This window comes from Podarcis tiliguerta (genome assembly GCF_965153285.1).
Source record: "Podarcis tiliguerta genome assembly, chromosome: 8".
NCBI classification, from domain to species: domain Eukaryota; kingdom Metazoa; phylum Chordata; class Lepidosauria; order Squamata; family Lacertidae; genus Podarcis; species Podarcis tiliguerta.
In genome coordinates, this window is record NC_139541.1 from 83,894,045 (window position 1) to 84,176,984 (window position 282,940).

The window sequence follows — 282,940 nt, forward strand, 5'->3', positions numbered from 1 at the left end:
GCCGGTTCGCCAGAGCAGCTTCGTCACGCTGGCCACGTGACCCGGAGGGGTCTGCGGACAGCGCTGGCTCCCAGCCTCTAGAGTGAGATGGGCGCACAACCCTAGAGTCTGTCAAGACTGGCCCATACGGGCAGGGGTACCTTTACCTTTACCTTTATGACTGTACTACATTTTTTAAGATTTGCCTTGAGACAGTCTTTAAACCTCTTTTGTTGACCACCAGCATTACGCTTTCCATTTTTAAGTTCGGAATAGAGTAGTTGCTTTGGAAGACGATCATCAGGCATTCGCAGAACGTATAGAGTCCTTAAGTGGGTTCCCTATCGGCAGGAGAAAATAACAGAGGCCAACCAGAGTATGTTGAGTAGCAAAGCAGCTAGTAAGCCTGATCTTTATTAAACTGTTGCAACAAGGTGTTCACTCACCACATGCAGGAGGGAGGAGGAACCCTGAACAGTGGCGTGCAAGCTCTTAAATAGACTTTTAAAGTCTTTAAAATAGACTTTGAGCCTGTGGCTCAAGGCCAAACCCCAATACATTGTTAGGGGAAAATCTAGGTGTGAGGCTGCTCAGGACCCCAGCTGGTCGGGCAGAGCCCGTGGGTCCCTGCAGAATAAAGGAAGGAGTCCAGCCAACCTGAGCAAATAGCTGTAGACCAAAGTTTATTGCGCAATAGGTTCAAAGAGCAAATTTGAACCCCGAGGATGGGGTGACAAAGACTTTTAAAACTTTCCCACCATATCCCAGAATACAGTTCGTACAGCATCATTGCTGCATCACTGACATGTCACAAAAGGGGAGGGGTTAACCTTGGCAAACAGGTCCAGACAAGTCCTTGGTACCAGATTAGCATAAGCAGACATGGCAGGGCAAGACTCAGGTATACAATTAGCATAGTCGAATATGTCTTAAGTACCCACCACCCAAAAGTACAATAGAAGTTCCTTTGCATGTCTGGAGCCTGAGGCGAGTCAGGTGATGAGATTTGGCTTCCTTTGGCTAACAATTGTCCCAGCAATTGTCACCTCTGGGAACTTCCTGGAGTCCTTTTTCAAGGGGAAAATAGCTTTGGAATGGAGGAAACTGGGAAAGGAGATGATTTTATATTATTTTTAAAGCTAGGTAACTTCCCTGAGCTGTCAAGTTGAAAGGATACATTCAGGTATAATATTTGTAATATTTAACTTTAAAGATGTGCCCCCCTGGTAATTTCTGTAACACATCATACATACATCACAGAAGGAGCGGTGTACAACAGAAATACATCACAGGGGTGGTCTACAGCAGAAACCTTGCCTGCCAGGATACCTGATAATGGTCAATGACTGCTTTTACCTGGGTATCCTGGCCATTATTTTGTGATGGTAAATACAGTGGTACCTCGGGTTACAAATGCTTCGGGTTTCAAACACTTCAGGTTACAAACTCGACCTCCGGAACGAATTAAGTTTGTAACCCGAGGTACCACTGTACTCAGTTCCTGAATCCAGGTCACAGGCTCACCCTATTCATACACAGATACGCCCTTAAGACAGGATTTGTGAGCAAAGAGACAACGGGGAGGCTCCTTACAGAGAAATATTTGAGATTTATTTGGGAGAGTCAAAATGGCTTCAAGATTGTTCTCCTATACTATTTCAGACACGTGGCTTGAGAGCAGTACATGTGAAAAGGATCTAGGAGTCTTGGTTGACCACAAACTTGACATGAGCCAACAGTGTGACACGGCAGCTAAAAAAGCCAATGCAATTCTGGGCTGTATCAATAGGAGTATAGCATCTAGATCAAGGGAAGTAATAGTGCCACTGTATTCTGCTCTGGTCAGACCTCACCTGGAGTACTGTGTCCAGTTCTGGGCATCACAGTTCAAGAAGGACACTGGCAAACTGGAACGTGTCCAGAGGAGGGCAACCAAAATGGTCAAAGGCCTGGAAACAATGCCTTATGAGGAATGGCTAAGGGAGCTGGGCATGTTTAGCCTGGAGAAGGGGAGGTTAAGGGGTGATATGATAGCCATGTTCAAATATATAAAAGGATGTCACATAGAGGAGCGAGAGTTTTCTGCTGCTCCAGAGAAGCAGACACGGAGCAATGGATCCAAACTACAAGAAAGAAGATTCCACCTAAACATTAGGAAGAACTTCCTGACAGTAAGAGCTGTTCGGCAGTGGAATTTGCTGCCAAGGAGTGTGGTGGAGTCTCCTTCTTTGGAGGTCTTTAAGCAGAGGCTTGACAACCATATGTCAGGAGTGCTCTGATGGTGTTTCCTGCTTGGCAGGGGCTTGGACTCGATGGCCCTTGTGGTCTCTTCCAACTCTATGATTCTATGATTCTATGTGGTTTATATACTTATGTACCTGCTTGGCTTGTACATTTATGAACATTTAATTTATATATTTGAGACCTTAAATTCTTATAACATGGAGAATGGCAATAAGGCCCCAAAGCAGGGCCTGAGCACAGCAAGTGGGGTATAAATAAATATACAATAATAAATATGGAACTGGGGGTGAACAGGTCCCCCACCATTTCCCCAGTGTCCCCCCCCCCAAGGCCTCCACACCTTTAATTTCTACAGACCCATCCGTGGATCTGGTGCTTTGCGAAACTGCGAAGAACCGGTTTGGCAAACCTGTAGCCCGTGGGGGCTTGCAAGCTCAAACTAGACCCAGGGAACTAAAGAAGGAAAGGCCTGGGAAGGGAGGGGTAAAGGATAAAAAGGTTTCCTAACCACATACTCTCGGAATGAGCACCTCCAGCAGCAACAGCCCTTTGCAATCCTCAGTAGAGGTGTGGGTTTCTGGTCTGGCCCCAGTGACGCACGCCTTAGTCATCCCATTTTGACTACTGCAATGTGCTGTGCTTGGGGCTATCCTTTGAAAAGCGCACAGGGATTTCAACTGGCCCAAAGAGCTGCAGACACATTGCTGGTTATCGGGAGCATAGGGAGAGACCGGAATAGTTAAATGGTTCAGTTAAGCTGTCTTGAAGAGAAGCTGCTAAGTGGAAAGAAAATAAGGCCATGTTTGACGGGTTCGAAAAGGAGTGAGCAAGAAGTGTTTCAGGAGATGGAAATGATATAAGAAAAAAAACTGCTCTTTTCCCCTTATGGGGTATCCAATAGCCCATATAGAGTCCTTACATAGGTTCCCTATCGGTAGGAGAAAATAACAGAGGCCAACCGGAGAATATTGAGAAGCAAAGCAGCTAGTAAGCCTGATCTTTATTGAACTGTTTCAACAGGGTGCCCCCTTCACACGCAGGAGGAGGAGGAGGACCCAGAACCAAGGTGTGTCCGCCCTAATATAGACATTTTAAATTGCCCGCCCTGGAGTCCAAGACCACCCTCAGAAACATCATACCTACATCACAGAAAAGGCGGTCTACAACAGAAATCTGAGTGCATTGTTTATCTCCTGTCTGGCAAGTTACCTGATTGCATTATCTGGGTTTTAGCCACTCTTTTGTTGTTAGAACTACTTAATTCCTGAATCCAGGTCACACGGTCATATCTTGTATCTGAAGAAGTGTGCATGCACACGAAAGCTCATACCAATAACAAACTTAGTTGGTCTCTAAGGTGCTACTGGAAGGAATTTTTGTATTTTATATCTTGAATGTGCCCTTAAGACAGAATTTGTGAGGACAGAGACCATGGGGAGGTTTCCCACTTTGACCTTGCAGAGAAATATGTGAGATCAACTGGTTCAGGACCTGTTCTGTGGGGTTTCAGACATGCGGTTTTTATATACAGTTATGAACATTTAATTTTTTTATATATGACCTTAAAATTCTTATAACAGAAATCATGCTATATTTCACGAATTGCAGGTCAAGCACTTATTCATACCTGATGGTATAAATTAGGGTAGGAACAACGGGAACTAATCGTGCATGTTTCTGTCTAACCTGAATCTGTTAAAGGCAGCTTCCGTTAGGGCCAAAAGAGAACAGTAAATTAGCTGGGGTGCATAGCTGTCAACTGTCACTTATTTGGCGGGAAAGTCCCTTATCCCAGCACTGTGTCCCGCTGCTGTCCCTTATTGATGATGTCCCTTAAATTTCCCGGGTTTCAAAGGAAGCAGCTCCTCTCCCTCCCTCTCTCCCGGCCAGGGAGGAGGGAGGCTACAACTGTGTTGCTTGGCTGCGTTGCTCACCCAATAAGGAGTCTAAGGACGACTGGGGGGTGGAGCTTGCATGCCTTGTGCCGATCAAATCGGCCGCGTTGCCTGGGGACTCGCCTTTGCTCAGCGCTTACCAGCGGAGAGGTGACGGTGGTTTTCCTTGCCGCATCCCCTTTGCCGGGTTGCTGCGCTGTGGGAACCACCGCTTGAGGCTTCGTTTGGCTGCTGGTTGACTAAAATCCCTTATTTTCGGGGCTGCTGGTCCCTTATTTTCAAATCTGTAAGTTGACAGCTATGCTGGGCTGTGTGCACGGAATCCACCCTACCCCAATACCTCCACAGTTCAGCAGAGGCACTTGACCGATAAATGGAAGCAACGCATTGATGATCCAGTTAGTCCACATTTATTATAATTTTTTAAAACATACTTTTTAGATATAAGCAATTACAAATACATCATCAACAGAAAAGTAATTCCCCTCGCCATAAAGTGTGGCTCCAGTTTTATGCCTAATACAATATCCATTACACGCTACAGGTGCAAAAACAGGAAGCGAGTGTCATTCCTGAGGGTCCCTGTGCAATTTTGGAGGGCAGAATCGATGCTCGGTCGATTGTACATAGTGAATAACCACGTTGCATTAAAAAGGAGTGCCTTTTCCCCGTCTGAGGTTCTCGTAGCAAAGTGGTAATACTTGTTCCTAAGTATTAAGTTCCAAATTTATGTGACCCAGTTCCTAGATAAGAGAGTTTAGTATCTGGGATATTTCCAATGATTCCAATTCTCCCTTTTTTCCCAAGGCTTACAGTAAACTCTTTTCCTTTGTGTGCATATGTGTTTTGTTTCAAGCTCCCATAGTAGTATTCCTTGTAGTAATTTTAGCATTAATGTTACTTTTCTCCTTTTTATTGCCACATTTTTTACTAATACAGTTTCCACGGAAAAAAGCTTCAAACGTGTCCCAGATTATTGCTAGGGTTTGCCCTCCCATTTAATGAAAAAGGCATGGAATCTCCTTGAGGAGTTTTTCCCTTTGTGGTTTTTCTTTCTTTCTGTTACCCAATTTCCCGTGGGTCATGTTGAAAAATTGTCTTGACAGGGACAAGATCAGAAAACCCCATCAGAGCCATCTCCAAGCGAGACCCACCCCTTGGAAATATTTAATTGTGTGGCCTTGCATGACTTTTATTTCTAGCAGACGTGCGTGGAGAAGCCCTGAGATCAGGGTTAGCCATTCCCCAAGAATCGAAAGAATATATTCACAAAATATTAAACGGAGGCGTCCTGAAAGAAGGATTACGAGGAGTCTGTGTTGGAGCAGTCCAATTTTTAATAGTTAAAGGTAAAGGGACCCCTGACCATTAGGTCCAGTCGTGGCCGACTCTGGGCTTGCGGCTCTAATCTCGCTATACTGGCCGAGGGAGCCGGCGTACAGCTTCCGGGTCATGTGGCCAGCAGGACTAAGCCGCTTCTGGTGAGCCAGAGCAGCGCACGGAAACACCATTTACCTTCACGCCGGAGCGTTACCTATATATCTACTTGCACTTTGATGTGCTTTCGAACTGCTAGGTTGGCAGGAGCAGGGACTGAGCAACAGGAGCTCACCCCGTCGCGGGGATTCGAACCGCCAACCTTCCGATCGGCAAGCCCAGGGCTCAGTGGTTTAGACCACAGCGCCACCTGTGTCCCTCCTTAGCAGAATAACAGCAAAGAAAATAAGGTAGGGAGGGCGTGGGGCAGCTTGTCCAAGGAGGATGAGTGTCAGGTGTGATGGGAAGGCTATAGGTGTGAGAAAAGGCAGAGCAAAACAGAGCATCTGCAATTGAGCCAGGGTTCCCTCCGCAGTCTGAAGGGAGGCAGCCTAACTCTGGAGCAGAGACCATGCTTGACATGAATTAAGTCTTGGATTCAAACCGGGGCCTTTCCAGCTAGAAAGATCAGGGAGCTAGCAGCAGGGAAGGCGTCTCTCTGCCAAAGAGCCAGCTGCCAGTCCGTGCAGGCCACATTGGGCTAGATGGAGCTGTGTGGAAGGCAACACCCTCTTGGTGAGGCAAACTTGCCAAGGCACAAACTCCCTCGTGGCTCCCGTTTGTGCAAAAGCCAAAAGAGCAGAAAGAGGCAGGAAGCAGCGGATTTTGCCCAGGCCACGGTCCCGTCCTGCGGAGCCCTCCTCCTGGGCAGAGAGAGAGCTCTCCTCAAGGATCCCGTTGAAACTGCGAGTCCCAGGGAAGCGAGGTCCTCTTCTCTCATGTCTCCAGTTTCGACGCTGGGACAGGGAGCCGGAGATTCGTGGCGGGAGAACTGCAGTTGAGCAACGATCGTGGAAATGAGAGGGGGGAAGCAGCCGCCATTGCTCAAGTTCTGATGCTGAGGCCCAAAGGAAGCTGTTGGCGACGTGGCCGGAGCTGGGAGCAGAGAGGTCAGCTGGTGGTGGACGTGTCCAGAGAGGCAAGGAAGCCAAGGGGATGGAGAGAGGGTCAGGGTAGGAGCTGGGATGGAGGGATGGGGGCAATCTCTTTGAGAGGCAAGGCTGCTCCAGCAGTGGTTGAATTTATGGGAAGGATTCCCCCAGAGGTGCGCTATGTACCCCTTGGGCAAATCAATTAGCATCTTGAATTTTCGTTTGGATGAATGGGGCCAACACCTTCCAGCCGCTGGAGCTAGAATCCTAAGTGGTGGGGGCTTTCCTTCCTTGGAGATTGGGATTCCCATCCACCAGGGATTCCTCAGCTGAGGGGGTTGGGCTAGATGCCTCTCAGGGACTCCCTTAAAGGTAAATGGACCCCTGACTGTTAGGTCCAGTCGCGGACGACTCTGGGGTTGTGGCGCTCATCTCGCTTTACTGGCCGAGGGAGCCGGCATACTGCTTCTGGGTCATGTGGCCAGCATGACTGAGATGCTTCTGGCAAACCAGAGCAGCGCAACGCTGTTCACCTTCCCGCTGGAGTGGTACCTATTTATCTACTTGCACTTTGACGTGCTTTCGAACTGCTAGGTTGGCAGGAGCAGGGACTGAACAACGGGAGCTCACCCCATCGCGGGGATTCAAACCGCCGACTTTGATCAACAAGTCCTAGGCTCTGTGGTTTAACCCACAGCACCACCCGCATCCCAGGGACTCCCTTATAACACTACAATTCTATGCAAAACAATAAAAAAATACCATAGCTGTCAACTTTCAGATTTGAAAATAAGGGATCAGCAGCCTCAAAAATAAGGGATCAGCAGCCTCACCTGTCCTGGGGACAGTCTACGGGATATCTAACAATCCGGGATAGCAGCAGGAAGCAGCGGGAAACGGCGCTGGAATAAGGGAATTCTCCCCCAAAAAAGGGAAGGTTGACAGCTATGAAATACTATCACCCTTCCTAGCGTCATGGCAGGTCCTTAACGGAAGCAGGAGGAAAGGAAGGCAGATAGTAAAAAAAAATAAAAATCAGGTCAGACCTTCTCCTTTTAGGCATGCTTTTCCAGACACACACACACACACACACACACACACAGAGCGAGAGAGCCAAGGATTCGCCATCTTCTCCTGTCTCTCCCTTCCCTCCACCAATACAGCGCATCTGAGGATGCCAGACAGCCGCCCTCCTGAGGCAGGCAAGGCGATTCATCCGCACTGCAAAGCTGCTCTTCGGGATCCTGCCCAGGCACATTCCTCAGGTTCCTCCTGGGATGGCAGCGACGGGGTTCCTCCCTCCGAGACGTCACGCCTTCCTCTGCTGCGGCCTCACCCTGGGGAAGAGCTGCGGAGGAGAGAAGCACAGGGGGGTTGCGTATTTTGGAACGGAGCAAGCCCAGCAAGGCAGAGAAACCAGCACGCCAGGCTGGATCCTGGTGGCCGCAGGAAGCTCATCGCTGGTTAACAACTTAAGCAGAGGCTCACCCAGGTGCTTTTACACAGCAGCTAAACTGGTAACTGGGAGCAGCCGCCAAGACCACATAACACCAGTCCTGAGAGATCTGCATTGGCTCCCAGTACGTTTCCGAGCACAGCTCAAAGTGTTGGTGCTGACCTTGAAAGCCCTAAATGGCCTCAAAGGCCCAGTATACCTGAAGGAGCATCTCCATCCCCATCGTTCAGCCTAGACACTGTGGTCCAGCGCCAAGGGCCTTCTGGCAGTTCCCTCACTGCGAGGAGTGAGGTTACAGGGAACCAGGCACAGGGCCTTCTCGGTGGTGGCACCCACCCTATGGAACACCCTCCCATCAGAAGTCAAGGAAATAAACAACTATCTGACGTTTAGAAGACATCTGAAGGCAGCCCTGTTTAGGGAGGTTTTTAATGTTTGATGTTTTATCGTGTTTTTAATATTTGGTTGGGCGTCCCCCAGAGTGGCTGGGGAAACTCAGCCAGATGGGTGGGGTATATTATTGTTATTATTATTATTATTAAGCATAAACAAAAGACCCTCACACATGTGTGTGTCTTTTAAAACTTATTTTTCTTTTTGACAAAGTAATAATCCTAAATAAATAAGAATAACTATTGTAACTTTCTAGCCTCCCAGATTTTCAACGCCTCTTGCGATGGTTTGACCCCTTTCCGTTTTAGCAGTATAAATTCTACAAACACCTTCCATATCTCCCCAAAATCATTTCTCCTGCATATTCCCCGTCTTACCTTAATGGCACATGTTAATTTATCATTAACAGCTAAATCCCACACCTCTTTATTCCATTATTCTATTTTATATTCTGCTTGCCCCTTCCATTTGCTAGCTATAATAATTCGTGGAGCTGTCAACATATTTGTGAACGAGTCCTTCGTAGCCTGCAAACCTCCCGTGTCTTGAACACTCACCCCGAAGTAGTTCTTGGGCACGTAGCCCTCCTGGCCATAGAGAGATGCCCACCACCAGTCTGTTTCGTCGGGGTTGTCGTGGCGCAAGACGGTGACCGGCTCGCCCTCGCGGAAAGACAGCTCATCGCTGAACTCGGCGCTATAATCCCACAAGGCGTAGACCACCCCGTTGTTCATCAGGCCCATGTTCTGCTCGACATCTGCAAAGAGGAATGGGGAGCCCCCCAAAATGTGGATCAACATTCATTCAAAACTCATGACTTAATGCCATTGTATTAAGAATTGTAGTGTCGGGTGCTCTGCTTCTAGGGAGGAAAGCACTGGCAAACCTAGGCAGCATCTTAAAAAGCAGAGACATCACCTTGCCGACAAGGGTCCGTATAGTTAAAGCTATGGTTTTTCCAGTAGTGATGTAAGGAAGTGAGAGGTGGACCATGAAGAAGGCTGATGGCCGAAGAATGGATGCTTTTGAATTATGGTGCTGGAGGAGACTCTTGAGAGTCCCATGGACTGCAAGAAGATCAGACTGATCCATTCTGAAGGAAATCAGCCCTGAGTGCTCACTGGAAGGACAGATCCTGAAGCTGAGGCTCCATTACTTTGGCCACCTCATGAGAAGAGAAGACTCCCTGGAAAAGACCCTGATGTTGGGAAAGATGGAGGGCACAAGGAGAAGGGGACGACAGAGGACGAGATGGTGGGACAGTGTTCTCGAAGCTACCAGCATGAGTTTGACCAGACTGTGGGAGGCAGTGGGAGACAGCAGTGCCTGGCGTGCTCTGGTCCAGGGGGGTCACAAAGAGGCGGACACGACTAAACGCCTAAACAACAATATGTATAATTTGGAATATTTAATGTGATTTGAGTGGATTGTTAAAATGGAAAATTTAGTACAAGTTACTATTATTATTATTTTTTTAAAGGACTTCCTGGTGCCTTTCCCATGTGCCCTCCTGACGCCTCACCTGCCAGGTAGCTGAAGCAGTCGCTGTAGCCCTCACGGTACGGGTCGCACTTCTCAATGGCCATGCTGCCGTCGCTGAAAGTGGTGGCGAAAATGGCCGCTCCGTGCTTGACCAGGGCTACGCAGATGGCCGTGTCGTTGCAGGAGGCAGCGCAGTGCAGGGGTGTCCTGGGAAAGAGAGGGGGGGTGGAAAAACACCCAAGCTCAGTTAAGGTGTGTGTGTGCCCTGTTCGTGGCGGACAGGTGTGGGGGATCCCTGGTCCTGAATGGGGTAACCGTGCCCCTGAAGGACCAGGTGCGCAACCTAGGAGTCATTTTGGACTCACAGCTGTCCATGGAGGCGCAGGTTAATTCTGTGTCCAGGGTGGCTGTCTACCAGCTCTACCTGGTACGCAGGATGAGACCCTATCTGCCCGTGCACTGTCTCGCCTGGGTGGTGCATGCTCTGGTTATCTCTCACTTTGACTACTGCACTGCGCTCTACGTGTGTCAACCTTTGAAGGTGACCCAGAAACTGCAATTAATCCAGAATGCGGCAGCTAGACTGGGGACTGGGGGCGGCCACTGAGACCACATAACACCGGTCCTGAGAGATCTGCATTGGCTCCCAGTACGTTTCCGAGCACAATTCAAAGTGTTGGTGCTGACCTTTAAAGCCCTAAACAGCCTTGGTCCTGTATACCTGAAGGAGCGTCTCCACCCCCATCGTTCTGCCCGGACACTGAGGTCCAGTACTGAGGGCCTTCTGGCAGTTCCCTCATTACGAGAAGCGAGGTTACAGGGAACCAGGCAGAGGGCCTTCTCGGTGGTGGCGCCCGCCCTGTGGAACACCCTCCCTTCAGATGTGAAGGAAATAAGCAGCTATCCTATCTTTAAAAGACATCTGATGGCAGCCCTGTTTAGGGAAGTTTTTAATATTTAATGCTGTACTGTTTTTAACATTTGACTGGGAGCCGCCCAGAGTGACTGGGGAAACTCAGCCAGATGGGCGGGGTATAAATAATAAATTATTATTATTATTATAATAACTCTGCTCAGGATTCTAGGAAAGCCGCTAAGTCAGACCACCGGGTCCATCTACCTCAATATTCCCAACACTGACTGGCAGCAGTGGCTCTCGAGGGTTTCAGCCAGGGGGCACTCCCAACCCCACCTGGGACACTGCCTGCTTGTGAAGCGGGTGCTGCCCCCTGGAGCTGTGGCCCATTCCCTTAAAAGGAGCTAAGATTCCAGTCCTCATGATTCTCTGGAGAAAGATAGGATTCAATAGGGACATTGGAGCTGGTCTGTGGCAACTACAGTCCTAAAAAAAGCTCAGCAACTTTGGGGTAAAATCATAAAAAAGCTGAACAACTTATAAAAAATTCTTTAAAAAGTATAAAAATTCATAAAAATTCTAAAAAAAGTCTACAACTCAGCCAGATGGGCGGGGTATGTATGTATGTATGTATGTATGTATGTATGTATAAATAAATAAATATAATAATAATAATAATAATAATAATAATAATAATAATAATAATAATTTAACTGCGATTCCTGCATTGCTGGGGTTGGACTAGATGGCCACTAGGGTTCCCTTCCAGCTCTACAGTTCTGTGGTTCTGCAGCTTCCTCCTGGGGGATGGCGGGAATGTAGGGAGAGAAGGAAGCTGTGGAGCATTGCAGCTGCACTTCCTACCTTCCCCCAGTGAATAGCTGCAGCCAGATTGCTGACAAAAGCCGAGGGCTTGCCAGGATAGAACACCTGTGCTCAGAGATCCGCACTCGCTGCCAGGTTGAAGGTGTTAATAACTAGTACACAAAGCCCTTAACAACTTGGGAAACCGGTTTGTCTGCCAGATCACTTCACCCCACAAACACCCACTCAGGTCGGCGGATCTGGCCCTGTCCTAGGTGCCCCATATTCTCCGTTCTGCATCTGTAGACGGCTTACTGCGGCAGTGCTTACACTTCGGAACTCCCTGCCTCATGATAAGACAGGCGCCTTTGCTGTAAAGCCCTTTCGGCACTTGCTAAAAACGTCCTTGTTTAGACAAGCCCACCCGGCTGCTCAGAAAACTGGGCCATTTTTTCTTTTTAGGCGATTGTTATTGTAACTTTCTAAATATTGTGTTATTATTATTTTAGGATGCGGGTGGCGCTGTGGGTTAAAGCACAGAGCCTAGGAATTGCCGATCAGAAGGTCGGCGGTTCGAATCCCTGCAACGGGGTGAGCTCCCGTTGCTCGGTCCCTGCTCCTGCCAACCTAGCAGTTCGAAAGCACGTCAAAGTGCAAGTAGATAAATAGGTACCGCTCTGGCGGGAAGGTAAACGGCGTTTCTGTGCGCTGCTCTGGTTCGCCAGAAGCGGCTTCGTCCTGCTGGCCACATGACCCGGAAGCTGTACGCCGGCTCCCTCGGCCAGTAAAGTGAGATGAGCGCCGCAACCCCAGAGTCGGCCACGACTGGACCTAATGGTCAGGGGTCCCTTTACGTTTACAGTGGTACCTCGGGTTACATACGCTTCAGGTTACATACGCTTCAGGTTACAGATTCCGCTAACCCAGAAATTGTGCTTCAGGTTAAGAACTTTGCTTCAGGATAAGAAGAGAAATCGGGCTCCAGCGGCACGGCGGCAGCAGGAGGCCCCATTAGCTAAAGTGGTGCTTCAGGTTAAGAACAGTTTCAGGACCTCCAGAACGAATTAAGTACTTAACCTGAGGTACCACTGTACTATTATTATTTTATTTATTACATATGTACACCTTCCTATACCTGAAGGGTGGTTCACAACATAAAATTATACTCTAAAAGACACAGAATGCATAATGAAAATAAAAAACAAGGAAAACCCAAGAATCCTAAGAGCAACAATTTAATTGTTTTAGCTTCTTTTAGTAAGCTGCTTTGAGGATTTTTGGATAAATAAATAAAAAGCTCACCATCCATGGCTGTCCGGGGAGTTGACGTTGGCCCCAATGTTGATCAGGTAGTCCACGATGTTGTAGTTGGCACCGCAGATGGCATTGTGGAGAGCAGTGATGCCCTCGTCGTTGGGCTGACTCGGGTCGTTCAGCTGGGGGGAGAAGCAGGAAAATGCACTTTGGAGGGTCCGTGTGCTTGTGTGTGTTTCAGCTCCCATGGTTTTATTTTACTTATGATAATAATCCTGTTAAGTTGTGGGCGAACATGTCAGACGACAAGGGAAGTAATAGTGCCACTGTATTCTGCTCTGGTCAGACCTCACCTGGAGTACTGTGTCCAGTTCTGGGCACCACAGTTCAAGAAGGACACTGACAAACTGGAACGTGTCCAGAGGAGGGCAACCAAAATGGTCAAAGGCCTGGAAACGATGCCTTATGAGGAACGGCTAAGGGAGCTGGGCATGTTTAGCCTGGAGAAGAGGAGGTTAAGGGGTGACATGATAGCCATGTTCAAATATATAAAAGGATGTCACATAGAGGAGGGAGAAAGGTTGTTTTCTGCTGCTCCAGAGAAGCGGACACGGAGCAATGGATCCAAACTACAAGAAAGAAGATTCCACCTAAACATTAGGAAGAACCTCCTGACAGTAAGAGCTTCCAGAATGGATTACGTTTGGCGGTTTCGTTTTTGCTATTTATTTGGTGTTTTTGTTTTTGAGGCTTTTTCATTTAATTTGTTTTTGCGACTGTGTGGAACCCAGTTCAGCTACTGACTGATTGTGTGACTGTGTAAATGGATACAAGCCCCCCATCCAAACAATGACTATCATCAGTGCAAGTAAGAAAAAAATTATTATTTTTATCACCTGCAATACTGTCTTATTTATTTTATAGTACAGTACATTGATTATTGCTTTCATTTTATGGATCCATGGTCTCGTTAAATAGTAAAATTCATGTTCAATTGCTGTTTTAGGGGTTATTTTAAAAAATCTGGAACGGTTTGATCCGTTTTGCAGTACTTTCTATGGGAACGTCTGCCTTGGTTTTGGAATGCTTTGGTTTTGGAATGGACTTCTGGAACGGAATAAGTTTGAGAACCAAGGTACCATTGTATTCATTAAAAAGCTATCAGAGCCACAAAAGTCCTATGGCAAAAACCACATGAATATGTTAAGGTCAGAGAAAAGGGGACCAAGAAGGGACGTGATGGAAGCTCATAAAACTACGCATGGCACTCAAAAAGTGGAGAAATTAAAGGGGTGTCAGAAGCAACATGAGTTTATAAAACGATGCATGCTGTCAGAGAACTGCCATCGGAGCGGGGGGCGGAGAGGAGGCTCCAGAGGGATGGTGGAGAGGGTCCCAGTAGGGAGAGAGGCAGCCCATCCGCTGGGGAAGGAAATCAGCGTAACACCAGTGGAGAAGGGGGGCAGATGGGGGAATCGGAGAGGTGGCTCCAGGACTCCTCGCCGGAGACCAGCGGAGAGGGCATGGGTACTCTGCTGCCCACACCCACTTTGCGCAGAAGACTTCTGCGCAGGCAAAGTAGGAGAAGACTGGGCGTCAAACAGCTTCTATGCTGGAAGAGGTTCAAGAAATGCCCACTGACGGATTCTGCCAGTGACTGAGGCAGCCACGGAACTTGAGGCTGTCCAGACAGAAAGGGTTCAACCAGGCAACCTAGCCAGGAGTAACGGCAACTTACGCACGAGCAACCCCTAGAACCATTACACATGCCAAGGAGAAAGAAGGGAAAGGATTCCCTGCCTCTCTCCTGGACTTGTGGACATCCAAGGATGCTGAACGTTGGAAGATTCAGGACCGATAAAATAAAATCCTTCTTCACGCAGTGCAAACTGTGGAACTCCCTGCCACTTGAGAAGAGGCTGTTGAGCCGGGCCAAAAGGGGCCCATCTGGTCCAGCGACCTGTTCTCACAGGGTCCAACCAGATGCCCAAAGAGAAACCAGCAATCAGGACTCAAATACAAGAGCAACTCTCCCCTCCTGCGGTTTCCAGCAATGCATTGTTGCCTTCTGCTAAGGACACTGAGTACAGCCATTGTGGCTAGAAGCCGTCAATAGCCCTCCATGAATTTGTGCAGTCCTCTTTTAAAGCCATCTAGATTGGTAGCCTGTTGTCTTTGCCCATGGAGTTTTCTTGGCAGGGATACTGGAGTGGCTTGCGGGTTCCTACTCCAGGAAATGAGGGTGAAAGAGGAGAGGGCAAAATATGGTCTGAAGCTCACCATCAAAAAAACGAAGATCATGGCCACTGGTCCCATCACCTCCTGGCAAATAGAAGGGGAAGAAATGGAGGCAGTGAGAGATTTCACTTTCTTGGGCTCCATGATCACTGCAGATGGTGACAGCAGCCGCGAAATTAAGAGACGCCTGCTTCTTGGGAGGAAAGCAATGGCAAACCTAGACAGCATTCTAAAAAGTAGAGACATCACCTTGCCAACAAAGGTCCGTATAGTAAAAGCTATGGTTTTCCCAGTAGTGATGTATGGAAGTGAGAGCTGGACCATAAAGAAGGCTGATCGCCGAAGAATTGACGCTTTTGAATTCTGGTGCTGGAGGAGACTCTTGAGAGTCCCATGGACTGCAAGAAGATCCAACCGATCCATTCTGAAGGAAATCAGCCCTGAGTGCTCACTGGAAGGACAGATCCTGAAGCTGAGGCTCCAAGACTTTGGCCACCTCAGGAGAAGATAAGACTCTCTGGAAAAGACCCTGATGTTGGGAAAGATGGAGGGCACAAGGAGAAGGGGACGACAGAGGACGAGATGGTGGGACAGTGTTCTCGAAGCTACCAGCATGAGTTTGACCAAACTGCGGGAGGCAGTGGAAGACAGGAGTGGAAGGAGTGCGTGGAAGACAGGAGTGCCTGGCGTGCTCTGGTCCAGGGGGTCACAAAGAGGCGTCTTTTAATTTCGTGACTGCTGTCACCATCTGCAGTGATCATGGAGCCCAAGAAAGTAAAATCTCTCACTGCCTCCATTTCTTCCCCTTCTATTTGCCAGGAGGTGATGGGACCAGTGGCCATGATCTTCGTTTTTTCGATATTGAGCTTCAGACCATATTTTGCGCTCTCCTCTTTCACCCTCACTAAAAGGTTCTTTAATTCCTCCTCACTTTCTACTGTCAATGTTGTGCCATCTGCGTATCTGAGGTTGTTGATATTTTTGGTTGTCCCCAAAGATAAGCCCCCCCCCCCAAAAAAAAACTCACCTCCTTCATGGCTTCCTTCACGACTTCCAACTCACCAGTCAGGGCCGCATCCAGCAGCAGCACCAGGGGGTTGAGTCGCGCCCTCTTTGACAGCCGCTTCCGTGGGGAGGCTGCCTTGCGCAGCACCGAACGCTTCTCCTGTTGAATGGCAAAGGGCAGGCAGCCATCAGCAGGGAGGCCACCTTGGGAAGGGCCAAGAACCCACACACAGCCAGTCCCCACTCCCTCTGCCTTTCGAAGCCAAAGCTCAATCCAGCGTGTTGTTTTTTTAAAGGCCACAAGTGCCTCTGAGCAGGGGCAGAGCACAGCACAGCTACAAGGGACAGCCAGGGACTGGGTTCGAGGTCTCGCAGGTTTAGTCTCTTTGGCTCCATTTATTAAGTGCTGCATGCTCTAGTTATCTCCCGCTTGGACTACTGCAACATGCTCTATGTGGGGCTGCCTTTGAAGGTGACCCGGAAACTGCAATTAATCCAGAATGCAGCAGCCAGACTGGTGACTGGGAGCGGCCGCCGGGACCACATAACACCGGTCCTGAGAGATCTGCATTGGCTCCCAGTACGTTTCCGAGCGCAATTCAAAGTGTTGGTGCTGACCTTGAAAGCCCTAAACGGCCTCGGTCCTGTATACCTGAAGGAACGTCTCCACCCCCATTGTTTAGCCCGGACACTGAGATCCAGCGCCGAGGGCTTTCTGGCAGTTCCCTAATTGCGAGAAGCCAAGTTACAGGGAACCAGGCAGAGGGCCTTCTTGGTAGTGGCGTCTGCCCTGTGGAACACCCTCCCACCAGATGTCAAAGAGAACAACAAGTACCAGACTTTTAGAAGACATCTGAAGGCAGCCCTGTTTAGGGAAGCTTTTAATGTTTGATGCTGTATTATTTTTAATACTTGATTGGGAGCCACCCAGAGTGGCTGGGGAAACTCAGCCAGATGGGCAGGGTATAAATAATAATAAATTATTATTATTATTATTATTATTATTATTATTATTATTATTAATTAAATTTATATACCGCCCTATACCCACAGGTCTCAGGGTGGTTCATAAGGTAAAATTACAATATAAAAACACGAAACACATAAAGAAAACAGAAACATAAACAGCCGAATAACCCCATTAAAACAGTTAAAAACATTTTTTTAAGAAAATGCAATTAAAAAGCAGTTTAAAAGAAGTGTTTATCTTGTACTTTGACTGTGAAACGGCTAGGATCTTACTGCTTTTTTGCTGCTTTTTGTAACTACAGTGAGGGGGGGAGAAGTTTTTGATCCCCCGCTAAATCCGCCCGCCTGCCCTCCAACGAAGAAAGGACCAGTCCACCATCCCAATGGTAGTTTCACTGTAGCCACGAGAGGCAGAACAACGACAGGCTCCATGTAGGCCAACATTGTCAACTCTGGCAGGCAGCCGCTCTCTGCACAGAGACAGAGAACGGGGGGTGTTTGTTCTCTCCCGTGACCTGTTCTGTTTAGCTCAGCCTTTCTGGTGTTGGGGGGAGAAGCCCTCTGCACATGGGCAGAGGCACCTCCCAGTTTCATGTGGGTCACTACACCGCAGTCCTCATCGACAACCTGGTGTCCTCCAGATGTTTTAGGCTACGACCCACGCAATCCATTTTCACGGATGCTTTCGTCGAGATTCCTGCATTGCCGGGGGTTGGACTAGATGACCCCCAGGAGCCCCTTCCAACTCTGCGATTCTTTGGTTGTAACTCCCATCAGCCCCAGTATCCCATAACTGTATTGGCTGGGGAATGTGGGAGTCATACTGTATGTGGATACATCTACATGCAGCCGCTGGGAGAGATCATCAGGGGATTTGGGCTGGGTGTCCACCAATATGCGGATGATACCCAGCTCTACTTCTTTTTCAAATCAGAACCAGTGAAGGCGGTGAAGGTCCTGTGTGAGTGCCTGGAGGCGGTTGGAGGATGGATGGCAGGTAGCAGGTTGAGGTTGAATCCTGACAAGACAGAAGTACTGTTTTGGGGGGACAGGGGGCAGGCAGGTGTGGAGGACTCTCTGGTCCTGAATGGGGCAACTGTGCCCCTGAAGGACCAGGTGCGCAGCCTGGGAGTCATTCAGGACTCACAGCTGTCCATAGAGGCGCAGGTCAATTCTGTGTCCAGGGCAGCTGTCTACCAGCTCCATCTGGTACGCAGGATGAGACCCTTCCTGCCCGCAGACTCTCTCACCAGAGTGGTGCATGCTCTGGTTATCTCCTGCTTGGACTACTGCACTGCGCTCTACGTGGGGCTACCTTTGAAGGTGACCCAGAAACTACAACTAATCCAGAATGCAGCAGCTAGACTATTGACTGGCAGCGACCGTTAAGACTATATAACACCGGTCTTGAAAGACCTACATTGGCTCCCAGTACATTTCCAGGCACAATTCAAAGTGCTGGTGTTGACCTTTAAAGCCCTAAACGGCCTCAAAGGCCCAGGATACCTGAAGGAGCGTCTCCACCCCCATTGTTCTGCCCGGATGCTGAGGTCCAGCTCCAAGGGCCTTCTGGCGGTTCCTCACTGCGAGAAGCCAAGTTACAGGGAACCAGGCAGAAGGCCTTCTCGGTGGTGGCACCCGCCCTGTGGAACGCCCTCCCATCAGATATCAAAGAGAACAACTACTACCAGACTGCTAGAAGACATCTGAAGGCAGCCCTGTTTAGGGAAAGCTTTTAATGTTTAACAGACTACTGTATTTTAATACTTTGTTGGAAGCTGCCCAGAGTGGTTGGGGAAGCCCAGCCAGATAGGCGGAGTATAAATAATAAATTCTATTCTATTCTATTCTATTCTATTCTATTCTATTCTATTCTATTCTATTCTATTCTATTCTATTGAATGGCAGGCCAGTTGCCGTGTGCTTTAGAGGCCAAATGAAGGTGCCCAGAAATTGCATTTAAGGCAGAGATCAGGGATGGGACATTTCAGGCCCCTGGGCTGGTTGAAGCCTCACAAGCCTCTGCATCAGAGGCCCTGATCCACACCCTCAGCCAAGTGTTTTTGCTTGGCTGGAGTGTGTCCTTGCCTGCCCTGTTGAAGAGGCGAGTGTGTTTGTGGGGTGGGTGGCGGCACGTTTGTGTTTGCACGCTTGTGCATGTGCCTTTGCCTGGAGTGCCACGCACTGTGCAAAGGCAAGAGACCTCCTCCCATCGCTCCGCCCAGCTTTTCCTTCCAGCCCCGGCAACTGCCAGTCCCAAAAGGAAATGGCACAAAAGGAAAAAGGAATGGGGAGGGAGGAAGAAAAAGAAAAGCACGGTTGTGCACCAGTTCTTAAAAGTGAACTGCTTGGGCGGAAATTCAGCCCAATCAAATGATTCTTAAATTGTTGAGCCTCAGAAATTTCATAAATAATGATGATAATAATGCAGCCCTTGGCCCACCCACATGCAGACCCCAAAGCTTGCCCACAAGGCAATGCGGCCCCACCCCTGCCATAGACTTACCGGACTGGGTAAAGGACTAAAGCTCACTGGGCTTTCTGGCAGAGGCGGAGGCGGGATGGGCGGTGCCGGCATTGGTGGCAGGGGGGCTGCTGGAATGGGGGCCACGACAGCCCCAGGTGCCTTCTGCTCCATGGCCTCGGTGATGGGCGAGAGCTCTGCTTGCGGGGAAGCTTCTCCGGCCATGCCAGCGTCCTCCTTGCGGGGATGGAAGAGGCGGCTGATGATCTGACGGTACTGGTTCTTGTGGGTGGGGGGCAAGACGGGGCCAGGACACTGCTCCATGGATCCGCGGCGTTTCAGGGGCCGGGGCATCTCGGCCAGGACCCGCGCCACCTCCTCAAACTCGGGCACCTTCTGGGCCTCTCGGGGCAGCAGAGGCTGCAGGCGGGTGGGGCTCAGAGGCCGAGGGACCTCTTCCGCTTCGGCCGGCTCCCCTCCCGGAAGGAGGTTCTCCAACTCGGCCTCCGTGTCACCCCCGGTCAAGACGATGGGGACGATGCGGACGGGCTCGGACAGGGGGCTGGCCGCTTTGGCGACCCCGTTTCCTGGAAGAGAAAGAAAAGAGGGGTCACCACTGGGGATGCCGTTCCTAGGGAAGAGAGAGCTTCCTGGGAAATGAATGTTGGAGTTGTGGTGTCGGAAGGGACCCCTGAGGTCATCCAGTCCAACCCGCTGCAATGAAGGAATCCGTGACAGATGTCCGTCCAACCTCTGCTTAAAAACCTCCAAGGAAGGAGAGTCCATAAGCGCCCGAGGGAGGCCGTTCTACTGCCAAACAGCTCTCCTTTCTTATACAGTCAGAATCTCCTTTCTTATACAGTCATACCTCATAATAATAGTAATAATTTATTATTTATACCCCGCCCATCTGGCTGGGCTTCCCCTGCCACTCTGGGCAACTTCCAACCAAATATTAAAATACAATAACCTATTAAACATTAAAAGCTTCCCTAAACAGGGCTGACTTCAGATGTCTTCTAAAAGTCTGGTAGTTGTTGTTCTCTTTGACATCTGGTGGGAGGGCGTTCCACAGGGCGGGCGCCACCACCGAGAAGGCCCTCTGCCTGGTTCCCTGTAACTTGGCTTCTCGCAGTGAGGGAACTGCCAGAAGGCCCTCGGAGCTGGACCTCAGTGTCCGGGCAGAACGATGGGGGTGGAAACGCGTTGAGCGTTTTCAGGTTGCGTCCCACGGCGACCCGGAAGTAACAGAACGGGTTACTTCCAGGTTTCGCCGCTTGCGCATGTGCAGATGTGCAAAATGACATCATGCACATGAGCAGAAGCAGTGAACCGCAGTATGCGCAGAAGCGGGTTGCGTTCTGTTCAGGTTGTGAATGGGCCTCCGGAACGGATCCCATTCACAAGCAGAGGTACCACTGTACAGTGGAACCTCAGTTCTCGAACGTCTCCATTGACGAACGTTTCGGAACTCGAATGCCAAAAACCCAGATGTAACTGCATCAGTTTTCAAACGATTCTCGGAAGCCGAACAGCTTCCGCACAGCTTCAGTTTTGAGTTTCCCTATTGTACTGAGGCTTTCATTTTTCAGTTTTTTGAAGATTTTGGAAGTCAAACGGTCTTCTGGAACGGATTACGTTCGAAAACCGAGGTTCCCCTGTAACTTCAATTCATTGGTTCGGGTCCTACTCTTTGGAGCAGCGGAAAGCGAGCTTTCTCCATCCTCCGTGGGGCAGCCCTTCAGATACGTGAAGATGGCTATCCTATCTCCTCTCAAGTCTCCTCTTTTCCAGGCTAAGCAGACCCAACTCCTTCGACCGTTCCTCATCAGGCTTTGCTTCCAGACCCTTGATCATCTTGGTTGCCCTCCTCTGCCCACCTTCCAGCTTGCCAACCATCCTTCCTAAATTGTGATGCTCTGAATTGGACACAGCATTTCAGGTGTGGACTGACTAAGGCAGAAGAGAGTCGACGCAGCCGAGAATAGTATCAGCCTCTTTCGCTGCCGCGTGACGCTTACCTTCGCTCCCGAGCGAGGCCATGCGCAGGTGGTGCTGGCTCTGGGGCAGAGTGGGCTGCATCAGCTGCTTGTGGAGGGAGCGGAGGAAAAGCGAGGAGCCCGGGGGCCCCTGGGGAAGGGGGAACTTCTGCCCAGCGGCCCCGTACTCCCAGAAGGCGTTCTGCAGCCGGAAGATCATGGAGAGCGGCAGGGGTTTGTGGCGCTTGGGGAGGCTGCCCTGCGGGTTCGGAGGCGGCATAGGGATGCGGGAGATGGGCTGCCAGTTGCGGGGCAGGGTTCCCGTCGGGTTGCTGGGGAGGGAGCGGCGGAAGGAGGTGTCCTGGCGGCGCTCGCTGGCGAGCGGGGAGACCTTGTAATTCCTGGGCAAGGTGGCGCTGTGCATCCCATAATGCTCCTCCTAGGGGAGAGGAAGCAAAGAGAGGTGAGACATCCCATCTAAGTCCCTGTTTTTGTAGTGGCCCTAACAAGCTAGGAACCTAGATAGACTGCCCCTGGAACTGGAGGTTCCATAAAAAACATATCCGTTTTTTAAAAAATGCTTTTTTATTGATTTTTCTTTAACAAAAACCAAGCAAAAAAATAGAACGAAGTTCCATCATCTTATACACACTTTTTTTCACAACGCTCTACTGAGCGCAGAATTCTATTTGAGATCTAGCTATTACATTTTTCGCCCCTGATGTTGCAAATCCGTATCCCCCTTCCCTTACTTTAATTTGTCACCATCGCCCGAGATTTCAAACTGCCATTTGTCGCAGGGTTCCCCAATGAGCGCCCGCCCCTGGAAAGTCTTCCTTAAGAGGTAGTGTTGTGTAGTGGTTAGAGCGCTGGACCAGGAGAGACTGGGGTTCAAATTCCCGCTCAGCCATGAAGCTCCCTGGGTGACCTTGGGCCAGCCTAACCTACCTCACAGGGTTGTCGTGGAGAATTAAATGAGGAGGAGAACAAGAAAGGGAAAAAAGGTGGGATATACGTGAAATGAGTAAACCCCACAGACCATAGCTGTCAAGCGTCCCTTATTTGGCGGGAAACTCCCTTATCCCAGCGCCGTGTCCCGCTGCTGTCCCTTATTGATGATGTCCCTTAAATTTCCCGGGTTTCAAAGGAAGCAGCTCCTCTCCCTCCCTCCCTGCCGGCCAGGGAGGAGGGAGGCTCCAACTGGGTTGCTTGGCTGCGTTGCTCACCCAATAAGGAGTCTCAGAACGACTGGGGGGTGGAGCTTGCATGCCTTGCGCCGATCAAATCGGCCGCGTTGCGTGGGGACTCGCCTTTGCTCAGCGCTTCCCAGCGGAGAGGTGACGGTGGTTTTCCTTGCCGCATCCCCTTTGCCGGGTTGCTGCGCTGTGGGAACCACCGCTTGAGGCTTCGTTTGGCTGCTGGCTGGGCTTTCTGCCTTTGGCTCGGAGGGGCTCAGAAGTCGAACATAGCTGTGCCCCTTGGAAAATCCCTTATTTTGGCTGCTGATCCCTTATTTTTGAGGCTGCTGGTTCCTTATTTTCAAATCTGCAAGTTGACAGCTATGCCACAGACCCAAAGGGGAGCTGCGCAGGCTGAAACTTACCTTGCTTGGCCCAATGCCCCCGTCTAAACTCGATTCCCTCCAAGGAGACAGCGGGACACCTGCCGGGCTCTGGCGGAGCCCCATGTGGGCATCTCCTCCTGGAGGGGAGGTGGAGAAAGAGAGACTGATTGGGGATGGGATGCTGGATAAACCATTAAGCGAAATAAGCACTTCCTTAGGGCATTGAGGAAAGGGGGAGGGGAAGCACCAAAATTTCCCATTGCCAGATTTTTACAATTAGCGGTCAGAAATGGCTCAGCTGAGCGTTCCTTTTTTCAGCTGAAGTCTATTAGAAATCCCAGCAAAACAACTATGCGACAAGGCAAGTATAGGAGGAGATGTGTCACATGAGATTGAGGATCTGATCAAAAGACTTTGCAATGAGAAAAAGTAGGAGAAATGTTTTTTCAAATATAAAGAAAGTGGAAATAATAATAATAATAATAATAATAATAATAATAATAATAATAATTTATTTATACTCTGCCCTCCCCGGCCGGAGCCGGGCTCAGGGCAGCTAACACCAGTAAAATTACAATAACAATAAAAACATAATTGAGGGGGGGACAATTTAAAATACAGGTTAAAAATACAATTTAAAATGCAGCCTCGTTTTAAAAGTAGCCTATAAATCAAGACCATAAGGGGAGAGAAACGTAAGGGTCAGAGTGAGTCCAAACCAAAGGCCAGGCGGAACAGCTAGAATCATAGAATCATAGAATCATAGAGTTGGAAGAGACCACAAGGGCCATCGAGTCCAACCCCCTGCCAAGCAGGAAACACCATCAGAGCACTCCTGACATATGGTTGTCAAGCCTCTGCTTAAAGACCTCCAAAGAAGGAGACTCCATCACACTCCTTGGCAGCAAATTCCACTGTCAAACAGCTCTTACTGTCAGGAAGTTCTTCCTAATGTTTAGGTGGAATCTTCTTTCTTGTAGTTTGGATCCATTGCTCCGTGTCCGCTTCTCTGGAGCAGCAGAAAACAACCTTTCTCCCCCCTCTATGTGACATCCTTTTATATATTTGAACATGGCTATCATATCCCCCCTTAACCTCCTCTTCTCCAGGCTAAACATGCCCAGCTCCCTTAGCCGTTCCTCATAAGGCATCGTTTCCAGGCCTTTCCAGCTCCGTCTTGCAGGCCCTGCGGAAAGATGTCAAGTCCTGCATGGCCCCAGTCTCTTGTGACAGTGCGTTCCACCAAGTCGGGGCCAGTGCTGAAAAGGCCCTGGCCCTAGTTGAGACCAATCTAACCACCTTGCGGCTCGGGACCTCCAAAGTGTTGTCATTTGTGGACCTTAAGGTCCTCCGCGGGGCATACCAGGAGAGGCGGTCCCGTAGGTACGTGGGTTCTAGGCATTGTTTTCCACCTTACTGTAAGTTTTAAAAAGGTAAAGGGACCCCTGACCATTAGGTCCAGTCGTGACCAACTCTGGGGTTGCGGCGTTCATCTCTCTTTACTGGCCGAGGGAGCCGGCATCCAGCTTCCGGGTCATGTGGCCAGCATGACTGAGCCGCTTCTGGCGAACCAGAGCAGCGCACGGAAACGCCGTTTACCTTCCCACCGGAGCGGTACCTATTTATCAACTTGCACTTTGACGTGCTTTCGGACTGCCAGGTGGGCAGGAGCAGGGACCGAGCAACGGGAGCTCACCCCGTCGTGGGGATTCGAACCACCGACCTTCTGATCGGCAAGTCCTAGGCTCTGTGGTTTAACCCACAGCGCCACCCACGTCCCTACCATTGAATCTCAAAAATTAAAATTTTATTCGACAGTTTATTATTGCCTATATTTTGAATTAGATATATATGTGGGGGTCTCTAAAGGTCTTAATCTGGCCTTGCAGCTGTCCCAGCAGCCTGGCTGCCGCACCATGATGCCTGGGGGTGAAGCCCTTTCCTTGCCCCCCCACTTTGCCTCCCGCCTGCCTGCCCACTGACACATCAAGACACCTCTTCCTCTCTTCCATCCAGAGACCCCGGCCAACACTCACGCTCATAACCAACTGGGTGGGTCGCCTTCTTCTCATACGCCACGTCCAGGTCAGATTCGTTCCACCCTTTCTGCACCCTCCTCCGGATCACAAGGTCATCTGCAGAGAGAGAGATCTTCAGAGATCCACCAGAGGACCTTTCTCGGGGCTACGCCGTTGCCATCCCTTGACGCAGAACCTCTGGCTCACCCCATCTTTCCTGACCTTACAGCCAAGCTGTTCCCAAAGCTTTTCAAGCCATTGTCCCCTTGAGCTCATCCCCAGTGTCCCCTATTATTATTATTATTATTATTATTATTATTATTATTATTATACCTGAAGGAGCGTCTCCACCCCCATCGTTTTGCCCGGACACTGAGGTCCAGCTCCGAGGGCCTTCTGGCAGTTCCCTTATTGCGAGAAGCCAAGTTACAGGGAACCAGGCAGAGGGCCTTCTTGGTAGTGGCTCCCGCCCTGTGGAACGCCCTCCCACCAGATGTCAAAGAGAAAAACAACTACCAGAGTTTTAGAAGACATCTGAAGGCAGCCCAGTTTAGGAAAGCTTTTAATGTTTAATAGGTTATTGTATTTTAATATTCCGTTGGAAGCCGCCCAGAGTGGGGAAACCCAGCCAGATGGGCGGGGTATAAATAATAAATTATTATTATTATTATTATTAATTATTATCATTATCATCATTATCATCATCATCATCATCATTATTATTTATTAGAATCTATATAATGCCCTATACCCAGAGGCCTCAGGGCAGCTCACAGAACCTACCCTTTATTAATATTATATTATATTATATTATATTATATTATATTATATTATATTATATTATATTATACAGTAGTACCTCTGGTTAAGTACTTAATTCGCTCTGGAGGTCCATTCTTAACCTGAAACTGTTCTTAACCTGAAGCACCACTTTAGCTAATGGGGCCTCCCGCTGCCGCCGCACGATTTCTGTTCTCATCCTGAAGCAAAGTTCCTAACCTGAAGCAATATTTCTGGATTAGCGGAGTTGGTAACCTGAATTGTATGTAACCTGAAGCGTATGTAACCCAAGGTACCACTGTTATTATATTATATTATATTTATTATAACCTACCCTTTATTAGAACCTACCCTTTATTATAAAGAAGCCACATTCAGAAAGCAATTTCATGACCCACCAAGGCTGATAACACAACAGAATTCGAATTGCACACTTATCCAAAATCCAATTAATTCTGTTTCATCTACTTGACGAAACTGATGGGCTCATGACCCAAAGGCGAGCAGTCCCACCCCGCTTCAAAAGTGCCCCCCACTAGATGACCCCCCCCCCAGCCCTCGCCCCACCTTTACCTTGAGACCGGAAAGGTGCAAAAGTGCTGGGTGGCGACGGATACAGGCTATGGCTCTCGTACGGCGGCGGCAGAGGCGGCCGTGGCGACGGCACCCGGTCCGGGAAGAAGGACTGGGGCGCAGCTCCTTCCGTGGGCATCCGTGGGGAGCTGGCTCGGCCCAGCGGCCCCCCATAGGTCTTGTAGTCATACTGGCGCTCCAGGGAGAGGCTGGGCCGGAGGGAGCGGGGAGAGGTTGTGGGGCTGGGCGCCGTCTCGTAGGGTACAGGCAGCACCTTAGGCCTGGGGGGCGGCAGTGCCCGGTCCACCTCTGGCTGGAGGAAGAGGGACGGCCGCGGCGAGGTGGGGCGGCCCAGCGGGGATCTGGGTGCGAGAAGCTGGCTGGGGGACGGCGAGCCGTAGGTGGAGCTGTGTGCGAATGCCGGCACCGCTTCCCCAAAGGAGTAGCTCTCCGTGGTCTCCGACGACAGGCTCTTGCGGGGGAAGAGGGGCAGCGGGGAGGGGGCGATGGGACTCATCCTGCCCAGCAGCTCGTGGGATGGGCTGGTGCTGAATCTCTCCATAGCCTGCCAGGAACAGAGAAAGGAGATTGGGGGTGACTCAACAACGAACCCCCCCCCCCCCCCGTTTGGTGCCCCCACCTCCAATTCCCCAACAACTGGCTTCTCTTGAAGATATTTGCAAGAGCATCCAGAAAAGGCTGCTGTATTTTGTTGTAATGTTCATGAAATGAAGTACCAGCAAGAATTCTTTCAATGCATTAATTCTATCATGCAACCGCAAGCTATCACTCGGCTTTGCAGAGGACCTTAAGGTCCATGAATAATCATAGTTTAGAGGTCCCAGGCCCTAAGGAAGTCAGACCAGCCTCCACCAGGGCCAGGGCCTTCTCAGTGGTGGCTCCGACCTGGTGGAATGCTCTGTTCCAAGAGACTAGGACCCTGCAGGATTTATCCTCCTTCTGCAGGGCCTGTAAGACAGAGCTATTCCGCTTGGTATTTAATTTGAACTCAGCCTGATATTTATTCCCCTTCCTTCACTCCCCCTCCCCTTTTTATGAAGATTACCCGCTCTGAGACCCCACAGCTAATTCTCCCCTGGTCTCCTCGCTGGCGCAAATAGGACTAATTTAGCCAGCTAGCCCTGGGGATCATCTAATGTTTATTGGATGGATGCTGGTTCCAGGACCGCGCAGTGGCGTAGCGTGGGGGGTGCAGGTGGGGCCGGCCGCACCAGGCGCAACATCTGGGGGGGGGGGCGCTCGCACTCGCAGCTCTCTGCCCCTACCTGGCTCACTCACTCTCTCTCACTGTAGTGCTGGCTGTGCGAATCCGATCCGAGCCGCCAGGTCGCCGCCCACTGTGGAGGGGAGGGTGCCAGGCGTGCGGTGCGGAGAGAGAGCAAGGGACTATCTGGGGGAGGGACAGTGCAGCGGGGGGGGGGGCGCAAATTACTTGCCTTGCCCCGGGTGCTGACAACCCACGCTACGCCACTGGGACCGCCCCCCCCCCCAGGCTCCTTTGCTGCCTCCGCACCTTGAGCTGCCCGAGAGGCTGGGCTGGGTTCTCTGTCCAGAGGGACTCCAGTTGCTTGGAGAGCTCGTCCACTTTGGCCACCGCCGTGTCCAGTTCCAACTGCTTCAGGTCCATGTGCTTCGAGGCCAGAGCTGTGGTGGGGAATGCGAGAGAGGAGGGTAAGAGAGGGAGAGGAGAAGCAGATCTCTGCCTGGGAAGCAGGTTGGGCTAGATGACCTCTGGGGTGTCCCCCCCCCGACTCTAAAACTCTAACATTTTCAAAGCGAAGGAACCAAGACACTGGGTTCCTGAAGGATGCCTGGACCCAGAGATGTCCGGAGCAGGGCTAGCTCCTAAGTGGCTGCGGTGGTCCAAGATGCCCCTCACCCCCGAGGGCCAGACACAGCTCTCTGACTGGCCCTTGGGCCTCTCCTTAGCCGCCGCCCCCCCCAGCCAGCCCTGCTGAGATGATGTGAGCGCATGTAGAGAGCCTAGCCGACTGGGCAAGGCAGAAAATCCACAGGTGTTGCTTTTGTCCATTTGGCCCCGTCTAACATTCACATGCGGACCCCAGAAGGGATTGCGGCCCCCAGCCCCCCCCCCCCAGAGCTCCCTGCTCCTGCCCCAGGAAGGAGAGCACCAACTGATAGAGCACGAGACTCTGGGTTGTGGGTCCGTGCCCTACGTGGGGCAAAATATTCCCACATTGCAAGGGGTTGCACTAGATAACACTTGTGGGTCCTTATAATTCTATGCAGATGACACCCAACTCTATCTGTCTTTTAAATCTGAACCAGTGAAGGCGGTGAAGGTCCTGTGTGAGTGTCCGGAGGCAGTTGGAGGATGGATGGCGGCTAACAGATTGAGGCTGAATCCTGACAAGACAGAAGGACTGTTTTGGGGGGACTGGAGGCAGGCAGGAGTGGAGGACTCCCTGGTCCTGAATGGGGCAACTGTGCCCCTGAAGGACCAGGTGCGCAGCCTGGGAGTCATTTTGGACTCACAGCTGTCCATGGAGGCACAGGTCAATTCTGTGTCCAGGGCAGCTGTTTACCTGCTCCATCTGGTACGCAGGATGAGACCCTCCCTGTCTGCAGACTGTCTGGGCAGAGTGGTGCATGCTCTGGTTATCTCCCGCTTGGACTACTGCCATGCGCTCTACGTGGGGCTACCTTTGAAGGTGACCCGGAAACTGCAATTAATCCAGAATGCGGCAGCTAGACTGGTGACTGGGAGCGGCCGCCAGGACCAGTCCTGAGAGATCTGCATTGGCTCCCAGTACGTTTCCGAGCACAATTCAAAGTGTTGGTGCTGACCTTGAAAGCCCTAAACGGCCTCAAAGGCCCAGTAGACCTGAAGGAGCGTCTCCACCCACATCGTTCTGCCCAGACACTGAGATCCAGCGCTGAGGGCCTTCTGGAGGTTCCCTCACTGCAAGAAGCCAAGTTACAGGGAACCAGGCGGAGGGCCTTCTCGGTGGTGGCTCCCGCCCTGTGGAACGCCCTCCCACCAGATGTGCGAGAAGTGAGGTTACAGGGAACCAAGCAGAGGGCCTTCTCAGTAGTGGCTCAGTAGTGGCTCCCGCCCTGTAGAACGCCCTCCCATCAGATGTCAAGGAAAACATCTGAAGGTAGCCCTGTTTAGGGAAATTTATAATATTTAATACTGTATTTTTTTTTAACACTTGATTGGGAGCCGCCCAGAGTGGCTGGGGAAACTCAGCCAGATGGGTGGGGTATAAATAAAAAAATATTATATAATTTTAATCCCGATCGTTTGCATGAAGCGCACTGGGTGTCCCCTGGGCCAGCCCCTGCCTCCCTCAGCCTCACCTCCCTCGCAGGCTTGTTGTGTGAGGACGAAACAGGAAGGGAGGGCGCTGTGTGACCACTTTTGAGCTGGAAGGTCAGACGACAATGTAATAAACCAATAAATAGTTCTGCTAAGGATCTGGGGGAACCAGATTTCTCTCCAATGTGGTTTTTAAGCTGCCAGAGGGGGCTTGGCACTTTACGGCGCTGTAGCATACGAGATCCAAGCAGATACACACAGAAACACTCCTCAGCCACCGGGCTGCAAAATTCCTAGCAGGTGCCACCCATTTTTCCCGGAAAGTTGTCTACAGCACCCCCAAGGGAAGGGAGGCCCATGGGGCAGGATCAAGCCTGGCGCCCGCTCACAAAGACACGCCGGCCCTGCAGTGCTGGCCCAGCCCTCCTTGTTTCCTCACCCGCTTGCCGCGGGGCCATTGCGCCACCTGCCTCCTGGGCAGGCTCAGCGGGCTACAAAGGGTTCGGCCGAAAATGCCGCAGGATTGTCAAGACAAGCCCAGGACGTCCCGGGGAAGAGCCCCGCTTTGCTCGCGGCTGTGAAATGCCGGGCCAGTTGCCAAGTGAAGAAAATTAAAATTAAAAAGGGCAGGAGTTTGCTCCCATAGAGCAACACACACCAGCAGGCGATGCAATACTGAATGTGTGTGTGTTTTTAAAAAATATTTCTGAGTCACTTTTCCCAGAAGAGCCTGAGCAAAGTGGCTCACACACACACTTTTGTATTTTTAAATTGTTCGCGCTGTGGGTTAAACCACAGAGCCTAGGATTTGCCAATCAGAAAGTCGGCGGTTCGAATCCCCGCCACGGGGTGAGCTCCCGTTGCTTGGTCCCTGCTCCTGCAAACCTAGCAGTTCAAAAGCACGTCAAAGTGCAAGTAAGATAAATAGGTACCGTTCCGGTGGGAAGGTAAACGGCGTTTCCGTGCTGTTCGCCAGAAGTGGCTTAGTCATGCTGGCCACATGTCCAGCAAGCTGTACGCTGGCTTCCTCGGCCAATAAAGCGAGATGAGCGCTGCAACCCCAGAGTCGGCCACGACTGGACCTAATAGTCAGGGGTCCCTTTACCTTTTAAGTATGTTATTTTGTATTTTTGGGTTTTATAAGGCTAACATTCTACATGGGGGTGGAGACGCTCCTTCAGATGTTTAGTTTGTGGTCCACTAAGACCCCTAGATCCTTTTCAAATGTATTGCTGTCGAGTCAGGTGTCCCCATCCTAAATTTGTGCGTCGGGTTCTTCCTGCCTTAGCAGAACCTAAGGGACATTTGTCCCTGTTGACAAAAGAACTGCCCATACTGAGCTAATTGGAGCAGAAAAGCCGTGTCTTCTGTTCCTCTCTCCCTCTCTGGCATTCCTGTTTGCTTGACTGGAGGTCTAGTGTTTGTGTCTTGATTTGGGCAACCAGGACAGATTAAGGAATCTGCTTGTTTACCGCCTGCCTCCCGTGTCAAATCTTAGGTTGCAAAAGTCCCTTGGGGGGGAGGCGATCAGGACACTCTCCTCTGCTACTTTGCAAAGCAACATACGCATTGGAGAGTGTTTATTACGATTATTATTATTATTACTATCCGGTCTTTTTCTCCCTTTGAAGTTAGTTGGGCATTTCAAAGCAGAGATGAGCAACACAAAGTCTTTGGCCTGCAGCCTCTTTTGACATTCCTGGGGCGGGCTCAGCAAAGCCCGCCGTAGCCCCAAAGGCAGATTGCATAATCGCCCCGCGGAAAGGCCTAGTTTGCAACTGCTCACGTAACACGCTTGGGAGCCAGAGACGCTTTTCAAAGGCTCAGGATGATACCCCCCCCCCAGCCTCGCACTTCGGTCAGAGAAAACAGCCAAACCCTGCTCTCTTCATGTTCCAAAGCATAGCAGCCAAACCAGGAACACCAAAAATGCAGGAGACAAAACGCAGACCCAGCTGCTTCCGTCCTTATTTGTTTTTCCTCAGCGTAATTTACCAAAATTTTATCCTAATCGTTTTCGCCAACAGCGGGTTAGGAATGTACTGAGCCAGACCCTTGGTCCCTTCTGGTACCACATTCATGACAAACATTTAAAGCACTCTGGTAGCACTTTAAGCGGTCACGGCTTCTCCCCACCCCCACCCCACCCAAATCCTGGGAGTTATAGTTTCTTAAGGGCGCTGAGGGCTGTTAGGAGACTCCCCCTATTCCTCTGGCAGAGCTGCAATTCCCTGCTCACAGGACAACAGGTGAATAATCTGTTCTAGGGTAATTTCTTCCCCAAGGCAACCTGAAAATCTGCTGGTGAGCTCCCCTCACTCACACTTGAAGCTGAGGTCCAAGAGATCCTGGGCACTCGTGATGTCTTCGCTCGCCATAATGCCAGCTGGCAATCGAGGTCCCGATCCTGTCGGCCACCAGCACCCCAAGCGTCGCAGGGACCTAGGAAGATGGAGCAGCTCCATGGTTGGTGTTTGTGGACACGGGCCACCTGCTAGAAGACCATCCCAGCTTTCCCACCCACCCCCCCCGGCCCACCCCCTGTCCCACCGACACTCTCCACCCCTCTCTTCCCAGGGATGTTTTGCAGCAAACTGAGAAGCCAGCCTTGCCACTCAACCGCTTACACCGTATTTTTCGATCCATAAGACACACCTGACCATAAGACGCACCTAGTTTTTAGAGGAGGAAAACAAGAAAAAGAAAATCTGAATGAAACAGTGGATGTATGATTTTTGTGGTTCATGCTGTGGCCACAGACATGTGATTTGATAGTGTGTTTTGAGAATCCATGTGGATAACCACATTTTTGCGCCATTGCAGTCCCACAAAACAGTGGGTGCGTGATTTTTTTGGTGCAGGCTGTAGCCATGGACATGCTATGTGATCTGATAGTGAATTTGGGGTGACCCAGTGTAAAAATCCTGAGGATCCCCACAGGAGTAAGAGCCCCGAACACGGGATGACAGCCTCTTTTAAAACTTCTCTCTTCCCCACAGAATACACTTCAAGCAGCATCACTGATACATCATCACTACATCACTAAAAAGTAAAGGTACCCCTGACCGTTATGTCCAGTTGTGGACGACTCTGGGGTTGCGGCGCTCATCTCACTCTATAGGCCGAGGGAGCCGGCGTTTGTCCACAGACAGCTTCCGGGTCTGTGGCCAGCATGACTAAGCCGCTTCTGGTGAACCAGAGCAGCACATGGAAACGCCGTTTACCATGGACCAGTACCTATTTATCTACTTGCGCTTTGACATGATTTCAAACTGCTAGGTTGGCAGGAGCAGGGACCGAGCAACGGGAGCTCACCCCGTCGCGGGGATTCGAACTGTCGACCTTCTGATCAGCAAGCCCTAGGCTCACTGGTTTAGACCACAGCGCCACCCACGTCCCTTCACTACGTCACTAGCATGTCACAAACGGGGAGGGGTACATAAGGGTTACACAAGTTCAACATTAGGTCACTTGATCAGCCCCCTTTCCCAACACCATCAACGAAAGAACAATAAAACTCTTGACTTCTCCTTGCCCTCTGGACTTGTCTGGAGATGGGCTTTCAGAGCCCGGTCTTATTCAACATCTTTATCAACGACTTGGATGATGGACTCAAGGGCATCCTGATCAAATTTGCAGATGACACCAAACTGGGAGGGGTGGCTAACACCCCAGAGGACAGGATCACACTTTAAAACGACATTGACAGATTAGAGAACTGGGCCAAAACAAACAAGATGAACTTTAACAGGGAGAAATGTAAAGTATTGCACTTGGGCAAAAAAAATGAGAGGCACAAATACAAGATGGGTGACACCTGGCTTGAGAGCAGTACATGTGAAAAGGATCTAGGAGTCTTGGTTGACCACAAACTTGACATGAGCCAACAGTGTGACGCGGCAGCTTAAAAAGCCAATGCAATTCTGGGCTGCATCAATAGGAGTATAGCATCTAGATCAAGGGAAGTAATAGTGCCACTGTACTCTGCTCTGGTCAGACCTCACCTGGAGTACTGTGTCCAGTTCTGGGCACCACAGTTCAAGAAGGACACTGACAAACTGGAACGTGTCCAGAGGAGGGCAACCAAAATGGTCAAAGGCCTGGAAACGATGCCTTATGAGGAACGGCTAAGGGAGCTGGGCATGTTTAGCCTGGAGAAGAGGAGGTTAAGGGGTGATATGATAGCCATGTTCAAATATATAAAAGGATGTCACATAGAGGAGGGAGAAAGGTTGTTTTCTGCTGCTCCAGAGAAGCGGACACGGAGCAATGGATCCAAACTACAAGAAAGAAGATTCCACCTAAACATTAGGAAGAACTTCCTGACAGTAAGAGCTGTTCGACAGTGGAATTTGCTGCCAAGGAGTGTGGTGGAGTCCCCTTCTTTGGAGATCTTTAAGCAGAGGCTTGACAACCATATGTCAGGAGTGCTCTGATGGTGTTTCCTGCTTGGCAGGGGGTTGGACTCGATGACCCTTGTGGTCTCTTCCAACTCTATGATTCTAATACCTGACTTGCTCAACTGCCTCTGCGGATGTCCAGTGTTGCCCCCTTGGTCACTCCCTGGGTGGGGGACCCTGTCTGTGCTCTCACGCTTGGGGAATTATGGCAGGATGCCCTGTTCCTGCTGCCTGCTTCTTGGTCCATGGAGGGAGGTGGAGCCCAAATTCACCTTTCTTTATAATAATAAATATTAAAATTTTATTTATACCCTGCCCTTCCCGGTTTAAAAACCAGGCTCAGGGTGGCTAACAGCAAATATAAAACAAATGCGACTTAAAAACAGCATAAAACACAACATAAAATGCAGCATCAATATCGATAAAATTCAAAAATTCAGGGGTCATTTTTGGGAGGGGAAAAAACCCCCAGTCAGTAGACATCACCAGGGCTAGCTGGCCAAGTTGGTCCTACAACGGCCAGCAAGGAGACCAGGGAAGAATTTAAATGTGGGGTTCCAGAAAGGGTTTCTTCATAGAAGAGGAAAGGGAAAAGGGAATACAGTGGATGCGCAGGTTGCGATTCTGCGCATGCGCAAAGCACTATTTAGCGCTTCTGCGCATGCGTGACCGCCGAAACCTGGAAGTAACCCGTTCTGGTACTTCCGGGTTTGGGCCGTCCACAACCCGAAAAAACGCAACCTGAGGCGTCTGTAACCCGAGGTATAACTGTAGAGGATAAGGCTAATTCAAATTGAAGGCCAGGCGGAATAGCTCTGTCTTAAAGGCCCTGCGGAAGGAGGTTAAATCCTGCGGGGCCCTGGTCTCGTGGGTCAGAGCTGGGTTAAAATGGCGTTGGAATGAGGAGAGTCGGTTAAAGTATGGATTTTCTACCAATTCATGAAGCTAGGTCTCTTGCCTAAGCTGTCAAGTCGAAAGGATAACATTTGTAAAAACTTTAAATATTTGGTCCGTCCCGGAGGCACCAATGCTTCTGAATTCAAGTTGCTGGAAAGTGGAAGAGTGAGTTTCCCATAAAGGTTGGCGTCTGTGAAAACTGGAGTCTGGACCAGATGTGCCCCTGGCCTGATCCGGGACCCAGGCTCTTCTTATGGTCATATGCTCCTCTCTGAGTAATTGGGGAGAGTCAACCACTTCCCACGACTCCCTTGAACTAAGAATTGCGAAGCAAAATCCTCCGTTATCATCACCACGGCTTCTCCCACGCTGTCTGCCGGCTGACAACTCTTTTCTTTCGCTCCTGCCTCAATGTAAGATCCTCAGGGCAGGGACCAAGTTTCTATAAAACTCTAGGCTGTCCGTAAACCAACAGCAGGGGACAATGGGAAAGCAAACATGCATTTTCTGCCGGGGATCTGGAAAGGATTATCACCACTCAATATCCTTAAGCAAACGGCACGTCTTTTTCTCAACTCCACGAGAACATTTCATACGCTGGCTGCATTTAAAGCCATCAAGCAAACATCAGAAGTACTGAATTAGAACAGAAAAAATAACACCACCAGTTGCCAGAAGAAAAACTGGGAGGGGATTAATGAAATTATTATTTTTTAAAAAATGAATTAAAACAATATGCTCTTCTAAAAACAATTAAAAGCAAAAGGTTACGTTTTTTAAAAATATTGGGTGATAACCACCAAAGTCATATTCAGAGCAAGTAAAGGTAAAGGGACCCCTGATCATTAGGTCCAGTCGTGGCCGACTCTGAGGTTGCTGCGCTCATCTCGCTTTACTGGCCGAGGGAACCGGCGTACAGCTTCCGGGCCATGTGGCCAGCAGGACTAAGCCACTTCTGGCGAACCAGAGCAGTGCACGGAAACACCGTTTACCTTCCCGTCAGAGTGGTACCTATTTATCTACTTGCACTTGACATGCTTTCGAACTGCTAGGTTGGCAGGAGCAGGGACCGAGCAACGGGAGCTCACCCCATCGCGAGGATTCGAACCGCTGACCTTCTGATCGGCAAGTCCTAGGCTCTGTGGTTTAACCCACAGCGCCACCCGCTGTGGGTTGAACCACAGAGTAGACCCACTCAAATCCATGGACAAGTCACAAAACCCCACTGAACTCGTGAGTATGGTTAATAATAATAATAATAATAATTTAATTTTTTTACCCCGCTCATCTGGCTGGGTTTCCCAGCCACTCTGGGCGGCTTCCAATAGAATATTAAAATACAATAACCTAATGCAGAATATTATCTGTTGTCTCATTTGGGTCTTCAGAGAGGGCATGATATACGGTAATTTAAATTGGCTGAGGTATGCAGAAGGTACATTTTATCCTTTTTATTGTTATATTTAAGGTTACAATGTTGTATTTTTGAACACTGTTTAAGCTCCACAACTCTAAACACACCTGCAGGGCAGCAAGTCCCACCGAACACAGCAGGAGTTGCTCAGAGGCACTTTTGCAGAGATATTACAGCAGGCAAACATGCAAACATTTATTCGGTGCGTGCTCAGATGAGTCAAGTTTAAAGCTAACCACCTAATTGCACCAGTCGTGGCACTGGGCTGGGACCAGGGAGAGAGCTGGGTTCGAATCCACACATACCTGCCACTTTGAGCTCTTTGGAGGGGAGGAAAAAGTGGGATGTAAAAGCAATACATAAATAAATTAGGCAGCAGCTGTTGTTTACAAAAACACGTGGAGGAAATATATTTAGACCAATTTACATGCCTGATCTAATTTGCCCTCACGGAAGAAACTTTTGAATGTGTTTGCGGTGAGGCAGGGTTACTGTTTGGTTCCTGTTCTTGTTTTCATTTGTTCCTGTTCTTGTTTTTATTGTGTACTTTGTGGTTTTTGTTCCGTATTTCGTGCTGCGAAGTGCCCTGAGGGCTTTGGACGAAGGCCGGTACAACGTCAATTTAATAGATGTGATAGGAATCTTATGGTCTTAAATACATGGTAATGTTCATAAGTGTACCAACCAAGCACATACACAGATCAGCGCAGGAAGGCCAACCTAGAACCATTTTGATTCCTAAACTGACCAAATCTTTTCTCTGCAAGGTCAAAATACAAAAGCCTCCCCATTGTCTTTTCCTTCACAAATCCTGTCTTAAGGGTATGTCTGTGTCTGAATAGGGTGTGAGCCTGTGACCTGGCCCAGGAACTAAGTATTTATCATTACAAAAGAATGGCCAGGCTACCCGGGAAATCCAATCAAGTAACTTGCCAGACAGGAGATAAACAACAACAGGAGAAAAAAACAATATTAAAATTTCTGTTTTAGACCGCCTTTTCTGTGATGTAGGTGTGATGTATCTGAGGGGTGGTCTTAAATTACACCCCTTCTGTGATGTATGTATGATGTTTCTGGGGGTGGTCTTGATCTACAGGGTGGCAATTTCAAAAGTCTTTATAAGGCCTTGCACACCATTTTTCTGGGTCCCTCCTCTCTCTTATGATTATCATTATGTTTTATTATTATTATTTTATTACTTCTGCCAAGTTTTAAGTACTGAGATTATTAATTTACCTAGGGTTTTAATAGGTCACAAGATTTTATGGTAACTATATCTGTAATGTATTTCTGTTGGTGTTTGTCCTTTGATGCTATGGCCTGTCGGCTACGCAAATAAAGTCTACTTTCTGGGGGTGGTCTTGATCTACAGGGTGGCAATTTCAAAAGTCTTTATAAGGGCTTGCACACCATTTTTCTGGGTCCCTCCTCTCTCCTGCAAGTGAGGGGAGCACCCTGTTGCAACAGATCAATAAAGGCCAAGCCTACAGGCTGCTGTTTTGCTTCAAGTAATCCTGGTTGGTGTCTTTGTTTTTTGTCCAAGGGAGCCCTCGGATTTTTCCGTTAACATAGATAAATAAGTACAGGACAAAATTGGGGATCTGGGAGCCGGGGTGAAGCCAGATTTTTCCCAAGAGGCCACCCTTAATCGGGAAGGAATCTGGCAGCCCAATTCTGCCTGCAAAGCATTGTTCTCTACAAAAGAGAGCCCTTTGTCTAGGAGGAGAGATGCCCCTGGCAGAAAGCCAAATCCATTTTGTAATGCCCAGGGAACCAGTTCAGGCAAGGTCGGAGCCAGCCCTAAACCTCTCTCACAGTTCCTCCACCCCCAGCACCACCAACAATAAAAGGGACACCCCATTTCCCAAGGCAGATCGCATCCTGCCAAACCAGTCTGGAAATGACAAACCGCCGATTTTAGAGGCCTCGCAGGGTCCCATACACGAGGGCGTCGGTTGCACAATAAGAACATGACGTAAGAACATAATAAGTGTGCCATTCAGGCCAATGGGGGCCCATTAGCCCGGCATCCTGACCTCATAAAAAAACTAAGAATAGTCTGCTGGAAACAGATGGGAAGATGACAAAGTCCCTACCCTATAAGAATGGCAGGTGGACTATGCTGAAATGACAACGTTTTTAATGTGTGACATTTTTATGCACCTTTTAATCTTTATTGGAAGCCGCCCAGAGTGGCTGGGGAAACCCAGCCAGATGGGCGGGGTACAAATAATAAATTGTTGTTGTTGTTGTTATTAAAATGACTGGAAGAATCAGAAATCAGGAATACCAAAATTCCAATAAGGAATGGGGGAAATTTGTAACGTATCTTAAAGACCATTAAAGATAAAGGGACCCTTGACCATTAGGTCCAGTCGTGGCTGACTCTGGAGTTGCGGCGCTCATCTCGCTTTACTGGCCGAGGGAGCCAGCGTACAGCTTCCGGGTCATGTGGCCAGCAGGACTAAGCCGCTTCTGGCGAACCGGAGCAGCGCACGGAAATGCCGTTTACCTTACCTATTTATCTATTTGCACTGGTGTGCTTTTGAACTCCTAGGCTGGCAGGAGCTGGGACTGAGCAACGGGAGCTCACCCCGTTCCCTGTTACGGGGATTCGAACCGCCGACCCTCTGATCGGCAAGTCCTAGGCTCTGTGGTTTAACCCACAGTGCCACCCGCGCCCTAAAGACCATTGCAGACAGTTAAAATCGTTAGTAGGATTGGAATGTCCCTTGTAGTTTTTAAGGGTGAATTCTGGATATAACAGAGATGTAAAAGATTTGGGGTGTCATAAAAGATGCCGAAGGAAATGATTAATAACAGGACCCACAAAGGAGAGGATGGAAAATTCCTTGGAATCTTGTTTTTATGATTTATGTTTGATATATCTCTGTAAAATTTTAATTTGAAAAACCAAATAAATAATATTGTTTTTTAAAGGAAAACTAGAGTTCTCCAGCTAGTCTACTGGATCTGACCAATGGCCCATCTAGGCCAGCATCCTGCTCTCACAATAGCCAACCAGATACCCCGATGTCAGCAGGATTCGAACACAAGGCAACTGTCTCCTCCTGCGGTTTTCAATGGGCATTCAGAAGCATGGCTGCCTCTGGCTAGGAGCCCTCAATCGCCCTCTCCTCCGTGAAACTATCCACTACTCTTTTAAACCCATCCAAATTGGCGGCCATCGCTGCCTCCTGTGGCAGGGAGTTCCGTAGCTTAACTCTGCGACGCATGAAAAGCTCTTTCTTTCTTTGATCCTGCCCTGAATATTCCACCCTTCAATGAGAAGGAGGAGACGGTATTCTGCACATGCTCAGAGGGCGTTCCTCCCTGGTGACGCCTTTGCGTCCCTCACGGAAAAACAAACAGGTTGTTGATCTGACCCTTGAGCTCAGCTTAAGCCCTGAGGACTGAGCTGGAGGCACAACCCTGACCTTCCCCTCTCCTAGGAGCTCATTTTCTCCTCTGCTTTGTAATCAGCAGCTAAAAGAGAGGGGGAAATGAATTATTCCTTTAATTATACTTTTCGTAAGGGATTGCAAGGCAAAACAGCATGCAATCTAGGCCAGGCTGCCCCTTCTCTTCCCCAATTTTTGTTGCAGCTTAAAAGAAGGAAATTGGGGTTCCTTTCCTCCACCCGGGATGCAGAGAAGCCAAGCCAGTAAAGATAAAGGTAAAGGGACCCCTGACCATTAGGTCCAGTCGTGACCGACTCTGGGGTTGCGATGCTCATCTCGCTTTATTGGCCGAGGGAGCCGGTGTACAGCTTCCGGGTCATGTGGCCAGAATGACTAAACCGCTTCTGGCGATCCAGAGCAGCGCAGGGATATGCCGTTTACCTTCCTGCCAGAGTGGTACCTATCTACTTGCACTTTGATGTGCTTTCGAACTGCTAGGTTGGCAGGAGCAGGGACCGAGCAACGGGAGCTCACCCTGTTGCGGGGATTTGAACCGCCAACCTTCTGATCGGCAAGCCCTAGGCTCTGTGGTTTAACCCACAGCGCCACCCACGTCCCTCAAGCCAAGCCATTAGCCACTCCCAAATGCCTTCATGTCCTGTTTACAGACATCTTTGTAAAATTGGTCTGCCAACAGGCCTGGTGCCTGAAGCCAGCTGTGGATCCTGCCTGCTTGGGCTGTACCATAACCAGCAAATTCTCCATTGACGCTGAGCTGGATATGCATATTGGCAAGGCAGCCCCGGCAATGGCTCGCCTCTCTGAAAGGGTGTGGGAGAACGTGATGCTAACATCTAAGGCCTGCCAGACTTGTGCACTGAGCACACTGCTTTATGGAAGTGAGTCGCAGGCAAGCTGCAACGGCCAGGAGCGATGCGTCAAGGCCTTGCATCAGGATGTTGAGCATCGCACGGCAGGACAGAACTCCAAGCAAAAATGTGCTCTCCCAAGCCGACATTCCGAGCCGGTTTGCATTCCTGTCTCAGCCCCATCTATGCTGGTTTGGTCATGCCCACAGAACGGAAGATGGAAGGGCACCCAAAGCAGCCTCAGCAAATTTAGAGGGAGGCGTTACTCATTCCACATGTTAGAGAGAGAAAAGGTGATGAAGAGCATTATAATAATATAGTAATAATAATTTATTATTTATACCCCGCCCATCTGGCTGGGCTTCCTTAGCCACTCTGGGCGGCTTCCAACAAAATATTAAAATACAGGAATGCACCAAACATTAAAAGCTTCCCTCAACAGGGCTGCCTTCAGATGTCTTCTAAAAGTCTGGTAGTTGTTCTTCTCTTTAACATCGGATGGGAGGGCGTTCCACAGGGAGGGCGCCACCACCGAGAAGGCCCTCTGCCTGGTTCCCTGTAACTTGGCTTCTCTCAGTGAGGGAACCGCCAGAAGGCCCTCAGCGCTGGACCTCAGTGTCCGAGTAGAACGATGGGGGTTTCTGAACTGAAACATCTTCCTCGAGGTAAACTAGGGTCCTGGCTGCGATGCCTTCACTCCAGTTCAGTTGTGTGAGGCTGTTATTGCGATGGGAAGGTGACTTTCCTCCCAGCCAACATTTATCCTGCGCTCGGCAGCCTTCCCAGGCCCTCTGCTTCCGATGAGATCTTCTGCGCCGGCCCATGGTAGCGCTTGCAACAGAGAACTTGATGGATTCTGGTCCAAATCTCTTTGGTTGATGGCCGAGAGTCTCCAGAGGAACACGATCGCCAGCAGGATGATGGAGAAGAGGAACCTACAGAAGGTGTCATCGATCCACAGCTCTCGCCAGACAGATAATGGCCCATATTATGAAGATAACGAATGGAATGAGGGCAGTGTTAGAAATTCAGATATATAAGCTAGGTGCCAAATGTCTAGTTTGCCTTTTTTGGGCACAGCGGCTCTCAAGTCTTAATTTTTCAAATGATGGAATGACTGTGATTGATTCTCAGTTAAACATCTCGCTAGTTCAGGTGACAACCTTGAGCCAGGTAAAGAGCTTTGAGAACTTACAGAAGAAAAGTTGCTTGATCCAGGGACTCTGACCCCTTTTTCATAATGGTGGCTGCTCCTGTGTTTTGGTTCCCGAAATTCATTCCGATTGTGCAGATAGAATTCTACAAGTGGTCAAAAGCCAGGTGCAATTAGCCTGGCTAATTTTGAACATCGGATGAGGGTGTTGGTGAAGTGTCAGTAGAGCGAGAGCTTGAGCAGAATCCGACACAGCTTCAGCAACTTCATGCTTTGTTGTTGTTTAATCGTTTAATCGTGTCCGACTCTTCGTGACCCCCTGAACCAGAGCACGCCAGGCCCTCCTGTCTTCCACTGCCTCCCGCAGTTTGGTCAAACTCATGCTGGTCTCTTCGAGAACACTGTCCCACCATCTTGTCCTCTGTTGTCCCCTTCTCCTTGTACCCTCCATCTTTCCCAACATCAGGGTCTTTTCCAGGGAGTCTTCTCTTTTCACGAGGTGGCCAAAGTCTTGGAGCCTCAGCTTCAGGATCTGTCCTTCCAGTGAGCACTCAGGGCTGATTTCCTTCAGAATGGAGAGGTTGGATCTTCTTGCAGTCCATGGGACTCTCCAGAGCCTCCTCCAGCACCAGAATTCAAAAGCATCCATTCTTCAGTGATCAGCCTTCTTTATGGTCCAGCTCTCACTTCCAACTTTCATGCTTTGCACCAGGCTAATGAGGACCCACCAGACAATACAGAAACCCACAGAAGCCAGGGATATTACACAGAGGACCGCAGTGTGCATTTATTTGTTCATAATACCCTACATCTTTCAGTATTGTAAAGACAAACAGAAAATAGGAAAGAATCAAACCTATTAATCTCAGGTGTAGGTGCTTCACCTGAGATTAAGTTCTTTTCTTGTACATGGTAGGTCCTTTACTCTCAGTTTTTGGACAATTTTGTAAATACTGCTTCTGGTGACTGAGGAGGTGGGGAAGGACTAGACTGCATTTTTAGTTTTTTGATGGTACTTCAAATAACATGTTTGGTTTACATGCAAATAAATTTTGTTTGATTGGGGGGGGGGAGATTCAAGGCCCATCATCCCGGTTCATGGCTCCTGTCAAAAACTCCAGCTTCTTCTCCTTTGTCGGCACTTTGTTCTCGGGATCTCTGCCTGGCTTCTCTTTGGCCCAAGGTGACAACTTCCCCCTGGGGACCTCACCCAGGTTTCCTCACCTGTTTGGTTCCTGTCTTCTTTCCCTTCTCCTCTTCCTTAGCCTCTGGCTGTTTGCAAGCTTCCCTCTTATTCACTCCTGACCGGGGCGAATTCACCACGCCTTACTCATAGAATCATAGAATCATAGAGTTGGAAGAGACCACAAGGGCCATCGAGTCCAACCCCCTGCCAAGCAGGAAACACCATCAGAGCACTCCTGACATATGGTTGTCAAGCCTCTGCTTAAAGACCTCCAAAGAAGGAGACTCCACCACACTCCTTGGCAGCAAATTCCACTGTCAAACAGCTCTTACTGTCAGGAAGTTCTTCCTAATGTTTAGGTGGAATCTTCTTTCTTGTAGTTTGGATCCATTGCTCCGTGTCCGCTTCTCTGGAGCAGCAGAAAACAACCTTTCTCCCTCCTCTATGTGACATCCTTTTATATATTTGAACATGGCTATCATAGAATCATAGAATCATAGAATCATAGAGTTGGAAGAGACCACAAGGGCCATCGAGTCCAACCCCCTGCCAAGCAGGAAACACCATCAGAGCACTCCTGACATATGGTTGTCAAGCCTCTGCTTAAAGACCTCCAAAGAAGGAGACTCCACCACACTCCTTGGCAGCAAATTCCACTGTCAAACAGCTCTTACTGTCAGGAAGTTCTTCCTAATGTTTAGGTGCAATCTTCTTTCTTGTAGTTTGGATCCATTGCTCCGTGTCCGCTTCTCTGGAGCAGCAGAAAACAACCTTTCTCCCTCCTCCTCTATGTGACATCCTTTTATATATTTGAACATGGCTATCATATCACCTCTTAACCTCCTCTTCTCCAGGCTAAACATGCCCAGCTCCCTTAGCCGTTCCTCATAAGGCATCGTTTCCAGGCCTTTGACCATTTTGGTTGCCCTCCTCTGGACACGTTCTAGTTTGTCAGTGTCCTTCTTGAACTGTGGTGCCCAGAACTGGACACTCCAGGTGAGGTCTGACCAGAGCAGAATACAGTGGCACTATTACTTCCCTTGATCTAGATGCTATACTCCTATTGATGCAGCCCAGAATTGCATTGGCTTTTTTAGCTGCCGCGTCACACTGTTGGCTCATGTCAAGTTTGTGGTCAACCAAGACTCCTAGATCCTTTTCACATGTACTACTCTCGGAAAGGCTTCTGCCTCTAGGTTGTGAACACTGAACCTGGGTCGTGTACCAAATGTGCCACCTGTCAGCGGCTACACTGGTCTCCACATCGCGATAGCTCAGGTAGTGGAGCGCCTTGATTTCGCCTGACCTCGCTGTGGCAATGGCAGCTCCAGAGGTACCAGGCCTATCTTGCGTGGCACAATTCTTCCCCACAAATCGGAGGATGTGTGTCTCAAAACACCACAGAAATAAACAACTACCTGACGTTTAGAAGACATCTGAAGGCAGCCCTGTTTAGGGAAGTTTTTAACAACTGATGTTTTAATGTACCGCATTTTCCGGCGTATAAGACGACTGGGTGTATAAGACGACCCCCCAACTTTTCCAGTTAAAATACAGTGGTACCTCAGGTTAAGTACTTAATTCGTTCCGGAGGTCCGTACTTAACCTGAAACTGTTCTTAACCTGAAGCACCACTTTAGCTGATGGGGCCTCCTGCTGCTGCCATGCCGCCGGAGCACGATTTCTGTTCTCATCCTGAAGCAAAGTTCTTAAACTGAAGCACTATTTCTGGGCTAGCAGAGTCTGTAACCTGAAGCGTATGTAACCTGAAGCGTATATAACCCAAGGTACCACTGTATAGAGTCTGGGATATACTCGCCGTATAAGACTACCCCTCTTCCAACGCACACCAAATAAAAATTAAAAAACCAGTCTCCAGTCCGGCTCGGAAATCCGCTCCACTTCCCAGTGGCCGGGGGCTTCTGGGGCCAATTTTCAAGCGTATTTCTGCTTCAACTAGAGAGCTTGGTGTCCTCTGATTTAATTTGCTGTTGTTTTATCCTTTGGTGGGGAGTTGCTGTAGGATCTGCTGCTGTAGGTGGCGTATAAGACGACCCCCGACTTTTGAGAAGATTTCCCTGGGTTAAAAAGTAGTCTTATAGGCCAGAAAATACAGTATTTTTAATCCTTTGTTGGAAGCCGCCCTGAGTGGCTGGGGAAACGCAGCCAGATGGGCAGGGTATAAATAAGAAATTCATTATTATTATTATTATTATTATTATTTAAAACATTGTTTTGGGGAAGGCAAACCAGCTCGCTGTTTGGTTGCCCACAGCTACTAGATGTCAGCAGCCAGGCTCCGAGGCGACTCTGCCAACTGGTGCTATTCCACCCCACCCCCCGGCAAGTAGCAGCCCAAACTGGAACAGGAGTCGCGTCCCCATGAAGCCCAACCTACTGGGCCCAATTCACAGTGCTGGTTTCGACTATAAAGCCTTAAACAGCTCAGGACCGCAATACCTCAAGGACCGCCTCTTTCCATATGAACCTACCCGGACCCTGAGATCATCTTCTGAGGCCCTCCTTCGTGTGCCGCCTCCTCGAGACATCCAGAGGGTGGCAACATGAGAACGGGGCCTTCTCTGCAGTGGCTCCCCATCTGTGGAATGCTCTCCCCAGGGAAATTTGACTGGCGCCTTCATTATACAGCTTTAGGTGCCAGGCAAAAACGTTCTTTTTTAACCAGGCCTTTGGTTGATCTGATTGACAACCTATGCCCTTTTAAAATGTTTTATTGGGGGGCGGCTATTGGGTTGTTGTTTTTATTTTTATTAGGTATTTTATGGTTTTATATCTTGATTTTATTCTGTGAACCACCCTGAGACTCCCAGGTAAGGGCAGTATATAAATTTGATAATGTTGTTGTTGTTTAGTCGTTTAGTTGTGTCCGCCTCTTTGTGACCCCCTGGACCAGAGCACGCCAGGCCCTCCTGTCTTCCACTGCCTCCCGCAGTTTGGTCAAATTCAACAACAACAACAACAACTCCTCCCCTCTTCTGGAACCGGGAGCCACCATTGGCTCGACCCACTAAGGAAGTTAGTAGCACAGAATGATTCAAAATAGCAACAATTAATTGCACATTTATTCAACATCCCATTAAAACTATGTAGCTTAATGAATTCAACTGAACTGGAGAACTTGACACAATTTGTCAAAGTCTGATACTCATTTACATCTCTGCCGTCTCTTTGCATCAGGAAATGCCACTACCATCACTCCCCAGGGGACAGTATTCCCCATAGCGGGAATTTAGAGCTTTATAAAGGGGTGTGGAGTGTGTGTGTGTATCTCAATATCATCATGAGTTGGAAACAAATAAAGGTAAAGGGACCCCTGACCATTAGGTCCAGTCGTGGCCGACTCTGGGGTTGCGGCGCTCATCTCGCTTTATTGGGGTGATATGATAGCCATCTTCAAATATATAAAAGGATGTCACATAGAGGAGGGAGAAAGGTTGTTTTCTGCTGCTCCAGAGAAGCGGACACGGAGCAATGGATCCAAACTACAAGAAAGAAGATTCCACCTAAACATTAGGAAGAACTTCCTGACAGTAAGAGCTGTTCGACAGTGGAATTTGCTGCCAAAGAGTGTGGTGGAGTCTCCTTCTTTGGAGGTCTTTAAGCAGAGGCTTGACAACCATATGTCAGGAGTGCTCTGATGGTGTTTCCTGCTTGGCAGGGGGTTGGACTCGATGGCCCTTGTGGTCTCTTCCAACTCTATGATTCTAAATTTCATTTACAAATTAAGCAGGATGCAAATTCTGCTAAATAAAGCAGGGGTTGGACCAGATGGCCCTTTGTGTCCCCACTCTACAATTCTACGATTCCATGGGAAATAAATTAACACTGTTGGATTGCTGAAGTTAAGTAAGCCGGGATCTGATTGGCAGCAAGGAGGGGGAACCACTGGGAACCCCCAAATCAAAGCAGGATAGACGTTTTGTCAATAGATTTAACACCCCCCAAACACGTTCTCAAGACACAAAGTGCTTTTCTGGAGCCCAGCAGAAGGATGGCACGCAACAGCTCCGTAGCCACTGCAAGAGGCACGAGTGCGAAATTAGCCACTGTGTTTGCCTCGGGTTCCCTGGCACACGGCATGTGCCGAAACTCCTTTCGGAAGGCGTCTGACTGAAACAAACGGCCGCTACACAAGACTCTTCCGCCCCACAGCTGCTCTTCCCGGCCCCATCCGGAGGGAAAAACCTGTTCTTATTTTTCTCAGCCCACACCCAGTTACAGAGAGCCAGGCAAGTTAGCATATTAATCTGTCTTGCCAAACCCACATGGATTTGCCAAGGAGAGAGGGCAAGGCTTTGGCGTTTCACTTGGCAAAAAAACACACAACAAAACCCCCCAACCAATTTAATGAAATAGAAGAAATAAATTGATCCCATGCCTGTGTCTGATCTATATTTGCCTAGGACCCTCGTACCTACAGGACCGCCTCTGCAGAGGACCTTAAAGTCCATAAACAGCAGCACCCTAGAGGTCCTGGGCCCTAAGGAAGTCAGATTAGCCTCAACCAGAGGCAGGGCCTTCTCGACACTGGCCCCAGCCTGGTGGAACGCTCTGTCTCATGAGACCAGGGCCCTGCAGGATCTGATTTCTTTCCACAGGGCCTGTAAGACAGAGTTGTTCCGCCTGGCCTTTGGCTTGGAATCAACTTGATCCCCTTCCCCTCTTTCCTCTTTCCTTCTGTGATGGAACTCCTATTTGGGGACTTCCCTGGCTTTTTTCTGGCCCACGTAGGACCAGTCTGGATAGTTGGCCTTAGGGAAGTTTTGACGTTTTCATCCCCAAAAAGTTTCTGATTTGAGTTTCTATTGAAATGAGGCTGCATTTTAATGTTGTAGTTTAATCTTGTTTTTAAGTTGTATCTTAATCAATTGTTTTGTATCTGGTGTGGGGTGCCCAAAAACAAGATGCACTTTGCAAGAGGTGAGCTGCAAGCTCTAGCCCATGCATAAGGAAATAAGAAGAGCTTGGCTGCTGGATCAGACCCAAAGCCCATCTGTTCTCACAGGAGCCACCCAGCTGCCCACAGCCCCAAAGTCTGCCCAAGAACCATCCCCTTCTAGGAACGGCCAGCTGCCCAGTTTGTTTCTAGCTGAGAAGCGCCACGAGGGGACAGGCGGAAGCGCCTTCCAGCGACGGCACCTAAACTCTCGGGTGCTTCCCATCCGAAGGAGGTGGCAGAACTTGCTGTGACTTTTTTTTGCAAAGCATTTTGAGGATAGAATCGTTTGCGTCATCTATAATAATAATAATTTATTATTTATACGCCGCCCATCTAGCTGGGTTTCCCCAGCCACTCTGGGCGGCTTTCAACAAAATATTAAAATGCAATAATGCATCAAACATTAAAAGCTTCCCTAAAGAGGGCTGCCTTCAGATGCCTTCTAAAAGTCTGGTAGTTGTTTTTCTCTTTGACATCTGGTGGGAGGGCGTTCCACAGGGCGGGCGCCACCACCAAGAAGGCCCTCTGTCTGGTTCCCTATAACTTGGCTTCTCGTAGCGAGGGAACCGCCAGAAGACCCTCGGAGCTGGACGTCAGGCAGAACGATGGGAGTGGAGACACTCCTTCTACTGGGATCTTGACTCTGCTTTGACAGCAGATTTATCTCCTGGGGTGTCCAGAGCACAGCTGAGTCCTGTTGTGCTGGACGAGTTTCAGTTGGTAAGGCTCGATAACATGGACAAAGCCCTTGTTTCGGTCAAGGCGACTGCTTGTGCCCTGGACACTCGTGGCTGATAAAAACTAGGAGGGAAGGGACAGCTGGCTGGGCCAGGGAGGTGATGAATGTTTTCCTGGTGGTCCCTGCCTGCTTGAAGGAGGCAGAGAGGGGTACTACTACTAATAATAATTTTTATTTATACCCCACCCTCCCCAGCCAAGGCTGGGCTCAGGGCGGCTAACAAGCAATAATAATAAAAAATTGAATGAATATGACAACTTCTCAAGACCTGCCCCTCCAGATCTGGAAAATCTAAGTTTTACTGGCCAACAGCTCATCTCCCCTTCTTGGGCAAGGTTCTTAAGCGGGTGCTTGTGGACCAGATCCAGACACTCTCGGAGGAAACTGATTTTCTAGATCCATTTCAGTCATGGTTTAGGCCCGGTTTTAGCACAGAAACTGCCCTCCGTCGGGAGAGAGGCAGGGAAAATGTGTCCCTGTTAATCCTCCTCAACTTCTCTCTCTCTCTTTTTAGATAATTTTTATTGATTTTAACATATAAATTATAAAGTGTACCACAAAACTTATCACTTAAACAATCTTTTTAGACTTCCATCAGTACCTCTGATGATCCACCGTTTTAATAATAAATAATAATAAATTTTATTTATATCCCGCCCTTCCCAGCCGAAGCTGGGCTCAGGGCGGCTAACAACAATCAAAATAATCCAACATTTCATTATAAAAATTAATTAAAATCAAATTGATGGCAACCATTAAGCAAAATTCTGTGCAGATTGCCAGAGGAGGGGGTCAGGCTGCGCCCTGACCAAAGGCCTGGTGGAACAGCTCTGTCTTGCAGGCCCTGCGGAAAGATGTCAAGTCCCGCAGGGCCCTAGTCTCTTGTGACAGAGCGTTCCACCAGATTGGGGCCACGGCCAAAAAGGCCCTGGCTCTGGTTGAGGCCAGCCTAACCTCTCTGTGGCCTGGGATCTTCAGGATGTTTTTATTTGCAGACCGTAAGTTCCTCTGTGGGACATACCAGGAGAGGTGGTCCCGTAGGTATGAGGATCCTAGGCCGTATAGGGCTTTAAAGGTTAAAGCATTTAAAGGTTAACCACTTCTTATGCATTTCTTAACTTGATATTGCCTTTACATCTCTTAACAAATCATCCTAATCCTCCTCAACTTCTCAACAGCTTTTGATACCATCGACCACGGTGTCCTTCTAGAGTGGCTGTCCAAGTTTGGGGTGGTTGGCACTACTCTGAGGTGGTCGCGGTCCTACTGAGATGGTCATTCCCAGAGAGTGATGCACAAGCCCCATGGAGTCTTCAATGTGGGGTTCCTCAGGGCTCAATTTTTCCCCCCAGGCTGTTTCAATGAAGCTGCTGGGTGGGGTTATCTGCAGGTTTGGGGAATGTTGTCAGCAATATGCTGATGGCACTGAGCTCTATGTCTCCTTTACATCTGCAGGTGAGGCAGTGGAAGTGCTGGACCAGTGTCTTGCCTGGGTAATGGACTGGATGAGAGCCAACAAACTGAAGCACAGTCCAGATAAGACGGAGGCACTGTTAGTGGGGGGTTCCCTAGACCGGATGGGTGGGAGACTGCCAGGTGAGACCACTCACCTGGAGTACTGTGTCCAGTTCTGGGCACCACAGTTCAAGAAGGATACTGACAAACTGGAACGTGTCCAGAGGAGGGCAACCAAAATGGTCAAAGGCCTGGAAACGATGCCTCATGAGGAACGGGGTGATATGATAGCCATGTTCACATATATAAAAGGATGTCACATAGAGGAGGGAGAAAGGTTGTTTTCTGCTGCTCCAGAGAAGCGGACACGGAGCAATGGATGCAAACTACAAGAAAGAAGATTCCACCTAAACATTAGGAAGAACTTCCTGACAGTAAGAGCTGTTTGACAGTGGAATTTGCTGCCAAGGAGTGTGGTGGAGTCTCCTTCTTTGGAGGTCTTTAAGCAGAGGCTTGACAGCCATATGTCAGGAGTGCTCTAATGGTGTTTCCTGCTTGGCAGGGGGTTGGACTCGATGGCCCTTGTGGTCTCTTCCAACTCTATGATTCTATGATTCTTGATGGGGTTACTCTTCCTCTGAAGGAGCAGGTGCGCAGCTTGGGGGTCCTCCTGGATCCTTTGCTGTCGCTCAAGGCTCAGGTGGCCTCAGTTCCTTCCATCAGCTTTGGCTGGTGGCCCAGCTTTCTCCCCTATCTGGACAGTTATAGCCTAACTACTGTTGTCTATGCTCTGGTAACCTCAAGGTTAAAGGTAAAGGTAAAGGAAACCCTGACTATTCGGTCCAGTTGTGGTCGACTCTGGGGTTGCGGCGCTCATCTCGCTTTACTGGCCGAGGGAGCCGGCGTACAGCTTCCGGGTCATGTGGCCAGCATGGCTAAGCCGCTTCTGGCAAACCAGAGCAGCGCACGGAAAAGCCATTTACTGTATTTTTTGCTCTATAAGACTCACTTTTCCCCTCCTAAAAAGTAAGGTGAAATGTGTGTGCGTCTTGTGGAGCGAATGCAGGCTGCGCAGCTATCTCAGAAGCCAGAACAGCAAGAGGGATTGCTGCTTTCACTGCGCAGCAGTCCCTCTTGTTGTTCTGGCTTCTGAGATTCAGAATATTTTTTTTCTTGTTTTCCTCCTCCAAAACCAAGGTGTGTCTTGTGGTCTGGTGCATCTTATAGAGTGAAAAATACGGTACCTTCCCTATTTATCTCCTTGCACTTTGACGTGCTTTCGAACTGCTAGGTTGGCAGGAGCAGGGACCGAGCAACGGGAGCTCACCCCGTCACGGGGATTCAAACCGCTGACCTTCTGATCAGCAAGCCCTAGGCTCTGTGGTTTAACTACAGCGCCACCCATGTCCCTTAATCTCAAGGTTAGATTACTGCAATGTGTTATAAGTAGGGCTGCCCCTGAAGACGGTTTGGAAACTTCAGCTGGTGCAGAATTCAGTGGCCAGGTTGCTCAAGACCATGGGTAGGCAAACTAAGGCCCGGGAGCCAGATCCGGCCCAATCGCCTTCTAAATCAGGCCCGCGGACGGTCCGGGAATCAGCGTGTTTTTACATGAGTAGAATGTGTGCTTTTATTTAAAACGCATCTCTGGGTTATTTGTGGGGCATAGGAATTCCTTCATTTATTTATTTTTTCAAAATATAGTCCAGCCCCCCGCACAAGGTCTGAGGAACTGTGGACCGGCCCCCTGCTGAAAATTTGCTGACCCCTGCTCAAGATGGTATCAGCATATTACACCAATCCTGGTCTGACTGCACTGGCTACCAATTAGTTTCCAGGCTCAATTCAAAGGACTGGTTTTGACCTATAAAGCCTTAAACGGCTCAGAACCGCAATACCTCAAGAACCCCCTCTTTCCTTATGGACATACCCAGACCAAGATCATCTTATGAAGCCCTCCTTGGTGTGTCTCCTCCTTGAGAGGTCTGGAGGGTGGCAACAGAAGAACGGGGCCTTCTCTGCAGTGGCTCCCCATCTGTGGAATGCTCTCCCCAGGACGGCTGGCCTGGCACCTTCATTACATAACATTAGGTGCCAGGCAAAAACATTCCTCTTCAACCAGTCTTTCAGCTGATTAACATTCTATGGCGTTTAAAATGGGTTTGCGGGGTGTGTGTAATTATTGGTTTGTTTTTATATGTATTTTGTGTTCTCGTTTTGTTTTTGTTTTTATATACAGTGGTGCCTCGCAAGACGAAAAGAATCCGTTCCGTGAGTCTCTTCGTCTAGCGGTTTTTTCGTCTTGCGAAGCAAGCCCATTAGCGGATTAGCGCTATTAGCGGTTTAGCGGCTATTAAGGGATTAGCGGATTAGCTGCTAAAAGGCTATTAGCAGTTTAGTGCCTTAGAAAAAGGGGGTGGGGAGCGAAAAACCCCCCCAGGAATCGCAAGACATTTTCGTCTTGCGAAGCAAGCCCATAGCAAATTCGTCCTGCGAAGCACCTCCAAAACGGAAAACCCTTTCGTCTAGCGGGTTTTCTGTCTTGCGAGGCATTCGTCTTGCAGGGCACCACTGTATAATGACCTTTATTGGTTTTTCAGTTACATACTCCACATACAAATATGGTTTTACATTTTACATTTATACTTGCTCCTAAGAGCTGACTTCCCTCCTTCCTCCTTCTGGCTTTTTTACATCATATCTAAATTTTTTCGCATTGTCGTGTGTTCTCATTTTGTATTATTCTGCCTCAGACCGCCCTGTGATCTCCAGACAAAGGGCGGCATACAGATTTAAATAAATAACAAAATAATAATCGTTATTCATTTCATGCCTAAGGATGCATGGACAGCAATCTTAGGTGTACTTCCTTGTGGATCTGTAGGAGTTATTCCTACCTATTCCTTCTCTTTGCTTCTCACCTGCCTTCTCATCACGCACATCGAATACAAAATCTAAAACAGGGATTGGGAACCCGAGGGCCAAATTCCCTCCTGGGCAATGTTCTGGGGGCCGAATGCCAACGCTGGGCAGGGCCAGAGGCGAAAAGAGGGCGAGGCGCTGAATTTCACTTTGGCATCGTAGGCCAGTTTCGACAAGACACTTACACACAGGCTCTCTCTGTCTTCCAGCCAAGTGAGGAGATACCGTATTTTTCGCTCTATAAGACGCACCAGACCATAAGACGCACCTAGTTTTTGGAGGAGGAAAAAAAGAGGGGAAAAATTCTGAATCTCAGAAGCCAGAACAGTACGAGGGATCACTGCGCAGCGAAAGCAGCAATCCCTCTTGCTGTTCTGGCTTCTGGGATAGCTGCGCAGCCTGCATTCGCTCCATAAGACGCACTCACACATTTCCCCTTACTTTTTAGAAGGGAAAAAGTGAGTCTTATAGAGCAAAAAATACGGTAGATTCAGAGCTGAAGGACACTTCCCAACCAGGGAAGAATGCTCAAGGAGGGTGAAAATTAGGATCGGTGGCCTGGGAAGAACCCTGTGGACCACATTTGCCCATAACACAGGCCTGATCTATCTTCTTCATCATCATTATTAGATTATTCTTCATCATCATTATTAGAATTATTATTATTATTTTTTTTCTAGAAATATTTTTCTTAGAATGGCAATGGCACCCACCTGAGAGTTGCCAAGTTCCAGTGAGTTCCGGCTGAAAAAAGCCCTGATTATTATTATTAAAATTTGCATACTGCCCTTCGTCCGCAGATCTCAGACCTGAAGCATTAAAACTGTCGAAACAATATTAACCGCTCCTTCTCACCCCGGCCAATTAGTAGCCTAAAACCTCAGGGCTCTGCATCGTTAAAAGCCTGGAGGAAGAGTCAAGTTTTCACCAGGGCCAAAAACCAAGCAGAGTCTTTGCTACGTGGCTTTTCCAGCAACCACGGAGCCACCACCAAGAAGGCCCTTGTGATGAGTGATGGATATCCGTGCCTTACTTGGTGGTGGAATAACAAGCAAGGCTTTCGAAGCAGATCTTAAAGCCAAGGAAGGAAGGTGCCTTCTTTGCAACTGAGTCCTTAGTCCTTCAGGAAAGCTGGCATTAAAACCAGGAGCCCTGCAGGCTGTAAGATAGTCTGAATGGTGAGCAGGCCAGGAGGCCATGCAGGCTGACTCTCACCCGTAGACCCACCACCAAGGGGGCTGGCACTTAACCCTGTGCCTCATCTACTCAGTTTCTGCATATTGAGCTGCAGACTTAGCTTTCTTTTCTACTAGTTGCCACAAAACTGAATTTCTGTGTGGCACTGCGAGAAATGGACTCAGGACTGGGTGGACCCTGGTCCATTAGAAGTCCCCTGACGTTCTTAGCTAGCCATGCATCATAGAAACCCCGGAATGGAACAGTGGGAAGGGACCACGAGGGTCATCTAGTCCAACCCCCTGCAATGCAGGAATCTTTTTTGCCCCACGTCTGGCTCGAACCCACGACCCTGAAGTTAAGAGTCTTGTGCTCTACCGACTGAGCTATCCCGCAGATCCTGGCCTTGCAGTCTGAGCATGAGGGCACGTGATCAGGAGACGGGAAGGGTGACATTGAGGTTATCGGCAGAGGAGGAACCAGTTTCAACAGCGACGGGAGGGAAGGAGATTCCTTTTTTTGGAACTCGCAGGGCCAGGAATGCATTAGCTTATCTGCCTAAAAGCCTCAGCTCTTTTGAGCTCAGCCTTCAGCAGCAAGGGCCAGCGAAGGCTATCATAACAACAACAGAACAGCCTGCAGGATCAGGCCCATCGAGTCCAGCAATCCTGTTCCCCCAGATGCCGCAAAGGAAACCCTTAAGCAGGCCTGAGCACAGGAGCCTTCTCCTCCTCCACAAATCTGTCTAGTCCTCTTTTAAAGCCATCCAAGCCATCACTGCCTCTTGTGGCAGAGAGTTCCAAAGTTTAACCACGTGACAAAGTCATTATCTTTCCTCTGTCCTGAATCTTCCAAAGTTCCGCTTCACTGGATGAACACGGGTTCTAGTGTTATGTGTGTGGGGGGGGGGGAATCCTCTCTGCCCACTTTCCCCAGCCACGAATTATTTTATAATAAGCTTCTATTGTATAATAATAATAATAATAATAATAATAATAATAATAATAATAATTTATTTATCTTCTGCCCTCCCCAGCCAAAGCCAGGCTCAGAGCGGCTAACAGCAATAAAAGTAACACAGCATTCTATAATCAATATTCTAAAATCAATTCAAAACCAAATGGCAACCATTGGGCCAGAGTTCTACGAGGAACACCAAAGGAAGGGGTCAGACTGTTTTGGGGCCAAAGGCCTGGTGGAACAGCTCTGTCTTGCAGGCCCTGCGGAAAGATGTCAAGTCCTGCAGGGCCCTAGTCTCTTGGGACAGAGCGTTCCACCAGATCGGGGCCACAGCCGAAAAAGCCCTGGCTCTAGTTGAGGCCAGCCTAACCTCCCTGTGGCCCGGGACCTCCAAGATGTTTTTGTTTGAAGACCGTAAGGTCCTCCGTAGGACATACCAGGAGAGGCGGTCCCGTAGGTACGAGGGTCCTAGGCTGTATGGGGCTTTAAAGGTTCAAAGGTATCACTTCCCTTTTCTCTAAACTAAAGAGTCCAAAACGCTACAACCCTTTTTTTCCTAGTCTTTCCGTCTCTCTGATTGTTTTGGTTGCTCCATCCTCCTGATGGATGAGGGTGGATCACTGAATCACACGCTGAATCACACATATCAGAAATAAATGAATATTTCCTCTGTTCCCCCCTGCCTCCCTTTTCCTCTGAGGAACCCCTTGTGCTGCTTACAGGTGGTCAAACCCCCCCCCTTTTTTTAAGGTGCGTGAGATAGGGTGCGTTGGGTAAAGCGCCATTAACTTGGATCAGGATAACCCAAGGCAGATTCGGGCGTGCCCATCCTTTACACATACGGATTATCCCAATTATCGCACAATGCCTTTGCCACTGGAAGCTTTCCTCACGTGGCACGGGGCCACCGGAGGCAGCTGGGCCCAGGCCCAGGAGAACATGCCGCCCGCCACACCCTCTGCCTGGGCAGCTGCCCACACCAAGCCTCGGGTGAAACCACAGCCGCACCTTCTCACACAGCAAAGAAAACGCAAAATATTTTTAGCTGCCGGTGTGTCATTTGCCGTTGCGACTCCTGCATCGCAGCAGGTTAGGCTGGATGACCCTTGGCTTCCCTTCTTAAACTGCTTATTCCATGTATCATTTGCCGAAGCTTCTTTGACGACAACCCAGTATTCAAGGGAGATTTGGGGCCTGTTTTGTGACCCTATGACACACGCACAGAGTTGTGCCGCTCGCAGGGCACTTGAGGGCAGCCACCCTCGCCAAGGTCCCGTCGGGAGAGCGGTGGCTACTGGTGCCCAGTGCAAGAGGCTGGCAGACCCTTTTGGGGGTGATGTCCGAGCCCCATGGCAGGCAGCAACAACAGTGTGACGCAGCAGATAAAAAAAGCCAATGCAAATCTGGGCTGCATCAATAGGAGTATAGCATCTAGATCAAGGGAAGTAATAGTGCCACTGTATTCTGCTCTGGTCAGACCTCACCTGGAGTACTGTGTCCAGTTCTGGGCACCACAGTTCAAGAAGGACACTGACAAACTGGAACGTGTCCAGAGGAGGGCAACCAAAATGGTCCAAGGCCTGGAAACGATGCCTTAGGAGGAACGGCTAAGGGAGCTGGGCATGCTTAGCCTGGAGAAGAGGTTAAGGGGTGATATGATAGCCATGTTCAAATATATAAAAGGATGTCGCATAGAGGAGGGAGAAAGGTTGTTTTCTGCTGCTCCAGAGAAGCGGACACGGAGCAATGGATCCAAACTACAAGAAAGAAGATTCCACCTAAACATGAGGAAGAACTTCCTGACAGTAAGAGCTGTTCGACAGTGGAATTTGCTGCCAAGGAGTGTGGTGGAGTCTCCTTCTTTGGAGGTCTTTAAGCAGAGACTTGATAACCATATGTCAGGAGGGCTCTGATGGTGTTTCCTGCTTGGCAGGGGGTTGGACTCGATGGCCCTTGTGGTCTCTTCCAACTCTAGGATTCTATGATTCTATTCTAACCCTGGGCCGGTTGTATGTATGAAATCAGGCCAGGAGATGGGGAGGGGGCCGACTGAGGTTTTGGGGGCAGCGCCTGAACATAGAGAGTTGCAGCACACGGAAACGCCGTTTACCTTCCCGCCGGAGCGGTACCTATTTATCTACTTGCGTTTTGACGTGCTTTCAAACTGCTAGGTTGGCAGGAGCAGGGACCGAGCAACGGGAGCTCACCCCGTCGCGGGGATTCGAACCGCCGACCTTCTGATCAGCAAGTCCTAGGCTCTGTGGCTTAACCCACAGCGCCACCCGCGTCCCTGAACCCGGGACACCCTTCTGCATGCCAAGCAGCTCTCCACCGCTCACCTCCTTTTCCCACCCCAATGTACCAGCCGGCAAAAATAGGAGAGGATGAAATTTGCAAACTCAGAAGGGGAAAGAAACCCGGGAGGCTGGGCTGTCTTTTGGCAAACATCTTTTTCGCAAAACAAAACGTAATAAATACATCTCCTTTTTTACGCGTGGGGGGTGTGCGTTCTCTCTTCCAAGTCAAATTCCAGGGCGGCCCCTCCCTCCCTCCCCGCTCCCCTCCAGCCTTTGGTGTAAGGGGGGGGGGTTGAGGCTGCTTGCCTCCCTCCCTGCCTTGCTCTGCCGCGCTGAATAATCGCACCCAAAATGTCTGCAGCGCAGGGCGAGAGCAAGCCCGGGCGTGAATCGGATCCGCCTGCCGGCCGACCCCCCCCCCCCCCACCTCCAGCCGCAGCGGTGCCCTGGAGACAGGCGGATCCGATTCCCAGAGAGAGAGAGTCAGGGAGGAGAGGAAAAGCTTCGACGGAAAAGCAGGCAGACCCTCCCCAATAAAATGGGGGCATCTTGGCAAGCCCCCCCCCCCAAAAGCGGCATCAGAAACGCAGAGCAGCCGTTTCCCACGCAGAGGTAGGAGGCGCGTTGGACGGATTTGGGTAGGGGGACCCTCATTCCTCCGCCCAGTCCCCGCCTGGCAAAGTTTGGGAAAGGTTTTTTTTGGGGGGGGGTTGAAGGACCCGCGCCCCCCAAACCCTTGGCCGCCCCCACTTCCAGGAGGCTTTTCGACGCCGGCTGGAAAAGTTTGCCAAAGTTTGGCCACGTTTGCCAAGGTTTGGCCAAGTTTGCCAAAGTTTGGCCAAGTTTGCCCCCGTCCCCTCGCCCTCCGCGGACCGACCTGGGGCTGAGCAGGCGCTGCTGGTGCTTCTCCCGGGGGGGCTCCGGCCGCCGCCGTCGCCGTCGGGGCTCTTCCTGGGACTGATCCACCGCCGCCGCCGCCGTGCGCCCCACGCCTCTTCCCGGGAACAGGTCGGGCTCCCTGCCCGCTGCCTCCGCCCACCGCGGCTTCCCTTGGCCGTCCAACAGGTAGGACAGCTCCGGAGCGGCTCCTGCTGCATTCTGGGACTGGTAGTCCTGCCCTGAACCGGATTATTAGGGCCGTTCACACGCACAAGGATTTGCATTTTGTGGCATGGAGATGCATGTTTGTGTGCAAGCGTTGTTTACGGAAAGTATCTTTCCATTTTCCAATTTGTCTTTGCTTCTTTTCTTGGTTTCTAAATATCGTTTCACAGTGTGTGAATGATTGTGTTTAGATGCATATGTTTGAAATGTGTCTCTTTTTTTTGACATTCTTGTATTATTTAATAAAAATAATAAAAATTTAAAACACACACACACGGGGCGCAGTGGGATCCGATTGGAGGCCCGCCGGCGCCCTGGGGGACCGACGCTGCAGGGAGACCTCTGAGCATGGACAGAGTGCCCAGGCAGTCCCCGCGAGCCTCTCTTTTTCTTTAGGGGGGTCTGAAGTCATTCTTGCTGCTGGTCTGTCGGGGGAATGGAGGGCGCTTATTTTAAGGTGTGGATACGGGGGTACAACGCGCCCCCCCATGGGTTTTAATGTTGTATTTTAATCTTGTTTTTAAAGTTGTATTTTAATCAACTTGTTTTTATTATTGATTGTTAGCCGCCCTGAGCCCGGTCTTGGCTGGGGAGGGCGGGGTATAAATAAAATTGTATTATTATTATTATTATTATTATTATTATTATTATTATTATTATTAGAAACACTGCGCCTTCTTTCAATTGCATTCCCTGTTGTTGCTTTTTCATTCTGATTCGCCCTGGATTCCCTGGAGGGAGGGAGGGGGGCAAAAGCACTTTGCCCATGCTCAGAGGCCACATCACTGTCTCTGATGAGCTGGCACGTGGAGGGCAGGCGGGGTGGGGCCCAGCTAAAACAACCGAGGAGAGGAACGGGAAAGAGAAAAGGTGACGGCAGCCCACCTGGGACTTCTCCAGCTGGAGGGGGGGGAGAAGACTACAACTCCCAGCAGCCCCCGCGCCCGCCGGGTGACACATGGCTTTGGAATGCCAGCTGCTGCCAGCCTTTCTCTCGGGCTCCAAACCGGTCCAGAGAGCCGGGAGTCGCCCTCAGGAGTCAGCGGCGCCTCTCCCCGAAAGCAGAAAAGTAGCAGCCAAGCCAGGAGCGGTTCCTGGCATTGCCAGCCTGGCATTTCTCTCCCCTGCTGAAGATTAAGACGTCCAACACCAGATTCCCTCCAGGGCTTCCTCTCCGCCTTGGAAAAAACTCCATCCTTAATAAGAGGGTGGCTGACTTAGAATCATAATTTGGAAGGGCTCCCCCATGGTCATCTAGTCCAACCCGCTGCAATGTAGAAATCACTGCTGAAGAATCCCGGGCACCCAACCTCTGTTTAAAGACTGCCAAGGGAGTTGGTGCCACTGCTGAAAGTCTCTTACCATCAGAAAGTTCTTCCTGATATTCAGTCGGAATTTCCTTTCTTGTAACTTGAAGCCATGGGTTCGAGTCCTACCCTCCAGAGCAGGAGAAAACAAGCTTGCTCCTTCTTCCATATGACAGCCCTTGAGATATTTGAAGGTGGCTATCATAGCATATTGACTATGCAAGTCTTTGACTGTGTCAACCACAGCAAACTTTAGCAAGTTCTTAAAGAAATGGGAGTGCCTGATCACCTCATCTGTCTCCTGAGAAATCTCTATGTGGGACAAGAAGCTACAGTTAGAACTGGATATGGAGCAACTGATTGGTTCAAAATTGGGAAAGGAGTACGACAAGGCTGTATATTGTCTCCCTGCTTATTTAACTTATATGCAGAACTCATCATGCGAAAGGCTGGTACTGGGTGAATCCCAAGCCGGAATTAAGATTGCCGGAAGAGTCCACCATCCCTCAGACCATGTGGTGGGCCAGACTATATTTTTTTTTGGGGGGGGTGAACAAATTCCTATGCCCCACAAATAATCCAGAGATGCATTTTAAATAAAAACACACATTCTACTCATGTAAAAACATGCTGATTCCCGGACTGTCCGCGGGCCGGATTTAGAAGCGATTGGGCTGCATCCGGCCCACGGGCCTTAGGTTGCCAACCCCTGTCCTAGTGTGACGCTCTAACCACTACACCACACTGTCTCTTAATCAGCAAATTTCCCTCCACTACACCCTCAAAAAGTGTCTGGGAACTTTTTTGAAATATGAATTCTCTATTTGTTTGTTTTTGTTTTTAAAGGGCGCTTTTAAAAAAGAAAAAAGAAATCTTTAAGCTGTCTATGTCTGGTGACCTTTCTACTGGATGGATTCAAAGCAAAGCAAATGGCCTTTTCAGTTGAAAACGGTTCCTTGTGCTTATGTCCCATTGAAATCGAGCCTTTTAAAAGGATTTAACTGCGGCATCAATGTTTTTTTTTAAAAAAACAATTTTAAAATCCCGAAATCCAGCGACGCTCACAATTTGACACACTTGCTGAAAAAAGGGGGGAAATATCTGTTTACAAATAAGAATACTCGTGCATTTTTGTAAAGCAAATACCAGCAGGGCAAGAATTTATTTGGCCATAATTGGAGAGAGGCGAGTGAATCACCATCGGACTCTTGTAAATTTAACATCCCCAAAGAGGAAACAGATAAAACGCACCTTTACAACCATCTCACTCAATCAGAACATAAAAAGCCACATGTCTGAAACCACAAAAGTAACCACTGTGTCACAGATCTTTCCCTCAGAAACACATAAAAATTTTAATAGTGGTTTGATTGCCAGAATTTACATAGAACCAGGAAGGAAGTCTCATTCTGCCTTCTTAGTCTGATTCCAGCGTCCCAATAAAAATTGAAAGACACAACACACAAACACAAACCCTATCAATTTGTTTAAGCTCTGCAGTCATAAGAACCTGGTGTCGCAGATCCTAGCCTGACACTCTAACCGCTATACCACACTGCCTCTTAATCAGGAAATGCCCCCCCCCCATCGAAAAGTGCCTGGGAACTTTTTCACTTTACAATTAAGAATATCCGTCTGCATTTTTGTAAAGCAAACACCAGCAGGGAGAGAGAATTTATTTGGCCATAATTGGGAGCGAGCCGAATGAATCACAGTCGGACTCTTGAAGATTTAACAGTCCAGAAAAGGAAGCAGATAAAACTCACCTTTACAATCAGCTCACTCGATCGGAACATCAAAACCACACGCCGGAAACCACAAAATCTATCCCTTTGTGACATATCTTTCCCATAGACACGGCTATAATTTTTGCAAGTGGTTTGATCTCCAGGATTTAAAGGTAAAGGTAAAGGACCCCTGACCATTAGGTCCAGTCGTGGCCGACTCTGGGGTTGCGGCGCTCATCTCGCTTTACTGGCCGAGGGAGTCGGCGTACAGCTTCCGGGTCATGTGGCCAGCATGGCTAAGCCGCTTCTGGCGAACCAGAGCAGCGCACGGAAACGCCGTTTACCTTCCCGCCGGAGCGGTACCTATTTATCTACTTGCACTGGTGTGCTTTCGAACTGCTAGGTTGGCAGGAGCAAGGACCGAGCAACGGGAGCTCACCCCGTCACGGGGATTCGAACTGCCAACCTTCTGATTGGCAAGCCCTAGGCTCTGTGGTTGAACCCACAGCGCCACCCGCATCCAGGATTTACATAGAGCCAGAAAGGAAGTGAACATCCCAGTCTCGTTCTGCGTCCTCAATCTATTTCCCAACTCCCAATAAAGGCTGAAAGACAAAGCGCATGCACAAACCCTTTGAGTTTGTTTAAGCTCTGCAGTCGCAAGGCCATAAGATCAGGCCAGCATCCTGTTCTCCCAGTGGCCAAATACCTCTAGGAACCCAGGTAGAGTGCCTCTGGGCCTGGAGGCTCTATAAGAAGACCCTGCTGGACCAGGTCGATGGCCAATTTGGCCAGCATCCTGTTCTCACACTGGCCGACAAGGTGCTCGAATGGGAAGCTCAGAAACGGTATCTGACCACAAGAATGCTCTCCCCTCCTGGTATTCAGAATTAAGGCCTCTGTCCGTAGAGGCGGGGCATAGCCGTTGTGGCTCTTAGCCACTGATAGTCACGGGTAAGTCTTATCCTCTGTAATCCCACATATCAAATGAAATCAAACCACCGCACAGAAGTTGCAGGTGGTGTTTTAGGTGGTGGATCTGTTCTTAGCCATCCACAGAGCATGCATGCAACAATATAATCCTCTCTTTCGTCTATACGGGTGGGTGTGTTTTTAAAAGTGGTTTTGTGGCCATAATAACCAAAAGGGTACCAGAGCCACACCTAGGCATACCGCCAACTTTCCTTCTACACTTTAGGATCTCCTGGCGCAGGATTCCTACACTCTCGGGGCCTAGTTTTAAAAAGTGCTATTCTCTTCCCCAGAGCATCCCTGGCAGCAGGGTTAAGGAAAGCAACAGCTCCATCTGTCGGTGCTTGAAAGAAACACGCAGCAGACTTCAATGCGGTTTAGCGCTGTACAATTGACTCCAAGGCACTTCAAAAGGCAGGCTTCTCGGCAGTGCGGAAGGAAAGGCTCTGTGGTGTTTCGTCGAGGAAATGAAGGAGGCGTGAGTGGCTTCATAAGCCAGTGGCTAAAAAGAAATATCAATGAGGTGGGCTTCAATGCCCTTCAGCGCTGCTCAAGTAATTGTAATGCACTTGGAAGGCTGGCTTGCAAGATGAGAGGCTAATGAAGACATAAACTGAAATATATGGTATAATAATAATAATAGTGGAAAGAGTGTCATTGCACATGTGCAGAGTGCCTTTCCCTCACCACCGCTGAGTAGCCAAAGCTGACTCCTATCTGGGGTTTGAAGTGTGCCTGGATTTCGGTCAGCCCATATAACATCTCCTGTTTTCAAAAATTAGCACTAGGTTTTTCCCTGATGGCGGGGTATGGAAAACACTGTTTTAAAAACACAACATTTGCAAAAAGCTGTGGCTTCTTTCGTGCTAGGAGCGCCAATGCAACGTATTTTTGGTGAACACACAAACACTCACTTCCACACATACAGCCGCACGCGAGACGCATGCCTGGACCAGACGTGTGTTTCAGACCTAAGAACGATGCGCCATAAATAAAAGAGGGAGGGAGGGAGGCAATGATGGTGTGGAGGGAAGGAATGCTTTGCAAAAGGCCCTTTTTTAGTGCAGAAACAGAAGATGCCTTGCTGGGTCATCAGAAGAAGGGGGGAACATGTAGGCACACCACAGTCCGGCCACCCCAACCTGGTGCTCTCTTTGGAGTTCTGAGTTCGAAACAGCTGGCGGGGACCAGATCAGGGAAGTCCGTAAGACATATCTGGGGACCAGTCAGGGAGCAGGACTCTTTAATGGATAGTCAGCGGGCGTCTGCCCCACCCCTCTGCAGATGGAGGGTCTCCCGATCCCATCAGCGTCCAGAAAAGGGCAGCCCCTGACCCCACGGAGGGCAGCCCCCAGGCTGGGCCTTGCAGGGATTTTTCTGTCCGCCATTCTTGCATGGGCAGCTGGGAACGAGGCAGCCCAGCCTGTGTCCGGACTTCAGACAGGAATGTCTCTCTCGGACAGGGGCAAATTCTTGGCTTCTTCTTGGTCTCTGTGCTGGGCCTCTGGTCTCCCCGCACCGGGGAGTTTGCAGCTGCTGAAATAAAACCACATGAAACAGGTTTGGGGGGTGATGCTGGTGAAATAAAAAAATTAAGGTCTTATATATATATAATGAATGTTCATAAATGTACCAAGCAAACATGTACATAAAGATATAAACCACATGTCTGAAGCAGCACAGGAAAACAGCCCTGAAAACCATTTTGACTCCCGAACTGACCAAATGATTTTTCTGCAGGGTCAAAGGAAAATGGAAAAGCCTCCCCATTGTCTTTTCCTTCACAAATCCTGTCTTAAGGGTATGTCTGTGTATGAACAGGGTGAGCCTGTGACCTGACCCAGGAACTAAGTATTTATCATTACCAAAGACTGGCCAGGCTCCCCAGGGTATCCAATCAAGTGATCATTAACAGGTAACCTGCCAGACAGGAGATAAACAATGCACTCAGATTTCTGCTGTAGACCGCCTTTTCTGTGATGTAGGTATGATGTATCTGGGGGGGGGGTGGTCTTGAGCTACACCCCTTCTGTTGATGCAGGTATGATGTATGGAGTGGTGGTCTTGACCTCTAGGGCAGGGAATTTAAAATGTCTATATAAGGGCGGGCACACGTTGGTTCGGGGTCCTCCTCCTTCTCCTGCATGTGAAGGGGGCACCCTGTTGCAACAGATCAATAAAGATCAGGCTTACGAGCTGCTTTGCTTCCCAATATTATCTGGTTGGCCTCAGTTCTTTTCTCTGACCGATGGAGAACATGCAAAGGACTCTGTAAGGGCTCTTGTGTCCCCCATAAGTGAATAAGGGCAGATTTTCGTTTATTACACTGGAGAGGTCTGAAGGTGCCAGTCCCCAGCAGACCTGCTGAATTCTGCACTGCAGGAGAGGAGAATTGGGCAGATAAAGGGCTGATTTAAATAGGAACGTACCTTATGGTGCTCCTTACGCCAGGGCTGAAGCAAAAGCGGCACCTACAGGCAGCCCAGGACATTGCTAACCCTCTCGTAACATTGCCCTCTCTCCCTCCATCCATCCTGAAGCCAGAGGGGGGTTATGCTCTGGCCCCACCCACCATCTAGAGAACTAAGGGGTGCTGATCGGGTGTGAAATATGTGCGTAAAAACATGGTGCTCCTCCAGATTAGACTGCACTGCTCCGAGTATGTAACTTCAAGCATTGGCAACTGAGCTCGCTCCTTTTCCTCTGCCCTCCCCATTCCTCTTTCCTCTTGCGTCTTTTCGATCGAGAGCCTGCAGAGCTTTCAGTCTCCTAGGACACCTGAGAAGCTTTACAAGTAAGGAATAATGTTATGAAACCACCTGGGCCAGAGCGTTGGTCCATCTAACCATGTTGTCTACTCTGGCTGGCAGCCGCTCTCAGTCTTTCCCATCACGTTCTCCCAATGGACCTTTGTTTTTAATTTGGAGATGCCAGGCTTTTGCATTAAATGTCCCCCTCTTTCCTATTGTTGCCAAGTGCCACGCAGACACTGTGCTCTTGTGTACCTACAGTGGTGTGAGAGGCGTCAGGCTCGGCTCCCTGGGTCTCCTCTTGGCCCCAATCCGGTGGCTCCTGGGGAAAAGAGAAACAGGTAAATCTTTTAATTTTTTTTTGGCAATTTTATTTATTTATTAACGTTCTTATGTTACATCGGTAAAGAATTATTATCATATAATTTTCAACATGTATACAAAATTTATATACAAAGTTTATATACCTAAAGATAACAAAAAAGGAAGAAAAGGAAAAAAACAAGGACAAAAAGTCATATCTGTACCAATACTTTGGACTTTCTGTCTATCCAGTTGTATATTCCTTTTTTACAATTGAATGTACTTTTATTATTGTATATTTCTTTACATTTTGTCTAATACATTCCTGTATCAATATGTACCCTTGGTCTCATTTCTCAGCTCAGTCTCTCTCCAACGTCAATCAAATGCTAGCATAGATAGCAAACCTTTCCTGTATTTTTCAACATATGTTTTATATCTATCCCACTTTTCCATAAATTTAGAATTGCCTCTCAGGCTATTTGCCAGCTGCGCCATTTCAGCAAATTCTTGTAGCCTGTTATGCCAACCCGTTATTGTCGGGGCTTCTTCTTCCTTCCACCCCTTTGCTACCAAACTCCGAGCTGCAGCCGTTGCGTATAAAAATACCTCCCTAAAGGCATTCGGGATGTCCCTGGAGAGACAGGTAAATCTAGCGACCCAGCTGTTTCTAAGGAGGCACCTACAGAAATGGGGAAACTGGGCTTGTCCCTGGTGAATTGGAAGCACGAGATGTCTCTAAAGGTAAAGGTAAAGGTACCCCTGCCCGTACGGGCCAGTCTTGACAGACTCTAGGGTTGTGCGCCCATCTCACTCAAAGAGGCCGGGGGCCAGCGCTGTCCGAAGACACTTCCGGGTCACGTGGCCAGCGTGACATCGCTGCTCTGGCAAGCCAGAGCCGCACACGGAAACGCCGTTTACCTTCCCGCTAGTAAGCGGTCCCTATTTATCTACTTGCACCCGAGAGTGCTTTCGAACTGCTAGGTTGGCAGGCGCTGGGACCAAACAGCGGGAGCGCACCCCGCCGCGGGGATTCGAACCGCCAACCTTTCGATCGGCAAGCCCTAGGCGTTGAGGCTTTTACCCACAGCGCCAGCCGCGTCTCTAGGGGGCAATAAAGGCAGCTTCACTCCCCCCACAGTGATTCATGCATTGGATTCATCAAAACTGGATTACCGCAGTTGCACTCTACTTCCTCTTGCAACTGATCCAGAAGCTGCAGAACGCTGCAGGAACGCTGCTGGATGTACATACAGTGGTACCTCGGGTTAAGTACTTAATTCGTTCCGGAGATCCGTTCTTAACCTGAAGCACCACTTTAGCTAATGGGGCCTCCTGCTGCCGCTGTGCCGCCGGAGCACAATTTCCATTCTCGTCCTGAAGCAAAGTTCTTAACCCAAGGTACTATTTCTGGGTTAACGGAGTCTGTAACCTGAAGCGTATGTAACCTGAAGCGTATGTAACCCGTGGTATAAGCTAAACAAGCTATAGCTTAGGGCCCCACTCTCTTGGGGCCCCCCAAAAAATTTAAAGGAAAAAGAAATTGGATGTACATTTCCAAAATATAAGAGAGGTAAAGGTAAAGGGACCCCTGACCTTTAGGTCCAGTCGTGACCGACTTGCGGCGCTCATCTTGCTTTATTGGCCGAGGGAGCCGGCATACAGCTTCCAGGTCATGTGGCCAGCAGGACTAAGCCACTTCTGGCGAACCAGAGCAGCGCACGGAAATGCCGTTTACCTTACCGCCGGAGTGCTACCTATTTATCTACTTGCACTTTGATGTGCTTTCGAACTGCCAGATTGGCAGGAATAGGGACCGAGCAACGGGAGCTGACCCCGTCGCAGGGATTTGAACCGCCGACCTTCTGATCAGCAAGTCCTAGGCTCTGTGGTTTAACCCACAGCGCCACCCACATCCCTAAAATATAAGATAAAAAACAAATAAAATAAAACCTACCTCCAGCAACAGTGTTTTGTAATATGTAGGTTCCTACGATGTAAGTACAGTTATACCTCTTGTTACGTTTGCTCCATGATACGTTTTTTCCGGTTGCGTCCTGCGGCGACCAGACGCGCAAAATGACATCACGCGCATGCACAGAAGCGTCGAATCGCAACTCACGTGTGCGTAGACGCGGGTTGCATTCCTTTCAGGTTGCGAACGGGGCTCCGGAACGGATTCTGTTTTCAACCAAAGTTCCACTGTAATGGGCCCTGCCTGCTAGGCTGCTCCCTAAAATATCACTGTTTGCTCATTTCTATATCAATTACTTTGATAAAATACATATTTTGTTAGGTGCAAATGGCTTTAGATACCTATGAAGTCCATAAATTACCATATAGCATATAAGCTGGTCTCCGACCGTAATAAATTATCTACCTATCTATCTACCATATAGCATATACAGTGGTACCTCAGGTTACATACGCTTCAGGTTACAGACTCCGCTAACCCAGAAATATTACCTCAGGTTAAGAACTTTGCTTCAGGATAAGAACAGAAATCGTGCGATGACAGCGGGAGTCCCCATTAGCTAAAGTGGTGCTTCAGGTTAAGAACAGTTTCAGGTTAAGAACGGACCTCCGGAACAAATAAAGTACTTAACCCGAGGTACCACTGTATACAACACAAAAAACAGCGACAATTCATTGTTGACAATGGACAGCTGGACATATAAAGGGCCCCTTTACCTTCAGGAGTTTAGGGCCTCATCAAAACCTACATCCGGCTCTGGGCAGGAAGGTAGCCTTGGCAACACCTGTGCTCAGGTATCTGCTCTGCTTCCCAGTGGCCACAGTCAAGGTGCTGCTATTAATATATAAAGCCCTGGACAATTTGGGACCAGTTCCACCTGTGAGATCACCTTATCCCAAGTACCTCCCTCTCAACCGCTTCAATCTATGGAAGTGGCCCTGTTCCAGCTGCCACATAAGACTCCGTTCCACATTTGTAAAGAAGTAAATATTTTAGTGTGGGAGCACCTGGACTCTGCCCATTGACACCAGGCAGGTAGATGTTGATGCGTGTTTTCATTGTTCATTTTATCTTCTGAATGTTTTAAAGAGTTTTCATGGTTAGTTCTGCTGTTCTGGCGGTTCCCTCCCTGCAAGAAGCCAACTTACAGGGAACCAGGCAGAGGGCCTTCTCGGTGGTGGCGCCCACCCTGTGGAACGCCCTCCCACCAGATGTCAAAGAGGAAAACAACTACCAGACTTTTGGAAGACATCTGAAGGCAGCCCTGTTGAGGGAAGCTTTTAATGTTTAATAGGTTATTGTATTTTAATATTCTGTTGGAAGCCGCCCAGAGTGGCTGGGGAAACCCAGCCAGATGGGCGGGGTATAAATAATATATTATTATTATTTGTAAACTGCTTTTTCTTTTCCTTTCTACAGTCAAGTGGTATCTTCATCTTATGAAATAAGTAAATACATACATACATGATGCCCACATCCATCCCTTTACCATTTACCTCTCGCCTTTCAAACGTTTCCGCCGAGGCCTGGAAAAAGAGGAAAACATATATTTACACTCTAGGTAACAAGTGGAAGGGGGTGGATTGGTTGAAGGTGATCTGGTGTGTGTGTCCCTCCCGTAGAAAAAGCACCCAGTCCTGCATCCTGTTTTCGAAGTGGCCAAATATCCCTAGGAACCTAGGAATGCAGATAGACTGCCGCTGGAGCTGGAGGTTCCACAAGGACCTAAGAAGAGTCTGGCTGTTGGATCAGGCTAATGGCCCAACTAGTCCAGCATCCTCCATGAATTTGTCTCTTCCTCTTCTAAAGCCATCCAAGCGGGTGGCTATCCCTGCTTCCTGTGGCAGTGAGTTCCACAGTCTAACTCTCTGCTGTGTGAAAGGAGCCCTTTCCTATATCTGTCCTGAATTTCCAGCTTCATTATATGTCCATGAGTTCTAGTCTTATGAGAGAGGGAGACAAGAAATTGCCACTTTCTCCATGCCACACATGCAAAACATGCTCTCAGTATGATTTGACGAATGATCTTAGGAATATCTACACGAGTTTGGAAGGCAGAATAGCCTGGTGTGGGTACAAAACCCAATCCTTTCTCAATAATAATAACAATAAAATTTTATTTATATCCCGCCCTCCCCAGCCGAAGCCGGGCTCAGAGCGGCTAACAACAGTAAAATAATACAACATTCTAAACTCAGTTCATTATAAAATCAGTTCAGATCAAATTAATGGCAACCATTGGGCTAGAGTTCTATGAGGATTACCAAAGGAGGGGGTCAGACTGAGTCCAAACCAAAGGCCTGGTGGAACAGCTCTGTCTTGCAGGCCCTGCGGAAAGATGTCAAGTCCCGCAGGGCCCTGGTCTCTTGTGACAGAGCGTTCCACCGGATTGGAGCCACAGCCAAAAAAGCCCTGGCTCTGGTTGAGGCCAGCCTGTGGCCCGGGATCTCCAAGATGTTTTTGTTTGAAAACCGTAAGGTCCTGTGTGGGACATACCAAGAGAGGCGGTCCCGTAGGTACGAGGGTCCTAGGCCGTATAGGGCTTTAATATACCGTATTTTTTGCTCTATAAGACTCACCTTTTCCCTCCTAAAAAGTAAGGGGAAATGTGTGTGCGTCTTATGGAGCGAATGCAGGCTGCGCAGCTATCCCAGAAGCCAGAACAGCAAGAGGGATTGCTGCTTTCACTGCGCAGAGATCCCTCTTGCTGTTCTGGCTTCTGAGATTCAGTTTTTTTTCTTTTTTCCCTCCTCCAAAAACTAGGTGCGTCTTGTGGTCTGGTGCGTCTTATAGAGCAAAAAATACGGTGCTTAATTCTGCTCTAGTTCAATTATGAGAAGACAAACTAATGATTCTGTTGAAATCCTTTTCTCCCGTGAGGACGTGTCATCTGGCCCTTGCGAAAACCCGGACAGCGCCTACCGGATCGAAGCTGCAACTCCCTATCTCTCTCCATGTCATTGTCCCTGTGACTGGAGGCACTAATGGAATCACAGTCACCAGGGAAATCACGTGGCAGATTACCACCAGCACATCTTCTGGTCTGTTTGTTCTTGTTTTTATCATTGTCACTGAACCACCAATATACGTTGTTGTGAGCATAATCATTTTTGTCGCCATTGAATTTCTGCGCTTTCAATTACCTGACCTCCTCCGTGAAGGTTTTTAGATCCTTCTCTACATTCTGCATCAATTTGTCCACTTCCTGAGTTTTTAGTTGAGCTTTCAGATTATCCGATACCATACTTATTTATAAACTTCGACCATATCACTCCTTCCTCTTCCCCCCCCCCCGAAGAGTCCCAAATGCACATTTTCTAAAATTAAGGGAATGGGTGCATATGGGAGAGAGGGAGAGAGGGGAAACACTCTGCACGTGCTCAGGGGCACTTTTACAAGTGCACCGTACATTATAGGGATGAGCTGTGGTTTGGAAAATAGGTTCTGGGCTGCATCAATAGGAGGATAGCATCTAGATCAAGGGAAGTAATAGTGCCACTGTATTCTGCTCTGGTCAGACCTCACCTGGAGTACTGTGTCCAGTTCTGGGCACCACAGTTCAAGAAGGACACTGACAAACTGGAACGTGTCCAGAGGAGGGCAACCAAAATGGTCAAAGGCCTGGAAACGATGCTTTATGAGGAACGGCTAAGGGAGCTGGGCATGTTTAGCTTGGAGAAGAGGAGGTTAAGGGGTGATATGATAGCCATGTTCAAATATATAAAAGGATGTCACATAGAGGAGGGAGAAAGGTTGTTTTCTGCTGCTCCAGAGAAGCGGACACGGAGCAATGGATCCAAACTACAAGAAAGAAGATTCCACCTAAACATTAGGAAGAACTTCCTGACAGTAAGAGCTGTTCGGCAGTGGAATTTGCTGCCAAGGAGTGTGGTGGAGTCTCCTTCTTTGGAGGTCTTTAAGCAGAGGCTTGACAGCCATATGTCAAGAGTGCTCTGATGGTGTTTCCTGCTTGGCAGGGGGTTGGACTCAATGGCCCTTGGGGTCTCTTCCAACTCTAGGATTCTATGAGAATGAGCTGTGGTGTGAAAGTGAACTCTTTATGCCACCACCCCCCAACATCCAGTTGCAGACCCTCCCCACCAAACCTCCCAGCTGGCTCCTGCCTGGCCTTTGTCTCACCTGCAAGAGCAGCGGGTGTGCTCCACGAACTTCATCTCTTCCTGCTGAGTCGTGCCCGGGATGGGGCTCACTCGGACCACCTGCCAAGGGGGGACACGTCACCTTCCACCAGCTGCCCCCACTCCAGCTCCCGTCCTCCCCGGGCACCTGCCCCACTAGATGGCAGAGACCATAGCTGTCAACTTACAGATTTGAAAATAAAGGACCAGCAGCCTCGAAAATAAGGGATCAGCAGCCAAAATAAGGGATTTTCAGAGCACAGCTAGGTTCAACTTCTGAGCCCTTCCCAAAGGCAGAAAGCCCAGCCAGCAGCCAAGCGAAGCCTCAAGCGGTGGTTCCCACAGCGCAGCAACCCGGCAAAGGGGATGCAGCAAGGAAAACCACCGTCACCTCTCCGCTGGGAAGCGCTGAGCAAAGGCGAGTCCCCAGGCAACGTGGCTGATTTGATCGGCACAAGGCATGCAAGCTCCACCCCCCAGTCATTCTTAGACTCCTTATTGGGTGAGCAACGCAGCCAAGCGACACAGCTGGAGCCTCCCTCCTCCCTGGCCGGGAGGGAGGGAGGGAGAGGAGCTGCTTCCTTTGAAACCCGGGAAATTTAAGGGACATCATCAATCCGGGACACAGCGCTGGGATAAAGGAGTTTCCCGCCAAATAAGGGACGCTTGACAGCTATGGCGGAGACAGTGTGCTGGGGCAGACTGAACTTTGGGCCTCATCCAGCCAGACATACCCTCGCGTGCCTGCTAGGCGTCTCGCCAAATCCTGGGTCAGATCCAATGTTAGTCATACGGATTCGACCCATTGGCATCCATCGTGGAATCACAGAATTGGAAGGGGCACCCAAGGGTCATCTAGTCCAACCCGCTGCAATGCAGGAATCTCTACTAAAGCATTCATGACTGATGGCCATCTGGCCACTGCTTAAAAACCTCCAGTGAAGGAGAATCCATCGCCTTCTGAGGTGTTGAACAGCTCTTTACCGTCTTGCCTAAGGTTTAGTCGGAATCTCCTGCCTTGTATCTCGAAGCTATGGGTTCGAGTCCTGACCTCAGGAGCAGGAGAAAACAAGCTAGTTCCCTCTTCCATGGGACAGTCCTTCAGACATGCAAAGATGGCTCTCATATCACCTTTCAGTCTCCTCTTTCCCAGGCTCAGCTACCTCAACCTTGTAAGACTTGGGAGGTTCATCTGCCATGAGTTGTGATCCCTACATTGACTGGGGGTTCGGCCACATGACCTCTGGGGGACCCTTCCAACCCTACAGTACTATGAGCATTAAATGTGCCTCTGGTTTTACATGTAATGAAGGAACTATGAGTCTGGGACCCTGAGCAGACCCCAGTTTCTGCAATAAGTGGAGTGAGGTTGAGGGAACACCACCAGAGCTTTGCAAGGTGATGACGTTAAGGAAGGGCTAAAGTTGCGGTTCCTGCTTTGCAGCGGGTTGAGATGGATGACCTCTGGGGGTCCCTTTGAACTCTACAATTCCGTGATGCCTCTGTGGTTCTAGGACCCAGGGCAGCAGCCCTTTCCCCACCGGCGCACCTGCAAGTCGATGGTCCGGGTCTCCACGGCGATGCACTCCAGGCTCTCATCTCCACAGCAACCGGCACATCTCCAGAGGGGGACGCAGGGGGGCTTGAAGATGTGCTCAGCCTCGTGGGGGAATTCACTCAGGATGTCCACCAGGGTCTCCCGGGCTCGGCAGTAGCTGCGGCTCCAGACCTCCTCAAAGGGCACCACTGCAGAACATATAGTCAATATCTATACGAAGCTTCTGGGAGAGATCATCAGGGGGTTTGGGCTGGGTGTCCATCAATATGAGGATGATACCCAGCTCTACCTCTCTCTTAAATCAGAACCAGTGAAGGTCCTGTGTGAGTGTCTGGAGGCAGTTGGGGGATGGATGGCGGCGAACAGATTGAGGTTGAATCCTGACAAGACAGAAGGACTGTTTTGGGGGGACAGGAGGCGGGCGGGTGTGGAGGACTCCCTGGTCCTGAATGGGGCAACTGTGCCCCTGAAGGACCAGGTGCGCAGCCTGGGAGTCATTCTGGACTCACAGCTGTCCATGGAGGCGCAGGTCAATTGTGTCCAGGGTAGCTGTTTATCAGCTCCATCTGGTACGCAGGATGAGACCCTCCCTGCCCACATACTGTCTGGCCAGAGTGGTGCATGCTCTGGTTATCTCCCGCTTGGACTACTGCAATGCACTCTATGTGGGGCTACCTTTGAAGGTGACCCGGAAACTACAACTAATCCAGAATGCGTCAGCTAGACTGGGGACTGGGAGAGGTGTGGTTAGTTCTGAGGAGTGCTGAGAGTGAGAAGTTGTGTTGTAAATAGTAACTTTTGCATTGGCTCCCAGTATGTTTCTGAGCACAATTAAAAGTGTTGGTGCTGACCTTTAAAGCCCTAAACAGCCTCGGCCCAGTATACCTGAAGGAGCGTCTCCACCCCCATAGATCAGCCCGGACACTGAGGTCCAGTGCTGAGGACCTTCTGGCGGTTCCCTCGCTACGAGAAGGGAGACACGCTGCCCAGGCTTGAGCCCTGAGGACAGTGCTGGATTTATGTACATAAGCTAAACAAGCTCCAGCTTAGGGCCCCACTCTCTTGGGGGCCCCAAAGAAATTTAAAGGAAAAAACCTGGATGTACATTTCCAAACTATAAGATACAAAACAAATAAAATAAAACCTACATACAGCAACAGTGTTTTGTGTTGTGTAGGCTCCTGTGATGTACGCAATGGGCCCCGCCTGCTAGTCTACTCACTCAAATATCACTGGTTTGCTCCTTTCTATACATAGGGTGCCGACATTCTGCATGTGCAAATGGCCTGAGATGCCTATTAAAAGTAAAGTTAAAGGGACCCTTGACCATTAGGTCCGGTCGTGGCCAACTCTGGGGTTGCGGCGCTCATCTCACTTTACTGGCCGAGGGAGCCGGCGTACAGCTTCTGGGTCATGTGGCCAGCATGACTAAGCCGCTTCTGGCGAACCAGAGCAGCGCATGGAAACGCCGTTTACCTTCCCGCTGGAGTGGTACCTATTTATCTACTTGCACTGGCGTGCTTTCGAACTGCTAGGTTGGCAGGAGCAGGGACCGAGCAACAGGAGCTCACCCTGTCGCAGGGATTCGAACCGCCAACCTTCTGATCGGCAAGCCAAGACTAAGTGGTTTAACCCACAGCGCCACCCACGTCCCCCTTTACTTTTACCTTTTTATAAAATCTAAAAGGAACTCCATCCAGTAATCTGGCCGAAGCATTTTGGACCGACTGACATTTCCATTTTGAACCGCCTGAAAACTCCATGTGGATCACATTGCAGTGAACCAGCCTGAAAGTTGCCAGTGCCCGGAGTGCAGTGGCCAAGTCATCTCTGTCCGAACAAAACACTCTTTGCCACTGGGTCAGTGGCGTAGCGTGGGTTGTCAGCACCCGGGGCAAGGCAAGTAATTTGCGCCCCCTAACCCGGGGCAAGGCAAGTAATTTGCGCCCCCCCCCCCGCTGCACTGTCCCTCCCCCAGATAGTCCCTCGCTCTCTCTCCGCACCACACCGCACGCCTGGCACCCTCCCCTCCACAGTGGGCGGCAACCCGGCGGCTCTGATCGGATTCGCACAGCCAGCACTGCAGTGAGAGAGAGTGAGTGAGCCAGGTAGGGGCAGAGAGCTGCGAGTGCGAGCGCCCCCCCCCCCCCAGATGTTGCGCCCGGTGCGGCCGCCCCCCCTGCACCCCCCACGCTACACCACTGCACTGGGTGCAAACTTTGCAGTTCGGAAGGTTGTGGCTTTTCCATGTGGGGAAGGCAGTGAGTTTTTCAGAAAGGGGAAGGTGGGAACAAGAAACTCACCTCCTGCTGGCTGCTTGGAAGTCAACACCGGCTGTAAGTGAATGGAGGACCAGTTAGAAAGGAGCACCCTTGGGTGGGGTCTGCGATAGTACACTGAGGTCCTGCTCCGAGGGCCTTCTGGCGGTTCCCTCCGTGCGAGAAGTGAAGCTACAGGGAACCAGGCAGAGGGCCTTCTCGGTGGTGGCACCCGCCCTTCCCTCCCTTCAGATGTCAAGGAAATAAACAACTACAGTGGCACCTGGGTTCTCAAACGCCTTGATACTCAAACGCCTTGGAACCCAAACTCTGCAAGCCTGGAAGTAAGTGTTCTGATTTGCGGACTTTTTTTCGGAAGCCAAATGTGCTCCATTTTGAGTGTTTACGCTTCTGATTTGAGTGTTACAATGAGGTCTGTCTGTTTTTGCTATTTTGCATTTTTTGGCGGCTTTTTTGTTTTGGTTTTGTGACTGTGTGAAACCCAATTCAGCTACAAATTGATTGATCGTGTAATTGCAGTACATTGTTTATTGTTTTCATTTTATGGATCAATGGTCTCGTTAGATAGTAAAATTCATGTTAAATTGCTGTTTTGGGGGTTGTTTTTAAAAGTCTGGAACAGATTAATCCGTTTTGCATTACTTTCTATAGGAAAGCACACCTTGGTTTTGGAACACTTTGGTTTTGGAACAGACTTTTGGAATGGATTAAGTTTGAGAACCAAGGTACCACTGTGCATGACTTTTAGAAGACACCTCAAGGCAGCCCTGTGTAGGGACGTTTTTAATGTTTGATGCTTTATTGTAGGTAGACCTTATTTCTAAAGCAGTTCTTTTAAAACTACCTAGAAGCTGCCGTACCAGGGATAGCCACTAGATGGCGGTCCACCGCTACAAGACAATTAAAAGTTAGCTGCAGCTCAAGTGAATCAATCGGCTCTTTTTCGGGGCCAAAAATTATTGTCTATAATCATTTTATGCATTTTATTATTCCATAAAATTAATACACCGTTTAATTGTATAAAAAAAGAGATCGACAGCAGTTTACAAAAAAACCCAATGAAATTAGCAATAAGAAGAACTGACGACAATAATTCTTTCAAAAGGTTGAACAGGCTAAAAACAGATTAAAACTCGCACCAGCTTTCTAAATATCTGGGCGAAACGGCGTTAATTCATTTATTTACAGGCTACAGCTAGTCTCGCCATGCTTTTGAACGTGCGCATGTCCACGTGCAGAGAGAGTCTTGCCCTGGAATTTCTTAAATAAATTAATAGCTTTGCCTAGTGGTTAGAATCCCCCACTCTCAGCCTAACCTACCCCGCGGGGTTGTTGTGGGGATTAAATGAGGAAGGGAGGGATGCAGGCGGAGCTCCTCGGAGAAACAGGTGGGACAGAAATATGGTAAATAAATAACAATAAATAAATATATATTTTTAAGGCAAAGACCTTCTCCTTTTCTCAGGCTTCCGAATCAATTCGAGCTGTTTTACCTCCACTGGGTTTGTTGGTTTCTCTGCCGCCTCTAGGGATATTACTGGGGCGCGGCGGTGTGCCACATTTCCCCCTACTTTTAATTTGGCTTATTTGGCTGTCGCTTAGACGATGGAGCGCATCTCGTTTCGGCTGGTCCAGAGGACAGGACCCAAACCAAACAAGAAAGGGCGAATTCAAGCTCAGGAGCGTCTCCACCCCCATCGTTCTGCCCGGACACTGAGGTCCAGCTCCAAGGGCCTTCTGGCGGTTCCCTCGTTGCAAAGCAAAGCTACAGGGAACCAGGCAGAGGGCCTTCTCGGTGGTGACACCCGCCCTGTGGAACGCCCTCCCATCAGATGTCAAAGCGATAAACAACTACCTGACATTCAGAAGACATCTGAAGGCAGCCCTGTTCAGGGAAGTTTTTAATATGTGACATTTTAGTGTATTTTTCATCTTTGTTGGAAGCCGCCCAGAGTGGCTGGGGAAACCCAGCCAGATGGGCGGGGTACAAATAATAAATTATTATTATTATTATTATTATTATTATTATTATTATTATTATTATTAATTACTACTACTACTGCTACTACTACTACTACACTAATAAATACCCTCTGGACCGGACAGGCGCAGAGCTGCCTTTCGCTGGAGGCTCATAAGTAGAAGCGATAAAATTAATAATGTCTAATAAATACAAAAAACGTTCGCTAATGAACGCCCACCGGGTTGATTCATCCCCATACGGAGAAGAAATCTGTGCCCCTGCTGCCAAAAAATCCCCCGCTTTGCAAGGACCACGGCGCGCTCCGCCTGGGACAGAAATAGTTTCTTACCTCCTTCCAAACTCTCTGCACCCCCAGATGCATTTTTTAAAAATACGCAAGGCTGGATAGTGCAGGGGAATTTAACACCCGTCTCCCGCTGGCTCTGCCCACGGCAACAGCGAGGCGAGGCTTCCTGGGACACATGGCAAGACCTTCGTGCTGGGGAGAAGGCTGGTCTTTTTCTTTCCCAGTTTTTGAAGAGGGCATGCAGGAGCCCCGAGCCCTGGAAGAGACCCCCTTCCCTAACCCCCTTCCCTCCTCCTCCAGACCCCACCCGGTGCCACCCAGAGGCTCTTTTTACCTGAGCGCACAAGAGGGCGATTGCCACCAGGTACCCAGGGACTGGCATCCTCTTCCTCCTGGATCTACTCGAGGAGCGGCCGATGGGTGTTGAGGCAGCGAGGTCCGGGCTCGCCCAGCTCCGGAGTCAGCAGAGGAGGGCATCAGCCAAGCTGGAGGGCGGCAAGCGGGTGGCACGGACCGGGCGCTCCATGGATGGCAGCGGAGAGGGAGACCCTTCTTCTGACCCGCTTCGCCTGGAAGTTGGAAGCAAATAAGAGGATGGACGAAATGAGGGAGGGAGAGGCTGGGGGGGGGGGGCTGGGGGGCGGCAGGAAGGGGCAGAGGGAAGCGGGATCAGGGCATGTCCTGGAGAGAAGGAAATAAAGTTGGAGCTCCACCCCAGCTGGAAAAAGGAGGGGCTTTCAAAGGCAGGCTGCCCCCCCCCCCCCGTTGAAGCTACAGCTGGAGCCTCTCCAGGGCTCTGTCTGTGCTCAGGGCACCGGGGGTGAGGCGGGGGGGTGGCAACTTAGAAGAGGCTAGGGAAGGATCCCTGCGCCCTGGCACGGGAAGCGACGCCTGCGTGCGTCTTGGCGCACGGACACGGGGCGCTCCTGTGGCCACGCAGGTGGAAGAGTCTTGTGGCATCTGAAAGGAGGGCGGTGCCAGTGTTGTGCGGTGGTCAGAGTGGGGGTTCGCAAAGTGGGCCGTGGCGCCCCCTGGGGGCGGGGGCGGGATTAACCGAGGGGCGCTGGAAGTGGTGATTTAAGAACCCTGCTTTGTTGTTGTTGAGTCGTTTAGTCGTGTCCGACTCTTCGTGACCCCCTGCACCAGAGCACGCCAGGCACTTCTGTCTTCCACTGCCTCCCGCAGTTTGGTCAAACTCATGTTGGTCTCTTCGAGAACACTGTCCCACCATCTCGTCCTCTGTCGTCCCCTTCTCCTTGTGCCCTCTATCTTTCCCAGCATCAGGGTCTTTTCCAGGGAGTCTTCTCTTCTCATGAGGTAGCCAGAGTACTTGAGCCTCAGCTTCAGGATCTGTCCTTCCAGTGAGCACTCAGGGCTGATTTCCTTAAGAATGGATGCGTTTGATCTTCTTGCAGTCCATGAGACTCTCAAGAGTCTCCTCCAGCACCATAATTCAAAAGCATCAATTCTTCGGCGATCAGCCTTCTTTATGGTCCATCTCTCACTTCCATACATCACTACTGGGAAAACCATAGCTTGAACTATACGGACCTTTGTTGGCAAGGTGATGTTTCTGCTTTTTAAGATGCTGTCTAGGTTTGCCATCGCCTTTCTCCCAAGAAGCAGGCGTCTTTTAATTTCGTGGCTGCTGTCACCATCTGCAGTGATCATGGAGCACAAGAAAGTAAAATCTCTCACTGCCTCCATTTCTTCCCCTTCTATTTGCCAGGAGGTGATGGGAAGAACCCTGCTAAAGCGGCTTTATTAAGCCAGACGTGTGGAAACGGTTATCACTTCATCAAGGCCCCCCATTGCATTGAGAATGTGCTGAGTAGTAATGTGGAATGTTAAAACTCTTGCTAAATGACTGTCAGATTTTGAAAGAGGGGGGGGCGCTCGACTGAGTTCATCTGTGCTGTTGTATTAGTTAAACTACATCGTTTAGATTGGAATCCGAATAAAGATGCAATTAATCTCCCCTGCTTTGAATTTTATTGGGCTATTATCTTCCTCAGTGGGTCGTGAAATCTGCTATTTTGAATAATGCTTTTTATAGGGTGGGTGGGGCTCTGGGACATGAGTTTATGGAAGAGATGGGGTGTCTGAGTTTGGGAGCCACTGCAATAATAATAATAATAATAATAATAATAATAATAATAATTTATTATTTATACCCCGCCCATCTGGCTGGGTTTCCCCAGCCACTCTGGGCCGCTTCCAACAAAATATTAAAATACAGTAATGCATCAAACATTAAAAGCTTCCCTACACAGGCCTGCCTTCAGATGTCTTCTAAAAGTCTGGTAGTTGTTCTTCTCTTTAACATCAGATGGGAGGGCGTTTCACAGGGCGGGCGCCACTACCAAGAAGGCCCTCTGCCTGGTTCCCTGTAACTTGGCTTCTCGCAGCGAGGGAACCACCAGAAGGCCCTCTGAGCTGGACCTGAGTGTCCGGGCTGAGTGATGGGGGTGGAGACGCTCCTTCAGGTATACTGGGCCGAGGCTGTTTAGGGCTTTAAAGGTCAGCACCAACACTTTGAACACTGCTTTAGCATGTAGGACTGAAACCTGGGAGAGGCCAGGGTTCATATCCTCCCACTGGGGTTCACCAGGCGTAGCCTTCAGAGCCAGTCACTGCTTGTCAGCTTAGCCTACCTCGAAGGGCTGTTGTGAGGATTAAATGAGGAGCAGGAGGAGAACAATAATAAACAATAATAAGAACACATTGAGTGGGAAAGAATACACTTATCCGATCCCTAGAATGTCATCCCGAATTGCATGGGTATCTAAGTCCATATTGAGGCCTGCGGAGATGTAACCCACGTTTAACCCATTGTTTTAAATGGTTTTTAGCATGGCTTTTTAATGGTTGTAGCTGCCCTGGGATGGCAGGTGATAAATGGTTGTAATTAAGGATGCAATGCATACCTTTATTAGGCCAGCCAAAATATCACAAAATAAAATATCACAAAATTAGCTTCTGAGTCCTCCAGAAATCTTCATCAGGCTTGATGGGGAAAGGGAGGAGGGGGAGGGGAAGGGTTTTGGTTTCTCGGCTGTTGAAAACATGGAGATTCAGGCCAAGATTTTCCCCTCCCTGCCTGCTTCCCATCCCATCTCACTGTTCCGTTTTCTTGCTGGCCTGTTGAAGGACTGTGAAGAAACTAAAAGCTTCCAGGCTGTTTTGCAATATTTGGTTTGGCCTGTTGTGAGCTTTGGAATTTTTTTCTTACAGACCAACGAGTGTGTGTGTGTGTGTGTGTGTCACATAGACATATGCTGAGGAAAGGGATCTCTGCACATGCTCTGGGACACTCTCTTCCACCGCCACCCAGAACAGCAGCCCCCACCAGAAGACAAGATGACATTTTGCAGCAACGAGGGAGGAAGCATAATTCCCTGGCCCTCTTACATTTCTTGCCTGTTTTTAATCACTTAATGGCTTTCATTTGCTAGGAAAGCGCTCTCTGCACATGCTCCACTGTTGGTTTTCCAATAATAATAATAATAATAATAATAATAATAATAATAATAATAATAATTTATTTATATCCCGCCCTCCCCAGCTGGAGCCGGGCTCAGAGCGGCTAACAACAGTAAAAATAGCACAGCATTCTAAAATCAATTCATTTTAAAATCAATTCAAAATCAAATTTAATTAATGGCAACCATTGGGCTAGAGTTCTGTGAGGATTGCCAAAGGAGTGCAAAGGAGTGCAATGCAGAAGCCCCAGGGGAGAAGAAAAGACTGGGTGGTGATACGAGGTAAAGGTAAAGGTAAAGGTAAAGGGACCCCTGACCATTAGGTCCAGTCGTGGACGACTCTGAGGTTGTGGCACTCATCTCGCTTTACTGGCCAAGGGAGCTGGCGTACAGCTTCCGGGTCATGTGCCAGCATGACCAAGCCGCTTCTGGCGAACCAGAGCAGCACACGGAAACGCCGTTTACCTTCCCGCCGGAGCGGTACCTATTTATCTACTTGCACTTTGACGTGCTTTCGAACTGCTAGGTTGGCAGGAGCAGGGACCGAGCAACGGGAGCTCACCCCGTCGCGGGGATTCGAACCGCTGACCTTCTGATCGGCAAGTCCTAGGCTCTGTGGTTTAACCCACAGCGCCACCCGCGTCCCTTGGTGATACAATAGCCATCTTCAGATATCTGAAGGGTTGTCGGGGGGAAGATGGAGTAGACTTCTTTCCTCCTGCTCTGGAGGGTAAGACTTGAACCCATGGTTTCAGATTATGAGCCTTGGGATCCCTTCCAACTCGAGAAGTCTATGATTCTGTGAGATCCCAGGACTAAAAAGCGGTGTGCCATCAGGGCAGCTCCACAGAATCCCCCCGAATCTCTTTGGGCTGAACGAAGAGGCCTTGGGGGGTGGGTGGGATTCCCACCCCATTTTTCTTGCTGTGTCATTTCCCAGCTGTGAGGAAGCCCTGTCTCCCGCGGATCCTGTCCGCCTCGCACCGCAGTCAACAAAGCTAACAGGGTCATGCGCTTTGGACCAGCTGTGATCGCCGCACAGGTGTCTTCTACACGACCCTCCGAAAAGCAGGGATGGCGTCAGTCCAAGGGACCTCAATTCCTGGATGCAGCTGCCGGACATTGGCCGGCCCAGCAGCTGGGTCCTGCGTGGCTCACAGCTACAGAACGGGACAGGCATTTGGCAAGGGGACGGCCCCGGCATTGCTGGAGTCAGCGGACACTTTGCAAGCCAGCTCAGCACACAAGGAACCGAGGCTGGGCCGGATGAGGGGATTTGAACCGACAGTCATCAATCGTGGACCTGCTGACAGCTTGCATGTCTGTTTGACTTTGATCAGCGGAGGAAGGAGGAGGAGGAGGAGGGGAGCCCGGTCAGAGGGAAGGGAAGTGACCCCCATTTAGGGAGATCTCCGCCGGTGGGGTGAGGAAGCATCCCTTCCACAAGGAGACCACAGGGACATAATTCACCCTCCCTCCTGCGCTCTGGCCTTCATTCCTTCGCTTAAGGAATCATGGAACGGTAGAGTGGGAAGGGAACGTCAAAGGTCATCTAGCCCAACCCGCTGCGTGCAAGAATCGCAGCTAAAGAATCCCTTGTCCTTGGCCCAGTATACCCAAAGGAGCGTCTCCACTCCCATCGTTCTGCCTGGACACTCAGGTCCAGCTCTGAAGGCCTTCTGGCAGTTCCCTCACTGTGAGAAGTGAAGCTACAGGGAACCAGGCACAGGGCCTTCTCGGTGGTGGCGCCCGCCCTGTGGAACGCCCTCCCACCAAATGTCAAGGAAATAAACAACTATCTGACATTTAGAAGACATCCGAAGGCAGTCCTGTTTAGGGAAGTTTTTCATGTTTGATGTTTTATCGTGTTTTTAATATTCTGTTGGGAGCTGCCCAGAGTGGCAGCCAGATGGGTGGAGTGTGTATGTATATATATATATAATTATTATTATTAGATGCCCATACAACCTGTCTTTCAACAGAGGAGAGGGCGCCACTTTCTGAGGGAGTCTCACTGCCCACTTCATAGAATCACAGAACTGTGGAACTGGAAGGGACCCCGAGGTCACCTATTCCAACCCCCTGCACTGCGACTTCTTTGTAGTATCTGGTTGGTGGGCTCTGGGATGGCAAAACCAGAAGAGAAGGTCCCCCTTTGGTCTGCCTACGTTTCTCTCTCCTCTCTGTCAATGCCCTAGTTTGCGTGGCCTAGGTGGTGGTGTCTTGTTATTTTAGGCGGTGAGTGGGGTCAGCCTAGATGGCCTTTGGATTCATTCCCCACCGATCATTATTATGAGTAACCATGATCTATGCCACAGGGCTATCCAGGTATATAGGCCTTTTTAAAGCGTAAAGTGGGGGGAGCAATGGAGAGAGAAGAAGGGGGCGATGGGAGAGGCACCCAAAGGCCAGGGTGTCGGATGGGAGGAACAGGCATAGAGCTGCTCTGAGCCTTTGCTGCCCTTATACAAATCTATGGTGCAACCACATTTGGAATGCTGTGTGGCACTGGGGTCTAAACCACTGAGCCTCTTGGGCTTGCCGATCGGAAGGTCGGCGGTTCGAATCCCTGCGACGGGGTCAGGGGTGTAGCTAGCTGCTCTAGCTCCCGAAGCAGCAAGGGCAGGGCGATCCGCTGTGGTGATTGCCCGGGGGGGGGCAGCGCGGGGCCCACGGAGTCCGCCTGGTGAGCGCAAAGTCCACATTGACGTTTCGGGCAGCGCAGGGCCCCGAGCCACTGTGTCACTCTCATGAGAGACGCGCGGCTCGGGCGCACTGCAGGCCAGGCCCCGCAGCAATTGCCACCCCCACGGTGTGCTATTTTGTCACCCCCTCAGGGATGACACCTGGGGCAGACCACACACCCCCACCCCTTTCTAGGCCCCGGGACAGGATGAGCTCCCGTTGCTCTGTCCCAGCTCCTGCCAACCTAGCAGTTCGAAAGCACACCAGTGCAAGTAGATAAATAGATAAATCCTGCTCTGGCGGGAAGGTAAATGGCATTTCCGTGTGCTCTGGTTTCCGTCACGGTGTCCCGTTGCACCGGAAGCGGCTTAGTCCTGCTGGCCACATGACGCAGAAAGCTGTCTGCAGACAAACGCTGGCTCCCTTGGCCTGAAAGCGAGATGAGCGCCGCAACCCCAGAGTCGCCTTTGACTGGACTTAACCGTCCAGGGTCCTTTACCTTTACCTTGCTAGCCAGGTTGCCCATGCTCTGCTTTTGCAGTGGGAGGCAGCAATGCTTCTGAATACCAATTGCTGGAAACCACAGTCACGAAATTAAAAGACGCCTGCTTCTTGGGAGAAAAGCAATGACAAACCTAGACAGCGTCTTAAAAAGCAGAGACATCACCTTGCCGACAAAGGTCCGTATAGTTAAAGCTATGGTTTTCCCAGTAGTGATGTATGGAAGCGAGAGCTGGACCATAAAGAAGGCTGATCGCCAAAGAATGGATGCTTTTGAATTCTGGTGCTGGAGGAGACTCTGGAGAGTCCCATGGACTGCAAGAAGATCAAACCTATCCATTCTGAACGAAATCAGCCCTGAGTGCTCACTGGAAGGACAGATTGTGAAGCTGAGACTCCAATAATTTGGCCACCTCATGAGAAGAGAAGACTTCCTGGAAAAGACCCTGATGTTGGGAAAGATGGAGGGCGCAAGGAGAAGGGGACGACAGAGGACGAGATGGTGGGACAGTGTTCTCGAAGCTACCAGCATGAATCTGACCAAACTGCGGGTGCCAGTGGAAGACAGGAGTGCCTGGCGTGCTCTGGTCCAGGGGGTCACAAAGAGTCGGACACGACTAAATGACTAAACAACAAGAACACAGGACGGGGAGACGGGTCTTGCGTTCGAATCCTGCCTGTGGGCTTCCCGTTAGCATGTCCGGGATGTTTGACCTCATGAGCCACCAGCCTGATGCTACAGGCTCTCTTTAGCTTCTTAAAGGGGATGGAATAAGGCCGGCAAGGTCTCGGGCTTGAGGAAGACAAGGGACAGCCCCCTGCCCAGGCTCCCTTGTGTCCATATAAGGCGGCCCCCTTCCAAACTGGACCCTGCGGCTGAGTTTGCCCAGCAGGAAAGACGAGCCAGGGAATGCCCAGCTGCTCAGGGGCTGGGATTCTGCAGTGATGCAAGGATCTGCAATGCAGCCTGGCACCCGCCCGCCCCCGGGGGACAAGGCCTTTCCCCTCCTCCCCCTCTCTCTCCCCCCACCCTGCCATCAGTGGCCCCCGGGGCTCCTTGCAAACTCTGAGGAGGCCGGGGTGCTGGGGAGGGTCAGGTGCTGGGCAAGGCACTCACACCACAGGCGACGTCTATTATTAGCGGCAAATACCAGCCAGGATAATGTCGCATAGAGGGTCATGCCCCAAGCTCTCCTGGTGGAGACATAAATAGCCTCTCTCCCCCGCACTGTGCTTGCTTCAGATTATTATTACTCTCATTAAATCCAGCTGCCACAATTTAATAACCATAGTACCGTAGAATTCTGCAGAATTTTCAATGTGTCTCTGGGAAGGGTTATTGTTTTGCTATCCCGTTTTACTTATTTTAGGGACGCAGGTGGCGCTGTGGGTAAAACCTCAGTGCCTAGGACTTGCCGATCGTATGGTCGATGGTTCGAATCCCCCACAGTGGGGTGAGCTCCTGTCTTTTGGTCCCAGCTCCTGCCCACCTAGCAGTTCGAAAGCACCCCTAAGTGCAAGAAGATAAATAGGTACCGCTTTATAGCGGGAAGGTAAACGGTGTTTCCGTGTGCTGCACAGGTGCTGGCTCGCCAGAGCAGCTTCGTCACGCTGGCCACGTGAGCCGGAAGTGTCTTCGTACAGCGCTGGCCCCCGGCCTCTTAAGTGAGATGGGCGCACAACCCTAGAGTCGGACACGACTGGCCCGTACGGGCAGGGGTACCTTTACCTTTTTTTTACCTTTTACTTATTTACTTGCTTTATCCTGTATTTTATTGTGTGAACCGCCTTGAGATCATTAATAATAATAATAATAATAATAATAATATTTTCATTATTTATACCCCGCCCATCTGGCTGTGTTTCCCTAGCCACTTTGGGCGACTTCCAGTGTATAGAAGCACAGAATATAAATCTAATCTAAATAAGTAAACAGTATAAAAAAATAGAATTATACATTTGGAAGGGACCTCCAGGGGCCATCTATTCCAACCCCCTGTAATGCAGGGAGGAGTGCTTTCTAGGGACCCACAGTTTGTTCTTTGTGGGTTGGCAGAAAAGTGTCTTGTGCTATCAGCATCTCTCCTCAAGCGAAGGAACGCGAGGTGCTCCATGCTCTCGAGAAAGCTGAAAACCTCAAGTCTTGTTGTTGTTGTTGTTGTTGTTGTTGTTGTTGTTGTTGTTGTGCAGTCGTTTAGTCGTGTCCGCCTCTTCATCACCCCCTGGACCAGAGCACCCCAGGCACTCCTGTCTTCCATTGCCTCCCGCAGTTTGGTCAAACTCATGCTGGTAGCTCCGAGAACACTGTCCCACCATCTCGTCCTCTATCGTCCCCTTCTCCTTGTGCCCTCCATCTTTCCCAACATCAGGGTCTTTTCCAGAGAGTCTTCTCTTCTCATGAGTTGGCCAAAGCCTTGGAGCCTCAGCTTCAGGATCTGTCCTTCCAGTCTTACTGCTGTTATTTCTGAAGTTGCTGGTTTGCTCGACTTCCAGGCCAGGCAGGCTGGCAAAGGCGGCTGTTCTGTGGTGGAGAGCACTGTCTCCTGTCTCATGGCAGGCCGGGCTGGGAACTGGGGGGGGGGGGGGGGGCGACCAGTGTGGGAATGGCCCCCTAGCTCCCTAGGGAAGTCTCTGCAGCTCTGAGAAATGCCTCCGGCAGCAACTGATCTGACGTGAATGGCGAAGGGTCGGGTCAGCTCTCCGTATAAACAAGGAGCAAGGTTATTCCCGGGCTTGGCGTGTGTCTGGGAGCCCAGCTGCTGGCTGGCAGCCAGCCCTTCGTATCTCTATGGCCTCCCTCCTCTCGTCCCTCCGGACCCAAATGCCCAGAGCAAGGGACGCTCCGAGGCCTAGTCACCCCAAAAAGGATTCCAGATGGCATACCAGTGGGCAGTGGCGTAGCGTGGGTTGTCACCACCCGGGGCAAGGCAAGTAATTTGCGCCCCCTAACCCGGGGCAAGGCAAGTAATTTGCGCCCCCCCCGCTGCACTGTCCCTCCCCCAGATAGTCCCTCGCTCTCTCTCCGCACCGCACCGCACGCCTGGCACCCTCCCCTCCACAGTGGGCGGCGACCCGGCGGCTCGGATCGGATTCGCACAGCCAGCACTGCAGTGAGAGAGAGTGAGTGAGCCAGGTAGGGGCAGAGGGCTGCGAGCGCCCCCCCCCCAGATGTTGCGCCTGGTGCCACCGGCCCCCCCTGCACCCCCCATGCTACGCCACTGCCAGTGGGTAGCTTGGTTGGCAGAGCGCGAGACTCTTAATCTCTCTCTTTTTTAAAAAAAACACCGTATTTTTCGCTCTATAAGACGCACCAGACCACAAGACGCACCTAGCAGGAGAGAGGGGGAGTCGTTCATTCGGCTTTTGCTTTGGCTGTCGGCAGCTTGGACAGCATCCTAGGAGGAAAGGGGGAGAGAGAGAAGAAATTAAGCCAGTAGCGAGTGGAAAGAGTTTCTTGCTTTTAAAAAAATTATCTGCAGGACATCGTCTAGAATAAAATACCATATTTTTGCTCTATAAGTTGCACCAGACCATAAGACGCACCTAGTTTTTGGAGGAGGAAAACAAAGAAAAAAAATATTCTGAATCCCAGAAGCCAGAACAGCAAGAGGGATCGCTGCGCAGTGAAAGCAGCAAGCCCTCTTGCTGTTCTGGTTTCTGGGATAGCTGCGCAGCCTGCATTCACTCCATAAGACACACACACATTTCCCCTTACTTTTTAGGAGGGTAAAAGTGAGCAAAAAATATAGAGCAAAAATATAGAGCAAAAAATACGTTTCGTCTTTATTGATTTAAAATATCATCTTGCATATCCATTACAAATAAAGGAAAAGGTACCCCTGCCCGTATGGGCCTGTCGTGTCTGACTCTAGGGTTGTGTGCCCATCTCACTTAAGAGGCCGGGGGCCAGCGCTGTCCGGAGACACTTCCGGGTCACGTGGCCAGCGTAACAAAGCTGCATCTGGCGAGCCAGCACAGCACACAGAACACCGTTTACCTTCCCGCTAGTAAGCGGTCCCTATTTATCTACTTGCACCCAGGAGTGCTTTCGAACTGCTAGGTTGGCAGGCGCTGGGACTGAACAATGGGAGCGCACCCCGCCGCGGGGATTCAAACCGCCGACCTTTCGATCGGCAAGTCCTAGGCAATGAGGTTTTTACCCACAGCGCCACCCGCGTCCCTCTATCCATTACAAATAGTTACAGCAAAATTAAACACAAAACTATAAAAGAAAAATATAAAGAAAATAAAAATAAAAAGCAAAGAAGGGTTAACAATAAGAGATGAACATCTTATGAAGTCTTCTGAAAGAAACATCCAATCATTCTCATCGTACTTTTTCCATTGTCTTAATTTTATCGCACAGTTTGTTTTATAACTATTCCTGCATATTTTTCTAGTAGTATATTTATTCCATTTGTTTATTATATACAAGTATCATTCAGTTCTGCTAGGATAAGGTCATTTTTACAGTATAATCTTATATATTCTTTGAATAGTTTCCATTCTCTAAATAATTTTTGATTTGGGGCTCCTCTGATTTTTCCGGTCAGCTTTGCTAATTGAAAGTACTAGCATGAGTGATTGCCAATCTATTCTTGTAGGTGTTGTTTCACTTTTCTAACTTCTGGCTATCAGTAATCTCAGGGTTGTGGGTTTGAGCCCCACATTGGGCAAAAGATTTCTGCATTGCAAGGGGGTTCGACTAGATGACCCCTTGTGACCCTTTGTTGTTGTTTAGTCGTTTAGTCGTGTCCAACTCTTTGTGACCCCCTGGACCAGAGCACGCCAGGCACTCCTGTCTTCCACTGCCTCCCGCAGTTTGGTCAAGCTCATGCTGGTAGCTTTGAGAACACTGTCCCACCATCTCGTCCTCCGTCGTCCCCTTCTCCTTGTGCCCTCCATCTTTCCCAACATCAGGGTCTTTTCCAGGGAGTCTTCTCTTCTCATGAGGTGGCCAAAGTCTTGGAGCCTCAGCTTCAGGATCCGTCCTTCCAGTGAGCACTCAGGGCTGATTTCCTTCAGAATGGAGAGGTTTGATCTTCTTGCAGTCCATGGGACTCTCAAGAGTCTCCTCCAGCACCAGAATTCAAAAGCATCAATTCTTCAGCAATCAGCCTTCTTTGTGGTCCAGCTCTCACTTCCATACATAGAATCATAGAATCATAGAGTCGGAATAGACCACAAGGGCCATCGAGTCCAACCCCCTGCCAAGCAGGAAACACCATCAGAGCACTCCTGACATATGGTTGTCAAGCCTCTGCTTAAAGACCTCCAAAGAAGGAGACTCCACCACACTCCTTGGCAGCAAATTCCACTGTTGAACAGCTCTTACTGTCAGGAAGTTCTTCCTAATGTTTAGGTGGAATCTTCTTTCTTGTAGTTTGGATCCATTGCTCCGTGTCCGCTTCTCTGGAGCAGCAGAAAACAACCTTTCTCCCTCCTCTATGGGACATCCTTTTATATATTTGAACATGGCTATCATATCACCCCTTAACCTCCTCTTCTCCAGGCTAAACATGCCCAGCTCCCCTAGCCATTCCTCATAAGGCATTGTTTCCAGGCCTTTGACCATTTTGGTTGCCCTCCTCTGGACACGTTCCGGTTTGTCAGTGTCCTTCTGGGAAATGACCACTGGGAAAACCAAACCATTGTGACCCCTTGCAACTCTACAATTCTATGTGTAAGGCAGCTAAAGGGGTTTGATTGGGGCTCCCCCAAGGTGCCCCTTCTCTTTCCCACATTGCTGGATTACTGCAATGTGCTCTTTGTGGAGCTTTCCTTGCGTCCGATCCGGAAGCTGCAGCTAGCGCAGAATGCTGCAGCACGATTGCTGACAGGAGAGAGGCCTTGGTCCACATGTAGCATCTGTGCTCAGAGATCTGCCCTGGCTGCCAATTTGCTCCCAGGCCAAGTCTGATGCATTACTATTAATGTGTGACACCCTTAACGACTTGGGATCAGTTTACCTGCGAGAGCACCTTGCCCCATAAACAACCAGCCAACCACTTCGATAACAGCCCTTCATCCTTTGTAAGAAATCAATTTTTCAATGAGGCGGCACTCACCCTCTAGAACTCCCTGCCTATTGAAATCATGCAGGTGCCTTCACTGTAAAGGTAAAGGGTCCCCTGACCATTAGGTCCAGTTGTGACCGACTCTGGGGTTGCGGCGCTCATCTCGCTTTATTGGCCAAGGGAGCCAGCGTACAGCTTCCGGGTCATGTGGCCAGCATGACTAAGCCGCTTCTGTCGAACCAGAGCAGTGCACGGAAATGCCGTTTACCTTCCCGCCAGAGCGGTACCTATTTATCTACTTGCGCTTTGACGTGCTTTCGAACTGCTAGGTTGGCAGGAGCAGGGACCGAGCAACGGGAGCTCACCCCGTCGCGGGGATTCGAACCGCCGACCTTCTGATTGGCAAGTCCTAGGCTCTGTGGTTTAACCCACAGCGCCACCCGCGTCCCAGGCTCGGGGTCTACATATGTGTAGATAAAACTATATATCCTGAAAGATATATTCTGTTCTCACAGTGACCAACCAGATGGAAGCAGGATCTGAGAGTCCCCAGGGAACACAGAGCTGGCTCTGTCTTCAAGAAGGGTGTTTTACGGACAAGGAAATTCATCCCATCGCAATGGACCAGAGCAAAGGTGTGTGACCGAGTGTGTCTGTGAGAGCAAAGGGGGGGGGAGGTCTTGAATGGAGGAGGCGAGTGGACAGGATCCACTAGGTCACTGGAAGCGGGCGGGGGCGGGGCGGAGATAGATGGATGGATGCAGAAGACAATAATAGACAGACGGGGCGATGGGAAACTGAAGAATGCCGTGAGAGAGTCGGATAGAGGAAATAACAGATAGAGGGGAAGGGTGAAAAGCTGAGCGGCCAGCTCATTATGGGATGGATGGAGCAAACTCTGCCAGCAATGAGCAAGGCCACCAGCTCTGTCCATCATCTCGTCTGGTGAGAGACACAGCCTGTCAGCCATGATTCTCTCCCTCCATCTGCAACGATGAAGGGTATTTAGCAACACAGCTGCATCAGGCCAGGCCCCATGGTCCTCCCCACAGCGTCCAGCTCCGTCCATCCACAAATTGTGACTCTCTCTCTTCTGTCTGGTAATTGGGATGCCCTCTGTGGATTTCATAGGGAGACAGGCTTGTCAGCATACATTAGCCTTGATAACAAATGGAACCCCTCAACAGTTATGTAATAAACAAAAATATGCCCTTATTCCCTTATGGGGGACACGAGAGCCCTTACAGAGTCCTTTGCAGGTTCTCCATCGGTCGGAGAAAAATAACAGAGGCCAACCAGAGAATATTGAGAAGCAAAGCAGCTCGTAAGCCTGATCTTTATTGATCTGTTGCAACAGGGTGCTCCCCTTATACACAGGAGAAGGAGGAGGACCCAGAACAAAGGTGTGCCCGCCCTTATATAGACATTTTAAATTGCTCGCCCTGGAGTCCAAGACCACCCCCAGAAACATCATACCTACATCACAGAAAAGGCGGTCTACAACAGAAATCTGAATGCGTTGTTCTTCTCCTGTCTGGCAGGTTACCTGTTAATGCTTACTTGATTGGATGTCCTGGGGAGCCTGGCCAGTCTTTTGTAACGATAAATACTTAGTTCCTGAGCCAGGTCACAGGCTCACCCTATTCATATATAGACATACCCTTAAGACAGGATTTGTGAAGGAAAAGACAATGGGGAGGCTTTTCCATTTTCCTTTGAACTTGCAGAGAAAACATTTGGTCAGTTTGGGAGCCAAAATGGCTTCCTGGCTGTTTTCCTGTGCTGCTTCAGACATGTGGTTTATATATATTTATGTACATGTTTGCTTGGTACATTTATGAACATTTATTATATATATGGGACGTGGGTGGCGCTGTGGGTTAAACCACAGAGCCTAGGACTTGCCGATCAGAAGGTCGGCGGTTCAAATCCCCACAATGGGGTGAGCTCCCATTGCTTGGTCCCTGCTCCTGCCAACCTAGCAGTTCGAAAGCATGGCAAACTGCAAGTAGATAAATAGGTACCACTCCGGCGAGAAGGTAAACGGCGTTTCCGTGCGCTGCTCTGGTTCGCCAGAAGCGGCTTAGTCATGCTGGCCACATGACCCGGAAGCTGTACGCCGGCTCCCTTGGCCAATACAGCGAGATGAGTGCCGCAACCCCAGAGTCGGCCACAACTGGACCTAATGGTCAGGGGTCCCTTTACCTTTACCTATTATATATATGAGGAGCGCGGGTAGCGCTGTGGGTAAAACCTCAGTGCCTAGGACTTGCCAATCATATGGTCGGCAGTTCGAATCCCGGTGGTGTGAGCTCCCGTCTTTCGGTCCCAGCTCCTGCCCACCTAGCAGTTCGAAAGCACCCCTAAGTGCAAGTAGATAAATAGGGACCGCTTTATAGCGGGAAGGTAAACAGCGTTTCCGTGTGCTGCGCTGGTGCTGGCTCGCCAGAGCAGCTTCGTCACACTGGCCACGTGACCCAGAAGTGTCTTCAGACAGCGCTGGCTCCCGGCCTCTTAAGCGAGATGAGCACGCAAACCTAGAGTCGGACACGACTGGCCCGTACGGGCAGGGGTACCTTTACCTTACCTTTATTATATATATGAGACCTTAATTTTTTTATTTCAGTTAGAAGCAGTGTACCTCTCCATCCGAAGCACAGAAGCTGAGCTTTGCAAGGCGTGTGGTCTATGAAAGGTGCATTATCCCGGCAGAAGACTGAGGAATCGCGGTGGGAAAAGGGTGAGACTAACAGAAAAGCTTTGCAGATGGACCGGACCAAAGGCCTTCCCAGCAAAGCATCCTGTTTCCCACAGTAGGTTGACCAGATGCCTCTGGGAAGCAGGACACAATGGGCTCAGTCATCGCATCCCCCCACCTGGAGCTCCATGCAACGAGGATTCAGAGGAGATATTCCTGGAGGGAGCTGACAGCCATCATTAGAACAGCCATGCATAGAGGAGAGGGCTATCGGTTGGCTTCTAGCCAGTGCCAGATTTACGTATAAGCTAAACAAGCTATAGCTTAGGGCCCCACTCACTTGGGGCCCCCCAAAAAAATTAAAGGGAAAAACCTGAATGTACATTTCCGAAATATAAGATAAAAAACAAATAAAATAAAACCTACATACAGCAACAGTGTTTTGTGTTGTGATGCTTTTGAATTGTGGTGCTGGAGGAGACTCTTGAGAGTCCCATGGACCACAAGAAGATCAAACCTCTCCATTCTGAAGGAAATCAGCCCTGAGTGCTCACTGGAAGGACAGATCCTGAAGCTGAGGCTCCAAGACTTTGGCCACCTCTTGAGAAGAGAAGACTCCCTGGAAAAGACCCTGATGTTGGGAAAGATGGAGGGCACAAGGAGAAGGGGATGACAGAGGACGAGATGGTGGGACACTGTTCTCGAAGCTGCCAGCATGAGTTTGACCAAACTGTGGGAGGCAGTGGAAGACAGGAGGGCCTGGCGTGCTCTGGTCCAGGGGGTCACGAAGAGGCGGACACCACTAAACAACTAAACAACAACAACAACATCCAATTGGCTTGGAGCATCCCAACCTCTGCTTCAGGGGTCATTCTGAAGGAAATCAGCCCTGAGTGCTCACTGGAAGGACAGATCCTGAAGCTGAGGCTCCAAGACTTTGGCCAGCTCATGAGAAGAGAAGACTCCCTGGAAAAGACCCTGATGTTTGGAAAGATGGAGGGCACAAGGAGAAGGGGACGACAGAGGACGAGATGGTGGGACAGTGTTGTGGAAGCTACCAGCATGAGTTTGACCAAGCTGCGGGAGGCAGTGGAAGACAGGAGTGCCTGGCATGCTCTGGTTCAGGGGGTCATGAAGAGTCAGACACGAACAACAACAACAATTTGTAACATTTAACAACTTTAAAGATGCCCCCCCCCCCGTAATTTCCATAACAAGGTAATTCACACTGTTCCCTGCAAGGATCCATTCTGTGGGCTTCACTGCAGGCAGTTGCAGGCTGCAGAAACCAGACCAACAGCTGGAGAACCTGGCATTTGCCTCTCAGCAAAAATCTCCAATAACAACAACACCATCAGGCCAGCCCAGAAATTGCTCCACTCGGCTGATTGCTGCTATTCAGCACCCTTCCTGTGTAGCCAGATGGGGCCTGTCTGGACGCTTAAGCCAGAAAGACCAGCATATTGGGGTCTGAGGGTTCAAGGCCCCGATCCTTTGGAAGGTCGCACAGGGCTGTTTGCAAATGGGGCACAACTCTTGGACCATGTACAACTCCCGTCCCCACCCCAACACACTCGCCAGCATGTTTTGCAACACTAGAAGGAGGTCCTGGGATTTTCTTTCTCTGGTGTTCGGTTCCATAGCAAAATATTCTGGATTATTTGTCGCTGGAATCAGGAAACCCTCCTGCTACTTTATAAAGTTAATTGCGCCATCTAGTGGCCACGGTCCTCTCTGCAAGCCGCATGCTAAACTCAACTCTGGTTTTTATTTTATTTTATTTTAAAAAAAGAAATCAGTCACACAGATGCTGCAAAATGAGGCAACCCATCAGGATAGGACTTTAGGACAAATGTCCAGGGCCCTCCCTCAAGAGGATGAGGTGGGGGCAGCTGGGCTGGGAAACCACATTTTGAAACGAACACTCAAGACACGAGAATTTGTGGGCATGCAAAGCTGTGGGTTAAGCCACAGAGCCTTGGACTTGCCGATCAGAAGGTTGGCGGTTTGAATCCCCGCAATGACGGGGTGAGCTCCCGTTGCTTGGTCCCTGCTCCTGCCAACCTAGCAGTTAGAAAGCACACCAAGTGCAAGTAGATAAATAGATACCACTGCGGTGGGAAAGTAAAGGGTGTTTCTGTGCGCTGCTCTGGTTTTCCAGAAGCGGCTTAGTCCTGCTGGCCACATGACCCGGAAGCTGTACGCCGGCTCCCTCGGCCAATAAAGCGAGATGAATGTTGGAAAATTCAGGACAGATAAAAGAGAGTTTCTTGATTCAGTTATTTAATTTCTATACCACTTGATATATTTAATCTACATCTAAGCGGTTGTACGGAAAACGGAAGCAGCAACAGAGAAAACTTCAACAAAATGTTGCAAGGACACGGTTACATACAAAAATGTTATATTAATGCAAAGTTACTAATAGGGACTGCCTTGTTTTCATAAACCACATATAAGCCAAGCTGCTTGGTTGAAGAGTGAAGGGTACAAATGCTCTAAATAAATAATAATAAATAAATGAAGCAATACTTGGAGGGGTGGCCCATAAGACTACTATTTCCAGAGTCTAAAGTTACCTAATTACGCCACCGGGTAGCTTAAATTTCACATTAACCTAAGAGCTGCCTTATGCTGGGTCAGGGCGAGGAAAACACTCTGTACCAAATGGAGCCAAGCAAATGCCTCTGGAAACTCCGAAGGCATGGCCTGCCCCTCTTATTTGTGCCCCCCCCCCCCCGGAACCTGGTGCACGCAGAGGTAGACTACACCTGTCCATGGAGGTTCTGCTTTGCTGGAATGGAGTATACCACAGTGGCCACAGTGATCCACGCGACGGTCACCTCCAGGCTTGAATATTGTAACTCGCTCTACGCGGGGCTGCCCTTGAAGCTGACCCAGAAACTCCAGCGGGTGCAGAATGCTGCAGCGAGACTCCTTACGGGGGCCTCGTCGCAGGATCACATTAACCCGGTGCTATACCAGCTGCACTGGCTCCCGGTGGAGTACAGGGTCAGGTTTAAGGTGCTGGTTTTGACCTTTAAAGCACTGTGCAGCCTAGGACCCTCGTACCTACGGGACCGCCTCTCCTGGTATACCCCGCGGAGGACCTTAAGGTCCACAAATGACAACATTTTTGAGGTCCCAGGTCGCAAGGTGGTTAGATTGGTCTCAACTAGGGCCAGGGCCTTTTCAGTACTGGCCCCGACTTGGTAGAACGCTCTGTAACAAGAGGCTCGGGCCCTGCGGGACTTGACATCTTTCCGCAGGGCCTGCAAGACAGAGCTGTTCTGCCTGGCCTATAGTTTGGACTCAGTCTGACCCTTATGTTTCCCTCCCCTTATGGTTTTGATGAGGCTGCATTTTAAATTGCATTTGAACAAAAATTTCCCCTATTATGTTTTTATTGTAATTTTACTGTTGTTAGCTGCCCTGAGCCGGGCTCTGGCTGGGGAGGGCGGGGTATAAATAAAATTATTATTATTGTTGTTGTTGTTATTTTCTCCTGTTCTGGAGGGTAGGACTCGAATCCATGGCTTCAAGTTACAAGAAAGGAGATTCCGACTAAACATCAGGAAGAACTTTCTGGCGGTAAGAGTTGTTTGACAGTGAAAAGGTTTCCCTTGGGAGGTTGTGGACTCCCTTCCTTAGAGGTCTTTAAGCAGAAGTTGGATGGCTATCTGTCCAGGATGTTTTAGCTGAGATTCCTGCATTTCAGGGGGTAGGACTGGATGACCTCAGGGGTCCCCCTTCCAAGTCTACGATTCTATGATTTAATTCGCTTCACCTTCCTTGAAATGCCTAATTCCTCCTCCTTTTCCTCCACCTGCAGAGCCTGCCTGTCTTTTCCTTTCCCAGTGACTCATCCTCTCCGTCCCAGCCCGGGAGGCGCGTTCTGCGCGTCACTTGTGAATCCGCCCTCAGGGAGGCGGAGGGCTTGGCCCGCAAGAACGCGCATGATGTCAAGCAGGAGCGCGCCGAGAAAAGCCTGGAAAGGGAGAGAAGGATGGAGCCCGAGCGGACTTGCCGGCCAGCCAGCCTGCCTGTGCTGCGTGCGGGTCCCCGGGCGGGCAAGCGCGCAAGGCGCGGCAGCTAAGAATAGCGCGGCTGACGCGCGGCGCTCAAGGGGGCACCTGCGCACCGGCCCCCGCGCTATTTTTAGCGCCGGGTGAGCTATAAATAGCCGCAGGAGCCAGAGGCCAGGCCGAGATGACGCGGGCCGGAGCGAGCGAGGAGCAGGGGCTGATTCAGAGGCGGCGGCGCGCGCGGCCGGAGGCAGTAGGGCGCAATGGTTACGGCTTAGAAGAGAGCCTCCTCCAGCATCGCCAGCATCCCTCAGGAGTCCAGGGGGAGCCCGGACTCCTGGGTCCCTGATGGAGAGGCCTGGGCTCCTTTTACGCACAGGCAAGCTCGGCGCGTGGGCTGGATGTGCGCCGCACTCCCGCTGGTTTCTGGGCTTCTTCCCAGTGGGTCATCTAGGGGGGGGGGGACTACTGGGACAACTGGAGACTGGGTACGATACCCCCCTCCGATTATTTAGACCTGACCCTGCTCCACCCAGTGAACTTCGTGGCAAAGGCGGGGGGGGGGGGGTAGGCGGGGAACCCAGATATCCTGGGTCCTGGCAAAAGGTTTCCCACGCCAGCACCCTGGTTTCTTACTCACCCCAGCCAAGGTGAGGGCAGTGGGGTTCTCATTAAGGGCAGCAGCAGCAGCAGCGAACGGGTCAGAGCCACAAGGGGGCGCTGCCGCGCGGGAAGTGCTCCTGCGCAAGCCCCTGGATGGCTCTTACGCAGGAGAAGTGCCCCTTGGACTGGATTGTCTCCCGAGGGAGGGAGGTCCCGGTTTGGGGGCTTCAATCCCAAAGGTTGCTCAGGATTTTCATTCAGGCCTCTGGGTCCTTGGAAGGTGTATAAAATCTGGGTTAGGGAAGAGCCCTCATTGTATTATTTTTCTGCTGTTAGTTTTGATAGGTTAAGGACACCAGAAGAGCAAAATGAGGCCCAAATAGCTCAGCATCCTGTTCTCATACCCATAAGAACCTAGGAACCTAGATAGACTGCCCATGGAGCTGAAGGTTCCATAAGAACCTAAAAAAAAGTCCCGCATCCTGTACTCACAAGAGCAACACTTTCCCCTCCTCTGTTGTTGTTTAGTCGTTTAGTCATGTCCGCCTCTTCGTGACCCCCTGGACCAGAGCACGCCAGGCCCTCCTGTCTTCCACTGCCTCCCGCAGTTTGGTCAAACTCATGTTGGTAGCTTCGAGAACACTGTCCCACCATCTCGTCCTCCGTCGTCCCCTTCTCCTTGGGCCCTCCATCTTTCCCAACACCAGGGTCTTTTCCAGGGAGTCTTCTCTTCTCATGAGGTGGAGCCTCAGCTTCAAGATCTGTCCTTCCAGTGAGCACTCAGGGCTGATTTCCTTCCGAATGGAGAGGTCTGATCTTCTTGCAGTCCATGGGACTCTCAAGAGTCTCCTCCAGCACCGGAATTCAAAAGCATCAATTCTTCGGCGATCAGCCTTCTTTATGGTCCTGCTCTCACTTCCATACATCACTACTGGGAAAACCATAGCTTTAACTATACGGACCTTCCCCTCCTCTAGTTTCCAGCAACTGGTATTAGGAAGGATGCTCTCTTTGGACCCATCACTGCCTCTCCGCCTAACCTACTTGCAGGGTTGTCGTGGGGATTAAACAAGGAGGAGGAGGACCATGTATACCACCTTGAGCACCTTCCAGGAAAAGGTGGGGTGTAAATGCAAATAAATAAAGAAATAATAATAAATAGGGGTTCAGGTGTCCGATTGCTGCTGCTCTTAAATGAATTTGGATGTTCTAAATGTTTTTAAGCAGTAATTCTTTTTTTAGTACAAGTTAAAGGGACTCCTGACCATTAGGTCCAGTGGTGGCCGACTCTGGGGTTGCGGCACTCATCTCGCTTTACTGGCCGAGGGAGCCGGTGTACAGCTTCCAGGTCATGTGGCCAGCAGGACTAAACCGCTTCTGGCAAGCCAGAGCAGCGCACGGAAATGCCGTTTACCTTCCCTCCGGAGCGGTACCTATTTATTTACTTGCACTTTGACGTGCTTTCGAACTCCTAGGTTGGCAGGAGCAGGGACCGAGCAACGGGAGCTCACCCCGTCACGGGGATTCAAACTGCCGACCTTCTGATTGGCAAGCCCTAGGCTCTGTGGCTTAACCCACGTCCCCCCAATTCTTTTTTTAAAGTCTTAAATATTGTTTATTACTCTCTTCAACAAGAACAAAACACCGAAGTCATGGACAACTTTGGTTACAGTGGAGGACTACAGAATTACATAAAATATTAAGTCCGTTATACATCTAAAAGTCGAAACTACATCGACTATATTTTCAAATAGCTCTGCCGTGAAGATATAAACCTGCGCCCTCCACAACATCTTTAGTAACCTCAGTTAGTTGTTTGTCTGTTTGTTTTACTTGATGGGGGGCAGCTGCCCCCTCCGGTTATGCCAATGGCACTTGTCTCCAATGCACTAACCATTACACCACACTGCCTTCAGTCTCCCCTTGGATTAGTGGGCCGTGAGTTAGATGTTCCAAGAGAACTAGACCCCCATATCTTTTGGGATAGGCTCTTGAGATTTCTAGTGGGGTGCTTTTATGCACCCCAGTGATCTTCACAGATGTGTGGGGCTTTGAACCCTGGTCTCCAGGGGCCCCTTTTGACACCCTGAAATACTTGCAATGCGTAATCGCAGGGATACCAAAGCCTTCTGGCACACAGCAGCATTAAATGGGTTTTCATCTATTTTCAATTGCACTGTTTTAACATTTCGATGCTTTCTGTTTTGGAAGAAAGGGCAAGATAGAGATTTACTGAACGGTTAAATAAAAGAATATTACTAACCACCCATTCAGTGATTTGCTGTTGTGTGTTTTAATTGATTTTTCGTGTGTGTGTGTGTTCTTATTTACTTGTTTTTATTGTAAGCTGCCAGCAGCTTGTGCCAAGGGCAGCATCTGAATCATCCAAATAAATGAACAAATTTCCTTTTCAGGCCTCGGAGTGGAGTTGTGGGGGATTTCAGCAAAGCCTGATCATCACAGACTGGGATTTGACAAAAGGAGGGGAATGCGTGCGCAGAGGAAGGCGAGCGAGATATCAAGGGTCTGGAAAGAAAGCCTTTTGAGGAATGGTTCAGGGAGCTAGGTATGTTTAGCCTGGGTGGGGGTGGAGACTGAGATGTGATAGCAGCCCATGTGTAAAAGGGATCTAGGCGTCTTGGTAGACCACAAGCTTTCCAGGAGCCAAGAGTCTGATGCAGCAGGAGGACGGGAACTGATGCAGTGCTAGGCTGCATAAACAGAAGTCTCAGGTCCAGATCAAGTGAAATGATAAAAAAAAGGTAAAGGACCTGGAGTACTGTGTCCAGTTCTGGGCACCACAGTTCAAGAAGGACACTGACAAACTGGAACGTGTCCAGAGGAGGGCAACCAAAATGGTCAAAGGCCTGGAAACGATGCCTTATGAGGAACGGCTAAGGGAGCTGGGCATGTTTAGCCTGGAGAAGAGGAGGTTAAGGGGGGATATGATAGCCATGTTCAAATATATAAAAGGATGTCACATAGAGGAGGGAGAAAGGTTGTTTTCTGCTGCTCCAGAGAAGCGGACACGGAGAAATGGATCCAAACTGCAAGAAAGAAGATTCCACCTATACATTAGGAAGAACTTCCTGACAGTAAGAGCTGTTTGACAGTGGAGTTTGCTGCCAAGGAGTGTGGTGGAGTCTCCTTCTTTGGAGGTCTTTAAGCAGAGGCTTGACAACCATATGTCAGGAGTGCTCTGATGGTGTTTCCTGCTTGGCAGGGGGTTGGACTCGATGGCCCTTGTGGTCTATTCCAACTCTATGATTCTATGACCCCTGACAGTTAAGTCCAGTCGCAGACGACTCTGGGGTTGCATGCTCATCTCACTCTATAGGCCGAGGGAGCTTGGCCAGCATGACTAAGCCGCTTCTGGTGAACCAGAGAGGCACAGAAACGCCGTTTACCTTCCCGCCACAGCAGTCCCTATTTATCTACTTGCACTTTGATGTGCTTTCGAACTGCTAGGTGGGCAGGAGCAGGGACCAAGCAACGGGAGCTCACCCCGTCATGGGGATTCGAACCACCGACCTTCTGGTCGGCGTTTGTCCACAGACAGCTTCTGGGTCATGTGGCCAGCATGACTAGGCCGCTGCTGGCGAACCAGAGCAGCTCATGGAAACGGTGTTTACCTTCCCGCCGGAGTGGTACCTATTTATCTACTTGCACTTTGATGTGCTTTCGAGCTGCTAGGTTGGCAGGAGCAGGGACCGAGCAACGGAGCTCACCCCATCGCAGGGATTTGAACCGCCGACCTTCTGACCAGCAAGCCCCAGAGGCTTAGTGGTTTAGACCACAGCGCCACCCACATCCCCATAGTGAAATGCTTTACTCTGCCTTGGTCAGAGCACACCTGGAGTCCTGTGTCAAGTTTTGGACACCAGTTTAAGAAGAATATTGACAAGCTGGAAGGTGTTGCAGAGGAAGGTGACCAAGATGAAACCAAGGGTCTGGAGACCAAGCCTTGTGAGGAATGGTTGAAGGAGCTGGGAATGTTTAGCCTGGAGAAGCGGAGGCGGAGAGGAGATACGATAGCCATCTTCAAATTTCTAAAGGTTTATATTGTGGATGGAGCAGACTTGCTTTCTCTTGTTCCAGAGGGGAGGACCCGAACCCATGGATTCAAGTAAAAGAAAGGAGATTCTGACTAAACATTTGGAAGAACTTTCTGACGGTAATTCGAATGTGGAATGGACTCCCTCAGAAAGTGGGGGGGGCTCTCCATCTTTGGCGGTTTTTAAGCAGAGGCTGGAGGGCCATCTGCCAGAGATTCCTAGGTGACTCTTGGGGTCCCTGCCAACTCTACAATTCTATAATTCTATGATTTCATGCTCCTGAGCTTCTTCCCTCTTCCATGTGACAGCCCTTTAGATATTTGAAGATGGCGGGGTGGCGCTGTGGGTTAAACCACAGAGCCTAGGGTTAGGGTGGGACGCTGGTGGCGCTGTGGTCTAAACCACAGAACCTAGGCCTTGCCAATCAGAAGGTCGGTGGTTCGAATCCCCGCAATGGGGTGAGCTCCCATTGCTCGGTCCCTGCTCCTGCCAACCTAGCAGTTCGAAGGCACATCAAAGTGCAAGTAGATAAATAGGTACCACTCCAGTGGGGAGGTAAACGGCGTTTCTGTGCGCTGCTCTGGTTCGCCAGAAGCGGCTTAGTCATTTTGGCCACATGATCTGGAAGCTGTACGCTGGCTCCCTCGGCTAATAAAGTGAGATGAGCGCCGCAACCCCAGAGTGGGCCACGACTGGACCTAATGGTCAGCGGTCCCTTTACCTTTATCCTATCTCCTCTCAAGTCTCCTTTTTTCCAGGCTAAACAGACCCAACTCCTTCAACCGCTCCTCATAAGGCTTGGTTTCCAGACCCTCGATCACCTGGATTGCCCTCCTCTGTTCCAGTTTGTCAATACTGTATACTTCTTTAACTGGTGCCCCAAACTGGATACTCCAGGTACCCTACCCAGGTCCCTCAACTGTTCCTCACTGGTCTTTGTGTGCTGTGTGTGCGGGCACGGGGGTCCGCTCTGGGTCTCCCCTGCCCGCCAATAGTTCGCACTTATTCGAATTAAATCTGAATTCTTTTCAGGGGCGAGAATGTTCTCTGTACAGTGATACCTCGGGTTAAGAACTTAATTCGTTCCGGAGGTCCCTTCTTAACCTGAAACTTTTTCTTAACCTGAGGTACACCTTTAGCTAGTGGGGCCTCCCGCTGCCGCCGGAGCACGATTTCTGTTCTTATCCTGAAGCAAAGTTCTTAACCCGAGGTACTATTTCTGGGTTAGCGGAGTCTGTAACCTGAAGCGTCTGTATCCTGAAGCGTCTGTAATCCGAGGTACCGCTGCAGTACTCGAGAGCCACAAACCGTGGCGCTTGCGGAGAGCGGCCACTAAAGGGCAGCAGAGAGCCGCGCGAAGAGCCGCGGGAGAGCGCGCGTTGGCTAAGCTGCTTGGCGTGCAGAACGGTCCATCAGTCCCCCCTGCTACTAGGTGGGTATCTGGGTTCCTGGGTCTCCTGCGGATCTTCTAGGCGCGCGTCCCGTGCGGATCAAACCCAGCTCCTTCTTCGTAGAGGAAGGAAGGAAGGAAGGAAGGAAGGAAGGAAGGAAGGAAGGAAGGAATCCCCTTGGGCTTTGCACCCAAGAGTTCTGGAGCAGGCGAGCACCCCGGAGGGCTGGCGGGGGGGGGGCATGGAGGTCTGGCCTGGGTGGTGGTGTCCAAGGCCAATTTGGGGGCTCAGAGCTCTGCAGCTCCCTTTATTCAAGATGCGCCCCCCCCCAGCGTGGGAATAAGGGACCCCCCCCCCTCCTTCTCTGCATCCATCCATCCAGGTTCTGGGTGCACCTAAGGTGCCCCATCCTCGCCTGGCCCTCCCCGCAATCCGCTGCGCGCTCCTCCGGGCAGCTCAGGAGAGCGCCTTCCATTTTTACCCTCCGGATGCTATAAATAGCCCCTCTCCTCACTTGCTCGGCAGCGCTGCAGCCCAAAATAGCCGCGCGCCTCTATATGGAGCAGCCCCGCGGCGAGGCGCGCGGGCTTCCGGCGGCCACAGCTGGCGTGCGCGCCCGCGCATCTGCGTGCGTCTGCGGGGACAGTCAGCCGGAGAGGCACTCCCCCAGCGCACAGCCCATCATTGCGCGCGCGCAGGTCACCCCCGCCGTCTCCGGAGAGATCAAACCGGGGGCACCCCTTAGGAAGAAGAGGTGCATTGCTCAGAGAGGATGCTCAGGCGCAGGGGAGGGGGCAGAGATGGGGGGGGGTCTGTTTGCTCGCTGCGTTTTTCCCCATCCTTCCTCTGAGGAGCTGGGGGGGGCGCCCCGTGGGCACTGCGATCTGGCTACGCCAAAAGTGGACAGTACCCATCGCAAGATTGCCGGAATTAAGATTGCCGGAAGAAATATCAAAAACCTCAGATATGCAGATGACACAACCTTGATGGCAGAAAGTGAGGAGGAATTAAAGAACATTTTAATGAGGGTGAAAGAGGAGAGTGCAAAATATGGTTTGAAGCTCAACATCAAAAAACGAAGATCATGGCCACTGGGCCCATCACCTCCTGGCAAATAGAAGGGGAAGAAATGGAGGCAGTGAGAGATTTTACTTTCTTGGGCTCCATGATCACTGCAGATGGTGACAGCAGCCACGAAATTAAAAGACGCCTGCTTCTTGGGAGAAAAGCAATGACAAACCTAGACAGACCTAGACAGCATCTTATGACAAACCTAAACCTAGACAGCATCTTAAAAAGCAGAGACATCACCTTGCCAACAAAGGTCTGTATAGTAAAAGCTATGGTTTTCCCAGGAGTGATGTATGGAAGTGAAAGCTGGACCATAAAGAAGGCTGAAGAATGGATGCTTTTGAATTATGGTGCTGGAAGAGACTCCCGAGAGTCCCATGGACTGCAAGATCAAACCTCTCCATTCTGAAGGAATTCAGCCCTGAGTGCTCACTGGAAGGACAGATCCTGAAGACTTTGGCCACCTCATGAGAAGAGAAGACTCCCTGGAAAAGACCCTGATGTTGGGAAAGATGGAGGGCACAAGGAGAAGCGATGACAGAGGACGAGATGGTGGGACAGTGTTCTCAAAGCTAGATGAGCCTTGGGGGTCCCTAACAAAGCTACAATTCTATGGTTCTCTAATTAGATTCTCTTAATTCAGCACCGCAGTGGCCAGCCAGGTGCCCCCCAAGGGAAACCCCCAAGCAAGACGGAGCGCAACAGCAAGTGATATTCAGATGCATTGCAGTCCCCGACTGTGGAGGCGGCAGAGTACGGCCATCCATAGTGGCTAGCAGCCAACGCCATCCATAGCCCTCTCCTACAGCAGAGGCGGATTTAGGACAGAGTGACTGGGTGGCGAGCCGAGAGGGACCTGCAGGGGGCGCTGCAACAGTGATTCAAAGCGGAAGGCAAGAGGCTGGGTGCCTCTGAAATCTGAAATTTTAAAGTCCGCCACTGGGTCCTCCATGAGGAATATTGGGAGCGGTGGGAGATGGGGCAGAAAAGTTCTTGCGGGGACCCCTCATCCATCATTTAGGGGGCGAGCACTGCTGGTCATGGTCTTCCAACATAACCTGAAGGTCTATCTCACTGATGATGAGCCCAGTGCTCTCTGTAGACAGAACCAATGCAGGGAAGTAAGGCTTAAGCCTGAAACGCCCTCATGGTACGTGCTGTTCCAGAGCGGGACAGACGTGCCTCCGGAAATGGGCTCTGATTGCTTGGAATGTGTCCAGGCAGCTGGTAGGGCATAAGTCAGGGAGCCTGACAGTAGGGGGCGCCAGAGCCAAATGACAAGGAATTCTGCTTCAGCCTTCTCCCTGCTGAGCTCTACTAGGGGCAACGAGGAGGAGGCTGGCAGCTTAAGCCTCGGAAGGAGGAGGGGGAGAAGTGATATTGGGAGGGGTCAACCTGGGAAGGGTCCAGGAGAGATGCATTCAGCTGCTGGGCCTGAAGATCTCCATCTTTCCCATCTGACATCGCATGTCTTGAACTGGACAAGGGGGACCTGCTAGTGCGCAGAGAAAAGTTCTTCTCTGGAGCTTGTGGACCTTCAACGGAGATGGAAGGTTTGGGACGGATAAAAGGAAGGACTTCCTCAGGCGGCGCAGAGCTAAACTGCGGAACTCACTGCTGCAGGGAAGATAGGCAGCCAACCTGGGTGGCTCTAAAAGAGGATCGCACAAATTGGTGGAGGAAAGGGCTACTGATGGCTCCTGAGGTCAGGACAGCTGTGCCCTGCCTCTGCTTGCGAATACCTGCTGGTGAAAAACACAGGAGGAGAGAGTTGCTCTCGCACTCGGGTCCCGCTTGCGGGATTCCCGGAATGGGCATCTGGCTGGACACCGTGAGAAGCGGACGCTGGACTTGACGGACCGTTAGCCTCCTGGGGGGGGGGGCTGTTCTTATGTTATGATAAGATACCCTCCAACTCTGTGCGTGGGACCCGACCCAAAGGACAAGAAAACAGATTCCAGCTAAACACCGGGAATAATTTTTGTTTAGACCGTAGAAGGGACTCCCTGGAAAGGTGGAGGACTCCCATTTGCTGGAGGTTTTTCAACAGGGAGTGGAAGGCCACCTGTCGGGGGATCCCCCCGCTGCGATTCCTGCCTTGCGGGGGCGGGTTGGGCTGGATGACCTCTGGGTATCCCACCCCACTCTACAATTCTATCATTCTTTGGTGGAGGAGGGCAAAAACACACAGAAGCGTGGGGCGAAGGAAGCAAGGGGAGGCTGGCTTTGTGACAACAGTGTGTATATAAATATATAGGCGAGGCCTGCTATGCAACCCCCCCCCCCAACTCCTTAGCGACCCGATAGTTCTAGGCGGGCGGGCGAGCAAACAAACAGAGCCGTGGAGGGGCCTCCAGCAAATGCTGTTTATGTAAGCAACAGGACTTCCAGGAGGGAGGGAGCAGGCGCGGGCTCTTGCCAGCCCCTCGGAGGAATGCGCCCAGCCTGCCAAAATTCTCCGTAGAACCCCCTGGCTAACCCAGAGCAGGTACACACCTTACGGCGGGGGTGGGGAGGGTGAGTGCAGCCTGGGTGACTGGCAAGGGCTGGGCTGGGCGGCTAAGGGAGAGGAGCAGGCGGGCAGAACTTTGGAGAGGGAGGTGCAAAGATTCTGGGTTCACACACGGCACTCCTCCTGAATCTGTTTTGCAGATGAGGCAAAACAGAGAGAGAGAGAGAGAGAGAGTGTGTGTCTGACCGGGTGAACTGCAATTAGAACCAGGCCCCTGTCTCTGTGATCTCAGTGGGTGGCCTCGGGCAAGACACTGCCTTCCCCGCCTCAGTTTTCCCGTGTGTGAAATGGGACCAAGCGCGGCCAGGCTCAAAAGGGGTTGCTGCAAGGAGGGGTGAAATAAGGATTGCAAAGCTCCGGGAAGCCAGACAGGTTGTAGCGAGTAATTGGGAAAATGCAGAAGAGCTAGGGGGTGAACGAATGGAGGGGGAAATCGAAAAATACAATGGTACCTCGTGTTACAGATGCTTCAGGTTACAGACTCCGCTAACCCAGAAATATTACCTCGGGTTAAGAACTTTGCTTCAGGATGAGAACAGAAATCATGCGGTGGCAGCAGGAGGCCCCATTAGCTAAAGTGGTCTTCAGGTTAAGAACGGTTTCAGGTTAAGAACGGACCTCCGGAACGAATTAAGTACGTAACCAGAGGTAGCACTGTATTATAATCTTAGAATATCTGTGAAGATACATAAATGAAAGGGTTTAAGGTCAGTGTCCGACTCTTTTTGACCCCCTGGACCAGAGCACGCCAGGCACTCCTGTCTTCCACTGCCTCCCGCAGTTTGGTCAAACTCATGCTGGAAGCTTCGAGAACACTGTCCCACCATCTCGTCCTCTGTCGTCCCCTTCTCCTTGGGCCCTCCATCTTTCCCAACATCAGGGTCTTTTCCAGGGAGTCTTCTCTTCTCAGGAGGTGGCCAAAGTCTTGGAGCCTCAGCTTCAGGATCTGTCCTTCCAGTGAGCACTCAGGGCTGATTTCCTTCAGAATGGAGAGGTTTGGTCTTCTTGCAGTCCATGGGACTCTCAAGAGTCTCCTCCGGCACCATAATTCAAAAGCATCCATTCTTTGGAGATCAGCCTTCTTTATGGTCCAGCTCTCACTTCCATACATCACTACTGGGAAAACCATGGCTTTAACTATACGGACCTTTGTTGGCAAGGTGATGTCTCTGTTTTTTAAGATGCTGTCTAGGTTTGTCATTGCTCTTCTCCCAAGAAGCAGGCGTCTTTTAATTTTGTGACTGCTGTCACCATCTGCAGTTATCGTGGAGCCCAAGAAAGTAAAATCTCTCACTGCCTCCATTTTGGATTTGACAAATTCACAGAGGAGGAGAGGGCTATCGATGGTTATTTGTAGCCTCAATGGCTAGGCTCTGCCTCCACAGCTGGCAGCACTGATGCTTCTGAATACCAGTTGCTGGAAACCACAGGAGGGGAGAATCCTTCTTGCCCACAAGCCTCTGGCCGGCCACCATGAGAACAAGATGCTGGGCTGATCCAACAAGCTCCTCTGATCTTCTTACACCCTTAGAAAACTGGGGAACCTCCTTTTCATTTGCCCCTGGTCTCTTTCCCCCTGCTGGCAGCAGTACCCCACAAAAAAAGAAATGAAGTTATACTTCCGCTGAGTTGCCAGGGGGTTGAGCTAGATGACCCCTGGGGGGCCCTTCCAATGCTATGATCCTGTGGTCCCCGTCCCCCCCCTCTTCCTCCCTCTGTCCCTGTTCCCATGCTCCTCGGCCCGCCTCCCTCCCAGACTGGAGGCCCCAGCTTTGCCGGAGCAAAACATTGGTCTCTTAGCAACAAGTTTCGCCTTCCAATTCTGGCTGTTGTTATTTACCGAGGCCACCGGCCAAATTCCCCTGGTCCGGGGCCAGAAGCCACAGCTGAGGAGGGATAGGCTGAGCTCCTGCCGCTGCCAGAGGCCGCTGGCACGCAATGCGCTGGGAGTGCGCTGCTGGGCTGGAGTCACCTTTCGCACACAAAACCTCCTGGCACACTCACCCAGATAAGGCAGCTCTGCCTCTGCAACACAAAAACACACGTACATCTTGTGCGATTGTGTCTCTGCACAATCACAGGCCAGGAGATGCAGCCGGGCTTTCACCCCTGCTGGTGCAAACGTCTCCGTTTACACACATGCATTCCCACAAACGCACACATACAGCGTTACTTGCACAGCTGCACGATCCCTTGCATGAATGTTCACACATGCACGAGCACCAAAACAGAACCGTGGAATTGTCAAGTTGGGACACCCCCCCCCACAGGGCCCAACCCCCTGCAATGCAGGAATCACATCAAAAGAATCCCAAAATAATAATAGGAATAATTTATTATTTATACCCTGCCCATCTGGCTGGGTCTCCCCAGCCACCCTGGGCGGCTTCCAACACAATATTAAACTACAGTGGTCTGTTAAACATTAAAAGCTTCCCTAAACAGGGCTGCCTTCAGATGTCTTCTAAAAGTCTTGTAGCTATTTTTCTCTTTGACATCTGATGGGAGGGCGTTCCACAGGGAGGGTGCCACCACCGAGAAGGCCCTCTGCCTGGTTCCCTGTAACTTGGCTTCTTGCAGGGAGGGAACCGCCAGAAGACCTGGACCTCAGTGTCAGGGTAGAACGATGGGAGTGGAGATGCTTCTTCAGGGATACTGGGCCTTTGAGGCCATTTAGGGCTTTTAAGGTCAGCACCAACACTTTGAATTGTGCTCGGAAACGTACTTGCCTGCCCAAGCTCTGTTTAAAAAACCTGCAGAAAGGAGAGGCTGCCATAATGGGGGTCACCAATAAAACAAAGCCTAAATATTCCACTGGTAGTTAATACGTGTGGAAGACTCTCCTTTGTTAGAGACCGAGAGAATTGTGCTGTTCTCTGAGAATTCCATTTCTAGGGAAACTCTGGGTTAGATTACTGCAATGCCTTATATTTGGGGCCACTGGTGGAGAATGGGGGGTGTGGGGGGTGCGGTTCACCCCGGGTGTCATCCCTTAGGGGGGTGACATTGCCACCCCGCCCCCTGGGACGCTCTCTGCACCGCCCCCCATAAGACGCTCACCACGGAGCAAGAAGAATTACCGACGAAAGAAGAATGGAGGATGAAATTGATGGACTACGCAGAACTTGATAAATTAACTGGAAGGATTCGAAACCTGCGGGATCAGAGATTCTCAGAAGACTGGAGTAAATATACAAACTATTTGGAAATTGTACTGAACAGATTACGCTAGTAGGACTGCAAGGAGCTTCGTAAGGAGGATTATTCGAAAGATTGCAAGGAAGACTATGAGGAGAATTATTAAAAAGGTAAAGGTACCCCTGCCCGTACGGGCCAGTCTTGACAGACTCTAGGGTTGTGCGCCCATCTCACTTAAGAGGCCAAGGGCCAGCGTTGTCCGGAGACACTTCCGGGTCACGTGGCCAGCGTGACATCGCTGTTCTGGCAAGCCAGAGCCGCACACGGAAACGCCGTTTACCTTCCCGCCAGTAAGCGGTCCCTATTTATCTACTTGCACCCAAGGGTGCTTTCGAACTGCTAGGTTGGCAGGCGCTGGGACCGAACGATGGGAGCGCACCCTGCCGCAGGGATTCGAACTGCCGACCTTTCGATCGGCAAGCCCTAGGCGCTGAGGCTTTTACCCACAGCGCCACCTGGGTCCCTATGAGGAGAATTATTAGTTAGTGACAATTAAGAGTAATAGTGAAATTAAGAAATGCAGAGTAAGTGATAAAGAATGAAAAACCATCAGAGGTGTCGATGGAAGTCTAAAATATTGTATAAGATGAAAAGTTATGTAATATGACTGTTGAAAATGATATGTTAAAAAAACCAATAAAAATGTAGATTATAGATATAAAAAGACGCTCGCCACAGACAGCGCCCTGTGGGACGTTTGCTGTGGGTGGCGCCACCCCCGTTTTTGATGCCCTGCCCCGTGGGACACTCACGGCGCTGCCCTGTGGGTGGCACGCCCCGCCTATGGGTGCAAAGCGTGCGCGCCGCTCCGGGATCCGGAGCAGCTAGCTCTGCCTCTGCATGGGGCTGCTTTTGAAGACAGTTCGGAAACGTCAGCCGGTGCAGAATTTGGCATCCAGGTTGCTCACAGGAGCAAGACGGTTTGAGCCTATTGCACCCAACCTGGCCCGACTGCGCTGGCTGCCAGTCAGTTCCCAGGCCCAATTCAAAGTGCTTTTCTTGACTTATAAAGTCTTAAATGGCTCAGGACTGCAATACTCAAGGACCACCTCTCCCCATCAGAACTACCCTGACCCTGTGATAATCTTCTAAAGTTCTTATTTGTGTGTCTCCTCCACAAGAGGAAGGGGTGGGGAACCTCGGGTGCAGGGGCCAATCGCGGCTCTTGGTGCTCTCCCTATCTGGCCCATCAAATACTCCACGGAGTCATGCATCACATTTCCCCTGTCTGGGCACCAACCGCTTCCCCAAGTGCTCGGATATGTCCTTTGGCAGTGCCTCTTGTGTAGAATGGATATCTTGTGTAGGATAGAGGTGTGTGTTTGTGTGTAGAATACAAGGAAAGCCTGGCTGCTAGTGTGTGTGGTGGAGTCTCCTTCTTTGGAGGTCTTTAAGCAGAGGCTTGACAACCATATGTCAGGAGTGCTCTGATGGTGTTTCCTGCTTGGCAGGGGGTTGGACTCGATGGCCCTTGTGGTCTCTTCCAACTCTATGATTCTAGCCTCCTTTCCTCACAGTGGCCAAGCAGATGCCCATGATGGACAAACACACCACAATCAGGATTCGAACACAAAACTCTCCCCTCCTGCAGCTTCCAGCACCTCTTCTCCTCCACGAACTGGTCCGATCCTCTTTTCCAAGTTAATGGCCAAAACAGTCTACCGGTGCAAAAGTAGAATTTTCACTCACTTTTCGCACCTAGCCACACACCCCATGCTGCCCTCAGATGGCTGCCGGAAGCGAATGTGGCCCCCGAGGACTGAAAACGGTTCCTTACTCCCATATATATAAATTGACAAATTTCAGTCGATAAAGTGAACGAAACCAAAACCAAAAGATACTTGAAACCGTTATACAGTACGCTATATAGGTATATAATAAATGTTATTATTCTGACGAGTAAAGGTAAGGTAAAAGGTAAAGGATTCCTGGACAGTTAAGTCCAGTCAAAAGCAATTGTGGGGTTGTGGCGCTCATTTCACTTTCAGGCCGAGGGAGCCGACGTTTGTCCACAGACAGCTTTCCAGGTCATGTGGCCAGCACCGTGGTGGAAACCAGAGCGCATGAAAACACCACTTACCTTCCCGTCGCAGCAGTACCTATTTATCTACTTGCGCTGGTGTGCTTTCGAACTGCTATGTTGGCAGGAGCTGGGACAGAGCAATGGGAGCTCAGCCCGTCGCGGGGATTCGAACCGCCGACCTTCCGATCAGCAAGCCCAAGAGGCTCAGTGGTTTAGACCACAGAGCCACCCGCATCATTGGTTGTTCAGTGATAGAATTCTCACCTGCCATGCGGGAGACCCGGGTTCGATTTCTGGCCAATGTAACGGTGGATTCCGACGAGGATGCAATTATGAACAAGTCACTACAATTCATGTTAATGCATTCCAAATATCACTGGATTTATCCGTACACAAGCAAACTACTCCTAGGTTGCAAGGGGGGTCCCATTGATCAAAGGGGGTCACGGTATTATATTTCTCAGTGAATCAATATCAGTATTTTGGCAGAGGTAAGGGCGTGGGGAGTCCGTTTACGTTGACCAGCTGTCATCCCCACCCCAGATCGACAGGGGGCCCCACTCCCTCCCACACATTTCACCCCACATGCAAACCCCGCAGGGGTCTCCCTATGTCATCCTACTAGTAAACAAACTTTTCCCTCCTCCGCCTCCTCTTTCTCACCTGATAAACAAAACCCTCCCCTGGCATTCGTCTAACGAGTAGTGGGGAGAAGGCTCTACTACAAATTCATCGTGAGCCCCACTTTCAATGGGGCTGGAGGGGCGGAGAGAGAAAGAGCGAGCAGCCCCCTCCCCTGTCTCGAGGCTGCCTCGCCGAGCGCCGGCAGCCGACTGGCTCCGCCTCCGGAGGGTTCGCTTCTGCCGTTGGCGCTGCCCTCGGGAAGCCCCGCCCCGCCTGCTCCCCCCCCCGCCGTCGCCAAGGCAGCGGCGCCGTTGCCGGGCAACGTCAACAAAGCCCCGAACGGCCGGCGTGATGACGCGCGCGGGGAATGGAACGCCGTTGCCGGGGAGACGGGCGGGTTGTTTGTTCTCGGCCGGGATGCCAGCCACGTGGGGCGGCCGGGCGCTCGCACAGCGAGGAGAGGATCGCCGAGCCGGGACGCCGGAGCTGGACGGGGCCGGCGGAGAAGGAAGGGAAGGAAGGCAGAGGGGAGAGGGAAAGGGCTTAGCCGCGGTTCCTGCACTGCAGGGATGGGGTTGGGCTGGATGACCTCTGGGGGTCCCTTCCAACTCCGGAACCCGGGGAGGGTCGGAAAGGAGAGGCAAAAGGTTTAGCTGCGGTTCCTGCACTGGGAGAGGCGGGGGTTAGACTGGATGACCTTTGGGGGTCCCTTCCAACTCAGGAACCCGGAGAGGATCGGAAGGGAGAGGCAAAAGGTTTCGCTGCGGTTCCTGCACTGCAGGAATGGGGTTGGGCTGGATGACCTCTGGGGGTCCCTTCCAACTCTGGAACCCGGAAGGGAGAGGCAAAAGGTTTAGCTGCGGTTCCTGCACTGCAGGGGGGTTGAGGGAGGTGGGGGTCAGACTGGATGACCCCGGGGGATCCCTTCCAAATCAACCATTCTATGAAAGCTCCCGAGGCCGGGCCGGAGCATCTGCTGCGCTCCCGTAGCCCGCCTGCTCGCACGGGCTTTCTACTCATTCCCTTTCCTTTCCTGGGACTCTGCCCGCCTTCCGCTGGTCCTCGGTCCTTTCGGGGTTTCTCCCACCTCCCAACCCCAGAAGACCCCTTTGCGCATCGCTTCCTGCCTGCGCTGGGTCTCCCGCGCCTCCTGCTCCAAATCCAGTCCCCGCCCGCCCCCCACAAAGACTGAGCCCCTCCCCCGCTTGCCTGCTCGCCCCTCCTGACATGGACGGCACCATAGGTGGGGGGCAGACGATCTTCTCCCCAAGCAAGGACCTCGCCCACCCCCATTCCTCTTCCATTCCTGGAGCCCAGTCATTAACCCACACTGCTCTTTCGGAGAGCTTAACATGGATGCAATTGGAACGATGCTTTGCTGCTTCTTGTGCCCCCAGCCATACTCTGCTTATCAGTCTTTCCTCCCCCCTCCACCGCTTCTCTCCTCCTGCTGCCCCCCCCCACACACATCTGCAGCCTCCTGCCTACGATCGCTTCTGCCTCTTCCAATCCCAACTATGATGGATTATCTTTTTGGCCACCCTGGGAGGTGCTTCCTTGCCCACTATGCCTGCCTTACCAGAGTAGTGCATGCTCTGGTTATCTCCCGCTTGGACTACTGCCATGCGCTCTACGTGGGGCTACCTTTGAAGGTGACACGGAAATTACAACTAATCCAGAATGCGGCAGTTAGACTGGTAACTGGGAGCAGCCACTGAGACCACATAACACCGGTCTTGAAAGACCTACATTGGCTCCCAGTACATTTCCGAGCACAATTCAAAGTGTTGGTGCTGGTCTTTAAAACCGTAAACGGCCTCGGTCCAGTAGACCTGAAGGAGCGTCTCCACCCCCATCGTTCTGCCCGGACACTAAGGTCCAGCGCTGAGGGCCTTCTGGTGGTTCCCTCGCTGCGAGAAGCGAAGTTACAGGGAACCAGGCAGAGGGCCTTCTCGGTGGTGGCGCCCTCCCTGTGGAACGCCCTCCCATCAGATGTCAAAGAGAAGAACTACCAGACTATTAGAAGACATCTGAGGGCAGCCCTCTTTAGGGAAGCTTTTAATGTTTAACAGACTACTGTATTTTAATACTTTGTTGAAAGCTGCCGAAGGTGGCTGGGGAGACCCAGCCAGATGGGTGGGGTATAATAATAATAATAATAATAATAATAATTATTATTATTATTATTATTATTATTGCAGGACCCACCAGCCAACCTGGGCACTTGTCTGGGGAGGTGAGAGCAGCACTTGGAGGGGCTACAAGGCCCTCTCTATTCCTGGTCCAGAGATCTCTTCTGCATGGGAGATTCCTTTCTCTCTTCCGGCCCCCCTCCACTGCCACCCACCTGTTTCCCCCTCCTATCAACCATTCTGGCTGCCCTAGGGTCTCGAGACCCCACCCCCACCCCTCTGATGCACGCCACATCATATAGGCCCGAACTAGAAGAAGGCGATGGTATAGGGGGGAGTTGGTGTGGGTTTGTTTTGGGGGGGTTTTCTGGTGGGAGGGTTGTGGACTAGCTGGCCCCTTGCTATGACCCAGAAAAGGCTGTTGTTGTTTAATCGTTTAGTCGTGTCCGACTCTTCGTGACCCCCTGGACCAGAGCGCGCCAGGCACTCCTGTCTTCCACTGCCTCCTGCAGTTTGGTCAAACTCATGTTCGTAGCTTCAAGAACACTGTCCCACCATCTCGTCCTCTGTTGTCCCCTTCTCCTTGTGCCCTCCATCTTTCCCAACATCAGGGTCTTTTCCAGGGAGCCTTATCTTCTCATGAGGTGGCCAAAGTCTTGGAGCCTCAGCTTCAGGATCTGTCCTTCCAGTGAGCACTCAGGGCTGATTTCCTTCAGAACGGAGAGGTCTGATCTTCTTGCAGTCCATGGGACTCTCAAGGGTCTCCTCCAGCACCAGAATTCAAAAGCATCAATCCTTTGGTGATCAGCCTTCTTTATGGTCCAGCTCTCACTTCCATACATCACTACTGGGAAAACCAGAGCTTGAACTATACGGACCTTTGTTGGCAAGGTGATGTCTCTGCTTTTTAAGATGCTGTCTAGGCTAGCTCCTGAATGGAAACATTCATGGAGTTGTTGTTGTTGTTGTTATTGGGCATCTGTCTGTCTAGAGAGGGAATGAAGTGACCTGAGAGTAATTAATCCACTGGAGAATCACAGTTTGTTTTTGCAAAACCAAAATGACCTTCTGGGGAGCAAAACTGGGCAATGTGCATGGAGGTCCTGGGCTGCCCAGATGACAACCTCACTGATGCGGTCCAAATAAAAGCAGAGCAAGACATTTGGCACCAGTTTGGCTGCAAGAGTTCCTGGGAGGAGGCATAAACAGCACCGTCCGACGGCCTTAGCGACTCGGTTCAAGATTTGTGTAGGCTTTACACCTTAGGCCGTTTTTTGGAGGAGGAGGAGACACCGTAGCAAAACGAGCATCCACGTTCAGGGGCAGTATATCTCCAAATGCCAGCTGCTGGGGGAGACTGCCAAGGAGAGCCGTTAAACCTTCAAATTCTGCTTGGTGCGTTTCACAGATGCACATGGCAGTGATCCATGTGACGGTCATCTCCAGGCTTGATTACTGTAATTCGCTCTACGCGGGGCTGCCCTTGAAGCTGTCCCAGAAACTCCAGCGGGTACAGAATGCTGCAGCGAGGCTCCTCACGGGGTCTCTGCCATGGGAGCATATTCACTCAGTGCTTTTCCAGCTGCACTGGCTCCCGGTGGAGTACAGGGTCAGATTTAAGGTGCTGCTTTTGACCTTTAAAGCCCTTCACGGCCTAAGACCCTCATACCTATGGGACTGCCTCTCCCTGTGTGCCCCACGGAGGACCTTAAGGTCCATAAATAGCAACACCCTAGAGGTCCTGGGCCCTAAGGAAGTCAGATTAGCCTCAACCAGAGCCAGGGCCTTCTCAACGCTGGCCCCGGTCTGGTGGAACGCTCTGTCTCATGAGACCAGGGCCCTGCGGGATCTGATTTCTTTCTGCAGGGCCTGTAAGACAGAGTTGTTCCACCTGGCCTTTGGCTTAGAATCAGTTTGATTCCCTCCCCCTCTTTCTTTTTTCCTTTCTCCTCCTGTGAAGAGGCTGCATCCGAATGTTTTAATGTTGTATTTTAATCTTGTTTTTTTAAATTGTATTTAAATCAACTTGTTTTTATTATTGGTTGTTAGCCGCCCTGAGCCTGGTCTTGGCTGGGGAGGGCAGGGTATAAATAAAATTTATTATTATTATTATTATTATTATTATTGACACGTACACTGCTTCTTCCAGACATCCCATCCTCAGTCCTTCCCCCCAGTCTCCGCAGCAGCCAGATTCTGCTCCAGGAACTCCAAGCCGTCCTCACGGGTCTCTTATTGCTGGTAGGATTATTATTTCCACAGGGCGTGCCAATTCCTCCTTGCCCCACCACAAACACCCACCCCCTCTCCCCTCTGCCAAACCTTTTCCTTCCAGCTCACATGACCAGCCGCAGTCCAGAGGGACATGTGTGTTTTTGTCAGCTGAGGAAGGAAGGAAGGGGAACCCGAGACACAGTGTGCCGCCAACAGAGCTGGTGGTCGAAATTCTGCACATTTCTCACACCAACAGCCCTGCTGGAGTGCAAGAGAGAGGGGAAGAAACGTGCACACAAAGTTCTAGGCCAGGGGTAGCCAACGTGGTGCCCTCACAATGCTGCAGACTCAGCCTGCATGGCCTAAATCCAGAGGTTATGGTGACAGCAGTAAAAGTAAAAGACGCCTGCTCCTTGGGAGAAAGGCGATGGCAAACCTAGACAGCATCTTAAAAAGCAGAGACATCACCTTGCTGACAAAGGTCCGTATAGTTTGAGCTCTGGTTTTCCCAGTAGTGATGGATGGAAGTGAGAGCTGGACCATAAAGAAGGCTGATCGCCAAAGAATGGATGCTTTGGAATTCTGGTGCTGGAGGAGACTCTTGAGAGTCCCATGGACTGCAAGAAGATCAAACCTCTCCATTCTGAAGGAAATCAGCCCTGAGTGCTCACTGGAAGGACAGATCCTGAAGCTGAGGCTCCAAGACTTTGGCCACCTCATGAGAAGAGAAGACTCCCTGGAAAAGACCCTGATGTTGGGAAAGATGGAGGGCACAAGGAGAAGGGGGCGACAGAGGACGAGATGGTTGGACAGTGTTCTCAAAGCTACCAGCACGAGTTTGACCAAACTGCGGGAGGCAGTGGAAGACAGGAGTGCCTGGTGTGCTCTGGTCCAGGGGTCACGAAGAGTCGGACACGACTAAATGACTAAACAACAACATGGGCCTCCTAGTTGCCAACATGTGGAGGGCACCACGTTGGTGGCCCTTGTCCTGACCAGTCCAAAAGAGTATCTATCAAATTTACATCTCAGCCTGCCTGCCAAAGGAGCAGTTGTTCCTTTTCTAAACTGAGAGGTGAAGGGGAACAAGGCCTTTGTCTCGCTCCAGATGTTTCAAGGCTGGGAGCCATTCCTTAATTCGGCGCTGGCTGGGGCTGACGGGAGTTGTAGTTCCCAACACCTGGATGGCACACCAGGTGGGTGAAGGCTGCTTTCGTTTAATTTTGGACTGAGAGCCAAGCAGCAAGGGCGTTGCTACAATCGGAGCATCACTAATTTGTCTTAATGCCTTTGCTTTCAAAAGCACATCTGAAGTCTGCATTCCCAAACGTACCCTGCAAGGGATATATAACTCTGGGACTTCTTTCTGAGTAAACATGCAAAGTATTGTACTGAGGTTTTTTTAATATATATTTGTTTATTTAAACTCTTTGCCCTTTGAAATGCAGATTTTTTGGTTGTAAGCTCACAGGCAGGAACTTGCCTCTGAAGAATTCCCCGCTGCCAGTTAGTTATAAACGCTTCATTAAAAACGCAATGAAAACAAAAACGTGTGCAAGGGAAATTTTCTTCTGGCATTCTGGGTGGTGGTGGTGGTGCCTCCCCTCATTTAACCACGAGGAAAAACAGAGACCCTCCCACAGATCTTAATGAATGGGATGAGAGAGTTTGTGTATGCATGTGCCTGCTCCTGTGACAAAGAGAAAAGCACTCTGTCCATGCTTAGAGGTAATAGTGCCACTGTATTCTGCTCTGGTCAGACCTCACCTGGAGTACTGTGTCCAGTTCTAGGCACCACATTTCAAGAAGGACACTGACAAACTGGAACATGTCCAGAGGAGGGCAACCAAAATGGTCAAAGGCCTGGAAACGATGCCTTATGAGGAACGGCTAAGGAGGGAGAAAGGTTGTTTTCTGCTGCTCCAGAGAAGCGGACACAGAGCAACGGATCCAAACTACCAGAAAGAAGATTCCACCTAAACATTAGGAAGAACTTCCTGACAGTAAGAGCTGTTTGACAGTGGAATTTGCTGCCAGGGAGTGTGGTGGAGTCTCCTTCTTTGGAGGTCTTTAAGCAGAGGCTTGACAACCATATGTCAGGAGTGCTCTGATGGTGTTTCCTGCTTGGCAGGGGGTTGGACTCAATGGCCCTCGTGGTCTCTTCCAACTCTATGATTCTATGATTTCCTAGGGCCACCATTCCAGGTCTAACTGGTGGCTTAAGTTTCACAAGTTACAGCTTGATCTCTAAGGGTGATGTTCATGATCCTGTCCCGCTAAACAAGGTCCCTTTTGTCACGAAGATCCCCATTAATCTTTGTGGCCAGAGAAAGGAAGCCCAGCGAAGACTTAAGGAAGCCCAGATCCCATCAGAGGTCCATCTAGTCCAGCCCCCTGCTACCCCCCCCTGTCCAGGTAGATACCTCAATGGGAAGCCAGCAAAGCAGGAGTCAAGGTGCTTTGGCTGAGATTCCTGCATTGCAGGGAGTTGGTCTAGATGACCGCTGGGTACCTCCCAGCTCTATGATTCTAAGTCAATTGCCCCCTGTTGTTGTTCCTCCCTGGCAGCTGATACCAAATTCTTCCAAGAGTTAGAATCTGGGGGTGGCATTCATAGAGTGGAGGGGAGGGCCCAGGCAGCCTGCCTCCTGAAAGTCTCAGCCCACATTTCCTCTTGCACAGGGGTGCCAACTTGAATTAAATATTTGTTTTGGGGGGGGAGGACAGGTAAGCCCCACCCTGCATAATCGATCACAAGACAAACACCACTTGAATGGCAATGCCCGTCGAATGGGGGGTGCGCTCAAATATTTTGTTGGGGTGGGTGCCGAAGGGGGGGGGGTGCTCTTGCAGTCTCTCAAAGTACAGAACCCAGGTTCAGCTCCAAGCACCCTCTCCCAGAACACCCCATAAAAACAGACACTCCCACCACCCCATTTTCATCCTCAGGGTGGGTGGTTGGGGTATGGAAATCCCCTCCTTTCTCAGAAAACCTGGCCTATAATGTCACTGAATATTTTAGACGATACCAACGTAGTTGTATTGTCATAAGAACTGGTCTGATATAGGATACGGAAATAGTACCACAGTACTGTTGAGATAAGGGACGCGGGTGGCGCTGTGGGGGGTCTCCGAGATGGGAGAGCCTCCGAGAAGTTGCTGAACGCCCATCAAATCGCCCATTAAATCCAGCCAGGATGGGAGTTGCAGTCCAGCAATATCGCTGTGGGTTAAACCACAGAGCCTAGGACTTGCCGATCAGAAGGTCAGTGGTTCGAATCCCCGCCATGTGGTGAGCTCTCGTTGCTCGGTCCCTGCTCCTGCCAACCTAGCAGTTCGAAAGCACATCAAAGCGCAAGTAGATAAATAGGTACCGCTCCGGCGGGAAGGTAAAGGGCGTTTCCGTGCGCTGCACTGGTTCGCCAGAAGCAGCTTAGTCCTGCTGGCCACATGACCGGCTCCCTCGGCCAGTAAAGCGAGATGAGCGCCAAAACTCCAGAGTCATCCGCGACTGGACCTAATGGTCAGGGGTCCCTTTACCTTTACCTTACTGAAGAGATGGAAGGGAACCCCAAGGGGTATCTAGTCCACCCCACTGCAATGCAGGAATCTCAAATAAAGCATCCGTGTGTAATTCTGGCTCAATGGGAAACAGCCCCAAATTTTACACCGGGCGTTTGGTACTGCTCCATCTGGAATATGGCTGTCGTGGGGTGGGGTGGAATCGTGCATAATTAGAGGTTTTCCTTTTTGAATTTTCATCCGCCGCTACAGCTGCTCCCCTAGTTTTTATACACATTATAAAATGAAATTTTAAAAATCTGTAGGAAGGAAGAAAGCTGGCCACGTGGCTCCTCTTGCTCGGACCATTGCACCTCACTGCCTAGAGACAGAAAGCGCGGGTGGTGCTGCTTCCCACCACCCTGACCCCCAATTTACCCCTGCTTTATAATAATAATAATTTATTATTTATACCCCACCCATCTGGCTGAGTTTCCCCAGCCACTCTGGGCGGCTTCCAATCAAGTGTTAAAAACAATACAGCATTAAATATTAAAAACTTCCTTAGGGCTGCCCTCAGATGTCTTTTAAAAAGAAGATAGCTGCTTATTTCCTTCACATCTGAAGGGAGGGCATTCCACAGGGTGGGCGCCACTACCGAGAAGGCCCTCTGCCTGGTTCCCTGTAACCACACGTCTCGCAGGGAGGGAACTGCCAGAAGGCCCTCGGAGCTGGATCTCAGGGTCCAGGCAGAACGATGGGGGTGGAGATGCTCCTTCAGATATACTGGACCGAGGCCATTTAGGGCTTTAAAGGTCAGCACCAACACTTTGAATGGTGCTCGGAAACGTACTGGGAGCCAGTGTAGGTCTTTCAAGATGGTTGTTATGTGGTCCCGGCGGCCACTCCCAGTCACCAGTCTAGCTGCCACATTCTGGATTAATTGCAGTTTCCGGGTCACTTTCAAAGGTAGCCCCACATAGAGCGCATTGCAGTAGTCCAAGCGGGAGATAATCAGAGCATGCACCACTCTGGCAAGACAGTCCGCAGGCAGGGAGGGTCTCATCCTGCGTAGCAGATGGAGCTGGTAGGCAGCCGCCCAGGACACAGAATGGACCTGCGCCTCCATGGACAGCCGTGAGTCCTGAATGACTCCCAGGTTGAGCACCTGGTCCTTCAGGGACACAGTTGCCCCATTCAGGATCAGGGAGTCCCCCACACCCGCCCGCCCCCTGTCCCCCTTTCCCTGTTGAGAAATAAATGCGCGCCTTGAGTGAAAAAAAAGCCCGGTTTCTCATTTCCCCCGCTTTCCTCATTGGGTTACAACGTGAGCCTTAACAGCTGGAAGGATGAATGAATGAATGAATGAATGAACGGAGCAATGGCGAGGCGCCTGTGTCAGCAGCCGGCGAAAGCGCCCTATTGGAGGCTCGGCCCCCAAACCGTGACTCAGAGCCCAGGAATGGCTGCAGCGTTCTTGGCCGGTGACATCAAAGTGCTGTGTCAGACACGTCGCAGGATTCCACCTCCCTCCCAGGCCAGACAGCCAGAAATGTCTCTGGTGTCCGTCTCCCCTGTCCAGCCGACCCGATCCATCCCCCGGATCCTGGATCTGAATCACTGACCACCTCTGGATCTGTCTGAAGGGCTGAGGTTTCCTAACGAGGCTTCTCCCCTCCAAAGGGGCGCGATCCGTTCTCCTTTCTCTTTCTCTTCGTGCATCATAAGGTGACTCAGCAGCAGACACAGAAATAGGCTTTGCTGGGTTGAAATGGCCCCTCCACGTTATGGGGGTGTTGAATAAGGCCTCCCTGCTAGGGGAAGGCAGCTATTTATGACTAAGCAAAATATATCTCCGAGGAAAAGGGGGGGGGGATTAGATTCAGAGAGCAGGAGGTCTGGATTTGACACCCCCCCACTTTCTGTACGGGTGCAGTGGAAGGAAAATTTGAGAGCCATTTTTCCCAAATTTGGGGGAGCCACTGCCCCCCTCAGGGACACGGGTGACGCTGTGGGTTAAACCACAGAGCCTAGGACTTGCCGATCAGAAGGTCGGCGGTTCGAATCCCCACAACGGGGTGAGCTCCCGTTGCTCGGTCCCTGCTCCTGCCAACCTAGCAGTTTGAAAGCAAGTCAAAGTGCAAGTAGATAAATAGGTACCGCTCCGGCGGGAAGGTAAACGGCGTTTCCGTGTGCTGCTCTGGTTCGCTAGAAGCGGCTTAGTCCTGCTGGCCACATGACCCGGAAGCTGTACGCCGGCTCCCTCGGCCAGTAAAGCGAGATGAGCGCCGCAACCCCAGAGTTGGCCACGACTGGACCTAACGGTCAGGGGTCCCTTTACCTTTACCTTACTGCCATGCTTGGTTCCATAAACTCATCCACCCCAGTGCCCCCCATAAAAAGCATTGTTCAGAATAGCGATTTGCACGATCCCCTATACAAGATCACAAAACTTAATTCAAAACAGCGATAGTTACCGTATTTGTCCATCTATAAGATGCCCCCATGTATAAGGGCGCCCCCCCTATTTTGGGGACTCTGAGTTAAGAAAATGGGGGGGGATGGCCCCTGTGCATAAGATGCCCCCAAATTTTGGACATTATTTTTTAGGGGGAAACCTAGCCTTATACACGGAAAAATACAGTAATTCCACATTTATTCCAAACCCAATTAAAACTAGTTTAATGAACAAAAGGGAGGGACTTGACGCAGGGATAGCAGCTTTTCAGAGTCTGGCAGCCGTTTATACCTTCAGCACCCCTTTGCTTTCCCCTTGCTTCTTAGTGCCCCCCCCCCCCGGTAATCCCAGCCCCCAGGGGGTAGTGCCACCCCTTTGAGAACCACTAGATTAGATGATGCTGATGCTGATGCTGATGATAATATACTGCATTCCAGCCGTAGATCAAAGGGTGGTTCACAACATAAAAATACAAGATAAAAAACCACAAAATACATAATAAAAACAAGAACAAGAACACAAGAACAAACCAATTACCCCCTCGACCCACCCCTACATATATAATAATAATAGTAATAATAATAATAATAATAATAATAATAATAATAATTTATTTATCTGGCTGAGTTTCCCCAGCCACTCTGGGCGGCACCCAATCAAGTGTTAAAAACAATACAGCATTAAATATTAAAAACTTCCCTAAACAGGGCTGCCTTCAGATGTCTTTTAAAGATAAGATAGCTGCTTATTTCCTTGACATCTGATGGGCATTCCACGGGGCGGGCGCCACCACCGAGAAGGCCCTCTGTCTGGCTCCCTGTAACCTCCCTTCTCGCAGGGAGGGAACTGCCAGTAGGCCCTCGGCACTGGACCTCAGTGTCCGGGCAGAACGATGGGGGTGGAGACGCTCCTTCAGGTAGACTGGACCGAGACCGTTTAGGGCTTTAAAGGTCAGCACCAAAACTTTGAATTGTGCTCAGAAATGTACTGGGAGCCAATGCAGATCTCTCAGGACCGGTGTTATGTGGTCTTGGTGGCCGCTCCCAGTCACCAGTCTAACTGCCGCATTCTGGATTAGTTGTAGTTTCCGGGTCACCTTCAAAGGTAGCCCCACGTAAAGCGCATTGCAGTAGTCCAAGCGGGAGATAACTAGAGCATGCACCACTCTGGCGAGGCAGTCTGTGGGCAGGGAGGGTCTCATCCTGTGTACCAGATGGAGCTGGGAGACAGCCGCCCTGGACACACAACTGACCTGTGCCTCCATGGACAGCTATGAGTCCAAAATGACTCCCAGTCTGCACACCTGGTCCTTCAGGGGCACAGTTGCCCCATTCAGAACCAGGGAGTCCTCCACACCCCCCAAAACAGTACAGTGGTACCTCAGGTTAAGTACTTAATTCGTTCCGGAGGTCCGTACTTAACCTGAAACTGTTCTTAACCTGAAGCACCACTTTAGGTAATGCGGCCTCCTGCTGCTGCCGCGCCGTCGGAGCATGATTTCTGTTCTCATCCTGAAGCAAAGTCCTTAACCTGAAGCACTATTTCTGGGTTAGCGGAGTCTGTAACCTGAAGCGTATGTAACCCGAGGTACCACTGTACTTTTGTCTTGTCAGGATTCAGCCTCAATCTGTTAGCCGCCATCCATCCTCCAACCGCCTCCAGACACTCACACAGGACCTTTACCGCTTTCACTGGTTCTGATTTAAAACAAACAAACAAACCAAACAAACAACAACAAAAAACCCCTCTCTGACTGGCTATGCCCTCCGCCTTCCAAGTGAGTCCGTTCCACCATCAAACAGCTCTCACCCTCAGAACACCCTTCCTAAGGTTTAGATGGGATCTATTTTCTTGCTGTTTGAAGACACCGGTTTGGGCCCTACCCTCCAGAGAACAGAAAACGAACTTGCTCCTTCTTCCATGTGACAGCCCTTCAGATATTTGAAGATGGCGATTATATCTAATAATAATAATAAATTTTATTCATACCCCGCCCTCCCCAGCCAAGACTGGGCTCAGGGTGGCTAACACCAGATATAAAACAATTGATTGAAATACAACTTAAAAAACAAGATTAAAATACAACATTAAAATGCAGCCTCATTTCAGCAGAAACTCAAAAACCTCTTTGGGGATGAAAACGTCAAGTCTTCACCAAGGCTAACTATCCAGACTGGTCCTACGTGGGCCAGAAAAAAGCCAGGGAAGTCCCCAAATAGGAGTTCCATCACAGAAGGAGAAAGGAAAGAGAGGAAGGGGATCAAGTTGATTCCAAGCCAAAGGCCAGGCGGAACGACTCTGTCTTACAGGCTCTGAGGAAAGAAATCAGATCCTGCAGGGCCCTGGTCTCATGAGACAGAGCGTTCCACCAGGCCGGAGCCATCACTGAAAAGGCCCTGGCTCTGCGTGAGGCTAATCTGACTTCCTTAGGACCCGGGACCTCTAGGGTGTTGCTATTTATGGACCTTAAGGTCCTCTGCGGGGCATACCGGGAGAGGCGGTCCCATAGGAAGTATCTAGATGAAGTAGTTCTGCCCTGCCCTGTACCGTTGGGCTAGTGATGAACCACAGACCATATTTGCTTCCCAATGGAGTAATCCAGAACCCCTAAATTTGCAGCTGCATCTGGAGTTGCCACTGGGGCTTGAACCCGGGGCATTCAGCATGTGAAGTAGGGGCCACGGAGCTATGGTGGCCCTTCCTCACTTAGGCTTCCCCACGGGAGGAAGGGACTTTGTTGGGAAGAGGGGGCAGCCCCTCTGTCTAGTCACCGTCCCTCGGCTTGGGCGGGGGGGATCAGACAGCAATGAGATGGCAGCAGCAGTGGGCAGACAGACAGGGGGTGGCACAGTGGGGCAAGGCAGGGGGTGAAAACCAGCTACTCAGAATAGCCAAGCCTCGCCAGGGTCCTGTCTGATTGCTGGTGGGGCAGGCTGGCGGGGTCTATATTTGGTACCCAGGCAGAAATGGCCAGGCCAGACTCCACCTTGTCATTATTTGTGTCTCGCCTGCTGGTCACTGTCCCCGGGAAGATCAGTTTGTGGCAGCGGCGAGAAAGCCTTTTGCGTTGTGGTTATGAGCCTTACCCAGAGGAATGCAAACAGCCAAGCGAGTCAGGAGGTTCCTTGCCTCCAAAGAGAAACTCACGCCCAGCGCAAACTGGAGCAAGAGACATTCCTCCGCAACAGGGAATTCAGTATTGCTTCATCTTTACAGCAGAGTTTTCCAAACTTTTCAGGTTGGTGACACACTTTTTTAGACGTGCATCATTTTGTGACACAGTAATTCAGTTTCACTAGCAAACCGGAGGTTAAACTAACCCCTTATGAGAGATACGGACACATATCGAGGAATGCACCTACACACTGCAGCCGACTAATGAATTAGGAAATAGAATAGAATAGAATTTATTATTTATACCCCTCCCATCTGGCTGGGTTTCCCCAACCACTCTGGGCGGCTTCTGACAAAGTATTAAAATACAGTAGTCTGTTAAAACATTAAAAGCTTCCCTAAAGAGGGCTGCCTTCAGATGTCTTCTAAAAATCTGGTAGTTGTTGTTCTCTTTGACATCTGGTGGGAGAGCGTTCCACAAGGCGGGTGCCACTACCGAGAAGGCCCTCTGCCTGGTTCCCTGTAACCTCACTTCTCGCAATGAGGGAACCGCCAGAAGGCCTTCGGCGTTGGACCTCAGCGTCTGGGCTGAACGATGGGGGTGGAGATGCTCCTTCAGGTATACTGGAAAGCTCTGATTTACATCTTTAATCAACTGCAACTGGTTCAGCAGCTACAGCCATTCCTGGACCAGGAAAGCCTAGCCAGAGTAGTGTTTATGCACCAGTTACTTCAAGACTGGATTCCTGCAAGGTGCTCTCCATGAGGCTTCCCTCCTGAAGCTGCAGTCTGTGAAGAATGCTGCAGCACAATTGCTGGCAGGAGACGCCTTGTCATCATGTGATGCCTGAGTTCAGAGATCTGCACTGGTTGCTGATTTTCTACAAGGTCAAGTTCAAGGCGTTGCTCTTTGTGTATAAATAGCCCTTAACAACTTGGGACCAATTCACCTGCGAGATCACCTTATCCCATATATGCCCATTTGGCCACTTCGAACGGGGGAATTGGCACTGCGACAGGGGCCACATAATCCTGGTTCCACATTTGTAAGAACTCGATCCTGCACTTTGGAACATCAAGCAGGTACCTTTGCGGTACACTTTTCGGCAACTGCTAAAACATTTTTGTTTAGACAAGCCTAGCCAGATGCTTAGAAAGTTGATGCAAGTCTTGTTCTATTTTTTGTCTATTCTTATTTTAACTTCCTGTAAGTCTTAAATTATTGTTGTTCTTCATATTGATAATATTATAGCTTTATCTTTTTTTGTAAACTGCTTTGAGGTTGTTGCCTTTTTACAACCAAGCGGCGAGTAAATTTTATGAAATAATAAACACATGCCAAGTGTCTGGGGTGTGTGTGAAAATGCACTCTGCACATGCACAAGAGGGTTTAGATCCCAAACCTGCCTGTGCTCCTTTGAGAACCCCACCTGCTAATCTGAGACGTGTGAGGGAAAGGAGCTGGCTAGGGGTTCCAGCCGGCAACGAGGGACTCTGCTTATGCTCAGGGTCGCACTCTGCCCTTTATTATTGCTTCTCAGAGTCCAGGAATCTTCCTTGGCATTGAAAGCAGCTTCTGAGGCTAAGCTAGGTCTAAAAGCCAGGCTGTGCTACCCCTGGGGTTTGGGGTGGGATCATGAGCTGGTGCAGGTTTACTCTGCAGAACAACCTCCTGAGTTCAGTGGGCCTTACTCCTACGTAGATGTGCCCAGGGCTGCAATCACAGAATCAGACAATTGTCATGTTGGAAGGGACCCACCAATCTAGTCCAACCCCCTGCAATTCAGAATAACAGCAAAATAACCCCTGACCGATGGCCATCCAGCCTCTGCTTAAAAACCCTCAACAGAGTCCACCGCCTTCTAAGGTTCCACGGTCAAACAATTCTAAGTTTCAAGCACAGAGGGGGACATACACACACAGCCACTCAAGATTCCTACTCTCAGGCTTCTGTGACTAAATACAGTGGTACCTCGGGTTACAGATGCTTCAGGTTACAGACGCTTCAAGTTAAAGACTCTGCTAACCCAGAAATGGGACGCAGGTGTTGCTGTGGGTTAAACCACTGAGCCTAGGACTTGCCGATCAGAAGGTCGGTGGTTTGAATCCCCGCGACGGGGTGAGCTCCCGTTGCTCGGTCCCTGCTCCTGCCAACCTAGCAGTTTGAAAGCACATCAAAGTGCAAGAAGATAAATAGGTACCGCTCTGGCGGGAAGGTAAACGGCGTTTCCGTGCGCTGCTCTGGTTCGCCAGAAGCGGCTTAGTCCTGCTGGCCACATGACCCGGAAGCTGTACGCCGGCTCCCTCGGCCAATAAAGCGAGATAAGCGCCGCAACCCCAGAGTCGGCCACGACTGGAGCTAATGGTCAGGGGTCCCTTTACCTTTACCTTAATCCAGAAATAGTACCTTGGCTTAAGAACTTTTGCTTCAGGATGAGAACAGAAATTGTGCTCCGGCGGTGCGGCGGCAGCAGGAGGCCCCATTAGCTAAAGTGGTGCTTCAGGTTAAGAACAGTTTCAGGTTAAGAACGGACCTCCGGAACGAATTAAGTTCTTAACCCGAGGTACCACTCTAGTAGCCAGCTGCCAGGAGGAATGAATTCCTCATGCACCCAGGCAATTAAGAGCAACAAAGGGAGCTTAATTGAGAGGCGATTTGCCTTTTGTTCTTCCACTCTGCCCAGGCTGACCTTAGGCCCTCTCTGACCACATGGCCACGCTGTTGCTCCTTTTGGATTTCTAGGAACCAGCAAGCGCTGAATGAAGCCCAGTGCATTTGATGAATGGTTTTGGGTGCTACTCCAGTGGGTTTCTCCCCCTTATGCCTGGAGAAAAAGGCCGTCAGAACAATCTGGGTGCCAAGTCCGGCGTGCCCCTTCCACTGCCGCCCAAATGAGGGGCACGAACAAAGCCAGTAGAAGAGGCTTTGCTGCTCAGACCAGGAACTGCGGTTCCGGATCTGGACTCCGTTTCCCATCCCTTTGTCCCAGCCTTGTTGGCATGAGCTTGGCAGGGTGCCCACCCGTTTCCTTCTCGGTTCACGCCCATCGAGAACACAAGAGTCGCCTCGCCGGATCAAGCAGAGCAGATCCAGGCTTGCAGGTTTATAGCCACCCTGGAGAACCTTTAATTTCAGCTTATTTCATTTGTTTAAGAGTGTTTATACCCCGCCCTTCTAGTGTAAACACACCGCTCAGGGCGGCTTATAATATTTCTGTTGAATTTGAAAGCGATGTTATATACGACTTTATTTCGTTTCACACAATCTACACACTGCTTGATTTAAGAAACTTAAAGCAGATTACAAAAAGGATGAAACAATGAAATAATCAGCAAGGGGAAAATTCGAAAATTCAAATCGACATTCAGCTAAGGACAGGTTAAAACATGCATCAACATACGCCTCTCAAAACCAAAAGTTTCTTCGCAGATGCCAAGAAGAAGACAGCGAAGACAGCTGCCTGGTGTCAATAGGCAGGGAGTTCCGAGGTCTGGTGCAGCTGCACTGAAAGACTTAGTTTTTATAAATGTAGGAGAGATTTTACTTTCTTGGGCTCCATGATCGCTGCAGATGGTGACAGCAGCCACGAAATTAAAAGACGCCTGCTTCTTGGGAGAAAAGCAATGACAAACCTAGACAGCATCTTAAAAAGCAGAGACATCACCGTGCCAACAAATGTCCGTATAGTTAAAGCCATGGTTTTCCCAGTAGTGATGTATGGAAGTGAGAGCTGGACCATAAAGAAGGCTGATCACCAAAGAATTGATGCTTTTGAATTCTGGTGCTGGAGGAGACTCTTGAGAGTCCCATGGACTGCAAGAAGATCCAACCTCTCCATTCTGAAGGAAATCAGCCCTGAGTGCTCACTGGAAGGACAGATCCTGAAGCTGAGGCTCCAAGACTTTGGCCACCTCATGAGAAGAGAAGACTCCCTGGAAAAGACCCTGATGTTGGGAAAGATGGAGGGCACAAGGAGAAGGGGATGACAGAGGACGAGATGGTGGGACAGTGTTCTCGAAGCTACCAGCATGAGTTTGACCAAACTGCGGGAGGCAGTGGAAGACAGGAGTGCCTGGCGTGCTCTGGTCCAGGGGGTCACGAAGAGTCGGACACAACTAAACGACTAAACAACAAGATTGCATTCTCTTGGGAGTTGGGCATGCCTGGCCCAGCCGATCCCAGTCTCGCAGGATCATCTTACAAGTCAAGCCCACAACCATGAGCAGTAAAAATAAAAAGGGAAGCTCTTCCTCAACACCAGCTGTTTAGAGCACATCTGGAGCTGATCAGGAGGCACTGGCTAAGGCAGAGGAGGGAAGACTGTGGAATAATCATGGGGGGAAAGAAGCAGTCAGGCTGGCACGGAGAGGCGTTCCCTTTTCACCTGCAGGTTACATAAATCCCCTGCCTTGGCCTCAGTATCAGCTCCTCGCTGGGTGGAGCATTACAAAGCTATTAGTGTGGGATGGGCAGATTAGCTTTCCCTGGAAACACCTGTTAAAACCTCCCCGGAAGCCAGGGAGGGGCTCCAGGAAGGTGACATCTTAGCTTATTCCCCTGAGATCAAAAGGGAGCTGGTTCAGCCGGGCAGGGCAGACCAGACCACCCCCTTTTTTTGTTAAGCGTCAGCTCAGCCTTCCCCAACTTGGGGTCCCTCCAGAGGTTTTCAGCCACATTTGGAATACAGTGGTACCTCAGGTTACAGATGCTTCAGGTTACAGACTCTGCTAAGAACAGTTTCAGGTTAAGAACGGACCTCCGGAACGAATTAAATACAGTGGTACCTTGGGTTAAGTACTTAAATCGTTCCGGAGGTCCGTTCTTAACCTGAAACTGTTCTTAACCTGAAGCACCACTTTAGCTAATGGGGCCTCCTGCTGCCGCCGTAGCCCGATTATCTGTTCTCATCCTGAAGCAAAGTTCTTAACCTGAAGCACTATTTCTGGGTTAGCGGAGTCTGTAACTTGAAGCGCATGTAACCTGAAGCATATGTAACCCCAGGTACCACTGTACTGTGAACAGTTCAGGTGGCCTCAGCTCAGAAAGGGTGTCACACAGTGGGAAAAGGTTCAGCAAAGGGCAAACAAGATGATAAATTGGGGTGGAGCGACTCCCCCCTATGGGAAAAGGCTGAAGCATTTGGGGCTTTGTAGTTTAGAGAGTCCCATGGACTGCAAGAAGATCCAACCTCTCCATTCTGAAGGAAATCATCCCTGAGTGCTCACTTGAAGGACAGATCCTGAAGCTGAGGCTCCAAGACTTTGGCCACTTCATGAGAAGAGAAGACTCCCTGGAAAGACCCTGATGTCGGGGAAAGATGGAGGGCACAAGGAGAAGGGGACGACAGAGGACGAGATGGTGGGACAGTGTTCTCGAAGCAACCAGCATGAGTTTGATCAAACTGGGGGAGGCAGTGGAAGACAGGAGTGCCCGGCGTGCTCTGGTCCAGGGGGTCACGAAGAGTCGGACACGACTAAACGACTAAAGAACAACAATAACAATCCATCACAAGGCTGAGGCCAGAGTGCTGCATGGGCCCACCTGCCACGCTCAGGAACAATAACAATGGGGCTGGTTGCAGTTGGTGATGGTTCAACCTGGCTGTCCTCATGATGGGAACCAATGTCTCCCACAGCTCCGAGCAAGAGATTCTCGACTATGCAGCTCATTCTCTGGGAGGTGAGAGGTTGCACCTCACAACTGCTCATTAGTTGGTGTTCAGTTTCTAACAAGAGGTCAGCCAGGGCATAAAGGCAAAGGGACCCCTGACCATTAGAGGTCCAGTCATGACCGACTCTGGGGTTGCGGCGCTCGCTTTACTGGCCGAGGGAGCTGGCGTACAGCATGACTGTGGCCAGGATGTGGCCAGCATGACTAAGCCGCTTCTGGCAAACCAGAGCAGCACACAGAAACGCCATTTACCTTCCCACCAGAGTGGTAGCTATTTATCTACTTGCACTTTGACGTGATTTTGAACTGCTAGGTTGGCAGGAGCTGGGAGGGAACAATGGGAGGTCACACTATCAGGGGGATTCGAACCGCCCACCTGCAGATCACAAACCCAAGAGGTTCAGTGGTTTAGACCGCAGCGCCACCCGCATTTACCTTACCTTTTACCCAGTAAAGGTAAAGGGTAAAGGGACCCCTGACCATTAGGTCCAGTCATGGACAACTCTGGGGTTGCAGGGCTCATCTCGCTTTATTGGCCGAGGGAGCCGGCGTACAGCTTCCGGGTCATGTGGCCAGCATGACTAAGCCACTTCTGGTGAACCAGAGCAGCACACGGAAACGCTGTTTACCTTCCCACTGGAGTGGTACCTATTTATCTACTTGCACTTTGACACGCGCTCCTGTCGCAGGGATTCGAACCGCCGACCTTCTGATCATCAAGCCCTAGGCTCAGTGGTTTAGACTACAGTGCCACCCGCGTCATAGCCTCTTCTAAAAGACAAGCCCTCTGAACACGAAACTCACCCCAAACTGTTTGTGGATACTCAAGTGATATGTAAAGGCCAATCTGCACATGTTCAGAGGCAATTTTCCATTTGGTGGGGCAGGGGGATCATGGTTTGCTATGTTCCTGGTTCTGTGCTATATTTCTGGATGTGCTCAGAGGAACTGCTATCTTATTTTTACGACTTCATTGTCCTTTATCGACCACTTCATAGCATCTTAGCACTTCAAATAGCATCTCCAGGAGTCAGGAGATACTCTCTGTGCAGAATCCTGGCAAGACACTGCCAATTAGCGTAATCAATAATAAATCAGGTCCGCCCAGTGGTCTGATTCAGTATAAAACTGCTTATTATGTCCCATACATGCTATCAGCACACTTGAAGATGTTGCCACGGTCAAACCCTTTGATCCAGGTGTTGCAACGGAACCTGGGGAACTCCCAGCCTCTAGACGAAAGTGGATTTTAACAAGACGGCTAATCCAAACCCTTGGGAAGGGTGTGTCTGTCTTGCACTTACATAAGCTATAGAAAGGTCAGGTGAATCCTGCGTGGGAGTGGCAATATTTCGGTTCATCCACATAGGATATTTGCACCTCTGAATTCGCTCTCTAGCAGAGGCTCCACCCCACTGAAACTGAGGGACGCTGCTTGCAGGCTGTCTCGAACCCAGAGCCGCTCTGATTAGAACTGGACTCTTGTTTGGGTCAGGGAGGTGCAGGAGTGCCAGGGATTTAATCTTGGGCGTTCTGCATTCAAAGCAGGTGTTCCTGGGGCTTTTAGTGAGGCATCTGAATGAAGGGTGATTAGTTTGAAAATTCATCATAAAAACAGGGGTGGGGGGAGGGAGGGAGAGAGAAGAAAGCCAGCCAAAGAATGGATTCATTATTGGCATTTGTGCGCTGTCCTTCAGACATACTCCCATGCAGGGGCCGGGGCAGCGCCGCCATGTTCCCAGGATGGTGGGAATGTTCCTTATTGATGCCAGGCGTTTTTATCCTGCTCTTCAGCCAAATGAAGCTGTCAAGGAGGGGCTTAGCAAATGTCACTGAAAACCCCTGCCCACAGCACAAAAGGAAAAAAGGATTGTGAGGGAAGAGGAGAAAAGAAAGCTCAGGCAGATTTATGGGTCACAAGCAGAATGGCTCCTGAAGACCTTTCCAAAATAGGAGAATATGAGACTTGGGATCAATCAACTCATTTGTGAACTGATGTGGGGGGAGGGGCAGTAACCCGTGAGGCTCAGAGTTTAGAGCAATTTAGTTTGCATCTGATATGATACAACATTTCAGTGTGTGTGTATATATATATATATATATAAATATATATATATATACGCACACACACATATATACATATATATATACCTACACACAGTGGTACTTCAGGTTAAGTACTTCATTCGTTCCAGAGGTCCGTTCTTAACCTGAAACTGTTCTTAACCTGATGCACCACTTTGGCTAATGGGGCCTCTTGCTGCCGCCACGCCACCAGAGCACAATTTCTGTTCTCATCCTGAAGCAAAGTTCTTAACCCGAGGTAATATTTCTGGGTTAGCGGAGTCTGTAACCTGAAGCATATGTAACCTGAAGTGCATGTAACCCAAGGTACCACTGTGTATGTATACATATGTGTATATATATATATATATACACACACACATATAATTTGGCCACACGGGAAGGAAAAACTGGATAGCTTCCTCACACATCTCAACAGCCTACACCCCAAAATACAATTCACTATGGAAATAGAAGCCAACAACCAACTTCCCTTCCTTGACGTCCTAATCTACAAAAAACCTGATGGCTCCCTAGGACACACTATCTACCGGAAAAAAACACACACCAACCGCTACTTACATGCACAATCACACCACCACCCTGCACAAATAAACTCCGTAGCCAAGACTCTCATCTCCAGAACCAAACGCCTGGCTGACGAAGACCACTTGACAACTGAGTTACAGAATCTCTCAAATGTGTTAATTGCCAATGGATACCAGCAAAACAGGGTTACGAAGCTAATCCAAAAAGAAACACCCCCCAAAAACCAAGACACAGAAGAAAACAATGGCATAGCCCTCCTTCCTTATATCAAGGGCACTACAGATAAAATTAGCAAAATCCTCCATAAACACAATATCAAAACAGCCTTTTGCACCAACCAAAAAATAGCCAATATCCTCAGAAACCCCAAGGATAAAATTCAGTTGGAAAACCAAGGGGTCTATGAAATACCCTGCAAAGTCTGCCCAGCCACGTACATTGGACAAACAAACAGACGAATAAATGCACGTATCGCAGAACACAAGAATGCCGTCAAAAAAGAAGAAAAAACTTCCTCTCTTTTCCAACACATGAAAGAAACAGGACACGAAATTAATTTTGCAGATTCCAAATTGCTCTTTAACATGGAACATCACCACAAGAGAATAATCATGGAAGCCATCGAGATAGAGAAACACCCTCACAACATGAACAAGCGTGACGACACATCCCGCTTGCCAGACATCTGGAAATTAGCCCTCCCCACAAAATCTGACACCAGATCCAGAGGCACACAGAACGCCATCACCAATCAACCACACCAGACCCAAACCCAGACCCTCTCCACAGATAAATTACAGACACCATCCAGTAGCCAAACCAGGGTGGCACCTCCGGATGCTGCACCCCCCTGCAATCCCTACACAGATCTGGCGGGCACAGGCCACAAAACCACAGCTCGCCCCTATACACGAAGCCAAGCCAGAGCACAACCAAGTGCAGTACAGCCATCTTCTCAGAAAAACTCTTCACAAAGTTCAAGAGTTCAAGACACGAAGGCTTTAGCAACTAATCCACACCTAATGACCCACCTAAGTGGGATTCAGGAAATCACTCAAGAAATCACTCAAGATATCCCTCAAGTAATTAAGGAACAAAAGAAGAAAAGGCACACTAGCCTGGGAACCTCCTCTCTGCCCAGAACATTGGAGGCTATACACCACACCTCCTCAACAGTATTTATAGGAACTCAAACACTAAGATCCTGCTCTGTTCCAGTAACAAGAAGCCGAAAGCACCAGCCTGAAGATGACGAGTGAGACCTCGTCGAAACGTCGCCTAGACACCCCAACTTTTACACGGGAAGACACCCGAGGACACCAAAACCTGCACACACACATATATATACACATGATTTTCTTACCTTCAAACAACGAGTGTTAGGCTGTGAATGGCAAAGTATTGTACAATTCATTCCACATACCCTTTTATTTCTTGGTAGTATGCAAAAATTAAACAAATGTCTAATTAACCATCTACCTTTGAACCAAGCGGGTTATTGGCGGTAGAGTGCTGGAGCTTGTCTGAATTTGTTTCCCCTCCCCTCGCTCTTTCCCTAAAAGGGTCATCTTCACATCTTGTGGCAATGAGTTCCGTGAGTGAACTATAAGACTGTGATATATATATATTTTGGCGGGGAGGTGGGGCTAAGTGCCGACCCTCCTAGCAATAATACAAATCTACTCCTTGGCAGGTATTTAAAAGCATCCCCAGGAGTCTTCTCCCTAATGTGGGGTGGGGGTGGGGATTGGTTTCTGGAGGGGGGGGCAAGAAGAGATGCGCCCCCCCTCGCCTTCCCCTCCGCGCGCCTCCCGCTCCCAATGCCATTTCTAGAACGGTAGTAAAAGTTTCTATTAATAAAAAGCCGCGGCGGCAAACACGAAAGCTCTCCAGCGCCGCCGTCGCCGCCGCCGAATCCGCGAGGCCTGTGAGAAAGGGATTCCCTCTGACGTCATTGCTAGGATACCAAACAAACACAGCCGAGACAAGGCCATATATGGCTAATTGCGTCACAGGAACTCCGGCGGGGCGGAGCGAGGGATCCCCGCTGAAATAGCCCTTTGGCGACCCCGCACGGAGACCCCTTTGGGCAAGCGGGGAGGTCGGGGAGAGAGGGAGCCGCGGGCCGAGTTTCGGGGTCGGCGAGGTCCGGGATCGCCGGGGATCCGCGTTCGGGGGGCCGGATCGGCGCGCTTCCTGGTTGACGTCACGAGGGGCACGGCCCCCCTCTTGTATAAATAGGCTGCCAGGCAGAGCGTGGTTCATTCATAAGATTTCGGGCCCGGGAAGGAAGACCGGCGGCGGGCAGCGGAGAAAGAAGCGAGCGCCGGAGGGGAGATCCCGACACTACTGCTCGGAAACCGACCGATCGCTTCGGATTGCTGGCTGCTTGTTTGGGGGGGGAGGGGGGAGACTTTTCTCCTGGGCGCGCGTTGGGGTTGGAGTTGGCTCGACCGGTGGAACTTCGGCCTGCCGCTGCCTTCGGGGCCATGCTGTTGCTTTGAAAGGAGAGCGAAGGGGGGGACCCGAGGGAGCCGTCTCCCCCTCCGCCAGGCGACCCGGAGAAGAGCAACTCTCGCAGGCGCCCCGAGCCTCCTGCCTCGGATCCGGCGGCGGCGACCACGGCAGCGGCGGCAGCAGCGGCGGGAGGGTCGGCCGGCTGGCTGTGCTCGGCGCTCACCTTGGCTTCCAGGCGCCCCCGGCGAGGCCGCGGCCTTTCCCCGGCGCCCCCGAGGGAGATGTATCAGGGCTTCCCCGGAGACTACGACTCCACCTCCCGGTGCAGCTCGTCCCCTTCGGCCGAGTCCCAGTACCTCTCCTCGGTGGATTCTTTCGGGAGCCCCACGGCCGCCGCTGCCGCCTCCTCGCAGGTAAGAGCCGCGGATCGCGGTGTGCGTGTGTGTGAAGGGACTAACACACTTGCTTGTCCAGCCATGGGAGTCGGGGGGGGGGGAGGTGCGTCCTTTGCACCGGACCCTTCCGGGCGCCGGGATCCAGGAGATCGGAGGCGGGGACGGGGCTCCCTTCTTACTCACCTTGCAATTCTCTGCACCCCCAGCCCCTGATCCAAGCGCTGGTCAGCTCGGGGTTTCCGGTGCTTGCATGCCTGTCTGCCTATCGGGGGACTCTCACGCCCCCCCCCCCCACCGCAACTGCATGTGCTTTTCGTTTTCCTCTTCCCTCCCCGCCGTCCTTCCTTTTTTGCCCCACCTGCCCACTGCGACCGATCCCCTCCCAAATTGATCCCGATTGCGGTACAGATCCCCCCCCTTTCCCTATTTTATTTCGTTTTTAAAACACGCGGAAATTAATTCTCCGGATCGGTTGTCCGACCCGCGATTGGAAAGCAAAAGTATAATTAAAATATTCCGGCGACAGCAATTGAAACGATCTCCCGCAAAACTCTCCCCGAGCGCGCAAGTCTCCCCTGCGGTCCGCATTCCTCAACTCTCTCCGCTTCCCGCACCCCGCTTCCCTCCGGGGTTTCGAACGCGCATGCGCGGAGAGGAGGAGGAGGGGGGAGTGGAGGAGGCGAGCGCGAAGACGAAAGGGGGGAAAGGGGGGCGGGGTTGTGCGTAACGCATGACGTGCTGGAACCCTCCGTGCTGACGTGAAGCACGCACGGCGCGTTTCTCCTCCACCTCCTCCTCCTCCCCGAGGCGCGCGGGTTATTTTGGAACGCTGGTCCACCCCCGTTGCTAAGGGGCGGGGCGGGCGGGAGGAGCGCGCGGATTGGCCGGGGCTGGGAAGGGGAGGCCACGCCCCCTCCAGCCTCTGCTGCTGCTGCTGCTGCTGCTTCTATCTTGGTGCAAGTCAGCAGAGGAAAAAAAGGAAATGCTAAAAATAATCCTCTCCAACTGTGGAAGGAGCAAAAGTGCAATGCTTTGCGTCCCGTATTTCGGGGGGCAGTTTCCAGCTCCGCACTCCATAATGCCCCCTTTAGCTGGAAGAGAGAAATGGGCCTTGCTCCAGCCCATAATAAGCATCCAGCTCATTCCTTCCCTTGTTAAATTGGGAGAGGAAGATGCATGCCTGCCTGCCCTCCCAATGTTGTCCCTGGTCCTCTGGGAGCTCTGTAGGGGCGCGCACGCCCCTCTGCAATTCAGAGGGGGGTGCAATGAAGGGGTGGAGGAGCCCCACAGCTTGCTCTGACCCACTGGTGAACCTGGGAAATGGGTAATAATATTAGGTATAAATGTGCTTGCCTCTGAAACTCCAGCCAGGAATGGCAGCCAGCCCCCGACCCATTTGGAAGTGTGGGGCGGAAGGCCAGATAAAGTGGCTTGAAGGCTGCTTGACTTTCCTGTGAACTGCATAGCCTCACTTGGGTGAAACCCTTTCCCTTTGCTTTTAAGGGAAGGAGCAGCACATTTTAGGGATGAGCCTCATTTTGCCCTCGGATTCACTGCTTTCCCCACCTGGAGTTGAGTTGCTTTAGAGCACCTTGTCTAAGAGTTATTTCTGAGCTGTGTTACCTGCAGGGTGAATCTCCGGCAGCTTTCTTCCCCTCAGATCTTACTGTACTTGGGACTCTTATTATATCACACCTTGTGGCAGCTTGTGTGCTTTGAGGTTTCATCCTAAAAAAAGACGAGAAAAAAGCCAAGGTTTCGAACCAGAGACTATTATTCCCAGTATAGGTGCAAGATACAACACACACACACACACACACACACACACAAAAATATATGCATCTTCCCCCTGAAAAGCAATAAAAATAATTCTGGTATCTTGTCCTAAAAGTGTCCATCGTGGTGGCAGTCAGTGATGGCTGATCCCTTCATTTGATCTCGGGATATTGGTTAATATTTCTTGATGTCATTACCGGTTCGAGGAATGAGAGGTTAGCCTTCAGTTCTCAAGCTAGAGAGGGAACAGTTTTTTGCGACAAGCTTCCACCAACTCTTTTAACAGAAATCCAACTCGCTCAGCGACAGAATATCTGTGTTGCATCTCCACTGCAGTTGGCAATTCCTCTCTCATAACCCAGATGACAGAGACAGCTGTGGTGGCTCATATCATAGAGTTGCCAAGGGGTCATAAGGGGTCATCTGGTCCAAGCCCCTTTGGTCTTAGCTAGGTGACACTTTGGCTTAGACATGGGGTTGGTGCTCCAGGTGTCATTGGGACTAAAGCTGAAGTTGATGGGATTTGTAGTTCAGCAATGCAGGGGGCTGGACTAGATGACCCTCGGATCCCATTCCAACTCTACAGTTCTCCCCCCCCCCCAAAAAAAATGAAGTCAAAACGGCTTACAAACATTAAATAATAATAATTTATTATTTATACCCCACCCATCCGGCTGGGTTTCCCCAGCCACTCTGGGAGGCTTCCAACGAAGTATTAAAATACAGTAGTTTTCCCTAAAGCTTCCCTAAAGAGGGCTGCCTTCAGATGTCTTCTAAAAGTCTGGTAGTTGTTTTTCTCTTTGACATCTGGTGGGAGGGCGTTCCACAGGGCAGGTGCCACTACCAAGAAGGCCCTCTCGGTAGTGGCCAATGTTGCTTTTTAAAAACCGTAATAACGAATGAGGTTGAGAAGAAACCAACTGCACACACTAGCTCCCACAAACATTTTATTGATAAAGCAAAATACTTCATTTGTTAGGCATTCGCCTTAGGGGCGAATGATCCATGTCACCTGGATCATTTAGGACACGGTTGCCCGCAAAGGTGCTTCGTGAAGAAGGAGCATGGAAGCCTTATTTCTGCCATCCTCTGAGCATGCTTGCCTTCCTTTCTTTCTCCCTCCCCAGGAGTGCAGTGGCCTTGGGGAAATGCCCGGATCCTTTGTGCCAACAGTGACTGCCATATCGACTAGCCAAGACCTGCAGTGGTTGGTGCAGCCCACCTTGATTTCCTCCATGGCCCAGTCTCAGCAGCCTCCAGGCCAGCAAATGCCTCAACAGCAGCAGCAGCAGCAGCCACCCACTGTGGACCCGTACGACCTGCCGGGAACCAGCTACTCCACCCCAGGACTGAGCGCTGCCTACGGTGCCGGCCCCTCGGGGCTGCCTGCCGCCCAGCCACGCTCCACCAGGGCCCGGCCCCGAAGGACCCGGGAGGAAACGGTGAGCGGGGAGGATTGTAGGGCCCTGCTTCTCCTGTGGAACTTCCTCTGGGGAGCCGGAGACGAGGTTATTAACTCAAATCGTTTTGCACCCTTGATTTGACCCTGCTTGACAGATTCCCCAAGCAGCCTTAACGGCTGCATTTGGTATATATATATTTTTGGGGTGGGATGTTGGCTGGTTGCCTTCTCTGCCCTCTCACCCCCTTGGTAGCTTGGGGGAAAGGTGGGAGAAAGTATGGGCGACTTATCCAGATTGCAGCGACGAATTTGCCAGTCCGCTGTAGCCAGAACCACTTTGGCTGGACAGCGTCCATCTAAGGTGGGCTGCTTGACCCTCCCAAATCTGGTGCTCCGACGTTGCTGCATCTTTTCATAGGCTTGCAGAGTTGGGAAGGGAGCATGAATCTCCTTCCTGCAATGCAGGAATCTTTTGACCAATGAGAGGCTCAAACCCACAACCTCTGGATTAAGAGTCTCACAGGGTTACTTGAGTGTATTCTCCTGGGTTGAATACTGGGGTATAAAACCCAGGATGTCCATTTGCCCCACCAGAATGAGCAAGGATAGCGTTGATGGCAGGGGTCGGTGGTGTGGATCCCAGGATTCTTGACAGCCAGTCAGGGGAAGGGATCTTCTGTCTCTTCATGAAGTCCAATGATAGACCATCTTCTCCAAGGTTCATGAGGGATGGATGCAGCTGGTTTGCCCTGCAGGAGAGAGGTGGTGGCAAAGGCCTTTGGGACGATGCCATGTCCAGAGAGGGAGAATTGTCTCTAGCCTTCATCCATGAACTGACCGCCTCTTTTTCCTGCCCTTGCAGCTGACACCGGAGGAGGAAGAGAAACGCCGTGTCCGCAGGGAGCGGAACAAGCTTGCAGCGGCCAAGTGCAGGAATCGCCGCCGTGAACTGACAGACCGACTTCAAGCGGTGAGTGGGAAACGGGGACTTTCTGGCCACGAGCTTTTTGGTGCCACTGGCCCTGCCCTTGGGTGGGGGGAAACCCACAAGCTTTGAGAGAGGTGGAGTTGCCTCAGGGCCCTGTTCTGCCTGGCTCAATGCCCAATTTCCATCTATTGCATTTATATCCCACCTCCCTCACATTTAACCTCCACAACAACCCTGCGAAGTAGGTCCGGCTGAGAGATAGGGACTGTGACCGGAGGCTCATGGTGAGCTTCACGGCCGAGTGGGGGGTTTGAATCCTGGTGTCTCTCAGGCTCTAACCACTACCCCATGTTGTCTCCTCATGGCCGGTGTTACCATTTTAAGGGGCCACAAACGGCGGATTATTTCATTCCCTATGGGGTAAAGCCAGGTTTTTCAGGGCAAAGAGTTTGAAATGTTTTTTCTTCCATCGGGATATTTGAAAACGGTGTTGGGTTGTTTTTTTTAAAAGGCTGCAACCGCTGATTTTTAATGCCCTTCTCCTTGTGGCTTGTTCTAAGCTGTTTTGGGCTCCCATATTTAGGATAACAAGCTTTATTTACAAATCTTCAAGAACGGACAGCTCACCCCCATCTTTTGGGGACCAGGCAAACGCCAGTTCCTCCCTCCTGAGCTTCAAGCTGAGAGGGGGTTGTCTCCTCTTGCTTTCCCTCCACTTTCCCTGCAATGTAGGTAACGGCTCCAGGCCGCCATCTTGGAGGAATGGGCACCATAGTTTGTTGGCCGGAGCGGTTCTCGCCCAGCAGTGGCCCCTCTGGTCCTGCAGACGCCATTTTGAAAGAGGGCAAAGGGTCTCTTGCTTGGCTAGAGCAGGAGAAATGGCAGACTCCCTGACTGCAGTGCCCACCAAAACTGGGATGGCCCCCCCCCCAAAAAACCTAGGAGCAGGCACCGAGGCAAGATGGCAGATGCAGACCACGCACAGGCGTCCCTGGGTGGGCTTGAACCACCAACCTTCTGGTGGTGATGGTGGTTGTTACAGTATTATTATTATTATTTGAATTTATATACTGCCCTATACCCGGGGGGGGGGGGTCTCCAGGCGATTCACAGAATAAAATCAAGATATAAAACCACAAAATACCTAATAAAAATAAAAACCCAATAGCCACCCCCACAAAAAATAAACATTTTAAAAGGACATAGGATGCCAATCAGATCAACCAAAGGCCTGGAACATTTTCGCCTGGCGCCTGTATGATGAAGGCGCCAGGTGGCCTTCCTTAGGGAGAGCATTTCACAAACAGGGAGCCACTACAGAAAAGGCCCTGTTCTTGTGTTGTCACCCTCTGCACCTCTTGAGGAGGCGGCACCCGAAGGAGGGCCTCAGAAGATGATCTCAGGGTCTGGGTTGGTTCATATAGAAACAGGCGGTCCTTAAGGTATTGCGGTCCTGAGTTTCTGGGGAATTTTGGCCCAAGGGAACTGGGGGTGGTGGTTTCCCTCCCAATTCCACACCATGCCACCTCCCCTTCCTTGCCCCCCCCCCCCATGGCTTCCTTGCTGACTCCGCCGATGTCCCCGCTCCTTCCCCAGGAGACCGACCAGCTGGAGGAGGAGAAGGCTGAGCTGGAGTCGGAGATCGCGGAGCTTCAGAAGGAACGCGAACGGCTGGAGTTTGTCCTGGTGGCTCACAAGCCCAGCTGCAAGATCCCTTACGAGGACGTGCCAGAACTGATCGGGCAGCCGGGCACCTCGGGCGAGGTGAGCGCTTTAGCCCTGGCGGTCAAGGAGGACCCCTTTGGGCCCACGGCCTACTCGTCGCTGCCCCTCCACTACCAGCAGACCCTTGGCGGAGTGCAGGCCTTGTCCCCCGCGGAGGTAGCGTTTTCTAGTTCTTACTTTTCACATGGTGAACAGCTGACCGACCCGTACCCGGCTAACCCTTCCTATACGTCTTCGTTTGTCTTCACCTACCCAGAGGGAACCACTTGCGGAGCCACACACCAGCGGAACAGCAGCAGCGACCAGTCCTCGGACTCCCTGAACTCTCCCTCGCTCCTTGCCTTGTGAAACTCAAACAAAACAAAACACGCGCGCAAAAGCAAAACGCAAAAGCCCAACCGCCTCCCAGTCTCGAAACCTTTTCTCCATTGGAAAACAAATAACCAAAATGACCCACGTGCGCAAACTTCTGCGTTAAGCGAAGGGGGGCACAAGAGAGAGAGAGAGAAATGGCAAATGCGCACCCCCCAACTTGGGAGCATCGAACCTTTAAAACACCAATATCTATCTATAAAGAGACCAAGTCACCCGCCAGCCCTCGCTACACCAGCACCCACAACCACAAGCTCTGTGACCATGTTGTTGTTGTTGATGTTCAGACTGCCGGAGTGCAGTGAGTGGAACGCCTTTTTGTGTCTCGACGGTCGCTTTCAACATTTCCTTGTTTTTTGGGCTTTGCAATTTCCAAATGGGAGAGCGAAGGAGGAAGGATGTTTCGGGGCTGCAGCGATGGATGATCGACCCTCCGCCTCGGAAAAACTCTGAGCCTAAAACTTGCTTTCTGGGGGGAAACGGGGCCTTGCCTTTTGCTGAACGTGGACTTTTTGGCTGAGTATGGACTGTGACGATGTTTCTCTGATTCTTGCTGCCTTTTGTTCATGGAATCGTAGAATTGTAGACTTGGAAAGGGACCCTAAGGGGTCATCTTGTTGTAAGAAGCCGAGCAAAAGGGGATGACCTGTCAGTAGGGGGATTGAGGAGGAATGGGGGTGGGCTCCGTCCCCCCTGTTCTAGCAGACCCCACATTGCCTGGCTGCTTGTGAATCTTCTGCCAGCTGCACGGTTAGAAATGGGCACTCTCAAGGCACTTTTCCAAGTTATCAGCCTGCACTATGAAATGTGGTTGAGAGATTGACTGGCCAGCGACCATCCTTTCCCAAATTATTTTGGCAGGTGCCTACTGTCAACCTCAAAAAAGAGTCTAGAATATGGCGCAAAAGGTGCTTAAAAGTTCTTGTTTTCTGTGTGGTTTAAGCTTCCTGTCTGATCAGAGGTGCATGCTTACTCAGAAGTAAACGCAACATAATTCAGTTCCTTATGAGTTGCACCCTTAACACACGGAGGAGCAAGTCTACTTTAATAGGCTTGCAAGCAGAAATTATTCTAGTTCGCACGATTACCAGTTTAGGCGCTTTGGCGAATGTCCTGGGAATATAATCAAAGGGCAGTAGAAAACTATTTGGTCTTAAAGTATGAAGAAAAAGAAGTTTTCTTCTTTTTCTTCATACTTTGTTAATATATATATTGAGTTCAATACAAAATTGAAAACTTAATTGAGAACCTCTGCTGCAAAATTCACCAGATTTTTAACTTGTGCAATAGTTTGGCAGCCCTGGTGTGCCTCTCAGAAAACATGGAAGCCTTTTAGAGGATGGCAGCCTCCATGCTTGTAAAGAAAGCTTTTTTGCTAGGAATTTGCACAGTGGGCTGTCTGGAACGCCACGTCTTATTATTGTCCAGCTGGTTGGGGGGCCAGCTCTACGTTGGGTCTACCCACCGCCTTTTAAACTTGGCCACATCCCCACCCCCGAATGAATCCTCTTCCCACTAGGGGCTACTTCCTTTGCTCGGTTTCCCGTGGGTGGGTGGCTGGCAACCGTTTTGCCGGGATGTTGGGGAGCTGCGCTTGGTGATATACTGTGAACGGACCTCTCTCCCCCCTCCTTGTATAGATGCTTTCCTCCCCGACCCTCGATATTGTGACACTATGTACTTTAAGCTGCCTGTAACCTCTCGGTTTCCTTTTGCTTGATGTATCCGTGGTTTTTGAAGCTGGCTCTTCTTCCCACCATCCTTTTCTCCTTTGGTGACACTGTTGGTGAGAAAAAAAACTCTGGATATTTAGCTGGCTTCCATCCCCGGCTGCAGCCTTTTCCTAATTTCTGGGCTTCTGGCTTCCTTCCGGCCTCGCTGCAACCCTGGTGGATATCACTTTAGGGTGCCCGAATCCTCAAATGTGAGCTCCCTGTTTGAAAAGTGTCGGTGGCTCAGCCTGTCCCAGCATTTCAATCGGTTTGCAGCCGTGTTGCTTGTGAAGTGGCCCCCCCACAACCCACCCCAGGGTCTCCTTGCGCCCTGTTGCTTCGGTTGCCAACGCCAAGCGGCTCTTGTGTATCTCTTGTGCGTGATCTTGTGCAACAGCGCTGCCCGCTTCTGACACCGCTCTGCCTCTTATTAACCTGCCACACGAGTGTGTTTATGGACTGGGGTAAAACAAAAAAGCCGAAAAAAAGCTGCCTTGTTGCTTTTATGGAGCTCTAGAGCACGCCGTTCAGGATGTTTCCCAAAAACTTTCCTCGTGACCAAGCTTTCAATGTTGTGTTTAAATTTTTTTTTTTAAACCAGAATTATTTTTAATCTTATGGACTTTTATTTTAACCAGCTTTTTTATTTTTCATTGCTTGTTATACACTCGCTGGGGAAACGGGGGAATATTTTTAATTTTTTAACTATTATAATAATTATTATATTATTTTTACCCCCTTGTGCTGTAATATTATTTTTGTGTGTGATGTTGTTTTGTTAAGCAGCAGGGGGGGCGCCGTCGGACGGGAAGGAGGGGAGAGAACTCTGGACCCGGCTGGCGACACTTCCCTGCACTTAACCTTGGCTAGCAAAAATAGCAAATAAAGACAGCTTTGAAAAATGCACTTTTTAACGATGGATATAAGATCTCTATTTTTTCAAACTCCTGTAAAGTTCACATTAAGGTGCAATAAAAAAAAAGAAGAAAAACCTCGAGCCGTAGAGCTGCCTGGCTTTCTCCGCACCGAAACCCCCCCATCACCTCATGCCTTAACCCTTCACGTTCAGGGCGGGGCAGAACTTGGGGTGGCTGGGTGGCAGGAGGCTGCTATTACGGGTGAGTGACATGTCTATGCGCTGGGACCTTGTTTGGTGTTGGAGTGCCCTCTGCAGCATGCTAAGTGAAAGCACATGTGCTAAGATCTCCTGGAAAGCAGATTTTGGGGTGTATGTGTGTAATTACAACCCTTAAATCCAGGGTCTAAGAACCCATGATCAAAGTGTTGGTGCTGACCTTTAAAGCCCTAAACGGCCTCGGTCCTGTATACCTGAAGGAGCGTCTCCACCCCCATCGTTCTGCCCGGACACTGAGGTCCAGCTCCGAGGGCCTTCTGGCGGTTCCCTCCCTGCGAGAAGCAAAGTTACAGAGAACCAGGCAAAGGGCCTTCTCGGTGGTGGCGCCCGCCCTGTGGAACGCCCTCCCACCAGATGTCAAAGAGAACAACAACTACCAGACATTTAGAAGACATCTGAAGGCAGCCCTGTTTAGGGAAGCTTTTAATGTTTAACAGACCATTGTATTTTAATATTTTGTTGGAAGCTGCCCAGAGTGGCTGGGGGAGCCCAGCCAGATGGGCAGGGTATAAAAAAATAAATGATGATGATGATCAGGCTAAAGGGGCCCATCTAGTCCAGCATCCTGTTCTCACAGGGCCAGCCATGATGGAATCATAGAATCCTAGAGTTGGAAGAGACCACAAGGGCCATCGAGTCCAACCCCCTGCCAAGCAGGAAACACCATCAGAGCACTCCCGACATATGGTTGTCAAGCCTCTGCTTGACAAAACCTGCGAGCAGGATCCGAGCACAAGAGAAACTCTCCTGCAGTTTCCAGCAACTGGGATTCAGAAGTCTTGCTGCCCCCGACTGTAGAGGGCAGAATCTAGCCCCTGTGGCTGGTAGTGATTGGTAGCCTTCTCCTCTTCCACAAATTTCCTAGGTGGCGCTTCTGCATGGGAGGAATCTTGTAGGGTCTTCCCAGCACTCCATTGTAATAAAAGAAAACCTTCCCTTATGGGGGGACACAAGAGCCCTTATAGAGTCCTTTGCGGGGGGGGGGGGGCAAGGAGAGAACTCTGGACCCGGCTGGCAACTCTTCCCTGCACTTAACCTTGGCTAGCAAAAATAGCAAAGACAGTTTTGCAAGAGGAGGAAACTTTGATGCTCCTCCTCCCGGTTCCCAATTGCATGTCACACACCGCCCCCCCCCCCCAGACTTCCAGCCAACTTTTGGTTTGAACATTCCAACCCTGCTTTTTTGCTGAATTCCAAAGATTTAAGAGTTTGGAACTAGAATGAGCTACCGTTTCACACAGCACATAGTTAAAACTGTGGAACTCCCCCCCACCCCCCGCAGTGTGCTGGGCCCGGGGGTAACCTGTGAAACGCAGTCCAGGTGCGGTCCAGAATCCGAAGGCAGGAAACCAGGCAAGGACAGGTACAGGATCTGGCAAACAGCAATGTTGCTCCCGCAACCTGGGGCGGGGTCCAGCAGCCTTTTATCTCTGTCGGGGTGACGGCCGGTCCCGATCCCCTGGCGACTTACCTCCCTGTTCCGCCTGAAGGCGAGCACTCCTCCTGCGAGTACTCAGGTCTCTCCTCCTCTCAGACCTCAGTCTCTGCAGCTCGGGAGACGTCGGTGGGTTACTAGACCCAGGGGCCGCCTCAGCCTCTCCTGACCCAACCGGTAGTGGAGTAGCTGTAAGTGATGGCCCAGCTGGAGGCAACGAGGTCATCCCTGCATCTGGAGCCAGGGCAGGCTCAGGCCCCTGACTCGGCCCAGCTGGTGTTTGCTGCAGGGGAACCTGTGCAGACTGGGACTCTTCAGGATCAGGCCCCAGACTTGGTTCAGATGATGCCTGAGGCAAAGGATCCGGTGCAGACTGAGACTCCTCTGGTTCTGAGTCCAAGCCCGAGTCCCAGGCCATCACACGCAGGAGGCAGGGCTGGCCACCAACTTATTAAATTTAATTAATTTTTTATTTTCCCCCCTGCCCTTCCCAGTTTAAAAATTGGGCTCAGGGCAGCTAACAGCAAACACAAAACATTGATTAAAATGTGACTTAAAAACAGCATAGAAACAACATAAAATACAACATAAATGCAGCATCAATGTCAAAGTTCAAAAATTCAGGAGTCATTTTTTTGGGGGGGGGGGAACCCCAGTCAGTAAACATCAAGTGATCACCAGGGCTAACTGGCCAAGTTGGTCCTACTAGGGCCAGCAGGAGACCAGGGAAGAGTTTAAATGTGGGGTCCCAGATGGCTTTAAGAGGATTGGAGGAATTGATGGAAGAGAGGGCTGTTGATGGCAACTGGAGGCAGCGATAATTCAGAATACCAGTTGCTGGAAGCCAAAAGCAGGGAGAGTTTTTCTCCTGCTCAGATCCTGAGGTTTCGCTTTGGGGCATCTCTCCTCTGCTAAAATCCATCAGCATTCTTGAGGAGTACCGTTCCCTTAGCTTCCGTTATCCTACCATCAAAAGGGCAAGAATACACAGCTATTTTAGCATCTTTGACAGAAGTAACATCACCTGGCGTGCTCTGGTCCATGGGGTCACGAAGAGTCGGACATGACTAAATGACTAAACAACAACAACAACAACAACATCACCTCCAGTTTCTTTTAAATAACCATGCCATGCAATACTGTAGAAGCACAAATGCCAGAACCTAGGTTCTTGCGCACTCTGATGCTGTCAACATTAAAGTGGCCTGACTCCGGAAGAATAGACACATGCCTGAGAGATAAGCTTAGTAAGAAATATTCCATTGCCACGTTTTTTACTCATTATTGAAGTTTGCAGCAAAGACGCTACTTCTTCAACAACCCAGACATATTTGGCAGAGCAGCACACTAGATCAGGAAGTATTCTTCATAGCCTTCAGTTACCTCTGAAACAAAAAAATCCATTCTTAGAAGTTCTTCTGCATGTTCTAGGAGGGCTCCAGCAAACACCAAAATTTGTTCCATCACCAACTTCTTGCTCTTGCATGGGAGAAGACAAGACAATCATTTTTGCAGCTGGTTGGCCCCAGTTGAGAACAGGATATTGAGTTAGAGGGGCCTGATCAGATCCTGAAGGTCCAATACTTTGGCCACCTCATGAGAAGAGAAGACTCCCTGGAAAAGACCCTGAGGTTGGGAAAGATGGAGGGCCCAAGGACAAGGGGACGACAGAGGACGAGATGGTGGGACAGTGTTCTCGAAGCTACCAGCATGAGTTTGACCAAACTGTGGGAGGCAGTGGAAGACAGGAGTGCCTGGTGTGCTCTGGTCCATAGGGTCACGAAGAGGCGGACACCACTAAACGACTAAACAACAACAATGGGGCTGGTGGGTGCCTTGCGGTTCACTCGCTAGAAAGGGTTGTGTCCCTCCCCTCAGTGATTTTCACTTGCTGATGGAAGGACAGCAAGGAGAGAACCAGCCTGGCGTCCCTAGGCAGGGAGTTCCAATGTTGCCTGGGAGGAGCCACCACCGAGAAGGCCCTTTCCTGTATCCTCACCATGGGGGCCTGAGAGGAAAGTCTCCCCTGAAGACCTAGGGCCTGGGCAGGTTCATATTGGGGGGGGGCACAGGATACAGCGCTTCAGACAGCCTGGGATGAAGGGGGCTTGCGCAGGAGAAATCCCCAGGGATGAGTTATGGTGCGCTTTGATTTGTATGCTGTGGGGCTCCCTGGACAAGACCCTGATGCTGGGAAAGATGGAGGGCACAAGGAGAAGGGGACGACAGAGGACGAGATGGTGGGACAGTGTTCTCGAAGCTACCAGCATGAGTTTGACCAAGCTGTGGGAGGCAGTGGAAGACAGGAGTGCCTGGCGTGCTCTGGTCCAGGGGGTCACAAAGAGTCGGACACGACTAAACGACTAAAAAACAACAAGCAGCCAGGCTCTTCTTAGCCTCTTATGGAACCTCCAGGCCCAGAGGCAATCTACCTGGATTCCTAGGTTCTTTTGTACATTTGGCTACAGTGAGAGTCGGATGCTGGCCTGACCCAACATGATCGTGTTACATATTCAAACGTGAATGTCTCCAATGTCTTCTGCTACCTTCCCACTTTTAAAGCTCCACCCGTAGTGCTTGAAGGCACTTGATTTTTTTGTGAAGGACACATTATTTTTTGGCCGGCCGGCGATATGACATGCAGAGGGGAGACTGGGCCCGCTCTGCCCCTTTTGCCAACTGTGCGGAAAGGGGAGTGGGTGCTTTGGGCAAAGGCAGGCACTCTCAAGTGACCCCCCCCAACCCTCCTACCCCCCAGCAGCCCATCCGTGCATAAGCCCAACCCCCAACGATGCATGAATCACAGCCAGGAGGCCACACGTCGGACACTTCTTGTTGTTTTTTTCCCCAACAACCATTTTTATTAAAGTGTAAATCCAGGCAAAGATTGAGAACCGGCTCGCGCCAACCCCGTCGTTGTCCGGGATGGGTGTGGCAGAAAGTGGAGCGTCCCGGGAGAGAGAAAGAAACATAAAAAGGTGCGTGGAGGTCGATTGTGTGCTCTGGCCAGCGTTGGGCACCTGTTTAAGACGGAACCTTTCTCCTGGAGTAAGAAGGTGTTGCTCCAAGGCTGGCGGGTCCGTGTCAACTTTCCCTTAAGAAATAAATTCAGCAGGCAGGGAGGGAGGCCGGGGAGGGTGGCACTAGGGTAAGAAAGGGGCCTTCTTCGCCCACCCCCCAGACAGGGACAGCTTCCTGGAATTCCCTTGGGGTTGCGGGGAAGGGTGCCCCCCTCCAAGCTGTGCCAACTCTGCCCAAGGACGGCAGCCGCCCAGAGGACTACGCTGGGAGAACGGACGTCTCCGGCACGCAGTTAGCCCAGGGGGGTGGACTGGAGAAGGCAAGCGGCTTTGTGTCGTGTCCAGGCCATGGCAGGGAGGGGGGAAGGAGGTGAGAGGTCAGGAGGGTCTCTTTGGGAAGGGATGGGTGGGCAGCTGGAGGGAAGGAAAGGGGCAGAAGGAGGAGGAGGAGGCATGTGTGGGTGTATATATATATCTCTCTGTGTGGAAGGGGGTCAGAGCAGGAGAGAGGGGGAGTCATTCATTCGGCTTTTGCTTTGGCTGTCGGCAGCTTGGACAGCATCCTAGGAGGAAAGGGGGAGAGAGAGAAGAAATTAAGCCAGTAGCGAGTGGAAAGAGTTTCTTGCTTTTAAAAAAATTATCTGCAGGACATCGTCTAGAATAAAATACCGTATTTTCACTCTATAAGATGCACCAGACCACAAGACACACCTAGTTTTTGGAGGAGGAAAACAAGAAAAAAAATATTCTGAATCTCAGAAGCCAGAACAGCAAGAGGGATCGCTGCGCAGTGAAAGCAGCGATCCCTCTTGCTGTTCTGGCTTCTGGGATAGATGCGCAGCCTGCATTCGCTCCATAAGACGCACACACATTTCCCCTTACTTTTTAGGAGGGGAAAAGTGAGTCTTATAGAGCAAAAAAATACGGTAGCTTACTAGGGAAATGCTGAAGTTGCCCTTTGGGGCGCCTCAGGGTCAATTTTGTATGGTAGCCCAAATCTCAGTTATACGGGTGTATGCACAGTGGTACCTCTGGATGCAAACAGGATCCGTTCCGGAGCCCCGTTCGCATCCAGAAGCGAAGGCAACCCACTTCTGCAGGTGAAATCCACAAACAGGATCCGCGCACAACACTCTCCCTTCCTGCCGTTTCCAGCAACTGATGTTCAGAAGCATCGCTGCCTCCGACTGTGGGGGGCAGCACAGAGCCATCACAGCTAGTAGCCATGAGAAGCCCTCTCTTCCTCCATGAAATTGTTCAATCCTCTTTCAAGCCAATCAGAGTTGGTAGCTGTCACTGCTTCCTGTGGCAGGGAGTTCTGCAGTCTATTTCCCCCTTTTGACCTATTGGCCCACCCAACAACACAGCGTACACATTTATGCAGGTTTAATCCACGAATGAATCAAGTCGATGCGCATTCCAAGAGCTCTGCAAACAGGTGACAGCCCTGAGTTTAAGCCGGGGAGCCCATTCCCTTTGCAGCAGCCCAGTCCCCACACCTAAAGCGAAATGCACATTAAGGACTTAATCCAGATGTGAAATTCTGGGGGATGTACGAGAGGGGAAACTCAAACACTTTCGCATCTCCTTTTGTGTGTGTGCAAGTTTCTTCGAGGCTTGTGGTTGAAAACAGGATGTGAGGCCAGACGAACTTGTGCTTTGGGGGGAGCGAGGCCAGTTCTTCTTAAATTCTTCTGAACTTCCTCACGGCAGGTGGGCGCTAAGGGCGACGGGTGGTCCCTCCACCCTCAAATTTGAGAGCACAGTGGTGCAACTTCCACCAGTCCCAACTTTGCCTGCGACCAGCAGGGTGATCAATGAACATAGAAACATCTAACTATGGTCTTCTGCAACCTGGTGCCCCCTCCAGGTGTGCTGATTGGGGGCTGGGGGGTGTTGTCATCCAAAACATCTGGACAGGGCACCGGGTAGGCAGAGTCTGCTCTGGAGGTTGCAGGAGGGCTTGCAGAGCTGCTTCACTTGCCAATGCTTATCGGAGGGGCCTGCCTCCATAATTTCTATAGGTCCTGAACAAGCACTGGTAGCAGTGGCCCAGTGTGCCACCAGGGGGTGCTGTGGGGCTAGGGTATATACACAGAAACCCCATACACTATTCAGTTTCTGAAAATTCATAGCACCCACGGGTGACGCTCTCTCTTCCAAACAGCAGTGAAATAGGAGCCAACGTCGTGCAGTGCTTGGAGTGTTGGGCCAGGTAGGGGTAAAGGTAAAGGGACCCCTGACCATTAGGTCCAGTCGTGACCGACTCTGGGGTTGCGGCGCTCATCTTGCTTTATTAGCCGAGGGAGCCGGCGTACAGCTTCCGGGTCATGTGGCCAGCGTGACGAAGCCACTTCTGGCAAACCAGAGCAGCGCACGGAAACGCCGTTTACCTTCCCGCCAGAGTGGTACCTATTTACCGTATTTTTCGCCCTATAGGACACACTTTTCCCCCTCCAAAAATGAAGGGGAAATGTGTGTGCGTCCTATGGGGTGAATGCAGGCTTTCGCTGAAGCCTGGAGAGCGAGAGGGGTCGGTGAGCACCGACCCCCCTCCCTCTCCAGGCTTCAGGAAGCTATCCGCAAGCCTGGGGAGCCCGGTGGGAGTTCCCGCCGGGCTCCCTAGGCTTGCGGATAGCAGCCTGCATCCTGAAGCCTGTGGCGCGCTGAGCACCTTAGAGACCAACTAAGTTTGTTCTGGGTGTAAGCTTTTGTGTGTATGCACACTTCTCCAGAAAGTGAAATATAAATAAATATAAATATAAAGGTGAGATATAAATGCAATTCAATGGCAAAGGTAATGAAGAGGACCTGGCTTGAGAGCAGTACATGTGAAAAGGATCTAGGAGTCTTGGTTGACCACAAACTTGACATGAGCCAACAGTGTGACGCGGCAGCTAAAAAAGCCAATGCAATTCTGGGCTGCATCAATAGGAGTATAGCATCTAGATCAAGGGAAGTAATAGTGCCACTGTATTCTGCTCTGGTCAGACCTCACCTGGAGTACTGTGTCCAGTTCTGGGCACCACAGTTCAAGAAGGACACTGACAAACTGGAACGTGTCCAGAGGAGGGCAACCAAAATGGTCAAAGGCCTGGAAACAATGCCTTATGAGGAACGGCTAAGGGAGCTGGGCATGTTTAGCCTGGAGAAGAGGAGGTTAAGGGGTGATATGATAGCCATGTTCAAATATATAAAAGGATGTCACCTAGAGGAGGGAGAAAGGTTGTTTTCTGCTGCTCCAGAGAGGCGGACACGGAGCAATGGATCGAAACTACAAGAAAGAAGATTCCACCTCAACATTAGGAAGAACTTCCTGACAGTAAGAGCTGTTTGACAGTGGAATTTGCTGCCAAGGAGTGTGGTGGAGTCTCCTTCTTTGGAGGTCTTTAAGCAGAGGCTTGACAACCATATGTCAGGAGTGCTCTGATGGTGTTTCCTGCTTGGCAGGGGGTTGGACTCGATGGCCCTTGTGGTCTCTTCCAACTCTATGATTCTAGGACAGCAGAGTTATGGGGGTGCTGCTTGGCCCGCAAGCTTGACCAAAGGGAGGACCTGAAATGCAGAAGGCGAACCCCGCAGAGGAAATCAAAATTCCCACTTGGGGTTGGGGGAATCAAACTGTTGTCCCCTTTGACCAAGGATCCAGGCCTGGTGGTCAATGGTAAGATTTGGTGGCCCCCTACCCAGCTGAGGAAGAAGCAAGGAAAAGAGGCAGGGGGCAAAGGAGAGAAAATACCCCCCCCCCAAAGAAAACACCCCACAACTTACTTTGCTCTGAGGTTACTCAACTGATTCCTCACCAGCCCCACGTACTGGTCAATCTGTGCCTGGAAAGAGGAAAAAGGAGAAGGGTCTGTTGTGAGCAGAGATTTACTGGAAATGCCAGGAAGACGTTCAGGCTCCAGGATATGTCTGTGTGTGCTTTAAAGAGGCTGCTTCCTTCAGGTGTCACTCCATACATGCTCAGAGGCACGCTGGCCTTCCACCGGTATGTTTGAAAAGCTGCTTTCCAGAGAAATCGAAAGGCACTCAGCACCTGCTTAAGGGGTTCCTAGACTTGCATGCAATCCATGCCAAACACGGTTTTCTTGGAAGAATCCTGGGAACTGTAGTTTGCACACTCCTGGAGCACCTTAATAAGTGAACTACAGCTCCCAGGGTTCTTTGCCCAGTGAGAGAGGGCAAAACAAGGAATATGCAAGAACATGTCAATGATGGGCAGATCTGAATCCAGTGGATCTTCATGCAGACCTTAGTCAATCAGGGTCATAACAAGGCTGGGGGACAGCTGGCCCTGCCCTCAAATGCTGTTGGCCCCCAGTAATTATGGGGGTTCAGATGTCTTCTAAAAGTCTGGTAGGTGTTGTTCTCTTTGACATCTGGCGGGAGGGCGTTCCACAGGGCGGGTGCCACCACCGAGAAGGCCCTCCGCCTGGTTCCCTGTAACTTGGCTGCTTCTCGCAGCGAGGGCACTGCCAGAAGGCCCTCGGAGCTGGAACTCAAGTGTCCAGGCAGAACGATGGAGGTGGAGACACTCCTTCAGGTATACTGGGCCTTTGAGGCCGTTTAGGGTTTTTAAGGTCAGCACCAAAACTTCAAGGGCTTTGATGTCAGCAGAAGGGGCCCCCGCACCTTAAAGGGATTGAATTTTCCCTTGGGTAAAGTCTCCCAATTCTAGCTACACTTCCCCCCCCCTTCATTGCCCAGGACACCCACCTGATGTTGCCTGTACAGCAGAGGGAAGGTAAATGCACTTATCACACCTGCAGAAAGGAGAATAAAGAAAAATGAGAGTAAAAATCTGCTGCGCTGCTCCGTGACTTTCTTTTTTTCTTTTTAATAATATTTTATTAAGATTTTCCATAACGTTACAAAAAGAAAAATACAAAAATAATAAAGAAAAACAGTTAAAAACAATTCAATTTTTCATAACATATCTTGCATTTGCTTGTTTCCCGGACCTCCCCACACCTCCCCTCTTTGTATTCCAATTCTATTTATTTATTCAGCAAATCCTTTCCCTCTTTACTTCGTCCTTATCTTGATCTTAATATATTATACCTTTAAATTTTCACCTGTTAACATTCCGTTTTTGCATATTCCTTCGTACCGCTGTTACTAGAAACCCCTTAACCTCAATCCAACATCATTCTAACATTCATTAATTTTGCAATATTTCTGTAAATATACTTTAAATTTTTTCCAATCTTCTTCCATCGACTCTTCTCCCTGGTTTCGGATTCTGCCGGTCATTTCCGCCAATTCCATATAGTCCATCACCTTCATCTACCATTCTTCCAAAGTGACTTTCTTCCCCACCCTGATATCCTAACCGAGAGAGACCTTGCAACTGGGCTGTTAACTGGTCTGCCGCCGCCCCCCCCCATCTTGTCTCTTTCAAGCAAATCTCAGAGGCAATAGCAGGGAACCATGGCAGATTCTCCAGTGGTAGTTTAAAAAAAACATAAAACTGCCTTTAGTCAAAAGCCTCCCCCCCCCTTTTTTTTAACAGCAGTAGGAAACGGTTGCAATAATGAACCGTTGGTGTGAACTCCCCACCCCAAAATATATATACCGTACTTTTCTATGTATACGACACCCCCATGTATAAGACGCCCCCTTTTGGGGGGACTCAAATTTAAGAAAATGGGGGGAGATGGCACGGAGTTGAGCTTTTTTGCAGAGGATTTTTAAAATATATATATACATTTTTATTGGTTTTTTTAAACATATCATTTAACCTAACTTCTTATCTTATACAATATTTTAGACTTCCGTCAACAACTTCTGAAGATTTTCTGTTCTTTGTCACTTGTTCTGCATTTCTTAATTTCTCTATTACTTTTAATTATCCTTAACTAATAATTCTCATCATAGTCTTTTTCAAGTAGTCCTCCTTACAGAACTTCCTACAGTCCTACTAGTGTAATCTGTTTATTACAACTGTTCTTCAAATAGTTCAAATATTTACTTTTTAGCAGAGGATTTTAGGGGTGGTTGCTGAAAACCACTCACGCATCGCAAAATTCGCCTCTCGTCTGCGCCCTCGCCGCCAGAAGCTGACAAACGCCCGCCCTATCGCAGCAGCGTCAGCCAATCAACGCCACCCGTTGACACAGCAACCAATAACACGCACAATAGCCACTAACAGCTGCGGCAGCAACCAATCAAACATCCACCCTATGCACTCCCCATGTATAAGACAACCCCATATTTTTTGCATGATTTTTAAAGGAAAAAAACCTAGTCTTATACACAGAAAAGTACGGTACAGTCATACCTCATGTTACGTTTAAGTCGAGGGTGCAATGAAATTAAGGGCCACTATCTGAACGATAATCTTGGTCATTTGATTGCTCTTTTTACCAACTGCTGTCTTTTTTATTTGTATATATTTTATTTGTATACCGTATCTTTCACTCCATAAGACACACTTTTTCCCTCCTAAAAAGTAAGGGGAAATGTGTGTGCGTCTTATGGAGTGAATGCAGGGGGGAGGCAGGCAGGAAAAGCCCCCAAGAGCCGCACATAAGCTCCGCGCGGCTCTTGGGGGCTTTTCCCCAGGAGGGAGAAGGGACTGACGCAGCCAGTCAGTCCCTTCTCCCTCCTCGTAGAAAAGCCCGCAGGAGCCACGCGCTCCTTAAAGGGTGCGCGGCTCCTGTGGGCTTTTGCGGGAGGTGGGGGAATTGCCTTAGCCGGGCGCAGCCTCTTCTGGCCGGATGGATTCTGCTCGCTGTCTTGACTTCTTTGCTCTTTGGGGCTGGGGGGGGGGGACCCGGGCTTCCCTCAGCAGCCCCGAGAAGCTCTGGGAGAAGCGGACAGGCTTTCTTGATTTCCCCCTCTAAAAACTAGGTGCGCCTTATGGTCCGGTGTGCCTTATGGAGCGAAAAATACGGTATATTGTGTGTTTTATGTTGCTATGGCCGTCGGCTAATGCGAATAAAGTTTATCTTATCTTATTGTTACGTTCTTTCAGGTTACGTCCCGCGGTGACTCGGAAGTACCAGAAAGAGTTACTTCTGGGTTCGCTGCTCACACATGCACAGAAGCACTAAATTGTGCTTCGCGCATGTGCACAAGCGCCAAATCGCGCCACGCACCTGCGCAGATATGGCGCTTCAGGTTGCGCTCTTTTCATGTTGCGAACGGGCCTCCGGAACGGACCATCTTCGCAATCAGAGGTGCCGCTGTATATATCTGGCAGGGCACCTGTGTCATAAATCCAACAGGTGGTGTTTTGTGACAAAGCTTCACCAGCTGAACTAGCGGCTCTTAAAGGCGCAGGAGACTTTTTTCCCTGACTTCATCTGCCTAGTCCAAGGTGGCGCAGTGAATCTCAACTGAACCACTGAGACCGCCTGCAAGGCTGTTGTTCCTTGTTCGCCCAGTTGGTGGGCTCCTCTTCTCTCTGCCCCAGCCCTGAGATGCGTTGCTCCTTGCCCAGCCCACGGCCTTACCCAGTATCAGCAAAGTCAGCCCATTGAAGACGGCGCCCACGTAGGTGAGGATGTAGAACAGGAAAGCAAACTGAGAAGCAATGGGGGGAGAAAAGAAAAGGGCTCAGGTGGCTTTTGTTAGGCACAGAGAAAGTTCCTAGACCGGCTGGAGTGCAATCTTGGGAGCCTGCCCCCCCCCCCCCGGTCCTGCTGTGTCCCTGGCAAGATCAGAACTCGTTCCCCTCTCCAAACACACACACACACACACACACACACACACACACACACACACACACAGCATCCGCCACAGAGGATGTAGTGCTCAGAGTGTCAGACTAGAAACTGTAAGGTAAAGGTAAAGGGACCCCTGACCATTAGGTCCAGTTGCGGACGACTCTGGGGTTGCGGCACTCATCTCGCTTTATTGGCCGAGGGAGCCGGCGTACAGCTTCCGGGTCATGTGGCCAGCATGGCTAAGCCACTTCTGGCAAACCAGAGCAGCGCACGGTAACGCCATTAACCTTCCTGCCGGGGCGGTACCTATTTATCTACAGTCATACCTCGAGTTGAATGTGCTTCGGGTTGAGCACGTTCGAGTTGCGCACCGCGGCAACCCAGAAGTAACGGAGCGCGTTACTTCCGGGTTTCGCCGTTCGTGCATGCACAGACGCTCAAAATGATATACGTGCACGCGCGGAAGTGGTGAAATGCGACCCATGCACGCGCAGATGCGCCGTCGCATCTTGCATTCCGTTTGGGATGCGAGCAGGGTTCCGGAACAGATCCTGTTTGCATCCCGAGGTACCACTGTACTTGCACTTCGACGTGCTTTTGAACTGCTAAGTTGGCAGCAGCAGGGACCGAGCAACGGGAGCTCACCCCGTCACGGGGATTCGAACCGCCGACCTTCTGATCATCAAGTCCTAGGCTCTGTAGTTTAACCCACAGCGCCACCCGCGTCCCAAGTAACTGTAAGAGCAGAGTTCCAATCCCCCCCCTAGCCCACAAAGTTCGCTGGGTGACCTTGGGGGCCAGTAATTTGGCTTGCTGTCATTCTGACCTACCCCGCAAGGTTGTTGTGAGGATAAAATAGGGAGGAGCAGAACCATGGACCCCCCCCTTCAGCTCCCTGGAGGAAAGTTGGGATGTAGATGGAACAACAGCGGGAAATATAAAATAAATATATGAGACATGCCAAGCTAATTGCATGTCTGTTGACATCAGCACACATGGCCATCTTAGGGTCTATTCATGTCAGTGGGTCTACTCTTGAGTTGGATTTAGTCGGACGTATCTCTCGGCCAACCGGGCCCTGCTCCGTGGCAGCTGAGCGGAACTTCCACATCCAGGGGCAGTTGAGCCCGACTCCTCCTTACCTTAATGGACTCCACCAAGTCATCCACCAGGAAGAGGCGCTGGAGGGACTTGGTGCCCGACGTGACGTAGAAGACGACCCGCTCCGTGAGGCGCTCCAGCTGCTCCTTCGACAGCCCCAAGTCGGCGTCCAGCTGGGCCCTGGCAAAGATGGGATGGGTGGGTGAGCAAACGCCAGGCGACCTCATCAAAGGCAACCTTAAGAAGCACCCCTGGGCACATCCCCGGCTGCACAGCTCAAATTATGCTCCTCCAAAGTGGTATGGGAGCGGGTTGGGCTAGATGACCGCTGGGGGTCCTTTCCAAGTCTATGATCCTGTGGTTTGCAGCTGCTCTCCTGGAGAGAGGGGGGTTACTGGGAAGCAAGGTGCAGGGGGATTTTTGGGGTGGCATTCAAGGATGGAAGGCTGAGCCCCAGGCAGAAGGTGGTGAAGGTTCTGTGTGAGTGCCTGGAGGCGGTGGGAGGATGGATGGCGGCTAACAGATTGAGATTGAATCCTGACAAGACCAAAGGACTGTTTTTGGGGGACAGGGGGCGGGCGGGTGTGGAGGACTCCCTGGTCCTGAATGGGGTAACTGCGCCCCTGAAGGACCAGGTGCGCTGCATGGGAGTCATTTTGGACTCGGAGCTGTCCACAGAGGCGCAGGTCAGTTCTGTGTCCAGGGCAGCTGTTTACCAGTGCCATCTGGTATGCAGGATGAGACCCTCCCTGCCCGCAGACTGTCTCACCAGAGTGGTGCATGCTCTAGTTACCGCATTTTTCGCTCTATAACACGCACCAGAACATAACACACACGTAGTGTTTAGAGGAGGAAAACAAGAAAAAAATATTCTAAACGAAACAGTGGATGTATGATTTTTGTGGTTCATGCTGTGGCCACAGACATGTGATCTGACGGTGAGTTTGGGGTAGCCCAATGCAAAAATCCTGAGGATCCATGTGGATCCGTGCTAAAGTCGCCCTAAAGTCGCAGGGGCGCTGGGGGAGTGAACGGGAAGCAAGAGAAGGAGAACGATAGCTCAAGCACACACACACACACACAGCCCCTACAGTGGCTAATCCAAAATCGGACAGCAAAAAACTGCAGTCAGAGACAGAGCGCACGGGGTTGTTTTAAAGCAGCCAACCCCGCTCTGCTTCTCTCCCTCCTCCCCGGCTTGGCTGGCTGAAAAGCTTTGCTGCTACTTAGCGAGCTCAGTGGGGAGAAGAGAGGGACATAGAGTACAGGGTTGTTTTAAAGCAGCCAACCAGACAGGAGCCGCTTACACTCGTGTAAGCGGCTCCTCTCCTCTCCCGCTCTGCTTATCTCCCTCCTCCCTGGCTCGGCTCGCTGACAGGAGCCGCTTACACCCGCTTTGCTGTTTCAAAGCGAGCCACGGACTGCTCAGGACTGCAGCAGATTCCCCCGGGATCCGTAGGCATTCGCTCCAGAGCATGCACAGACATTTCCCCTTACTTTCTAGGAGGAAAAAACTGTGTGTTATGGAGCGAAAATTACGGTATCTCTTACTTGGACTACTGCAATGCGCTCTACATGGGGCTACCTTTGAAGGTGACCCGGAAACTACAACTAATCCAGAATGCGGCAGCTAGACTGGTGACTGGGAGCGGCCGCCGAGACCACATAACACTGGTCCTGAGAGATCTGCATTGGCTCCCAGTATGTTTATGAGCACTATTCAAAGTGTTGGTGATGACCTTTAAAGCCCTAAACGGCCTCAGTCCTGTATACCTGAAGGAGCATCTCCACCCCCATCGTTCTGCCCGGACACTGAGGTCCAGCTCTAGGGGCCTTCTGGCAGTTCCCTCACTGAGAGAAGTGAGGTTACAGGGAACCAGGCAGAGGGCCTTCTTGGTAGTGGCACCCGCCCTGTGGAACGCCCTCCCAGCAGATGTCAAAGAGAAAAATAACTACCAAACTTCTGGAAGACATCTGAAGGCACCCCTGTTCAGGGAAGCTTAGGGAAGCATGCCTGGCGTGCTCTGGTCCATGGGGTCACATAGAGTCGGACACGACTAAACGACTAAATAACAACAACAAATCTTATATTTTGGAAATGTACATCCAGGTTTTTTTCCTTTAATTTTGTTGGGGCCTCCAAGTGAGTGGGGCCCTAAGCTATCACTTGTTTAGCTTATACATAAATCTGGCACTGTGGCCTGCCTTTTCCTAAGCCAGACCATTGCTCCGAAGGTGGAAGGGGCAAGATGGGAGGGTAGGGAGGCTGACAGCAGGGGGCGCCAGAGCCAAGGACTGGTGGAACCAACGAATTCTAGGTTGTGTAGTTACAGCCTCTACCCCAAGCAGAGACATCACCTTGCCGACAAAGGTCCCTATAGTTAAAGCCATGGTTTTCCCAGTAGTGATGTATGGAAGTGAGAGCTGGGCCATAAAGAAGGCTGATCGCCGAAGAATTGATGCTTTTGAATTCTGGTGCTGGAGGAGACTCTTGAGAGTCCCATGGACTGCAAGAAGAACAAACCTCTCCATTCTGAAGGAAATCAGCCCTGAGTGCTCACTGGAAGGACAGATCCTGAAGCTGAGGCTCCAAGACTTTGGCCACCTCGTGAGAAGAGAAGACTCCCTGGAAAAGACCCCGATGTTGGGAAAGATGGAGGGCACAAGGAGAAGGGGACGACAGAGGACGAGATGGTGGGACAGTGTTCTCGAGGCTACCAGCATGAGTTTGACCAAACTGCGGGAGGCAGTGGAAGACAGGAGCGCCTGGCGTGCTCTGGTCCAGGGGGTCACGAAGAGGCGGACACGACTAAACAACAACAACAACAATGGGGCTGGTGGGTGCCTTGCGGTTCACTCACTGGAAAGGGTTGTGTCCCTCCCCTCGGTGGACGGCGAGTAGTATTTTGCTGTAAACCCTGAGAGAGATGGTGACGCTGAGGGCCGCCAGGGAGAGGTAGGAGGCCACGCTGATGATGCTGAAGTGCAGCAGGCACAGCAGGGCCACCATCAAGGCGGTGAAGACGAACGCCGACTTGCGGGTGTCGCGCCAGTACACCAAATCTGCCACTGCAAGCAAAAGAGAAAAAACAGCTGCATGACGCTGCAGAGAGATAAAAAGCACCCTTCTTGCTAATCCTCATGACCAGTGCTGGATTTACATATAAGCTAAACAAGCTATAGCTTAGGGCCCCACTCTCTTGAGGCCCCCCCAAAAAATGTAAAGGAAAAATAACAACTGGATGTACATTTCCAAAATATAAGATAATAAAACAAATTAGAACCTACATACAGCAACAATGTTTTGTGTTGTGTAGGCTCCTATGATGTAAGTAATGGGCCCCGCCTGCTCGCCTGCTCCCTAAAATATCACTGGTTTGCTCCTTTCTATATATAGGGTAGGGACATGGGTGGCGCTGTGGGTTAAACCACAGAGCCTAGGGCTTGCTAAACAGAAGGTTGGTGGTTCGAATCCCTGCGATGTGGTGAGCTCCCGTTGCTCGGTCCCTGCTCCTGCCAACCTAGCAGTTCAAAAGCACGTCAAAGTGCAAGTAGATAAATAGGTACCGTTCCGGCGGGAAGGTAAACGGCGTGTCCATGCACTGCTCTGGTTTGCCAGAAGCGGCTTAGTCCTGCTGGCCACATGACCCGGAAGCTGTACGCCGGCTCCCTTGGCCAATAAAGCGAGATGAGCACCGCAACCCCAGAGTCGGCCATGACTGGACTTTACCTTTTATATATAGGGTGCCTACATTCTGCATGGACTGGTTGCATGGCAACATGTGCAAATGGCTTGAGATAACTAAAGGTAAAGGTAAAGGGACCCCTGACCATCAGGTCCAGTCTCTGTGGCCAACTCTGGGGTTGCGGCGCTCATTTCGCTTTCTTGGCCGAGGGAGCTGGCGTACAGTTTCTGGGTCATGTGGTCAGCAGGACTAAGCTGCTTCTGGCGAACCAGAGCAGCGCACGGAAACGCTGTTTACCTTCCCGTCAGAGTGGTACCTATTTATCTACTTGCACGTTGACATGCTTTTGAACTGCTAGGTGGGCAGGAGCAGGGACTGAGCAACGGGAGCTCACCCCGTCGCAGGGATTCGAACCGCCGACCTTCTGATCGGCAAGTCCTAGACTCTGTGGTTTAACCCATAGCGCCACCTGCATCCCTGAGATACCTATTAGGCTCATAAATTACCATATAGCATATAATCAACACACAGAAAACAGTGGCAATTTGTTGTTGACAAAGGACAGCTGGACATATGAAGGGCCCCATTACCTTCAGTAGCTTAGGGCCTCATCAAACCTAAATCTGGCCCTGCTCATGACACCAAATCCCTGACACCACAGGGAGAAAGCGAAGCAAGCAACAGCAACTTCATTGTGCTGTAGAGAGAACCACCCATGCTGCTAGACCTCATGAAGGTGTAGGGATTTGCAACATAGCAGGCAAGAGAAGGAAAGCAGGAGGCACTAAAACAGGGGTCAGCAAACTTTTCCAGCTGGCGGCCGGCCCACTGTCCCTCAGACCATGTGGTGGGCTGAACTATATTTTGAAAAAAAATAATAATGAATGAATTCCTATGCCCCACAAATAACCCAGAGATGCATTTTAAATAAAAGGACACATTCTACTCATGTAAAAACACGCTGATTCCCGGACCGTCCGCGGGCCGGATTTAGAAGGCGATTATGCTGGATCCGGCCCCCAGGTCTTAGTTTGCCTACCTATGCACTAAAAGTCTCAGAACCATCAGGAGGGATCGAGCAACATCATCTCAGGTCTGAAATTTAATGCACTGGCTTTTTAACGCACTCCAAAACTTTTCTAATCACTGTCTGCTTGGTTCCTTAAACTCGCCCCCGTGCCCCCTACCCCGCCCTATAAAAAGCACTATTCAGAATAGCAGTTTGCAAGACCCACTGAGAAAGGCAATAACATAATCCAATTCAAAATAGTGGTAGACCGGTTGCACATTTGTTCCAAATCCAATTGAAATTATTTGATTTGAATGATTCAGCCAAGCTGGGGAACTTAAGAGCACAAATACTGTATGCCCAAAGATGGGAAGAAGGAGACGTACCAACCGAGGAAGAACGGCTTTTGAAAAGGCGGAAGATGCAGAACTGGCAAGAGGACAGGCAAGATTAGAGACCAAAATGACGAAAAAGGTTCCTTGAGGACTGGAGACCTTTCACTGAGTTTTTAAAGAACTAAAATAGCAGGATGAAAACAAGAGCAGGGCTTGAATTACGAGCAACTGCGTTAATTAGTGAGATAAGTAGGTTAAAGTGAATGAATGGAATAGCATTTCCGAAGGGAAATAGGGAAAGCGTGGAAGGAGAGGGTGGGAAGTGAGTGGATAAAGTAAAGGTAAAGGTCAAGGGACCCCTGACCATTAGGTCCAGTCACGGATGACTCTGGGGTTGCGGCGCTTATCTCGCTTTATTGGCCGAGGTAGCCGGCGTACAGCTTCCGGGTCATGTGGCCAGCAGGACTAAGCCACTTCTGACGAACCAGAGCAGCGCACGGAAATGCCGTTTACCTTCCCGCCGGAGTGGTACCTATTTATCTACTTGCACTTTGATGTGCTTCTGAACTGCTAGGTTGGCAGGAGCTGGGACCGAGCAACGGGAGCTCACCCTGTCATGGGGGATTCGAACTGCCGACCTTCTGATCGGCAAGCCCTAGGCTCTGTGGTTTAACCCACAGCGCCACCCGTGTCCCGAGTGGATAAAGTAATTCACAGTAAAAACAAGAAAACCGAGGCACTTGATCCAGTGATAGCAGCTTTTTTGCTGTGACCGGGGAGGCAGAGCACAGCCATGGTGTCTAGGAGCCATCGGCAGCCCTTTCCTCCTCCGTGAATTTTCTAGTCCTCTTTGAAAGCCACCAAACTCGGTGGCCATCTCTGTGTCCTGGGGGAGAGATGCCCCAGCCTCTGTCCAGCTTTCTCCAACCAGCAGATTCTATATATATATAATTCTTTATTCATTTTTTCTTTTTCATTCATTACATACATCTCAAATTATTAACGTTTACTATATATTCCTCCCTCCCTCCCCTCCGAGACTTCCCCCAACTCCACTTCTTGTTTGTTTCTATTCTCACCCACTTTGCTATCTCTCAACAGAAAAGGTTATTAATAACCTAAAAACATAAAATTAAATTAAAATAAAATAAATAAAATTAAAATTAAAAATTGAAATTTAAAAATTAAAATTTAAACTAAATTTAAATTACATTAAATACACCATCCTATTTCACTATCTTCTAAACATTTCCTGATGCTGATAATGTGGATGTTTATTTAAATCCTGCCATCAAGTCTATTAATTTCCTTTGTTTCTGCAAATATAATATGAGTGGTTCCCAATCTTTTCCAAAGTCTCTGTTGCCTAATTCTCTTAGTCTTTCTGTCATTTTTGCCAGTTCTGCATAGTTCATCAACTTCTCTTGCCGTTCTTCTTTAGCTGGTGTTTCTCCAGTCTTCCAATTTTGTGCAATCAACATTCTTGCTGCTGTAGTGGCACACATAAATAAAGTCCTCATTTCTTTTGGCATGTCTTGACCTAAAATACCTAATACCAACCAGGAGATTCTGTGGCCGCAGGAGATCCCGTGACGCAGAGGCGAGAGGACTCCTATCTGCCCTGGGCACTCACTCCCTGACTTAGGGTTAAGGTGGGTCACGCTGGCTAAGGGGGGAAACTCAGCACTCCAGGAGAAGAAATCAACCCTCTTCTGACTGCCCCACCCACTCCAGTGTAACGGCCGCATCCTGCACTTAAGTTTCTAAGGAGGGAGCTGCCAGCTGGAAGCTGCTCTTTTGGACCCAGGAGACCCTGCTTCCTCACCCCAGAGGCTGCCGCTATACCTCAGCAATGGGGAAAGCACTCTGCACGTGGTCAGGGACACCCTTGCTTCCCTCCCTAATTGTTGCCATTGTTATTAATGCATTTGCTTACATCCTGCCTTTATCCCAGACAAATTGGAAACAACACAGCTCAAAGCACAGAAAGCTAAAAAAAACACGGTTGAAAACTAATTGAATTCTAATAGAATCATAGAATCATAGAGTTGGAAGAGACCACAAGGGCCATCGAGTCCAACCCCCTGCCAAGCAGGAAACACCATCAGAGCACTCCTGACATATGGTTGTCAAGCCTCTGCTTAAAGACCTCCAAAGAAGGAGACTCCACCACACTCCTTGGCAGCAAATTCCACTGTCAAACAGCTCTTACTGTCAGGAAGTTCTTCCTAAGGTTTAGGTGGAATCTTCTTTCTTGTAGTTTGGATCCATTGCTCCGTGTCCACTTCTCTGGAGCAGCAGAAAACAAGCTTTCTCCCTCCTCTATGTGACATCCTTTTATATATTTGAACATGGCTACCATATCACCCCTTAACCTCCTCTTCTCCAGGCTAAACATGCCCAGCTCCCTTAGCCGTTCCTCATAAGGCATCGTTTCCAGGCCTTTGACCATTTTGGTTGCCCTCCTCTGGACACGTTCCAGTTTGTCAGTGTCCTTCTTGAACTGTGGTGCCCAGAACTGGACACAGGACTCCAGGTGAGGTCTGACCAGAGCAGAATACAGTGGCACTATTACTTCCCTTGATCTAGATGCTATACTCCTATTGATGCAGCCCACAATTGCATTGGCTTTTTTAGCTGCCGCGTCACACTGTTGGCTCATGTCAAGTTTGTGGTCAACCAAGACTCCTAGATCCTTTTCACATGTACTGCTCTCAAGCCAGGTGTCATCCAGCCTGGCGTCCCTAGGCAGGGAGTTCCCAAGTTGCCTGGGAGGTGCTACCACCGAGAAGGCCCTTTCCTGCATCCCCAGGAGCCCCCCTCCCCATGAAGAAGCCTGAGGCCTGTATTTGGACTCGGATCTGAACTCAGGGCTCTAAAGCCCAACCAATCCTCACTATGGCTTTGTGGTGGCCTTTCCTCCCTCTTCTGCCTGCCCTCCAAGCTCAAGTTGGAGCTGGCCCTGCTATGGTTACACCTAATCCCTGTCTCACATTTGTAAGAACTCAGGTCTTTTATTGCGGCAGAACCTATCCTTTGGAACTCCCTGCCTAGTGATATCTGGCAGGCAGCCTTCAATGTCCTCTTTCCGGCACCTGCTAAAAGAATCCTTTTTTGGATAACCCTGATGTCTGGGAAGCCAGTGCGAGTTTGCTGTTAACTGTTATTTTAACGTTCCAAAAGAATTGTTGCCGTTCGTTCCTTTCAGTGCATTGTCTTCTCTGCAAACTGCTCTGAGAGTTGCTTTCGTTTCACAATCCGCCTGTGTGTACGTTTGACGGAATAAATCCATAAATAAGGGGAGGCCACACCCTTCCGGCGGGATGAATCAGGGAGCCTGTGCTGGGCTGAAAGGTTTGGATGAGTTTGCAAGCCTGCAGGTAGGCAGCTGCTGCCAGTCTGAGCAGGCAATACTGGACCCAAGGCTCCTCTAGCAACAAGCATCTTCCTGTATGTGCTCAGGTACGGATTCAGGAACAAAGGAAAGATCAGGTTATGTGTCTTTTCCATCCAGCTTAGCCTTGTCTACTCTGACTGACAGCTGCTCTCCAGAGTCCTGGGCAGAGGGTAAAAGGGTTAAACCACTCGCTATCTATTCTCCTTTAGAATAAATAATAATAAATTTTATTTATACCCCGCCCTCCCTGGCCAGAGCCAGGCTCAGGGCAGCTAACGCCAATAAAATCTCAGTAAAAACATAATAGGGGGGAAAGGGAGGAAAAGGAAAAATTTAAAATACAGGTCAAAATGCAATTTAAAATGCAGCCTCATTTTAAAACAGCTGATAAATCAAGCCTCGCCCAACCCCGTGCCCTCCAGATCTCCCAAACTACAACTCCCAGGTGTCGAATCGGGAGATGGGAGTTGTAGTTTCGGACACCCGGAGGGCGCAGGGTTGGGTAAGGGAATCCTTGCGGTTGGCCCCAGCGATCCCGGAGGACGGCAGAGGAGGATGGAAAAAGAACCTAAATGCCTGCAGCTGTCATAAGCATCACACACACACCCCTCCCTACTCAACCCCTATAACTGACAGCCCCAAATGCCAGGCAGGCAACTCAGCGAGGAAAGAGAGGCTGCGAAGGGAGGGGGCGGAATAAGGCAGGCCCCGGCTGCAGGGATTTTTTTGGGGGGGTCCCACCTACCTACCCACCCACCTCCTATGGCACCGGCCTCACGCCCCAAAACTTTGCCTCCCCTGATCTCAACACCCCCCATGCCATACAGGATGCCCCTGTCTGTCAAAACAGCCGCACACAGCTTCTGAGGATCGGGTCCATCTCCCTCCCGGATCTTCCCTCCTCCCGTGTCGAAGTAGCCCAATTGCAGACCCCCGGTTGACACAGCCCCCCCCCCCCCCAATCTTTCTCCCTGGCAAGAAATCCCCCTTTTCACAGGTCCTTCCACCCATCTTTTAAACTCCACCCAGCTCTGAGCCCCCTTGGAGGGTATAGATATATTTTTAAGTGTGTGGTTTTTTTGGGGGGGGGTGTTTCCTACCTCTGTTAGCCATGGCGAGCCCCTTTTTCTCGCAGATCCAAGACTCGTCGCGGCTCTGCGGGGACCTCTCACGAGCGTCTGGCTGGAGGAGGGGCGCCCAGTCCTGGGAGGGGGGGTGTCGGGGCAGAGGAGGGGGGGCTATTTATAGCTGACGAATCCCAGCTGCCATTTATCGTCACAGAATCTCCTGCCTTGGCTCACTCAGAGAGGGTTCTGATCACCCGGAGGTGGGGGCGGGGAGGGAGAGGAGCACCCAAATTCAGGGGTGGTGGCTGGGAGATGGTCATTTTGGGGTATTGCAGGAATTTATTATTATTATTATTATTACTATTATTATTATTACTACTACTACAGTGGTACCTCGGGTTAAGTACTTAATTCATTCCGGAGGCCCGTTCTTAACCTGAAACTGTTCTTAACCTGAAGCACCACTTTAGCTAATGGGGCCGCCCGCTGCTTCCGCGCCGCCGGAGCACGATTTCTGTTCTCATCTTGAAGCAAAGTTCTTAACCTGAAGCACTATTTCTGGGTTAGCTGAGTGTGTAACCTGAAGCGTATGTAATCCGAGGTACCACTGTACTACTACTTCCGGGTTAAACACAAAACTGGGCTTTTGTGCACACATCACCAGGAGATTATATTCTCTCTGAAATTCTTCAGTTCCTCATTCATGTTGCTTTGCGCAGCTCTGTTTAAAGGGACAGGGAGCCGGGAACCAGGAACCGGGAGCCAACGCCAGCCTTGCAGAGCAGGCTTGGTGTGTGAGAGAGGAAGGCAAAGAGCGTTCCTCCTCAGGTGCTCAGTCGCAGAGTCAGCTGCCGTGTGAGTGAAGGGGGCGGTGAGGGGAGAGAGAGGAATATTTGGGAGTCACACGCCGGAGACCCTCCTGGCTCCAATTCCTGCTCGGCTCAGCACAGAAGCTATTTTTACTCGCTGACTCGACTCGGCTACCATCCCGGTCCGGGCAAGTTGCCAGGGGGGGTGAGTAGGGATGTTTTCTGGGCGAAGAAGGCCTTACTAGGCCAACTCCATGAAAGCTCAGGCATGGCGGGGGGGGGGGGGAGAGATGCTAGAAAGCCACAGACGCCCCCTCCCCACTTTTTCTTGGTTTTTCATTTAATACCTCCCCCCACTAATATCCATGGGCGGCAGCTCACGAGTTGCAGAATAAGGCCTTTAGCTAAGCAAACAACTTGGAGGTTTCCCTTCTTTCATTTCAATATGCAACCACAGGTTTCTAGCCCTCATGGAGGCAGCCAATAAACAAACAAAAAAACGCCCCGCAAATTCTCCTGTTAAGGAATGGCACCCCATCATTCTCTGGTCCCATTCACAGCATACAGGGCTGTGATACAGTCATGGCTTTCCCCCCTACTAAAAAATTATGGGAGTTATAGTTTGGGGCGCCGAGCGTTCTTTGGCAGCGCCCCTAACCCCCCTCACAGCGCTACCATTCCCAGAGCTCCCTGGGGAGAGGAGCCGACTGTTTTCACCGCTCTGGGAATTGTAGCGCAGCCTATGCCTTGTCTGAACAATCCGCCTGCGGTTCGCTCACCTACGGGGCATTTTTCCAGAGTGTTCCCTGATTGGTCCAGCTCTGCTTGACGCTGCTGTGAGATTGGCGCCCGGTCTTCTTCCTCCTCCTCCTCCTCTTCCTCCCTCTGCTCCACCTCCTCGTCCCACGACGGGTGTTGGCAGAACTCGGATGAGGTCAGTGCTGGGTGCTGTATGGTGTCAGCACCGCAAGGGGCGCCCGGTTCCGGGTGGGGCACTAAGGCGTCGGGTGGCGGCAGGTCCTCCAGGGAAGTGTCTGGGGGGAAGCGGACAGCAACACTTTTTATTCCTCTTGGAATCGTAGAATTCCAAAATGACAGACCTGATAAGAAACCACTCAGGCGATAAGGTGAAAAAAGGACTGCTTCCAAAAACTAAAATATGGTTCCAAAAGCAATACTTTGTTTTGCCCAGCCCAGATTAATTTCACAGTTCTGTGGGAGAAATTGGTGTTAAGCAGGGGACAGCAAACTTTTTCAGCAGGTGGCCGGTCCACTGTCCCTTAGACCTTGTGGGGGGCCGGACTATATTATGGGTGAAAAAATGAACGAATTCCTATGCCCCACAAATAACCCAGAGATGCATTTTAAATAAAAGGACACATTCTACTCATGTAAAAACACGCTGATTTCCAGAATGTCTGTGGCCGGATTGAGAAGGCGATTGGGCCTGATCCGGCCCCCAGGCCTTCGTTTGCCTACCCATGATGTTAACAAATGAATACAGAATATTCGCTACTTAAGGAAAGTATTGAAACCGCAAGATGATAGAGGGAAATCAACCAACATAGAAGGGATTCAAACTAGTTTTCTGTAACAGAAAGAAAGTGACTGGAAAGAAAGAAAGAAAGAAAGAAAGAAAGAAAGAAAGAAAGAAAGAATACAATCAAATCACTGTTCGTATCCTTTGAATAATTTGGTGTATTTGATCAATTTCCCCCTTTTTCTCCTTCTTCTTTTTATATTCCTTTTATATCTTTGTTTTTGTTTGTTTTGCATTTTTTCTTTTTAGTTTGAATGTTTGGATGTTATGTTTAATATATGCTTTCTTTGTAAAATTTTAAAATGCAATAAAGAATTAAAAAATAGAATCGTAGAATAGTTTGGTTGGATGGGACCCCCACGGATACTCAACTCCAACCCCCAGCCATCCAGGGATCACATGGTATGGATGAATTGATCTGGAATCACTACCTTCCCTCCTAGTTGTTTATAATATCACACTTTTACGCAGATAGAGATAGATATGTTGCAAATCTCTGTAATGTTTCTATGGTTGAGATCTGTATAGGGGGAAAATCTTCGTTCTCAGTGCCTCAGATCTTACAAAGTAGAAGCACATTTATACAAACAATTGATTGCCTGTAATTTATCTCTCTATCTCTTTAAATAGGAATATTCACAAATAAAATATCAGAGCAGTTTGCAACAGCTGCACATAAAAACCAGTAGGTACCCAAACAAACCCCTGTGTTGCAAAAGAGAACGTCAACACGATGACCATATACATACGTAATAGACAATCTCTATAGAATTCCGTCAAACAATAACAAGTTCAAAATGAAATCTCAGACTCAAAGTCTCTGAAAGTCCTTAAGCGAAGAGAGGTACCAAACTCTGTACGATGAAAGACAAGCTGTGAAGCGTTGTGTATTCAGCAAATATAATGTCCAACAATGAACAGAGATTCCGGATATTGACTGCTGTTTCACATGAGCACTGCTCCACAGCATTTGATATTTTCATTCACATATATTCATTCAAAATAAGATGGGTTTATGAAACAATTAGGGACGTGGGTGGTGCTGTGGGTTAAACGACTGAGCCTAGGGCTTGCCAGTCAGAAGGTTGGCGGTTCCAATCCCCACGATGGAATGAGCTCCCGTTGCTCGGTCCAAGCTCCTGCCAACCTAGCAGTTCGAAAGCACGCGGTACAAGTAGATAAATAGGTACCACTCCGGCAGGAAGGTAAATGGCGTTTCCATGCACTGCTCTGGTTTGCCAGAAGCGGCTTAGTCATGCTGGCCACATGACCCGGAAGCTGTACGCCGGCTCCCTCGGCCAATAAAGCAAGATGAACGCCGCAACCCCAGAGTCAGTCACGAATGGAACTAATGGCCAGGGGTCCCTTTACCTTTACAGTGATACTTCAGGTTAAGTACTTAATTCATTCCGGAGGTCCGTTCTTAACCTGAAACTGTTCTTAACCTGAAGCACCACTTTAGCTAATGGGGCCTCCTGCTGCTGCCACGCCACCAGAGCACAATTTCTGTTCTCATCCTGAAGCAAAGTTCTTAACCTGAGGTACTATTTCTCGGTTAGCGGAGTCTGTAACCTGAAGCGTATGTAACCTGAAGCGTATGTAACCCGAGGTACCACTGTACCTTTACGAAACAATTCCATATTCTCCCACCATGCTGACGAAGATCTACGAAACAGCTTATCTTTCATCATACAAATTTGAAGGAATTCTATAAGGATTGTCTAAACATTGCATGTAAAAACCATATGCTAAAACCATGCTTAAAAGGGTGTTTTTTAAAAAACAAACATTGTTTTTAAAGACACCAGAGGCGTTTTCCTCGCCTGGGCAAAGAAGCAAAGGCGAGAGTCGTGTTTCGTGGCCACAATTCCACCCCATGGCGTCCCCTCCCCCTTAAGCTGGGGTGCCCATTTCCGGGTACCCCTCCCCGTACCTGAAGACGACTCGCTGCTGCTGCTGCTGCTGCTCTGGCCCCCCACCAGTGCCTGCGCCAGGGGGCTGTGCCTCTGCGACCCTGGAGCCCCCTCTCCTTCCCCTCGGTCTGCTTCCTCCACGGAGCCTGCATGGGCTTCCCAGCCCAAGAAAGGGTCCAGGCCTTGGCCGTCGCCCGGAGGGGGCGCCCCCTCTCCCTCGGGGGACGGGCAGAGGCTGGGAATATTCTCCAAACTGTCCCCCAGCGCCGGCACAAAGGTCTCGCAGGTGTCCGTACGTGGCAGCGGGGCCCGCGCCCGGCGGGTCTGGGAGTCGCGCCTGCCCCGGGGGGCGTGCTCCCCCAGCGTCGGGCTGCTGTTGAGGGGCCCCGCGATGGTGATGTAGGAAAAAGTCAGCTCCCGGGGGGTCCCCCACTCCAGAGACACCTCCTCGTCTTCCTCGTCCTCCGAGAACTCCCTAGCCGTCTGCAGCTCAGGGAAGTCGGATTCATCGTTGCCACCTGGGGAGGGGAAAACGTCATGGGTGTCCCTTGCAGATACAAGATCTGGTCGCAATTGCCCCCCCCCCGGTCATTTCTCTTCCCTCTGTGTTGGTGGTCACAGTGTGTGTGTGTGTATGTCTGTGTGTGTCTGTGTGTGTTTGTCTCCGGAAACTTTTGCACATCACTTGGGAAGACAGGCGAACTAATGCCAGTGTACTGGAAGAAGCAAAGATCATCAGTGTTGAAGCAATGATTCTTCAACATCAACTTCTTTGGACTGGTCATGTTGTGCGGATGCCTGATGATCGTCTTCCAAAGCAACTGCTCTATTCCGAACTTAAAAATGGAAAGTGTAATGCTGGTGGTCAACAAAAGAGGTTCAAATGTAGTATAAACACTGACAGCTGTGAAACACTGCCATGCGAGCGCTCCAGTTGGAGAACAGCCTTTACGAAAGGTGTCATGGGCTTTGAAGACACTCGAACTCAGGACAAAAGGGGAAAAGGTGCTAAGAGGAAGGCACACTTGGCAAACCCTCACCACCCAGAAACCAAGGTCCCCACTGTGGAAGGACGTGTGGATCTAGAATTGGCCTCCACAGTCACTTTTGGACTCATTGTTAAAACCGTGTTTATGTGTGTGTATGTGTGTGTTTATACCGTATTTTTTGCTCTATAAGACTCACTTTTTCCCTCCTAAAAAGTAAGGGGAAATGTGTGTGCATCTTATGGAGCAAATGCAGGCTGCGCAGCTATCCCAGAAGCCAGAACAGCAAGAGGGATCGCTGGTTTCACTGCGTAGTGATCCCTCTTGCTGTTCTGGCTTCTGAGATTCAGAATATTTTTTTTTTCTTGTTTTCCTCCTCCAAAAACTAGGTGCGTCTTGTGGTCTGGTGCGTCTTATAGAGTGAAAAATACGGTAATTTATTTTTACTGAGTTTTTAATAATACAAAAAGAAAAAAGAAAGTACACCCTACAAATGCAACAATACACACACAAAAATTACTATTTACACAAACATAAATCCTTCCCAACCCCTTTACATTCCTGCCACCACACTCCTCAACTTCCCTCCACCACATCACAGCTTCCTTATCTTTTAAATTCGATACCATCATTGCACTCTTTGGGTTTTGATCATCTAGTCCAAGTCAGGAATATGCAGCTGTCCCAAACAGGGATCAAACCTGCAACCTTGGCCTTATCAGCACGGCACTCTAACCAACTGAGCTGTAATACTTTATTATCTCTTTGGAGCTGGACTTTGCCCTTTTGTCCTTCCAGCCTGTGACACTTTCTGATTTACATATCGCACCGATTGTTTTCTTTCTCTAAGAAACCTGGGACCCTCCCAAGTAGGGTCTTAACCAGGGTTTGCGAGCTCAGTCTTGGCATAGCTGTCAACTTTCCCCCTTTTTTTAAAGGAAATCCCCTTATTCCGAATAGGATTCCTCGCAAGAAAAGGTAAAAGTCGACAGCTATGAGTCTTGGGCAGCTGTGCAAAACGTCCCAGGGTTACTCACCATCTGTGGAGTCAGGTGTGGTGGAAGCGGTAGATGGAGACTCTTCTGAAAAAGACAGGAGGAAGACCTTAGAACCCAGAGCCATTAACACACACACACTTTTAGTAATGCACGACAGGGGGACTGACGTTGGCCCCGGTTCGAATCTTGGCGACGCCATGAATTAATCACGTGGTTCCAAGAGGCCAGTCCTTCTCTCCTGGCTACAAAGCAGGAATGGGGAATCCTATAGGGGTTTTTGTGCAACGATTATGGAGATGATGCGGTCAAAATGATCAGAACCCTGGACATTAGAAGATGCCACTGCTTAGTGGTCAGAACACCAGGTTAGGAAGACACGGCTTCAAATCCCCACTGAACCAAGAGGAGGCTGATTGCCTGGCTGTTGTCCTATCTCACAGGGTTGTTCTTCTGAGGTTGAGACAGCAAACTCATTTTTTCTTTGTCTTAAGATCCTTGGAGGAGGATTGTCTTATGAATGTTGAGTCAAATCATTGGCCCCATTTACTATCATCAGCCTATTATTAAGGGATGTGGGTGGCGCTGTGGGTTAAACCACAGAGCCTAGGACTTGCTGATCAGAAGGTCGGCAGTTTGAATCCCCGCGATGGGGTGAGCTCCCGTTGCTCGGTCCCTGCTCCTGCCAACCTAGCAGTTCGAAAGCACGTCAAAGTGCAAGTAGATAAATAGGTACCGCTCCGGCGTGAAGGTAAACGGCGTTTCCGTGTGCTGCTCTGGTTCGCCAGAAGCGGCTTAGTCCTGCTGGCCACATGACCTGGAAGCTGTACGCCAGCTCCCTCGGCCAGTAAAGCGAGATGAGCGCGCAACCCCAGAGTCGGCCACGACTGGACCTAATGGTCAGGGGTCCCTTTACCCCATCTATTATCAGCCAGAACTTTTTTCAAGAGATCCTTGAACTGGAGTTGGTGGGGTTGAACCTCTGGTCCCTACGCAGGTAAAATGCATGCTCTGCCGATGACATCAGCTCCAAACTTTTGGGGACCCCGGCCCCCTGGCTTCCACGAACTCATCCCCAGTGGCCTTGACCCTACCCTCTAAAAAGCATTTTTCAGAATTGCAGTTTGCACAATTCACCAAGGAAGAGAGCAACACAATAAAATTCAAAACAGAAGCAACGTACTAATCACACATTTATTCAACGTCCCATTAAAAGCACTTAGTTCAATTAACAAAACTGATGAACTTGATCCAGTGATCCTTTCAAAGTCTGAGTCATTCACACCCCCTGCTTCCTCCTAAGACCCCTTTGCCTTTGAGCACTCTAAGGAATCCCACCTCCCTCGCTTTGGGAACTGATGTACAACTGTTGTAGCAGGAAACCCCCCCCCCCCATCATTCAGTTTGTACAGACTTCACACACACACACACACACACTCACACACTACATACGCTACAACTCTGTTATAAATTCATAGAAAATCAACCATACATCAGATTTGCACTGTTCCACTTTTATTTTACTCCATGAAGGAAGGACTACAAAATGGGGAAGGTTTGATACAGGGCAGCCATAATCCCTTGAGCATAGGAGCACATCCACAGGAGCCCTGCCCAGTTGCTATGCCAACCCTGATGGTCCTAGACAGAAAACCATCCACAACACTACAGACTGCATACAGGAGTGGATTCAACACGGACTATAACAAAAGAACAGTGATTGGATTTCCCCTCAGGGGTCAGGAAACTGCGACTACCTTTGTCTTCAGAAAATGACTCATGGGAGGGGGGAAAGAGGGGAACCAGCCAGGTGACAGGACACTCAGGTTACCACCACAACTCCTCCCTCAACCCCTCCTTTCTGTAATGTATGCATGATGTTTCTGGGGGTGGGCTTGACCTAGAGGAGGGGAATTTCAAAAGTTTTTATAAGGTCTTGCACGCCACTGTTCTGGGTCTTTCCTCTCTCCTGCGAGTGAGGGGAACACCCTGCTGCAACAGTACAATAAAGGCCAAGCCTACAGGCTGCTGATTTGCTCCAATTTACTCTGGTTGGTATCTTTACTTTTTGTCCAAGGGAGCCCTCGGATTTTTCCGGTAACACTGTTAAAACTGAATTGCATGTTGCTGCAGCCCTGGGTCTTAAATGACTGCCTATGATTGCTCCAGAACACTATATACCGTTGCAATGCATTATTATTATCATTACATAATGATTTGGCAGCTGACCTGCTGGCAGGGCAAGGTGGATGAGCGGCAGCTATTTACTTTGGCGAGGCCATCTGGGCAGGCCATGCCCCCCCCCCCTCCAGGCACACAGGAAACCAAGCAGGAGATCTGGGAAATGACCTCAGCTCACCCCACCCAGGCCTGGGTGTTCTACGCATTAAACATGCAATGCGCCATCTGGAGCTTCGCCAGCGGCCTGTGCAGGTAAACAAGCCTCGCCCCGCAGTCATCGGCCGGACTCTGCCTTCCAACTGTTGCAGGAATTTATGCATAGGTTAGGGGGGGTTGCCCCTCCAGCAGATATCATGCACATGCAGCCCACTACCAAAACCAGCACAATTGCTTTGTGACATGTCCCTACAAAGCACTTCATCACAGTTTCTTCCTATCTGTTCAAAGGGCCTTTGCTGCACGATACCAAATGTAAGAATACACTGATAAATGTATATCTGTACTGGCTCACTGGGAAAACTTCAGAAATTCATCTACACATGTGAACTCAGCTCCTCAGCAGCCCCTCTACCTGAGTGATAATTCCTGGTATCCTGATACCTGAGAGCCAGACAGGTAGCCATTCCAGAAAGAACAAACCCAGATGAAGACAAAAGGGTGTGATGAACTTGGCTGGGAAACAGGGAAATGTAAATATCTCTTTTCTTGCACTTGATGGGTGTTTGGTGGAGGGCGAGGGGAACCATGGGGCAGGGTCCAGGATGCTCAGATTACTGCCACCAGACCTCCCCTTTCATGATGTAACCATGATGTATTAGTGATGTAGTTTGGGGGGTGTAACATGGGGATTAGCAGCTAATAAAAGTTTGGGTTCTCTTTTGTTTGGGGCTTCCATCTTGTTCCACCTGGTGGCAGGTGGGAGTCCTGTCGCGACAGTCTTCAATAAAGACCAAGCCTCCTGGCTGCTGTTTTGCTCTGGTATTCCTGGCTGGTGACCTTGTTTTTTGTCCAAGGGAGCCCTCAGATTTCTCCGTTAACACAACCAACTCTCACCAGCAATAGGAAACATCAGGAAGCGATTGCAAGAATGGGGCAGGATTGTGGGACTGGAGTCACTAGGGGGTGCTGTGGCACCATGTCCCTGCTTCCTCCACACCCATCCACTAGGGGGCATCACTCAGGGTAGGAGCCCCGAGACAGGAGTGGGGTTCTGATTGCCAGGAGTTTATCTGTACAGCCGTACCTTGGTTCTAGAACAGAATGCCTTCCGGGAGTCCGGTCGACTCCCGGAACCGTTCGAAAACCAAAGTGCGGTTTACGATTGGCTGCAGGAGTGTCCTGCAGCCAATCAGAAGCCACGCCAGAGATCTTTGGTTTCCGAAAATCGTTCACTTCCAGGTTTTGATCGTTCGGGAGCCAATTTGTTTGGGAGCCAAGGCATTCGGCTTCCAAGGCACGACTGTATTGGACTGAAGTCCGCTCGAAATTAAAATTCTCCAACTACAGCCATGCACTGGGGATTGTTCAAACCATTCAATACTCCAATAAATGAGTAAATAAGTAAGTACAGTGGATGCTCGGGTCGTGAACATGATCTGTGTGGGAGGCACATTTGCAACCCGCAGTGACCTGTTTGCGCACGCATGGGTTGCAATTCGGCGCTTCTGCGCATGTGCAAAGCGTGATTTAGCGCTTCTGCGCATGCACCGAAACCTGGAAGTAACCCGTTCTGGTACTTCCGGGTTCAGCGCGGTATGCAACCCAAAAATGCGCAACCTGAAGCATCTGTAACCCGAGGTATGACTGTAAGTAAGTAGAATTATCACAGTGTGGCGTTTTACATGACCAAGGGCAAAGGGACAGATCCCTGCCCCGAGGAGATTACAATATAACATTGAACAACTCCAATATTGCAGTTTTTGAGACGTTTTAGTTTAGAGAAAGCTGAGTAAAGAGGGGGCATGATAGAAGTTTTAAAAATTATGCAGGGCATAGAGAAAGTGGATAGATAAAAGAGCTAAATGTTGGAAGATTCAGGATCAAAGAAGTATTTCTTCACTGCAGTGCATAGTTAAACTTTGGAACTCCCTGCCACAGGAGGCAGTGATGGCCACCAGCCTAGATGGATTTAAAAGCAGATTGGACGAATTCATGGAGGAGAGAGCTTTCGCCCGGCTACTAGCCAGGATAGCTGTTCTCTGCCTCCAGGGTTAGAAATTGGCAAAGCCTCTGAATCCCAGCTGCTGGAAACTGCTGGAGGGAAGAGGGATCTTGGAGTCAGATCCCGCTTGTGGATTTCCTCATCTTATTGGTCACTGGGAGAACAGGATGCTAGCCAGAAGGGCCATTGGCCGGATCCAGAAGACTCCAAAATATAAGTAAGAATCAAGGAGCCCAGGAAGCTGGCTGGCTTCTGCAAAGACAGACTATTGATCCACCCAGCTCCACATGATCTGCGCTGAGCTAATGGCTCTCTGGGGTTGCAGGCAGGTGTCCATCTTTGCACTGCCTGGTGATGTGGGGGTTGAGTTCAGGACCTTTCGCACTCACTCTGCGATTGACCTGAGGCTCTCCTTCAGAGAGGCATAATGTGGTTTTTTTTAATCGAAAGGAAACCCGGATACCGAGGATATGTGAATGGGCACCCACCTTATTGACCAACCCATCATGGGTGGCGCTGTGGTCTAAACCACTGAGCCTCATGGGCTTGCCGATCAGAAGGTCGGCGGTTCGAATCCCCGCGATGGAGTGAGCTCCCATTGCTCCGTCCCAGCTCCTGCCAACCTAGCAGTTTGAAAGCACACCAGTGCAAGTAGATAAATAGGTACCTCTGCAGTGGGAAGATAAAATTGTGTTTCTGTGTACTCTGGCGTTCCAGAAGCAGTTTAGTCCTGCTGGCCACAGGACCCGGAAAACTGCCTGCGGACAAACGCCGGCTCCCTCGGCCTGAAAGCGAGATGAGCGCCACAACTCCATAGTCGCCTTTGACTGGACATAACCATCCAGGGGTCCTTTACCTTTTACCTTTTTTTACCCAGAATGCTCTGGGGCCAGACAGGTAAGCATGCCCTGTCACAAGGAGGAAACATCTCAGGTGTGTGGAATTTCTCCTGCTCTCTCCCTTTCTCTGCTTCCACTGTGTAAGCACAAAGGCGCTTCTATTTCTGTTTTTTATTTCTACCTTTTTATTTTAGGCAAGAAAATGAGTTTTGCTTGTTCTGTTGAAAACCAGAAGAGTTTAGCCAGGGGATTACTGGAAGAGTAATCCATTAAGTTGCTTCCCATCTCTTTGAGCCACCTCCCACAGCAACATTTCAACCAGGACTCAACCCCTGTGCTCCACTGCCAGTATTTAAATACTTCTGCCAAGCCAAGCAAGGGAACGCAACCCATTGTGCAAAGCTGGCTCTTGTCAGCTTGTGGTTTGATGCTGTTATGGACTGAAGTTCTCACCCTGGGCCAGCAGGGGGATACTGTAGATAGTTTTCACTCAGGTCCGCATATGCAAATAAGGAATTGAAAGTGACGTTCAGTGATTGGATAGTTACAGAAAGTGGATCCTGTTGCTTTGTAGTTGAGCTCTACATAAGCAGGTTGGCTGAACCCTTCAGTTCAGTTCTGTTCTGGCCTGTGAATAAGCTGTCTGAAGAACTGCTGTGTTGTCTGATATGTTCACCCACAACTTAACGGATGCCCTTTCTGTCTCTTGTGCAGCTCTGCCACCCTCTGCTTCTCATGTTCCATCATGTGGGCCTTGAAGCGCTTCACCTCGCATCGCATCGCATAGTGGAAAGAGGCGCAACCGGTGTGGGAGATCATTTTGTCGAAGGGATCTTCTCCAGTTGTGACCCAAGGGGTTGGCGCTTGACATCTCCTGGTAGATTCGGGAGTCTGGGGTGAGATGCTCTGCGGGGAAGGCCAAACACGCGAGATGCATGGAAATGGTGCCGTTGTCAGGGCCGCTGGTCTGGTCTCCCATCCAAAAGCTATCCGGGGCTGAGCCTGCTTAGCTTCCTGCGCCCTCCAGGCACCCTGCCCACCAAGCTATGCAGGCAAAAAAGAAGACCGCCCGCCCAAAGAAGACCACCTGTCCATGCCCAACTCTCCCATGCCTGGCTTCTCTTGGCCTTCGGCTCCCCTGAGGCCTCACGCCTCTCCTGGGCCATGTCAAGGAATCCCGCGAATGGGCCAAGCTCGGCTCTTCTGTTTTAGACCTTGAAATTTCTAGGAGATGCAGCTTCCCTAAAGAGTCAAAATCCAAGTGGGTCAGCTTCTGGGGAAAGGGCTGTAGCCCCAAGGGCATCTTCAGGTAGGGTGGGAGCATCCTCTGTCTGAAACCTTGCTCAGCCGCTGCCAGTCCGTGTAGACAATTCTCAGTTGGAGAGACCCAAGGGCCCAGATAAAGTGGTTTCCTATGTCCCCAGGTCCACTTTCAGCTGCAAACATGCTGGAGATGCCACCTTCGTAGAGTAGAAGCCCCACACCTCCAGAAAGTCCACTGAAAACACACTTTGCTCCCGTGCCAACGTCCCAGCAGCATGCTAGGAGCTGCACACGACCGCACTTTCACAGCTCCAAACGCTGGAGAATTCTGCTCTGGGTGCTTAGTTGTGTATCTCCCCCCCCCCAAAGTCCACCAGCTGTCAGCAGCCCAAGCTTGAATTCACACAATGTACGTTTCCGAGCACAATTTAAAGTGTTGGTGCTGACCTTTAAAGCCCTAAACGGCCTCGGTCCAGTATACCTGAAGGAGCGTCTCCACCCCCATCATTCTACCTGGACACAGAGGTCCAGCGCCAAGGGCCTTCTGGAGGTTCCCTCCCTGAGAAAAGCCAAGTTACAGGGAACCAGGCAGAGGGCCTTCTCGGTAGTGGCACCTGCCCTGTGGAACGCCCTCCCACCAGATGTCAAAGAGAACAACAACTACCAGACTTTTAGAAGACATCTGAAGGCAGCCCTGTTTAGGGAAGCTTTTAATGTTTGATGTATTACAGTATTTTAATATTTTTTTGGAAGCCGCCCAGAGTGGCTGGGGAAGCCCAGCCAGATGGGTGGGGTATAAATAATAAATTATTATTATTATTATTATTATTACTACTACTACTACTACTACTACTACTACTACTATGTCTTGCAAGCCTCACTCCCTACAAAAGGTTAATGGAGGGGAAAGGGAGCAATTTCCTCTTGCGCCATCGGAGCCCCTGCCAGCAGGTTTTCGACTTTGCCAGAGACTTCAGCCCAGTTCCCCATCCAGCCTCCTCTGTCCTCTGCCCCTTGCGCTGTGGGAATCCACGGCCTGTCCTGCTCTGAGCAGAGACACCAGTGAGCTGCCGTGGTTCAAGTCTCTGGCCAGGACCTGGGAGAGATCAGAGTTCGAATCCCACCACTCAGCCCCACAAAGCTCTCTGGATGTGTGTGATTTTGCTGGCCGCCTTACGGCCCCTTTCAGACTACTAAGCTACCTCGCCAGGGTTGTTGTGGGTGTTAAATGAGGACCAGGATCTGGGAGACAGGGGTTCAAAACCACACTTGGCTGCATGACCTTGGGGTGGGGGCATCCCTTAGCCTAACTTACCCCACATGGGGATGGAGAAAAAGGTGGGGTATAAATCAACAAATAAATAATAGAGACACACCTGACGCCAGCTGTCCCATAAATCCATGTAAATGCTTTGCTGTGATTTGGTCCATGTCCGGCTGTTACCTTGCAATACAATCCTCTGCACACCTTGTTGTTTTGTAAAGTCATTTAGTTGTGTCCAACTCTTCGTGACCCCCTGGACCAGAGCACGCCAGGCACTCCTGTCTTCCACTGCCTCCCGCAGTTGGTCAAACTCATGTTTGTAGCTTCGAGAACACTGACCAACCATCTCGGCCTCTGTCGTCCCCTTCTCCTTGCGCCCTCCATCTTTCCCAACATCAGGGTCTTTTCCAGGGAGTATTATCTTCTCACGAGGTGGCTAAAGTCTTGGAGCCTCAGCTTCAGGATCTGTCCTTCCAGTGAGCACTCAGGGCTGATTTCCTTCAGAATGGAGAGGTTTGATCTTCTTGCAGTCCATGGGACTCTCAAGAGTCTCCTCCAGCACCAGAATTCAAAAGCATCCATTCTTCGGCGATCAGCCTTCTTTATGGTCCAGCTCTCACTTCCATACATCACTACTGGGAAAACCAGAGCTTGAACTATACGGACCTTTGTTGGCAAGGTGATGTCTCTGCGTACCTACACCAAAGTAAGTCTCCATGGGCCTTACTCTTTATTAAACTTATCTGGCATCACAGTCTTGCCCAGAGATTCCTCCCCACAGCCCTCTCCTTTATCCTTCCAGAAAAACACAACAAATGACCTCTAGTCCCCTAGCCTTGCACCAAACACTTGCTTCAATGGACCCTTTTTTAATCCAAGGGAGTCTCTCGCGACTGCTGTTTTTCCCCCTCTGTTTTTTAATCTCTGGAAAAGCCCTACAGTTACATTTTTGGGTGGGGTAGCGTGGGTTTATCACCCAGAAGCTACAGGGGGTTCAACCTTGGGACGCACCAGACAGCAGCCAAGAGCGTCTGCAGAGTGCAGTTTGAACCGGCCTCTTTCCACATCTGCTTTCACAAACGCAAATACAATTAAGCGCCCCCTCCACACATTCACACCTGAAAACTGTGATGTCTCTGTGTGTGTGCATGACGGGGGGGGGGCGCGGAGCAGGAGTCACAAATGGTGGGTAAACATGTCTATAAATAAATATTTCAGAAATAAGCATGGCTCTCAGGACCAGCTGATCATCGGGTCCAGAAGATGCATGGGGGGGGCAACGAAAGTGGGGGGTTTTTTGGGTGGGAGCACTAGCAAACCCTTCCCATCCCCCACTAGGGGGTGGTACTCCACATGGAAGGTCATCACCCCACCCCCCCGCAAATATACATTTTTTACGCTATTGAATGGATATTGTTGTTTTTTCTTCCCACACCTGCCTGGGAGGAAATGGGCGATGCTTTGAAGGGGCGTCCAAAATGGGCGGTGGGGTTTTTTGGGGGGTGGAAAAAGAGAAATAAGGAGCCTTGCCCGCCCTCCCGCCCTCTCTCCCTGCCCCACAAGATACCTACTGCAATGGGCGAATCCCAGGACCTGCCCCATCGCCCGCCTCGTGGTCCATGCGGGATGCGCGCTGCGGCCGCGCTGCCCCCCTGCGCCTCCCGCCGCTGCTCATCTCCCCCGCGGCCCCATCCTGCCCCCCGCCGCGGCCCGCCGCCTCGAGGGCAGGCAGGCAGGGGGCCGGGGCCGGCCGGAGGCTCGCGGGCCGCCTGGGCGAGGCCGCAAAGGCGAGGCGGGCGAGGAGACAAAGAAGAGATGTAGACAAAGGATGCAGGAAAAGATGCAGGAGAGAGAGAGAGGGATGGAGTCGGAGGAGCCTACCTTGCAGGGAGGGAGGGGCAGGTAAGGAGGGAGGGAGGGAGGAAGTAGGGTGGGGGGTGAGGTCGCCTGGGGGGGGGGTCTTTAGGGTGGGGTGAGGGAGGAGGGGTGGTGGTGGAGAGGGAGAGGTCTGGCTCGCCTTAGGAGGGAGAAGGCCCGCCCAGGCAGGAGGAAGGATGGATGGATGGGGGGGGGGGTTGCCTACTGCCTGCCACTCAACATGTAGTCCCGCCCTCCTGCTTTCGCTGCAGTGCTGAATGGGGGGCGGGGGGGGGAGGCGGGGCGGAATCATCACATGCTGGGGGGGTGGACTGAACACCACCAGGTCAACAGGGTGGATATAGGGATCCAAGGGTCATCCGACCCAATGCAGGAATCACAGGAAACAATGCCTGGCAAATGGCAATAATAATAATAATAATAATAATAATAATAATAATAATAATAATAATAATTTATTTATACCCCGCACATCTGGCTGGTTTTCTCCAGCCACTCTGCACAGCTCCTAACAGAATACTAAAATCTGATAAAACAGGGGTCAGCAAACCTTTTCAGCCGTGGTGGGCCGGTTTACTGTCCCTCAGACCTTGAGGGGGGCCGGACTATATTTTTTGGGGGAAATAGACAAATTCCTATGCCCCCCAAATAACCCAGAGATGCATTTTAAATAAAAGGACACATTCTACTCATGTAAAAACACGCTGATTCCCGGACTGTCTGCGGGCCAGATTTAGAAGGCGATTGGGCCGTATCCGGTCCTTGGGCCTTAATTTGCCTACCCATGTGATAAAACATCAGACATTAAAAGCTTCCCTAAACAGGGCTGCCTTCAGATGTCTTCTGAATGTCAGGTAGTTGTTTATTTCCTTGACATCTGGTGGGAGGGCGTTCCACAGGGCGGGTGCCACTACCGAGAAGGCCCTCTGCCTGGTTCCCTGTAACTTCACTTCTCGCAGGGAGGGAACCGCCAGAAGGCCCTTGGCACTGGACCTCAGTGTCTGGCAGGCTGAACGATGAAGGTGGAGATGCTCCTTCAGGTATACTGGGCCACTCTCCTCTCCTGTGTCTTCCAGCAACTGGTATTTAGAGGCATTTAAAGCCCCCCACTGTGGCTTTAAAAAATGTAGTATAAACACCAACAACCGGGAAACACTGGCCTGCGAGCACTCCAGTTGGAGAACAGCCTTGACCAAAGGTGTCCTGGGCTTTGAAGACACTCGAACTCAGGACGCAAGGGAGAAACGTGCTGAAAGGAAGGCACGCTGGGCAAATCCACAGCGGGATCAACTCCCGCCCAGAAACCCATGTCCCCACTGTGGAAGGATGTGTGGGTCCAGAATTGGCCTCCACAGTCAATATGGACTCATTGTTAAATGAGTGTTTATGGAAGACAATCTTACTCGGCCATGAGGGATCGCCAAAGAAGAAGAAGAAGTAGAAGAAGAAGAGGAGGAGGAGGAGGAGGAAGAAGCTCTGGCCTACACAGTCTGCAAACCAGTTGATGGAAACCACAGGAGGGGATAGGGACCTTGTTTGGTCAGATCCTGCTTCCAGGTTTCCCATTGGGGCATCTGGTTGGCTACTGTGAGAACACAATTCTGGAATAGGTGGGCCATTGGGCTCCTCTTGTCTTCTCATGTGCTGGGATTTCTTTTATCTGCGCCTGCTTGTGCTGGGAGTGGGTGTGGAGAGCTGTGGCTCATCCGAGTCGAGTCATCCGTCCTCACCTCCTTCTCTCCCACAGCACCATAACTCATTTCTGCCCCATGAGGTCACACCAGGCGACACAAAAGCATCACGGGCTGTGTCATAAGAAGGGCTAGAGCACAGCTTTCCAAACTGTGCGTCGCCAGAAAGGGGTTATCTTAACCTCCTGTTCGCTTGTGAAACTGAATTACTGCGTCGCAAAATGATGCATGTCTAAAAAGCACAACATGAGAAGTTGGAGGGCTAGAGGCTTGTGTTAAAAATGAAACAGAATGAAAGAATGAAGACTAGGGTTCTGAAGAGGTGAGGTTCTTGCAGCCCAGCTGGCCTATGAGTTGTTCTGGAGTTGCCCGGATAAGGGTGGTTGCTAAAGATTTTGTTTTTCATTTTATAATGGATATGAAAGAGAGGGAAGAGAGGGTGAAAATTAAGCAGGTGAAAATTAGAAACCGAAAAGCAAAGCTATAAAATAGGCACATAGAATAAGTACGGGTTAAAACAGGGGTAAGCAAACTCCTATGCCCCACAAATAACCCAGAGATGCATTTTGAATAAAACACACATTCTACTCATGTAAAAACACGCTGATTCCCGGACTGTCCGTGGGCTGGATTTAGAAGGTGATTGGGCTGGATCTGGCCCCCGTGCCTTAGCTTGCCTACCCATGGGTTAAAATAACAAAGTCAAAGTAAGGGCTTATCTAATTATCAGGTATCAGTCCAGATTTGTAAGATTCGGGGCTGTTTCCCATTGACCTGTAAAGACTATCTGAGCTGCCAATGTCATACAGAAGAATGGTTCTTTTGACAATATATCTATGTTGGTGTCATCGAAAACATTCGGTAACATTAATCTTGGGCGACGTTTTCTTATTATGTCCGTCAAAATGAAATCCCAAAAACATCTTGCACCGATTCATGCTCCCCAATTCAATTCACCAATTTACAATTCGGTGATGCAGAAGGAAACATATTTGGGCCATTTGCAAAGGAGTGCAATACCGGGATAAAGGTTGCGACCTTCTGGGTTCTGTTTCGTAACCGGCCCTAAGAGGCGCCTGGCTTTAAAAACAGAAACCGTATCTCCAGCTGGCTGCTACGAAAGGCACCATCTGGCGGCCGGAGTGGGGGGGCAGGTGAATCCCGAGTGGGAGTCCCTGCAAAGTCCGCCTCCGACACAGGAGAGGATTAGGGGTTTTTAAACCCCATATTTAGCGCTGGATGAAGAGATTACGAGCCGCTGGGCTAATGCCGAAGCCGAGAGCCAATTGGGAACGGCTTTCCCGGAGGGTGGGGACAGATGGGTGCAGGGCAGAGGGGGTGGCAGCTGCGGGAGTGACCCAGAGACGATGCTGGAAGCAGCCGGGAGCAGAGCAGGAACATTGGGGGTGAACAGCTGATGCTATTTTCGGAAGAGGGGATGCTGTGTGGACTGTCTAAAGAGGAAGGACTTTAGCAAAGACCACCTGGGCTCCCACGGTGGTCCCATGGGCAAACCATCAGCAGCAACTGAGGCTGCGGCGCTGTAACGACCCTCCTCGGCTAACGTGCAGCACCCATCGCACAACGGGCGTCAAAAGCTCAGGGACCGCCAGGCGCCAAATTGTGCAGCCTTCCGGAAGAGGATCTGCGAGCCACCGGCGACCGAGAGCGGGTGGTCGCCAGGGACAAGAGAGATCCCTAGCACATCTTTCAAGATGCCGGCCTGAGTCGTCCCTCAAAGAGAGCACTGGTTGGGGCTTGTGGTTGCCTCTGCAAGGAGCAGATGTTGGACTAGATGGGCCCTTGGCCTGACCCAACAGGCTGTCCTGTTCTTCTGCTCTTCAAGGACACAGCAAGACAGGACCTCCAGGGGAGGCCCCAGCCCCCTTGACATTGCGGGGAACACGTTGCGCTTTATGGCCAAGCTCCTGAGCATGGCCACCTTCGTGAGGCTCCTGGTGGCCGAAGCCGAGAGAAGGGTCTCGTTGTTCTTCAAAGCCGAGGAGGCCCAGGAAGTCCCCAGTTTTTTCTTGGACAAGCCCCAGACGGAGAAACTTCTGGAGGAAGGAGAGGTGGGAGGCTTGAGGTATGGCCTGGGCTCCATGCAAGGCTGGCGGGCACACATGGAAGATGCTCACACTGCTCAGCCCCAGCTGCCCGGGGCCCTGGCCGGCTGGGCCTTCTTTGCTGTGTACGACGGGCACGCTGGCAGCACGGTGGCTCAGTTCTGTGCCAGGCACTTGCTCGGGCATGTGCTGGAGGCCGAGGCCCTGTCCGGCCAGGAAGAGGACCCCGTAGCCGTCAAGGAGGCCGTGCGCGAGGCCTTCCTGGCCATTGACAGGCGCATGCAGGACCTGTCGCGGGCCGAGGCCTGGGAGCACGCCGGCACCACTGCCGTGGCCGTGCTGGTGTCGCCCCGCCACCTGTACTTCATCAACCTGGGCGACTCGAGGGCGCTCCTCTGCCGCTCGGCCGCCGTCACCTTCTACACCGACGACCACAAGCCCACCAAGCCGAGGGAGCGGCGGCGCATCGAGAACGCCGGCGGCACGGTGGTACTGCAGAGGGTCAACGGGTCGCTGGCCGTCTCCCGGGCCCTGGGCGACTTCGGCTACAAGGCCGTGTCTTGGCGTGGCCCCACCGAGCAGCCGGTGTCCCCCGAGCCCGAGGTGTACCAGCTAGAGCGCTGCCCTGACGAAGACGAGTTCCTGGTGCTGGCCTGCGATGGGGTTTGGGACACCTTTGACAACGCGGGGCTGTGCGCCTTCGTGCGCTCGCGACTCTGCCTCACCGGCAGCCCGCGGGACGTCTGCGAGTGCGTGCTGGACTCCTGCCTCTACAAGGTGAGGGGGGAGGATAGAGGCAGGGAGTTCTCACTTAGCTTAATAGAACTGTAGAGTTGGAAGGGGTACCCAAGGATCATCTAGTCCAACCCATTGCAATACAGGAATCTCAGCTGAAGTATTCATGACAGATGCCCATCCAACCTCTGCTTCGAAACCTTCCCAGGGGCTTTCAGTGTCGTGGAAATTGTGGCCAACTAGATTTCTAGAAGGGACGCAGGTGGCGCTGTGGGTTAAACCACAGAGCCTAGGACTTGCCGATCAGAAGGTCGGCGCTTCAAATCCCCGCGATGGGGTGAGCTCCCGTTGCTCGGTCCCTGCTCCTGCCAACTTGCAGTTCAAAAGCACATCAAAGTGCAAGTAGATAAATAGGTACCACTCTGGCGGGAAGGTAAATGGCGTTTCCGTGCGCTGCTCTGGTTTGCCAGAAGCGGCTTAGTCCTGCTGGCCACATGACCCGGAAGCTGTACGCCGGCTCTCTCGGCCAAGAAAGTGAGATGAATGCCGCAACCCCAGAGTCGTCCGCGACTGGACTTTACCTTTAGATTTCTAGATGTCTCAGATTATTGAGATTGAGGCCTATAGGAAGGAAGCTGAGCAGTTGGGGGAGTGGTGCAGGAAAAACAATTTACTCCTTAACTTAAAGAAAACAAAAGAGATTATTGTGGACTTTAGGGAATGTAAATTGAATATTCAGCCACTCATTATTGAGGGGAAGTGTGTGGAACAGGTCTCAGTGTTTCGATTTCTGGGAATGGAGTTGAGAGATGACTTAACCTGGGGAGAAAACAGCAAAGACCTGATGAAGAGAGCACAGCAGAGGTTATATTTTCTGAGAATTCTCCAGAAAAATAATCTCTCAAAGGACCTGTTGATGGCATTTTACCATTGTACTGTTGAGAGTGTATTAACTTATGGTCTCTGTGTGTGGTTTGGGAGCTGCACAGCCAGGGAAAAAACAATGTTGTCCAGGGTTGTAAGGACTGCAGAGAGAATAATTGGGTGCACTCTTCCCTCCTTGGATCAAATCTACGCTTCCAGGTGCCATAAGAAAGCGGCAGAGATAGTGCAGGATAGTGCGCACCCCGGAAATGATCTCTTTCAGCTTCTGCCTTCTGGAAGAAGGTCCAGGGTTATAAAGACTAGGACTAGCCGCCTGAGAAACAGTTTCTATCCAAATGCGATTTTGGTTTTAAACGAAGTGTAAAGTAGTCTCTACGGGAGTATATTGTGTTTAATTATGGGGTATCAGAGTTTTTAGGGGGCTCACGAGGCTGGGATAGCAGGCTTGGTTTTTTGAATGTCTGAAGTAGATTTTTTCAATTTCGTTGTTCTGTATGGGACAATGGCAATAAAGATTATTGCATCGTATCGATTCCTGCATTGATGGGGGGTAGGACTAGTTAGCCCTCAGGGTCCTGTCCAGCTATACAATTCTTTGATTCTAATGACAGCATTGGAAAGGGCACCCAGTGCCCATCTAGTCTAACCCCTATTATGATTGATGCCTTTGCAAAACACAAAATAAATAAAACGCATTACACGGTTAAAATAAAGCCAGACAAGCGTTTGCTCCCCTGAAAAAATGCACGGTAACTTATCATCCCTTACAAATGTTTCTGCGGTGGTGATAACGCCAGGGCTGCAGGTTCGAATCCTGTATGGGACAACATTTCAGGGGGTTGGACTAGATGATGTTCAGGGCCCCCTTCCCACTCTACATTTCTGTGATTCTACGAGTCCTTAAAATTGCCACTTTAAAGGCAAAACAGGGCTCTTTATCAGAGGTGTATGGAGACCTGTCCCTTAATAAAAAGTCGGGTATCCAATCGACCTCCCAGCTGGGAGATGTAAATCATTGAACAAGGCTGCTCCTAAGTTTTTGTAGTTTGAGCAAACCAGTAAGTGGGGTAAATCATAAGGCATGCTACCTCCGAATGGGAGGACTCTGGAATCCGGAAATAGCATCCTTCAGCTAGGGCAGGTTGCATAGAAAGGAACCGCAGAACTTGCAAAGGCTTTTCTTCATTCCCCGGCAATAATTCCCCGGGATCACAGCTAAAGCATCCCTGACAGATGGCCTTCCAACCTCTGCTTAAAAAGCTCCAACGATGGAGAGCCCTCTGGCTGAACTTTCGAAGAGTTCGTTCCACTGTCAAATAGCTCTTGCAGCCAGACAGTTCTTCCCGAAATAGTGACAGAAGGTGCGTCTTTTTAGAGCCACCTTATTTTGACAATGGCAAGGTGTTCTAAATTCTGTTTAATATTGTGATTTGATCCCGTAACCCACCCTGGGACCTTAGGGGGAAGGGCAAGTAACCACAGAAATTTTGTTGTTGTTGTTGAGTCGTTTAGTCGTGTCCGCCTCTTCGTGACCCCCTGGAGCAGAGCACGCCAGGCACTCCTGTCTTCCACTGCCTCCCGCAGTTTGGTCAAACTCATGCTGGTAACTTCGAGAACACTGTCCAACCATCTGGTCCTCTGTCGTCCCCTTCTCCTTGTGCCCTCCATCTTTCCCAACATCAGGGTCTTTTCCAGGGAGTCTTCTCTTCTCCTGAGGTGGTCAAAGTCTTGGAGCCTCAGCTTCAGGATCTGTCCTTCCAGTGAGCACTCAGGGCTGATGTCCTTCAGAATGGAGAGGTTGGATCTTCTTGCAGTCCATGGGACTCTCAAGAGTCTCCTCCAACACCATCATTCAAAAGCATCCATTCTCCGGAGATCAGCCTTCTTTATGGTCCAGCTCTCACTTCCATACATTACTACTGGGAAAACCATAGCTTGAACTATACGAACCTTTGTCTGCAAGGTGATGTCTCTGCTTTTTAAGATGCTGTCTAGGTCTGTCTAGGTTTGTCATTGCTTTTCTCCCAAGAAGCAGGCGTCTTTTAATTTCGTGGCTGCTGTCAACATCTGCAGTGATCATGGAGCACAAGAAAGTAAAATCTCGCACTGCCTCCATTTCATAGAATTACAGAGTGGGAAGGGAACCCCAGGGGCCATCCAGTCCAACCCCTGCAATGCAGGAATCGCAACTCCTTGAAAGGAAAGGAAAAATTACTCGCCTTCCCCAGAATGAAAATTAAAGCATTAAGCAGGCTGAAGAAATAATAATAATAATAATTGTTAAGTTGTGGGTGAACTTATCAGACGACACAGCGATTCTTCAAACAGCTCTTGTTTATTCACAGGCCAGGACAGAACTGAACTGAAGGGTTCAGTCAGCCTGCTTATATAGAGCTCCAGTACAACGTAACTGTAACAATTTTCTAAAACTATCCAATCACTGTACGTCACTTCCGATCCCTTATTTGCATAACTATCTACAGTATCCCCCTGCTGTCCCAGGGTGAGAACTTCAGTACATAACAATAATAATAATAAATTATTACAAAGAAATAATAATAATATTAATTTATTATTTATACCCCTCCCATCTGGCTGAGTTTCCCCAGCAAGCTGGGCATTAAACCAGCCAACCCAAGTTTAGAGGAACCTGAGATCTTCCTGGCTTAACTGGATCTGTGGGACTTTCCGCATTCAGTTTTAAGATTTTTGCTGCCCTGTGGGAACCTTTTCCTTCTCCTGCTGGGCATTTATCTCCATTCCTGGGCCCAGCCATGATTAACACACATCAGCCTCCTCCCCCAAGGGCTTAAGGAAGCAGCTGCCAACCGAGGGCACTGGAGGTTCAGGATTAACGAATCAGGACAGTGGAGCATCAGGAAGTCGTTTAGGAGGAGCAGGAAAGGTGAGATCCAGAAGAGTTCATTAAGGAGCTGCGGTCCGTAGAGCATCTTGAAGGAGGTTCAAGCAGCAGGTGAGGGGAACAGGTGTCCCTCCGAATTTCACTGGGCTCCAGGGAACTCTCCTGCCCCTGCTCTAAAGAAAACGGAAAAGATAAGCTATAGAATCTCATAATTGTAAAGTTAGGAGGGTCCTCCAAGGGTCATCCAGTCCAACCCCCTGCAATGCAGGAGTCACAGTTCCACAGGCAGGGCGTTCCACAGGGCGGGTGCCACTACCAAGAAGGCCCTCTGCCTGGCTCCCTGTAGCTTGGCTTCTCGCAGCAAGGGAACCGCCAGAAGGCCCTTGGCACTGGACCTCAGCATCCGGGCAGAACGATGGGGGTGGAGACGCTCCTTCAGGTATACTGGACCGAAGCCGTTTAGGGCTTTCAAGGTCAGCACCAACACTGATGCTATTAAAAATGCTATTTAAAAAGCTGCACATTCTCACTTTCTTTGCACCATGCATACCTGCGCACAGCTCTAACATGCTGTCTGCACCTGCACCTCCCTGTCCAGGGAGAATAAGGTCATCCAGGTTGAAGGAGATGGTTGTCACCCTTGCAAAACAATTGCTTTGCTAAGCAGGCGGGAGGACACAATCCTCAGACCACTCTACGCCATAGCTGTCAAGCGTCCCTTATTTGGCGGGACAGTCCCTTATCTCAGTGCCATTTCCTGCTGCTGTCCCTTATTGATGAGGCTCCGTTTGGCTGCTGGCTGGGCTTTCTGCCTTTGGCTCGGAGGGGCTCAGAAGTCGAACAGACCTGTGCCCGGAAAATCCCTTATTTTGGCTGCTGATCCCTTATTTTCGAGGCTGCTGGTTCCTTATTTTCAAATCTGTAAGTTGACAGGTATGCTCTACGCTCTCCCTGCAGGGCAGCCGTGACAACATGACCTGCATCGTGGTCTGCTTCCCAGCTGCCCCGGGCGTCTCCCAGGAGGCCTTGCAGAAGGAGCAGGAGCTGGATGCTTCCCTGGAGAAGAGAGTGGCAGGTGCGTACGCCGTTTGAGCCGTGACAGAGCGAGGCCTGGCAGGCCTCATTGGCCGCTGGCAAAAGGGAGGAGTGGGATTTTGAGAACGGGGAGGAAAAATAACAGAAGGGAAAGTAGTGCTGTGAGGGGTTTTTGGGAGGGTCAGTTTGGATGATGCCCTGGCTCCCTCCCAGTTCTTGGGTACCCAAGTGAAGGTTAGAATCTAACAGAGGATTCTGTGGGTGAGCTACTCAGACAGGTTTCTTTGCACAACAATGAGCTAAAGCATGGGTAGGCAAACTAAGGCCCAGGGGCTGGATCCGGCCCAATCGCCTTCTAAATCTGGCCCACAGACAGTCCGGGAATCTGCGTGTTTCTACATGAGTAGAATGTGTGCTTTTATTTAAAATGCATCTCTGGGTTATTTGTGGGGCACAGGAATTCGTTCATTCCCCCCCCAAAAAGATAGTCTGGCCCCCCACATGGTCTGAGGGACGGTGGACTGGCCCACGGCTGAAAAAGGTTGCTGACCCCTGGCATAGTCCATCACAGGAGTCAGCAAACTTTTTCACCAATCGCCTTCTAAATTTGGTCCGCAGACAGTCCGGGAATCTGCGTGTTTTTACATGAGTAGAATGTGTGCTTTTATTTAAAAATGCATCTCTGGGTTGTTTGTGGGGCCTAGGAATTCGTTCACCCCCCCCCCCAAAAAAAAATATAGTCCGGCCCCCCACAAGGTCTGAGGGACAGTGGACCGGCCCCCTGCTGAAAAGGTTTGCTGGCCCCTGAGCTAAAGTGTCCTCATCCGCATCCCAAAAGAATGAGCCAGGTTGCAAGAGTCGCAAGGCCCTCCAGGATATAACGGGTGGGACTTTGCTTCAGCCCCCTCACCTATCTGAGCAATAGCCAGTGCTTTGAGGTGTGAGCTGAGCTGGAAGGAGGCTGGAAGCTGGAGACACAGAGACCTGCTTGCTCTGTGCTGGATCCCAAGACTAATGGAGACACAAGATCTGTTGGGCTGCGAACGCCATGAGCCCTCCAGACTAGACTCAGGCTGTGCAAATGGATAAATGAAACCATATATACTAAAGACACCACAGTTTCCGCTGTCCTTTCTGCCAAGGTGAAATATACTCGGAGTCGAGAGTGGATTTCATGCTCTTTATTCAGCTCATAGTGGTGAGGAGGAATGGAAGTTCCCCCAGAATGTCTGCTTTATATACATTATTTACACAATGGGCCCCACGTGATTGGCTAATTCCAGAATTCTCCTGTAGGCCAATCAGGTTGTGGATTCACTTCCACCTGGAGCTGGATTGGGTGGTTCCTGTGGACCAATCAGACTGCTGCATTCTGGATCCTATTGTTCTAGGGCCAATCAGACTGCTGCATTCTGGGTCCTATTGTTCTAGGGCCAATCAGACTGTTGCCTTCTGGATCCTATTGTTCTAGGACCAATCAGACTGCTGCATTCTGACTCCTAGTGTTCTAGGACCAATCAGACTGCTGCATTCTGGAGCCTATTGTTCTAGGACCAATCAGACTGCTGCATTCTGGATCCTATTGTTCTAGGACCAATCAGACTGCTGCATTCTGACTCCTATTGTTCTAGGGCCAATCAGACTGCTGCCTTTTGGATCCCATTCAACTCAGTACATAACACAAGGACACCATTTTGTTTGGCTTGGAGGTCTACATGCAGTGCTATAGATCTGAGAAGCCGAGCTCGAAAAGAGTCTTGCAAAGTTACATAGGTCTTGCAAAGGTGCAGCTCAGGTTCTGCAAGGCTTGTGCCAAACAGCAGATCTGGGAGCTGAGCTCTTTTGCATAGGGTTCTGTTTTGATCATTCGAACTCTCGTCCTTTGGTGCCTGTTCTGCAGACTCAAATAATGATAATAATAATAATAATAATAATAATAATAATAATAATAATAATTTTTAATTATACCCCACCCTTCCCAGTTCAGGGCAGCTAAGAACAAATTTAAAACAATTAATTGATGCAAGAAAAAACAGCATAAAAACAGTATAAAACGTGAATAACAATAAATTCAGAATTCAAAAATCAATTTAGGGGGGAAATCCATCCAATAAACCTTAGATGATCACCAGGGCTAGCTGGCTGAATTGGTCCTACTTGGGCCAGCAAGGAGACCAGGGGAGAATTAGCTGTGGGATCCCAGAGTGGGTAATCTTCATAAAAAGGGGAGGGGGATGGAAGGAAGGGGAATAAAAGATCAGGCTAAGTTCAAATTGAAAGCCAGGTGAAATAGCTCTGTCTTACAGGCCCGACGGAAGGAGGTTAAATCCTGCAGGGCCCTGGTCTTATGGGACAGAGCATTCCACCAGGTCAGAGCCACCACTGAGAAGGCCCTGGCCCTGGTGGAGGATAGTCTGACTTCCTTGGACCTCTAAACTATGATTATTCATTGACCCGTTGTGTCTGAATGGGGGGATGGGGACCTAGAAGTCACTCATGGGGCAATTATCTGCCATCGAGGTAACCAGCCCCTCCACTTCTCCCACCCCACCCCACCCCAAATCTCACCCCAGAGCTTTACGATGAGCTACTGGAACAGGAAGGGGGTCCCAATCTCGTCTCCGTCTTCCAACGTCTGGCTACAGAGGCGAACCCTAACCTTCCCCCTGGGGGAGGCCTGGCTAGCAAGTAAGTATGATGATCTCCCTCCCCATTCCCTGGGAATCGCCCACCGCCACCCCGCTCCAGTGGCGTAGCGTGGGTTGTCAGCACCCGGGGCAAGGCAAGTAATTTGCGCCCCCTAACCCGTGGATTTGCGCCCCCTAACCCTAACCCCCAGATGTTGCGCCCGGTGCAGCCGGCCCCCCCTGCACCCCCCACGCTACGCCACTGCCCCGCTCTCATATCTGCAGGGGGGTCCGTTTCTTCTAAAGCACACAAAGGTGTGCTCCACCTAAAGTTTCGAAACCTAAAGGATTCCGGGGCCTGGGCGGGGCTTCTGGACCGGTGGGTGGAGCCAAATACAGACCTGTGGGTGGAGTTTGGGGCGGGGTCCAGATGACGATGATGATGATGATGATTTATTGAATTTATATACAGTGGTATCTTGGGTTACATATGCTTCAGGTTACATACGCTTCAGGTTACAGACTCCGCTAACCCAGAAATAGTACCTCGGGTTAAGAGCTTTGCTTCAGGATGAGAACAGAAATTGTGCTCTGACGGCGTGGCAGCAGCGGGAGGCCCCATTAGCTAAAGTGGTGCTTCAGGTTAAGAACAGCTTCTGGTTAAGAATGGATCTCCGGAAGGAATTAAGTACTTAATCCGAGGTACCACTGTACCGCCCTATACCCGGAGGTCTCAGGGCAGTTCACAGAAAAGATCAACTTAAAAACCAATATAAATATAAAACCAAAATAAAAGCAAGAACCCAATAACCAGCTCCATCTGGTACACAGGATGAGACCCTACCTGCCTGCAAACTGTCTCGCCAGAGTGGTGCATGCTGTGGTTATCTCCTGCTTGGACTACTGCAATGCACTCTGTGTGGGGCTACCTTTGAAGGTGACCCGGAAACTGCAATTAATCCAGAATGCGGCAGCCAGACTGGTGACTGGGTGTGGCCGCCGAGACCACATAACACCGGTCTTGAAAGATCTACATTGGCTCCCAATACGTTTCCGAGCACAATTCAAAGTGTTGGTGCTGACCTTGAAAGCCCTAAACAGTTTCGGTCCAGTATACCTGAAGGAGCATCTCCACCCCTATCATTTTGCCCGGACACTGAGGTCCAGCGCAGAGGGCCTTCTGGCGGTTCCCTCACTGCGAGAAGCCAAGTTACAGGGAACCAGGCAGAGGGCCTTCTCGGTGGTGGCGCCCGCCCTGTGGAACGCCCTCCCACCAGATGTCAAAGAGAAAAACAACTACCAGACATTTAGAAGACATCTGAAGGCAGCCCTCTTTAGGGAAGCTTTTAATGTGTGACATTTTAATGTATTTTTAATCTTTGTTGGAAGCCACCCAGAGTGGATGAGGAAATCCAGCCAGATGGGTAGGGTACAAATAATAAATTATTATTATTATTATTATTATTATTATTATTATTATTATTATTATTTTATTTTACACCCCCCCAAAAAAGAACCACATTTTAAAAGGGCATAGACTACATTTGTCAAGAAAGGCCATTTACAGGCTTAGTCTAAATTGAGAAAAGTTGGTGCCCCCTAATCCCAGACCTGTGGCCGTGCTTACTCGGTGGTTGTATGAAAAGCACTCTGTTTATGCTCAGAAGCTTTTCTTTCTGCAAAGAAAGGAGGGCCAAGCAGCTTGGGGTACCAGAAGCTAGTGACCACCTTGTTCCTCTCACAGGAGAGCTGTGATCATGGAGGCCTATCAGCGGGCGAAGCAGAGTCGCGAGGAGCAAGAAGTCCCGGTAAGAAACCCCCGGATCTTATTGAACTGTCTGTAGGAGTTGGAAGGGAGTCCAGAGGGTCATGGAGGGCAACCCCTTTGTTCTCCTCGTGGCACAACCACACCAGACAACTAGGTTTGAAGCCTGGGAAATTCGGAGCAGGTAAAAGAACACCATGTGGCAGAATTGAACTACGGAACTCCCTGCCACTTGAGGCAGTGATGGCCACGGACTTGGATGGCTTTAAAAGAGGATGGGGCTCCTAGCTAGGAGCTTTTGGTGGCTCCTTGCCAGGATGGCCTGATCCAGCAGGTGCTCTTCTTTTTTTATCACCAAACAGCATTTTATTTATTTTGTGATTCAGATTGTTTTTTCCCCTTCAAGGGTAAAAAGTGCATAAGCCTCATCTCTGAACTGTGCAAGGATTTTACAAGCTAGTTTACCATACCCAGTTACTAATTTTTATGACAGCTTTATCCTCCAATCTTAAAAGTGCATTAATAAAAGAGAAAAGCCAATGAAAGCAAAATCCACATCTGTACTTTGCTGTTCATTATTGCATTTTGGGGATTTAAAGCAATTCCCTTTAAAAGTCTTTGGGTTGCTAATACAAATCCTTCCCCGCTCTATACTGTGACAGACTCCGGAAACACACTATTCACTCCCATTTGCCACAAACTTTTGATGGTTTTCCTTGTGCAGATTGTAATATTGATTTTAAGAATCTGCACATGAAACCATCTTTGTTGATCATGTTCAAGCTTACTAGAAGCACAGAGGATGGTTGCTGTCATAAAAGCCTCTCCCTTGGTCATAGAAGAATTTCCCCTTGACATCTGAGCAGGGTTCTGTGCCAGTTCCTCTAAGAGATATTTTGTCCTCTGAAGCTATCGATTCTACAAACTTAAACCAGTTTCAGAGCAGCCTAACCATCTGCTAAGGTAAAGGTTAAAGGGACCCCTGACCATGAGGTCCAGTCGTGGCCGACTCTGGGGTTGCAGTGCTCATCTTGCTTTATTGGCCGAGGGAGCAGGCGTACAGCTTCCGGGTCATGTGGCCAGCAGGACTAAGCCGCTTCTGGCAAACCAGAGCAGCGCACGGAAACGCCGTTTACCTTCCCGCCGGAGCGGTACCTATTTATCTACTTGTACTTGGATGTGCATTTGAATTGCTAGGTTGGCAGGAGGAGGGACCGAGCAACGGGAGCTCACCCCGTTGCGGGGATTCGAACCGCCGACCTTCTGATCTGCAAGTCCTAGGCTCTGTGGTTTAACCCACAGCGCCACCCGTGTCCCCCAACCATCTGCTAAGCTGCCCCAAATAAACTTTTGGGAACTTGTGAAAAGTGTGGCGGAGGCTGCTTGTCAGCTGGACCGGCTGGTTCATTTGATCCGACTTTATTTAAATATTTAATTTATATATTGCTCAACGCTACTGATTCCCAAGTTTCCAGAAAATACGATCAATTAAAACGAACTTTGGCTGCTCTCATTCCCACACAATTTCCCACACTGTTTCTGCTCATGGTGCTCCAACCAAGTTCATATTTCTCCCTGCCCTTCTTCGTTTCAGGCCCCCAGTGCGAATGCTACCTCGGATTGAACGCTCTGCTGTGCAGGTTGGACAACGGATGCCAAGAAATCATTTTTGTGAAAGAGAGCAGGCTGGGGAAGCAAATCTGGCCAGGATTTCTGGGCAAACTTAGGAATCTGGATGCCAATGGATGGGGTAGGGCGAGTCGGATTGGGGCCACCACAGCCCCTTTTCCCCACCGCCACCAGGGTGGAAACACCATCTGGACTCAGCGGAACAGCTGCCACTCAAGGCAAAGGCAGTCCATGTTAGAACAGATCATGTATTTTGTTTCTTGCCTGAACATAATTTTTGCTTCTTTTTTGAATTTGCATTTTATTTATTTGTTAACATTCTTATATTACATCGGTAAACGTTGTCATATTACGTTACAGGACTTACTACAATATAATTTCCAACATGTATACGAAAATTATATACAATTTTTATATACCTAGAAAGAAAATGAAACAAAAGAAAAAGGAAAAACAAAGAGAAAAAACAAAAACAACCCCCCCAAATCATATACATACCAACACACTAGACTTCCTGTCTATCCCGTTGTATATTCCTTTTTTACACATGAATGTACTCTTATTATTGTATATTTCTTTACATTTTATCTAATACATTCCAATATCAATATGTGCTCTTAGTCTTATTTCTCAACTCAGTCTCACTCCCACGTCAATCAAATGCTAGCATAAATAGCGAACCTTTACTGTATTTTTGAACATACTGTATGTTTTATATCTATCCCACTTTTCCATAAATTTTTGTTTTGAATTGCCTCTCAGGGTATTTGTTAACTGCTTTTAAAGTTTTGCTTCTTTAACACTGCATTCCAACAGGAAAGACTTGCAAGAATCATCACCACCACTGGAATTTATCAGAAGGGAAAATGCAGCCTGTATTATCCAGTGCCGCTCAAACTTGGGTCTCCAGCCGTTGTTGACTACAAATCCAATCATCCCTGAGCACCAGTCCTGTTAGCTAGGGATGATGGGAGTTGTAGTCCCAAAACAGCTGGAGGGCCGAGTTTGGGGGTGCCTGAGTTATACTATGCCATGGGTAGGCAAACTAAGGCCCGGGGGCCAGATCCGGCCCAATCGCCTTCTCAGTCTGGCCCGCGGACAGTCCGGGAATCAGCGTGTTTTTACATGAGTCGAACGTGTCCTTTTATTTAAAATGCATCTCTGGGTTATTTGTGGGGCATAGGAATTTGTTCATTTCCCCCCCCCCCTCAAAATATAATCCGGCCCCCCACAAGGTCTGAGGGACAGTGGACTGGCCCCCTGCTGAAAAAGTTTGCTGACATAATGTAGGCCTTTGTTCCTAACACAGACATGGGCTGCTTGCGGGGGTACATTGTCATTATTATGGGCGACCTTCTCCTTTGTCCCAGGTGTGGCAGTTGGTTGGGGCTCCTCCAAAGTGGCATGAGGGCACTCTGCACATGTTCTGAGACACTTCGCTTATCTGTGCACCCAGGACACGGAAAACAGATTCCGAATTTACCGTAGTTCTTCTGGGATCCCTGTTCCTCTCTCATATGATCATCTGATGCACAGATATCCTTTCCTCTTGTGTAAAGGTAAAGGTAAAGGGACCCCTGACCATTAGGTCCAGTCGTGGCCGACTCTGGGGTTGCGGCGCTCATCTCGCTTTTTTGGCCAAGGGAGCCGGCGTACAGATTCCAGGTCATGTGGCCAGCATGACTAAGCCGCTTCTGGCGAACCAGAGCAGCGCACGGAAACACCGTTTACCTTCCCGCCGGAGCGGTACCTATTTATCTACTTGCACTTTGAGGTGCTTTTGAACTGCTAGGTTGGCAGGAACAGGGACCGAGCAACGGGAGCTCACCCCGTCGCCGGGATTCAAACTGCCGACCTTCTGATCGGCAAGTCCTAGGCTCTGTGCTTTAACCTACAGCGCCACCCGCATCCCTTTCTCTTGTGTAGGGAAGTGGTATTCACAAATATCCAAATATTTAACGTTCTGGAACCTCTCCAAGGCTTCCTTTTCCTTTTCTTATTGTACCAAATATACCTGTCTTCTGGAAATAAGTTTCGTGCTTCCACATGGCAATATCAGTGGCGTAATTGGTGAGAGACTGTCTCAGCTTCTCACATTCCACTACTGCGTGATTGCATGTGAGGTTGCATCGTACCGGTCTGAAATCTTCACCCCCTTGTTCGCTTGGATTTGTTCATCCAATATGTTTGTTTCTTACTTAGAGCTCATGACTGTGCTCGTAGCACAATACATCGTCTTCGGGGACAATTAAACGTTGCTTTTGGTAACGAACCGCCGTTCGTTTGCAAATGTTAACACACTGGCAGAAAATGGGGAAGAAACCCAGGTGCCAAATGAGGAAAGAGGAAAGGCTATGTGCCTGAAAAATACAGAATGAGGTTATTGGGCTTGTCGCAGGAAAACCCCCCCCCCAATCATTCAGTTTGTACAAACTTCACACACAGTCACACTCACACACTACATACGCTACGCTTCTGTTATAAATTCATAGAAAATCAACCATACATCGGATCTGCACCGTTCCACTTTTATTTTACTCCATGAAGGAAGGACTACAAAATGGGGAAAGGTTTGATACAGGGCAGCCATAATCCCTTGAGCATACCAACACATACACAGGAGCCCTGCCCAGTTGGCATGACAACCTTGATGGTCCCAGACAGAAGACCATCAAGGACACAACGGACTTGCATATGGGAGTGGATTCAGCACGGACTGCAACAAAGGACAATAGTCAGCTCTTCCCTCTGGAGGCAGGAAACTGCCAACTCCCCTCTGTCACCTGGAAAGTACTCATGGGGAGGGGGAGGGGGGAACCGGCCAGGTGACAAGACACTCAGGTTACCACCACAACTCCTCCCTCAACCCCTCCTTTCTGTGATGTATGCATGATGTTTCTGGGGGTGGTCTTGATCTACGGGGGGGAATTTCAAAAGTCTTTATAAGGCCTTGCACACCATTTTTCTGGGTCCCTCCTCTCTCCTGCAGGTGAGGGGAGCACCATGTTGCAACAGATCAATAAAGGCCAAGCCTACAGGCTGCTGTTTTGCTCCAAGTAATCCTGGTTGGTGTCTTTGTTTTTGTCCAAGGGAGCCCTCGGATTTTTCCGTTAACAGGCTGGACCTTGTTCCTTAAGGAAATATATTTATCGTAAGGACGCAAAGCAGAAGCACTCCAATGTACGTCTTTCAGGCTGACGGCTGACTTATAAACTCAGTTTCTTGCACAGACTGACCTTTGAATACCTCGCTGTGGGTTGTTCACAATGTGTGAGGGAAATTCAACCCCCAACATTCTTTTAACGGCGCATTTGCTTTTCCCTGTATCAGTCCTGCGTCAATAATGATAAGTCCTGCGAGTCTGACTCGCCAAAGCATTATTAAGGCTGCTCCCGCTCTTTGCGATGGAGAGAGCCTCGCAATGACGGTACTTCTGTGATGTCACAAAATTCGCAATTCGCCACCAGCCCAGCTGCCTCTTAAGTTCCTTCCTGGTTATAATTGCGCAGCTCAAGAAATGAAGGACTCAGCAGCATGTCATTCCCCCTACAAATTATTTATCATAGTTTTCACAGGGATGCTTTTATTTAAAAAAAAAATTAAAAAAATAACGTTTAAGTAACAGATGCGAGAAAAAGGTTTCGCAGCTCAGTAACATGACAATATGAGCAACAGGAAATTAGCAACGGTTGCCGGAGTCGTCATTTGCCAAACAGATGAATGCAATAATAATTACGGTTTTTATGCAGAGCGAAATTGAAAGAGACATAAGAAGCCTCAGAGCAGAAAACCGCCAGCCGTCACCGGAGGCTGCTGTTCATCAAGTGAGAGCGTGGCTCTGTCGAGGTCAGGTCTGTCCACCCTGTAGACCCTGGCTTAAAATTTACAGATTGTTCCCTATTGAAGGAGAATTATATGAAGATGATGTATAGATGGTACACAACACCAGTGCAGTTAGGGAAAATGTACAAAACTAGCTCAAATATATGTTGGCAGTGTAAGAAAAAGGAGGGGACATTTTATCATATGTGGTGGGATTGTAAGGTAATTAAAAAAATTTGGGAAATGATTTACAACAAATTGAAGAAAATGTTCCGTTTAACATTTGTTAAAAAACCCGAGGCAATAATAATAATAATAATAATAATAATAATAATAATAATAATAATTTATTTATACCCCCGCCCATCTGGCTGAGCTTCCCCAGCCACTCTGGGCGGCTTCCAACAAAATGCAGTGGTACCTCGGGTTAAGTACTTAATTCGTTCCAGAGGTCCGTTCTTAACCTAAAACTGTTCTTAACCTGAAGCACCACTTTAGCTAATGGGGCCTCCTGCTGCCGTCGCACCACTGGAGCACAATTTCTGTTCTCATCCTGAAGCAAAGTCCTTAACCTGAAGCACTATTTCTGGGTTAGCAGAGTCTGTAACCTGAAGTGTCTGTAACCTGAAGCGTATGTAACCCAAGGTACCACTGTATTAAAATACAGTAATGCATCAAACATTATAAAGCTTCCATGAACAGGGCTGCCTTCAGATGTCTTCTAAAAGTCTGGTAGTTGTTGTTCTCTTTGACATCTGGTGGGAGGGCGCTCCACAGGGCGGGCGCCACCACCAAGAAGGCCCTCTGCCTGGTTCCCTGTAACCTCACTTCTCACAGGGAGGGAACCACCAGAAGGCCCTCGGCGCTGGACCTCAGTGTCTGGGCAGAATGATGGGGGTGGAGACGCTCCTTCAGATATACTTCAGAAAGTCTTGGTGTGAAATCCTTCTGTGAAATCCACATGAAAGGTTAACAGCCCTCTGTGCCCCCCCCCCCCCCAGGATCTGGCATTCAAAGATATACTGCCCCTAAACATGGGTGCTCGTTTTGCTACTGTGTCTCCCTCAACCGTTCCTCAAACGACTGCTTTCAATACGGCTGCTTGGAGCAGGACTTAAACGAACATCATCCGATAGCTGGAAGCGATTTAGACCCCAAAGAACCAGAATTCTGGCACCTAATTAAAAATAAATTGCAGACAGCATGGTCTCTTGGCTTATTTGTGCATGTTACGAAATGGCTTGCTGGGGGTGGGAAGCTGCAGAAGCCCTCTCCTTCTTCAGGCTCTTGATCTTTGGACCAAGCGGGTCTTCAGAGAGAGGACTACTCCCTGTTGGTCGCTTGAGCACCCGAAAAAGAGTGTCGAGAGCTGGAAAGGAACAAGGTGAGGAGAAGGGGCCTTTCCTCCCGCTTGCTCAGCTGACAAAATATTGCCACCCCCTTCCTAATGGTTCACAAGGACCTGGGAGCTCCCAGCCAGCCCCCTTCCAGGACATTGGATGCAAGAGATATCTGGGGAGAGGCTTCAAACCACTGCCTTCTTCCCAGCCCACCAGAGTCCGGGAAGGAAAGGAGGAGACCCAGCGAGACGGGCCTGTTACTCTCTTTTGCCCAAGCCAGCATTCAGCATCCCCTCCCTGCCCTCCTTTGCAAGAAGAGAACACAACACGGTAAGAGCGACGCCTGTTTTGCAGGACCATTTCATTGCAATATTTGGCAACGCGTCCAGTGTTTCCCAAAATGTGACGGCCTCTGTATAACTGTCACAACGACCCTGTAAGGTAGGCGTCGTTTATAATGCCCCCGTTTTGCAGCTTGTGGGAAGGCACAGAGAATGGGGGTTCAGCGGGATGGACGCCGAACCCTTATACATTTTAATGTATTTTTAATCTTTGTTGGAAGCCGCCCAGAGTGGCTGGGGAGACCCAGCCAGATGGGTGAGGTACAAATAAATTATTATTATTATTATTATTATTATTAGGCCACCCGGCAAATCCCCAGTTTAGCAACTGCATCCTGAACGGCAGGCGGTCTCTGGGGGCTTGTTTCTCAAGCCACCCCCTTTTTTTCCCTGGAAAAAAAATTATGCAAGGGACATGTTAATCTGTCCATTTTGGGTTTCTCCTTTTCCCAATCTTAAATTCCACGCTGCACGTTTCCAAATCGGTTCGAGGGTTTTACTTTAAGGCCTCCCGACAGTTCGTCAGCATTTTCCTGCTACACACCTTTCCGTATGCAGTTGTATGCCTAATAAACACAATTTTTGCAAAGCGATTTCCCTTAATGCAATGCGTTCCTGCGTGTTATTTGCCCGGACAAATGCATTTCCGTGCACAATTCAGGTCCTGGTATATGTAATTTTGTACATGAGACTTGGCTGAGGAACTATGATGAAAAATTCAGAGAAGGGTGACTTGTGATGGTTGGTTTGGCTTTGGTTTGTGATTTTTTCCAGAAAGGGTGAATTGGGCAGGTCCACCTTTAATGCAAACTGATTTTAATTTTGTCTCCATTGTTACTGGATGCAGATACAGTGGTACCTCGGGTTAAGAACTTAATTCGTTCCGGAGGTCCGTTCTTAACCTGAAACTGTTCTTAACCTGAAGCACCACTTTAGCTAATGGGGCCTCCCGCTGCTGCCGCCGGAGCACGATTTCTGTTCTCATCCTGAAGCAAAGTTCTTAACCCGAGATACTATTTCTGGGTTAGTGTAGTCTGTAACCTGAAGCGTATGTAACTGAAGCGTATGTAACCAGAGGTATCACTGTACTGGAAATGACCACATTTCCCCTGTATATGAAACACCTTGTTCCATAGACAGCCAGGGCCTGGGTTCAAATCAACAATCAGCCCCAAAGCTCCCTCTCCCTCTCTGCCTCACCTACCTCTACAGGGCTGTTGGGGTGATTAAATGAGGAGGGGGAGAACCAGGAATGCCACTTTTAATTCCTTGGAGAAAAAGTTGGGATATACAGTCATACCTCGGGTTACAGCCGCTTCAGGTCGTGTTTTTTAGGGTTACGGACCGCCGAAACCCAGAAGTACCCTAATGGGTTACTTTTGGGTCGCACATGCGCAGAAGCGCTAAATCGCGCTTTGCACATGCGCAGAAGCACTGAATCACAACCCGTGTGTGCACAGATGCGGGTTGTGAACGCTGCAGGCTGTGAACGTGGATCCCTCATGGATCACGTTCGCAACCCGAGCATCCACTGTAAATTTCATCCACAGCCTGCTGTATCCATGCAACACAAGCATTTTTCAGACCAGCCACCAGCATTGCTCAGCAGAGAGCTCCAAAATGAGGAACAGATTGTAAGAAAAGTACCTACTAGGATGTGTTAGAATTTAGGCATTTTGTTTTCAGCAAAAACCCACTAAACCGGGGTCAGCAACCTTTTCCAGCCGTGGGCCGGTCCACTGTCCCTCAGACCATGTGGGGGGGGGGCAGACCATATTTTTTTTGGGGGGGGGAATGAACGAATTTCTATGCCCCACAAATAACCCAGAGATGCATTTTAAATAAAAGGACACATTCTACGATTTAATAAAAGGACACATTCTACTCATCACGATTTAAATCACTAGTCAGTAAAACTTGATTTAAATTTTTTTTTTACAGAAAGACCGGCTGTACAGCATTTTTATACAACCCACTGTACAATACCAACTCAGCTCAGGAATACCAACAGTATGTTAGGTGCCACGTTGTAATCGATTATAGTATGTTAGATTTCATATTGTACACAAGTCCAGATTATCCTTATTGTAAAAAACAACAACACTCCAATTTTGGAAATTGGGTGCATGGTTGGAGCAGAACTCTTGCTTGAATTGTACAACTGAATTCGCAGGTCTGTGACTGAATCCTGCCCCAAACAGTGACTTTCTGGAAGTGCTCTTAAAGGTAAAGGTAAAGGGACCCCTGACCGTTAGGTCCAGTCGTGGCCGACTCTGGGGTTGCTGCGCTCATCTCGCTTTACTGGCCAAGGGAGCCGGCGTACAGCTTCCAGGTCATGTGGCCAGCAGGACTAAGCCGCTTTTGGCGAACCAGAGCAGCGCACGGAAACACCGTTTACCTTCCCGCCGGAGTGGTACCTATTTATCTACTTGCACTTCATGCTTTTGAACTGCTAGATTGGCAGGAGCTGGGACCGAGCAACGGGAGCTCACCCTGTCGCAGGGATTCGAACCGCCAACCTTCTGATCGGCAAGTCCTAGGCTCTGTGGTTTAACCCAGAGCGCCACCCACGTCCCTTCTTTTACTTCTGTGTAAAAGTGCGTAGGATTGGGAGGGGAGAGGTTATCATGGCTCCATCTCAGCAAAACCCTGAGGAATGTATCAGGTCGGTGGCAGATCTTTTCTTGTAACACAGATATGGAAGGAGAGGCGCTGTCTCTCTGCAAAGCAGCACAAAGCCATGGCCTGGGCTGATTCTGAAACAGCTCTGCAATGCTCGCCACAGCTCTCAAAACATAGTCCAAGTATGCAGTCATCAAAGCACCCCTATAAATAAGTGGCAGTATCATCACTGTTATCGTCGCTGACTCTTTTTTAATGCTCAGGATAGGAGTTGGAAGATTCAGCTCAGAGAAAAAGAAGGATTTTCCCCCCATTTTTTCATTATTAATGTTGCAATACATATATAAGGGACACGGGTGGCGCTGTGGGTTAAACCACAGAGCCTAGGACTTGCCGATTAGAACATCGGCGGTTCGAATCCCCGTGATGGGGTGAGCTCCCGTCGCTCTGTCCCTGCTCCTACCAACCTAGCAGTTCGAAAGCACGTCAAAGTGCAAGTAGATAAATAGGTACTGCTCTGGTGGGAAGGTAAACAGTGTTTCCGTGCGCTGCTCTGGTTCGCCAGAAGTGGCTTAGTCATGCTGGCCACATGACCCGGAAGCTGTACGCCGGCTCCCTCGGCCAATAAAGCGAGATGAGCGTCGCAACCCCAGAGTCGGCCACGACTGGACCTAATGGTCAGGGGTCCCTTTACCTTTATCTTTACATATATGAAATCTTTACATAATGATACATATACATTATATCCGTAAATTCACATTTTCACATTTCATTATGTACCAACATTTATCCAATTCTCATTTCTTGCCCAGTGTCTTCCCTCCACCCATGGAATCATTATTATTATTATTATTATTATTAATCTGTCAAGTATGCTTTAGTTCGGTCCCTGGATTGCAGGGGTTGGACTAGATGACCCTCGGGTCCCTGCTGTGCTTCTATGATCCTTCCTGGAAGGAAGCATGGCTGCTCCTTCTTATCAGCTGCATCCTGCTAAGGAAGGGATCTGAGCCGAGAGATAGCTGGAGGTATCATAACTGGAACAAGGGTGAGGAGGCCTTGGAGACGGACCCCTCTTGTGGATTTCTTCACAAAGGCAGACACGGAGCAAAGACAGGCGTGTGTGACTTTGGAATGCTGCCTTGATTTTCCCGAAGATCATTAACAGCTGAATTCCTGCTACCTCCGCCTCTTCCCTGAGACGGGGCAGGATTGCCACATAGTCCCCGCATCCTTCGCAAGAAGGATGTTGCAAGACGCCTTTTCGCAACGCCCACCTTTACAGCGGCAGGAGGAATGGCATTATTGTTGAGATATGCGGGGAGCTCTCAGAGTTCGCGTGCGGCAACTCCCCATTCATTCTCTCATATATATATAAAGGTAAAGGGACCCCTGACCATTAGGTCCAGTCGTGGCCGACTTTGGGGTTGCGGCGCTCATCTCGCTTTATTGGCCAAGGGAGCCAGCGTACAGTTTCCGGGTCATGTGGCCAGCATGACTGAGCCGCTTCTGGCGAACCAGAGGAGCATACGGAAATGCCATTTACCTTCCCGCCAGAGTGGTACCTATTTATCTACTTGCACTTGGATGTGCTTTCGAACTGCTAGGTTGGCAGGAGCGGGGACCGAGCAACGGGAGCTCACCCCGTTGCGGGGATTCGAACTGCTGACCTTCTGATCGGCAAGCCCTAGGCTCCGCTCTGGTACTTCCGGGTTTTGGCGGGTCCGTAACCCAAAAAAACGCAACCTGAAGCGTCTGTAACCCGAGGTATGACTGTATTCATTTAGACAACCTTAAAATATCAATGACTTCTCTTCTTCTCTTTCCATGGTTCATTTTGCACGCCATAAATCCCTGCATATTTTATATAATAATAATAATAAATTTTTATTTGTACGCCACCCTCCACAGCCAGAGATGGGCTCAGGGCGGCTAACTTCATAAAAGTAACACAGTATACAAAGAACATTAGAACATAAGAACAGGCAATCAATTAATTAAAATACATCTTAAAATTAGTTCAGAGCAAATTAAAATCTGGACAGATGGCTGTCCACGGGTAAAATTGAGAGTGGTTAATATTCTCCAGGGCCAACTGTTACCACTTGTCTTATAAAGGACCTGTGAGCGGGCTAGGAGGCCTCTTTAATGCTTGTTCTTATACAGAAAGAAAAGAATCAGACTGAAAACCCTGACCAAAGGCCTAAACTAAACCATTCAGTATTCCATTATTACTTCCATCAGAACTGATTTACACTGTTGATTTTATCTTAATGCTGCCAATGTTTTCAAGTGTACACAATTTCCCCTTGTATAGTCGGTATACATCTTCCGATCTTCTTTAAATGAACGTTCTTCTTGTTCTCTTATTCTGTAAGTTAGATCTGCAAGCTGCTCATATTCCATCACTTTAAGTTCCCATTCTTCTTTGGCTGAGACTTCACTCAAGCTCCCCATTCATTGTCTTGTGGGCAGGAGAATTTTGTGAACCCACAATTCATCTCAGAATCATGGTGGATAAAAAGCAATGGTTTTTTTATTTTGATTTTTTTTAATCAGTTTTTTTAATTTAAATCGGATTTTTAAAATAAAATGCTTTTGGAGGAAAAATCTTTCTAAATATAGTTTTCTTTTTAGGTTACATTATAGTCCAAAGGCTATTCATCAGGAAGTAAGGATTTGTTTTAAGTTTTTCACGTGTGCTAAAACTCAGTCTGTTTTTTGTTTTTTTTTAATCGTTTAACTACATCAGTTAACAAACATGGAAACATATGCTATAATGTTATTGTTTTACTTGAATAAATTGTTATTAAGGAAATGATTATTTTTCTCCTTCCAATAAAGTACAGCAGAAAAGTTGTTGAAATATAAATAATTTCATAATTCCCTGTCTCTGTATTTCTAATAGTATAACCAAATCAGCAATTTTTGATATAACTGTAAAAACTACTCTGAAAAATTATTATTCCGAAAATGAAACCTTCATCTGGTTGCAAATACCAAGATTATACAGGGGAATCTCGGGTTGCGAACGTGATCTGTGCGGGAGGCACATTTGCAACCCGCAGTGCCGCGATTCAGCGCTTCTGCGCATGCGCAAAGTGCGATTTAGTGCTTCTGCGCATGCGCCGAAAGCCGGAAGAAACCCGTTCTGGTACTTCCGGGTTTGGCGCGTCCATAACCTGAAAACACACAACCCGCAGCAATCGCAACCCGAGGTATGACTACCAGCAAGAATGAGTCTTTCTGTAAAAAGATGATTGAAATGACGTCTTACTGACTAGTGATTTAAATCAAGTCTTCCTGACTAGTGATTGAAATCGTGATTGAAATCGATTTGATTTAAATCAAATCCACGCTGGTCAGAATCAAACACACTGTTAAGTTGTGGGTGAACATATCAGACGACACAGCAATTCTTCAGAACAGCTCTTGTTTATTCACAGGCCAGAACAGAACTGAACTGAAGGGTTCAGCCAGCCTGCTTATATAGAGCTCCACTACAACGCAACAGTAACCATTTTCTGTAACTATCCAATCACTGAACGTCACTTTCAATCCCTTATTTGCATATGTGGACCTGAGTGAAAACTATCTACAGTATCCCCCTGCTGGCCCAGGGTGAGAACTTCAGTACATAACACACACACACCCAAATACTGCGCTGACTTGTGTTATCCCCACCGCAAAATGCTCCCCTCTTTCCAACTCTGTCTTGAACCCCCTGCAGCTCTGCGGTCAAAGGAATAGAGGATGGGCAAAGTGGAAGACGTGGTCCTCACCTCCCAGGTGCCCAGCGAGAGCATCCCCTTACTTGGCCACGCCCTGCCCAGCCCCACCTACCTGAGCCAGGAGGAGGTGGTACAGCAGGCGGGGGCTGCCCCCTGGCCGGGCGTCCGCAAGGCCCTGCTCTGCCTCCTGGGGGCGCTGTTCGCCTGCCTGCTCGCCCTGGCCGTCCTCCTCTTGGTCACGATGCCACGGCCGCGGCCACCCTTGGTCTGGTGGCAGAAAGCGTCCTTCTACCACCTGCCCGCGGCCTCCTTCCCGGATTCCGACGGCGATGGGCAAGGGGACCTGGAAGGTAAGGAGGCCAGGAGGGTTGTGGTTTTTATTTTTAAAAATTGCATTTTCAAAAACAGGAATGGAGAGCATATTTAACCCCCTCCGCTCCTCCTGTCCCACTTAAAACTTCGTACCAAATACAGAATGTATACATATACCAAATGACTTCCCTTCCACCTGGTTTCTTTTCTTTTCTGCTACTCCGCGTAATCCATCTTTTTAATCATCCAATTTGTTACCATTTAAATACTCTCTTTCAGCTCTGCTGGATTTACTGGAGACTTGCTAAGCAGTGGCGTAGCGTGGGAGGTGCAGGGGGGGCCGGCCGCAACATTTGGGGGTTAGGGTTAGGGGGCGCAAATCCACGGGTTAGGGGGCGCAAATTACTTGCCTTGCTCCGGGTGCCGGCAACCCACGCTACGCCACTGTTGCTAAGCTAGGTATTTGTCTAGATTGGTTCTTAAAATAGTCAATTGCCCATTCCACCTTATATTCTTTATCTTCGTTTTCTCTTACCCTGTTCGTCAGACCAGCCATATTCAAACATTTCGCACTGCCAATTCGTCCTTAGTGGGTACTAGACTTGTTCTTCGCCTTTGGGCCAATAAGGCTGTAGCTGAGGAGGTGGCGCATAGTAATAAACTCTTTTGCTTTTTTGGGAACCAAGAGGAAAAGCTCAGGTGTTCTGGGAAAATGTTTTTTTTTTTAGTTTTTTTTAATTCATTCTATATGGTTTCCCAATATTCCTTAATTACTTTACAGGACCACCACATGTGGTAAAGGGATTCCTCAATTTCATTACACTTCCAAAATAGACCTTTTACTTTTTTTAAAGATATTTTCACCAATCTAAAAGGTGAAGGGACCCCTGACCATTAGGTCCAGTCGTGGCCAACTCTGGGGTTGCGGTGCTCATCTCGCTTTCTTGGCGAAGGGAGCCGGCATTTGTGCGCAGACAGCTTCCAGGTCATGTGGCCAGCAGGACTAAGCCGCTTCTGGCGAACCAGAGCAGCGCATGGAAACACCGTTTACCTTCCCGCTGGAGTGGTACCTATTTATCTACTTGCACTTTGACGTGCTTTCGAACTGCTGGGTTGGCAGACACAGGGACCGAGCAACGGGAGCTCACCCCATCGCAGGGATTTGAACCACTGACCTTCTGATCAGCAAGTCCTAGGCCCTGTGGTTTAACCCACAGCGCCACCCATGTCCCAATCTGGTGGGTGTTAAATACCATCTGTTGGCCATTTTCATAGAGTTTTATTTTATTGCACGACATGCCAGGAAATTCATATTTATTTCCCACAACTTTCCCCATAATTCGTAACCAATATAGTGACCCACATCTTGTGCCCACTTAATCATGCTTGATTAAAATTGGGGCAAGAGGGGTGTTAGTCGTGGGGTGGAGTCTAAGCAGTGACTCTGCCTCTCCCCGCTTCTTCTCCCTCAAGGTGTGAGACGTCAGCTGGACCGGATCCTAGCCTTCTCCATCCAGGCCTTGGTGCTGGGCCCAATCCTCGAGACTGACCTTGCCAATCTGAGCAGGATCCTACCTGCCTATGGGTCTCAGGATCAGCTGGAAGCCCTAGTGGATGTTGGGAAGAAGGAAGGTATGAAGGGGGGGTTACAGTTCAGTGGCAGAGGTAAAGACCTAGATCAGGGGTCATGAAATATACTCAGAGTCGCAAAGTGATTTCATGCTCTTTATTCAGCTCATAGTGGTGAGGAGGAATGAATGAAAGTCCCCTCAAAGTATCTGCTTTATATACCTTATTTACACAATGGGCTGCACATGATTGGCTAATTCCGGAATTCTACTGTAAGCCACTCAGGTTGTGGATTCACTTATATCTGGAGCATGATTGGGTGGTTCCTGCCAACCAATCATACTGCTGCATTGTTCTAGGACCAATCAGACTGCTGCAATTTGGATCCTATTGTTCTAGGACCAATCAGACTGCTGCAGTTTGGATCCTATTCAACTCAGTACATAACAGGTCAGCAACCTTTTTCAGCCGTACGCCGGTCAATTGTCCCTCAGACCATGTGGTGGGCTGGACTATATTTTGAAAAAATAATAATGAACAAATTCCTATGCCCCACAAATAACCCAGAGATGCATTTTGAATAAAAGGACACATTCTACTAATGTAAAAACATGGTTGCCTACCCCGTCCTAGATTCATAGCATTGGTGCTGACCTTTAAAGCCCTAAACGGCCTCAGTCCAGTATCACTGAAGGAGCGTCTCCACCTCCATCGTTCAGCCCAGACACTGAGGTCCAGCTTCAAGGGCCTTCTGGCAGTTCCCTCACTGCAAGAAGTGAGGTTACAGGAAAGCAGGAAGAGGGCCTTCTCGGTGGTGGCGCCCGCCCTGTGGAACGCCCTCCCACCAGATGTCAAGGAAATAAACAACTACCTGACTTTCAGAAGACATCTGAAGGCATCCCTATTTAGGGAAGTTTTTTAATGTTTAATGCTGAATTGTGTTTTTAATATTCAGTTGGGAGCTGCCCAGAGTGGCCGGGGAAACCCAGCCAGATGAGTGGGGTATAAATAATAAAACATCATCATCATCATTATTATTTTTATTATTATTATTATTGAATTGTAGTTAGAAGGGACCCCTGTGGGTCATCCAGCCCAACCCCCTGCCATGCAGAAATCGCAGCTAGAGGAGGTGTCCATCTGACCTCTGCTTAAAAACCTCCACTGAAGGAGAGTCCTGCCTGAGACCCCGCAGGGCCTCTGCCAGTCAGAGCAGGCCATGCTGGTGGACCAAGGGGCCCTGATGCCACAGAAAGCAGCTGAGCTTCTGGTGCCCACAGACAGGGCCTGTTTCAAGGCAGGAAATGGCAGGTTGCAGTTCTTCAAGTACAATCTTGCCCCACACCTGATGAGGTTATTGTGCTGCAACTTCTAGGCTGCATCAACAGAAGTCCTAGTGTCCAGATCAAGGGGGATAATAGCCCTCCTCTCTTCTGCCTTGGTCAGGACACACTTGGGGTCCTGTGTCCAGTTCTGGGTGCCACAGTTTAAGAAGGATGTTGACAAGCTGGAAGGTGGGCAGAGGAGGGCAACCACGTCTTGATGATGATGATGATAATGATGATGATAATAATTTACTATTATTTGTACCCCGCCCATCTGGCTGGGTTTCCCCAGCCACTCTGGGCGGCTTCCACAAAGACCAAAAATACACTAAGATGTCACACATTAAAAACTTCCCTGAACAGAGCTGCCTTCAGATGTCTTCTGAATGTCAGGTAGTTATTTATCTCTTTGACATCTGATGGGAGGGCGTTCCACAGGGCGGGTGCCACCACCAAGAAGGCCCTCTGCCTGGTTCCCTGTAACTTGGCTTCTCTCAGTGAGGGAACCACCAGAAGGCCCTCGGAGCTGGACCTTGGTGTCCGGGCAGAACAATGGGGGTGGAGACGCTCCTTCAGGTATACCTGGCCAAGGCCGTTTAGGGCTTTAAAGGTCAACACCAACACTTTGAATTGTGCTCAGAAACATACTGGGAGCCAATGTAGGTCTTTCAAGACCGGTGTTACATGGTCTCAGTGGCCGCTCCCAGTCAGCTGTCTAGCTGCCGCATTCTGGATTAGTTGCAGTTTCTGGGTCACCTTCAAAGGTAGCCCCACGTAGAGCGCATTGCAGTAGTCCAAGCGGGAGATAACCAGAGTATGCACCACTCTGGCAAGACAGTCTGTGGGCAGGGGGGGGGGTCTTATCCTGTGTACCAGATGGAGCTGGGAGACAGCTGCCCTGGACACAGAACTGACCTGTGCCTCCATGGACAGCTGTGAGTCCAAAATGACTCCCAGGCTGCGCACCTGGTCCTTCAGGGACAGAGTTACCCCATTCAGGACCAGGGAGTCCTCCACACCAGGCCGCCCCCTGTCCCCCAAGAACAGTACTTATGTCTTGTCAGGATTCAACCTCAATCCATTAGCTGCCATCCATCCTCCAATCGCCTCCAGACACTCACACAGGACCTTCACTGCCTTCACTGGTTCTGATTTGAAAGAGAGGTAGAGCTGGGTCTTCAAACTTCAGAGGAAGAGTTGAGGGAGTTGGGAATGTGTAGCCAGGAGAGGAAAAGACAGAGAGGAGATATTTTAGCCACCTTCAAATATCTGAAGAGTGGTCACATGGAAGATGGAGCAAGCTTCTTACCTGCTCCTCCAGAGGAGAGGACTTGAATAAACAGATTCAAATTACAAGAAAGCAGATTCCGATGAAACATTAGGAAGAACTTTTCTTAGGGTAAGAGCTGTTCAACATAGGCCTCAACTTCACTGGAGATTTGCAAGCAGCGGTTGGGTGGCCATGATTCTATTATTTTTGCCTTTCCCCATTCCAACCCCCCTCTCCTCCAACCACCCAGGACTCCGAATTTTGCTTGAACTCCCAGTCTGGGAAGAGGAGCTGGACACACCTGCAAAGCACAACCGGACACACCAGCACCTCAAGGTATGTGGTTGTCGTTCCTCCTCAAAGTCTGGCCACGTTTGCCCAGTATTCAGCTGCCAGGGCAGGAGACTGCTGATGTCGGTTTGCTTAAATTCTGAAATAAACTTCAAGCCTGGTTGGAATTCACAGACTTTGGCCCAGAAACCTTTCTTCTGATCCCAGATGTGCAGAGGTTGGTGGTGGTGCATAAGAAACTAAGAACAGCCTGCAGGATCAGGCTAGTGACCTATCTGGTCCAGAACCCTGTTCTCATAGTAGCCAACCAGACGCACATTATGGGAAACCTGCAGGCAGGAGTGCAAGATCTGGTCTGCCCCACAGAGGACCTTAAGGTCCAGGAAGTTTAAAGGTCCCAGGCCCTAAGGAAGTTAGATTATCCTCCACCAGGGCCAGGGCCTTCTCAGTGATGGCTCCGACCTGGTGGAATGCTCTGTCCCATGAGACCAGGGCCCTGCAGGATTTAACCTCCTTCTGCAGGGCCTGTATTCAGAGCTATTCTGCCTGGCCTTTAATTGAACTTAGCTTGATCTTTTATTCCCCTTCCTTCCTTCCTTCCTTCCTTCCTTTCCCCCTTTTTATGAAGATTCCCCGCTCTGGGATCCCACAGCTAATTCTCCCCTGGTCTCCTCACCGGCCCAAATAGGACTAACTTAGCCAGCTAGCCCTGGTGATCATCTAATGTTTATTGGATGGATTTCCCCTCCTAAATTGATTTTTGAATTCTGAATTTATTATTCACGTTTTATACTGTATTTTATGCTGTTTTTTGATGCATCAATTATGTGTTTTAAATTTTTTGTTAGCTCTCCTGAGCCCGGTTTTCTGAACCAGGAAGGGCGGGGTATAAATAAAAAAATATTATTATTATTATTTATAAAAGCCCTCTCCTCTCTTGCGGTTTCCAGATTCAGAAGCATTGCTGCCTCCAACCATAAAGGCAGATTATAGCTGTCCTGTCTAGTAGCCATCCATAGCCCTCTCCTCCTCCCTGGCTTTGCCAAATCCTCTTTTAAAGCCATCCAGGTTGGTGGCCATAATTGCTTCCTGTGGCAGGGAGTTCCACAGATTAACTACACTTGCTTTTCCCCTCAAAGCTGAAAACTCCCAAATGATGCCACCTTCTCCCCCCCGCCCCAATCATTTTGGTGAACCTTTTACAGCTATACAATGTCCGTTTTGAGGCAAGGTTCATCCAGTGCCAGATTTACGTAGAAGGTAAACAAGCTATAGCTTAGGGCCCCACTCTCTTAGGGGCCCCAAAAAAATGCAAAGGAAAAAAAAACCTGGATGTACATTTCCAAAATATAAGATAAAATAACAAATAAAATAAAACCTACCTACAGCAACAGTTTTTTGTGTTGTGTAGGCTCCTATGATGTAAATAATGGCCCCCACCCGCTAGCCTGCTCCCTAAAATATCACTGCTTTGCTCATTTCTATATACAGTGGTACCTTGGTTTTCAAACTTAATCCATTCCGGCAGTTCGTTCCAAAACCAAAGGGTGCTTTCCCATGGAAAGTAATGCAAAACAGATTCATCCATTCCAGACTTTTAAAAACAACCCGTAAAACAGCAATTTAACATGAATTTTCCTATCTTAATTGTATTTCAGTTCAACAATTACTTGGATAAAATACATATTTTGTTATGTGCAAATGGCTTTAGGTACCTATTAGGTCCATCAATTACCATATAGCGTATCTTTTAACACACAAAAAACAGAGACAATTTGTTGTTGGCAAAGGACAGCTGGACATATAAAGGGCCCCATTACTTTCAGCAGCTTAGGGCCTCATCAGACTTAAATCCAGCCCTGGGTTCATCCTTTACGTGCACAGAGACACCTTGTGCCCAAGCCAGGGGCCACACTTGTCTCGAATCCGGCCCTTGCTCTCAAGACGCAATATTCCGAGTTGACATGCTCTTGGGCTGAGCCGTGAGGGGTCCTGGCATGTTCACTTCTGTGCAAAGCACATTAACTGAGAAGTCAGTCCCTCTGTCTCAAAGTGGGTCTTATTCCCAGCTGAGTGAGCCTGGGATTTCTGCAGCCAACTTCCCGCCTCCTTTTGACCCTGCAGGGGGCGTTCCAATTCTGGCAGGCTCTGGGGGTCCACGGATTCCTGGTGGGCAAGGATCCGGCCTGGCATCTGGAGGCGGTAAGAGCGGTGCCACCCAGTGGTGTTTTATTTACTTGTTTGAAATATTCATATACCACCCTTTCTTATCGAATCCCAGACCGACACTTTAAAAAACCAAAAACTTAAATAAAGCACTTGGGGAAGTTTGTGGGTAAGCAGCAGGTCACCTGTGTTGTGTGCAGAAGCTGCCAAGTTCAAACCCCACTGGCAGCTGGCAGCATCTCCTGGTAGGGCTAGAAACCCCTTGCCTAAAATCCTGCAGAGATGCTGCCAGTCCGTGTAGACAATATCAAGCTTGTTGTTGAGTTGTTTAGTCGTGTCCGACTCTCCGTGACCCCCTGAACCAGAGAATCATAGAATCATAGAGTTGGAAGAGACCACAAGGGTCATCGAGTCCAACCCCCTGCCAAGCAGGAAACACCATCAGAGCACTCCTGACATATGGTTGTCAAGCCTCTGCTTAAAGACCTCCAAAGAAGGAGACTCCACCACACTCCTTGGCAGCAAATTCCACTGTCGAACAGCTCTTACTGTCAGGAAGTTCTTCCTAATGTTTAGGTGGAATCTTCTTTCTTGTAGTTTGTATCCAGAGCACACCAGGCACTCCTGTCTTCCACTGCCTCCCGCAGTTTGGTCAAACTCATGCTGGTAGCTTCGAGAACACTGTCCCACCATCTCGTCCTCTGTCGTCCCCTTCTCCTTGTGCCCTCCATCTTTCCCAACATCAGGGTCTTTTCCAGGGAGTCTTCTCTTCTCCTGAGGTGGCCAAAGTCTTGGAGCTTCAGCTTCAGGTTCTGTCCTTCCAGTGAGCACTCAGGGCTGATTTCCTTCAGAATGGAGAGGTTTGATCTTTTTGCAGTCCGTGGGACTCTCAAGAGTCTCCTCCAGCACCAGAATTCAAAAGCATCCATTCTTCGGCGATCAGCCTTCTTTATGGTCCAGCTCTCACTTCCATACATCACTACTGGGAAAACCAGAGCTTTAACTATACGGACCTTTGTTGGCAAGGTGATGTCTCTGCTTTTTAAGACGCTGTCTAGGTTTGTCATCTCTTTTTCATTGGCCCCTCTAGCCAACACGATGCCTCTATGGCAGGCACCCCCAAACCTGGCCCTCCAGCTATTTTGGGGACTACGATTCCCATCGTCCCTGACCACTGGTCCTGTTAGCTAGGGATGATGGGAGTTGTAGTCCCAAAAGAGCTGGAGGGCCAAGTTTGGGGATGCCTGCTCTATGAATAAAGAAAAGGGAAAAAATTCTAGAATGCCCCCTTTGCAATGCACATTTGTAGGTATACTGAGGAATCTAAGGTGTGTTGTTGATTGGAACTGCAGTCGGGTGCCTGAGCTTTCCCTCTTAGGATTGATGAACCCCAAATATGTGGGTGTATGATACTGTCTTCTGTGTGGCTTGATTGCAGGTGCTGGATGCCTGGAGTGAGCTGGGCGCTCAAACGAAGCCAGATCGGGGGCAGGAGAAGTAAGTGAGGGGTCAGTGTCCTATGGGGGGGTTCTCTGATCTTTTCTTTTCTTTTCTTTTAAATAATTCGCCTTTCTTGATTTAAAATATCATCTTACATATATGTTACAAATAGTTACAACAAAATTAAACACGAAATTGTAAGAGAAAAAAAGATAAAAAAGCAAAAGAGAGTTAACAATAAGAAATGAACATTGGTTATAACATCGTGTCTTATCTAATAGAGTCTTCTGAAAGAAATTTCCAACCATTCTCATCGTACTTTTTCTATTATCTTAATTTTGTCACACAGTTTGTTTTATAACTTTTCCTGTATATTTTTCTAGTATGTTTATTCCATTTGTTTATTATATACAAGTAAGGGACGCGGGTGGCGCTGTGGGCTAAACCACAGAGCCTAGGACTTGCCGATCGGAAGGTCAGCGGTTCGAATCCCCGCAACGGGGTGAGCTCCCGTTGCTCGGAAGCTCCCGTTGCAGCCGTAATTGAATACATAAGCAGTGGTCTTGTATTTTGCTTTATTTCTATGGGCAGTTTTCCTAGAAGGAAAATCTCCGGCCTTTTTGAAAAAGTAAATTAAAATAATTTCTTAAATTCATCATATATTTTATTCTCTGATCTTTTCAATTTCCTTTCCCCCAGACCCTCCTTAGTCCAGGGTCTGCAAGGACCTCTGGTGGCAGGACTGGGGAATGCAAGCAGTCCCAAGGCATTGGAGAATCTGAAGTTTGGGGGGGGCTGGGGGTTTGCCCTTTTATTGGGTACTTTACGCATCACCCCAATATCTGAGTGGCAAGACATTCCAGTGCTTGGCCAGGGTTCAGTTTCATAGGAATGAAGAACAGCAGATACTGTCGTGTCCTTAGGATATATTTACTCATCTATGAAACCTGGGCATAATACATCAACATTAAGCATAGCCTCCATTTCTCAGATGAAAATAGGGACATCCTATTCCATAATAAAAGGGATGCGGGTGGCGCTGTGGGTTAAACCACAGAGCCTAGGACTTGCCGATCAGAAGGTCGGCGGTTCGAATCCCCGCAATGACGGGGTGAGCTCCCGTTGCTTGGTCCCTGCTCCTGCCAACCTAGCAGTTCGAAAGCACATCAAAGTGCAAGTAGATAAATAGGTACCACCCTGGCGGGAAGGTAAACGGCGTTTCCATGCGCTGCTCTCGTTCGCCAGAAGCGGCTTAGTCCTGCTGCCCACATGACCTGGAAGCTGTACGCCAGCTCCCTCGGCCAATAAAGCGAGATGAGCGCCGCAACCCCAGAGTTGGCCACGACTGGACCTAATGGTCAGGGGTCCCTTTACCTTTAAGGAAAAGCAGGACATTCCGGGATCAAATCAGAAACCAGGACGGCTTCTGTAAATCCAGGACTTTTCCTGGAAAATAGGGGTGGGGTGGGGGGGTCTGCATTAATTGCTTCTACATTAGTTGCAGCTTTAGGTCCAGCACAGAGCTAGCAGGTCTCTGTGTCTCCAGCTTCCAGCCTATTTCCATCCATTAGCCTGGAAGGCTCCCTCACATAGTTGCAACCTAGCTCATTCTTTTGTGATGCTGATGAGGACACTGAGGTGGCCAGCCCAGGTAAGGACCTTACAAAAAACTTGTGCGGCCAGCCAAGCAGCCTCCTCCAATAGATTCCAACCAGCACTGGGCACAGGACTCCAAGGACTGGAAGGTACTCGGGGCATCATCTAGACTGACCCTGAAATACACGTCATTCGTCCCAAACGCATTGCACATAGTTAGCCGGGAGATGCGATGTCCATCTTTTATTTAGAATTCATTCGGATTGGTTTGTAGGGAGGTCATATGACATCACATTGCCATCTTGCACTTTGCAATGCATTCATGTTCCAGTGGCCCCCGCCCTGTGGAACGCCCTCCCATCAGATGTGAAGGAAAAAAGCAGCTATCTTATCTTTAAAAGACATCTGAAGGCAGCCCTGTTCAGGGAAGTTTTTAATATTTGATGCTGTATTGTTTTTAACACTCGATTGGGAGCAGCCCAGAGTGGCTGGGGAAACTCAGCCAGATGTGCGGGGTAGAAATAAAAAATTATTATTATTATTATTATTAGGTGGGATTCAAACGCATACCAGCAATTCAGGCTGCACGGTTACAGCCGATCTGCTGCTCTTGCACAACAAACCCACTTCCCCTTTAAAAAGAAAAGCAGGCTTTTCGCAATGAGGAAGCCATGGCAAAACGCACTGGGAAATGATGTGTTATAGCCGGACATAACATTGTATAACCCCCTTGGTGCATGCACCATAAGCAGGTCATCTGGAAGCAACCCCTGCCGTGTCCCTTACTGCAAAAAAAAGTCTTGTGTCTGTGCTGGTCCCAGGTGGGGGGGTTACCATGTGGCGTGGTCTGAGTCTGCTCCTAGGTCAAGGGTATGGAGGCTGTCCGTCAAGGGTGAAGCGGGGTCCAAGGCAAGGAGCCGGGTGTGGTCAGGAACTCTGGAAGAGCAGGACAGGGTGCCAGGAGGAACAGGTTACCTGCGATGTTGCTCCCGCAACCTGGGACTGGGGCTGGCCAGCTTTTATCTGCCCCGAGGCCTAGGGCGGCCCCGATCCTCAGGTGACTCGCCTCTCCTGGCCTGGAGGCGAGCCCTCCTCCTGCAGGAACTTAGTTCCCTCCGCCTCTCTGCCCTGAGCCTCTGCAGCTCAGGAGAGGCTGGAGGATTACCGGACCCAGAGGCAACTTCACCTTCCCCTGACGGGGCTGGGAGAGGAGCACCTGCAGGCAATGGGTCCTCCATCACCTCTGGAGCCAGAGTGGATTCAGCTGGTGTCTGCTCCTGAGGATCCGGCACAGGTGAGGGCCCTTCAGGTTCAAGCCCCTGCCGCAGCTCAGCCGGCCCTGGAGGCGGGGACTCCTGTGCAGGCTGGGATTCCTCCGGTTCAGCCTCTGAATCGGATTCCCAGGCCATCACAGCGTCGAAGCAGCAAGCATTTGAAACCTGCAATTCAGCACACGCCCTGCAAAACAGTGGCAGGGTTAATTTCACATGCATCTCTTTTAGGGTCCTGATTGTCCTGGACGAGAGCGAAAGATGCAACATTTCTTGCCGGGTGCCTGACAGCGTCATCCTCAGCTGCCGTCTGCTGGGAGCCGAGAAGAACCTGACTGCCCAAGGACTGGCGCAACGGGTGGAAGGGGCCTTGGGGCACCCGCAGGTGCCCTGGCCCGGCTGGATGGTGAGGAGGGACTTTGCTTGGGCTGCGTGAAACTTCTCTGGTGCAAGCTGCTTTTTGAATTATTATTTTTTAAAAAATATTTGGTTTTTCAGATTTTTCACATATCCAACCTAAAAACAAAATTACAAGGAATCTCTTGGGCTTCCCTCCTTCCCTTTGTGGGTGCTATTGTCAATCATTTCCTCCTGCGTCTTTTATAATAATCCAAATATTTTATCTCTCCATTGTATCCAATGTTCACCATTAAACTACAAGTGGCATTCCAATCTTACTAACGATTTTAACTGTTTACAATGGTCTTGAAGGTAAGTTATAAATTTCCCCCATTCCTTATTAAAATGTTGGTTTTCCTGATTTCTGATTCTTCCAGTCATTTTAGCCACGTTGGCAAAGTCCATCAATTTGATCTGCCATTCCTCTCTGGTAGGGACTTCATATTCTTTCCATCTCTGGGCAAGTAATATCTGTGCAGCCGTGGACACATAGATAAATTGTATTTTCTGCTCCCTTGGGATTTCAGCACCTGGAATTCCTAAAAGGAAGGCTTATGTTTTTTTTTTTAGAAAAGGTTATTTTAAACATTTGTTTCAACTCATTATATATCATTTCCCAAAATCCTTTTACTACCTTAAATTTCCACCACATATGACAGAAGGTGCCTTCTTTCCCCTTATATTTCCAGCATACATTTGACTCGGTTTTATACATTTTTCCTAATTTACTAGGAGTTAAATACCAACGGAACATCGTTTTCATATAATTTTCTTTCAACCTGTAATATGCTGTGACTTTTAAATCCCAATTCCATAACTTCTTCCACGCTGTAACTTGTATATTGCACAAGCAGCTTGTAATCTACAATTCTACGAAAGGATTTGTTGTGCCGAGAAGGCACCCAAATAATCCCTTGTGACAAAAGATAAACCAGTAAACGAGTCACGGCCTCGGTTTGGGGTCCACATCCTTTTCTGTTCTCTGTTTCTCTCTCTCTTCCAGGTGCCATGGGATTCCCCACTGAAGGCCAGCTTGGGGCAGATGTTGGGAGTTCTCCAGCTCACCCTTCCAGGAGTCGCGCTATTGCAAGGTGGCAAAGGATCCCCTGTTCCACTGCAGAATGCGTCCACGGTGAGACACAGACCATTGTCTCACACTTGGCGAAGGGCTTTAGCTCAGACGCGGGTGGCGCTGTGGGTAAAAGCCTCAGCACCTAGGGCTTGCCGATTGAAAGGTTGGCGGTTCGAATCCCCGTGGCGGGGTGCGCTCCAGTTGCTCGGTCCCAGTGCCTGCCAACCTAGCAGTTCGAAAGCACGTCAAAGTGCAAGTAGATAAATAGGGACCACTTACTAGCGGGAAGGTAAACGGCGTTCCGTGTGCGGCTCTGGCTCTCCAGAGCAGTGATGTCACGCTGGCCACGTGACCCGGAAGTGTCTCCGGACAGCGCTGGCCCCCGGCCTCTTGAGTGAGATGGGCGCACAACCCTAGAGTCTGTCAAGACTGGCCCGTATGGCCAGGGGTACCTTTACATTTAAAGCATGTCCGCTGGATTGAATCCCCAGAATTAATTTATTTATTTATTACATGTCTCAAACGTTCAGTGAGTTAGAATAGAATAGAATTTATTATTAAATTATTATTATTAAATTTATAAATTTATTATTTATACCCCGCCCATCTGGCTGGGCTCTGGGCGGCTTCCAACAAAATATTAAAATACAGGGGTCTGTTAAACATTAAGAGCTTCCCTAAACAGGGCTGCCTTCAGATGTCTTCTAAAAGTCTGGTAGTACTTCTTCTCTTTGACATCTGCTGGGAGGGCGTTCCACAAGGCGGGGGCCACCACCGAGAAGGCCCTCTGTCTGGTTCCCTGTAACTTGGCTTCTCGCAGTGAGGGAACTGCCAGAAGGCCCTCGGCGCTGGACCTCAGCATCCGGGCAGAACGATGGGGGGTGGAGATGCTCCTTCAGGTATACTGGAGTTTGGGGACTTCCCCTGCTTGTGAAGACAGGCTCTGGCAGATGGACCAGTTGAAATCAAGAGGGGGGTCCAATGCAGAAAAAGGTGGGTTTTGCACAAGCTGTAATGGGTGGGCGGGTGTGGGGGACTCCCTGGTCCTGAATGGGGTAAATGAGCCCCTGAAGGACCAGGTGTGCAGCCCGGGAGTCATTTTGGACTCACAGCTGTCCATGGAGGCGCAGGTCCATTCTGTATCCAAGGCAGCTGTCTCCCAGCTCCATGTGGAACGCAGGATGAGACCCTCCCTGCCCGCAGACTGTCTTGCCAGAGTGGTGCATGCTCTGGTTATCTCCCGCTTGGACTACTACAATGCGCTCTACGTGGGGCTACCTTTGAAGGTGACCCGGAAACCACAACTAATCCAGAATGCGGCAGCTAGACTGGGGACTGGGAGTGGCCACTGGGATCATATAACACCGGTCCTAAAAGACCTACATTGGCTCCCAGTACGTTTCCAAGAACAATTAAAAGTTTTGGTGCTGACCTTGAAAGCCCTAAGCGGCCTCAAAGGCCCAGTATACCCGAAGAAGAGTCTCCACCCCCATCGTTCTGCCCGGACACTGAGGTCCAGCGCCGAGGGCCTTCTGACAGTTCCATCCCTGCAAGAAGCCAAGTTACAGGGAACCAGACAGAGGACCTTCTCAGTGGTGGCACCAGCCCTGTGGAACACCCTCCCGTCAGATGTCAAGGAAATAAACAACTATCTGACTTTTAGAAGACAGCTGAAGGCAGCCCTGTTTAGGGAAGCTTGTAACGTCTGGTGTTTTATTGTATTTTTCATATTTTGTTGGAAGCTGCCCAGAGTGGCTGGGGAAACCCAGCCGGATGGGCGGGGTATAAATAATAAATTATTATTATTATTATTATTATTATTATTATTATTAGAAGTCAGGAGCTGATGAGGAAGGGAGCCCATTTAGGCGAAGCAAATGTCTTGCTATGCTTTACTTTGGACCACATCAGTGAGGCTGAGGGGGGTGGTCTGGGCATCCCAGGACCTCCATCCACACTGTGCCCCACCAAGGTCACTTTGCTGCTGCTAACCAGTGCTGGAGGCAGCAGTGTCCAGCTACCAGTCCCCTTCCTCATTTCACAACAACCCTGTGAGGAATGCTAGGCTGAGCGGCAGTGACTGGTCCAATGTCACCCAGTGAGCTTCATGGCTGGCAGGGGCGGTGGGATTCAAACCCCACTCTCACCCCGTCCTAGTCTGACACTCGAACCACTACACCATGCTTCCTCTCAATCATCCTGTAGGGCTGTGAGTGTGCCCTCTCTGAAACTCTGGAGATTTGCACTTGCCACTTGCCCTGCGCCCCAACCTAAAAAGGTAAAGGGACCCCTGACCATTAGGTCCAGTCGTGGCCGATTCTGGGGTTGCGGCGCTCATCTCGCTTTATTGGCCGAGGGAGCCGGCGTACAGCTTCCGGGTCATGTGGCCAGCATGACTAAGCCGCTTCTGGCGAACCAGAGCAGCGCACGGAAACGCCGTTTACCTTCCCACCAGAGCGGTACCTATTTATCTACTTGCACTTTGATGTGCTTTCAAACTGCTAGGTTTGGCAGGAACTGGGACCGAGCAACGGGAGCTCACCCCGTCACGGGGATTCGAACTGCCGACTGTGGTTTAACCCACAGCACCACCCGCGTCCCTCGCGCCCAAACCCTTAAGTACGCCCATATCTCCTGCTGGATTCAGACTCAGAGGCTGAACCTGTGGAATCCCAGCCTGCACAGGAGTCCCCGCCTCCAGAACCAGCTGAGCAGGGGCTGGGGCCTGAGCCTGAAGGGTCCTCACCTGTGCCGGATCCTCAGGAGCAGACACCAGCTGAATCCGCTCTGGCTCCTGAGGGGATGGAGGACCCATTGCCTGCAGGTGCTCCACTCTCAGCCCCGTCAGAGGAAGCTGAGGTTGCCTCTGGGTCCGGAAACCCTCCAGCCCCTCCTGAGCTGCAGAGGCTCAGGGGAGAGGCGGAGGGAACTAAGTTCCCGCAGGAGGAGGGCTCGCCTCCAGGCCAGGAGAGGCGAGTCACCTGTGGACCGGGGCCGCCCTGTGCCTCGGGGCAGATAAAAGCCGGCCAGACCCAGTCCCAGGTTGCGGGATAAACATTGTTGGTAGCCTGTTCCTGCCTGTACCCTGTCCTGCTCTCAGTGGCGTAGCGTGGGGGGTGCAGGGGGGTCGGCCGCACTGGGTGCAACATCGGGGGGGGGCACACTCGCACTCGCAGTGCTAAAATCCATGGGTTAGGGGGTGCAAATTACTTGCCTTGCCCCGGGTGCTGACAACCCACGCTACGCCACTGCCTGCTCTTCTGCCAGAGTTTCTGACCCCACCAGACTCCCTGCCTTGGACCCCGCTTCAGCTTTGACGGATAGCCTCCATACCGCACCCTCGACCTGGACGCGGACCTCGCCGCACGGTTAACCCTCGGGACCAGCACACTGGGTGGGTCAGTGGTCTGAGGCTGCTTTCTGTGCTCTCTCCATTAGGAAGGAAGCTCTGACCGGGCTCTGCTGGAGAACCTGCATCGCTCTCTCCTCACTCTGCACGCCACCTCGTTCGCTCTACACGGCGTCGATTACATCCCTCTGCCCCTTGCCGGCCACTCGGAGGACGTCTTCGCCTTTCTCCGCCCCGGATCCTGCTCCGCAATCCTGGTGGTCTTGAACCTGGGACCACGGCCCCTCCAGCTCAGCCTAAGCCAGCTCAACTTCCTGGTTCCTGCCAAGGTCCTCTTCAGCACCCACCCTGAGCCCCAGCGCGAGAGCAACGTGGACCGAGTGAGGCTGACACCACACCAAGCTGTCCTCCTCCAAGTGCCCAGAGGACGCGGGCCGTGATTGGCTGCCACGGAATCCAGTCCACACAGCTGGCAGCCAATGGGACGCAGAAGGAACTCTTATTGGCCGCTCGGCCGCCCTGCTATCGAGCAATGGAAGAGAGGCTCCTCTCCCATTGGATATTGTAACTGATGCATATACATACCGTATTTTTTGCTCTATAAGACTCACTTTTCCCCTGCTAAAAAGTAAGGGGAAATGTGTGTGCGTCTTATGGAGCGAATGCAGGCTGCACAGCTATCCCAGAAGCCAGAACAGCAAGAGGGATTGCGGCTTTCACTGCACAGCGATCCCTCTTGCCGTTCTGGCTTCTAAGATTCAGAATATTTTTTTTCTTGTTTCCCTCCTCCAAAAACTAGGTGCGTCTTGTGGTCTGGTGCGTCTTATAGAGCGAAAAATACGGCACTTATAATGCAGATTGGTGAGACTCGGCCATGAGACCACTTTAATCAGACATGACTTCCCTGAAATTAGTCTGGGAAGTGTAGGGTGCTGAGAGGTATTAGGAGACACACACACACACACATTCCCCTGACAGAACTACAATTCACAGAATGGTTTTCAGGATCAATCCTTCTTCTCAGGGAACTCTGGGAATTGTAGTTCTGCGAGGGGAATAGGGGTCTATGGAGGACTTTCAGCACTCTTAAACTACAGTTCCCAGAAATTTAGGGGGTGGCAAGAAGCCATGGCTGTTTAAAGTGGCATCATAGTGTGCTTTAAATATATGGTACGACTCTGACCTGAGAATGATGGAATGCCATCCTCCTTTTGGCCACATTCATGTGGGCTAAAAAAACCCTGCCACTGTGCATTAAAATGAAATAAAGGAAATCTCCCAGATGTCTGCTTAGTTGGAGCCCTTGACTGTTGTAAAGAGTTATCCTAGACCTAGAACTTTACATGTAGGGTGTAAACAGGGCCTAGCATAAGGGGTTACCACAGACCCCAAATAAATGTGTCATGTGACGAGGTCAGGTTTCCTCTCGTGTGTGTGTTTTGTTGTTGTTTAGTCGTGTCCGCCTCTTCGGGACCCCCTGGACCAGAGCACGCCAGGCACTCCTGTCTTCCACTGCCTCCCGCAGTTTGGTCAAACTCATGCTGGTAGCTTCGAGAACACTGTCCAGCCATCTTGTCCTCTGTCGTCCCCTTCTCCTTGTGCCCTCCATCTTTCCCAACATCAGGGTCTTTTCCAGGGAGTCTTCTCTTCTCAGGAGGTGGCCAAAGTCTTGGAGCCTCAGCTTCAGGATCTGTCCTTCTCCTTTCCCCTCCTCCCTCACAACAAACACTCTGTGAGGTGAGTGGGGCTGAGAGACTTCAAAGAAGTGTGACTGGCCCAAGGTCACCCAGCAGCTGCATGTGGAGGAGCGGAGACGCGAACCCGGTTCACTAGATTACGAGTCCACTGCTCTTAATCACTACACCACACTGGCTTTCAAGAGAGAGAGTGCTCTTAGGAAGTGACCAAAGACTGAATTCAATTTCCAGGAGCTTCCCAACCTGGTGTATATAGCACAGCCCCCCATCCAAAGACTCCTTGTTGTTTAGTCATTTAGTCGAGTCCGACTCTTCGTGACCCCATGGACCAGAGCACGCCAGGCACTCCTGTCTTCCACTGCCACCCGCAGTTTGGTCAGATTCATGTTTGTAGCTTTGAGAACACTGTCCAACCATCTCATCCTCTGTCGTCCCCTTCTCCTTGTGCCCTCCATCGTTCCCAACTTCAGGGTCTTTTCCAGGGAGTCTTCTCTTCTCATGAGGTGGCCAAAGTCTTGGAGCCTCAGCTTTAGGATCTGTCCTTCCAGTGAGCACTCAGGGCTGATTTCCTTCAGAATGGAGAGGTTTGATCTTCTTGCAGTCCATGGGACTCTCAAGAGTCTCCTCCAGAACCAGAATTCAAAAGCATCTATTCTTCAGCGATCAGCCTTCTTTATGGTCCAGCTCTCACTTCCATACATCACTACTGGGAAAACCAGAGCTTTTACTATACGGACCATTGCTGGCCAGGTGATGTCTCTGCTTTTTAAAATGCTGTCTAGGTTTGTCATTGCTTTTCTCCCAAGAAGCAGGCGTCTTTTAATTTCGTGACTGCTGTCACCATCTGCAGTGATCATGGAGCCCAAGAAAGTCAAATCTCTCACTGCCTCCATTTCTTCCCCTTCTATTTGCCAGGAGGTGATGGGCCCAGTGGCCATGATCTTCGTTTTTTTGATGTTGAGCTTCAGACCATATTACAACCGTGCAAAGAAAAGGGGGGTTATGGGATTCCAGGCAAATTCAGGCTCCAAATTTCACACACCCATAGATACAGAGTGGGGAAAGTGGTTGGTTCCGCAGCTGGCACACACAGAGGGGCGGAGCCAAGATAACTGTAGCCAACGCTCTCCAAGCGCCACCTCCCTTGGCCGACAATGCCTTCCCTCCCACAAGACAAACAGGGGAGGGAGGCCAGCCGGCGTTCATCTGCGCAGGGCTTCATCTGTTCCCTCTTCAGTCATAAGGTCATAGGGGACCAGCCTCTGAGCATACACAGAGTAACCACAGCCAGTTCCCCACATTCCCACGAGCAGAGAGCGGATCGGAAATCTCCTCTTCTGGGGTGGTTTAAGCCTCGGGAGTTCTTTCCTTTGACAAGCTCTCTGCTTCAATGGAGCTTTTTAAGCAGAGGTCGGATGGCTGCCGGTCAGGGATTCTTTAGCTGTGATTCCTGCATGGCGGGGTTGGACTAGATGACCCCTGGGACCCATTCCAATTTGATGATTCTAGGCCTCAGTTTGCATAGGAACGAAAGGGCTATGGGAGAACTGGTGTACAGGGGGACAAGGTGGTCCCTAATAATAATGGTGATGGTGATGATAGTAATAAATTTTATTCATACCCCGCCCTCCCTGGCCAGAGCCTGGCTCAGGGCAGCTAACACCAGTAAAATTACAGTAAAAACATAATGGGGGGGGGCAATTTAAAATTCAGGTTAAAATGCAGTTTAAAATGCAGCCTCATTTTAAAAGTAGCCCATAGATCAAGACCATAAGGGGAGGGAAACATAAGGGTCAGAGTGAGTCCAAACCAAAGGCCAGGCGGAACAGCTCTGTCTTGCAGGCCCTGCGGAAAGATGTCAAGTCCCGCAGGGCCCTGGTCTCTTGTGACACAGCGTTCCACCAAGTCGGGGCCAGTACTGAAAAGGCCCTGGCCCTAGTTGAGACCGATCTAAGCACCTTGCGACCTGGGACCTCCAACATGTTGTCATTTGTGGACCTTGAGGATACCTGGTTCCTATTAAGCCCTTTAGGCTTTCATACCTCAGCATTGATACCTTGAACAAAGCTAGGAGATTTCCTGGCAGCCAGCAAGGAGCTTTCAGTAACTGCATAATGGATGCAGAGTTGTTCTGGTCAAAAGCTGCGTTGCTTCACTCTGCATGAGCTGCAGTTTCTGAACCAACTTAATTAATAATATTAACAACAACAACAATTTATTACTTATGCCCCGCCCATCTGGTTGGGTTTCCCCAGCCACTCTGGGCAGCTTCCAACAGGAGATTTAAAATACATTAAAACATCAGTCATTAAAAAACTTCCCTAAACAGGACAGCCTTCAGATGTCTTCTAAATGTCAGGTAGTTGTTTATTTCCTTGACATCTGATGGGAGGGCGTTCCACAGGGAAGGCGCCACTACCTAGAAGGTCCTCTGCCTGGTTCCCTGTAACTTGGCTTCTCGCAGTGAGGGAACCGCCAGAAGGCCCTTGGAGCTGGACCTCAGTGTCCGGGCTGAACGATGGGGGTGGAGACGCTCCTTCAGGTATACCTTGGCCAAGGCCGTTTAGGGCTTTAAAGGTCAGCACCAACACTTTGAATTGTGCTCGGAAACGTACTGGGAGCCAATGTAGGTCTTTCAGGACCGGTGTTTTGTGGTCTTGGCGGCCGCTCCCAGTCACCAGTCTAGCTGCCGCATTCTGGATTAGTTGTAGTTTCCAGTAGCCCCATGTAGAGCGCATTGCAGTAGTCCAAGTGGGAGATAACCAGAGCATGCACCACTATGGCGAGACAGTCTGCGGGCAGGGAGGGTCTCATCCTGCGTAGCAGATGGAGCTGGTAGACCACTGCCCTGGACACAGAACTGGCCTGCGCCTCCATGGACAGCTGTGAGTCCAAAATGACTCCCAGGCTGCACACCTGGTCCTTCAAGGACACAGTTACCCCATTCAGGACCACGGAGTCCTCCACACCCGCCCACCTCCTGTCCCCCCAAAACAGTACTTCTGTTTTGTCAGGATTCAACCTCAATCTGTTAGCAACCATCCATCCTCCAACCGCCTCCAGGCACTTACACAGGACCTTCACCGCCTTCAAGGGTAGCCCCACGTAGAATACATTGCAGTAGTCCAGCCAAGACGTTGCGAAGGTCTGCAATACAATGGCCAAGCCATGCCTGCCAAGGAACAGCCAAAGGTGGAAGGAAGCGCTCTTGAGAGACACTGAGGACCCCTGTGCCTCCGACGATGGTGACAGATCTAAGGACGCCCCTAAGTGGGCAAAAAACCCACCAAGAAGAGCGCAAGCTGCCACTCTGTCCCCCTCAAAATGGCTGCTGTCCCTCCAGAATGTAGCTTTGGCTTATCAGTTCTGCCTGGGGCTGGCTGAGGCTGGAGGGAGTTGTGGTTCAAAAAATCTCAGGGGCACCAGGTTGGACAATGCTGATGCAGTCACACGTGGGCCCCAGATCCTGCATGTTGTGAACTGCCCTGTGTTCTTTGGATGAAGGGCAGTAGACAAATCTATTAAAAGACAACAATAATACACTTGGTATGCAGGATGAAAACCTCCTGCCTGTGAACTGTCTCGCCAGAGTGGTGCATGCTCTGGTTGTCTCCCGCTAGACGGGTGACTGGGAGCGGCCGCCGAGACAACATAACACCAGTCTTGAAAGACCTACACTGGCTCCCAGTACATTTCTGAGCACAATGTAAAGTGTTGGTGCTGACCTTGAAAGCCCTAAATGGCCTCGGCCGAGTATAACTGAAGGAGCGTCTTCACCCCCATCACTCAGCCCTGAGTGTCCAGCGCTGAGGGCCTTCTGGCGGTTCCCTCACTGCGAGAAGTGAGGTTACAGGGAACCAGGCAGAGGGCCTTCTCGGTGGTGGCACCCGCCCTGTGGAACGCCCTCCCACCAGATGTCAAAGAGAACAACTACCAGACTTTTAGAAGACATCTGAAGGCAGCCCTGTTTAGGGAAGCTTTTAATGTTTGATGCATTACTGTATTTTAATATTTTGTTGGAAGCCGCCCAGAGTGGCTGGGAAAGCCCAGCCAGATGGGCGGGGTAAAAATAATAAATTATTATTGTTATTATTATTATTATTCCCTAGTTTAAAAGCATAACATAAAAGCTTAGTGTGTAGTCATAGCGGCTATATGTATGGGTGTAACTGACCTACCTACTTGATAATAAAGCTGCCTTAAGCAAGGCTCTGTTAAATTTAATGTCTTGTCGCTGCTGATTCTATGACTGCTTGATTGACTGCCTTGTAATTGGTCATTATACTTTGCAAACTGGTTAGAGGTCTATTAAATTGGTATACACCTTTATTATACACACAGACACACATCTCAGCCTCCCCTATCTTCAACATGGGAGACAAATTATACTGTCCTACCCAACAAGGCTGTTGTATGTATTAGAGCAATACAATGTATGCCTGGGAGGTTTTTAAACCCAGGTTTGGATGCCCAAGGCTTCTCCAGCTGTGAATGCCATCGGATGGGGATTCTTTTAGCTGCGATTCCTGCATTATTGAAGGGGGCTGGACTGGATGGCCTTTGGGGGACCCCTTCCAGCTGAAAGATGTTAAATTATTTATGTATGCCACAACTGCTGCGCGTATTTTATTAGCTAAAAAGTGGAAAACCCAAGAATTACCAACGATAGAAGAATGGCAGATAAAGATGATGGATTTTTCAGAGCTAGCTGACCAACCGGAAGAGTCCGCGACCAGAAGGAGGAGGAGTATCATTTAACATCTTTCTTGGGCAATTCCAGACCTGTTATTCCAAGGAGAAAGGCCTCTGGTTTCTTGATAAATGTATATTTCAACATTTTTTCCAATTCATTATAAATCTTTTCCCAGGAAGAGTGGATTAAGTTCAATGATTACTTAGCTAAATATGTTAAGTTAAATTAACTGAAAACAGCTTGCAGATACTTAATTGGCTCAGGATTTGATTTATGTTAAGCGTCAAATTAATATGTTTAATTTCATCATGTGAAGATCTAAGGATGTCATTGTTTTAGTTAAATTTTATAAGAACTGTGATTTGGAAAACCGTTAAAAGGATCTGCAATGAAATTCAACCAAGGGGAAGCGAGGAAGTCACTTAACAATGTTAACAAGTGTAATTTTCAATAAGGCTATGATACCTGAAGGAGCGTCTCCATCCCCATCGTTCTGCCCAGACGCTGAGGCCCAGCTCCGAGGGCCTTCTGGCAGTTCCCTCATTGCGAGAAGCAAAGCTACAGGGAACCAGGCAGAGGGCCGCCTCGGTGGTGGCACCCGCCCTGTGGAACGCCCTCCCACCAGATGTCAAAGAAATAAACAACTATCTGACATTTAGAAGACATCTGAAGGCAGCCCTGTTCAGGGAAGTTTTTAATGTGTGACATTTTAGTGTATTTTTGGTCTCTGTGGAAGCCGCCAAGAGTGGCTGGGGAAACACAGCCAGATGGGCAGGGTAGAAATAAATTATTATTATTATTATTATTATTATTATTATTATTATTATTATTATTATTATGTTTGTCTTATGTGTTTGTTTGTTTATAATGTGAAAACCAATTAAAAAAATGATTATTTTTTTAAAGTCCCCATCGGGGGCGCGCTCCCGTCTCCCCCAGCACCCCCCGCCTCCGATCGCCCTTTTAAGGCGCCCCCTCCGCCGCGCCCCTTTTAAGACGGGGCCGGAGCGGTGCATTGTGGAAACGCGGCGCGGGGGAGGAGGCGGAGTGGAATTTCGGAATGAAATGTAGCAAAGGGGGGGGAAAGTGAGAGGGAAGAAAAAGAGGAAGCAAGGGGCGGGGGAGGCGACATTGTAACCACATCAAAGAGGGCGCGCGCGGGGAGGCGAGGCCGGTGCGGGAGCGCGCGCGCGTGCCCGCGCCCCTCTCTCTCTTTCTCCGCCTCCCCTCCTTCTCTGGCGAGGCAGGATCGGGACCATGACCCCCCCGGCGGGGGCGGCGGGGGGCCGGGCCGAGGCAGCCGCGGGCCGGAGGAAGGAAAGCGGGGAGCGGCGGATGGGGACCGGAGCGGACGCTGCTGCTGCTGTGGCGCCGGTGGCTCCCGGGGCTGCTGTCTGAGCCTGGAGCTCCGGCGGCGGCGACGGCAGCCTCCTCTCCGGGTCTCCGGCCCGGCCTCCTCGCGGCCCCACCCCCGTCCCCACCCAGCCAGGTCTGGGCGAGCGGCAGCCCAGCGGAAGCGGCAGTCGGAGGAGCGGCGGCGCCGCGCACGGAGCCCGCAGACATGAGGTCGGTTAGTGCTACCTGCTGCCCGGGCGCGGCGGCGGCGGCGGAGGGAGGGAGGGAGAAGGGAGCCTTTGTTGTCTGGGCTGCGGGAGCCGGGATTTCGGCGGGGGGGGGGGCGCCGTCTGGGTTCCCCGTGGGCCTCCGCCCCGAGGAAGGAGCAAGCGGGGACACGGGAGGCGGCACGCCGAGGCTGCTCCGAAGAAAGGAGCGCGGCGGCACCCGGGTCCCCGCCCTCCCGTCGGGGCTGCAACCAGCGCAGAATTTTTTTTCTGGGGGGGGGGGAGCTAGAACATTGGGGGTTGGTTTTGGGGGACCTGGAACATTGGGGTTGCTGTTGCTGTTTGGGGAACCTAGAACATTGGGGGGTTGCTGCTTTGGGGGAACCCCCCTCCCACATTACGCGGTTTTCCTGGTTCCTTTTGTAACCGCTTGGGAGAGAGGTGCACGTGGCAAAGATTAACACCCCCCCCCCAAGAAACAGTTAGAAGCTTCTTTTTTTAAAAGGGGGGGTCGTTTCTGCCCTCTCTTTGAAGATCAATTGAGCGTGTTTTCCGGAAGTGTTCCCCAATATAGGAGGGGAGATTTGCACTCCCCCGCCCCCCACTTTGGAAGAGGCAAGAGATGATACAGTCTCCCCCCCCCCAAAAAAAATTCCTGTGGTCGGAATGAACTGTGGACACACGCAGCCCATCTTTGAATGGGGGCACCCCAAGTTGATGTCTGAAGCCACGCCCTTCCGTGTGACTTCATCGCTCGCCCCCCCCCCCCGCTTGAGATAAGGGGGGAGACTTCCAGGACGGCAGCGGAGTTTGTTGGGGAGTTCCTCCGGGGGGAGGGAAACGAGCCACGCCCCGGGCAAGGGGGGAACAGGAAGAGATAAGGATAGATTTGCCCCACAGCTGCCTCGTGTCCTCCATAAGTGGGGCGGGCGGGGGGGGTTGTGAGGAATGCAATTTCTTTCCCAGGGGGTTGTGAATGCATTTCGCGTTGGGCTGGGAGTTTTAAGTTTTTTTGGGGGGGCGGAGGGGGCATTTCCTAGTTCTGCAATAGAGGACTGAAGGTCAGGATTTGGGGTGGGGGCTGCAAGGGGTCGAGTCGAAGGGGGGAGCGACACCTCTGATCCGTGGGGAGTGGAGAGGAGCCTCAAAGGTTGGATCCTGTGATCCGTGTATGCTTAGTTCCTTGCAACCCCACACCTAAGGAACAAATACCCCCCCCCCCCTTTAAGGACACAGGAAGTTGTTTTCTCCCAGGAGGGCATTCCTGAGAGGGGGTGGCTCCGCCCCTCTGATGGGACAGGGAAAGTGATCTTTCCTGGAGCCCAAGACCCTTCCCGAATTTGGGGTGCTGGTCCGGTGGGTCCCAGAGGTTCTGGCCAATGCTGGACATCCCATAAGTGGTCAGTCCTCTTGAACGGATCCTTTTCTGAAGATGACCAGACTGGCTTTAGGTACCATTGCGCCCCCTTCTCAGAAATTGTAGGGGAATGAGGGGCACCTCAAACCTCCATCTCTCTTTCCCTTGCGATCCTGGCCCTGATCCTGCCCCCGTTGTGCCGCCTTCGCTCCTTTCCTCAAGTTGAGGGGGGGGACACACCAAAGACCCCCCACCTACCTCCACGTCTCTCTCAGTGAATGCAGGTTTGGAATTGTAAACCTATTTCAAGGCAGGCTATTTAAGGTTGTCCAGGCTCAAGTTGTCCCCCCCCCCAAAAAAAATCTTAATTCTTAAGTCTCAGGTAGGTCTTAAGCCCTCCCACCTCATTTTCTGCGTCCTGGGACTTGCGAGGTTGTGCTTTTGAGCATGTGCAGAGTGTTTTCCCCTGCTTCGTTGACGTAGTGTGATAATTTCTGAGCCATACGGGGAGGGTTCTGAGGTCAAGAGGGGAGAGAGACAAGCAGCCCCCCTCCTTCCGAAATTAGGCTGACGAGGAGGCGCCGACGGTCAGTAGGCCTGCGGGAGTTCATCCTGAGTCGGCAGTTTTCAGAGATTCCTCCCCGGCTCCCATCCCCGAGTCACCGGATTATAGAATTCTAGAACTGCAGAGTTGGAAAGTACCAGCCGTTCCAAACCAAGGGAAGAGGCAGTGTGGTGTAGTGGTTAGAGCAGTAGACTACAACTCCCATCATCCTTAACTAGCTAGTGGGATGATGGGAATTGTAGTCCCAAAACAGCTGGAGACTCCAGCTTGGGGAAACACTGGCGTTGGTGTGTCAGATCAGGGTTCGAACCCCCACTTGGCCACTGAGTGTCACCTTGGGGGGGGGTCCATTCACTGCGTCCCAGCCTGACCTACCTCACAGGGTTGTTGTAGGGGTGAAATGAGGAGGTTGGCCAACCATATCTTGAGCTGCTTGGAGAAAAAGCTGGGGTGTAAATGCCGTTCTCCCCTCGCCTCCTTAATCCAGCGGAAAGCTGTGTCTGTGGCCCCGATCCCCTGAAAGCAAAAGGAAGTGAACTGTAGGGGAAGTAGATTCAGATCAAGTGCGGGGCCCTGAGTTTAAAATCTACGATATGCCTTATCTATAAGCCGATCTCCAGTTGCTGTATTGCAATTTTTTATTATTTTTAAAAGGGCAGCCCCCGCCTGCAGCCTTACAGTAGGAGAAGGAAAGTTGGGGTGGGGGAGGCAGGGTGTGGGTTTTGCAGGTTAAGCAACCCGGAAGAGGTCAGTTTGTCATCTTCGCTGCAAGAGACACAGAGTGCAGTGACGCCTTAAAGGCTGACAAGATTGATCGCTGCCTGGGCTGCCATCATCAGCATTACCTCCGAATTAGTCAGCCCTGAAGGGCTCACAGGGTTCTTGGTCTCAGTAGGAGGAAATGCAGAGAAAGGGAACGTGTAGGACTTCGGGGGGGGGGGAGGTGTCCCAAAGTGGGGGTGGGCAGGATTCCTTGGGGGGGGGAGTCGCTGGAGGTGCAAATGACCACCAGACTTTGAAAAGCTGGTGTCCCTGGAGCAAGTCCAATAACTTTGTTCAGATTAATCAAACTAAACAGTTTTATTTGGGTTTTGAATAAATGTGCCGTTCACTGCTTTGAGTTCTATTATTCTCTTCCGAAGTGGGCCGTGCGAACCGCTATTCTGAATAATGCTTTTTATAGAATGCTGGGGGGGTGAGTTTATGGGACCAAGGGGGCCGTGACCCCCAGAATTTTGGAAACGGCTGGTGTAGTAGGACATCCTTGGAAGATTTCGGAGAAAAGTCCTGTCTGGTGTTTTGCACAATCTGGAGGCAGGGATCTCTCAGGCACTGAGGTTGCCCTGGGATGGGAAGTAAGGGAGTTGTGGGGGGTTGTTGGCTAAGTTTTCCCTGGTGTAAGGTAAAGGGACCCCTGACCATTAGGTCCAGTCGTGACCGACTCTGGGGTTGCGGCGCTCATCTCGCTTTATTGGCCGAGGGAGCCAGCGTACAGCTTCCGGGTCATGTGGCCAGCATAACTAAGCCGCTTCTGGCGAACTAGAGCTGTGCACGGAAACACCGTTTACCTTCCCACCAGAGTGGTACCTATTTATCTACTTGCAATTTGATGTGCTTTCGAACTGCTAGGTGGGCAGGAGCAGGGACCGAGCAACGGGAGCTCACCCCATCGTGGGGATTCGAACCGCCGACCTTCTGATCGGCAAGTCCTAGGCTCTGTGGTTTAACCCACAGCTCCACCCGCGTCCCTTCCCCTGGGGTGTACCCATTGAAATGGATGGACGTGGCTAAGCTAGGTCCATTCATTTGGGCAGGTTACACTGAGTGCTCATTTAAATGGGGAGCTCTGGGTGTCTCAAAGGGCACAGAGGAGGCTAAATTAATTTTAAGACTGTAAGCGCCCTGAGGCCAGAGACCTGCCGCCCTCACTTAAGCCATAAAACGCCGTATTATGTCGACAGTGGGGTGCAGATTCCCTCATCAGTAGCTCCGGTGGGACCCCAAAAATATCGGACAGATCCTCTTATATGCTGCCTTTTCTTAAAAAAATGGGGGCTGTGACCCCTGACCTGTGGGTCTGGTTATCTCAAGAGTGAATGACCTAGTCTGGCCTCCGGACGTGTTTCCAGTGTCGGTCATCCAGTTATCTCTAGTAGCCCACAAGGGAAAGTTGAACATCCTGGCAGCCGGTGTTTCCATGTAGGCTGCTGTTGTTGATGGAGGCTCCACTTCGCTGCTCTGGCTAAGAATGGGCTGCAAACATAGGTCCAATCCCTTTTTAAATCTGCGTCTCGCAGCATTTGAGGTCAGTCGTGCGCTGCATGTTCTGAAACTGCCGCCCATTCATTTCCTTGGTTGACTCCTCGCAGGGTGAGACGACTTTGAGTCACTAGAGAATTGTCTCCTTATTCCATGATTAAGTTCCCTCGAGAGCCTTTGGTGTGTAGGACTTTGTCAAAAGCTCTTTTTGGGGGAAGTCCAAGCTTACCACGTCTACCGCTGGGTTGTTCCTGTCTCTGCTCTTGACAGCACGCTCAAACAGCTCTGAAAGGTTATCCCTTCGATTCTTTATAGCTGCAATTCCTGCATGATTGCACCAGGTTGGACTAGATGGCCTCTGGGGGAACGCTTCCAACTCTTAGCCTTACTCAGAATAGACGTTTCGAAATCAATGGACCTAACTCAGCCACGTTCATTAATTCTGATGGCTCTAAAACTTCATTCTCTGCCACCCCATGCCTGCCTTGTTTAGGCTTAATAACTCTGTCTTTCAATGATACATTTTAAACACAGAATTCCCCAACAATACGATGATCTTCGTTGTCATTGTCCCATACAGAACAACAAAACTGAAAAATCTACACAAGACATTCAAAAACCAACAAGCCCGCTATCCCAACCTGGTTATCCCCCTACAAACTCTGAAACCCCATTTAAAAATACAATATACTATAGAGACTCCTTATGCTGCGTTTAGAACCAGAATTGCATTTGCGTAGAAACTGTTTCTCAGGCGGCTTGTCCTAGTCTTTATAACCCTGGACCTTCTTCCAGAAGGCAGAAGCTGAAAGAGATCATTTCCGGGGTGCGCACTATCCTGCGCTATCTCTGCAGCTTTCTTATGGCACCTGGAAGCGTAGATTTGATCCAAGGTGGGAAGAGGGCACCCAGTTATTCTCTCCGCAGTCTTTACAACCCTGGACAGCATTGTTTTTCCCCTGGCCATGCAGCAACCTAGTGCTGTCTCCAGATGTTCTGGAGTACAACTCCCATCATCCATGGCTGATATGCTAGGACTGATGGGAATTGTAGTCCGAAACAGCCCAACGGTGAGGTGTGTGTTAAGAGTGGCTGACCTGAGACTTCGTTCCCCTTCACTGCTGGGGTTGAACTGACGGCCTTGCAAACTTCTGGGCAGGAACTTGATTTCGCAGAGGAGTTGCGTGATGTGGAACGGTTTCAGATCTGCGTTCGTTGACTCTCGGGTATATACTGAGAAATCTTTGACGATTACATTTATACATTCCCCCCCCTTCCTTTCTTCTGAGGTGGTGTCAACCTCACTTAGTCCTCACAACGACCCTGCGGAGTAGGCTAGGCTGAGAGTCTGTGACTGAACCAAAGTCACACACCCAGCTGAGCGGGGATTCGAACCCAGCTCCCATCAGTGGCTCTCGACCTCCATCCTTGCGGTTAGCACAGGGGAGGGAGGTTTTAATTCCTTTCTCAGCAGACAGGAGTATCAAGGTTGTTCGCAGCACATCAGCAATTAGAGTTTCCTGGCACCGGATGACCTTGCATTTTTTTTTTGGGGGGGGGGGTTGGACTGGAGGATCCTCTGCACTTCCAGGACCTCATCGAATCCACCTCTTCTAACAAAACCGCAAAAGGCCCTTTTGTCCCTCTCATTTGCATAGCCTTTATTTTGCATTTTGCAAGGTGCAAAAGAGCCCTCCAGCAATCCTGACTCCCAGAGCTCTCAGCCACCCCTTGAGTTTTCTGTCGGGTCTGGGTCATGGCAGTGGGGGGGGCGGCATTGCTGCACATGCGGCTGTGCAGAAACAACCCCCACCTTCCCCACCCCTTGAAAACCCACAGCTTTTCTCGCTTCCACGTCCCTCCTGAGACCACGTCAGCACTGAAAGCTGTGGGTAGGAGAAGCAGATTTCAGCGGCCGGCCAGGGTTTTATTTGCGTCTTCATGCAGTGCCTAGTGGTTAGAGCTGTGGGGGAGGCCTGAGAAGTTTCAGCAGCTGCAGCAACTGGTGATTTTATTTTCTCCCCCCCCCCAAAAAAAAAAAATCTGCCACTTTGGGTCTCTTTCTGGTATCTTTCAACAGCTGAGAGTCAGGGAGTGAAGGGGGTGTTATGTTGCATGCTCCCCCCCGAAAACCCTCCCCCAGCCACTTTGGGGAACGAAGATGCTTAGAAACATGGAACTGTACAGCTGGGACCCCCCAAGGTCATCTAGTCCAACCCCCTGCAATGTAGGAATGCTGACTGCGACTGCCCTGCCCAGCCAGCTATTAATCTCAAAGTTTTGCATTGCAAGGACTGAATCGTTAAAGTCTAATGTGAAGGACTTGGGGGGATGCTTTTCCTAAACCCAGCCTCATTTAATCCCCCACAGCAACCCTGTGAGGTAGACCAGGCCAACAGGAAGCTGGGTTGGAAATAATAATAATAATAATAATAATAATAATAATAATAATAATACCCCGCCCATCTGGCTGGACTTCCCCAGCCACTCTGGACGGCTTCCAACACAATATTAAAATACAGTAATGCATTAAACATTAAAAGCTTCCCTTCAGCCTTCAGATGTCTTCTAAAAGTCTGGTACTTGTTGTTCTCTTTGACATCTGGTGGGAGGGCGTTCTACAGGGAGGGTGCCACTACCGAGAAGGCCCTGTGCCTGGTTCCCTGTAACTTGGCTTCTCGCAGGGAGGGAACCACCAGAAGGCCCTCAGCGCTGGACCTCAGTGTCCAGGCAGAATGATGGGGGTGGAGACGCTCCTTCAGGTATACTGGACCGAGGCTGTTTAGGGCTTTAAAGGTCAGCACCAACACTTTGAATTGTGCTCGGAAACGTACTGGGAGCCAATGTAGGTCTTTCAGGACCGGTGTTATGTGGTCTCGGCGGCCGCTCCCAGTCACCAGTCTAGCTGCCGAATTCTGGATTAGTTGTAGTTTCTGAGTCACCTTCAAAGGTAGCCCCACGTAGAGCGTGTTGCAGTAGTCCAGTAGCCTTCAGGGTCCCTTCCAATTCTATGATGTTATGACTGGTTTCCTAAGTTGTACCCAGTGAGTGTCATGGATGAGTGGGGGGTGGGATTTGAACCTTGGTCTCTCCCAGGTCCTAGTCCGACGCTCTAACCACTACACCAGGCTGGCATGTGGCCTTGCAAGGTTTCTGACCTGAAAGGCAACAGTAATTTTCACTTTTAAAAAGTAAAGGGACCCCTGATCATTAGGTCCAGTCATGGACAACTCTGGGGTTGCAGCGCTCATCCTGCTTTACTGGCCGAGGGAGCCGGCATATAGCTTCTGGGTCATGTGGCCAGCATGACTGAGCCGCTTCTGGTGAACCAGAGCAGCGCACGGAAACGCCGTTTACCTTCCCGCCGGAGCGGTACCTATTTATCTACTTGCACTTTGACGTGCTTTCGAACTGCTAGGTTGGCAGGAGCAGGGACCGAGCAACGGGAGCTCACCCTGTCGCGGGGATTCAAACCGCCAACCTTCTGATTAGCAAGCCCTAGATCACAGCGCCACCCGCGTCCCATTTTCATTTTTTCACTTTGACAAGGAACAAAAACGCCGCTTTCTCTGTCTATGTGCTCCCATGTGTGTGCCTGTCTGCCACGTCTTGTTTGAGATCCAGCCTTTCCCCCTTCCTGCCTTAACTTTCCCAATCTGTAAAATGGGCAGCCCAGGCAGGAGTCCAGAGAGGCCCCTGAACTTTGCAGTTACTTGATTGAGTTGCTTATTAGTACTGATGGTGGGTCTGAGATGTTGCAGGCGATTTAATGAGTCCTGGCTGATTACCTAAGGAGCAGGAAGCAGCCTGACCCATTTCCCTTTTCCACTGTGTACATGGACTGACTGGGAAGAGGAAGTTAACCCTTGGGCTCCCAGGGAGTTGTGGCTTATGCCTTGAAGGCAATCTGGTGCCCTCAGATCTCATTGGACTACAACTCCCATCAGCCCTGGCTGACACAGAACTTTTTGGGGAGGTTTGAGAGCACCAGGTGGGCTCACACATATACCCAGTAAGATGCCAATGAAAACCAAGCCTTTCAAAAGGCAAATTCACACAGTCGTAGAATTGGGAGGGACCCCCGAAGGTCATCCGTCCCAACCCGCGGCAATGCAGGAATCGCAGCTGACGACTCCTGAACTATTCCCCCTCCTGGTGGTGCTGCAATAAAATGGCTAGCACGTTTGCGAAGCTAAGCAGGGTCCGGTTGGGTTTCAAATTGGATGGGGGAGCGTGCATTGCCCGGGGGTTGGGCTAGATGCCCTTGGGGATCCCTTCCAGCTCTACAGTTCTGTGCCCCCCCTCCCAGCCTCTACTTGAAAACCTCTGACGAAGGATTGTCCGCAACCTTCCTCTTTTTAAAGGCTTCTTAGCCTTAACCACTGAAATGAGTGCAATGACGAGAAAAGCTTCCATTTCATCTCCAGGAGAAAGATGCTCCATTGTTTGGGGCGGGAAGGGGAGAGGCAGCTATTTCGGTGAAATAATTTTTTAACATATAAATTCCAACAATCATTTAACATAACTCCTTATCTTATACAATATTTTATTTTATTTTTTATAATATTTTTATTAGGATTTTTGCATAAAAAGAAAAATACAAAAAATACAAAGATACAAAAATACAAAAACAACAACACAGAAAAAACAAATAAAAACAATTCCATTCTCATAATATTCCTTGCATTTACTTATTTCCCAGACTTCCCCACACCTCCCCTCACTGTATTCCAGTTCAAATATTTAATCAGCAAATCCCTTCCCTCTACAATATTTTAGACTTCCATCAACAACCTCTGAAGATTTTCCGTTCTTTATCCCTTGTTCTGCATTTCTTAATTTCTCTATTGCTTTTAATTGCCCTTAACTAATAACTCTTTTCAAAGTCTTGCTTGCAATATTTCACAAAGTCCTCCTTACAGAACTTCTTGCCGTCCTGCTAGCGTAATCTGTTCGTCACAATTGCTTTCCAAATAGTTCAGATATTTACTCCAGTCCTCTAAGAATCTCTGATCCCGCAGGTTTCGAATCCTTCCTGTTAATTTATCTGATTCTGCAGAGTCCGTTAATTTCATTTGCCATTCTTCTTTGGCAATTCTTCTTGCTTCCATTTTTGTGCCAATAATATACTTGCTGCTGTTGTTGCGTATAAAAACAATTTCTAGTCCTGTCTGTTAATATCGTCCCCTACAATGCCAAGTTAAATGCTTCTGGTGAGAGAGAGAGAGAGAGAGAGAGAGAGAGAGAGAGAGAGAGAGATATTAGACAAATTCATGGGGGTGGTTTGGTCCGTCAGCCAGGAACAAAGACCCTGAATTGAATGATAATGGAGGCTCCATATTCAGAGAGTGTCTACCTCTAAATTTGATGTACTGGGGACAGAGTACAAAAGTAGCAGAAGTGTGCTTGTGTGTGTGCTCTGCTTGGGAGCTTCCAGAAGCACCTTGGCTGTCCTCTGTCGGAAGCAGGATCCTGGGGCGTTCTGATGCAGCTGCGCCGTTCATAGGGGACACGGGAGGTTAAGATTCGGCGTTTAAAAGCGTGACTTCCTTTTGCTTCATGCGCTGGGTTGCTAAGCCCCATTTTCCTCATTCCTCAGATGACTAAATGCTGCCAGCCCCAAACACAAGGGATGAGCCAGCCAGAACAGCGAGCCCCAGGACGCCTTGTTCTGCAAGCTAAGGGCCAGGGTGTTGCCCCGCCACAGGGCAAAGAAAGGACTTCTAGTTAGATAGATAGATAGATAGATAGATAGATGATAGATAGATAGATAGATAGATAGATAGATAGATAGATGATAGATAGATAGATAGATGATAGATATCTTTATTGTCATTGTCCCATACAGAACAATGAAATTGAAAAACTACATAAAACATTCAAAAACCCCTAAAAACTCTGAAACCCCATTTTAAAATACACTATAAAAAGGTAAAGGTACCCCTGCCCATACGAACCAGTCTTGACAGACTCTAGGGTTGTGCGCCCATCTCACTCAAGAGGCCGGGGGCCAGCGCTGTCCGGAGACACTTCCGGGTCACGTGGCCAGCGTGACATCGCTGCTCTGGCGAGCCAGAGCCGCATACGGAAATGCTGTTTACCTTCCCGCTAGTAAGCGGTCCCTATTTATCTACTTGCACCCGAGAGTGCTTTCGAACTGCTAGGTTGGCAGGCGCTGGGACCGAACGACGGGAGCGCACCCCGCCACAGGGATTCGAACCGCCAACCTTTCGATCAGCAAGCCCTAGGCACTGAGGCTTTAACCCACAGCGCCACCCGCATCCCTAAAATACACTATACTATACTATAAAAACCCCTAAAAACTCTGAAACCCCATTTTAAAATACACTATACTATAAAATACACTATACTATAGAGACTCCTTATGCTGCGTTTAGAACCAGAATTGCATTTGCGTAGAAACTGTTTCTCAGGCGGCTAGTCCTGGTCTTTATAACCCCGTACCTTCTTCCAGAAGGCAGAAGCTGAAAGAGATCATTTCCGGGGTGCGCACTATCCTGCGCTATCTCTGCCGCTTTCTTATGGCACCTGGCAGCACAGATTTGATCCAAGGTGGGAAGAGTGCACCCAATTATTCTCTCCGCAGTCTTTACAACCCTGGACAGCATTGTTTTTTCCCTGGCCGGGCAGCTCCCAATCCACACACACAGACCATAGGTTAGTATGCTCTCCACCGTACAATGGTAAAATTCCATTGCTGCTGCCTCTGCTGCAAAGAGTTAACCTGTGGAACTCGCTGCCACTGGAGGCTGGGGTGGGTGGCCACCAACCTCAGACTGGGCATATTCAATGGCCACTACCCGTGCCCGGATTGCATGCTTCCCGTGGGCATCTTCTGGAGTTCTTATGGAACCTCCAGCTCCAGTGGCAGTCTATCTATATTCCTAGGTTCTTTGGGGTATTTGGCCACTGTGAGAACAGGGGGCTTGGCTAGATGGGCCGATGGCCTAATCCTGAGTTGCCTCAACCGCCTGGCCTCACCCCGAGTCTCTGGGCCCCCCAGCGCCGGAATCTTCTTGGGGGGTCACGGGTTCCGGGCGCCGCTGCATTGTGACGCAGCACTGAGTTCCGATTGGCACGTCTTCCGGGCTGGTGGGACAGACAGAGAGACCTGCACCCGGGCCGGGCGCGGCGGGGGCACCACGTCGGACACCATGGGCCGCTTTGGAAGGTTGTTTCGCGCCACCCCCCCTCGGATTGGGCCCTCTGCTCTGCTGGCCTCCCAGCCCGAGGGGGCCGGAGTCACAAGCGAGGGTCGGATTCTGCCCTGTGGAAATGCCGCCATGCTCTCCCTGCCCCCCCCCCCAGCTAAACATGAAACTGCGGCATGGATTGCAGCCCCTTCTCTCCCCCCCTCCATCTTGCGCCCCCCCCCCCCGGCCGTGACCAGCTGTCCCTTTTCCCTCTCCTCCACCTTCTCATCCAAGGCCAGCCCTGATATTCTGTCAGTTCTGTTTTTGGGGGAGGGAGGTGTTCCTTGCCCCCCCCACCAAAAAGTCTTAGGTCTTGCTGCCCCCCCCCCTTTTCCCAAATTGTCCTGAGCTGGAAGAGACAGGAAAAGCAAGCACGCCTTTCAGGAAGTGACTCAGCCGTCTCAAATACAAGGCTGCTCAGGGGAGGAAGAGGATTGCGGGGGGGGGGGGTCAAGCCTCTGGAAAAGCCCCCCCCCCCACTTCACCTTCTTAGTGATGCTCTCCAGGGGAGAGCACAGACAAGATCCAGTTGCATCCTACCCCCTTAGCCCCAAGGCATGGCTTTTGGCTGCTGCCAGCACTTTGGAGGGGGGGGACACCACCCCTGGTCGCCTTGCTTCCACCTCCGTTCGCCATAGGCGACCTGAGTGGGGTTTTTTTTGCTCTCTGGCAGATCTCCGGCTCCAGACCCGCCGTCTAAGCCCAAAGCGGAGAAGCATGGCACAGCGCTCAGGTGTGGATGGATTGGGCTTGCGTGGGGGAGATGTAGCCCCCCCCCAAAAAAAAACTTCCTTATCCTGGGGTGCCCACCATTATCTCACAAAACCTGCAGAGGCCTTTGAAAGTGGTGCCCAAGATCATTGAGTATTCTAGGGATAGAAGCAACCCCCCCCCAAAAAAAAATATTGGAAGTTTTGGACCTGCCCCTGGCTGGAACCTGAAAATTGCCCCCCCCCCCTTTTACTCTTAAGGAATGGTTTTATTTTATTTCCCCCCCCAAAATTTTTTTTATTAAGATATTCACAATTATAACAAATATAACATTGAAGAAAACACACAAGAGAAAACACATTACATTGCTAAAAAGAAAAAAGCAAGAAAAATTTAAACACCTATCACTTGAAAAACCCAAGTTATCTTACATTAATTGACTTCCTTGAATCCTTCCCTTCTGAATTTCATTGTATCTCCATATAACAACTCTCCAATATCATTCTTCAACTAAAATTATTTCCAGCAATTAACTATCTTCTCCTCTTTCCTTAATATTCTAAATCCAATTTACTTACAATTGAACCTTATTTTAATCCTCGGCCTGTTTGGTCCTTTTCAAGTGACTTCTAATTATTTACATTGCAATATTTAGCTAAATACTCCTTAAATTTTTTTCTGGTCGCGGATTCTTCCAGTCAGGTTTGCCAGCTCCAAAAAGTCCAACATCTTCGCCTGCTATTCTTCCACCACTGGAATTTCTTGGGAATTCCAATTTTTAGCTAACGGCAGTCTTGCCGCTGTGGTGGCATACAAAAACAGTCTTTTGGGGGGCAATTCTATTCCTATTATTCCACGTAGAAAGGCCTCTGGTTTCTGACTCTTAGGAATGGTTTTAAACACCGCCCCCCTCCTTTCCAGACTGATTCCTGGAGTCTGGGGGCTTTCTGGCTTCCTTGGCCTCAGAAGGTGGCAATTTCCCCACCAATGGAGGTTTTCCACCAGGGGTTGGGATAGATGACCTCTGGGGTCCCCTCCCCACCCCACGATTCTGTGACCTTTGACTTTCTCCGTTTCCAGCAAGGCTCCTGACCCCCCCAAGGCCAAAGACCAACAACATTCGACTCAACTCAAGTGCGGATGAGTATTTGGGTCAGGGTGGGGTGGCAGGGAGTTAGCAATGGCAGGGCGCAGAGTGGGGCTGGTTTGCCCCCCACTTCTGCCCTTTGCAAGATGCATTTTGGGGGTGGGGTGGGGGGCAAAGCTATTTAATTTTTCTCCTGGCCCTGCAGTTGCGGGCCTGGAAACAACATAGCCGCCTTATGCATCGTCCCAAAAGGCCTGGTTGGGAGGGGGCTGAGGACCACCCTCAAACCCCCTCGCCTCTCCTGGGGAGTCTCCCTGGGCTTCTAGCCCCCCCCCCAGAGACCAGGAATGTGCTTCCCTTTGGCAGGATCACGCTGGGGAAGAAATCTCCCGCCCCGGAACCCGCTAAGAAAGTCGAAGTAAAACAGGCAGAGAAACCAAGGTGCGGCTGAATTTTTTGGGGGGGGCTGCGACGCTACCACTGGCGTAGCGTGGGGGGTGCAGGTGGGGCCCGCCGCACCGGGCGCAACATCTGGGGGGTAGGGTTAGGGGGCGCAAATCCACGGGTTAGGGGGCGCAAATTACTTGCCTTGCCCCGGGTGCTGACAACCCACGCTACGCCACTGGACACTACAGGTGCTCTTCTGAGCTCTAGGAAAGGGCTTTGAATTTCAGGATAAGGGAATCTCCCTGTCCCCATTGGAAGGGTTGAGAGCTCCCTGCTCCCCACTTTGCCACCCTCTGCCTAAATTGGGGGGGGGAGCAGAAAAATAAATTCCTGGGGTGGCACACAAGGTGCAAAGTTTTGTGTGCAACACATTAAGATTTCTGGAAGGGGAAAATCCCATATATATCAATGACAGGAGTGCACAATGGAGGGAATATCATTGTGGGTTTTTTTGGGGGGGGTCACTTCTTCCCCCATCTAGGGCCGCCCTCTCCAACTGGGAGTGAGCTGACAGTTTCTTGTGCATGATCAGCGTTCGGGGAGGGGGGGGATGTTTACACGGCTAATTCCAAACGACTTTGAACGCCGTCCAAAATGCACACACACGCCCATTATAAATGTCTTTTTCCAGCCCCCCCCCAAACTCCGAGCCGCTCTTGTCCCTCTGCAGAAAACAAAGGCTGTGCAGCTCTGCCAATTCCCACCCCCTCCCGAAAAAACCCACCACTTTTTTTTTTTTGGAACCAAGTTGGAGAAAGTAACATGGAAAGCAATCCTGAGTCGAACCGTACCTGCTTGTCTGTTGCTCTTTTCTGGACCCCCCCCCCCGCCCCAAATTTAAGTCAGCCACCCCCCCCCCCATCAGTTTGCAATGCTTCCAGCTCATAAGTCTGGAATTTGGGGAGTGTGTCTGTGTTGGGATGGGGGGAGGCAGGGAAAAGTCCCTCTCTAGCAAAAAAATACACCCCTTTGTGAATACCTATGGGGAAGCTGGTTGCTTTGGGGAGAGAATGGAGGCGATGGATGATGTCAGGATGTTTTGAGCTGGGCTGGGGGTGCTTTTCCTTGCTTAGACAGGGTTGCTGATGGGGGGGGGGGACGGCGCAGGATGTCTCTGTGCCCCTCCCCGCCTCCAACCGCCTTGCATTCCCACATTATCCGGCCTGTCCTTCAAGTCTACCTTATATGGGCAAAGGCTGCTTTTTTGCTCTCCCGCCCTCCCTCCTTCCGCCTCTATTCCGGTTGGCCGTTCCAGGTGCCAATTCTTATTCTTTCAGTCTCTGCCAGAGTAAAGGGGGGGGGCAGCCTGTTTCCCGCACTGCCCCCCCCCACTTACCTCGCTCTGTTTTCCCGAAATAGAAACGCTCGGTGTCTTGTTTACCCTCTGAACCTAAAAGGAGCAGTCTCCTTTTCTTGCAGAGGCCAAATACCCCGTAGAACCTAGGAACGCAGATAGACTGCCCCTAGAGCTGGAGGCTCCATTAGAAGAGCTGGGCTGCTGGATCACGACAAGGGTCAGCATCCTATTTTCGTAGGGACCAGGGAAAACCCGCAAGCAGCTCTCAAGGTTTACAGCAACTGGGATTCGAAAGCCTCGCTGCCTCTTACCTCTGGCATGTTTTGGTTCAGACAGCTGGCTTTGAGCTGAGCCACCAGAGGTTATATTCCCCCCCCCCAATTTTTTTTTATTGATTTTCACAATATTATAAAAAACAAACACACAAGACAAACAAACAAAACAAACATAGATCATAGCCTTATTGAAAATTACAGTTATTAACTTTGTTAAGTGACTTCCCCGCTTCCCCTTGGTTCAATTTCATTGCATGTCCGTTTAATGGTTTTCCAAATCCCAATTTTTATGAAATTTAACTTAAACTTTAACATCCTTAAATCTTCACCTTATAGAATTAAACATTATTACTTCATCACTTAACATAAATAAAATCCTAAGCCCATTAAGTATCTGCAAGCTATTTCCAGTTAATTTAACTTAGCAAATTTAACTAAATAATCATTAAATTTATTCCATTCTTCCTGATATTCCTCCTCCTTCTGGTCGCGGACTCTTCTGGTCAGGTCGGCTAGCTCTGAAAAATCCATCATCTTCACCTGCCATTCTTCTATTATTGGTAATTCTTGGGTTTTCCACTTTTTAGCTAACAAAATACGAGCAGCAGTTGTGGCATACAAAAATAATTTAACATCTTTCTTGGGCAATTCCAAACCTGTTATTCCAAGAAGAAAGGCCTCTGGTTTCTTTATAAATATATATTTCAACATTTTTTTCAATTCATTATAAATCTTTTCCCAGAAGTCTTTCACCTTGTGACAGGAGCCACCAGAGGTTATAGCTGCTTGGGGGGGCGCCCTTGGCATGGGGGTTTGTGCCCAGGTTGCAGCGCTCTCACTTGGCCCCCGCTGGCCTGGCATTTGCAGTTCCTGGGCCATATCTCAGGGTAGGACACTTGCTTGGCATGCAGAAGGCTCCAGGTTCCTTCCCTGCTGGCAGGATCTGCAAGGTGTAGGGTTGAGGGTGTCCTTCACCTGTAACCCTGGACAGCTGCCGGTCAGAGTAGACAACCCTGAGCTGAACTCAGGCAGCATCCTAAATCTTACACGCCCGGACGCTGCTGGGCAGCTGCATTGGAGTGCAGAAGGCCTGATTGCAGCCTCCCCTCCCCCCCAGGCATCACAACTACCTTTTGAAGTGCTGGGCTTATCTTGATAAGACCCTCCACCTGTTTGCCCTGGAGGGGTCTGTAAGAAGAAGCTAAGGTGTCTCTTACGTAGAGGGGAAACTGAGGCCGAAGGAAGCGAGGGAACTACTTGAGCTGACTTGCAAGTAGCAGGACCCAGGAGTCCTGTTTGCAGTCTTCCTCTTTCTCTCCCCCCCCCCCAACGAGGTTATGAAAGGGAAGGTGGTTTATTTATGCTGTAATTTTTGTGTCTTGGGATACTAGGCTGAGCAAGTTCCACATTTCACAAAACCTTCCTCTCGCAGCAAATGTTCCTCCATTTGTGAGCTGGAAAGAGAGAGAGACCTTTGCTCTTGGGCCTGCAGCCTGACCCCAGAATGCAAACAAACGTTTTGCAAAGGAAAAAATGCGACGGCTGGGGAGAGAGAGAGGACGGGATAGAGAGAAAATGTCGCAGCGGTTTCAACAGCAGCATCCGATTAGATGCCTCTCAAAGGATTCCGGGTACTGCTGAGCCACAGTTTCCCAAGCCGATTCTGAGAAACATTGGCCGTTGCAAAAACGTACGCGTGTGTGTCTGTGTAGGCAGGGCTGAATTGGATTTTATTTATATTTTTGGCATTTATATTGCACCCTTTTCTGCCAGATGGGTGGGGTACCTGGTTCTTCTCCCCTTCCTCATTTAATCCCTACAGCAGCCCTACAAGGTAGATTAGGCTGAGGGATAATAATAATAATAATAATAATAATAATAATAATAATAATAATTTATTATTTATACCCCACCCATCTGGCTGGGCTTCCCCAGCCACTCTGGATGGCTTCCAAAAAAATATTAAAATACTATAATACATCAAACAGAACCCCCAAGCAGCATGCCTGAGTGATGATTCAAACCCTGGTCTCCGAGGTCCTGGTCTGATGCACTCTAACCACTACACTCGACTGCCTCGACTTCAGACCTGCCTGGAATTTTTGACGGTGCATCGCCACCTTCCAAGGGCTGGCAGAGCCCTTGCTTGGCATGCAGAAGGTCCCGGATTCAATCCATGAATTCGTCTCCTGGAGCTGCCAGCCAGTGTAGGCTGAGCTAGGTCTGAGTCGGTAGCGTCCTGTTTAAAACAGCCCTTTGCTAAACTCCATGAGGACTGGCACCTTACTTAGACGGAGGCTGAGCACTTGCAGGCAGGAAACCCCTGGCATTTCCTGGTAATGCCTGCTGTCTGAACCTTTGGAAGCCCCTGCCGGCCAGTGCATGCAACACTGACCTAGGCTGACCAAGTCTCCTCCAGCTTCCTCTGCACCTAGATATATGCCCATCTCGAACGACACACCCATCCGCCTGCTCCGCGGTGCCCGCGGGTGGCATTACAGGGACCCAGTTTCTGCTTTGCAGGTGCCAGCTCTGGCTGGCAGCAGCTGCAGAGCCACACCTCGGGGCTTCTCCGGCCTTGTGCAACCCTCCTCCGGGCGGCTTGGGTCTTTGCCTTCTCTCTTAAAAGCGAGGTAGTCTCGGAAGTGTACCTTGCGTCACTGCGGCCGTGGCGAGATTGTGAAGGGACCTGTGGCTTGCGAGAGCCGGACGTGAGCTGGGGACGCATGATGGGCTGAGGTTGTTGCTCAACAGAACCTGGGAGGGGTGAGGATGAGGTGGATCGGGCCCCTCTCCACCCCCCCGTCGCTCTCGGCTTGAAACCAGAAGGACGTTGCCTGCCTCTTGCTTCATTTATTGCTGATTTATCCCACCTTTTTCTCCCAGGAGCTCCAAGGGGTGCAAAGCTACGGGACCGCCTCTCCTTAAGGTCCATAAACAGCAACACCCTCAGGGTCCCGGGCCCTAAGGAAGTCAGATTAGCCTCAACCAGAGCCAGGGCCTTCTCAGTGATGGCTCCAGCCTGGTGCAGTGCCTGTAACACAGAGTTGTTCTTCCTGGCCTTTGGCTTGGAATCAACTTGATCCCCTCCCCCTCTTTCCTTCTTCCTTTCTCCTTCTGTGATGGAACTCCTATTTGGGGACTTCCCTGGCTTTTTTCTGGCCCACGTAGGACCAGTCTGGATAGTTGGCCTTGGTGAAGATTTGACGTTTTCATCCCCAAAATGTTTTTGAGTTCCTACTGAAATGAGGCTGCATTTTAATCTTGTTTTTAAGTTGTATTTTAATCAATTGTTTTTATACCTGGCGTTAGCCGCCCTGAGCCTGGTCTTGGCTGCGGAGGGCAGGGTCAGTGGCGTAGCGTGGGGGGTGCAGGGGGGGCCGGCCGCACCGGGCACAACATCTGGGGGGGGCGCTCGCACTCGCAGCTCTCTGCCCCTACCTGGCTCACTCACTCTCTCTCACTGCAGTGCTGGCTGTGCGAATCCGATCCGAGCCGCCGGGTCGCCGCCCACTGTGGAGGGGAGGGTGCCAGGCGTGCGGTGCGGTGCGGAGAGAGAGCGAGGGACTATCTGGGGGAGGGACAGTGCAGGGGGGGGGCCCAAATTACTTGCCTTGCCCCGGGTTAGGGGGCGCAAATGACTTGCCTTGCCCCGGGTGCTGACAACCCATGCTACGCCACTGGGCGGGGTATAAATAAAAACTATTATTATTATTATGCACACACTCCTGCCTGTCTTTCTTGCCCTGTTGCAGCGCCACCTCCCCAGCCCTACTTAGGTCTAAAGTACTTGTTGCAAAGTCTCCTCTGAGTTCGCCCTCCAAGCAAAGCCCTCCTTCAGCTTCCTCCAGCCGATTTGTTCTGGTCTTCTCCAGTTGCACGCTGCCTGTTTTCTCCCTACCTCTCGCCCGCTCCCCATTCCTGCTTCCGCAGAGTCGGGGCTGTGCCACAACTCGCCTGCAGCCCAGAGGCAGGAATCGTGGCCCAGGCCTGGCGCTGCCTGTTTGGATTAAGGGAGCGGCTGCCGTTTCCGCTTCACCCTTTGGTGCCTGGAGGGAGGCTCAGCTGCGGGGGAACCCGGTGTTTGTGTGTGCAAGGCCTTCTGTGTTTGGCAGTGCAGAGGGCAGGAACCTGAAAGGCCATTGTTGTTGTTTAGTCGTGTAGTCGTGTCTGACTCTTCGTGACCCCCTGGACCAGAGCACGCCAGGCCCTCCTGTCTTCCACTGCCTCCCACAGTTTGGTCAAACTCATGCTGGTAGCTTCGAGAACACTGTCCCACCATCTCGTCCTCTGTCGTCCCCTTCTCCTTGTGCCCTCCATCTTTCCCAACATCAGGGTCTTTTCCAGGGAGTCCTCTCTTCTCATGAGGTGGCCAAAGTCTTGGAGCCTCAGCTTCAGGATCTGTCCTTCCAGTGAGCACTCAGGGCTGATTTCCTTCAGAATGGAGAGGTTGGATCTTCTTGCAGTCCATGGGACTCTCCAGAGTCTCCTCCAGCACCAGAATTCAAAAGCATCCATTCTTTGACGATCAGCCTTCTTTATGTCCCAGCTCTCACTTCCATACATCACTACTGGGAAAACCATAGCTTTTACTATACGGACCTTTGTTGGCAAGATGATGTCTCTGCTTTTTAAGATGCTGTCTAGGTTTGCCATCGCCTTTCTCCCAAGGAGCAGGCGTCTTTTAATTTCATGGCTGCTGTCACCATCTGCAGTCAACATAAGGCCATAGTAATAATAATAATAATAATAATAATAATAATAATAATAATAATAATTGTTGCTGCGTTCCAAAGGAAGGATCCCAGGACCCAGGGTTTCCCAAACTTGGGTCTCTAGCTCCTATAGGACTACAACTCCCATCACCCCTAGCTAGCAGGACCAATGGTCAGGGATGATGGAGATTGTACAGTGAGGGGAAAAACATATTTGATCTCCTGCGTTTGCCCTCTGACAAAGAAATAACGAGTCCATTAATTTTAATGGTAGGTTTATTGTAGCTGTGAGAGACAGAATAACAACAGGAAAACCCCCAGAAACCCAGAAGACAAAAATCAGAGATTGATATGCATTGTTGTTGTTTAGCCATTTAGTCATGTCCGCCTCTTCGTGACCCCCTGGGGCCAGAGCACACCAGGCCCTCCTGTCTTCTACTGCCTCCCGCAGTTTGGTCAGACTCATGCTGGTAGCTTCGAGAACACTGTCCCACCATCTCGTCCTCTGTCGTCCCTTTCTCCCTGTGCCCTCCATCTTTCCCAACATCAGGGTCTTTTCCAGGGTGTCTTCACTTCTCATGAGGTGGCCAAAGTCTTGGAGCCTCAGCTTCAGGATCTGTCCTTCCAGTGAGCACTCAGGGCTGATTTCCTTCAGAATGGAGAGGTTTGATCTTCTTGCAGTCCATGGGACTCTCAAGAGTCTCCTCCAGCACCAGAATTCAAAAGCATCCATTCTCTGGCGATCAGCCTTCTATATGGTCCAGCTCTCACTTCCATACATCACTACTGGGAAAACCAGAGCTTTAAGTATACAATAATAATAAGTTTTATTTATACCACGCCCTCCCCAGCCAAGACCGGGCTCAGGGCGGCTAACAAACAATGATAAAAACAAGTTGATTGAAATGCAACTTTAAAAACAAGATTAAAATACAACATTAAAACATTAAAATGCAGCCTCTTCACAGGAGGAGAAAGGAAAAAAGAAAGATGGGGAGGGGATCAAGTTGATTCCAAGCCAGGCGGAACAACTCTGTCTTACAGGCCCTGCGGAAAGAAATCAGATCCCGCAGGGCCCTGGTCTCATGAGACAGAGCGTTCCACCAGGCTGGGGCCAGTGTTGAAAACGCCCTGCCTCTGGTTGAGGTTAAGCTGACTTCCTTAGGGCCCGGGACCTCTAGGGTGTTGCTATTTATGGACCTTAAGGTCCTCCGTGGGGCAGACCAGGAGAGGCGGTCCCATAGCTACGAGGGTCCTAGGCCGTGAAGGGCTTTAAAGGTCAAAACCAGCACCTTAAATCTGAGTAAGTAAGAGGGAGGGCTCGACCAGGCTGCTTGGGAGTGCCCAGACCCAACGGACAAAATCTCCCCTCTTTTGCTAGATGAGAGGGCTATCGATGGACGCTGCCTATGCGCACTCTGTGGCAGCAAGGCTGCGGCAGGAGAGGGAGAGTTGCTCTTGCGCTCAGAATCCCGCCTGTGGATTTCCGTGTACATGTGCTTAGTTATGAGAAGAGGCGACCAGGCCATTATTGGCCTGATCCGGCACTCGGGCTCTTCTTAGGCTCTTTTTGGCACATGCATGTTTGCGCACGCACACAAATGGTGTGGTTTTGAGGCTGTTTCTGTTTCCCAGACCTTGGTCAACCTCTCTCCCCCCGTTGCATTCTATCAGCTCCTTCTATACCTCCCTTTGTGCATGAAGACCCCAGACAGTAAAAGACACATGTGTACATATGCGCGCCTGCGCACGCGCGCACACACACACAGAGTGTCCTTGCCAGCCTGGCTGCTTTTCCTGTTCTGCCAGTTGCCACAATTCTCTGAGTACCCTTGTGCTAAGAGAGGAAGCTGGTGGAGACCTCACCTGGCAACTTTGTGTGCATGGAGGGGGGTATGATTGGGTGCGGAGAAGAGATGGCTGTGGAAATCACCCGGGGCACATGGTGGTCTGCGTGTCCAGGCGCCTCGAGTCCCGTGCGGAACTTGCCACCGGCTTCCTATAGAGTTACTTCTCTGTCCCACCTGCCTGCCCAAGGTTCTAGTCCTCAGCATTCTGCATGGAAACATTCCACAAGGATGCCCCTCCATTTTCCCTTTCTTTCCCTCACCCCGCCCCCCCCCCCCCAATGGTGGACTGGCAGCCCTGGACTACTTAAGCGGATTAAATTGCAAACACCTTTCTTGTTTTTTGATTTGCATAATTCAGCCCAGCCTTGGAATTTGGGCTTCCTGGTTGCAGATAAGCTCGTATTTTGCATTTGCTGCCTTGTATGTTAAACGTGTCCCCATCTGGCCCGCTCTCATACATTTTAATGTCGGTTTAGCGGTGCCTTAGGACAGCTAACCCTTTCGGCAAGACTTTAAATCTGCAAAGTATATTTTATGAGCCGCTGCATTTCCCCTGAGCAGTGGCCGTTTTACAGAGTGGGGAACTGAGGCAGAGAGAGAGACTTCTCCATAGCCAGTGGTCGTAACCTGTGCAGAGATGGAGTGTGTGTGCACATGGGAATATTTCAGGTCATGCAGATCCAGTTCTCTATCCATTGAGGCTTCATGTTTGCACATGCTGTTCCCTCCCCCCGCCCCCGGCCCCCGGAGTCTCTGCAAGATCAGGAGGGTTCAGCAGCCCAGTGTGGAGCGTCTGCTTGGCCAGAATTTCTGCGCATGGTGGTTTCGACAAGCCTTTTTTCAGCTTCCTCTTGCAGAAACCCCCGGGTTAAGCGATAGCTGTGCGGTTGCCACACAGAGGTCAGGAGCTGTTGAGGCTTGCGACAGGAGGGGGGGGCAGGGTGACTCCATTCCCCTGAACGGCCTGTGGGTTTTCCCCAGAATATATTTCTGGACCCATTCTGCTGCGCGAAGTTCAACTGCTGGGAAGTATAATTAAGGATAAAGCAATCAAGGCTATGGAGGCAGTGAGAGATTTTACTTTCTTGGGCTCCACGATCACGGCAGATGGTGACAGCAGCCACGAAATTAAAAGACGCCTGCTTCTTGGGAGGAAAGCAATGACACACCTAGACAGCATCTTAAAAAGCAGAGGCATCACCTTGCCAACAAAGGTCCGTATAGTAAAAGCTATGGTTTTCCCAGTAGTGATGTGTGGAAGTGAGAGCTGGACCATCAAGAAGGCTGATCGCCAAAGAATGGATGCTTTTGAATTCTGGTGCCAGAGGAGACTCTTGAGAGTCCCATGGACTGCAAGAAGATCAGACCTCTCCATTCTGAAGGAAATCATCCCTGAGTGCTCACTGGAAGGACAGATCATGAAGCTGAGACTCCAAGACTTTGGCCACCTCATGAGAAGAGAAGACTCCCTGGAAAAGACCCTGATGTTGGAAAAGATGGAGGGCACAAGGAGAAGGGGACGACAGAGGACGTGATGGTGGGACAGTGTTCTCGAAGCTACCAGCATGAGTTTGACCAAACTGCGGGAGGCAGTGGAAGACAGGAGTGCCTGGCGCGCTCTGGTCCATGGGGTCACGAAGAGGCGGACACGATTAAACAACAACAACAACAAAATCAAGGCTATAGAAGAACAAGCCTTGCTTGAAGCAGAGGCAGCATGGCTTCTGCAAGGACAAGTCCTATCTCCCAAAGTTCTTTGAGTTTAAACGAGCATATCCTGGAAGGAGCCTTTAAAAAAAGTCCCGTATGCTCAGAGACTTTGTGCCTGTTCATTGGGGGAGATAGGAAGCCCAGAGCACTTGTTCTTTAGATGTCCCTTTTATGAAAAAGCACGTAGTGAGACCATTGATCCCCTGCTGGTGAGGCTCGCTGACCTCCCAGAAAAGCAAAAATTAGACCTTTTCCTGTTAGGCAAAGATCATAAGACGACCCGGACGGTCGCCAGATTCTGTGTACAGATCTGTAGGCACAGACCATCCCTCGACACAAACTAGTTCATTAGTTCGTTAAGAAAATCCCCAAACTCTGTTCCATGGGTGACCCTGGGTCATCTTTCTGCGGTAGCTTATCTTAAAGTTTTAAGCATCTATACACTTATCGCATTTATAAATTTTAAATTTATTGTTGTACATTGTTTTAAATGTTTGTTTTATTTCTGGTTTTTTTCCAAAAAAAATTATTGATTTCCCACAAAAATTTTAAGCACACAAACACATAAACAAACAAATAAAAATCCTAACCTTATTAACACTAATCTTTTTAACATTGTTAAGTGACTTCCTCGTATCCCCCTGGTTGAATTTCAGTGTGTATCATTTTAACGGTTTTCCAAAACCAGTATTCTTATAAAATTAACTTAATCATGTAACATCTTTCTTTCTTTCCAATTTAGCATTAAACATATTAATTCATCACATTACATATTTCAATCCTAAGCCTATCGGGTATTTGCAAGCTTTTCCATTTAATTTAACTTGACATATTTAACTAAATAGTCTTTAAATTTCGACCATTCTTCCTGGTACTCCTCCTCCTTCTGGTCACGGACTCTTCCAATCAGGTCAGCTGGCTCCGAAAAATCCATCATCTTGTTTGTTTTCATAGAATCATAGAATCGTAGAGTTGGAAGAGACCCCAAGGGCCATCGAGTCCAACCCCCTGCCAAGCAGGAAACACCATCAGAGCACTCCTGACATATGGTTGTCAAGCCTCTGCTTAAAGACCTCCAAAGAAGGAGACTCCACCACACTCCTTGGCAGCAAATCCCACTGTCGAACAGCTCTTACTGTCAGGAAGTTCTTCCTAATGTTTAGGTGGAATCTTCTTTCTTGTAGTTTGGATCCATTGCTCCGTGTCCGCTTCTCTGGAGCAGCAGAAAACAACCTTTCTCCCTCCTCTATGTGACATCCTTTTCTATATTTGAACATGGCTATCATATCACCCCTTAACCTCCTCTTCTCCAGGCTAAACATGCCCAGCTCCCTTAGCCGTTCCTCATAAGGCATCGTTTCCAGGCCTTTGACCATTTTGGTTGCCCTCCTCTGGACACATTCCAGTTTGTCAGTGTCCTTCTTGAACTGTGGTGCCCAGAACTGGACACAGTACTCCAGGTGAGGTCTGACCAGAGCAGAATACAGTGGCACTATTACTTCCCTTGATCTAGATGCTATACTCCTATTGTATAATGGGATTGTACCCCCAAGTGTGTTTTATAAGCTGGTTTCAGACCATGATAATTTATTTTTTTAAAAAAAGCACACAAGCAGACGTGAGTTAGGGTGCTTGAACTCTCAAATAGGTTCTTGACAAAATGCCTCGCCGACAATTCCTGAGTTCTGTTGTGCATCAGGAACCGGTTAAGTAGCAGGAAGCGATAAAGGGACACTTCTCTAAAGGGGGAGAAGCAGAAAGTGGAAACCTTTTCTCTCCACACCCCCCCCCCCAAAGGTCAGAATTGGGTTCTGTTCTTTTTAACCCGTTCATAAACCATCTAGAGTTAGGAGTGAGCAAGCCAAGTCTGCTGATTATACTAAAATGGTTCTGGGTCGTTAAAACAAAAAGAGACTGTGAGGAGTTCCGAAAGGACCTCTCCAACCTAAGTGAATGGGTGGTAAGGCGGCGATTGCAATTTGTTGTAAACCAGGGTAAAATGAGGCATTTCAGGCCAAAAAAACTCTGTAAATTTCACACTTATGCTCACAGGGTCTGAACTGACGGGGACTGACCAAGAATGAGACCTTGGGGTCGTAAGTAGACAAAGATGTCAAGTATGTGGTAGTTGTGAAAAAAGGCAAATTCCATGCTAGGGATGATGATGATGATTAATAATAATAATAATAATAGTAAATAATTTATTTATACCCCGCCCGTCTGGCTGGGCTTCCCCAGCCACTCTGGGCGGCTTCCAACCAAATATTAAAATACAGTAATACATCAAACATTAAAAGCTTCCCTGAACAGGGCTGCCTTCAGATGTCTTCTAAAAGTCTGGTAGTTGTTGTTCTCTTTGACATCTGGTGGGAGGGCGTTCCACAGGGCGGGCGCCACCACTGAGAAGGCCCTCTGCCTGGTTCCCTGTAGCTTGGCTTCTCGCAGGGAGGGAACCGCCAAAATGCCCTCGGAGCTGGACCTCAGTGTCCAGGCAGAAAGATGGGGGTGGAGACACTCCTTCAGGTATACTGGGCCTTTGAGGCCGTTTAGGGCTTTAAAGGTCAGCACCAACACTTTGAATTGTGCTCGGAAACGTACTGGGAGCCAATGTAGGTCTTTCAGGACTGGTGTTCTGTGGTCTAGGCGGCCGCTCCCAGTCACCAGTCTAGCTGCCGCATTCTGAATTAATTGCAGTTTCCGGGTCACCTTCAAAGGTAGCCCCACGTAGAGTGCATTGCAGTAGTCCAAGCAAGAGATAGCCAGATAATTGGATAATTTGGAAATGGGTTCAAAATAAAACTTCTCATAGAATGTTGTTGTACAAATCTGTGATCTGGTCACGTTTGGGACGCTGTGTGTTGTTCTGGTTGCCTTAACTCAGAAAGGGTTTGGAAAAGGTTCAGAAAACAGCATCTGAGATGATCAAGGGGAGGGACTCTCCTGCGAATAAAAGGTTGCAGCATTTGGGACTTCTGAGTTTAGAGGAAAGTTGCGTAAGTGGCAACATGATAGTTTATAAAATTATTCATGGCATTGAGAAAGCAGCGTCAGGAAAAGTTTCGTTTTCCTCTCTCACTGCACTGGAACTAACGGATGCCAAATGTTGGAAGATTTGGGACTGATAAAAGGAAGGACTTCTTCACACGGCACAGAGTTAGCCTGTGGAACTCCCTCCCACATGAGGCAGGGATGGCTTTAAAATCGAGGAGGAGAGGGCTATCGGTGGCTACTAGCCAAAATGGGTGTCTTATTGCACTCCTGCCCTGCCTGGAGATTTCCCCAAAGGCACCTGGTTTTCACTGAGCTTCAGGCCGGAAGCTGGGTTAAGCCAGGAGTGAGGGATACCTGTGGCTTTTCCAGGTAGCATTGGACTACAACTCCCATAATCCCCAGCAGCCAGCTGTGGCAGAGGAGTACGGCTTCCCTCATCCTTTCCAACGTATTTATTTATCACCAGTTTACCCTCCAAGATGCTCAGGGTGATTTGGCCTCGCTCCTTCCCCCCTTTATCCCTCACAACAACAGCCCTGTGAGGCGGGTTTGGCTGAAAGAGAATGTGATTGGCCCAGCCAGTGAACTTAATTGCAGAATAGGTGGTTTAAACCGTAGGCCACCTTTCTCAAAGTCCCCAAACCTATTTCACAAGTCCCCAAATCTTTTTTTTTATATATAATTTTTATTAATTTTCAAACATAATAGCTATTATACATTTCACCAAATTTCACATCTTATACAATCTTTTTGGACTTCCATCAGCACCTCTGGTGACCTTCCATTTTTATAATTTCTTCCGCATTTCTTAAGTTCATATTGCCTTTAATTATCATCACTGACGTCATCCTTTTCATTCAATAATGCAATATTTCCAAGTATTCCCCTTACAAAACTTCCTGCAAACCTACAAATGTAATCTGGTCATCACAGCTACTTTTCAAATAGTCCGTAAATTTACGTCAATCTTCTGTGAATCTCTGGTCCCGCCGGTTTCGAATTCTTCCCGTTAGTTTGTCTAGTTCTGCACAATCCATCAATTTCATCCTCCAATCTTCTTTCGTTGGTAATTCTTCCACAAGTCTCCAAATCTTATCCTTGATCAGGCGTTGTTGGTTCCCATTTCCCCATTGGGTATATATACGTATTTAGCTGACTCTCAGCCATCTTGCTGCTCTTGCCCTGTTGCATCTTGCCTTAAGCAGGCAGCCATTCAACAGGGGCAGCTGTCTGTGGCAAAGTGAGCTGCACCTGATGGATTTCTGCCTGGCTCTCAGTGCTGTTAAGGCAGGAGAGCTGGAGGGAGCAGGGGAGGCTGGAGACGAGAGGAAGAAGCCCAGCAGCTCCAGGGGCAAGCACGTGCCTTTGCCCCCCCTCCCCGCCACTGGCCCCTGAGGACCCATATAAGGCCGGACCTCTGGGGAATCCAGGCAGAAGGGGCTGCGGAAACTCTCTTCCCTGCCAACAGTACATTTCTCCTGCCTCTTGTTTGGGGCTTCTGTGACTTGATGTTTTGCAGATCTTTCCATCCACACCGATGGAGGCCATGTGTCAGGTCTCGCTGTGTTTGTGACAGGCCTCCCAAGGCATGCTTCTGAATTCCGTGGGGGGGGGGTGGAAATCTCAGCTGGGGTTGCCAACTTTTTTTCTTGCTCCTGCTCCTCTGCCTTTAACTGCAGCCATGCACATCAATTGCAAGTGATTTTTTTAAGGGGAAGTTACAATTTTCCAGCAAAGATATGCTTCTTCAATAGACAGGGGAGAGCATCACTTGCCCCCCCTTTTTTGGCATGTTAGGATGCAGAGGAGCAAGGCTAGTTTTTTAAATAAAAAAGTGGCAACCCTGATGGCTGTCGGGTCAAAGTTGGAGTCCGCAAATTGAGAGCAAGTTCTTAAGGAACGTGTGCTTTTCTGAGTCCCCCCCCAGTTAGAGAACCCATTTCCGTGTGATATCAGGCTGTCCTCATCTCTGGTGTCTGTGAAATGGGCCTTAAGAACTCATTTATTTATGTATTTGGGAGGCAGTTTTGTCAGAAAAGCAATACAGAAAGCTTTTAAATAAATAAACATTGCAGTATAACATTGCAGTACTCAGACTGTCAACTTCTCTCTTTTAAAACTGAGCACAGAGAAGAATAGGGTTCTGTTCATATTTGCATAATGGAGAAATGCAATTTGCTTAATGTTAGTGGAACAGCTCTTTCCTCTTCCCTGGGTAATGTTTTTTTCAGATGGGAATGGGGTGGGGAGGTTTCTACCTACTTTTTACCAGCTACTACGCTAAATTTGACTGTATTGAAAGTAGTTCGGGGCTGGGATATTTTGCGTGTTTGTAAATATTTTTTATTTCATTTTACGATGCGTATATATAACAGAACAGCGGGTTTGAAAATAAAAAAGATGAAGAATAAAACTGGAAAATAAGGAAGTGGAATGCGTACGCAGGAGTCAAAATAATGAAAATCTAAGTACAGTGGTATCTTGGTTCTCAAACTTTATCCATTCCGGAAGTTAGAATGTTGTATTATTTTATTGTTGTTAGCCGCTCTGAGCCTGGCTTCAGCTGGGGAGGGCGGGATATAAATAATAAAAAATTATTATTATTATTATTATTATTATTAGTTCCAAAACCAAAACACTCCAAAACCAAGGTGCACTTTCCCATAGAAAGCAATGCAAAATGGATTCATCCGTTCCAGACTTTTAAAAAACAACCCCTTAAAAAGCAACTTAACATGAATTTTACTATCTAACAAGATCATCGATCCATAAAATGAAAACAATAAACAATGTACTGCAGTTACACAATCAATTAATCAGCAGCTGAACTGGGTTCCACACAGTCACAAAAACAAAAATGAAAGCTGCAATAATGAAAAATATATAGCAAAAACAGATGTCAGCATAGCACCCAAAACAGAAGCGTAACACTCAGATCAGAAGCATAACACTCAAAAGGGAGTTCTGCTTCCGAAAAAAGTTCACAAACTGGAACACTTACTTCCGAGTTTGCAGTGTTTCGGTTCCAAGTTGTTTGAGTACCAAGGCGCTTGAGAACCAAGGCGCCACTGTAAAGAACGTTGACGTTATTTGGTAGTTTGTGAAATAAATAAGGGAATTATCGAGTCAAGTTCCAGATGTGCTAGGCCTGCGATGAGAGTTGTTTTGAAAATGACGATTCTGCTATATACGTAACCAAAGAATGCAGGTCATCCCTTTTGAAATCTCAAATTATGTGTAATTTTCTCCATTGTATCTCAATTCCGGACTGAGCGCTACCCAGCGCCCAGTGTAAAATTCTGGGCTGTTTTTCCATTGAGCTGCAATTAGCATTCGAGTGACAAAGGAAGCAAAAGGCGGTGGATAACAATTAAGGATTTATTATGTTTTCTGAATGTATTGGAAAATTTATATAGAAAGGTTTATTTTGTGTACATTCAGTTGTAAGATAAAACATATGTGATGGGACTTGACAGGAAGTCAAAATTGAAGAAAAGCTTTTGTAAGATAAAAGGGGGGAAATACTTATTTTCATTATTATCATTATTAATTTTGTGTGTGTGTGTTTTGTATGGAATGTTTGGGAGGAAATAAGACGGTAAATAACACATAAACAAAATATTGATGCATGTATTTTTTATTTCTCAATTATATTTTGTGGTAGTATGGTTGTAATGTTTTTTGTAGCATAAAATCATTCAGTAAAAATTATAAAAAAAAAAGAGCTGCAATTAGCTATCCTAGGTGCCAAGATCATATAGAAGCCTAGTTCTTTTGATGATGCGTCTTACACTGGTACCCTCAAAGCGTGTGTGTGTGTTGCCCCACACTTTTCCTGGTGGGGGTCTTTGTGCCCTGGCTTAGCTTCACTCTCTCCTTCCTGTTTTTCCCACCTCCCCAAACCCAGTGAGTCCGTCGTCTGCACCACCCGAGCCACTGTGATGCTGTATGATGATGCCAACAAGAAATGGGTGCCCGCGGGGAGCGGACCCCAGGCCTTCAGCCGCATCCAAATCTACCACAGCCCGGTCAATAACACGTTCAGGGTCGTGGGGAGAAAGATGCAGCCGGACCAACAGGTAAGGACCCCCCCCCCACAGCAAAGATGAGGGAGGGGAAGGGAGGTCTGCCTCTCCTGTGATGTTAAAGCAGGCTTCCACAACATCGGTCCTTCTGATGTTTTGAGGCTGCAATTCCCATCATCCCTGACCACTGGTCCTGCTAGCTAGGGATCATGGGAGTTGTAGGCCAAAAAACACCTGAAGGGCTAAGGTTGAGGAAGCCTGTGTTAGAGCATCTCCAGTGTCGCCATAGCAACCACCCTGGCTCTGGTACCCAAAGGGGCTCTTTCTCTCTCTCTCTCTCCCCTCTCCTGGTGTCTGGGGCTCTCCCCTATTTATTTACGTAATTTCGTAGAATTTATACTTGCCTCAAAGCAGTTTACAAAACAGTAAAATTACAGGCTAATACCTTAGAAAAAAAATTAAATTAAGCAGTAAACTAAAAACCAGATGGACACACATGTCAATGTTCCCAACCTCTCCAGGTACAAATAAATGTTTTTAGCGTGCACAGAAAAGGGTGCTGCGAAGTCGCCTGCCTGCTGTCAACAGGCAGGGAGTTCCAATAGTGCCACACTAAAATATCGACTTCCAACCCCCTGCGAAGAGGAGAGGGAGGGGAAGGGTTTTGGGGGGAGCTGGCTAGGTCACTTCATCGTTCATTTTGCATTTTGTTAAACCGCTGCATGTTTTCAAGGAGTCCTTGGCCTTCCGACAACTCCCTGCTAATCTGAGTTTGCTGCCGTGCCCATTTTACAGACGGAGCAAACTGAGGCTGATGTCAACAGGCAGGGAGTTCCAATAGTGCCACACTAAAATATTGACTTCTTACAAACGCGGAATGGAGATGGTGGCTCAGGCTTTCCCGTCCTCTTATTTTGACCCGCTGAATATCTTGCCGTTACAAAAGGAAGGAACCGAAGGAGCAGCAGAGCCTCACTTGGCTCTCAGGTCGTGTCAAAGGGGTCAGGTTTGGCACCAGGGGAGGGTCCCACAGCAGCCCAGAGGAGGCCCTTCTGCCTGTCACTGTCTGCTTCTTATCTGAAGCCCATGGCACCCAAAGGAATCCACTGGCAGTTCCTTTACACCCGTTACCCTGACCTGCTCGGTCCAGCCTTTGCCAACCAAGGAGGTTTCCGTCCAAAATGCAGTGGTGCCCCGCAAGACGAATGCCTCGCAAGACGGAAAACCCGCTAGACGAAAGGGTTTTCCGTTTTGGAGGTGCTTCACAAAACGAATTTGCTATGGGCTTGCTTCGCAAGACGAAAATGTCTTGCGATTCCTGGGGTCCCCCCCCCCTTTTCCCCAAGCCCCTAAGCCGCTTAACAGCTGTTCGCTAAGCCGCTTATCAGCTGATCTAAGCCGCTAATAGCCTTTTAGCAGCTAATCCACTAATCCCTTAAGCCTTTAATAGCCGCTAATAGCACTAATCCCCTAATGGGCTTGCTTTGCAAGACGAAAAACCGCAAGACGAAGAGACTCGCAGAACGGATTCTTTCCGTCTTGCGAGGCACCACTGTGCTTGTAATAATTTATAAGAATAATTTATTATTTGTACCCCACCCATCCGGCTGGGTCTCTCCAGCCACTCTGGGCGGCTTCCACAGAGACCAAAAACACACTAAAATGTCACACATTGAAAACTTCCCTGAACAGGGCTGCCTTAAAATGTCTTCTGAATGTCAGGTAGTTGTTGTCTCTTTGACATATGGTGGGTGGGCGTTCCACAGGGCGGGCGCCATCACCGAGAAGGCCCTCTGCCTGGTTCCCTGTAACTTCACTTCTCGTAGTGAGGGAACCGCCAGAAGGCCCTCGGAGCTGGACCTCAGTGTCCGGGCAGAATGATGGGGGTGGAGACGCTCCTTCAGGTCTACTGGGCCTTTGAGGCCGTTTAGGGCTTTCAAGGTCAGCACCAACACTTTGAATTGTGCTCGGAAACGTACTGGGAGTCAATGTAGGTCTTTCAGGACTGGTGTTATGTGGTCTCGGCGGCCGCTCCCAGTCACTAGTCTAGCTGCCGCATTCTGGATTAATTGCAGTTTCCTGGTCACCTTCAAAGGTAGCCCCACATAGAGCGCATGGCAGTAGTCCAAGCGGGAGATAACTAGAGCATGCACCACTCTGGTGAGACAGTCCGCGGGCAGGTAGGGTCTCATCCTGCGTACCAGATGGAGCTGATGAACAGCTGCCCTGGACACAGAACTGACCTGCACCTCCATGGACAGCTGTGAGTCCAAAATGACTCCCAGGCTGCGCACCTGGTCCTTCAGGGGCACAGGTACCCCATTCAGGACCAGGGAGTCCCCCACACCTGCCCTCCTCATCCCCCCAAATGAGTCCTTCTGTCTTGTCAGGATTCAACCTCAATCTGTTAGCCGCCATCCATCCTCCAACCGCCTCCAGACACTCACACAGGACCTTCACCGCCTTCACTGGTTCTGATTTAAAAGAGAGGTAGAGCTGGGTATCATCTGCATACTGATGAACACCCAGCCCAAACCCCCTGATGATCTCTCCCAGCGGCTTCATATAGATATTAAAAAGCATGGGGGAGAGGACAGAACCCCGAGGCACCCCCCCCCCCGGGTGCTTGTGCGCCCTGCCTGAGGCTGATGGGACCTGTAGTTTTTATGAGGCAGCTGGAGGGCACCACGTTGGCAAAATCCCTCTTGGCTCAGCTTTTCTTTTACCCTCTCCCAAAGGTGGTCATCAACAGCCCGATTGTGAAAGGGCTAAAATACAACCAGGCTACGCCCAACTTTCACCAGTGGCGAGATGCCCGCCAAGTCTGGGGGCTAAACTTTGGCACCAAAGAGGACGCTAGCCAGTTTGCTGGTGGGATGATGGCCGCCCTGGAGGCTCTGGATTCAGGTGAGGGGGAGATGGGAGAATCGGGCATCTTGCTGGAGGTGCCAGGAGGGCCTTAAACTTGCAAGGGAGAAGGGCGAGACCCGCCCTGGTCTGCTCTGGCTCTAAATCCTGATTTTTTCACACCCCGCAGGAAACTCTGCAGCTCCACGGCCCATCCAGAACGGCCCCACGGCGGAAGAAATGGCGGAGCAGCAGAAAAGGTACTGCGGAACTCCCCGCTACTGCGTTGTTTTACTGCCCTGAGCAACGCCTTGCGGGGCCTCTGCCTGCTCCAGTTTAGTACCAAACTAGGTTCACGGGGACTGATGGGCACCAGGTTGACAGAGGCTGGACCAGGCTGCGTCCTCTTTGCTTTTGCCCTCAAAAGAGGCACAGGCTTCAATTCCTTTAAGGTCATAGAATGGTAGCGCTGGAGGGGAAAGGGTCATCTAGTCCAGCCCCCTGCAAAAAGGAGGGGGAGGGGAAGGATTTGCAGGAGCAGGCTAGGTGACTTCATCGTTTACACCCTTTTTTGCACTGTTGAATCACTGCATGCTTTCCGACAAATCCATGCAAATCTGAGGTTGCTGTCGTGCCCATTTTACAGACAGAGCAAACTGAGGCTGCCCCCTGAGGGCCACCCGATTGAGTCCGTTGGCTGAGGTGGACACTGTAACCAAGCCTCTCTTCCCCAAATACAGTGGGTCTCCCTCTCGCCAGCTTTTCGTTCCCTCGGCCCCCAGTGCGAATCGTGCCTCCCTATTTAGCTCCCATTCATTCTCGGCCAGAATGGAAAGGGCATGCAGCAGCCTCAGTCCCCAGCAGTGGCCTTTCCAGGGAGAGACCCTTGCCTCTGCAACCCTGGAGAGCAGCTACCGGCCCGTGCAGGCAATACTGGGGGTCCCATCCGGTACACAGGTCAGCAGACAATTGCTGCTAATTCCTCCAGCCCTCCTTCATGCCTCCATACGCAGCAGAGGGCGTTCCCAGCTTAGCTGCTAATCGGCTTGAGGGGTCATCGGGTCACCCAGCTGCCCCGCTCGCTGCCTCTATTCCGGCTGCCTTCCGTTCCCAGCGTGCGCAGAGCATCCCGTTCCTGGGGGGCCGCCCCCCACCTGCCCCAGCTCCTGGCCATGTGTGGCTTTGCAGTGTCCGGGATTTTGCCCGAGCCTCCGCAGAAGTGAGTGGCAGCGATTGGGGAGGGGGCTGAAAACAGGGGAGGGTGGGGGACCGTGCCCAGATGGGCCTCATCCTGCCCAGCCGCCTCTCCTGGGCCCTCGGACTGCAGGGGGCGGCCCTGATTTTCTCTTTTCTCCCCCCCCCCCCCGAACTCCAGGCAGCAGCAGCAGCAGCTGGAAAGGGAGCAACAGGAGCAGGCCGAGCGAGAGCGGCGAGTGACAATCTCAGGTGGGTCCCTGGGGTGGGGTGGGGGGACAAGCAGCACCCAGTGGGTGACCCCAACCCTCCCTCCCTCTCCCTGGCGAGTGTGGGGTGCGAAACCCCTTTTCTGTTTCAGGACGTTGGCTGGTAATGGCTCCGGGGAGAGACTTAGAAATGTGCCTGGAGGGTTATGGGGTTTTGCGGGGGGGGGGGGGGTTGCCCTCGACAAAGCCTTTCCACCCCCCAACATAAGTGGGGTGACCTCGCTCCCAAAAGAGAAGTCTGTGGGTGGGAGGAGGCTGGCCGGCCGGCCTCTGAGTGCCTGAAGAATAAACAATTGGTTTAGTGTGGATTAACGCGCCCAGGCTGAGGATTTTTGTTGTGGGGGGAGAATGGGATGTAGGGCGTTCTGCTAAATGCTCAAGCTGACATCTTCACCTATGCTTAAAGCGGTACGGCCCCCCTTTTAGCAGATGTGGCTTCTCCCCACCCAAGCATCCTGGGAATTGTAGTTTGTGGTGGGGGCTGGGGGTTGTTAGGAGAGCCCTATACTCCCCTCCCGGAGGTACAATTGTCAGAGTGGTTTTAACAGTCACCGCCCCCCCCCCTTCCCAGGGATCTCTGGGAATTGTCGCTCTGTGTGGGGAAGAGGGAGATTTGGGAATTGCAGTTCTAGGAGTGGACGAGGACGTTCTGGGAGTTGTAGTTCTGGGAGGGGGAAGGAGGAGTTCTGGGATTTGTAGTCCTAGGAGGGGAAGAGGGAATTCTGGGAATTGTGGTTCTAGGAGGGGAAGAGGGAGTTCTGGGAGTTGCAGTTCTAGGAGGGGAAGGAGGCATTCTGGAAGTTGTAGTTCTAGGAGGGGAAGAGGGAATTCTGGGAGTTGTAGTTCTGGGAGGGGAAGAGGGAGTTCTGGGAGTTGTAGTCCTAGGAGGGGAAGAGGGAATTCTGGGAGTTGTAGTTCTGGGAGGGGAAAGGAGGAGTTCTGGGAGTTGTAGTTCTGGGAGGGGAAAGGAGGAGTTCTGGGATTTGTAGTCCTAGGAGGGGAAGAGGGAATTCTGGGAGTTGTAGTTCTAGGAGGGGAAGGAGGCATTCTGGGAGTTGTAGTTCTAGGAGGGGAAGAGGGAATTCTGGGAGTTGTAGTTCTAGGAGGGGAAGGAGGCATTCTGGGAGCTGTAGTTCTGGGAGGGGAAGAGGGAGTTCTGGGAGTTGTAGTTCTGGGAGGGGGTAAGGAGCTCTGGGAATCATGGCTGTGGGAGGGGAAATAGCACCCTCAACATACTACAACTCCCAGTATCCTTTGGCGGAAGCCACGGCTGTTTAAAGAGGTATCGTAGTGCTTTAAATGTGACGTGCGGATGTGACCTGGTATCTTGGGCTGGACACACAGGTGTTCTATGCTTGTGGGGTGGCTGTGATGAGGTGCCTCACTTTGCCCCTCTATGGATGCGACCACACATTCTGCAGAACTGTGTAGCGTTGGAAAGGGACCCCGTGGGGTCATCCAGCTCAACCCCCTGCCGTGCTGGAGCCACAACCGAAACTTCTCTTGTTGCAGTGCCTGCAGGGACCCCTTCGGGAGGAGGCCCCCCGCCCCCACCAGGACCCCCGCCCGCCCCGCCATGCCCACCCCCGGGCCCACCGCCAGGAGCACCAGCGGGGCCACCCCCACCTCCGGGGCCTCCGCCGCCGCCCGGCCCTCCGCCTGGCCCCCCTGGCCCCCCACCTCCGGGAGGGGGGCCGCCCCCTGCGCCGCCCCTCCCGCCTCCCCAGGGCCCGGCAGGAGGGGGCGGCCCGCCCTCCGGCTTGGCTGCTGCCCTCGCAGGGGCAAAGCTCAAGAAAGTGGGCAAGGTGAGTACAGACAACTCCGCGGGTGGCGGGAATTGTAGTTCAGGCGCCCGGTTTCCCCCAAGGCTGTAGGTGGGAGTTGTAGTTGGGGCACCCTCTCGGCGCCTTTGCCTTAACCCTTAACCCTGTTCTTCTTCCGCAGGAGGAGGCGCCAAAGGCCGCGGCTGGCGCGGCGCCCCCGCCGAGTGGAGGGGGAGGCGGGGGGCTCATGGAGGAAATGAGCGCCATGTTGGCGCGGCGGTGAGTGTGGAGGGACCTCGCGGGGCGGGTGGGTGGGTGGCAGTGAGGGGGCCTGGCTCCGTGGCGCAGAATACCAGTCTTCTTATTTAAATCCAAGACTCTTGAGGACTAGGATCTTAGCTCTCAGTTTGTCAAGGAAAAGATCCTGGCTCTGTGGTGCATCATGCAAAAGGTCCCAGGATCAGACCCTGGCAGTAGTTCCGGGTAGGGCTGAGGACCCAGGCGAGACGGAGCCCCTTTCTGGGCTCAGGCAAGGCCTGTTTTTCTCCCAATAGTCGTAGGAGAAGGTTGCCAAATTCCTGATTTCTCTTCGTCTTGCGCCCTGCTTGGAACAGGGTGCCCCACATGTGTAGTAATTTCATAAGCAAGAATGCGTTTGGCTGAAAAGTGCAGAGAGAAGGCGTCTGCCTGGTGTCAAGTGGCAGGGAGTTCCAGAGTCTAGCCGCCGCACTAAAAGCTGGATTTATTACGAATGCAGAAGGGGTGTTCTGTGACAGGGCCGCTTCCATGGATCGATGAGAGGGCATCTAGGTTGTGAGGCGATCTTGAACAACCCGTTTCTCTCTCTCCCCCCCCCCCCCCGCTTAAACCCCGTCTCCCCAGGAGGAAAGTTGCGGATCAGGGTGAGAAACCCATTCCAAAGAAAGATGAAGGTCCCGTAAGTACCCGGCCCCCCTTCCCTGCCCCATAAGGTCCAGTTTGAGAACCAGAAGTTTAGAAATCTGGCTTTCATTCATTCCCCCCTTGCAAAATTCATTCATTTATTATTTCAACGCAGTTTTCCCAATGCTGGATTGAAAAGAAAAACACACCTCGAATTGATATATGAAAGACAAATAAAATCACCCCACCAAATAGGGAACAGATTAAAAAATACCTTTCTAAGTGTCTGCACAGGTTTGTCTGAACAAGGATGTTTACAGCTGGAGCTGAAAAAGGGGTACAGCGAAGGCGCCTGCTCCATCTCATGAGCCAGGGAGTTCCAAAGGACAAACAACCAAGTTCTTGCAAATGTAGAAAAGGGGCATTATTGGCTCCTGTGTAGGAGGGCCAGTTTATATGGCACCTTTTCCTGCAAGGTGGCAAACATTGCCCTCTCCCTTCCCAGTTCACAACAACAACAACGACAACCCTGGGAGGCGGGTTGGGCTGAGAGGCAGCGATTGGCGTCCGTCTCTGGTCCTTGCTTTGCAGAGCAGGAGGGTCCCCCTGGGTTTGGGACTAAGGCTGGTGGCTTCTCGTGTCTCACTTGCCATCTCTGTTTCTTCCCCCGCAGCAAAACGACACGGACGCTGGTGCCAAGACCACAGGTAGGCAAAGGGACCCAGAATGCGGGCGATAGACTAGAGTGGGCACAAGGCCCTCAGGCCAGTGGAAGACACACCTCATGGCTTGCCATGGCTACTGGGATCAAACCCTCTTGCGGCTTTCCCTTTGAGGCATTTGGCTGTCCCTGGGGAGAAGAGGACACCGGAATAGATTTATTACGTGTGGGTTAAACACCAGAGCTTAGGGCTTGCCGATCAGAAGGTCGGCGGTTCGAATCCCCGCGACGGGGTGAGCTCCCGTTGCTCGGTCCCTGCTCCTGCCAACCTAGCAGTTCGAAAGCACGTCAAAGCGCAAGTAGATAAATAGGTACCACTCCGGCGGGAAGGTAAACGGCATTTCCATGCGCTGCTCTGGTTCGCCAGAAGCGGCTCAGTCATGCTGGCCACATGACCCGGAAGCTGTACGCCGGCTCCCTCGGCCAATAAAGTGAGATGAGCGCCCCAACCCCAGAGTCGGCCATGACTGGACCTAACGGTCAGGGGTCCCTTTACCTTTAACTTTATCCAGCTTTCAGATTGGGAAAGGTTATGGAAATCTGATTTGAAATTCTTGGCGCGTTGTACGCTGAAAGGAAACCATATGAATATGATGTGCTGGTAGTATTTGACTCCTAGTAAGGTAGGATGTGGGTGGCGTTGTGGGTTAAACCACTGAGCCTCTTGGGCTTGCTGATCGGCAGGTCGGCGGTTTGAATCCCCGCCACGGGGTGAGCTCCCGTTGCTCGGTCCCTGCTCCTGCCAACCTAGCTGTTCGAAAGCACATCAAAGTGTGAGTAGATAAATAGGTACCGCTCCGGCGGGAAGGTAAACGGCGTTTCTGTGCGCTGCTCTGGTTCGCCAGAAGCGGCTTAGTCATGCTGGCCACATGACCCGGAAGCTGTACGCCGGCTCCCTCGGCCAAGAAAGCGAGATGAGTGCCGCAACCCCAGAGTCGGCCATGACTGGACCTAATGGGCAGGGGTCCCTTTACCTTTTATAGGTGCTGGAAGCTGGGAAACCAGGCCAGATGTGTAGGGTATAAATAGTAAAATGATGATTATGAATCCAGAAGCTGGGCTTTTCTTATGGAGCTTCAAGGTCCAGGAGCAGTCTATCTGGACTCCTGAGTTCTCGGAGGGCCGTTGGCCGCTGTGAGAACAGGGCGCTGGACTCGATGGGCACCTCTTGGCCTGATCCAGCTGCCAGTCTCTTTAGAGATACGCGAGGGCCGTTCGCTCTAGAGTTCCCAGGCGCCTGGGGAACGCTAAAGGGGGCTTCAGCAGGAGGTCAAGAGTGTCCAGGGGGTCTGCCCCTCTGCCACCCACAGCCTCTCCCTCCTTGCTTTGTCCTAGATCCCTTCCGCAGGCCTTGGGAGAAGACCAGCACGACGCTACCCAGGTAAGTGACACCTGTCCATCATGGTCTTTTTGAGCTTCTCTGAAGTCACCCCGCCCTTTTTTCCTGGCACCAAGGTTCCACGAAGCCTGCGGAATTGGTGTGTTTGTGTGTTGTGTTTCTCTCCCTCCTTGACCCACAAGGTGGGGGGCAGGTGGTGGGGGGGTGGCTATCTTGCTTGCCACCCACCCAAGCAGTTTCTCAGTCTTTCTCTTCTCTGCCCCCCCCCCAACGCTCAGGACAACTGTGACCCAAAGAAGCACCACGCCCTCAGCTGCAGCCCGTCCACAGTTCGGCCAGTCTAGGTATCAGGCAGGGAGGGCTGGATAATAATAATAATAATAATAATAATAATAATAAATAATAAACTTTTATTTATACCCCCCTACCCGGTTCAAAAACCGGGCTCAGGGCGGCTAACAACAAATTTAAAATACTGAATTGTAAAAGCAGCATAAAATACAGTATAAAAACATAAATAACAATAAAATTCGAAGATCAATTTGATAATCCCCAGGGCTAGCTGGCTGAATTGGTCCTACTTGGGCCAGCGAGGAGGCCAGGGGAGAATTAGCTGTGGGGTCTCAGAGCGGGTGATCTTCATAAAAGGGGAGGGAAGAGAAGGGAAATAAAAGATCAGGCTGAATTCAAATTAAAGGCCAGGCGGAATAGCTCTGTCTTACAGGCCCGACGGAACGAGGTTAAATCCTGAAGGGCCCTAGTCTCATGGGACAGAGCATTCCACCAGGTCGGAGCCATCACTGAGAAGGCCCTGGTGGAGGATAGACTTATATCTGCTAAGTACCCCCGTAGAACCATAGAAGGGCACCCCAGGGCTCATCAAGCCCACCCCGCCGTGATGCAGGAATCGCGGCCGACTTCAAACGTACCTGGAGCCTTCCGTGAGCAGAGGGGGCCCACTTAGCTCTCACTGCTGGTTTTCTTTTAAGACCGGGCTGGGTGGAGAGGTATCTGTGCCTCTACCAGGCGCTGCTGAACTACAACTCCCATCCTTCTCTGTGGCTGGGCTGATGGGAGTTTGGCACCCAAGCACAGCTTTCTGAGCTGATTCAGGGACTTTGTGGCATTTAAGAAAAGCACGGGGGGGGGGGGGGGCGTTTCTGTTGCCAATGAAAAAGAGAAAATTTCCTGCGGAAGGAAAGCTTGCAAGGCAGGGAGGGAGGCAAGCTAACTGCCCCACAGGGTTCCCCCCCGCCCCATAGGCAAATACTTCCTGTATGAGGGCTGTGCAGGCTGCCTCCTGCCCAGCCCTGTTCCCGAGCAGTGTGGTACAGTGGTTAGAGCGTCGGACTGGCACCTAGGAGAGACCTGGGTTCGAATCCCCCACTCGGCCACAAAGCTCACTGGCGCTGCATCTCTCTGTTGCTGTTTGTGGGGGAGAATTAAATGAGGGAGGAGGAGAACCTCGACCGCCACCTTGGAAATAAAAGTGGGATAGCAACGCAATAAAATAATCACAATATGATTATCAGTTATTGGCTTGGTTATTGGTGCTCCCTCAGCTGTTGGTTTTTGCAACGAACGCAACTGGTTTTTGTTAACGAAATGGCAGCCCCGGGGAGGGGGGTGGTTTTCCTGCAGGGAAAAAACCCCCCTTCCGAAGCAGCTGTCTGCATTTCACGGAAAACTCAATGGCAGCTGCCTGTTTGGCGGGTCTGATGCTGCAAAGCTTAGCTTGCCCCCCTGAAATGCTTCTTTTACTTTCTCACCAACCCCAGGATGAAATCCGCCGGAGCGATCACCGGTTCGGAACCCGCTGGTGGCGGCGGCGGAGGAGACGAGTCGGAGCTGGAACGGGTGAAACAGGTAAACCTGCCTTTTTGGGTCCAAGCTAACGTCACCTAGAACCAGAGAAGGGGGGCCCCTAGAGTCATCTAGTCCACAAACTTGACATGAGCCAACAGTGTGACGCGGCAGCTAAAAAAGCCAATGCAATTCTGGGCTGCATCAATAGGAGTATAGCATCTAGATCAAGGGAAGTAATAGTGCCACTGTATTCTGCTCTGGTCAGACCTCACCTGGAGTACTGTGTCCAGTTCTGGGCACCACAGTTCAAGAAGGACACTGACAAACTGGAACGTGTCCAGAGGAGGGCAACCAAAATGGTCAAAGGCCTGGAAACGATGCCTTATGAGGAACGGCTAAGGGAGCTGGGCATGTTTAGCCTGGAGAAGAGGAGGTTAAGGGGTGATCTGATAGCCATGTTCAAATATATAAAAGGATGTCACATAGAGGAGGGAGAAAGGTTGTTTTCTGCTGCTCCAGAGAAGCGGACACGGAGCAATGGATCCAAACTACAAGAAAGAAGATTCCACCTAAACATTAGGAAGAACTTCCTGACAGTAAGAGCTGTTCAACAGTGGAATTTGCTGCCAAGGAGTGTGGTGGAGTCTCCTTCTTTGGAGGTCTTTAAGCGGAGGCAAAGATTTTCTTGGTTTATAATGTGCAATGTCTCTCTCTCCCCCCTCCCCCAAGTAACATTTTTTACAGATCAGCTAATGATTATTTCAAAGATACTCCTTTTTAGGCGGGTTGGGGGGGTTCTGTTGTGTTCTTTCCCTGGTGCCAGACTTGTTGGAGGGGGGTGTCTGTCTTCTCCCTCTTCTCTCTGGGCCCTAAATGCATGTCTTTCCAACCCCCACTCTAGGAACTCTTGCAGGAGGTCCGGCGGGAATTACAGAAAATGAAAGAGGAGATCATACAGGGTAAGTTATGAAGGCTTTGGGTTTTTTAAAAAATAAGTGGTGTATAAATTTTACAAAATAAATTCTACATATTTTTCGCTCCATAAGACGCACCCTTTTCTTCCTAAAAAGTAAGGGGAATTGTTTGTGTGTCTTATGGAGTGGATGCGTGGGCCCTGGAGCCAAAATGCCCTGGGGTGAAAAGCAGATCATGCTTTTTCTTTTCTTTTTTTGAAAGAGGGAAGGGGGTGTTGAAACAAAGCCGTTGATGGGCAAGCAATCGGGAGAGAGATTAGGGACGCTAGAGATAAAGGAGGCTGCCTGGGAGGGGGGAGGTAAAAGTCCATGGATCCTCAGGATTTTTGCATTGAGTCACCCCAAATTCACCATCAGATCACGTAGCATGTCCATGGCTACAGCCTACACCAAAAAAATAATGTACCCACTGTTGCCTGGGGCCGCAATGGCGCAAAAACGTGGTCGCAAAGCACAGATCCACATGGATCCTCAGGATTTTAGCCTTGTGCTACCCCAAACTCACTGTCAAATCACATGTTTGTGGCCACAGCATGAACCACAAAAATCATACATCCACTGTTTCGTTCAGACTATTTTTTTTCTTGTTTTCGTCCTCTAAAAACTAGGTGCATCTTATGGTCAGGTGCGTCTTATGGAGCGAAAAATACAGTATGCAGTCATACCTTGGATTGAAGTAGCTTCGGGTTGAGCATTTTCGGGTTGCGCTCTGCGGCGACCAGGAAGTAACGGAGTGCTCAAAATGACGTCACACGCATGCACGGAAACGGCAAATCGTGACCCGCATATGCACAGACGTGGGTTCTGTTCTGCTCTGGATGCAACCGAGGCTCCGGAACGGATCCTGTTTGCATCCAGAGGTACCACTGTATAACCTACAGCTGTCTTCCCCACCCTGGGGCTGTCCAGCTGTGTTGGACTACAACTCCCATGAGCCAGAGTGTCGCATTGACTGTGCCGGCAGGGGCTGATGGGAGTTGTAGTCTGAAGCAGCTCCCCAGGGGTTGGAAAAGCCTGGCTTCTCTAGACAGCGCTGGAATATTTTGGATCGCTGAAAGGGCCCGGCTTCATATTTTCGTTTTCTCTCTCTCTCTCTCGCCGCAGCATTTGTGACGGAGCTACGGAAGCGGGGGTCTCCTTAGTGCAACCCCCCCACAAGAAAGAAAGAACCCCCCCCCCAACTTGCCGGTGCCTCCTGGAGCCAGCAGTTCAATCCTCCGAAACGTGCAGGAAAGAATAAAAGCGGAAGAAGATAAAAAGAACGAACTTGACCACCCCTTTTCTCCCCACGCCCCACCCCACAAACGCACCAGATGAGCTCCACACCAAACACACACACACACACACCTTTTCCCGCCGGCTCCCAGGCCCCCGCTGTGCAATTTCCGGGGAGGGGGGAAAGGAGAATCTGTGGCAGCCCCCCCCCCAGGAAGGGCAGGACCCCCCACCTGTGCCTTACCCAGAGCAATAGCAGCACCCCTCCTTCATCCTCTGCTTCCTCCCCGCCCCCCCTCCACAACGAGGGGCTTGTTCCCGCGGGAGGTGTGCAAGGGGGGGGGCGCGTTTCCCTGGCGGAACTGGCTCCTTCCCCCCCCCCCCCCCGCCACCACTTAACACTGTGCCATTCCCAGAGAGGGCTAGACTCTCCATCACCCGCAAATCATCCTTTTTCACGCTTGGACCAAGACGCCTGTGTCTGTTTTTTTCTCTCCTCCGCTCCCCCCCAAAAAACATGGCATGGGAAGGGGGGGGTGCGGGCAGCCCAGCCAGGCACCCTCAGACGTTTTGGGGGGGGCAGGCAGTGGTGCAAGAAACACCTATTTTTCCCAGGCTTCAGGGAATTGCATCAGCTTAACCAAACTGGAGAAGTTTCCTTTGAAGGCAGTGGTCGGCAACCGGGTTGCCCCAAAGGCCAAACCTGCCCTGACTTGCCTGAGCTTCTTTCCTCTCCTAAACCAGCAACATTTCCCTTTTTAGCAGGTCTCTCGGACCCTTCCTTCTTCCAGACACGATGCCAGGAGTTGGGTTTGCGATAAGGGGACCAAGGAACGAAACAATGGTGGCCAGAACCTTCTCTGTAGTTTGGGGGCGCAGTTATATATTTTCCCCAGCGGAAGGGTGACAAACCGCAGCATTCCCGCTGCTGGTAATTTGACCCGGGCCAAATTCCGGCCACCTAGTTGCCAACCACAACCTTTTTATTTTTAAAAAGGCACCCTTACTTGCAATGCACGCCCCCCCCCCTTGCTAGTCATGCATGCCCACCCCTGGAAGATGGACCACTTTGCTGAAAAGGACAGCTTCCATGGCCCCCTCCCCAAATAATAATTACCAGCCCACTTCCTAGTACCTTTTCTCATTTCACATGTTCTCTCTTGCTGGGCTCATTCTGAAAAAAATATTTTACTCAACCCCACCCACTCACCCATCTCTCTGCTCTCACCTCTCTGGGTAATGATTTGTTTTTATTTTTAATAATAATAAAAAAAGAGGATTTCGCTCCCCTCTGCCTCCTGTCGGGAAGCGCCGAGGGGAAAGCAAGGCAGGGTTCTTGGCTTTTCTACTGAGCTGTAATTTTTTGACTTTTGTTATTTTTTTGTCTAGCTGGATGGAATATTATATTTTGATTTTTTTAATTATTATTATTATTACTGAACTGCCGGGTATTTCTGCCCACCCTCTGGCCTCACCGCACATGTTCACCTGCAAATCGGCACTAGGGTCTTGGGCACATGCACCAAACCTCTCTAGGAATAAATCTTTTCCTTTTTTGTAAAATTGCAAAAAAAAGGGGGCCTCTGCGTGGTTTTTTCCTCTCTTACTGGTGGCACTCTCACTGGGCTCAGAGAACCGTATGTGGAATGGCAGAAAGGAAAAACCCCTTCCTGGTATTTGTTAGCAAATGGATAAGAAATGGGAGGTACCGTATTTTTTGCTCTATAAGACGCTCTTTTTTCCTCCTAAAAAGTAAGGGGAAATGTGTGTGCGTCTTATGGAGCGAATGCAGGCTGCGCAGCTATCCCAGAAGCCAGAACAGCGAGAGGGATCGCTGCGCAGAATGTTTTTTTTCTTGTTTTCCTCCTCCAAAAGCTAGGGGTGTCTTATGAGGAGGTTAAGGGGTGATATGATAGCCATGTTCAAATATATAAAAGGATGTCACATAAAGGAGGGAGAAAGGTTGTTTTCTGCTGCTCCAGAGAAGCGGACACGGAGCAATGGATCCAAACTACAAGAAAGAAGATTCCACCTAAACATTAGGAAGAACTTCCTGACAGTAAGAGCTGTTTGACAGTGGAATTTGCTGCCAAGGAGTGTGGTGGAGTCTCCTTCTTTGGAGGTCTTTAAGCAGAGGCTTGACAACCATATGTCAGGAGTGCTCTGATGGTGTTTCTTGCTTGGCAGGGGGTTGGACTCGATGGCCCTTGTGGTCTCTTCCAACTCTATGATTCTATGATCTGGTGCGTCTTACAGAGCGAAAAATACGGTAGTTGATGAGGATTACGACAGCCTTTCTCAACCTGTGGGTCCCCAGATGTTGTCGAACTACAACTCCCATCACCCCTAGCTAGCAAGGCCAGAGCTCAGGGATGATGGGAGTTGTAGTCCAACAACATTTGGGGACCCACAGGTTGAGAACCGCTGGATTACGGGGTCTCCTGCTTTGAATTCTGAAGCTAGGAACTCGCATTTCGAATCCTAGGCACAGGTGTTAGGAGTGACGCATCAGAAAACCCCCAATGCTATTATTCCAGGCTGCATCAACAGAGGTTTAGGATCCCGATTAAGGGACGTCATAGTCCCACTCTGTTCTGCCTTGGTCAGGCCATACCTGGAGTCCTGTGTCCAGTTCTGGGCTCTGGTTTTCTCCCGCTTGGACTACTGCAATGCGCTTTACGTGGGGCTACCTTTGAAGGTGACCCGGAAACTCCAATTAATCCAGAATGCAGCAGCTAGACTGCGGACTGGGAGCGGCCGCCGAGACCACATAACACCAGTCCTGAAAGACCTACACTGGCTCCCAGTACGTTTCCAAGCACTGGCTTGGAACGTTTCAAAGTGTTGGGGCTGACCTTTAAAGCCCTAAATAGCCTCAAAGGTCCAATATACCTGAAGGAGCGTCTCCACCCCCATCATTCTGCCCGGATACTGAGGTCCAGCGCCGAGGGCCTTCTGGCAGTTCCCTCACTCCGAGAAGCCAAGTTACAGGGAACCAGGCAGAATGCCTTCTTGGTGGTGGCACCCGCCCTGTGGAATGCCCTCCCATCAGATGTCAAGGCAATAAACAACTATTTTACTTTTAAAAGACAACTGAAGGTGGCCCTGTTTAGGGAAGTTTTTAATGTCTGATGCTGTATTGTTTTTAATATTCGATTGGAAGCTGCCCAGAGTGGCTGGGGAAACCCAGCCAGATAGGCGGGGTATAAATAATAAATTATTATTATTATATTATCACAATTTAAAGATGTTGACAGGCTGGAAGGTGGGCAGAGGAAGGAGACTGCGTCTTGGAACTTCAGAGGAAGAGTTGAGGGAGTTGGGGATGTTTAGCCAGGAGAGG

The 282,940-nt window shown here is 50.1% G+C and overlaps 7 protein-coding genes and 2 long non-coding RNA genes across 21 annotated transcripts; 5 read left to right on the forward strand and 4 right to left on the reverse strand.

Moving 5' to 3' along the window:
• Nucleotides 1-4,512: 4,512 nt before the first annotated feature.
• Nucleotides 4,513-38,876, reverse strand: LOC310684907. The gene is made up of 2 exons (XR_014514954.1): nucleotides 38,733-38,876; nucleotides 4,513-6,914 (listed from the first exon to the last, which is right to left on the reverse strand). It is a non-coding gene; the product is annotated as an uncharacterized lncRNA (long non-coding RNA).
• On the reverse strand, nucleotides 4,513-58,531 carry PPP1R13L (protein phosphatase 1 regulatory subunit 13 like). The gene is made up of 13 exons (XM_083455013.1): nucleotides 58,372-58,531; nucleotides 31,989-32,107; nucleotides 27,896-28,026; nucleotides 26,362-26,926; nucleotides 25,027-25,125; nucleotides 23,030-23,127; nucleotides 21,469-21,865; nucleotides 19,490-20,034; nucleotides 16,037-16,174; nucleotides 12,820-12,953; nucleotides 9,898-10,064; nucleotides 8,933-9,132; nucleotides 4,513-7,874 (listed from the first exon to the last, which is right to left on the reverse strand). Exons 2-13 carry the CDS (start codon nucleotides 32,041-32,043, stop codon nucleotides 7,836-7,838), a joined length of 2,568 nt encoding a protein of 855 aa, XP_083311139.1. The 5' UTR covers nucleotides 32,044-32,107; nucleotides 58,372-58,531; the 3' UTR covers nucleotides 4,513-7,835.
• A 2,407-nt stretch (nucleotides 58,532-60,938) lies between these two features.
• On the reverse strand, nucleotides 60,939-139,041 carry LOC310684735 (snake venom vascular endothelial growth factor toxin HF-like). 4 transcript variants are annotated; one of them, XM_083456234.1, is made up of 8 exons: nucleotides 138,942-139,041; nucleotides 78,213-78,447; nucleotides 75,633-75,663; nucleotides 73,321-73,517; nucleotides 71,773-71,852; nucleotides 69,129-69,158; nucleotides 65,614-65,676; nucleotides 60,939-64,140 (listed from the first exon to the last, which is right to left on the reverse strand). In XM_083456234.1, exons 2-8 carry the CDS (start codon nucleotides 78,258-78,260, stop codon nucleotides 64,041-64,043), a joined length of 549 nt encoding a protein of 182 aa, XP_083312360.1. In that variant the 5' UTR covers nucleotides 78,261-78,447; nucleotides 138,942-139,041; the 3' UTR covers nucleotides 60,939-64,040. The 4 variants fall into 4 exon arrangements, 3 of the variants coding, with proteins under 3 accessions (XP_083312360.1, XP_083312359.1, XP_083312358.1); XM_083456233.1 differs by lacking the exon at nucleotides 138,942-139,041 and adding an exon at nucleotides 112,803-112,969; XM_083456232.1 differs by lacking the exon at nucleotides 138,942-139,041 and adding an exon at nucleotides 112,803-112,968 and having other exon boundaries at nucleotides 60,939-64,179.
• LOC310684867 lies at nucleotides 78,054-79,854 on the forward strand. The gene is made up of 2 exons (XR_014514902.1): nucleotides 78,054-79,442; nucleotides 79,608-79,854. It is a non-coding gene; the product is annotated as an uncharacterized lncRNA (long non-coding RNA).
• On the forward strand, nucleotides 136,540-146,139 carry FOSB (FosB proto-oncogene, AP-1 transcription factor subunit). 4 transcript variants are annotated; one of them, XM_083455781.1, is made up of 5 exons: nucleotides 136,540-137,336; nucleotides 140,222-140,602; nucleotides 141,359-141,466; nucleotides 143,021-143,305; nucleotides 143,406-146,139. In XM_083455781.1, the coding sequence occupies exons 1-5, from the start codon at nucleotides 137,205-137,207 to the stop codon at nucleotides 143,469-143,471; spliced, it is 972 nt and encodes a 323-aa protein (XP_083311907.1). In that variant the 5' UTR covers nucleotides 136,540-137,204; the 3' UTR covers nucleotides 143,472-146,139. The 4 variants fall into 4 exon arrangements, with proteins under 4 accessions (XP_083311907.1, XP_083311905.1, XP_083311908.1 ...); XM_083455782.1 differs by having other exon boundaries at nucleotides 136,545-137,336; nucleotides 140,222-140,536; XM_083455779.1 differs by having other exon boundaries at nucleotides 136,543-137,336; nucleotides 143,021-146,139.
• A 4,503-nt stretch (nucleotides 146,140-150,642) lies between these two features.
• Nucleotides 150,643-184,711, reverse strand: RTN2 (reticulon 2). The gene is made up of 10 exons (XM_083455584.1): nucleotides 184,614-184,711; nucleotides 175,377-175,421; nucleotides 173,374-173,871; nucleotides 170,680-170,934; nucleotides 162,459-162,666; nucleotides 159,639-159,777; nucleotides 158,284-158,353; nucleotides 155,543-155,589; nucleotides 154,595-154,653; nucleotides 150,643-151,386 (listed from the first exon to the last, which is right to left on the reverse strand). The coding sequence occupies exons 1-10, from the start codon at nucleotides 184,642-184,644 to the stop codon at nucleotides 151,344-151,346; spliced, it is 1,395 nt and encodes a 464-aa protein (XP_083311710.1). The 5' UTR covers nucleotides 184,645-184,711; the 3' UTR covers nucleotides 150,643-151,343.
• Nucleotides 184,712-187,331: 2,620 nt separating this feature from the next.
• PPM1N (protein phosphatase, Mg2+/Mn2+ dependent 1N (putative)) lies at nucleotides 187,332-201,414 on the forward strand. The gene is made up of 5 exons (XM_083455663.1): nucleotides 187,332-189,454; nucleotides 194,118-194,235; nucleotides 196,769-196,883; nucleotides 198,567-198,630; nucleotides 200,182-201,414. Exons 1-5 carry the CDS (start codon nucleotides 188,528-188,530, stop codon nucleotides 200,209-200,211), a joined length of 1,254 nt encoding a protein of 417 aa, XP_083311789.1. The 5' UTR covers nucleotides 187,332-188,527; the 3' UTR covers nucleotides 200,212-201,414.
• A 4,212-nt stretch (nucleotides 201,415-205,626) lies between these two features.
• On the forward strand, nucleotides 205,627-228,804 carry LOC310684439 (amino acid transporter heavy chain SLC3A2-like). The gene is made up of 9 exons (XM_083455598.1): nucleotides 205,627-205,708; nucleotides 212,072-212,422; nucleotides 213,858-214,016; nucleotides 216,799-216,884; nucleotides 218,964-219,041; nucleotides 220,444-220,502; nucleotides 223,544-223,718; nucleotides 224,715-224,843; nucleotides 228,222-228,804. The coding sequence occupies exons 2-9, from the start codon at nucleotides 212,095-212,097 to the stop codon at nucleotides 228,570-228,572; spliced, it is 1,365 nt and encodes a 454-aa protein (XP_083311724.1). The 5' UTR covers nucleotides 205,627-205,708; nucleotides 212,072-212,094; the 3' UTR covers nucleotides 228,573-228,804.
• Nucleotides 228,805-235,807: 7,003 nt separating this feature from the next.
• On the forward strand, nucleotides 235,808-279,644 carry VASP (vasodilator stimulated phosphoprotein). Of its 7 annotated transcripts, none has more exons than XM_083455355.1 (17): nucleotides 247,350-247,457; nucleotides 248,153-248,212; nucleotides 249,271-249,324; nucleotides 249,644-249,718; nucleotides 266,470-266,641; nucleotides 269,326-269,494; nucleotides 269,625-269,694; nucleotides 270,810-270,880; nucleotides 272,410-272,702; nucleotides 272,842-272,939; nucleotides 273,543-273,597; nucleotides 274,219-274,249; nucleotides 275,599-275,644; nucleotides 275,881-275,946; nucleotides 277,381-277,468; nucleotides 278,310-278,367; nucleotides 279,487-279,644. In XM_083455355.1, the coding sequence occupies exons 1-17, from the start codon at nucleotides 247,441-247,443 to the stop codon at nucleotides 279,522-279,524; spliced, it is 1,461 nt and encodes a 486-aa protein (XP_083311481.1). In that variant the 5' UTR covers nucleotides 247,350-247,440; the 3' UTR covers nucleotides 279,525-279,644. The 7 variants fall into 7 exon arrangements, with proteins under 7 accessions (XP_083311485.1, XP_083311481.1, XP_083311483.1 ...); XM_083455353.1 differs by having other exon boundaries at nucleotides 247,351-247,457; nucleotides 274,216-274,249; XM_083455354.1 differs by having other exon boundaries at nucleotides 247,351-247,457; nucleotides 270,813-270,880; nucleotides 274,216-274,249.
• The last annotated feature ends 3,296 nt before the right edge of the window (nucleotides 279,645-282,940 follow it).

Bases quoted from the DNA above. Each gene is read 5' to 3' on its own strand.
- LOC310684735 (XM_083456232.1), bottom strand. From the start codon at position 78,260: ATGCCAGTCCCTGGGTACCTGGTGGCAATCGCCCTCTTGTGCGCTCAG. The intron at 73,518-75,632 runs GTGAGTTTCTTG...TATGTTCTGCAG, and splicing joins TTCCAAGCAGCCAGCAGGAG to TGGTGCCCTTTGAGGAGGTC. The intron at 69,159-71,772 runs GTGAGACAAAGG...CTCTTTTTCCAG, and splicing joins CACACCCGCTGCTCTTGCAG to GCCTCGGCGGAAACGTTTGA.
- LOC310684439 (XM_083455598.1), top strand. From the start codon at position 212,095: ATGGGCAAAGTGGAAGACGTGGTCCTCACCTCCCAGGTGCCCAGCGAG. The intron at 212,423-213,857 runs GTAAGGAGGCCA...TTCTCCCTCAAG, and splicing joins TGGGCAAGGGGACCTGGAAG to GTGTGAGACGTCAGCTGGAC. The intron at 214,017-216,798 runs GTATGAAGGGGG...CCAACCACCCAG, and splicing joins GGATGTTGGGAAGAAGGAAG to GACTCCGAATTTTGCTTGAA.
- PPM1N (XM_083455663.1), top strand. From the start codon at position 188,528: ATGGCCAAGCTCCTGAGCATGGCCACCTTCGTGAGGCTCCTGGTGGCC. The intron at 189,455-194,117 runs GTGAGGGGGGAG...CTCTCCCTGCAG, and splicing joins TGGACTCCTGCCTCTACAAG to GGCAGCCGTGACAACATGAC. The intron at 194,236-196,768 runs GTGCGTACGCCG...ATCTCACCCCAG, and splicing joins CCTGGAGAAGAGAGTGGCAG to AGCTTTACGATGAGCTACTG.
- VASP (XM_083455353.1), top strand. The intron at 249,325-249,643 runs GTGCGGATGAGT...TCCCTTTGGCAG, and splicing joins CAACATTCGACTCAACTCAA to GATCACGCTGGGGAAGAAAT. The intron at 249,719-266,469 runs GTGCGGCTGAAT...CCCCAAACCCAG, and splicing joins AAACAGGCAGAGAAACCAAG to TGAGTCCGTCGTCTGCACCA.
- RTN2 (XM_083455584.1), bottom strand. From the start codon at position 184,644: ATGGGGCAGGTCCTGGGATTCGCCCATTGCA. The intron at 173,872-175,376 runs GTGAGTAACCCT...TCCCCTCCCCAG, and splicing joins CACACCTGACTCCACAGATG to GTGGCAACGATGAATCCGAC. The intron at 170,935-173,373 runs GTACGGGGAGGG...GCTTCCCCCCAG, and splicing joins CAGCAGCGAGTCGTCTTCAG to ACACTTCCCTGGAGGACCTG.
- PPP1R13L (XM_083455013.1), bottom strand. From the start codon at position 32,043: ATGGCGAGCGAAGACATCACGAGTGCCCAGGATCTCTTGGACCTCAGC. The intron at 16,175-19,489 runs GTAAGTCTATGG...GCCATTCAACAG, and splicing joins TTAGTCCTTTACCCAGTCCG to GAGAAGCGTTCGGTGCTGCG. The intron at 9,133-9,897 runs GTGAGGCGTCAG...TCCTCTTTGCAG, and splicing joins CTGCTTCAGCTACCTGGCAG to ATGTCGAGCAGAACATGGGC.
- FOSB (XM_083455779.1), top strand. From the start codon at position 137,205: ATGTATCAGGGCTTCCCCGGAGACTACGACTCCACCTCCCGGTGCAGC. The intron at 140,603-141,358 runs GTTATTAACTCA...CTGCCCTTGCAG, and splicing joins TCTGGGGAGCCGGAGACGAG to CTGACACCGGAGGAGGAAGA. The intron at 141,467-143,020 runs GTGAGTGGGAAA...CTCCTTCCCCAG, and splicing joins TGACAGACCGACTTCAAGCG to GAGACCGACCAGCTGGAGGA.